The sequence below is a fragment of the Maniola hyperantus genome, chromosome 14 (genome assembly GCF_902806685.2).
Source record: "Maniola hyperantus chromosome 14, iAphHyp1.2, whole genome shotgun sequence".
In the NCBI taxonomy this organism is placed as follows: Eukaryota; Metazoa; Arthropoda; class Insecta; order Lepidoptera; family Nymphalidae; genus Maniola; species Maniola hyperantus.
The window spans coordinates 4,222,868-4,511,225 of NC_048549.1; the positions used below are offsets into that span (position 1 = coordinate 4,222,868).

The 288,358-nt window shown below is 36.5% G+C and overlaps 17 protein-coding genes across 32 annotated transcripts in view; 9 read left to right on the forward strand and 8 right to left on the reverse strand.

The window, feature by feature from the left end:
- Positions 1-210: 210 nt before the first annotated feature.
- On the forward strand, positions 211-24,926 carry LOC117988113 (protein FAM135A). 4 transcript variants are annotated; one of them, XM_034975215.2, is made up of 17 exons: positions 211-509; positions 10,315-10,532; positions 11,665-11,911; positions 13,012-13,041; positions 13,566-13,709; positions 14,021-14,192; positions 14,268-14,428; positions 14,685-14,891; positions 14,978-15,048; positions 15,200-18,147; positions 18,222-18,351; positions 18,448-18,579; positions 18,691-18,879; positions 18,984-19,149; positions 19,424-19,632; positions 20,618-20,865; positions 21,048-24,926. In XM_034975215.2, the coding sequence occupies exons 1-17, from the start codon at positions 433-435 to the stop codon at positions 21,234-21,236; spliced, it is 5,538 nt and encodes a 1,845-aa protein (XP_034831106.1). In that variant the 5' UTR covers positions 211-432; the 3' UTR covers positions 21,237-24,926. The 4 variants fall into 4 exon arrangements, with proteins under 4 accessions (XP_034831106.1, XP_034831108.1, XP_034831110.1 ...); XM_034975217.2 differs by having other exon boundaries at positions 18,448-18,567; XM_034975219.2 differs by lacking the exon at positions 18,448-18,579.
- A 2,440-nt stretch (positions 24,927-27,366) lies between these two features.
- LOC117988124 (CYFIP-related Rac1 interactor A) lies at positions 27,367-68,379 on the forward strand. Its single transcript, XM_034975236.2, has 4 exons — positions 27,367-27,938; positions 53,908-54,039; positions 57,956-58,233; positions 63,412-68,379. The coding sequence occupies exons 1-4, from the start codon at positions 27,624-27,626 to the stop codon at positions 63,674-63,676; spliced, it is 990 nt and encodes a 329-aa protein (XP_034831127.1). The 5' UTR covers positions 27,367-27,623; the 3' UTR covers positions 63,677-68,379.
- On the reverse strand, positions 68,368-71,037 carry Cnep1r2 (CTD nuclear envelope phosphatase 1 regulatory subunit 2). Its single transcript, XM_034975249.2, has 4 exons — positions 70,737-71,037; positions 69,874-69,945; positions 69,359-69,493; positions 68,368-68,613 (listed from the first exon to the last, which is right to left on the reverse strand). The coding sequence occupies exons 1-4, from the start codon at positions 70,762-70,764 to the stop codon at positions 68,468-68,470; spliced, it is 381 nt and encodes a 126-aa protein (XP_034831140.1). The 5' UTR covers positions 70,765-71,037; the 3' UTR covers positions 68,368-68,467.
- Positions 71,038-71,897: 860 nt separating this feature from the next.
- Positions 71,898-78,959, forward strand: LOC117988129 (enoyl-CoA delta isomerase 1, mitochondrial-like). 3 transcript variants are annotated; one of them, XR_011237523.1, is made up of 6 exons: positions 71,898-72,033; positions 75,089-75,324; positions 75,666-75,812; positions 76,247-76,459; positions 77,401-78,845; positions 78,908-78,959. XR_011237523.1 is itself a non-coding variant. In XM_069502986.1 (5 exons), the coding sequence occupies exons 2-5, from the start codon at positions 75,094-75,096 to the stop codon at positions 77,656-77,658; spliced, it is 849 nt and encodes a 282-aa protein (XP_069359087.1). In that variant the 5' UTR covers positions 71,898-72,033; positions 75,089-75,093; the 3' UTR covers positions 77,659-78,959. The 3 variants fall into 3 exon arrangements, 2 of the variants coding, with proteins under 2 accessions (XP_069359087.1, XP_069359088.1); XM_069502986.1 differs by having other exon boundaries at positions 77,401-78,959; XM_069502987.1 differs by lacking the exon at positions 71,898-72,033 and adding an exon at positions 73,141-73,161 and having other exon boundaries at positions 77,401-78,959.
- Positions 78,596-90,029, reverse strand: LOC117988116 (dynein regulatory complex subunit 3-like). Of its 3 annotated transcripts, none has more exons than XM_069502928.1 (9): positions 89,905-90,029; positions 84,457-84,824; positions 83,712-83,884; positions 83,327-83,536; positions 82,827-82,967; positions 82,336-82,537; positions 81,578-81,763; positions 80,923-81,062; positions 78,596-80,260 (listed from the first exon to the last, which is right to left on the reverse strand). In XM_069502928.1, exons 2-9 carry the CDS (start codon positions 84,712-84,714, stop codon positions 80,116-80,118), a joined length of 1,455 nt encoding a protein of 484 aa, XP_069359029.1. In that variant the 5' UTR covers positions 84,715-84,824; positions 89,905-90,029; the 3' UTR covers positions 78,596-80,115. The 3 variants fall into 3 exon arrangements, with proteins under 3 accessions (XP_069359029.1, XP_034831115.1, XP_034831114.1); XM_034975224.2 differs by lacking the exon at positions 89,905-90,029 and adding an exon at positions 87,621-88,263 and having other exon boundaries at positions 83,339-83,536; XM_034975223.2 differs by lacking the exon at positions 89,905-90,029 and adding an exon at positions 87,621-88,263.
- Positions 88,193-107,700, forward strand: LOC117988121 (TOM1-like protein 2). Of its 2 annotated transcripts, XM_034975230.2 has the most exons (13): positions 88,193-88,348; positions 88,615-88,862; positions 91,683-91,790; positions 93,367-93,462; positions 93,987-94,088; positions 94,615-94,761; positions 95,233-95,384; positions 96,452-96,525; positions 96,886-96,951; positions 98,077-98,179; positions 98,993-99,083; positions 100,017-100,076; positions 101,168-107,700. In XM_034975230.2, exons 1-13 carry the CDS (start codon positions 88,294-88,296, stop codon positions 101,351-101,353), a joined length of 1,488 nt encoding a protein of 495 aa, XP_034831121.1. In that variant the 5' UTR covers positions 88,193-88,293; the 3' UTR covers positions 101,354-107,700. The 2 variants fall into 2 exon arrangements, with proteins under 2 accessions (XP_034831121.1, XP_069359044.1); XM_069502943.1 differs by lacking the exon at positions 100,017-100,076.
- Positions 107,701-108,301: 601 nt separating this feature from the next.
- Positions 108,302-124,103, reverse strand: Pdi (protein disulfide isomerase). The gene is made up of 10 exons (XM_069502942.1): positions 123,814-124,103; positions 123,469-123,666; positions 122,310-122,581; positions 119,800-119,967; positions 116,488-116,597; positions 115,618-115,738; positions 113,708-113,874; positions 112,009-112,174; positions 110,564-110,653; positions 108,302-110,075 (listed from the first exon to the last, which is right to left on the reverse strand). Exons 1-10 carry the CDS (start codon positions 123,959-123,961, stop codon positions 110,028-110,030), a joined length of 1,488 nt encoding a protein of 495 aa, XP_069359043.1. The 5' UTR covers positions 123,962-124,103; the 3' UTR covers positions 108,302-110,027.
- Positions 124,104-124,329: 226 nt separating this feature from the next.
- LOC117988128 (methyltransferase-like protein 22) lies at positions 124,330-130,284 on the forward strand. Of its 3 annotated transcripts, XM_069502993.1 has the most exons (7): positions 124,330-124,345; positions 124,656-124,801; positions 125,485-125,563; positions 126,175-126,285; positions 127,209-127,400; positions 127,766-127,933; positions 129,960-130,284. In XM_069502993.1, the coding sequence occupies exons 3-7, from the start codon at positions 125,485-125,487 to the stop codon at positions 130,247-130,249; spliced, it is 840 nt and encodes a 279-aa protein (XP_069359094.1). In that variant the 5' UTR covers positions 124,330-124,345; positions 124,656-124,801; the 3' UTR covers positions 130,250-130,284. The 3 variants fall into 3 exon arrangements, with proteins under 3 accessions (XP_069359094.1, XP_069359093.1, XP_034831132.1); XM_069502992.1 differs by lacking the exon at positions 124,330-124,345 and having other exon boundaries at positions 124,397-124,801; XM_034975241.2 differs by lacking the exons at positions 124,330-124,345; positions 124,656-124,801 and adding an exon at positions 125,387-125,406.
- An 841-nt stretch (positions 130,285-131,125) lies between these two features.
- Positions 131,126-135,748, reverse strand: LOC117988123 (uncharacterized). The gene is made up of 5 exons (XM_034975235.2): positions 135,611-135,748; positions 134,070-134,111; positions 132,809-133,266; positions 132,233-132,401; positions 131,126-131,609 (listed from the first exon to the last, which is right to left on the reverse strand). Exons 1-5 carry the CDS (start codon positions 135,690-135,692, stop codon positions 131,371-131,373), a joined length of 990 nt encoding a protein of 329 aa, XP_034831126.1. The 5' UTR covers positions 135,693-135,748; the 3' UTR covers positions 131,126-131,370.
- A 1,180-nt stretch (positions 135,749-136,928) lies between these two features.
- Su(z)12 (Polycomb protein Su(z)12) lies at positions 136,929-148,119 on the reverse strand. The gene is made up of 9 exons (XM_034975222.2): positions 147,948-148,119; positions 147,814-147,860; positions 147,440-147,733; positions 146,495-146,702; positions 145,396-145,631; positions 144,839-145,049; positions 143,706-143,911; positions 142,925-143,199; positions 136,929-142,208 (listed from the first exon to the last, which is right to left on the reverse strand). The coding sequence occupies exons 1-9, from the start codon at positions 148,045-148,047 to the stop codon at positions 141,515-141,517; spliced, it is 2,271 nt and encodes a 756-aa protein (XP_034831113.1). The 5' UTR covers positions 148,048-148,119; the 3' UTR covers positions 136,929-141,514.
- Positions 148,120-156,095: 7,976 nt separating this feature from the next.
- LOC117988125 (uncharacterized) lies at positions 156,096-159,133 on the forward strand. 2 transcript variants are annotated; one of them, XM_034975238.2, is made up of 5 exons: positions 156,096-156,607; positions 156,933-157,180; positions 157,482-157,614; positions 158,260-158,389; positions 158,833-159,133. In XM_034975238.2, exons 1-5 carry the CDS (start codon positions 156,401-156,403, stop codon positions 158,916-158,918), a joined length of 804 nt encoding a protein of 267 aa, XP_034831129.1. In that variant the 5' UTR covers positions 156,096-156,400; the 3' UTR covers positions 158,919-159,133. The 2 variants fall into 2 exon arrangements, with proteins under 2 accessions (XP_034831129.1, XP_034831128.1); XM_034975237.2 differs by having other exon boundaries at positions 156,220-156,763.
- Positions 159,124-170,119, reverse strand: LOC117988127 (ubiquitin domain-containing protein UBFD1-like). The gene is made up of 6 exons (XM_034975239.2): positions 169,960-170,119; positions 169,405-169,844; positions 169,136-169,261; positions 161,497-161,638; positions 160,820-160,866; positions 159,124-160,016 (listed from the first exon to the last, which is right to left on the reverse strand). The coding sequence occupies exons 1-6, from the start codon at positions 169,970-169,972 to the stop codon at positions 159,906-159,908; spliced, it is 879 nt and encodes a 292-aa protein (XP_034831130.1). The 5' UTR covers positions 169,973-170,119; the 3' UTR covers positions 159,124-159,905.
- Positions 170,120-170,680: 561 nt separating this feature from the next.
- LOC117988114 (uncharacterized) lies at positions 170,681-178,444 on the forward strand. The gene is made up of 11 exons (XM_034975221.2): positions 170,681-171,787; positions 172,077-172,228; positions 173,163-173,344; positions 173,831-174,091; positions 174,677-174,870; positions 175,169-175,275; positions 175,421-175,546; positions 175,928-176,065; positions 176,781-176,890; positions 177,122-177,578; positions 178,293-178,444. The coding sequence occupies exons 1-11, from the start codon at positions 170,725-170,727 to the stop codon at positions 178,398-178,400; spliced, it is 2,898 nt and encodes a 965-aa protein (XP_034831112.1). The 5' UTR covers positions 170,681-170,724; the 3' UTR covers positions 178,401-178,444.
- A 1,988-nt stretch (positions 178,445-180,432) lies between these two features.
- On the reverse strand, positions 180,433-275,374 carry nuf (rab11 family-interacting protein nuf). 5 transcript variants are annotated; one of them, XM_069502940.1, is made up of 14 exons: positions 275,109-275,374; positions 245,358-245,398; positions 231,018-231,115; positions 230,073-230,194; positions 229,273-229,356; positions 228,089-228,133; positions 214,209-214,247; positions 213,751-213,868; positions 185,408-185,542; positions 185,048-185,200; positions 184,032-184,314; positions 183,042-183,187; positions 181,812-181,856; positions 180,433-181,110 (listed from the first exon to the last, which is right to left on the reverse strand). In XM_069502940.1, the coding sequence occupies exons 3-14, from the start codon at positions 231,090-231,092 to the stop codon at positions 180,973-180,975; spliced, it is 1,383 nt and encodes a 460-aa protein (XP_069359041.1). In that variant the 5' UTR covers positions 231,093-231,115; positions 245,358-245,398; positions 275,109-275,374; the 3' UTR covers positions 180,433-180,972. The 5 variants fall into 5 exon arrangements, with proteins under 5 accessions (XP_069359041.1, XP_069359042.1, XP_034831116.1 ...); XM_069502941.1 differs by lacking the exon at positions 245,358-245,398; XM_034975225.2 differs by lacking the exons at positions 245,358-245,398; positions 275,109-275,374 and adding an exon at positions 233,728-233,889.
- On the reverse strand, positions 234,024-237,622 carry LOC138403230 (transcription factor Adf-1-like). The gene is made up of 2 exons (XM_069502997.1): positions 237,270-237,622; positions 234,024-235,303 (listed from the first exon to the last, which is right to left on the reverse strand). Exons 1-2 carry the CDS (start codon positions 237,409-237,411, stop codon positions 234,732-234,734), a joined length of 714 nt encoding a protein of 237 aa, XP_069359098.1. The 5' UTR covers positions 237,412-237,622; the 3' UTR covers positions 234,024-234,731.
- Positions 275,375-278,577: 3,203 nt separating the features above from the next.
- On the forward strand, positions 278,578-284,530 carry LOC117988131 (mpv17-like protein). The gene is given in 9 exon segments (XM_034975250.2): positions 278,578-279,216; positions 280,076-280,165; positions 280,290-280,342; positions 282,460-282,545; positions 283,359-283,440; positions 283,442-283,472; positions 284,263-284,325; positions 284,328-284,372; positions 284,375-284,530. Coding segments are annotated over 8 exon segments (570 nt in total). The 5' UTR covers positions 278,578-279,216; positions 280,076-280,086; the 3' UTR covers positions 284,506-284,530.
- A 1,901-nt stretch (positions 284,531-286,431) lies between these two features.
- Positions 286,432-288,358, forward strand: part of LOC117988206 (uncharacterized) — a 5,062-nt gene continuing 3,135 nt past the window's right edge. The window contains exons 1-3 of the mRNA XM_069502925.1: positions 286,432-286,719; positions 286,881-287,864; positions 287,995-288,177. Of these exons, the coding sequence (XP_069359026.1) occupies positions 286,525-286,719; positions 286,881-287,864; positions 287,995-288,177 (1,362 nt within the window). The 5' untranslated portion in view covers positions 286,432-286,524. The remainder of the gene's footprint in view (positions 286,720-286,880; positions 287,865-287,994; positions 288,178-288,358) is intronic.

Here is a 288,358-nt window from a genome sequence, read left to right on the forward strand (position 1 = left end):
TGAGGGGCGGTCGTATGGGAGGCCTACTTATGGCATTTTCGAGTGCGGATTATCGTTTATTGCGAGCGCACCTGTCTAGTTAGACAGGCGGGCACTACTGCAGGCGGCGGGACAGCTCGCCGCGGAGAGACGCGCGACGGCGCGACCGAGGCGCATGCGCTCTGGGCGCCACCAAAAAATGAATTCACGTTTCCCGCACTGTGGGTCGCACGCTCGCCGCAGCTGCCGTATTTCCTGGGCGATATTCAGACCGCGCCCGGGCCGCGAGTGTTTGCGGGGTGTGGTCTCGTGTGGAGTGCTCGGAGGCCGATGCGGTGAGGGGTGATGGGCGCCGCGAGGCCCGCGGGGCTCCGGCCGGTGCGTCGGTCGGGCTGCTAGCGGCCGCGGCATGGCGCGCCGCGCCGCCCGCGCCCGCGCCTCCACTCTCGAACCATGAGCGACCTGCAGGCCACCTTCGAGTTCTCCGTGGAACTCTACAAGTTCTACAATGTCGATCTCTTTCAGAGAGGGTAAGCAGCTGATAACATTTTGAGACCATAAACAGCTGTTACTGAACTCTACCTATCATTAGGTGTAACTACCTAATTAAAATAAACTCGTTTTATATCGACGATAAGAACTGATAACATTCTCTAAATATTAGAAACACGATGTTTCAGCTAGGGCTATTTTTAGACCCGTATAGGTATGTTAGACGCCGCTTCGCTAAATAATAATTTTTAGCTAGGTAGTCGTGGGCACAGGTAGTTCCAAGTAAGACTAATTAATTGATTAATCAATTGAATTAACTCTACACAACTTGTTTTCCTAACAGAAACGTCAATACTTACCTTTTTTTTGCGCATGAATGTTATTTTTTTGGAATTTGGAAAGATCCTTTCATAAGGTTTTAACCATAGGGGTGCAACTCTAGAACATTAAAAAATCGCAAATTGAAAATCGCTTGTGGTGCCATCTAAGCGCGAGCACGGCTAAACAAATAGAGAACAGTTTACAAAAGACGTCAATAGATGGCGGGCACATTGGTGTAATTTTAATGACATTAATAAATTATAACCAAGTTTTCATATTTTCGTGTGCTGTAGTAAATATTTATATTTCTGTTAAATTTATCTGACCCTGCTTTAATAACAGGACTCTGTAGTCTGTATTTCCTTTCACCACCTCGATAACTATATTCTAAGGATTGATTTAGTGACTCGATTCATGCCTGAACGATTGACCACGGCTACGGATTACGGACTTGTTTTTGCTTTGTGAAATGATTTTTCTGTGAATATATTTGTGCAGAAAAATGCCACGGAGATCTCGATGTGTGTCTGGATGTGACTAATTCGGTAAGTATAAAATCAGCTTACTCGTAATCTAACTCAAAATTACTTCAATGAGTCAAACTCTATTCACCATTAAGGCACCATTAGCACATTAGGTATTTTATCATGATACTAGGTATATAGTTCCTGCGATTTCGTCCGCTCGAAAAAACGATTTTAGAAATCCCGTGAGAAGTCCAATTTTCCGGGATAAATGTGGCCTACAAGTTACAACCGTCTGATGCAAGCTATCTCTGTACCAAACAGATGATGACCACCACTTTGTCTACGTGGATTTAGGGTTTTTGGGAATCCCATGGGAACTGTTTGAGTTTTCCGTGACAAAAGAAGCCTATGTCCTTACCTGGATGCAAGTTATCTCTGTACTAACTTTCATCATAAACGGTTACACATAAAATTTACTGTAAAAAGCTAGCATACAGACAGGTTGACACACTTTTGCATTTATCATATTGCTATGGATTATTAACTACTAATTCTGTAATTTTTTTGTTTTGTAATTAAGTGTACTTACAACATTTGTTTTGAACTTTATTGACTAAGTTATTTTTATATTATAGGTATCAGCTATCAACTAATTAAGTACAATAAGTAAGTATAGACTAATGCATATTTTATGTTATTACTTTTTCAGATGTTTGCATGGCTTTCCAAAACCTGGCTACTCCTCTCTTTGAAACCATTTAAACAATGAAAAGAGATAGTAGGACAACATTTAGAAAGCAAGACTGATAATTGAAATAATATATAGTTACGAATTATCAAATTTGCAATCACCAGTTTGAAGATCGTTGAAATACACCAGTTGTGGTAGTAATATGAAAGTTATGAAAAGTAAATAACCAAAAATTTCGGATTTGAGCGTTACCTATTTCACAATCTCGTGGGTCTTGAATTTGGGTATGTATTTTATGTACCTAGTTACGAATTTATGAAAATAAAATATTTTACAAAACCTTAAAACCTTTTTATTTCTATAATGTTTTATAATTTAGTATCTTAAAGAGTCAGTCTTCTAATATATATTTTTAAACATGTTTTAAACAAACGTTAAAGGAATTATTGATGTTTTTTTAAAACATGTTCAAAAATATAAAATATTCTAGTAAAGTACATTTAAATAGCATTTAAATTTTCGCGCTCTCGCACGCCTAGCGCGCTTTTAGTGCCCTCTAGATGTGAGCACACGCGTAACTTTGAAAAAGAAATCTAGAGTCGCACATCTATCTCTAGTATATAGTAGATAATCTATGGTTTTAACTATCGTTAAAAGATTTTTTTGTTTTTTTTAAGAATGTGCTTCCTTTCTTTAATTATTCACAACTCCAGAGTAGATAATAATTAATATATGACTTCAAATAACAATCAATAAATAACTTAAGATTAACAATAACTAGTGACTGAAACGTAGCAGCTACGTACTATTACCGTTTTTATATTAATTTTATAACAGAACTCAGTAAAGTAAACATGTACCTTTCTACCTAGAGATAAAACATCTACGAGATTATTATATGAATTCCATAGCAGCAGAATCAAAATGCCCTACTTATGTTTAAGCAGAAGGAAAATTAAGTAGTAAAATAATATACCGAGGTAGGTACTTACCTTATGTCCTAGCTAGACGAAAGTAAATGGTATTTTATATACGATTCGGTCGATGACGGATAATCCGTGGTAACCTCGTTAGATGTTACATAATAAAGCAACTAGAATAGGAACATTAAATCAACTAAGTACCATAAAGTGCAATGCACTGGCAAAGTTTCATGATATATATACTTATAGCGACCTACAGATTTCCATCTTTCTTTTACTGGACCAGGTAAATATTGGGATTACTCTGATTTAAACCAGAGGAGGGTTTTTCGAAGGATTTACACTTGAGATTTATTGGCATCGGTATCTTGCTAGTGAAAATTTCTTGAACCTTGGGAATAAAAATAATTGTAATAATCCAGCAACGCCAAGCATTTCGCAATTGTTGATCCTCAAGCGTAGGAAACGGTTCATGGCACTCATTGATTTGTCTAATGATAGTACTAGAACTATCTCATTATCATCATTGTCACCTTGTGGATGACCACTCTTGGATATAATAGACCTTCCCTAATGACCGGTACCCGATTCTCAGCCTTCGTCATCCAGCCACTTCCTACCACCCTATTTATATCGTCGGTCCATCATGCTAGAGGGCGTCACACATCTATGCTTACTTGTAAACAGTCTCCACTCTACAACTTTTCAGCTCCAACGACCATCGCCCCTGCGACAGGTATGGCCTGTCCACTGCCACTTCAGCATGCATGGTTTGGCTATGTCAGTTACTTTGATTCTTCTGTGGATCTCCTCTTTTAGGAACTAATGCCTCAGGGAAACTCCTAACATAACCCTTACCATAGCTCGCAGACTTACTGTATCTGTGGGTGAAGCTTGATGATTTCAGATGAACGCCACGCGGAGGGTAGGAAGGATAAACTGGTTAAAGACTTTCATCTTCGGACATATAATAACTAAATCTCTGCTTACTAAATAATGGTCCTCTACTCTACGTCTTGACAAGCGAGTTTTGCTCTATCTAGGCTACAGTTTTGAAAAGACTTAAGCCGATATCTGGGCGATATTTAGGGCATAAGATAAAGCAGCCGGTGGCTTAAGAAATCCGGTTATATGTCTCCTTATCTTCCTACTTGATGACGCTCGCGACTCCCATCTGCGTGGATTCAGGATTTTTGTACCTAAGTGCCGTGGGAACACTTCAATTATCTGGAATATAAAGTAGCATATATCACTCTCCTGGTCTTTAACTATAGTCATGCAAAAATATCACGTCGATACGTTGCTTCATTATAGCGTGATTGAAGGACAAACCAACAAACACACTTTCACATTTATAATAGGTAGTGCGAAAACAACAAACCAAGCTTGTCCATGTACTCGGCAACCTCTTTGACGCCTTTGCTATTCGTACTCTACCGAAAAAAAAAACGAAACGTTGGTATAGGTACCTACTTGTATAATTTTTTATCAAAATTAAAGACTGTTGAAGAGTTTGTAAGAGCTTATGGGGGTAAGTATTTTCTTCTTGCAATTCACAATAGAAAGAGTCCAGGGTAAAATTGTTTGTATTGAAAGTACTTAATATTATATTGTGTAGTATACCATACCGAAAACACAAAAATTGGATAACATCCATGATTTGAGTAGATTTGCCTGCGTTATACATAATTCATGACGGCGGCGGATGGGGTGATACTAGTTGACAAGCTCTGAGGGCACTAATTTATTATGCCATGAGGATAAAAAGTGCAGGATAAAAAAATACTATACAGTTTTAGTACTTATTTATAGCCTCGACAAGGAGGCTGACAGAAGAATTAAGCTTGGCTGGGCAAAATCAATTCCACCCTCACTACCTGGGTTTCTGGAGCACTTCGACCACCCGTTGTGCCAGATCCTTTTTTCCACGCACATGCAAACTGTGGAATCAACTCCCTTCGGCGGTGTTCCCTTTAGATTACAACATGGAGTTATTCAAGGGGCGGACCAACAAATTCCTAAAGGCCGGCCACGCATCGGCGGTTCCTCTGGTGCTGCAAATGTTCATGGGCGACGGTAATCACTTAACATCAGGTGACCCACCTGCTCGTTTGCTCGCTATCTCTATTAAAATTTAAAAAAAACACTGATAGTTGTTCTCGTCCGCAAGTCAAAAGTCGCTTAGCACGCTATGCTGAGTATCTCTCATGGATAAAACAAAACGAGGTGTAGAAAAGCAAAAGTAATCGCCATAACTCAGAAGAAGTAGCAGTGAACAGGTCTGCCGCAAAGCTGACGGCCGATAGGGTAGACGGAGACCATGTAAGCGCAGTGTAGGACGACCTCCAGTCCACCGGAGCAACGACCTGCAGTAAAGCCAGTAGGTGCCGGAGAACGGGAGGACGATACAGGCGAAAGAGCCGAAAAAGCCTATGTCCAGCAGTTGACGCATGCAAGTTGCTGGATTGGATATATGTACTAGCTTATTCCCGCAATTTTGTCCGCGTGGTTTAGACAAATTTCAACCCCCTATAGTATATTTACCCCCTTTAGTGGTTGAATTTTCTAAAATCTTTTCTTAGCGGATATCTACGTCATAACAGCTATCTGTATCTAGTAGTTTAAGCTGTGCGTTGATAAATCAGTCAGTCAGTCAGTCACCTTTTCCTTTTATATAGACATAGATTAACTTTAAAGAGAGTTAATCTAGAAATATTTAGATACCTGAAAAAGTGTTGACGAATCTCTGAACCAATAAATCCAAAGTGGATTTAACCTCCACAGCGTATAAATAACTTAAAATAAAAGTAATTTGAAGACTTTAACTTGCCTCACTTTTTCATCGATCATAATTATTTATTCTAACTAAAAAACTAATAATACAGTAGGTATCGGTAGATTACATGACACAGTATTACTTAATTAACCTCTGAATGCAAACAGTTTTAGCTCTGTTATTTGTTACAGGATGCAATCAAAATTGCTACTCGGTAAAATAGGGCTGCCTGGCTACATCATTGTAGATATGAAGGGATTAATTTTCCTGCCTAGATTCTAGAAACAAGTTTATCTCTATTCTCGATTTTTGTGCTTCTTATTATTCTTTTTAACCAACTTCAAAAAAGGAAGAGATTCTCAATTCGATTTTATTTCCGATACGACATCGAGTAAAACCTAGAATAAGGGGGATTCCAACATCAATGGAGTAAAAACTAAATGATTAGTGAAGGTGTGTGTGTAGACATAATACACTAAGGTGTATGTATAGGTACCAGACTAGCACATACATATTACCATTTTCCCCATTTTCATTTACGGAAGAAATGAGGGATAAAACCTGTCAGCCATTAACGAATCAACGAAACCAAAGAAAGAACTAATTCTCTACTCCGTTTGAGCAGTTCTACAAAGCTAAGCTGATTTGCTTAGCGCAATCTATTTTCCGTTACCCAAAGGAGTAAAGTCTTTATGCCAGTTAAGTCAATTGAGTCATAATCTCATTTAATTGCTCCGCTGCAAACATTGCGGATGCCGGATTTAATTATTTCTCATTTCCTTCTTTACGTGTGACCTTACATTTTGTAGAAGCCTCAGGCAGTTCATCTATTAGGTGACACCACACAATATAATATGACACACAAAATTGTTTTTCAGCGTCGCGTCCAATCGTCGAATACATAGGCTAGCGTTAACTAGGTACAGTTTTTTGCGTCTTGGACTCTTATAGCGGTCCGTTTTATTTGTAACTTTAAAACCATCACAATACACAAAGTGGGTTTTAGTGATATTATAAATAATATATTGTGTTGTCTGTCAGCTAGCTTTTGACGGCCCATCCGTTTAACCGGTTTTAAAGAAATTTGGTGCAGGGATAGTTTGTATCCCAGGGACGCTACTTTTGTCCCGGGAAATCAAAGAGTTCTTACAAGATTTTCAAAAACTTAAACCCACCTGGAGAAGTCGCGGGCATCTCAATTCACAGAGGAACGTATGGCCTAGTTATGACAATGCATATCAGTCGATTGCGTTTTGCGATTATTAAGCAATATTGATACGACTTTGGAGGTCCAAATTTGGCCTTTTCGTTTCCTCTGTGTCTTGGAGAGCTTCGGTTATTATCACTAACATCTGATAACAACTCCTATACCGGTAGAGCCTCAATAGCTCAACCGGTATAGGAGTGGACTGAAAACCGAAAGGTCGATGGTTCAAACCCCGCCCGTTGCACTATTGTCGTACCTACTCCTAGCACAAGCCTGACGCTTAATTGGAGAGGAAAGGGGAATATTAGTCATTTAACATGGCTAATATTCTTTTTTAAAAAAAAAAAATAAAAAAAAACTGTACAATCTAAGAATCGAAATCTCGTTCTCTTAGTGAGTTGTATGCGGAAGGATCTGGGAACCCACCGCATTATTATACCAAGAGAACTCCTGGCGTTATGCGATTAAAAGAAAGGAGACATGACCATCAGCAATGAGGATTTACGACTGTAAAGAAAGAAACCACGCGGATAAAGTCGCGAGCATCATCTAGCATATAAAATAAAATGAATAACAACTAAAACTAACTTCCGCTCGATAGCCCTATAAAGCTACATTTCATAAAGCGCAATCTATTCCCCGTTTCCGGGCCCCCGCTACGGTCAAAGTGAGTCACCATCAATGGGAACATTTTGCTAATAGCCCCTGCAAACTGTGCGGAAACACCCTGCTCCACCTCGCCAGATTGGCTAATTAGTGAAATTACGTCATTCAATTTGCCTTTGTCCTGGTGTGTGATAATTTGTAATGGTGTTTTCGGCATTCAAAGGGGTAGTCAACCTTATTTAAACATCTATATTATTATATCTACCTGTATAAAAGGGGAAACTGACCTATAAATTTACCTACACTGTACACAGCTCAAAGCACTGGACCTACAAACTTCAGTTTGTACGTTGTTCTTTTTGAACCCCCTAAACCTACACGAATCTACGCGCGGGAAAAGCTAGTGTATTATAAAATATAGAGGAACAAACTTTAGATGCTAAGGACTTCATTCAGATAATAAAAGTTTCCGTTTATAAACATTCCTCTTTCTTTTCCTACAAACTAAACACGAAAATAGGTAGGTAATCACGTAAGTGGCGGTAAGTGGCCACGATAATACTAATATAATAATATTATAGGTACAAAATATTATGTAAGTCTACCAGAGTCTGAAATATCTAGGTTGGACATGAGTAATGACGTCATGTCAGTTGGAAATGAGATTGAAGTCCACCCACATAATATCCAGATATTGGATAATAAAAACTGAAATTGAATGTAACATCAGTTTCTGGGAATATGAATTCCTACTACTTAAATCATCTTTTGAACTGAAAAACGTGACAAAAACTATATTATTAAAATTGCGCGTGACCCAGTTGGCGTGTTGCATATTATTCCTATCATATTAAAATATTCAGTTGAATTTCAAGAAATAAATTAACTAGGAATATGGCACACGCGCCAATTTTTCAGTCCACACCTGCTGATTCAATGCGAATGTACGCACATTCCCGACACTGAATCGTGTTTAGTACGCGACAGGTCGAGATGACAATCGGGGAGCGTCCACTCGCCTCTTACCCCGATACCCATCTCAACCTGTCACGAACTTATACATACTTAGTAATAAACGATAAAATAACCTTAAAATATATCTAAGAACCTGATGAGATGATACCTTTGTAGACACTGCAGTGGCGTGCAGGTCATAAAGGCGTAAAAAGCACTGTTTGCTGCTAGTATAAATAGCTCAATTATAGTCCGTACAAAATGAGTTCTTCAAGTATTTCATTCAACGAGTACTTTCGACAGGACAGTTGACACATATATCTACACATATACTTATTCTGTGCACGCCACGCCAGGCAGGCAGGCAGCCACTGGTAGGCAGTAGGTATTGCTTGCACTATGAAGTTTTGCTTTGCAGCAAGAGTCGGAACTTGGAGTAATACCAGATAAAGTTTTATCTTTATGTTATAGTTATCTACTTACAGCAGTATTTGCTAACAATCGTCTGACTCCTATTCACAACAGTAAACTATTTATATCTAACGAAATGTCATCGATCTGTCTATAGTATGTAACGTGTCCCGGAAGTCATTTACCTACGATTGTATCGCTGCCAAAATTGTCTCGTACCATTCATAGTTTATTAACGTATGTGGGCTATTTACTTCCTTGTTGTTATGTCCATTATTTTATTCGATAAAGAAAGTTTTCGAGATGGTCTTATTAGTACTTCAGGGACCAACTACTCCCTATAACCTGATGCTGCAAGAGTAACCCATCTAATCTGTGGGGGCTAAGAAAATTTCGAGTGTGATTAATTCACATGGGAATACAATGTTTAGCTAGCTTACAGTAATTTCAGCAACGCAGCGATAGATATTAGATATCAATTATTTAATATGAAGGGTTTATGTACCTATAAAGAAGCGTTCTACGTTCCCCAATTTGGAATGGACGAGGATGGGAACATTGTTGAAACCGGTCCCTTATTTATTAACATGGGTTATACGATGTTTACATAAACAGGAACACAATTTATCAAGAAGGGTCAAAACGCACGTAAACTATACTTAGTAAATTGTACAGTATCTATCACGGATTCTACGTTTGCTACGAATTGTGTTCGTGTTTTTGTGGTTTCTTTTTTGTGGAATTGCCTTGAGACACGCAAAATGAGTGAACGTTTACTTTAGGTGCGCATATTATTGAGAGCTTCTTTTGCTTTAGATTACTGCGTGCAGCGAGTAACCATGTTTGGTACCTACTGAGTTACACTTAGTAGCTATATTTTTTATGCAACATAATCAGCTTGTAATTTAATATAACCTGAGCGCTACTGCAAATAAATCCTCTCTCTAGATTTAGGAAATCGTAAAAACCCGCTATCGTCATTTTGGCCTACCCTGTCTATAGTGGTGACTTTCGAAGTCACGTAAGTCGACTTGTCGTCGTCAAATTGTCTCGCGCGAATTCATAAGTGCGTTGGATAAATACTGGGTGCCAATACCTACTTCGCGTCTACAAGCATAGCGCGAATTTAAAATATGCGCGTAAACGTTTGTCGTAGGCGCCAGACTCTCGACTAGCGCATGGCTCTCGCGAGTCGAGATACTAGAGATTCCTTGGTTGCGTCCAGCGCACGAACCTCAAATGTGCACGTGAGCGAGTGCACATATTAAATATATCAATGTCCCCAAAGATTCGCGCGTTGCACACTGTACGCTCCTTGACACAACATACACGAAATGATTCGCGGCGAATTTGCCCCTTTTGACCAAGTCTACATATTTCACTTCAAAACAGTTTATACATAGTTAGGTACATAGTAGACCTACTATGTAGGTACATCGACAAACTGTTTTGAAGTACCTGTAATGAATTAATTTTGTTTTTCGCAGACTTTACCAAGTGCGCGTGGGTTTGCGCGTGTCACCCAAGGTGCCGGTTCACATCGAGGCGACGGTGTCAAGCGGTAATGGCGCCGCGCGAACGGGCAGGCCTGCTGCTAACGCCTCCCTCATGGGGGGCATCGCTGCTTCTAGAGCCTTCCAAATTATGTACAGGAACGAGGAGGTCACGTTGCGTGACATAGTGCATTTTAGAGCCCATTTGCTAGGTAAGAAAATATTTAATCTGGCTTGACCGTGACCTTGTTCTGTGTGTATGAAGTTCAATACCTAATGAAGCCAATAATATGGGAATTATGCGATGTTAAGTAAATATCGCAATATTGTATACACGTATACAATATCAGTGCAGTGTCATAATGATAATAATTATAAATCAGCAAATTGGTACGTGTCATTAAAAATTAATTGAATAATAAGTTTTGGGTTAGTGATTATATTTTAATGATGGTTATTGATTCGAATGCATTGAAATGGACATATGTACAAGTAGCTAGTAGTACAACTAACTTCTGAACTAACTCAATTTTTTTCTCTTCAATTTGACATCCCACTCGATACGGAAGCAAAACAAATTCAGAAATCCCCCAGTTTTTTGGATGTACCTACTAACAACATGTGCCATATTGATTTTGTTCATATAAAATGTATCCATGTCAGCAGGACCATAATAATAACGAATCGAATGACACCTCATTCATCAAAATCGGCACAGTAGTTTAGGCGCTACGGTGGTACATATATAAATACAAACATACACACTTACATAGATAAACATAGACTACTACCCTTCCTTTTGGCTTTGGCGCAGTCTGGTAAAAACAACAGTCTATTATCTCAACTCATTTACACGCTTGTGGCTTAAGGCTCTAATGACTACCATTAGAAAAACGAGTTAGTGGCTCGGAAGCATTTTCCGAAATGAAAGATAAACCAGGACGACTTACAGCGACGTTGGATGTTTGCCAAGTTAGTGACCTAATAGCTGAAACGGCCTAATTTCTAAGCACAAAGAGATCCTTGCCATCTAGGTATTTCTTTATGTGACTTATTCGCAAACTTACAATTCCCATTTTACCCAATCGATGATTTGCACCGATAGCGGTTAAATTGTATAAATATAATGTGAATACGTAGTTAGCAAAGCAAAATAAGAAGAAGATGAAGATGAATACGTAGTTAATAGTTATTTAAATGAAGAATGTTTTTTTAATTTACTTAGGTCAATAATGCTATCGATAATACGCATGACAGTTCCAATTATTGAACTTCAACTATGTTTAACATCCCCCTCCCACACTTAAGCTGCGGGAAGTCAACATCTTCTTTCATTTTTTCCAGTTGATAGCCGTAACCTTAAGGATTCCTTAGAGAGAGCAGAATGGAGCCTCGCCATTGAACTATGGTGCAGTGAGGGGGCTCAATCGAGCACTCTCACGCCCGTCTCCTGTCGCGTGCTAAAACTGCACTTTCAGCCGGCGCAAGGACTCCACTACCACCTACCAGTGCTGTTCGACTACTTCCATCTATCCGCTGTCTCCGTTACCATCCACGCCAGCTTAGTAGCTTTGCACCAGCCTTATATCAAGTAAGTTACATCAGATTTTTTCATAAATAACTAATGTGGTAACAGGTAATTAATGTGTGTCAGATTAATGTTAATTGTGTGTGTTACGATTTTTGTAGAGTTCCGTGCCCAAAGGGTGCCAACGAGACCCTATTACTGAGCATCAGCAGTCCGTCCATCTGTCGGTCTATCAGCGGGCTGTATCTTATGAACCGTAATAGGTAGAAACATGAAATTTTCTCAAAAACAAAAAATAAAATTTTTAAATTGGCTGCCATACAAATTAAAATAACATAAAAAGTACAGTGTCATGTTTTGTACAATGGTGCGGGACCCTTTGTGTGCGAGTCCGACTCGCACTTGACCGGTTTTTAATTTTAAATACTTCCTACTCAGCTCACTGTATCTTTCAACTTTAGCGTCTATCAATTATATTTTTACGTATTATTCGTTCATAAATCTCACCTAAAGCCTAAGAAACGATTGGAGAATTCAGCTTATTAATTTATCATCTAGATTTCAGTTGAGTAGGTACTTCTCAGAGGAAACTTTCCTTTTATTGCATTGTAATCACTTCCGAATTCTAAATGGAGTAGGTACGTATGGTTCTAGTCTAGTATAACTGGAATTGTAATTAATATTTCAAATGAAACTGGAACTGTAGTTTACAGAATGTATAGCAGTTTGGTTGTGACATCGTAATATCTGGAAACTAGAAATGTTGCAGTATCATATTATTATTATTATTACGGTCATTTATTCAATCGGATTTTGTTCCTGCTAAAATATGTGAGACCCTCCCGCTTTGAGTAAAATATATACTTACCTGGAACACCACAGGTAAAGAGCCCTCTCATTATTATTCAGTGTAGGTATGTTAATACATAGGTTAGGTATATCGCAATTACAAAGCGTGTCGATTGCAAGCAAAGCCTGAACTTACATAATAGCTTCTCATTCATTGTCGACGAGTTTCACATTGCAACGAAGTACAATGCAAAGTGGATTCTACTACAATAACTTCCCGCCTTGAAGTATTCTTTTGACACATATTTCTGTAAGGTTTGACGTACACCATTCTCAGATAAAACGAAATTGTTTTGTTACATGTCTTTATTCAGGAAGAGCATTATGCATTACGTACAAAGCTGGTAAGTACTTAGTGTCCTGAAAATAGAATAGAAGCTCGAATTCGATCCCAGATATACGACACTCAAATTCACTTTTTAAAGTTTAATCCCTTCTTTTTAATAAGCAGACAAATTATAGTTTCTACTTTTTATTAGCAAGTTCGAATAATAAATTAGTATTTAAATTTTATATTTCAAGTTTCAACCATCATCAGATTTTCTATAGCCGTTCTTTTAGCTGAGTACCTACTTCAAGAACTCATACAATTTTCTTGATATTTTAAATTATTTCTTTAGAGCATCTCATTAGTTTTCTTAGACATTTGCTCATCACATAATAAGCTCCATTTTACGGGATGTGGAATGTTTTATATTTATTATAGCTCTTTTAATTATTATAAATACTTAGTTTAAAATTGATAGTACCATTTTTCTCGTTGCAAATGTTAATATAGTTCCAAAAGACTGTTGCAGAGGAAGTCCGAAAATTTTGCAAACAACACAGCCTGTTATAATATGAGAACAAACTATTGTTTCACTTGCAGCACACCCCGCTCTAGTAAACAGTGGGGCAAATTGATGAAAAGTGCGGGGTCAAACTTTAACGCTTCAGGAAGCTTAGAGAACATTCTGTTCGGGTCGGCTGGAAAGTGTGCCGGCGGGAATTCGAGCAAAATCGCGCATGCCAGGTATTATTCTATTTATATTAATGTACGCAGTTCAATCGGGAGTTCTTCTTTAGTAAAATGTGAAATGAGGTTTGTAAATAGACACTTGGAGTTTTTATTCAACACGTCTTGTGAACTCACTTTGTTTAGTTCAAGATAAAAAAAAGTTAAAGATGCTTTCGGAATATTGTTTGGGTCAAGTGGAATAAATGTAAACAGTTAGTCGGGAAAAAATATTAAATTAAATGTTAAAAATAGGTTTTCGAAAGAAAATTCGTAAGCATATCCCCCAAATACCATAAATACCCCAAATAACATAAATCGTGTTACAGGCAAGTGCATGCTGAGGTTTGCGGTATTCTTCTCGGGTCACTGGAAGGCTTGCAAAATGCGTTGACAATATGTGGCTCTACAGGAGTGTTATTAACACCAGAAGAATCTACATCCAACTCCATCGTCGGCGAGGTTGCGCAACGGATAAAGGACTTGAGTGATATCGGCAAGGTAAACATTTCAAATTATCTAAAACCTCACGTTAAAATAACACGAGTACAATTAGATAAATTTAATTTTTTATAGAAATCTGAAGCGGGCGAAGAAGAAGAATGGGCAATGGGAGCAGCGCACGATATTGCAAGGCTATGTGCGGAGGTAACGCTGAGGTGGCGTGCCTTTCTACACCACACCTCAGACCGACCGCACGTACATCATGCGCTAGCAGCACGACATCATGCTTTACGGTATTAAATCCTTTTTACTATACTCATAAAAACTATATGATAATAAAGGCGAGATAAAAATTAGGTAGTTGAGCAAGTATCTAGATCGTAGAAAAGATATGTACTTAGATCCATTTTTTGCATGAAAGAATAGCTAGTAATAGAAAGAGAAGTGATTCAGCCCTCTGAACTTTGATGTCTGTTCTCAAAGCACTTTCTGTACCTACGACAATAATAGCGATAGAAATTGAATGATTTTTTCTCTCCTATGTTTCAGAGTAAAGCGTTTTTCGGAATGCTTCTTCGTGCTTGATAATCCTCGGCACTCGCTCGCGGGTTGCTATGATAGCAACTACCAATCATATCAAAGCGTAGGCGAGGCCGTCCGACGGTCGCGCTACCTAGCGCTTTTACCGCCTCTTCCTGTACATTGCATCGCACTTGACGGCGACCCCCATATCATGCCTATCATATTTGAAGACAGGTACGATATTACCTTTTTCGTATGCCCTTTTTTCTGGTTATAATAATATAATTACTTCAATAGTGTCTTCATTAATTTATTACTAGGTATCAAGACACGGCTGAGTTTGCAAGGAGGCGATCGTTTTTAAATTCCAACGCAAATAAGTCTGGAAGTGGTAAGTATTGCTTTAAAATTAGAGTAAACTTTTAATTGCTATCACGGATACATTTTAAAGTAATTTTTGAAATAACATAAAATTTTTGTTTCTCGATATTTCAGATGCACACAATTTTCAGTATAAAAATAACACAAAATATTTATTTCAGATCCGTTCCTATGTTCGGAACCTGTTAGGGAAGACTGTGCATGTAGTGTAAGTTCAATTATGGATTCAAGAAGACCATCTTCCGAAGCATCTAGGGTAACTCTGTCATTGCCTAAAACTACGATGGACGTCTTTGAACCAGAATACGGTGCCATCAAACCTAGCACAAGCGTAGTACAAGCGACGTTAACACTAGCGCCGCAGAAATCTTCTAGAGGGTCGCCAAAACGAACACTAGTAAAACAAAACGTTGTGGAAATGAGTAAACCCCATAATAAGCAATTAGAATTAACAGGGAGAAATAGATATATTGTACAAAATAACCAAATAAGCGAAATTCAACTACCACCAAACAACGTCTTTTCCTCGTGTCCCATACAACAAGGGCAACAAATGTCTCGATATTCGGCTTCAACTCTTTTGGACATCAATGCTACAAAAAGCAATGTTAACGTTTCACGCATAGGAAAAGATAAATCCGATCCCAACGAGGTTTTTAACCAAAAACATGAAATCATAAGTGGAGTTAGTACCCTACCTGCTCGACATAGCAAATCTTTAGATCAATTACGAGTGTCACAAATGACGCCACTTAATGTACAGACATTATCAAAAAATGTTAAAAATAGTTCTAATACTTCTGTTAATTATCAAAAGTCTTACGTGCCACCACAGCAAATGAAACCCACGACACTACCAAGAAGCGTCACAACAACAGCTTATCCCACTAATACGACAACACGTTGTGAATCTAAAGGCGACGATTACAGAAGAAACATTAGTGAGTTTAGAGAAAAATATAAAAATCCCGGCAATTCAAACATTCAGAATGTTCATGGAATGAACAATGAAGTGTTTCATAATGTAGGTTATAAGTATGATGGTACAATTAAAGGTAACGCTAACCAAATTTATGGTTACACTTTCGGTAATCAGGGTAATATACCAGTGAATAATGTTATTCGTAATCCGTTAGAATTCCAAAGAGGCTATAGTGTAAATTTACCCCGTCCTATGTTGCCTCCTCGAAATTCTTATCCACCGGTTAGTGGAAAAACTCAAGTGACTGATCAAAGCAACTTAGTTTCTAATAAACACGTTCATAGATCCAACTCAACACATATATTTCAACAGAGTATTGGAAATCAGCAAATTGATATTGAAGCTGCACGCAATCAATTGAGGCACGAATTAAATTATTATCTCCAAAAAGGAGATTGGAGCTATGATTTTAATACAGGTAGCTTGATTCAGAACTACCAAAAGAAATCCAGTAAAAGTAGTGATGATAGTGGTTTTGTAATGACTTTAGATAGAAGCAGTGATGGGACGTCTAAATCAACTTACTCAAAAACACCCCCATCTACTCCACATTCTACAATACCTTCAATAAGACATAAGAAAAGTAGATCTAAAGACTCTAAATTGAATGCAAGTGCAAAAGAAAATATGAAAATGAATTCTAGTCGGGATTCTCTAAGCAGTCATCATTCTATTAAATCTAGAGATAGCAAATCTGACCGACAAACACCGAAATCTGATCGTAGTACTCCGAAATCTGATAGAGGCACTCCTAAATCAGGTAAAGCGACACCAAAATCTGGAGGCATTACTCCAAGATCAGGCTTAGCTACTCCGAAATCCGGAAGGGCTACTCCTAAATCTGGTGGGACAACGCCTAAAAGTGGAAGATCTAGTGGTAAGCCAGAAAGGCGATCTAAGCACAAACCTTCAGAAAAAATGACTCAACTTATGTCAGAAGCTGCATCATCTTCTAGTGATGAAAGTATACCTTTCGAACTTAGAAGATTAGAGGCATCATCAAGTGTCCCATATAGTCTTGACCATGGATCTGAATTGAGACATTGTAGAAGTGCTGCTTCAATAATTGAAGAACCTAATTTAAATAATACATTTGGTTCGGAATCTTTACCAAATTTAGCTCCACCTCCAGCTTTTGAATCACCACCATTAGACATAGATGATAAAGACTTCAAAATTTTACCACCCGAAAATTTCTCAAGTAAAGATGACAGACGTAGCAAAAGTTCAACTTCAAGCTTAAGTGAACAAAGTGGATGGGTTTCAAGTGGTCGCAGCTCAGGACCATCATCACCTGATAATGGGAGTTGCCAATTAAACCAAGACTTTCTTATCGCCAGTGGCACCAGTTCTACTAAAATTACAAACAAGAAAATTGAAGATAATATTGATAAACGAAAAAAAGATGGTGAAAAAATAAGTGAGTTTAAAAGAACTGTTCTCAATGGTGAACAACTTCGAGAACGTCTACTTAAATTAGCGGTCAAAGCTACTCAAAGTAGTTCAACTGAAAAAATTGAATGCTGTGATAAAGAAGTTTGTGAAGAATGTACAATATGTAGTGACTCTATTTGCACTGACAGTCAATGCGAATATAATAAAATGATGCATACAAACGGAATTGATACAGGTTGTAATTCTGATACATGTACAGCTAGTTGTTTTCAACAGTATTCTGAACCAAATATTAGTAAGGTGAATCAAAGACACAATTCATTCAGTGCTGTTCAAGGTAAAACCTATAGTTCTATAAACAAAAGTTCCAATGAAGCAACAGTTAAAAAATCACAAACAGTCAGTGACAACTTACACCCGTATATAAGAAAAGAAATACCGCCTAAAGCACAGCCGGATTCTGGAAAATCTAATACAATAATTAAAACAAAGCTGAAAGACCGAATAGAATATACGGAAAAATTAATAGCTGCAGAAATACGAAGTCTTTCAGTAGATCGCTCGTGTAAAAGTCATAAAATCCCAGCTGGACCGGTTGCAGCTATTCAAAAATACCAGGGTAAAGCAAAATCCGAAGTAGACTTGAGCCATTATGGTGGGGATAATGATTATGAACATTTACCACCACCTCAACAATTCAGAGATGCACCACCACCTCCTGATGAGTTTAAGGTAAGTTACGGCTACAAAATTCAGAAATACGTATTCTTATAAAAATAAATAATGAACTTAAAAAATCTCCTTAGGATCCACCGTCCAAATCTCCAATGGTAAGTCGGAGTAGCAGTAAATCGTCAACACCATCAAAAACTCCTCGTAAAGCAACACAACCTACAACGTTACAGCTGGATAACCCACTGTATCATGTTTGCGAAGGTAATCCTAATTTAATAACTTATATTTAATTTTTTTTAATAACTCATGCTTTTGCTTAAAAAACTAACTAACACTTGGCAATTGGTCTTCAACCAGGAATTTTAGAGAGACGAAAACTAAGACCTCATCAATCTATGAATAATGCTGCCACAACCTCAGCTAGCACGCTTAATAAAAGCCAGAGCACGGGAGAGTTGGCGAGCAGAAGTGAAAATGGTAATAATAAAAGTAGGTTGTTAGTCTACTTTTTCCTAGCATGTACCCATTTCGCTTGTTTATTCAAATAATAACTTACTTAATAATCAAAATTATAACCAATATAATCGTTGTGTATTTTAGAACAACGACAAAGTAATCTCATCAGTATATTTGGGTTAGCTGAATCGGAAAGGCTGTTCGTGAAATGTAGAGAAGAATTCAGGCAAAGCGTAAAATATCCAGGAGCAATATACTCAGACTTTCCTCCAGTGGAAAACTCCTTACCATATTTCCATATTAGTGATGAATACAGAATGTTTAACCCAGAAGGTAAACCGTAACGTATTTCTATATTAGTGATTAATACTAATACAGAAAGAGATAGAGTAACTTAACAAAAATTTACATTTTTAAATTGAGTTATTATGTTTTAGGTCTTCATCTCATAATATGCGTCCATGGTTTAGATGGAAATGCGGCAGACCTGCGCTTAGTCAAAACATATTTAGAACTAGGCTTGCCTGGAGCTCGATTAGATTTCCTTATGTCTGAAAGGAATCAAGGCGATACATTCTCCGCTTTCGACACAATGACTGATAGGTAAAGTATGATACAGTACCTGGCAGGAAATATTGTACATCGACTTTTAGAAAGAGATAGCGGCTTGATAGAGCGAGTTGTCTCTGTAGTTGAGACCGACAAAACGTCACATAGGGATAGCGCTCTACGAAGCCAATATCTCTTTCTATAGGTCGTTGTATATTTGCTGTCGGGTACTGTAAATCCTAATGTTGAACCATAAATCGACCGTAATCACATAATATTTTAAACTTACGTAAACATATTTACGATTGCTAAAATTTTATATTTCTAGATTGATTCAAGAAATTGTGACGCACATACAAAATTCAAGCGAGCCAGCAAGAATTAGTTTTGTAGGACATTCTTTGGGTACTATCATTATAAGGTCAGCACTGGCAAGACCACAAATGAAACCATTTCTGGGGAAACTACATACATTCCTGTCGTTGAGTGGACCACATTTAGGAACGCTGTATAATTCAAGTGGTCTTGTTAATGCAGGTTAGTTCAATTAATTCTTCTAAATCTTGGTCTTGATTCAAGAAATTACCCCTAAACTTAATCGAAATTACTAGGCCAGTAAATAGAGCATTTAACCTCGCACTAAATTTCCGATCCAATTTTAATTTTTTTTAGGTTAAGGGTCACTTACTGACCATAAAATCACAAAATGCTGACAGATCCAGGTGGAGCTTCGATCGCAATCTTGAGGGAAAGTTTTTGGCTGATATCTCGGAAACTATCCGCTTTATGGCAAACATTATGTAGACCATTATTGTAGAAAATAAAATTTCGCATCTTTTGTTTTCTGTAATTTTTTTTGTAAAACTTACCGTTTACGATTTATGGCCGATTGAATAAACCAGTTTTGCTATTACGGCCGATAACTTTTAAAATATTGGAAAAACCGGTTCCTTCAATCGGCCATAAATCGTAAACGGTAAGTTTTACAAAAAAGTTTACAGGAAACAAAAGATGCGAATTTTATTCTCTATAATAATGGTTTACATAATTTTTGCCCTAAAGTGGATAGTTTCGAGATATCGGCCAAAAACTTTCCTTCAAGATTGCGATCGAAGCTATACCTGGATCTGTCAGCATTTTGTGATTTGATGGTCAGTAAGTGACCCTTAACCTAAAACTAAAATAAAATTGGATCGGAAATTTAGTGCGAGGTTGACCAAAAAAATGGCTTTTTTTACTGGACTATCCATACTAATATTATAAATGCAAAAGTGTGTCTGTCTGTCTGTCTGCTAGCTTTTCATGGCGCAACCGTTCAACCGATTTAGATGAAATTTGGTACAGAGTTAGCTTATATCCCGGGGAAGGACATAAGCTACTTTTTATCCCGGAAAATTGAAGAGTTCCCACGGGATTTCAAAAACCTAAATCCACGCGGACGAAGTCGCGGGCATCATCTAGTACTAAATATTCGCACAACGCATTCATAGTGTGTTTTTCCTGACAACATTAATTTTTTTAGGAATGTGGTTTATGCAAAAATGGAAAAAATCTGGCTCTCTATTACAACTGTCTCTTCGTGATACACCTGATCCAAGACAGTCCTTCCTCTACTGTCTCAGTGAACGGAGTCAATTGCACCAGTTCAAACATATCCTGCTATGTGGTTCTGGACAAGATAGATACGTGCCGTTGCATTCTGCGAGGTTGGAGCTTTGCAAAGCTGCTGCTAAAGACGCATCCTTATTAGGACAAGCCTACCGGGAAATGGTATTTAATCCAGTTTCCTATTTAAATAAATTTTAATTTTAAGAAATGCCTATGAAATCGAGGCGTTTTATGAATTTGAAACAATCGTCACACCACTGCTCCTTCTCAAAACAAATTATATATCTCATCTAAATAGTTTTTCGCTGAAAGGGCTATCGTGTTTAATATAAATATTTTACCAGGTACACAATATGGTATCGCCGTTAGCCGCGCGCGCCTCATCGGTGTCGGTTGTGCGATATGATGTCCAGCATGCACTTCCGCACACAGCCAGCGCACTAGTCGGAAGGGCGGCGCACATTGCAGCGCTAGACTCTGATCTCTTCATTGAAAAGTTCCTCCTTGTCTCTGCTCTCAAATACTTCCGATGAACATCCGTTTCACCTAGTTAGTCTTTTCTTTGGGGGTTAATTTTTTTGTTGATACGCCTCGTAGTAAGACATGGTTCACAAGGAGTTAACGATATATCACTTATTAAAAGCAATGATAATGTCATTCAATCCTGCTTTTTGTCTAAACTCTATCTACCATGTCTTGTACCACACCGAGGATGTATCGCAAGAAAATATATTATTTATTCGTTGAAATAAATAAAAAAGTAATGTATGTGATCCTTGACTCGAATGCGTCTTTATTGTAACTTTCGTTGTACTAAGTTATTATATTACACACGCTTTTATTTTTAGCTAAATTATACCATCCTTAATGCACGGTTAATAATTTAATGTTCAAACACTCTTTCAGATCACAACTATTATATAATACCTACAATTTTATCAACGATCTTCACAGTAAAATAATTATCATGCACATTAAAGATCTAATTACTAATATTTTAAGAATTTGTCATCTCTAAATCAAAATGATCTCTTTAATTTAAATGCTTGTATGAATAACTTTATTGGAAAAGGAGTGTGATAAAATTTCCGCGCTGTTGCAGCGACTTATAGACTATTCTGATAAAATTCTTGAATGTTTAATTATTTAAATAGGTTAAGGCGGATCTTTACACCAAATAATTAAGACTTTCGAAATTAGCAAGTGTAGATAAACTTAGATGTTATTTGTATTAGGAATTTATATTGTTGTGTATGAATTGAATCACATTAAGTGTTTTGTGTACTTCTGAATTGCTAAGCCTGGGGGTTTTGAATTCATTTGCTACCTCGTTTTCGTGCTTTTAAGTACCTAACTATTTTGTATTCAATGTTTTTTTACAAGTACAAAACGTTGTCGCGCAAGTTTTACTGTATTTTCAGTCCACAAAACTGATTAAAATATAATTAATCGCACTAATATAATTAGTGTGATTCGACACGAAGAGAATCATTTTTACCTAAGTATTTTTTTCTACATAATACATTAGGCATGAAATAGGAGTTAAAAGCAAAATCTGCAGCAGCCTAATACCCTTCCCTATTAAAATTTCTTTAGAAAAGAGCTCTAATTAGACTATTATAGAATGCATAACTCGGCATTTGATCCGGGAAAATGAAACGTGGATTAAGTTTTACACATATTATTAAGGTAACAATTTTTCGGCTCATCCACGTTGATACCTATATTTTTCGTAATTTACAACTAACAAATTAAGATTTTTATTCAGTCTTTTTTTGTAGCCAACTGCCTACTTAACTATTCATACATTTTGATGTTCATTTCCTATATATCGCAGGCAAATAGCAGAATTTCGCCAACGGCATTTTGCAAAATATGTTCCCTAAATTGCATACATCGAAGGCAATACCAGCAATACTGTCGATATCAGCGTGATTTAGTCAACAATTTGCCAACAGCAATCTTTGAAAAATTGCATATTAAGCCCAGAACGAACTCTGGTCACTCTGACTCCCAGCAGTCTTATCTATCCTAATTCTTAACTTTTCTTAGCCCCTAAAGCCAGAAGTGAATTTTCTGGCGTAGCCCATTTGAAAAACATATGTAGCCGGTTACTAAGTAATTATAAGCCCCGGATAAATTTTCTGTTCTAGTAACCAGTTACGAAAAGACGAAATAATAATCTTATTTTAAGCTAATTACGAAAAAGAGCTGCCAACGTGGATGAAAGGTAATTTTTTGGGATATTTTACGCACTTTTTATAGGTTGGTTTTCTTAGTTATTAAGCTATTTGAATTTGACACTTTAATAATTAAGTGGACGAATCAGACAAGGCCTTATTACAATATAAGGACAGGCCTTAGCCTTAAAAGAAAAATAAGTATAAAATGTAAAGTAACGAATGTTAGACTGATCTTTAAAAATATACGGTATTGATAAGTTTGATAGTTTATTCTTTATTTGTTCGTAGACAACAATGATTTGATAACTGGTGTATATCTTGCTCTGTCCACGTTTTCTCTATTTATTAATATTGTAGGTAACGTTTTATACAGGGCTTAGAAAATCTAATCTTGGTTTTAACTTAAAGGATCGGTACGATAACAACATGTTCAAAACTAAGCATGTCTGTTTGTATATTTATAAATAACAAGTTACATATTATATACAACTAGCTGATGCCCGTGACTTCGTCCCCGTGGAATTAGGATTTTTGAAAATCCCGTGAGAACTCTTTGATTTTCCGGAATAAAAAGTAGCCTATGCCACTCTCCAGGTCTTTATCTATACCCATGCAAAAAATTTTCTTTTTCTTCAATCCATTGCACGGTTGCGACGTGATTGAAGGACAAACCAACAAACAAACACACTTTCGCATTAACAATTAAGGGTACTGATGTGTGAATAGGTTTTGTCATTATTGAATACTGTACCTACTCTGTTTGTTATATAAAGTGATCATTGAACACCATAACGTAATTATTTTCTTAATGTTGAATGCAGTGTCGGATTAAGAAACCATTGTTTAGTCTCAGAGCTACTAACTATCGATCATTGTGCACCTGCTTATTTAGAACTTTATAATATTATGCTGTACCTACCTAATTTATAATTATTATATGTGCTAGCTGACTGTCAGTATATCTATAAATTTATCAGTAATCTGTCGATTAGGATTGATTCGAAAGGATTATTGCTGATTTATAAAAAACTATATTAATAATACATACATTAGAGACTTCGATTCATTTTTAGGGTTCCGTACCTCAAAAGGAAAAAGGAATTTTCATAGGGTCACTTTGTTGTCTGTCTGTCTGTCCGTTGCTCTACTTCCCGTTCCCGTACTACCCGTTGACCAAAAATCATGAAATTTGACAGGTAGGTAGGTCTTATAGCACAAGTAAAGGAAAAAATCCGAAAACTGTGAATTTATGGTTACCTACATCAAGCATAAATCTATATTTATTATTTCACATTTTTCAATTTGCAAACTTTTTGAAATAAGGGGGAAACGGTATTTTTTGACGTCTCGAGTTTGATTTTTCATAGTTAGCCACAAAATAAGCTTAAAAATAAATAAAAATCTATTTCAGAATGTGCAACTGAAGCCTTTACATGTGGTTATGGGTTGAGTATCACTTGATCTAATGACCCCCCGCAAATTTAAAACCATTCTTTTCAAATCAATAGAATTAGTAATTACTGAAATAAGCAGGTGTGACAAACTGATTAAATGTAATAAAAGCCAGGTAGACTTTTTAGTTAAGAGTCGGTGGCGTCAGTAAAGGGCTCTTAAAGCATCAAGCAAACATTCTAAGCGGTTGAAATGCTTGACCCGCGCTACTCGGTGCTCGGGTACATGTGCGAGCTAGTGTCACTACGCTCAAATGACGTTCCCTACATTTAATCCGCCTCTCTATCGCGGCGTCGTTGACGATGACTCGAAAGTCACCTTTAATTCTAATCCGGTTCTGGTTGAATGAGTTGTTGTTGTACAAAACAAATAGTACCTAACGATATATTAATATAATATGATAGAGTAATACCTCAATATTGCTCATAAGCAAGCTTAATAAAATGAAATACTTTAATCTAGTAGATGTATCAGAATGAAAATGGATTTTGTAAATACTAAAATTTATTTGTAAAATACAACCGTATGTTAAATGGCAATGTGTCGATGTTATACACCTATGATAAAATAAATAAATAAATGCCTAAAAACTGTCGACTATTTTTTAGGGCCACATAGTTGTTTCTACAATATTATTGTAGAATGCATATCATTGGATATTGTATCATATTACTTATTGCATGAATTTTCTTTACAACTACACAAGAGTATAAAATATATACTGAGTCAGTATTTGGTAACCTGTTTATCAATTCTTGAGTAAATTGATGCAATGTATCTAAAACCAGCGACCTGCCCCTGCTTTGCACGGGTAGCTTATTACAATTTTCTTAAGGATCTTTAATTTTGTTTGAATTAATTAAGCCTATGTCACTCAGGGATAATGTAGCTTTCTACTAGTGAAAGAGTTCAAATCGGTTCAGTATCTAGTTCCAGAGATTATCCCCAACAAACAAACTTACAAACTTTACCTCTTTATGATATAAGTATAGAATACCTTGCTGATGCCTGGCATGATTTACAATGTTACTTGTGTGTCATCTATTAGTGCTATGTCAGAAACCTTCCCTCCCACAAGTCTCAACAACAACTGTGCAAAGTTTCAACTCAATTGGATGAATGATGCTAATGTTTATACTAACTATACCTCTGTACCAGATACTGGCGTCAAGATCAGTTCAGTAGTTGAACCACGAAAAGATAACAGACAAACACATACTTTTAAGTTTTATAATATACTTACCCAATTATAACGTTAGCCTGGATAGTATAGGTAAGTTTAATTTTATTATAAAGAGCGATAACGACGGTCGGCTCAATAAAAATAAATTAGCCTTCCATCGGTCGATCGGCTAGTTTATTATAAGTAGGTAAGTAATAAGTAATTACATACGTACCTAATTCATCTAGCCAAAATCTATTCATAATGCGGCACAATATTGACTGTGTGGCAAGGAATATCCTACCTGTGCCGTGCCGCTGTGCCGTGTAAGTATACTGAACATTCCACATCCACAATATAGGGAAATCCTTCCACGGTTATTAAACCAAGATTTAGGAGGTAGGTAGGTACTATTTTAATCTTGGGTCTCGCAACTAAAATCGTAGGCGCACATATAAATTGGTAGGTAGGTAATTGATAATATGTCACTTACTCCGTAAACACCTAAGTCCATTTGAGTTTAGTTTTTAACTTTAACTTTACAATTTGTTTGTCTTATGTAATATTATTATGATCATTATCACAACCGATGGCATCCAGACCTCCTGGCACTCCTTGACTGTTGACATAGGTCTTTACCGTTGTAGGGAATTAGGGATTACCACTTACGATCAACACAAAACAATAAAGAGCTCCCTTTCATGTGTTGTAATTTCAAAATAAAGTATTTCATTTTTATAAAAATGTAATATGAATTCTGAAACTACTCCGATACTGACAATACTGGTCTGTGCTGACAAAAACTAAGCAAAATGCAAACAAACTGAAATCCGCGCCAAAGGAGAGACCACAGACAAACTACCAAAACCAATGCACTGCAATGCAAAAAACTTGGTTTAACATTGGGGCCGATTCTCTTGTACACAATCTCTAAACTAAACTAAATACACATGTCTAAATCTAGTGCTATCTTTTTCCGCAAACAACATTATGAAAGGGATAGCAATAGATTTAAACGTGCCATTTTAGTTCAGAGATTGTGTACAACGGAATGAGCCACATTGGCCAAATAACGTCAGTTTTACCAACATAAAAGTGAAATGCCCGTGGTAATGCCGGCTCCACCATCAATGTCGGTCCAACCCTCGTCCAACCGCTCATCCAACTTTAACCTTCCACTTGTAAAGAGCTAGTGCGTATAGATCGACAGAAAAGAGTAGAAAATAAATTAGTGCGCCACTTTCGTACTCGTGGTAGCACTATGTACTGGAACCAAAACAATATTGATATTTGATATTTTTTAAATTAATAAAAATACTGGAGAAGTCTATAACGTAATAATAGTAAAATTGTATTTGTGATATACCTCGTGTAAACTATCAAACTGCTTCAAATTTCATAATATTATAAAACTTTTACACTGACATGCGCTAGTAAATTGCATGAATATTGCAATAATTTACAAGGTAATCTAAAGGACCTACTACGGACTACCTCCGGATAATGGTAATAATTGTCGTGTTATTCAACGTTACGTCGTGCTATCGCTATCTCATACGCGGTTACACAGTACCTACGTACATCTATCTATTATTCTATCTACTGCTATCTACGGGTATACCTACGCGTTTGACGTTTGACAAGTCTCCTTATTCTTAGTCTGAGGTCTCGGCCAAAAATACCGACCACAGACCGACACCGATCGGAGAACAGGCGAGCGCGAGAATGAGACGGCGAGAACCTCCGAACTCCTCACACTCACGCTCATAGATTATCTACTATATATCACGCTTCTCGGGTGTTCTCGGCGTGAGTTTGTAGGGGCTATAACTATAAGCCTATATAGTGTTCTGTGATCATTTCTCATTTTTCAGTCGGTGGGGCAAATCAGTTTAAGGTGATTGTGCGTTAAAATAATTTAATTTAACTGAAAACACTAACATTTAAAGACATGAGATAAACTGTGAATGTGAAAAATAACTCATTAAGCAATATTATCACAAAAAATTATACATAGTAATACACAAATAGATATATTCGGGCAATGCAGTCGCTGCTATCCAGGAGGTATTTTGATTTATAATAAATTTAAAAGTGAGATTTACTGATTTGAATCATTGGAAATGGGGAAGTTGTTGAGTCTTTTGGCTAGAGACGATTCAAACTGTTGTTCGTCGCCGCGTTACGATATATTTTTGGATTTCGAGAACGCCGCGCCTACGGATACGGAGCGCGATGTTTACGACGAGGTGCAACGAGTGCTGTTGGATTCTGATAAGATATTGGAGGAAATTCAGTGTTATAAGGGCGCGGGGAAGGAGATAAGGGAAGCTATAGCCGACCCGTCGACGATAACACAGGAGAGGGCCTGGCGAGCTGTGAAACCGTTGGTGGACAAGTTGCTTAGATTCTACAACCATTCATTGGAACTTCAGCGGGTGAGTTTGAATATTTTTGTACCACCTGATGCTTTAGATTTCGTCGGCGTGGATTTAAGTTTTAAAAATCCCATCTGATTTCTGATTTTCTGGGCTAAAAGTGTCTGTCTCCAGGATAAAATTTCATCTTGCCCTTCGTCAGGATCGGTTTAACGGTTGAGCCGTGAAAAAGCATCTAAACCTCCCTTAACATAATTAAGTACATAATATTATACATATATATAGACATATGTCTATATATTTGACTATAACCCATGCAGGGTTTGATTTATTTAGAATCCTGCACTCTTTGATTTTTTTGAATAAAAATTAGGTCCATCTAAGGCTTGTTCTCTGTACTTACCAAATTTCGTCAAAATCGCTTTAATGAATAAACTTTTAAAAAGTAACAAACAGCTTTACATTTTGCGTTTATAATATAGTTTTATAATTGTAAAAGTGGACCTATTTAAATTGTGTAAAAAATTTAATAGTAAACCTTTTATTTATTTGATGCATAGCATATTTATAACATGTATTTTAAATGTGATATTGTTATGATAAGGATGTTTATCAGTGGTGATTAATAAAGTCACAAGTGAAAATAACACTCTTCAGAGATAGGCTGTTATCACATTCAAATGTACCAACTTCCTAACACATTGATAATTGTCGCTAAGATTTAAGATCCCTCATCATTGTGCCCCTTCTTCGAAATCAAGTTTGGTGATCATCATCCAAAAAGCTTCTCTATCATAATTTTGGATAACTAAGCCTTGTCCACACTCCACACCCTTATATTGTTCAACCATTTGCATCTTTGACGACCTGGAGCCCTTTTGCCTTCAATTCTTTCTTCCAACATTAATCTTGGGAATGACAATTGGGTTCCTCTCTGTAAATGTTCAAAGAAAGTGAGCTTCCTTCGTATACTCGTAGACATGAGTTATCTTGAGCATTTTCCTGTAGATCCACATTTCGAAAGCTTGCAGGTGGTTATTTGCTTCCTTTTTGAGAACCCAAGTTTCACAACCATAATATTTTTTTTCTCTCTCTTCTATCTGCGATCAGTCCCTGGACTATAAACAGATAGGAGGTTCATAAATGTTCACAGTTTAGGCTTTGCACATCCAGTGATGTGACATCCCTTCAAGATGAAGTACAGTGGACCCTCGGTAATCCGGCCTCTGTCTAATACGGAACCCCCTGTAATCCAACATGACAATCTTCGCTAATGCATGATTGAACAAGTTATAACTTGTACCTACGCACCACCACTATTGTACTCGACGCGTAGGGTATTGTTTTAATTCTGATTGCTTAGTTTGAATGATAGCAGTGCGGTCTAGTGTGTGTTCATTGTTTACTGTTTATCATAAAACACTGATAAATAAAGAAAAATGTGATATTTTAGACCACCTAAATCGTAATTTGTCGGATTACAAGGCACTCTTTTGTACAAAATTCTGGACTATAGGGGGTCTTAGGCAGTACTCTATAATCCGACAAATTCGATAGTCCGACACAGCCCTGCAAAATGTTTGTCGGATTACGGGGGGTCCACTGTATAATTATTATAATATATTATGCTGGCCAAACTTGTCCTCTTAAGGTGGAACGTGCTGTCACTGGCTACTAGAAGTTGAACTGCTAGGCTGTTTTTATGAAGCTCAAGTCTCTGTTTGTAGCCCTCATGTGACCTGTCTTCCAAAGAGGAATTATTTCCTCCTTTACCACAGCGTGTTGGTGTATATTTTACAAACTAATAGTATATTTAACAAAATATATTTGTTAGTCATTTTTGTAAATAAATTAAAAGTTAGTGTTAGTCTTTGATGGATCCCATGATCCGGGTGAAAGCCTTTTCCATTTCTTTCCACTTGAGTCTTGATACCACCGTTTCTTGGGCCTGCCCACTTTCCGCTTTCCAAGGTCCAGTCCATTTTGTCACTGTTTCTGTCCACCTCCCATCTCTGCACCTGGTGTCCAGCCGCCTTACGTGAGTAAAACTTACAAGTGTATCTGCGGCCTAACACCGAGCATTACTGTGCTCTATATTGTTCTTCAAGCATGCAAGTATATATGTGATATATGGATCCGACCTAAGTCACGCGAAGTTTATAAAAATCGTAATAATGAAACGAATACGATCGCCATCTTCTGTACCGTAGCGACTAACGGCCGCAATGCAGATACAATGGGACTTGTTAGTGTTAACTAACATTTCCCCTTCACGATTTAAAAATACAAAAGATTTTTATTTCGAGTACAGAATTGCTCTTTTGCATCGAGATAGGTAAGCTTACTTTTAGTTTATAGTTCATACCTATTTCGTACCTAGTGAATATTACATCGTTGCTTATGAATATGCATGTACCTGCATTATGTATTTTGGGACGATGATAATAAGGTCATATGGAATTCAGACAACCGGCCAAGTAAGACCCGCGCACCGAGCGTTCCGTACTACAGTCGTATTTTTTCGACATTTCGTACGATAAGTCAAAAACTTTTTAGCATGAAAATCTCATTTACAATGTACAGGTTAATCCAATTCATATGATGCCCCACTCGATATACCTACTAGTTTAGTTTTAGTTTTACTTTGAAAGTTGAAAATAGGTACCTACTAATTATTTCTTCATGAACACATTTTAATTTTTTTTCCGTGGTGTAACCACAAATGCACGGTTTTCGGATTTATCTTACGTGTGCTATAACACCTACCTACCTGCCAAATTTCATGATTCTAGGTCAACGTTAAGTACCCTCTAGTTTTCTTGACAAACAGACAGACAACGAAGTGATGCTATAAGAAAAAGATTTATTCTAAAAATACTCTACTAATTTAGAGACAACGAGTGATATTGCAGTTATTGCACGTATATGTAGGTCTGAATAATCATATCAACCCGTGTTTGGCTGCCCGACAATCATTCAATCAGGCATGTTAAACTAAACACACGAGTAGAAGCCGCATGAGAATTTAAAATAACTTCCCGACATATCCTTTGGGAGCATTAAAATTTATAGCGCTAACGTAACTATTTTGCATTTGAATTCTTTAAAAGGAAGAATGCTCTTGCTATTGGATTTTTGATTTGAACCATTGCAGTGCTTCGTCGTAATCATAGACCGACTCATCGTTTCAAAAACCGCCACATGTCCTACCTAAAGCAAGCAATACTGAAAATTGAAATGTCTCTGAGCGTCCCAAAGGCTTAAAACGCTGACTGATTTTCCGTAATAGGTAATATTATGTTGTCCATAATAGACCAACTCAATTATTTCATAGGTAGGTAAGCCGCGGCCTAGTCTAAAGCCCGTAACACTGAAAACTGAAATGTCTAAAGTTGCCTGAGCGTCACAAAAAGTCAAACGCTGTCTAATTTAATAACTATTTTATCCATACTACAAAAATACAAAAAAATAGTCCTTTGAGACGCTCTAAGTACTATCTATCTGCAGATCACAATAAAGAAAGGTTTTCTAAATATATATGTTTAAAAGGAAAAACTGACTGACTGATCTATCAACGTAAAGCTCAATCTACTAGACGGACCGGACTGAAATATGACATGCAGATAGCTATTATGGACTGGACAGCCGCTAAGGAAAGATTTTTTTTTAAAACTCAACCCCTAATGGGGTAAAATGTGAGTTTCAAATTTATGTAATGCACGCAGACGAAGTCACGAGCATAAGGTAGTTATAATAGTATAAAGGAATCGCACCCGCGAAAGCATTTTATACAGAAATATGGAGCTGGGCATAACAATAACATTTTCTTTGAAGCGTTCTAAATTATTGCTAAGCCTTTTAAGTAGGTAAGATAACGTGGTTTTATTATAAGTAAACGACAACACTGTACACACTTTTTATCTTAGAAATTCCCTTGAAAATATGCAATCTCGCGATAAGAGATTCTTATACGATCATAACAATAAAACTAAAAGTTAATATTTTAGAAATTGTGGTGATTATAGTCATTATATCCAAACTAGCTTATGCTCGCGACTTCGTCCGCGTGGACTTCACAAATTTCGAGCCCCTATTTCACCCCCTTAGGGGTTGAATTTTCAAAAATCCTTTCTTAGCGGATGCCTACGTCACAATAGCTATCTACATGCCAAATTTCAGCCCGATCCGTCCAGTAGTTTGAGCTGTGCGTTGATAGATCAGTCAGTCAGTCAGTCACCTTTTCCTTTTATATATATAGATGTAGGTAGTTAACTACCTTGACATAGGCTTGACTTAGATTTAGGATTAGACAACGGGTGTATATGGCCGAAATCTGGTGATCCGCGTGGTACCGAGTGAAGCTGCGCGGCCTGGTACGCTATGAGTTATTGTGATGAGAAGAGAGCAAAGAGAAAAGTGGAAAAAGAGGAAAAGAATCTCTTTTCTCTTTTTTTTTAGGAGAACTATAGGCTCAGCACGACCTAATACAATGCACTTCAGTGCTAACCAGCTAGGTGATTCGCTAACTCAGTGTCTAACACTAAATGATAGCCACCGAGATTGGTTGGTTGTACATTGCTGCTTCACTGGGTGATATTTAAAAAAAAAATCGTAGAAAACCTTCAACGGATTAAAAAATGAGCACGGTGTCTAAGTTAGCGAATCACGAAGACACGAGCTTGCGTGCTAAACACGCTGGCGAGCAAGCAGAAATCCATATGTTTTTTTTCCTCCCCCAAAAAAAAAGGGAATAAGTAGGTAGGTACCTGTAAGTAAAATTCTGTCTTGTGTTTCACAAGATCATTATTTCTTTAAATGACTATAAAGTTTACATAGTTTATACTACAAGTTACACTATTGTTGATTTGTCTATAGCTACCGCTACAGAAAACACTACATATAACATGACTGTGTCAACTTAATTATAATGTGTGTTAACTTAATTTTCCTTATAAAGGCTTATATAGACGCGGCGATTATCGTTTTCCATTATTTATCTCAGCCGTGACTAAGTCTGGCGGAATTCTTGCATCGCATGTATAAGAAAATGTCTGTAAATAATAAACATTAACAAATATGTTTGACCGATCACTAAATAACACTACTTAACTTAGTTTGATTATGCCGGTATAGGTATTAGAGCAATAAATCGAACTCGTGCAATTTGCAAATTTGCAATGTGCAAATTTGCTTTTCACAGCTCAACAGTTTACCTGATTTTGATGAAATTTGGTACAGAGTTACCTAGCTTACATCCCGGGGAAGGACATAAGCTTTTTATTCCGGAAAATTAAAGACAGAACACATATTTTGTACTTTACGTTCACGACACAAAGCTTCTGCATGATTCTGTTCTGAGTGTGTATACTTAAGTAAATTAGATATAATATAATATACCTATCTACCCTCGCTATTAAAATTAACATAATATTTCTAAATTATACGCATTAGTTATACATTAATTGTCATATTTTTATGTTTGATATAATCAACAATCATAAACATAAATTAATATGGAATAGCTTGCAGCACCAGCTTCGGACAGAATTATAAATTAAAATTGGTAGGCCAACAAGCTGGTAAGTAGAAATAAGGATGTGGTTAAACTCTGTTCCAAAGTTTTCCATCTCTATTAAACTCGCATGATAGAAAGAGAGGTATGAAGTTGCTTAGTCAGATAGTCAATTTCCGAGTGTATCAGTTAATAACAATGGTTTGCGTGTGCATTCAATAGAGCCTTATTAAGAGTTGCGTCGATCGAGCCACGTGCAATTTCCAAAGTTTATGATACAGAGTTTGCTATTCTTGTCTATGGTAAGGTTACATTTAAATAGGGAACGTTTTATCGTTACTCATAGACTCGTATGGTCTCGTCGTAAAATATGGCTACATTCTTAAATAATTGTAGCTTCTCTTTGAGAGACAAGAATATAAAGAAGTTCTCCAGTTATATTCTCGTTGCCGTAATGCTTTTAAGATTGTTTGGTATTGTTCGCTACAGGTTGAGATGGCAATCGGGGTATGAGGCGGGAGACGCGGCGCACACCTGCACGTCATCCGCGCAGGGTTGGCGCGGGGGCTGTTGGGCTGTGCGGTGCGTCCCCACCCCAATAGACATCTCCACCTGTCGCATAGTATAGATATTATTAGGTACCTATTTATACTTGCCTTTGTGGTGAAGTAGACAGGTGAGTCAAACTAGTTAATTGGTACGACAGCTGATCTCGTACTATTTATATATGACAAGACAAGCAGGTGCATTTAAAAGATATGTGCACCTTGAAACTACTTTGACCACAACTCTCCAAGTTGGAATTTTTTGTTGGACCCTTAGCGTTTCGTAAAATCTTAAACTTGAGAAGTTTTTAAAGAAATAGAAAGATTTTTATTCAAATATACAACACTTGAATCGTCACTGAATCTAGCACTGGTTCGGAAAGCCCTTTCTACCAAGAAGAACCAGCAAGGAATTCGGCAGTTCCTATTTTCAAATGTTCAATTTACAATATGATGCCATGTATAAGAAAAAAATAAAAATATAAAATTGTATTATGGCTGAAGTACCAAAGCAGTGGATGGGCACCTACGAGTAGTTCGAAGAACAGAATATATAGATGTTGGGATCCTGCACAAAAACAACTGGCACAAGAGAGAGAGAGAGAGAGAGATATCTGAGGACTCAACTTGCCAGATTTATGACCAGTAGGTCCATTTCGTAAAACCTGCATCAATAATTATTACAATCTCCATTGTTGTGATTGGCTGAATTTGTGCGACTCTTGTTGCAACAATGCATTGTAGCCAATAGTGAGCGAGCGTCAACCAATCAGAGGTGATTGCGATCGTGACACTGTAGCTGTCATCCTACCGCAATCGAGCAGCAGCAGTCTATCAGTTGAAACAACTATCATTATTTGGCCTATTTTTTGTAACTTGAGATCTTTAAATGGTAAGGATATTTTGTCATATCCCTCTCTTCTCGAGACTTAATAACTTTACTTTACCTGCGTCCTTGTGAATTCAATGTTTTTTTTAAGGCAATTGCATTCGCTAATGACAGTTGCCGTTTCACCTTGAAACTAGCAATTTTTGTTTTGGCGTTTGGTTTTGGCGCAATTTATTGACATTTGATCAGCTGATACTAATTACTAACACGCACTTTTAGTACTTTAACGTACTAGGGTAAAGGGACTCCAGTAAATGAACGAATACGAAACCTCGAAAAAATCGGTGTACATACATTTAAAAAAACGGGCCGAATTGAGAACCATCTCCTTTTTGGAAGTTGGTTACTAAATGCGAAAGTGTATCTGTCTGTCTGCTAAGGCTAATTTTTAACCCGTAAAATTAGAGAGTTCCCACGGGATTTTCAAAAAGCCTAAATCCACGCCCACGAAATCGCGGGCATCATTTAGTATTTTTTTATTATTTTGTGTATCTATATTATAGTCATAAATTATTTAATAATCAAAAAGAGCAAAAATAATGCGCGGTATTAATTATTGTTATACTTATATTTTTTTATTTAACAGGAAAACTTACAGCTAATTGGAAAAGTAAATTGATAAGAACAGAAGAAAATTGAAGCTGATGACAAGTTTCACAAATAGAATTTATATAAGACTAGCTTATGCTCGCGACTACGTCCGCGTAGACTACATAAATTTCAAACACCTATTTCACCCCCTTAGGAGTTGAATTTTCAAAAAATCCTTTCTTAGCGGATGCCTACGTCGTAGATAGATAGAAATACTTTATTGCACACAAAAAATATTACATAACATGACAAAGAAACTAAAACGAAAAAAGATTGTATGCAAAGGCGGCCTTATTGCTCACAGCAATCTACCAGGCAACCTTTGGTGAAAGGAGAAACTAGGTGTGTTGGATAGTAGTCGTAATAGCTATCAGCATGCCAAATTTCAGCCCGATCCGTCCATTAGTTTGAGCTGTGCATTGATAGATCAGTCAGTCAGTCAGTCAGTCAGTCACGTTTTCCTTCTATATTAAAGATCAAAAAACAAAAAAAAACTCGACTGAGGGAGAGAGAGAATAGAGGCAAAAGTAGTAAATGTTTGTCGTATACCGTCAATTGTAACACCTACAGTTGACGATTGATTTTTAAAAACCTAATTCTACGCGGACGAAGTCGCACGATTTTATTCCGAACGTAGAGGGCTGGCAAAACACCCGACATTTCTTGTCGGCGCCAACACAAAATCGGTTTTAGTCAAGCGTACATCATATAAAATGTTCTGCCACTGGAACATTCGATTAAAATCCGGGCCCGACAACCGACAAGTGGGAACCGACTCTTACGGAAATAATCGACTGTGATAGACAAACAGACGGAAGGACGGAGCAAATCGAACCATAAGGGTTCCATTTTTAGGGTTCCGTAGCCAAATGGCAAAAAACGGAACCCTTATAGATTCGTCATGTCTGTCTGTCTATCCGTCCGTATGTCACAGCCACTTTTTACGAAACTATAGGAGCTATACTGTCGAAACTTGGTAAGTAGACGTATGCTGTGAACCGCACTAAGATTTTCACACAAAAATAGAAAAAAACAGTAAATTTTGGGGGTTCCCCATGCTTAGAACTGAAACTGAATAATTTTTTTTCATCAAACCCATACGTGTGGGTTATCTATGGATAGGTCTTTAAAAATGAAATTGAAGTTTCTAATATAATTTTTTTCCAAACTGAATAGTTTGCGTGACACTTCCAAAGTGGTAAAATGTGTGTGTGTGTGTGTGTCCCCCTGTTACTTCTAAAATACTAGAATGATGAAACAAAAAAAAAATATGATGATATTACCATGAAAGTTTGCTTTCACCGAAAATTGGTTTGAACGAGATCTAGTAAGTAGTTTTTGATTTATCGTGCAAAATGTCGATAAAATACGATTGAAGTACGGAACCCTTAGTGCGCGAGTCTGATTCGCACTTGGCTGGTTTTTACGATTATGGTACGGAAACCCTTAAAAACTCTTATTCATAAAAATTTGTATCAGCTGGTTTAATTCCTGGTAGTTTTTATTTATGGTAAAAACCTGTGATTTGTTCATTCACTTGAGTCTTTTACCCTAGAACCTGATTAAACCGACCGCCCCATATCGAAACCCAGTAAATGACATTTTTTGAAAAATCGTTATCTTATGTCATAATTTTTACTTCAATAGTATTTCCCATTATTGTAAGGAAAACAGCATTAAAATCTATACTTCCACATCCATATCTATACTCCATACCTACTTAATATTATAAATGCGAAAGTGTGTCTGTCTGTCCGTCCGTCGGTCTGTCTGTCTGTCCGTCCGTCGGTCTGTCTGTCTGTCTGCTAGCCTTTCAAGGCCCATCCGTTCAACCAATTTTGACGAAATTTGGTACAGCGATAGCTTGCATCCCGGGGAAGGACATAGGCTACTTTTTATTTCGGAAAATCAAAGAGTTCCCACAGGATTTTAAAAACCTAAATCCACGCAGACGAAGTCGCGGGCATCCTCTGGTTTTCCATATAACAGAAATTTTGATACCTCTAAAGTCTAAACCTACAGTACGCGACAGGTTGAAAATATGGTAATCGGGGAGGGAACGCCTCGTATACCCGCACAGCTCCTGCGCTAACCAGGTGCAGTCGTGCGCCTTATGACGTGCGGGTGTACGGCGCGTCCCCTTGCCATATCCCGATTACCCTCTCAACCTGTCGCAGGCTATATATAGTAAGTGCACCTTATACAATGAGAAAACCAATTCAAAGCCTAGTAAGTCGCTGTGACCATTTTAAAAACATAACCCATGATCTAAAATCCAAATCAAAACAGTAAAGACGTTTAATAATGCATTAAAAGTAAGAATAGGAAAGGCAATAAGCTCTATAGTACGCGAGATGAATGATGAGAAAATGACAGATGGAAATCGGGGTATAAGGCCCGCACACCCGCACAGCCCCCACGCTAACCCGGTGCGTGATAGCGCGGGTGACGTCCCCACCCCGATTGCCCTCTCGACCTGTCACGTACTAAAGGTACATGTTAAATGTTTGCAAGGAAAATACTTTGCATACAATAATGTTTTTTCTGCATTATTTAACAAAGTCTAACTACTAGAAAATCTACTGAAAATACTTAGTCTTAAAATAAAATAAATTAAATTATCTCCCTGCGATCTCGTCTGATGTCGTTTACAGGGTTTGGATTTTAGGCAGCCGAAATGTCACTGTTGACGCTATCAGAAGACCTAAAGCTTACGCTAGAACACAGAACTGTCATAATTCGTGTTCACTTAACCTAACGTCTCTCAGAGGGCTGAGAGGCAATAATTTTTTTTTTCTTATAATCCATACTAATAGTATAAATGCGAAAGTGTGTCTGTCTGTCTGTCTGCTAGCTTTTCACGGCCCAACAGTTTAACCGATTTTGATGAAATTTAGTACAGAGTCAGCTTATATCCCAGAGAAGGCTACTTAGGCTACTTTTTATCTCGCAAGAGTTCCCAGGGGATTTTAAAAAACCCAAATCCACGCGGACGAAGTCGCGGGCATCATCTAGTTTTAAATATCAATTTAATTTGAAATAGCCTTAATAATTATTATTAAGGCTTCAAGTTAACAGGTTATGCCAGATGCTTTCAAATATTTTTTTTCAAAATTGAAGAAGAAGAAGAAAGGCATAATCATCATCATCATCATCATCATCATCAACCGACAGACGTCCACTGTTGGACATAGGTCTCTAATAAGGTCTTCCTCATGGCACAGTCTTTCACCGCCTGAATCGAGCGGCTCCCTGTGACTCGTTTGATTCGTCTGTCCACCTAGAGGGGGTCTTCTAACGCTGCGCTTTCAGGTGCGAGGTCGCCATTCCAGTACCTTGGGAATTGGGATCGTATTTTGTAAATATATATTGGCTTTTCGAATTACGAGCGCTCATTGCCACTTGAAATGAAATAAAATTAAATGAAATGAAATTCAAATATGGATCTGACACATAGGTATAATACTTACTTAGAAAATATTACTGTCTGTCAACATAATCTATGACAACCTCACAACTAGTACGTAATACTACGATAATTTTAAAATAAATTTGAGTAGTGAGCAGGCTTCATTTTGAGATAAATAAATCCCTATTTTATTATTCAACCATTACCAGTACATATAAACACAACTTTCATTCAAAAATAATAAGTTTATAGCGTAATTTTACGAAGAAATGGATGCGCACAGCTCCGCCCGCCATGAAAGCTAAAAGGCTACTGACAGGATTTAGCGCCTGCAAGAAAATGAATAATTTCCGTTCGTTTTAGATTATTTAAGAAATGAAATACATTTAGTTTAAAACCAATAATTTAAAATGATAAGATAACCTAAACATATTGTTTTGTGATGGTTTGAATTTAACACGTTTAGCCGTTAAAGAAAAAAACAACAAAACAAGTAGATCATAGCAATGTTTTCAACATCAATTCTTCAAAAAACGGGATAATTTGAACAAATGTGATATAGGTCATTATGATCTTCACAAATTGAAGTTTTTTATTACATGTATTTAATAGCTATTAATGCTTTAGGAAAGAAAATCTTTTTCTTCAAATTTACAGCATTTTCGCGATTTGACACTTCCTTTCCCCTTAATAATCTCGTATACCTAAATATCTATTAAATGCAGCGTTTATAAATAACCACAAAACAAATAGTTTCGAACTTAGGTTTAAATTGTCGGCCAGTTGATACGATGCACTAACCACTAGCCACCTAACCGCAATGTATGAAATCATAACAATGGCGTATCAAGTTCAAACCTGGTTCTATTCATATTATGAAATGCGATGCTTCGAGTTGCAATGCAACCTAAAAGATATTACGCGTTTTCTCAAAACTGAATTAAGGTCGTCGGTTTCGTATCTTTTTATTCTCTTTTGTTATTGCGAAAAGTGATATGAGTCTTTTTTATTGGTGACAGGTTTGCGGTTTACTATGATCTCATTAGATCTGATGGTGGTATGATACAATTTGCAATGCATTGTTAGGGTTCCGCAACTCAAAAAGAAAAACGGAACCCTTACAGGATCACTTTGTTGTCCGACTGTCTGACAGTCTGTCGGTCTGTCAAGAAACCTACAGACCTAGAATCATGAAATTTGGCAGGTAGGTAGGTCTTATAGCAGACATAAGGGGAAAATTTTGAAAACCATAAAAATATAATTAATTGTGCGGACAATAACTCTGTATCTGTTAACCAAGTCGTTTTTTCAAGAACTTAGTTCAACAAACAGTAGTCAAAACACTACTTGCAAAAACGTTGTAGGTATAAAATGTTTTGCATTAAGAAAAACTTGTTAGAATTCACGCAGTACATTTTCGTGACTTGAAAACTATTACTCGAGCAAGTAATTGTTGAAAACCTGTTTCAACTCCAACATGTTTAATTGACACTCTGAAAAATTCTTACATTTTAATACTTAGAGAAAATTATGTGGAATTTTCTCCGGTTAAAGGGATACCTCACGGACTTATAAAATGTATTTTAAAATACTTAGTCGTTTAAGTTTTGGACAACTTCTGATAGTCAAAAGCTAATAAAATTTCCTGGCAATTTTTCAAAAACCAAAGTGTAAACTTATTTTTAAAGTGTGTACGTTCAGGAATCGGCTAATGGCTTTCCTTTGCAAAACTATGCTCAATATGAACGATGAGAACGCTAAGTTTTAAGAAAAGAGAATTCAATAGCTATTGATTGATACAAGGATCATTGCACGTCATACTTGGTAATACACTGCTTCCAAAAAATATTGTAACACCACTTCACGTGTATTTTTTGGAATAAAGAATTATGAATTATAAGGAAACAACATTTACAGCTACATATTCTACGTACCTAATGTATTAGTTATAAGCTATAACAAAAGTACCTGGTTATATTTGCTTCCACATTTGATAAAAAGCATTTGATAGCAAAAACATAACACGAGTAATTTTTCATGATCGTGATGTGGAACCAGATTAATGGTGCATGAGGAACGTTGCACTTGCAGAATTATTCTCCGAGAATTACATCCACAATGCAAAATTGAATTATAAACTATTTAAGAACTAATATTGTATCACAATAATTTAATTGGTATGATAAATAATTAATATATCACAATTCACAACATTCCTCCGCCCAAGAAATCCTGATTTTTTGTAATTGCAGACAATTTTGATCCATCTAGTTGGTCTTATGTAAGTTGCCGAGTTACATCTAGGGATGGCTTACGAGATAACGAGAGACTTGCGATACCTGTTGGCCCGTATTTTAATAATATAAGACATGTAAGCCTATTGAGTGGTCTGAAACTAAAATTCCCTGAGGTAATCACCTGAGATTGATAAGGTTTCGACGCTTAGTTATATATAGGTGAAATGTGCACTTTTAAAGCAATAAACTAAATACTTTTAACTTTAACTTTTCTGAAGAAACACAATCGGAATACTCTTGGAAGGTTAAGGAACCATTGTGAAGTAAAGGCCTGCACTGATTCGTACTACAGCGCGTTTCCGCGTGACGACTGACGAGTATGTAAGATGTAGTAGCACATATACCTACATACACAATACTTATGCCCGACCGAAATCAGCGCCTCAATTCAGGCTTATCATCAAGCACCTGTTTTTCTACAGCGTCACAAGTTACGACTTACGAGCCATAGTTTTCTTTTATTCTTTCTTTTTCTTTATTCTTCGTTTATATATAATTCTAGTTTCTTTGATATAATAAGCGCATAATTTCATTTTGTTACCATCTCCTAGCTAAATTACTCCTCAAATCAGACTTGCAACTAGACGACAACTGGTGTTAATTTAATAAACGATTGTAATACAGATAGTTCGAGAGCCGGCCGCCTTAAAGGCCATTTGTTACATAAATTGCCGTCCTACTTTATAGGTTACGAAATATATTGCACTAGTGCATTAGACATTTAGGCCTTTCGGATACGAAATGCCTTAGTTGCAATTTATTGGACATCGAATGTATTTGATGTTCAACGATGTTTGTAATACACACGTGCATACTGAATCACTACTACTCGTACATCGCTGGCGAGTTCTGACCTACTAATGACTAATTAAATAGAAACAGAAAGTTTTTTTTTAAATCTTTTATTTTTAGATCGTCATTTGAATCAACCACTGCATTCGGAATGCCATTCCTACCGAGAAGAACCAGCAAGAAACTCGGCGGTTGCTCTTTTCAAAGATTTGATTTACTTACTTAATATTACTGGCGTGAGCTGCCAGTCAAATCCACGCTCTTTTGTAATGGACTCTTTATATACAAAATGCAATTTAGTGAAATAAACATTGTAGGGAATATAACTATTTCCTCTTTCCCTGGCGTAGACGCCAGTTTTTATACTTTCGCGTTTTTATACGATTTTTTTGTAATACTTAACTAATAAAAATAGTCAATTAATATCTATCTATAGAGAATGGGGAGTAATAAATTCATTTTTTTAAACATCAGCTCCTAGTCTATGTAGTGCTATCTACTCAATTATGAGTGCGAATCGTAATGCTTTTTATAGCACAGTTAATTTATACTTTACGCGTGTTTATTTTACCGTAAGCCAGTTGAGCATAATTGATACCGTTCATTACACATATCGAATGTTTATAATGCATTTTATGATTGTTATTTACATGAAATTATTTAAGTACTAGTTTACATAATTAAATTAAAACCGGCCAAGTGCATTTTTTTGACATTTTGCACGATAAATCAAAAACGACTGTGCATAAAAATAAATAAAAATCTGTTTTTTAGAATATACAGGTAAAGAAAGCCCTTTCATACCCCACTTGGTATAGTAAGCTTACTTCGAAAGTCGAAAATACTAATTATTTGTTCATCACCAGATATTTTTTTTGTGATGTGTGTTTTTTGAGATTAAAGATGGATGGATGAATGGATGGATGGAAGAGGATCAGGTGGCACAGCCCCAAAAAAGATTCCAGCTCAGCATAAAGCTCTATATCTGGTATTCAAGACCATACAACGCTGTTTTCCATCTGGGGACCTGTTCCTGTCATTATGTCATGCGGTACACTGAGCATTGAGCAACTGTCTGGACTACTAAACCAATAGCCTTTACCGTGGTCAGATTATAAATATTGACCTTAGGGATAGTCGTCGCTATAATACCTCATTTAATATTAACCCCAGAGGGTCTGCGTAAGGGTTTAAAATAACTTCAATGTCCCCAACAAATCAATAGTTCTATGCCCGTAAACAATGGAGAACACCGGTGTGCTAAGATAATACATTAAAATATGTCTAACTAGCTGATGCTCGCGACTTCGTCCGCCTGGATTTAGGTTTTTCAAAATCCCGTGGAAACTGATCTTCCGGGATAAAAAGTAGTCTTAGTCCGTCTCCAGGAAGCATAATATATCTCTACCATGGACTTTCCTAATATGGAAGTGGAACTATGACTTCTTATCGAACAATTCAAGATATTTTACAAATTGCAGACATCAGACAAGGCATGGGTTTATATCTTTTAGTCCTTGCTTGAACAACGAGACAAAAATCCGTTGTGTATATAAATCAAAGAATTTTCTGTATGCCTGGAAAATATTGTTTTGCACTTTGCAGCGCTAAATTGAATACCTTCGATCACTTCTATTCTTTCTTAAGTGTTGTTTTACAATAAACGCGTTTTCATTCGTTTATTTCAAGTCAGTTAAACTAGAAATACCATAATAACATTAACACAGTTTATTCTTCTGGAAGACCATCGTTTTCATGCGTTCTTTTTTATGTCGTACAACTTTGTTTGGGTAAAACATCCTTTCTTAGTAAGAGTCTAGTCTACGTTATAGAAAACCTACATTGCTAAATCTCAAGTTTCTAGATCCACCACGATATTAGCATTACGTTGATATATCAGTCAGTTTAAGCCTAGTGGCTAATTCCCTTGTACACAATCTCTAAACTAAACTAAAATGGCACGTCTAAATCTATTGCTATCCTTTTCATAATGTTGCTTGCGGAAAAGGATAGCACTAGATTTTGACCGGTTAATTTAGTTAAGAGATTGTGTACAAGAGAATCTGCCTCAATTTTTATATTAAAGTATGTTTAGCTATTAAAATCTGTTTCCAAATACATATCTATACATTTGTCCTCACTCTAACTCCTACTGTTAAACAACTTATCCCTAATTTAATTTCGACGGACACGTGCACGCTTCGCCTTGTATCGTTTACGGAATATTGCGTCATCTGCAACGTACGAGTACCTATCCCACATTATCCTGTAGGGCTATGTTTGTTCGTAATTATTCCCAGATAGTGTTAGGAGAGTTCACTGTTTTTAAAACGTGTCATGTCTTTAGTCCGCGACAGGTCGAGATGGCGATCGCGGAGGGAACGCCCCGCATACTCGAACAGCCCCCGCGCTGACTCGATGCGGGCAAGGCGGGTGACGTGCGGGTGTGCGCCGTGTTCTACGGCGGCCTCGTACCCCGATTGCCATCTCGACTTGTCGCGTACTATAGTTGAAATCATGATCGTGGGTATCGAATTTATTAGCTTAACTATGCTCGAGATTCATATGTGTGTGTGTGTTTCCTACCAATTACAACCCGGGTATCTTTAAAACAAGAGTGAATAGGTATCTTCTAGGTAAACGCGTCCCATCTTAGGCCACATCATCACTTCCCATCAGGTGTGATTGTGGTCAAGCGTATACCTATAATGAATAAAAAAAATAAAAAAATGATTTATTTAGATGAAATTACTATGAAATATTTCAGAACCGTTGCTACTCGGGAATGAACGTTAATAAGGTAAGTTTCTATAAGTTTAATAGAAGCTGTAGCGCAGATATGAACATCGCCTTCACCAAATTTACAATAACATCATCACCATCCATCGAATTCATCATTTCTCTTAATTAATCCAAAGATCCTTGTGTATCCCTTCTAATAAGGTTTGATAAACAGAACACTTATCTTTACGAAGTCAAAAGATTTATTAAGTACCTATATAAAAGATCTTTTGAAAGCAGTTAGTCCTCAAAGTAAGATTACTGTCTAACTTCAATATTACAGTAACGCTTTTTTATAGATAGTTATTTGTGGCAGTGGGAAGAGGATTGAGGACGAGCACAAAAGACTTAGAAGGGTCAGCGTGTATTTATTTACGCTGCCCTTTGCATTGAATAGCTTCCAAGTTCCACAGCGTTTGTGAAAAAAATCGCTGTAAATCCCATGGAGAGGGGGGAAAAGAAAGAACATATGAAAAACATAAGTAAACCCCTGTAGAGTTCTTACTCTTCAATGTGAGGTACTTATACATAATTTTGATCCCCAATCGCGGATTAAATCGAGAGAAAAAGGTGTCACCAAGTGTCCATATGTCGAAATATTACCGTTTACCAATTTGCAGGCCCTAATGCCATCGGGATGTTCGAAATGTCCATGAGTCACCGCAAACTTGTCTGATTCACCACATTTTATATTAAGCGTACAATCGCCGGGTCGCAGAAATTATTGTATGAATAAATAATACCGCTTAAGGTATGATTTACGCTAGACCGTGCCAGGCCCGAGCCGTGTCGCGTCCGAGGCACCGGGTGGGAATTTGTATGAGGTCACATCAGACCGTGCCTTTCGACTAAGAACCCTAAATTTTCACATACTGATAAGAGCCTTATCAATGGCCTATTATTTACTACAGTGTAATACAAAGAGCTCATCGTATCATACTATGAAATATATAAAGGTAACCCTAAAGGGCAAATTTTAATTAAAAGAATTAATAAAAGAACGAACTAATTAAAAACAATGACGTCTTTGTAACTCATCCCCACTACTTCGTAGCGGAGACGCGTAGCATAAATACCTACGCTGGAACAACGCCCAAACAATCCACCCCCGGCCGAAACGGACTAACCAATAGTCCAACAAATTCATCGTAACCATAACATCATCCTAAGCCGTGGTCGGAGCCTCACAAGAGGCGCCCTTAGGAAGACGTTGCCCCCCGACCTCTCAAATTATTTCTTCGAGCCCTAGGGCTCGCCCCCAGCCAGAGCTTCGTGTTCGCCACCCCTCCCGGTGACGCTGTAGCGGCCAATAAGGCATACGCAGCATAGTCAATCCGAAACAACAAAAGGCCAAACAATCAGTTCATATCTTTCACCTAAGTTCTCTCGTTTTAAGTCTAGTATCTATTGTAATTAGCTACCTATTGTTTCTAGAATCTAGTACTAGAAATAATAAAGCTTTTCTTAAGTAATAAACTCTTTAAAAAACCCTTCACAAACTCCGTACGCATAACATGCCGTGTCCAAATTATCCGAGCCTCGTCGGTGTTACGTTTCTTCATATAAAATTGCAATCCGTGAATCGCCCGCGCGTCGGACGTGGCACGGCTCGGGCCCGGCACGGTCTAGCATAAATCATCCCTAATTCAGGTGTTTGAGACAATGACGTCCATATGATGCAGTCAATAAGGCGCTGCTTTAGCTTACCATTTCTAAAATTGCCACGCTTTCATTTTCAATCATAACAAGGGAAAAGGCAGTAAAATAAAGTAATTCTCCTTTCGAAAATATTTTTCCTGCCACTCATCTCGGTTTCTTTTGAATTTTCCTAACCTGCCTAAAAAATTAAAGCTAAGTTCTCCAAGGTCTCTACAAAAAATGTTGATAGTTTTTTTGTTGACGCTGTCGCAAGGCCGAACTCTTACAAAAACTTTCCACTATTATTGTTGATAGCATTATTCGCAAAGCAAAAATCTGATAGTCTCTATTGAATTTTCAAAAATCAAAAAGATTTTCTTTCCCATAATATCCGTTGAACCTGGCTAGCGTAGTTGGAAGATTCCTTTGTTTCTACCCGCTGGTTTTATAATGAGTACGTCGTCCGCCGGCGGGCGATAAAGCCGTTTTAATTAAGACCTAATCGTAATCCTAGTAATGGAGATGTACAGGTTCTGACTTAAGAAAAATGTACCTTATTACCTTTATAACTTTTTCTTGTAAATTTCTGCTTCTACAATTTTTAATGAAAATAAGTGAGTATGGTGCGGTTGTATTCAACGTTCTCCGATTTATCTTGCTATTTTTTGCAACACTAGCTTATGCTCGCGTATTCGTCCGCGTGGACTACACAAAATTCAAACCCCATTTTCACCCCCTTAGGGGTTGAATTTTCAAAAATCCTTTCTTAGCGGATGCCTACATCATAATAGCTAACTGCATGCCAAATTTGAGCCTGAACCGTCCAGTAGTTTGAGCTGTGCGTTGATAGATCAGTCAGTCAGTCAGCCACCTTTTCCTTTTATTTTATTTAGATGAGTTCATAGATATTCTTTCAATAATTCGCCCAGAAGCCTTTCTGGGCGAGCCAGCAGCAAATTATTCACGCCATATACTGATGTTCTGTAATGACTTTTTTCTTCTTTCTTTCTTTTTGTATGAATGTTCTTTTGAACTTTTTCTGTTGTTTTCAGTTGTGTTGAACCACCAATATAGTCTTAGCACATCCAACGTGACACAATAACTCGACTCAACTAACCTGAAATAGATAATTTTTGATCAGTGATGTTGATTTCTGTTTCTAAGATTGAATAGATCTTGAATGTACAGAATTTCCTAGTTCCTACTATTGTACCAACTCTATTTACATACTCTCAATAAAACATTCTTCTGTAGAAAGGTCAAAGAACTTCATGCAATACGATAAAAATGCATATACCTAGATTAAACTACATTGCAACAGCAATCTGTGTCAGGATACGGAAGGGGAATAATAGGAATAATTGCTTGTCCGTGCTCGGTGCAGTTGCAGCGATTGCGAGCTTACGACTGCATAATCGACTAAACAACCGTCACTTCCTCTGCTAGTTGTACTTAATATTGTGCCTATTCAGTTATCGTTATTATTTCCTTTAATCAATGTGGATTCAGATCGATGAAATTAATATGTAGTATTGAATTGATAATATTATGGAAGCCATCTTTTAGAGTTCCGTACTGTCTGTCTGTCTGGCAAGAAACCTGCAGGGTACTTCCTGGTACTTCCCGTTCATCTAGAATCATGAAATTTGGCAGGTAGGTAGGTCTTATCGCACATGTTAAGGAAAAAATTCTGCAACTGCACCGCGGTATTCTAGTAACACTACTACCAATTTCAAAATTTTATTAAGACGTTATACCTACTAATTTGTGGCCAACTAATTTGAACTTTTGAATCTCGTTAGATATTCCGTCATAATATAAACTCGTCACTTTTTAAAGCATCGATTTATATTCGATTTTTGTCTGAAATATCCCTTCTGTAGGTACCAATTAGATACTAGTTAATTGGCTCAATGCTTTAAAGCTTAAACCATGATATTTAATTTTATGTATTTATTCAGAAGTTGCAAAAAGTATAAGTAACCAGCAAAATTAAACATCAATAATAAATCTTATACTATCTCAATTAAAAACGATTCATCGCTAACAAACGAAATTTTAAATGGCTCCAACTTCGCTTTCAGATTAATTTAAAAACATGACCCAGTAAATGCATTCTGCTGACGCGTTTTTGGCATGGGACCAAGACAAATCTTTGAGTGTTTGAAGTTAAACCTACTTCAGTTCCGCAGTCGACATCCGGTTCTAGTTCTATTTTGTACCTGCAGTTTGATTTCAGCGATGGACTATTTTTTTTATCTATAAACAAACTTCAAAGACGAAATTGCAGGCGTCAACAAGCTCCGACTGTAAACAAACATCAATTCTTCCTTGATTATTTAAATTTTATCAAATGTTTATAGTTAGTCTGTTAACTTACTTCATGCAATGTACATTTACAACTTTGAGCTTACTAATATTCAATTCTTATTTCTTCTTCTTCTCAATCGTTCATTAGTTAGCAGGGTAGTCGTGGCTATGAATTATCTTTCACTGCAGCTCGTTCGATCTCTCTCTGGCGACTTTTGTTGGTGGTATTATGTGCATACCACAGACCACCACCTATAGACGCCTAAAAGTCGGCCCACGCCCGTTCGGTACCCTCATTCTGCATATTGTCTTGATTACGTAACTTTTGAGTCACCAATCACAACAAAGCATTCTCCCCTGTCCCCCGCCAACATTTCACGATTTTGTTTTCATACAAAACGTTAATGCGTACTCTTGAGGTTGTATTCTCTGTGTTGCACACACAGAAACAGGCGTGTATTCTATTCATTAAATTAATGTCTCACCCTTAACGTATGGTAGTACAGTGGAAGATGTGTCTGAATATTTTATAATCTGGCTCACTATAGTATCGCAACGCTGCAGTGCCTATGACTGACTCATGTTTTGTTTTTTGAAGACTTTCAAAGACATTTTCTTTCGGTGCAATCAATTTCGTGTCGGGTGCCTGTCAATATTTTGACTTTACACTTTACTAACCCAGTGTTAGCAACTTAACCCTCCCACATAGTTGGGTTAAATATTTATAAAATTAACTCGAGGTTTACTTGATGGTGCAAGAATTTTTTTTATTTAACCCTGTGTTAGCAGTTAACTCCGAGTTAATTAAGTTAACAGAGGAACACGCAAGTGGGCCTTAGTTGTTTGTAACATTATTAAGATTGTAGTTCCGCAGTAAACATGCGGTAGCTCTGTTTGTATGAGTCAATTGTTTACTTCGACAACTCTAAAGTTAAACTCTATTTTCAAACATTTTGGCTTCAACGGGTATCTACTGTCCCTTCTGGTATGTTCTGTTCCTTTTTAGCATTGTTGAAAAGAAAAGGATGCATATACCTACTCTAAATTTAGTTTAGAGAAAGACAACGGAATCGGTGCCCTATCAACCTACTCTTTCAATGTGACCGCCATGTAATAACACGAAATAACTCTTTTTAATTTTAAAAAAAAATTAAAGAGTTATTTCTTGTACGGAAACCTTCCTGTGCGAATCCGGCTCGCACTTGAGCGATTTTTTTCTTTTCAAAATCTAAAAGATTTTCTCCGTTAATGAACTCTGATTCTTATATATATTTCAAAGTCCTTGGAGATAGAGGGATTTTCAATTGATATTAAAATGAGAGGTCCTTTCCAATAATTGAAAACACTAATAAATTCAATATCTGTCTGAAGCATAAAATCCAATTGAAATCTTATTTCGTAAACAATATTATTTCCTTTCAGGGTTCCGTACCTCAAAATGAAAAACGGAAGCCTCATAGCATTACTTTGTTGTCTGTCAAGAAACCTACAGGGTACTTCCCGTTGACCTAGAATCATGAAATTTGGCAGGTAGGTTAGTTCTTGTAGCACACGTAAGGGGGAAAATCCAAAAACCGTGAATTTGTGGTTACATCATTAAAAAAAATTAAAATGTGTTCATGAACAAATAATTAGTATTTTCAACTTTCAAAGTAAGATTATACCAAGTGGGGTATCATATTATGAAAGGGCTATACTTGTACATTCTAAAAGGGATTTTTATTTATTTTTATGCATTATAGTTTTTGATTTGTTGTGCAAAAAGGCGAAAAAATACGACTAGTACGGAACCTTCGGTGCGCGAGTCTGACTCGCACTTGGCCGGTTGGTTTTTTTCTAATATAATACAATAATTTTATCCGTTTACAAAATATACTCATTTTCTTTCGAAATATTTCCGAACTTAAGCTAATTCGAGGAGTTGGTTGTTATTATTGTGAAACTTTATAAAACCTTGGGACTCGCTGAATGATTTATCTTCAACATAAAACAGACATTCAGACGCTGATATTTTAATAAACTGAAGTGTAAAACCAGATAACACTTTGAAGATCGTAAACATCCAGTCATCAAATTTTAAAGAGTATTGATTGGCAATATACACTACCTAAACTCAACCAACCAGTACTCAATGTACACTTGAGCATAACGCACACCGGCAGCGTCTGCGGGGTTATTCATTCACTCAGTGAATGATAGCCACCGAGCTCATTTGACATTAATGGCTTCTGCCTTCTACACAGCTGCTTCATTGAGTGAATTAAAATAATTTTTCGTGGAAAACATGCAATGGACTAAAAATAAATAAAGAGCACGGTGTCTATTATTCAGTTTAGACAGCGAATCAGCGGGCAGGCGCGGTGTCGTTTCTTATTGAGTTGTTAACTCAAGCTAAACTTTATTTATTTTGGCATAAGGGCGGCAGCGCACGGCAAGATGCACGGCTCGCGTCCGTGTTTAGCATACCAATTTCAAAGGTATGTCAAAGAACATAATATTATTAAAATTACTCCTCTCTACTCTCTCCATCTGTTTGCAGTGACCCTTACTTGCCAACGTAATACGTACCGACGTTTCCACCATCATGCTTTACATTATGTATGAAAAGCGTCGTTTCAAAAATTGCTTTTTACTTGCTGATGATGTATTTCTGTTACCTACTCTTTCATTCATGCTTTTATTTATCGGTCTTGTTATTTACTAACTTTTTTTAACAGACTCAGAAATTCTAAAACAAAATTGCAAAAAATAAAATAAAAACCGACTTCAATAACCACAAACACTAAAAATTCAAAAGAATTTACTACTTACTACTGAATATATTCTGTACATACAAGAGTTAATGGATGTAGTTCTACAATAATATTTTTTTGGAGCCCGTGCCAATTAGCGAATTAGCTGCGCGAATCGTCTCTTCATATTGTTTTGTGACTTCCTTACCTATGTTTTTTGAACAATAAACAGAGAAAGCTAAGCTGATTCATAGCTCCATGATTTTACAAGTAACTTAACTATTATCCTACTTAACAAAAATATTAAACTTTATCCATCAGAGTAACCAGGTGCAGTTTTCCAACGTTTTAATGGCCTCATAATTTTCTCGTCCATAATCCGATAAGACAAAAAGCTGTGATAGCCTAGTCGGTAAGACGTCCGCCTTCTGATCGGAGGTCGGGGGTTCGATCCCGGGCACGCACCTCTAACTTTTCGGAGCTATGTGCGTTTTTAATAATTAAGCTGAAGGAAAACATAGTGAGGAAACCTGCATGCCTGAGAGTTCTCCATAATGTTCTCAAAGATGTGTGAAGTCTACCAATCCGCACATGGCCAGCGTGGTAGACTATGGCCAAAATCCTTCCCACTATGCGAGGAGACCCGTGCTCTGTAGTGAGCCGGTGATGGGTTGATCATGATGAATCCGATAAAAAAGACAAACTACTTTTGACACGCTTTACTTTGAGAACATCTTAGTATTTGTTCATACAAGTAGGTTCTTACAACTTCCGCTCACGTTCATTCAACCGGCGCCAAATTACTGAACTGCACGTCATGTCACAGTCCACGTAGCTCGTTGCAACAGTGGGTACCTATGTGCTAAGAGCCTGTAGGAAATTCTAGAAGGTGTTTGATAGTAGAAATATAAGTATTTATTATATGGTATATGTTTAAAAATTCCGCGTGCACGGATTTTTACGGGATAAAAAGTAGCATATGTGTTAATCCAAAGTATAATCTATCTCCATTCCAAATTTCGGTCCAGTAGTTTTTGCGTCAAAGAGTAACAAAATATATGATATACACAAACTTTCTTGATAATTTAAATATCATCTTTCCAAGACATGAAACAGGTGTTCCGAAGATTTAATTTGTATAAAAAAACCTGTCTGTCATTTTTCCAAAAACAACTCTAAACACGCTTGCTACTTCTCGTCTAGTGCTAGGCCCCGGAAAAGACTTGTTTTTGAATGTTTATTGTAAAAATATCAAAATTTTCTATGGGCTCTCGGTCCATGTACCTCACGAACGAACAATGTGCCATTTAGCCAACCCGTCTCAAATATGAATTTACTCCCACTGAAACAACGCAATGAAGTAGGTCGAGACTGGACGGGCCTAGTCAAGAGCTAGTCACTGCTAAGCACGGATTAAAATTTAAGCCCATATTACGATTGTATAATATACGCATTTCTACCATTCAACGTTGTAAAGTAGGAACTTAAAGAGGCTCTTAACGAAAAGACAGATTACGTGAAGAGTTTAATGATGTTCTTGGGAGAATGGAAATGATGTAAAGCACTTGTAAATATATAATTAAGTTGGTGTCATATAAGAATATTCGGTTTTTTAGCAAATTCATAGACAGTTGCAAACAAGAAATCTGTTGAATAGATACTCGTACTTGAATGTTTCAAATTTCCACTTTCAATTAGCAAAGTAATTACTACCTACTTACTCGTAAATATAGATAGAACTGTTAGTAATTTAAAATGCCGGGAACGTTCTAATAATTATTATTGATTTAATCGAGCTTATGCTAATTAAATTGAATCCCCTTGCATTCAAGAAACTAATCAGGATTAACCCAAACTCTTACATCCTAGCACGTAAAATAACGTCTGATTATTATTACATTGAAATCATCGAAATTGTTGTTGACTGAAAAATAGTAGATAGGTACTTACTCTTGCTGAAATTGTTGAAATTGAGCCAATAGCACAAAAGTTTCTGCCTATCGAAAATATTTTTTTATTATTTTTTATTAAGATACAAGTTAGCCCTTGGCTGCAATCTCACCTGATGGTAAGTGACGATGCAGTTTATCATTGTTATGTCATTATAGAGCACAAAATCGATTACAATTTTTAAAATTCCCATGGGAACTCTTTGTTTCCTAGGATAAAAATATCGTTTGTCATTCTCCAGCTAGAATTTTAAGCTTACGGGCCAGTTGAAATGGGTTGAAAAATTTGCAGCAATGAAATAACAAACAAACAGGAAAAGTTTAGCGCTAAGGCGCCATCTCCACGGACGAGAGAATCGCGGCGATAGTCTCGCCGTGTGACAAAATTCGATACAAATTCTATGGGCTAATCTCCACAGGGCGATACTATCGCGACTATAGTTTGTATCGAAATGTCACACGACGAGACTATCGTCGCGATTCTCTTCTATGTGGAGATGGCTCCTTAGGCTGTTAAAACACTAAATCTAAGTAGATATTAATTGTCGACAATGAAGTCTAACAAGTGGTTTCTTTTATTCCAGGTAGTACCGCGTCTCTTAGGATCACTTGTTGGAGGATCGATGAGCCCCACACAGCATCTGGAGCAACAGCAGGCGTTAGTGAAACAGTTCGCCGAAATATTGGAGTTCGTGTTAAAGTTCGATGAGCACAAAGTAAGTACCAACTTTTCTTTCTTTATGAGTACACCCAAATCTATAGCACGCGACAGGTTGAGATCGCAATCGGAGAGGGAACGCCCCGCACACCCTCACAGCCCCGCGCTAACCCGGTGCAGGCGAGCGCGGGTGACGTGCGGGTGTGTGGGGCGTCGGGCCTCATACCCCGATTGCCATCTCGACATGTCGCAGACTATACAATACATCTTTCTAACATCCCTACTTACTTAAAAATAAAGCTTCTGTTTTTCGTGCAATTATGCTATACTATACTAAATCTTAAAGGAAAAACTGACTGACATATCAGTACAGAACTCGATCGAGAAATTTGACATTCTTTGTGAAGATTTTGTTTGTAACGTAATCTCCCACAGCCCTTTAAAATGGAAGTATATTAAGCTAGTTAATAATATTCGATTCATTTCTTCACGAACATGCAATAGATTTTCTTTCATTTCAAAAAGAAATGGTAGAACAAATTGTAGCCAGAATTAAATTCTGTCTAACAGTTACTTGGAAATCGGAATTGCAATGTAATTGGAAATTGGAACTAAGCTATTGACCTGAAATCTGAATAGTCTAGTTCTGTTCTCAAGTTAGAACTGAAGAGTCCGTTGACACAAGCATTATGAACGCTGAGATCTGAAAGGTCAATTAGTTTTCAGTTTTGCTATGTTCGTTCCAGACAAAATTTAGCCTTTGCTACGTATTCGTTCGCTCTTATGTTTTTAAAAATACCGTAATTTACTGTTAAATCCATCTTTTGTTTTTCGAGATAAGCGACATAATCTGAAAATAAAGATTTAAAAAAAAAGTTCTTGTGCAAGATGGGATCTATCTCTATGCCAGTCAAGCTTTCAGGGGTTGAGCCTTGAAAAGCTAACAGAACGTCAGATTAGATAACTTATTTCTATTAATAGGGAAGCCTTCTTATCGACATTTCAAAGTTCATGCAAGCAAATTCTAATGAGTAGACGCTACATTGGATACCTACTGCCTACCTACTCATGACATTGTTTGCATCGTCGAGCATACATCTGTGTGGGCACCCAATTTACATTTCCTAACCTTTATTTATTGATACTCAAGCTATTTCTTTACGTATTTTAATGAACAATAGCACATAAAATGTAATCTATCGCAGGTTCAGATCTTTCTTGACCTTAGCGGTGACCGCTCCCTGTCTATCCAATTTCAAAGTAGTTTATTGCAATGATAACGGCCGTGATATACGATCTTCCACACGCATAACTCAATTACTTATATAGGTTTGCTGTCTTGCCCTGACTTTGCATTTCTTCTTCTTTAGGATTTTCTTGCATCGTTGAAAATAGGCCTCCTTGTATGCGCGACCCTTCTCTCGGTCTGCATTTGCACTTCTTTTTTATTAGCCGTGATTTTCTACGATAATTGAAAATAGGCCTTCTCGTATGCACGATACTCCTAGCTCTCTCGGCCTGGCTTTGCACTTCATCTTCTAGTTACTAGACCTTGTTTTTCTTCCATCGTTGAAAACCTAGACCTCCTCGTGTACCGCTGCTCCTTATGGTGTTGACTGTTGTGTCAGTCTCACCCAAGTCTGCCTCACAATCTTGATGATATCGAAGGACAGCGGGATAGTTGTCTAATTTTGGGGATGATTTATGCCAGCACGTGGCGAACGCTTGCCATAGAAGCAACAGGTAAATTGGTCATCTTTAGCCCTACAATATATGCTTTGCATGGGTGCTCTTAAATATTAAGAAATACTTAAAAGAAACATTCTCCAAGAGACACTATGATTACTTTATTTACAGTAGGAAAAAGTACCTTCAACCTGGGTGATTTATCGGTGCATTTGGTGGTACGAAGAGAGGCGTGACGGCGAGTACCTACCTATCCGCCCGTCTGTTCCGTTCCGCCGCAAAAAGCCAGTCTTGCTTAGACACTTCAGTCAATGAGAAATAGCAAACAATATCAAATCGGTGCATTCAACAGAGCATCATCAAATCAAGCAGCTATTATGTAAACAAAGCTTCGACTATCAAGTCCCTTTGCTGGAATTGAATAAGTGATCGTGATTTAAACCAGTGAGAGCCCTTTTGACCCCAACCTTGCAGTGTCGTTGGCACCAATCAATTAAGCACTGCTTGTTTATTTAAAGAGAAAACTTTTTTTTAATATTGTCAATTGTAAAAAAAGGTCTGTAAAATCACTATGAAGAAAATTAATAATTTAAACAAATTATTTAAAAGTAGCCATAGGAGTTTCTAGTACCTACCTACTCATGGTCCTAGCAGAGTTTTACGATATCGATATACCTACTGTTGTCCTAGAACGCATTCTGTCTACTGTCTAGTGATATTACAACTACCAATTACAAGCATAATCAATACTTATAATAAATAATAACTAAAGGATTCCCGTGACTTCGGCCGCGTAAATTTATGTTTTTAAAAAATCGTGTGAGAACTCTTTGATTTTCCGGGATAAAAAGTTATGTCAATTTCCAGGTTGCAAGCTAGCTCCGAATAATAATAAAAAATAACTACATCATAATCCATACTAATATTATAAATGCGAAAGTGTGTCTGTCTGTCTGTCTGCTAGCTTTTCACGGCCCAACCGTTCAACCGCTTTTGATGGAATGGTACAGGGGTAGCTTATATCCAAGGGAAGGACATAGGCTACTTTTTATCCCGGAAAATAAAGAGTTCCCACAATAGGGATTAAAAGAACATACGCGCGGACGAAGTCGCGGGCATCATTTAGTTTCATATAAATCGCTTAAATGGAATCCCGTGGGAACTCTTTGATTTTTCGAGATAAAAAGTAGCCTATGTCTTTCCCCGGGATGTAAGCTAACTTTGCACCAAATTTCATCAAAATCGGTTAAATTGTTGGGCCGTGATAAGCTAGCAGACAGACAAACAGACACACTTTCGCGTTTATAATATTAGTATGGAAGTATGGATGGTACACGTAAAATGCGATATTATACACAGGCTAACAACCGAATGCAATACATCGATTAGGTTCTCCGTCAATCAATTTATTGTGTAGGCCTGTACAGTAATTAAGTACAATCATTAGTCAGCGGCAAGCCTGCTGAGGTAGCAAATTGTGGACAATTTGTACGATGTAAAAAGCTACTCGTCCGACCTCGGCCCACAAACTTGTGACTCATGGTACTTCTCAGTTTGTTTATTTACATTAAATCAAGACGTAATCATAAGTTACTTTGCTTAGGTTAGGTAGTCTTACCTAACCGAACGGAAAATAGATGATTTCTTATCTACCTATTTAAAATTGTATCATATTATTATACTTAGTAATAAGACTAATGCTAAGTTGATTCATAGCTCCATTATATTATCTAGGTACGGTTGATTATAGGTATCTACTTATTTGATAACATACTTGATACATTTGTCTTAGTTTTGTTTATCTTTTGAGTTAATTTATCATATGTTTATATTATGGCTTCTTGCGTGCACAATCCTAAAATCATAAACCCCAAGTCAGGTTATAAAAATAGTTGTAGGTACCTAATCTATTTTAAGATGGCCACTAATTCTGTTTAATTTAAATGACGAAAGTCATGACACTGTATTATGCATCTTCAAGAATATGAATCATGAAAAAATATGTCTTAGAATTAGAGCCAACGCCCCACATTCTAAGAAATCTTTTTCAATATGCACCTGGGGCAACAATGGTCTCGGCTCAATAGCACTCAATACTAAAGTCTGCGAGAAAATAAAGCTTTTTTATTTTCCAAAGAGGCAATTTCAAACGTAGAAAACTTGCTGGACCTTTTAAGCCTCCCGTGAGCGCGCCACTAGATACACACGGTCTTCTGCCTTCCTCATACATCCGCTTCCCGCCACCTCATTCAGATCCTCAGTACAACATTGGTAATTTCTTTTTTCAGATGAAAACGCCAGCAATCCAAAACGATTTCAGCTACTACAGAAGAATCGTGTCCCGCGGTGGTCTCATCAATGCAGAACTTCCTCCAGGCGAAGAACCTCACATAGGAGCAGAATACGCTAACAGAATGTCGCTTTTCTACGCCCAAGCGACGCCAATGCTCAAAGTACTGTCTGAGGCAACCAGCCAGTTTGTAAACGATAACCAGCAAGACTTGGAGAACACGACGGAGACGCTCAGCACGATGGCCAAAGTGTGTTTGAGGATGTTAGAAAATCCGTAAGTACCTAATTTGTTTTGTTACCCGATATGTGGCGCAGTGGTAAGCGCTGTGGTCTTATTAGTGGGAGGTCCCGGGTTCGATTCCTGGCAGGGATTTGCAAAACTTTATAATTTCTAAATTTCTGGTCCGGTCTGGCGGGAGTATTCGGCCGTGGTTAGTTACCACCCTACCGGCAAAGCCGTGCCGCAAAGCGATTAAGCGTTCCGGTACGATGCCGTGTAGAAACCAAAGGGGCATGGGTTTAATAAAAATTGCCATATACCCCTTCCACCTTAGCCCGCTTCCATCTTAGACTGCATCGTCACTTACCACCAGGTGAGATTGCAGTCAAGGCCTAACTTGCATCTGAATTAAAAAAATGTTGCAATTTTTTTGTTAAGGGCTATATTTTCTAAATAATAAATGTTCCTAAACATGAATTCTAAGATGTCTAGTACTGTGTGGCTAAGATAAACATGAGCAGTCAGTTCCAGAACTATTATCAGCTAGAATTAGAAAAAAACTTCGAAATAAAATTTTCTACACAATTGTCGAAGTAAGTAATACCATTATAATCAGCTTACCAATTTATCTGGTACCAATTTAGCTACGCTGCTTCGTTAACTTCGCAAATTAAAAAAAATGTTGGTAACATCACGAAGTTATGAATGTAGTATAGCTGCTGTCTAGGTCGTCCTATTCGCATTTGGGAGGAGCTATATACAGTTTCTTACGAATGAAAATTGCCATCAATTAATTCATTTAAGTGCACATGTAGTAATGCACACTGGACATCCATCGTTATTGCGACAAGGGCGAATTTATTGTATTACCAGATATTGCTAGGATCGTGTGTCGACGCATGACACTGATAGGTAGGTACGCCTCCAAACAAGCTCTGATGAAATAATGATAAATCAAATGTCACTCACATCGCACTGCGTATCTCCCCTTTCGATTTACGATTATTTCCTTCCGCATTACCATACTATCTGTTTCACAGACTGAGACTACTAGACACTATTTTTTTTTTTGTAAACTAGTAGGGATAACATAGGGGTGGGTTAAATGGGGGTTTGAAATTTATGTATTCCACGCGGATGAAATCGCGAGCATTAAGCTAGTTGGATATAATATTAGATGCTCAAAAAGATAGCAAAGTAGGTACCTACCTAGTATTAATTATAAGATTATTACTTATTACACTTATTGCTTTTCAAACAAGTGTAAGTACTTACGTAGGTACATTATACTTCAGTATATACTTATATCATAGGTACCTACTACCTATCATATCAATGATTTCTTTATCACAGGTATGTAAACACTTTTTTTGATAATAATCAGTATCGTTTGTTTCATTGGCTCTTCACGTTTGGCCGGAAATCTGGCAATTCGATATAATTCCGTTAATCATTGAAGTAATACAATTTCAGTCTTATAATAATTATTATAACATAAGGTGCAAACTAATCAAATCTGTACACTCTAAAGTATGTATACTCTCGAGTCTCGAGTATCCGATGACATATAAGTTAGGAGTAATTCACTGGTCATACTCTGACGTAAGACCTCTGCCTGTGTCGGCATCCTTATCAAACTATTTCGGTTGATATGGTCTGCCACATGCGATACTCGTGCAATACACGCACATACGAGTATGAACCTTAAAATTATACAAATATAGATTTTTATTGCTTGCATATGTTTGTATGTTATGTCTTTCGCTTCAGTCACGATAGCCCAATATATCGACAGAGCCATTGAAAGTGACAATAGGTCCGTGTGCCTTGAATGATAAAAAACATATTGTCGGGATTGTAATAGTCAATTGATGACACACAGTTTGCATTTTAATATGGAATATCCTTTTATCTATTAACAGGAGAGACCATAAAAATACCTACCCACCTACAAAAAACATTGCAACATGTACCTAAATCGACACCTATTCATTCGATTTCAATCAAGAAATGACCGAAGGTTCGGTTTCGGCCAATAATTGGCCGAACCTTCGGCCCCGCCGAAACTAGGTGTTCGTGATTTGTCGCGCATCATTCGTCTATTGCTGGGCCTCATTAATTGCCCGTATGTTTATATTTCGAATATTAGGTACTTAGCGGGCCTTTGTTTATGTGACCCGCGAGTTGCCATGGCTGGAGATTGTTTATGTTAAATGTAATGAGATCTCGAACACACTTCACAGTACGGAGCTTTTATTATTTTCCTTGGTGACTGTTTGATAAGTTTTGTTTATGCTAATTTTGTATTATGACAATATTATAACTTGGGGCCGGAGATGTTTAAACCGGTAACGGGCACTGGGCAGACTTTTGTTAACACTCAACGCAATCACATGTGTACAGTTGTAAAACTTACCGTTTACGATTTAATGAACCGGTTTTTATTGATTAATTTGATATTTTAAAAGTTATCAAGAGACAAACAGAGTTATCAACAAAGAGTTGCGGACGAAAGGTGGTCACATACAGTCACAAACTGGTACCCACGAGACTCAAAACGTAGAAGAGGCCGACCTTTCAAAAGATGGAGTGACGACATAGTCAGAGCGGCAGGAAAAACATGGTCGAGAGTAGCTAAAGATAGAAAGAAGTGGCTTCTAATGGAGGAGGCTTTTACCGCCCTAGGCGGTCCTTACAATGAAACCCATTATACTAACATAGTTATTTAAGAATAAGAAACATAGTTTACTAACCTACTAATAATTCTTTTATTTTTATTTTTTGTTAATTATGCACTGTATTAGTAATAAGGAAAATATTGTAAGGAGAAAATAAAGCTATTTTTATTTTATTTTATTATTAAGTGACCCTTAACGTAAAAATAAAATTAAATTAAATCGGAAATTTAGTGCGAGGTTGACAAAAAAAAAGGCTTTATTTACTGGCCTAATTTATCTGACCTATTACTGGGTTTATCATTTAAGATGCTATAAAAGTTTCGGTTTCGGTTTCGGCCGAAACTGGGACCATGACCGAAGATTTGGTTTCGGCTGAAAATCCGGTTTCGGTCGGAGTTCGGCCACTAGTTTTAGTTCCCGGATAACGAAAGTAATTTCTCGTCTCGTCTCGTCTCTCACACTCTCTCTCTCGTCTAAAGTAAAGCCTTAAAACAACCACATTTGGGTCCACTTATTTTCAAAAAGGGCGATAATACCTACCCTGCTGAAGAATTATAGAGCTATCTCGCTGGTGAGCCATGTCTATAAGTTGTTTTCGAGAGTCATTACGAAATCCGGTCCGGTAGTTTGATCTGTGCGTTGATATATATTAGTCAGTCAGTCAGTCACTTTTTCCTTTCCTTTTATATAATACTAGCTTATGCTCGCGACTTCGTCCGCGTGGACTACACAAAATTCAAACCCCTATTTTACCCCCTTAGGGGTGGAATTATCAAAAATCCTTTCTTAGCGGATGCCTACATCATAAAAGCTATCTGCATGCCAAATTTCAGGCCGATCCGTCCAGTAGTTTGAGTTGTGCGTTGATAGATCAGTCAGTCAGTCAGTCACCTTTTCCTTTTATATATTTAGATTTAGATTTAATAATATGATCATTGGTGGCATAATATGTACAAATATGGTATAATATCATTGATTTCTAAAATTGTTCCACTGAAACTATTGTTGGATTGTTGTTCAGTTAATTTTCCTGTTTCTGCCACTAGTAGGTAGTCATTGAATACTGATATAAGTAAATATTTGCAAGAATTTGGAGTATTCAATAAGCTACTGTTTAGCACGCACAACAGACGTAAACGTTTAAGTGCGGAAACCAGCCCAGAGCGAAGAAGAAGCTACTGTTTATTGGATAAAACCTTCACGCGGACTGTATTCAAGAAAGTAAACAAATTCGACGTTGTTAAAACCTGTAACGATTTGTTTTTCTAAGCTACGGAATAGTCGGTACGTGAGGCTGTTATTTATCTTGTTTATATTCAACTAGATGATTCCCGCGACTTCGCGTGGATTTAGGTTTTTTTAAAATACCGTGGGAACTCTTTAATTTTCCGGGATAAAAAGTAACCTGTGTCCTTCCCTGTAATGTAAGCTAACTCTGTACCTTTCATCAAAATCGGTTAAACTGCTGGGCCGTGAAAAGCTAGCAGACAGACAGACACACTTTCGCATTTATAATATTAGTATGGATTACATGGAAACAAGCAACTATGTAGTACCTACTGTGTTTATTTGTTTAGGATAGGTACAGCTCATTTGTGTTACATATCTACATAGTTTTATTAATAACAATAACATGGGAATAGACATCTGTGGATCTTATTATATATTTATTTAGGCCAGTTGGTCGCTATATGTAGGTCGGTTTGTATTAAGGCCACAGGAAGCGTGGTTATTGTAACGGTAAACACAACTTCTAATCGTTTTGCATTTATCTATTGCGATCTACATCTTATAAAAGAATGTGATCTCTCAACGCACAGCTCAAACTATTGGACGGATCGGGCTGAAATTTGGCATGCAGATAGCTATTATGATGTAGGCATCCGCTAAGAAAGGATTTTTAAAAATACAATCCCTACGTGAGTGAAATAGGGGTTTGAAATTTGTGTAGTCCACGCGGACGAAATCGCGAGCATAGGCTAGTCTTCTATAAAGGCGGAGTTTACTGCGTTTACTAGTTGTAATAAGCCCCTGTATTATTATTATACGATTATTATACTTTATGAAATACTAGCTGATGCCCGCGACTTCGTCCGTGTGGAATTGGGTTTTTAAAAATCCCTCTCTTTGATTTTCCGGGATAAAAAGTAGCCTATGTCCTTTCCCGGGATGTAAGCTACCTTTGTACCAAATTTCGTCAAAATCGGTTGAACGGTTGAGCCGTGAAAAGGTAGCAGACAGACACACTTTCGCATTTATAATATTAGTATGGATAATGTCATGAAGAATCGATCGATCTGTCGATTGTGAAAAAGCTGCAGAAATGATCAATCTTTGCTAAAATCTCAATCATCATAATTGGCTAATGGTATTCTTGCTGCAACAATGCATTTCAGCCAATAGTGAGAGAGCGTCGGTTGTGACTGCTACCCGCATCGCAATTATTGACTGTATGAGCTATGCAAAATACTCAGGATATTTCAGAGTTTATCTAATTTTAATCTTTCATTTGGAAGCCGACAACTTGTCTAACGTTAAAAATTTCTCCTTTCAGAAAACTGGTCGCCCAATTTAGCCGGGAGGAGACATCGCTTTTGGTCCTTCGAGTCATGGTAGGTCTTATCATTTTGTACGACTGGGTGCATCCTTCTGGAGCCTTTTGCCGTTCTTCCTCCGTAGACGTCAAAGGCTGTGTGAAGTTCCTTCAGCAACAACCTCCACCTAAAGCGGAGCCTCTATTAAACGCTCTTAGATACACAACAAAACATTTAAACAGTCAGTCGACACCGAAGAATATAAGGGCGCTGTTGGCTGCGTGAGGCCACCACTCCAGCCTTGCATGTTGCTGTGGGGAATGATGTGACAATAATTTCGTGGGGATTTCTCGTTGGCATTTATTTTGCACTTTCTAACCGTGTATCTGTTTTTGTTGGAGCGTGATCTTGAAAGGTAAAGGTCGATCGATAGTCAATACCCGTTCTGCGAAGCGTTATGTGGAGTAATAAAGTGGTGATAATTTGATTGTAACATCCTTTTCCCGATGTTACCTATGGAAAAGGATAGTGTTACTTAAAGACGTTACATTTTTCTACTCAACCTTAATACTTCGCAAAATGTGTATCTGCTTTAAGATTGGTTATGAGTTATGACGAAGGCAGGGCGACATACATATTTACATCTGAGAAACATGATAGCTCAGTTTACATTTTTTTATATTTGGGATCAAGCTGCAACAAAAAGGAGTTATTTTAGGTAAGTATAAATAGTAGATAGATAATATGAAATGTTGAGTTAATATTATAATTTAATTAATGTGAGTCTATATAGGTAACTATGTAAGTAATTTTCTTTTCTTTTTAAACAGATTTCTTTAAAAAAAATTAAAAAAACTATTTAAACATCTAAGTGATCTTTTTTGTTATCTATCGCAGTTAATTTGGATGAATAATTAATATACGATATGATATGTATATCACATGTTAAAAAATGCTCTATAAACCATTTTGTTAAAACACCTATAGTACGCGACAGGTCGAGATGGCAATCGCGGTAGGAACGTCTCGCACAAACCCCAGGCGAACGCGGGTGACCGGGGCGTCCCCTCGCCTCATACCCAGATTGCCATCTCGACCTGTCGCGTACTATAGGTATAATATTATTTTATAAAAATTTAAGGCCCAAAATATATCAGACAAATATATGTTGTGTAAATAGATTACCTCAAAATGATGCGTGATTACAAGTTTCCAGCAATTTTTTATAATATAAATAAATATTATTACTATGTATGTCAATAATAATCCTTTGTAATTGTGAAGAGCAGAGATTAGTTTTTTATTACACAAGTTTGGTTTCTCCTCTTCCACTCGAGTAATATCTTTATTGGAGTAATTCTTAACCGATGGATGGATGGAACCGTGGATACGTCCACTGCTGGACATAAGTTTCGTGTAGGGACTTCCACACGACACGCTCTTGCACCGCCTATGCGGTTTGGAGTATAATCTACGGTAGTTGATGATTTGTGGTTATAATATCATTTAGCAATATTCATATACACAACATTCGTATATAAATGCAGTCTTAGTATGTATATTCATTGAAACCGATCAATAATATATATGATGTTAAAATAAACTCTACCAAATGAAACCAAAAAATATTATCAGAGGCTATTCCTAAAAATTCAAAAATATGTGAACTGAAGAAAACAAGTATTATTTTGTTTTTTTATTTAATGTTGCATTTCACATTAACAAAGGCTTTAAACTAAAAGGTGATACAGTAATATGTCTATTATGTTCGTGGTGAAATAGCTCTATTAAATTTTTTTTTTTTACCTAGATGAATGCTTGAAAAGCGATGTTCTGCGAATTTATTTTTGAGAAATCTTTCCCTTACCCCACACGTGTGCAAGGTGTATGTAGATATATGTAGATGTGTATGTTTGTCGGTAACTAACCCCCGAATACAGAAACCCTTAAAGTTTAAGCGCACCTTAAATAATTGAAGATTTTTTTGTCTAAACAGAAAAGTTTGCAGAAAAGTCAAAATCCGTTAATATTTAAGGTGTGCTTAAATTGTAAAAAGCTCTTTAGTGTTCGGGTATAACAGAATTTATTCAAAGTCACTTTGTAAGTTAATATTAGTTTTTAAAATAGTAAGAAGATAATTATTATAATATCGATTAAGAAAGTATTACCTAAATAATATTTAGTAATGAAAAACGGAACTGCCTTGATATTTTAAATAGTATCGATAGTAAATTGTGAAATATAAAATTTTAGGTCATTTATATTGAATACAAATTTTAAGGTAATATTACAAAGGATTCAACTAATACCAGAGTTCAGACGGTTTCCGCGTGTTTATTTCTTATATATTAGGTATGTTCATAATTTTATATAAGTCTTAAGACATCACAAATCAGATCCCGATTATTACAAAAATTATATTTCATTAGTTCTCTAATTCATGTGATTTAAAAATTTACCATAGCGAGACTGGACCCTAAGAATTGGTACCATTTTTTTATACCTAGATAAACAGTTAGATTAGCAATATTTAAGGCGCAAAATAAATAAAACTACTTATATTATTATTATTATTATATTATACGAACATGACAAAATGCCCGCTGAAATTTATTAGAAAATACTTAACAAAGTTTTATATATCCCTTAATGAAAAAGTAATCGATTAAACTTTTAAAAATACTTATAATACAAAATATTACGATGTAATTTACTTAAATTTTTCCAAGCAAAGAGCTGAAAGAACTGTTTAACAAAAAAATCCGTTTGAAATATGGATGGTCAGGTACGTGGAAGCAGGGCTTTACCAAATTTTTTATTTTTTTCTTTTCTTCTTTTTATAACTATCACAGTTGCTTTAAGAAATTTGAGCATGTATTTTCTCAGGATTCGAGTTACTTGATAATGCCTTTATGAATGTTAAGTGATAAATTATGCATGTACCACTGCCTTGATGTTATAACTATCAAAGTTATTTTAAAATGGAACTTTTATACATATAATCTTTGATTAATTATTATTATTAATTGGCGTAACATAATTATGTAGTAAATAAGCATATACGGTTTACATTTTTAAAAACTAGTTTACAAATAAAACTTAAATAATTATGTAGATAAATAATTTTTAAAATGTGTTAGAAAAAATTTAATAGCTGCTGTACGCTCAAAAATTCTAGTGTCACTTTGATTTTGAAAATATTTTTGTGTTAAATATAACTGTATTGATGTTTAACTAGCCTAAGTCTTCCACGCTAATGTGTGTATTGTATTGCACAAAACCTACTAAATAATATAATAAGTAAATGCCCCATATGATATACATGCATTATTACTTAAAACGCTAATATGGATCTAGTGAAGATATATATATATATAGAAAACATATATGGACTTATTCTCGTCTTTTGACGCCTATACATTCAAATGACACTAAAATTGTAGTGAAATAAAAAAAAAAGTTGTGTGTATCAGAAAATATAGGTATACAAATAATATGTAAACTTTTTATACTTATTTTACAATTTTTAAAGAAGACACTCGTTCAAATTTTTATCAGTTACTAGAAAAATATTTATTAGTTGATTCAAATTTCCCTAAGTATATAATTAAACTTAGGACAACTGTTAAGTAGATGTATCAAGTATTAAAAAACTATGTATGATGGCACAATATTGTTGTTTATATCAATATGTAGTTATATTGATTACTGTTGATGTATTCATAAAATGTTAAATTAGAATTTGATCATTTGCATTTTTGAGGAATTGAAAGAAAAACACGTTCTTATAACGAGCACTGCCTGAATAATTTTTTTTTACGTAAAAATTAATATTATGATAAATTTTTGGAAGTGATTTGAAAGGAAAATCAAAACAATGCAATATGCTAAAATATAAATAAAAACTCAGGCAAAACTTCCAGGTGGTAAATATTTGTAATTTTTACAAAATTTAACTAAATAGGTGGCTTCAATTTCCTATTTATTTACAAATCGTGCTTTTGTAACTCTTTACAAACTCACTCCGAGTTTGAATACCTACAGAAAAAATGTATAAGAAAAAGCAATATATTTATGTATCTACACCTAAATTTTAATACCTAATATGGGGGTATTAGGTATTTATACGCATGAATGTTTCGGGAATGTTGAAATTGTTAATAATGTGAGAATTATACATAAAAGCTAGCTGTCCACTTGACAGTTTAATTAAACACAAAATTTGTTGTTGCTGCTCTAAAATTAAAACATACAGTACTTTGTGCACACAATTTTTTTAACTTGCATGAAATAAAAATCTAGTTTTGGCTGTAAAGCCTCATTGCTAAAAAACTCTTCTCTCATGAAGTCATGAAATACTTTTTGAACATTTCTTTCTAAAAATAGTCAGTACATCGATTTTTAAACTTTAAAATTATCCAGAAAATCCTTTTCTTTGCCAAGTGGACAACTAGGTAATAACTACTTAGTATAAAATTGGATATAGTTATGCAAAAAGAAATCCAATACAAATATGGGATTTATATCTCCAAATGAATTATTGTATCAAAATAATTCCAAATATTTTTATTGGACTGGTGGGGAGTTTGCATAATCACATCCATTTATTGAAAATGCTGAAACTATAAATACTACTTATCTACTTATTAATAATTTAATTTGTTATAGTTACTACAATTAACTATAATTGAATTACTTTTGAACTATTGTGATCTGTTAAAAATTAAATTCCTTTATTGAAAATAAATACATACTATATATTATTACTTAGCAAAATATATTATACTAGGAATGTAATGCATATTGTAGTCTTACTGTTGTACTTTATTATGGAATGGTTTACTTTAAACTTTTGTCAAGTCAATTGAGTTTATAACTAACTTGTTTCAAATGTATAAAATTAAGACCTATTTTCTTAATTTTCATTTATTTATTATGTAATAAAACACACCAAAGTTATAAATAATAAACAAATAGTCTCTCTATAATTAGTTTTATTTTTTTAATATCTTAACAAAATTAAAACAATATTTTACTTAAATAATAGATATATACAGAGAAAATGGCTAGCTACTCTTAAGTGTTTGCCGGACGGGGCTTCAAAATAAGCTTCCCAGTTTCATCACAAGACATATTGAAATCATTAAGGACTGACCGAGTGCGGGCTGTTATAATACTTGGTGCAATCACTTTTCTATGTACTCCCATCATGAACAATAATACTGGAACAAAATGCAAAGTTGTCTCATCTAAATATATAAAAGGAAAAGGTGACTGACTGACTGATCTATCAATGCACAGCTCAAACTACTGGACGGATCGGGTTGAAATTTGGCACGCAGATAGCTATTCTGACGTAGGCATCTGCTAAGGATTTTTAAAAATTCAACCCCTAATGGGGTGAAAAAGAGATTTGAGATTTGTGTAGTCCACGAAAACAAAGTCGCGAGCATAAGCTAGTTTATAATAAAGTAGCTTATATCTAGCAAGCATTGCAATGGTTTTTGTATGCCATCTGTTGTTAATGGTCTAAGTTAAAAAAAATTACAAAACTTTGTACAAAGTTTCATATTTTGCTCTTGTGGCATGTTTAAAGGACAAACCAATTAACTAACAAACAAACACACTAGAGCATTTATAATTTGGCTAGTGATTAAGAGTACAATACCATTGTAAACATCATTTGTAATATTCTGGCCAATTTTAAAAAAAATCTTTACATCTATTTACTCGCGCGGATTCAGGTTTTTATCCAGTGGGAATTCTTTGATTTTCCAGGATAAAAAGTAGCCTATGTCACTCTCCAGGTTGGAAACCTTACTCATGCAAAAAATCACCTCCACCCATTGCTCCGTTTGCGACGTGATTGAAGGACAAACCAAAAAACAAACACACTTTCGCATTTATAATAGGGGTAGTGATTGCTCCTATAATAAAAAGTTTGGTTACTTATTTGGGCATAATTACCTAAAAATGTAGAAGTGAAAGCAAAGAAGGGATGGTTCCACAGTGACTGTGTGAGTGAGACCACAGGGGTGAGCGGGTCAGTGAGCCAGTGCCATGCTGCTATGGCCGTGCAGACAGACACCACTGCCAGGAGAACTGGAGAAGAAATAAGACATTCATAAAGCAGTAGTCCTACTGATAATGTCTCAAAAAAATTACTATTTATATAATTTACAGCACATAATTTAGCTACTAGTCAAAAAACTCTTAATTGGTTATAATACAATGAGGGGAACTACTCATTTATTTTATTCTGCTTTCAAATTGAAGCATGACTGATATATTATGTATAGTCTGCGACAGGTTGAGATGGCAATCAAGATAATATGAGGCAGGGGATTCCCACCCATACCAGGTTCGCACAGCCACCCGCACCAGGTTAGCACGGGGGCTATGCCTGTGCGAAGAATTGTCATCTCAACCTGTTGTATACTATATATGTCAAAGTAAATTAAATTCGTTTTATAGTTCCTTACTTCTCCATCTCATAGTAGCGGGCTGAAGACATGCTATAACTTCAGTCAATCGCCTTTCGAAAGCCTTTAAGTCTGTAAGAACAGCTTAGCATTAGAAATTAGAACTACACATTTTAGAAGATACTTACAAATTTAAATCAAAACATATTTTAGCCCTTCATGATTATTCACTCAGTCGTTCAAGTTCAAACACCATGTAAGTAATTTTTTGGTGGTTTTATCATTTTGATGTAGAATGTAGAGAAGCATCATTTTGACCACTCGGAAACAAGAAAAAGGCAAATAGAAACTCCTAAAGGAATGAAAAGTAACAGCATGGCGTCCATCAAACAATCCATACCTTTGGAAACAGTAAGTTTTTTGGCTCTCCTGTAAAGTGGTTAGTTTCCTCTTACATGGTGTTAGAATGTAAGCCATGACTTGGTAGTAAGTGACTAAGGCAACACAGTCTAAAATGGAAGCAGGATATCCTGGAATGGGCATGTCAGTTTTTTAAACAGTCCATCGGTTTCGAAAAAGCGTCTTAGCATAGCTTGAAAGCTAAGCAGATAGGGTGCTCACTAGCCACCAGACCTGAGCTGAACCAAACTTTGTTTCTGTTTGGTGCTACGCCAAGGCTCGATCGAGTAATAATCTGTTAAGTAGGGGCAGATACCATATCTTTTTTTGACTAAAAAACTAGGCATGCACTTGACTGAATCACCAAATACTTATTAGCTGAAGATGCATCCTAAATCTAGACTCGGTAGTAAAATGATTGGCGCAAATATGAATACGATGAATAACTAGCACTTAAATAAAATATCTGAAAACCGCTAAAACAATTTAACCGTGCGTATGAAATATTTACTTTTGTCACTTACCATCACAGGCTGTCTGTTCTAAAGACATTTTATGATATATGTATTTTAGATGCTTTTAGTATTAGTCTATTACATATTTTAGTAACGCTAGAATAACTTTTACTTCCTTACAAGCAGTTAAGGTACTTTAAACTACCTGGGTCCTAGGTATAATGAATTATTGTTAAAATATAATGTTTTTCAACAAACCGCAAAAGCCAAATTCTTAAACTTGTATATTATAATACTCTTTGTTCTTATCTTGAATAGGATTAATAGGAATCTTCATAATTCACTTCACATCACACATGACTGATGACACTTGGACCCAAAGAGCACCGACCAGGCCAAAGAGTATTATAATATACGGGAACTTGACTTGACATGTAGGTTTTTTTTTTTAGAATTTAATATTTTATTATCAATGGTTAACAAATAAACTATTAATAAACTTAAATCTAAAAAAAAAACAACATTAAATTAAAACTAAAATAAATTAAATTAAATCTAAAACCTCGTCGAGACCACCGCAGCGAGGCATTGTACCCAAGATCCTGGCAGCATTACCCCTTTGGATGGCCAAACTAATTCTTTGACCAAGGTAGCTGCCAGCTCTCGGGTCCCCGGTTGACTCGATAACTCTTTTCGCAATTTCTTCAAAAAGAGCTCGAGCCCCCGGGCCCCACGGCCCCAAGGTCTCCACACCAAAAGGCACGAATACGAAGCTCCCATCGAGGTTTTCATATTTGCGCCTCGGCGCTGATGGCCGCTGCACCCGCCATAGAGGAGGTCGCCTGAATGTGGGATGCAGCTAAAGTGTCTACACAAGTTGCATCCCACAGGTAGGTTGTAGCCTGTAGGTATTTGTATAAGAATAAGATTTGTATCAATGACCTAGGAATTGATTTGTATAGTGATTAGTGGACGCGTGTGACAGACAGCAAATGTCAAAATGACAGTGCAAGCATCTTTACTCTATGATCCACACCACAGAGTACCTACTTTGTGAATATCACACACAGACCACAATAATTTTTTTTAATTTTTTTTACGGCCCTGGATAACAGTCCTTTAAGGCCTAGACCACTATATACATAGATTATCTACTATACTATATACTAGTCCAGAGACACAGACCAAAAGATCCACATATTAGCACAGAATAGGTACCATTAATTATTATTAGCGCCGGCAGTTCCAATTTTGAAGTTTGGTCAAAGTCCAGGTTCAGAGTTCGTATAATTTATTTATTTTTACAAAAAATAGAAGTTCCAAGTGAAGTATATCGTATTGAATTATTTGAATATTTCAGTAAAAGGTGAGTTATGCTATTAATATTTACCTCTCGTTAGAGAGTACGTAGTATATTCTTTGATAGTAACTTAGTAAGTCACTTTAACTTTCACCTTGTCTTTAGTCAGAACACATAGCGTTCTTATTAAGTATAAAATAACTCAATTTTGGCAATGGATAAATTGAAACAAAATTTTATAGTAGCCGCATATGAGCCGCATTGACTTATGAGTAGCCGTCAGAAAATATTGTAATTTGTACATCAACCTTTAGAAAGAGATAGCGTAAAGTAGAGCGTTGTCCCTGTCGTTGAGACTGTAGGTATGATTTACAGATACAACGTTCTACAAAGCAGAAATCTCATTCTAAAGTCGATTGTAGAATATTTCTTGCACTACTGTAATAAACTTGCTTTTAAAAATTTTAAATCCATAACTAGCTAATAATATTATAAATGAGAAAGTGTCAGCTAGATTTTAACGGCCCATCAGCTGGTAACCGATTTTGATAAAATTTGGTAGGGAAAAAGCTTTCATCCTAGAGATAACATAGATTACATTTTATCCTGGAAAATCAAAGAGTTCCCACAGGATTCTTAACTTCCTAAATCCACGCTCATCATTTTCGGCTCCTTTTTTCATGTATGGGAAGAACCCCATGAAAAATAATTTTATTGAATATCTAATTCAATGTTGTTTTGGGTTCAATGTTCTACACCAAATACCAAAATTTCAGGTTTGTAACTCATTTCGTCTATGAGCTAGATAGATAGATAGATAGAAAACTTTATTGCACACAAAACATCAAATAATCTGCGGACAGACAGACAGCAACTGCTATTTTATGAACTGTACCTACTTAAACAGATTTAAGTTGGCTGCTATTTATTGGTGTGATAAATAAAATTATAATTAATTAAAAAATCAGTCAAGTGCAAGTTAGACTCGCACAGGTAGGGTTCCGTACCATGGTAGATGCATGGCAATTTCGAAATTTTTTGTGTTTGTTGTTATAGCTGTAATAGAAATACATAATTTGTAAAAATTTCAGGTCTCTACCTATTATGTTTCATGAGCTACAGCCCGCCGACAGACAGACAGCGGAATCTTAGTAATATGATCTTGTTGGCACCCATCCTTGAACCTCAAAAAAAGTAATGAATGTATCAAACAAATAAAATAGTAGTTTGAGTAATCTAACTACCCTCAAAATGTAGTTCATTCAACTCTATAAGTTCAACCTTTGTAGTTTGTAATTATGATGTACCTACATAATATCTTCTATTGGTGTTTGGTATAAAAACTAATCAAAAACAATAAAAACGAAATAGGATCTTGATTTTTTCAGACATTTTAGCGAAGCTATCTAATATCTATGCACATTTTGTTATTATGTGAGCATGCAAGGAGATAAAAAATTGACTTCATTTCAAGCCTTATCTTGTATCTCCATGTAGATATTTAGCATGAATTTAAATTTTCCATTGTATTGTAATTATTTCATTTTCATTCAACATTTTTACATTTATTATTTGACTAGGAGATGCCCGCGACTTCGTCCGCGTGGATTTAGGTTTTTTAGGGTTCCGTACCTCAAAAGGAAAAAGGAACCCTTATAGGATCACTTGGTTGTCTGTCTGTCTGTCTGTCTATCTGTCTGTCTGTCTGGCTGTCAAGAAACCTACAGGGTACTTCCCGTTGACCTAGAATCATGAAATTTGGCAGGTAGGTAGATCTTATAGCTGACATTTGGGGAAAAATCTGAAAACCGTGAATTTAGGGTTAGATTACACAAAAAAATTAAATTGTGGTCATGAACTAATAATTAGTATTTTCAACTTTCGAAGTGAGTGACCTATATCAAGTGGGGTATCATATGAAAGGTCTTCACATGCACATTCTAAAACAGATTTTTATTTATTTTTATGCATCATAGTTTTTGAATTATCGTGCAAAATGTCGAAAAAATACGACTGTAGTACGGAACCCTCATTGCGCGAGACTGACTCGCACTTCGCCGGTTTTTAAAAATCCCGTGGGAACTCTTTAATTGTCCGGTATATAAAGTAGCCTACGTCCTTCTCCGGGATGTAAGCTAACTCTGTTCCAGATTTCTTCAAAATCGGTTAAACTCTTGGGCTGCGAAAAGCTAGCAGACAGACAGACTTTCGCATTCATAATATTAGTATGGATAAGCTTAATAATAAAAAATAGTAGGTAAGTAAACAATAATGTTATTTGTTGAAGAATCATAATTACATCTACAAAAAGACTGAAACCTGTTTTATAATCTCTACTTAACCTTTTTTGACCAACAAGCTTTTTGTATAGATATGATTACGAATTACGATTGAAACACATTTGCTACACGCGATTACTACGCGATGCAAAGTGACGACACTACACAATACCTATAGTACACGATAGGTCGAGATGGCAATCGAGGCGGGAACGCTCCGTACACCCGCACGAATTTGAAAAAATCGAAGCGCAGCGGGGCAGAGTGGAACTGAGCTGAGCTGAGCAGACTATAGAGGTGCATTGAGCCGTGTTCCGATAAATCAAATCTGTCTAGCACCGCACACCGCCGCACCATCCCGTTACCCCCCCGCTTCATGTCCTCCGCTCGGCACCACATCAGCCTGCTCGACTCCGTTCTGTCCAGCTACTGTTCATCCGCTCCACTCCACTTACACAGTTTCCACTGTTACGGAGATTTTGAGCACTGTGTGTAGCCAATTCTTGTTCCACTCCGCCCAGCTCCGCGTCAATCGAAACGCACCCTCAAGGTTTTCGTTGTGAGCCATATAAACGCACCCTTACATTTTTATGGATTGGTCACGCCACTGACAAACCACGATAACAGTGCGTCCACTTCTATGCAATACACTAACACTATAACACTTCTATACAATTGTGCAAGAGAGAGCGCTCTATGTTACCTTGACTCCCTGAACAAGGTATGACACGCGGCGCGTGGCGTTGCGAATGTGTTTCCATTACGTACTGCATGTGGATACGTTCCATATTATAAATATCTACTTTATATAAATAGTGATAACTCATGCATATTCGTTTTAGATAAAATGTTCCTTTTGCGGCGAACAGTCGGTCATGGAAGACAGTTGGCTCCGACCGTGAGAGCCATGTCAAGTAAAGGTCCCTTAGTAGACTTGACGGTGGATAACGACGGGGTAGCGATCATGACGTTGCAGAGACCTCCAGTCAACAGCCTAAACCTCGAACTGTTGAAGGAGATCAGCAGTTCCCTTGACGAAGTCGCCAAGAATAAGAGTAAAGGGATGATATTAACTTCGGTAAGTACCTACCTATTTATAAGTATAAAAGCCAGTCGAGTTAACTTCTCTCTATTAACTCATCTTGACGGTGAAGGAGTTCAAAGCGAGATCTTTGCACTCTTTAATGTCAATCTATGAAAGAGACAAATATTCGCCACTTCTGTATAAAAAGTGTTTAAGTTTGAAAATAATTTATTGGGCGTTTTTGTAAAACATGGTAGTAAGAATTAAAGGTTTTCTTTTTACTGGCAGTTCTATGTATATTTGAATATGATTTCTACTCTACAGAAGCCAATTTAAATAGAAAAAAAAAGTAGAACAATGATACAGAATTTCCAAAATTTGCTGTTCTATTTCAGTCCTCACCAACAGTATTTTCAGCTGGTCTAGATATAATGGAAATGTACAAGCCTGATATGAAGAGAGCGGAAGAATTCTGGACTACACTACAGGATGTATGGTTTAAATTGTTCGGATCCAACTTCGCCACCGCTGCTGCTATAAACGTGAGTAGTAGGTACCCACATTCCTTTCTGACTGACTTCAATAAAATTAATACAAAATTTTGAAAAATCCTTTAGTAGAGTTCGGAAGATTGAGAGTTGAGACTAGTATATTCGATAATCATTAAAATAAACTACTAGGCAATAATGCCTATGTCACTCTCAAGGTCTTTAACTAGATCCATCATAGATCCATGCAAAAAATGACGTCGATCCGTTGCTTTGTCGTAGCGTCATTGAAGAACTAACCAACAGACAAACACACTTTTGCGTTTATTATAATATGGATATCTAGTAATTACATTTCAATTACAACAACACAGGAAAATAAAAAAATGCAAGTTATAATAAGTTAAATGGAGTGGAGAGTCCGCACGACCGGCTGAAGTCCCAGCATCGCGATTTTTTTTTTTTAATTTTTCATATTTTCATTTTAGGGTCATGCACCAGCCGGTGGTTGTCTCTTATCAATGTCATGCGAGTACCGCGCTATGGTGGGGGGAAAATTCACCATCGGACTCAACGAGACAGCCCTGGGAATAGTTGCGCCCAAGTGGTTCATGGACACTATGTGCCAAACTATATCCGTTCGGGAGGCTGAGTATGCGCTAACCACGGCGCGAATGTTTACAGTAGACGAAGCGTTAAAGGTTTGTATATTTTGAATTCTTCTAGTGTAACTGTGGAGTTGACTAGAAAGTAGTAAATGGCATGGCAATGAGGAAGTTTCAGAGCGAACGCTCCATAAAATTTTCATAGATGGCGCTCTGTACTGCACCCACTAAAAACGAAAAATAATACCTATATCTATATGATTTAGCCAGAATGTCAGCATTTTCGTTGCCAACTATTCCAGCATGCTCTGGTAGTTGGTACCTAGCGTAGAACCACCCGGTATTGGGCCAGGGTGTCTCTGCAGTTTTCAACCGGTCTTGAGTTAACAACCTCAGCGGACAGAGCTGAAAGAGCTGCCTGGCTGTCCGTATGTCTTATTGACGTTGTTGTTGTGCAGGATGTTTTACGTACAAAATATTATAACGTATACCTTCGCTCGGAAATTATTTTTCGTTTTTAGTGGGTGCAGTAAACAGCGCCATCTATGAAAATTTATGGAACGTTCGCCCTGAAACTTGCTCATTCCGTGCTATGTCGGGTAAATTCAACATCGGGCTCAACGAGACAGCCCTGGGAATAGTTGCGCCCAGTTGGTTCATGGACACTATGTGCCAAACTATATCCGTTCGGGAGGCTGAGTATGCGCTAACCACGGCGCGAATGTTTACAGTGGACGAAGCGTTAAAGTTTAGTTTAGTTTGAAGTTTCCTAGTCTTACTGTAAAGTTTACTAAACAGTGGTAAATGTAATGCCACTTCCGTGCTATGGGGGTATATTCAACATTCTTATGAACGAGACAGTGTTTCACCAGCATATAGATCGATAAATCACCCACTGCGCAGGTTCAAGGTCGGACTTTAATACTAAAGAATGCTGCGCAAGAGTCCATTTTTAGGTTTAATTTGTAGTTTGGTATATAATAAAATGATGGTTGTGGAACGATAGTAATTACTAATTAATAGAAATAATCTTACAGGTTGGGCTTATCGACGAGATCGCCAGCGACAAATCAGACGCGATCAACAAATGTAAAGGTTTTTTGAAGAAATTCGATAGAATCCCACCCTTGGCCCGTTCTCTCACCAAGCAGAAAATAAGAGACGCGCCCATCAAAAACTTACAAAAAAACAGACAAGCAGACGTCCAAGAGTTCCTAGGATTCCTCAAAAATCCTAAAGTACAGCAAAGTCTTGAAATGTACATACAGGCTCTAAAACAGAAGGCAGCCAAATGAATTAGATATACAGGGTAATAGTTAAATAAAAGTTCTTATAGTAATCGTTTGACCCAAAAATATTGTAAATACCAATAAGCGTAAATAAAATATAAAAAAGCTATATTTTACGCCAGAGCAATATATGTAGTACAACATTGAGACATGCTAGAGAAAATGTAGCAAGAACGGTCGGAAGGCTGCCACACCAAGTTTCTGCTTAATTCTACAGCTCGAGTCTGGGTGGCAAATAGACTGCCGATTGGCGTAAAACAGCCTCAACAATTTTTTTACAATCTGTCTTAATTTGTATCATCTAAATATAATAAAAGCGAAATACCACTCACTCACTGACTAATCACGAAATCCCAGGAACTATAAAGCCTACAAACCGCAAATGGAATTTGGAAGGTAGGTTCCTTCTAGGACGTAGGTGTCAGGCCCCCCCCCCCCCCTCCCCCCTAAGGGAATCGATATTTAGGTTATTAGGTTTAAATAATAAAAAGCTGTATAAGTCTTTTTGGGAAATAATTTGTATATCATTGCTAAGGATATGTCAGGTCAGGATCAACGTTGAATACAATAAGCCGTGGCCCGTGAGTTTGTGCACGTTTTGATGTAACACATTGTGAAAAAAATACCATATGGTACATAATATTTTGGGTTTAGACTTTAGTGATGAATATGATAAGGTAATATAAAACTTGTACCTAATTTGTAAATAATGAAATAGGTAAAAAATTTATTATTTATGCGCTTTTTGTTACGTGAAAACTAAGATTGTATACAAAGCTACAAGGCACAAAAGCTATAAACTTGTAAATAAAAAACCTGTGTAACTGATGATGATTATAATCATTATGTAGATGACCAACCATAAAAAAATTATCAAACTAAATTTCATAACGTTTTCCATTCAATTATTGTTATGTATAGTCAATGTTATGACTGATGTTTTATATTTATTAGGTCTATCAGGTCGTTATGAGGCGATCACAGAGACGATAATCTAGCAATTTATTATGATTTACCTACACCGTTCATAGAGAAAAACTTATTAATATTTTTGTATTGTACTATAAAATTAGTGAAATATTATATTATTAGATAGTATAGGTACAATAATCAGGTAATAAAAAATCCTAAAGTTGGGTAAATAATGAGGTAAATAGCAGAAAAAACTGTCCGCGATTTAACTTAATAAGTAAGTACTATATTTTACAGATAAGAAAAATGTTCAAAAACTGTTTTATATTTAATAAGTATATAGGTACATTATTATGATGAAGACATGAATATATTAATATATTTTTTAAAGATAAGTTTATTTTATTCGTCACTTTATTCCTTGTCTCTAAGGTAGTAAAAAAGATTTTTAACACGAGGCGTATAACGAAGTTACAAAAACGGACCTCAACCTGGCTTCTATATATAACATAAATAAATAAATTATATAAATACATGTAACATAAATATAACATACTATGCGTTTAAATAAAAAGTGACTCTTGTTACAACGTGATAAAATACAAAATATAATTCAGCTCACATAGCAGTAGCAGCCAGAACTGTGGTTAAAAATTTAAGAACCATCTGTTTTTATCGCGTAAACTCTTTATCTCATTAAGAGAACTGTGCTACTATTGTCGAAGGTTGCGCCGCGCCGCCATATACCTAGGTATAATTTTATTCCGGCCAGGTTTTATTATCAGTTCAACTAACTTGAAACGCTGTAAACATAGGTATCTAATGATTAATGATTCTTTGAACCCCTCATAATAAACTCGCTAAAAAATCTGGCATGTGTTCTAGCGTAACGTGATTATGTTTTTAATCATTTAATCTCTCATTGTGAAGCGGATGACCCAGCCAATTTAATTATAGGTAATATATATACATTCATGATACGAGTACATAAATCTATGTTCTACTATATCTAATCTAAAATCTAATATATATATATAATGCAAAAGAAAAAACGGACAGACTTATCTATCAACGCACAGCTCAAACTTCAGGACGGTTCGGGCTGAAATTTGGCATGCAGATAGATAGCTATTATGAAGTAGGCATCCGCTGTGAAACGATTTTTAAAAATTCAACCCTTAAGGGTGTGAAATAGGGGTTTCAAATTTGTGTAGTCCACGCGGACGAAGTCGCGAGCATAAGCTAGTTAAGTTACATATAAATGTATATGCATTTAAATAAAAAGTGACTCTTGTTACAACGTAATATAATTCAGTTCACACAGCAGCAGCAGCCAGCACTGTGCTCTAAAATTTAAAAAACATTTGTTTTTATCGCGCAAACTTATACCTCATAACTCTCTTTCTTATAACAGTTAACGAGTGCCGTCGTTCGGTAATATTATTTCTTGGGTCCGAGTGAGTCTTCCTAATGCTAATACCGTCACGCTTCACTGCCCGGTCCCGGATGTCTGTCCGACATTAAAAATGAAGGTAGGTACAAATAGGTGTTTTAGAAGTCGTCGCCTAACAGTGCTGCGGTTTCAGGGTCCACGGTCTCAGTCATACTCATCTGCATATCAGCCCACTCCTCTCTCTGGTTGTCAATGAAGTAGTATATTTCTAGGATCCTGTCTCTGTTACGTTTTATTTCGTTGCTGAAAACAAAAAAAACAAGAGTTTAATTGAAAATATATTTTATTAAACTTGCATATACTTACTTACCTATTTTGCAATTGCCAAACATAATAATCTACATGAAAAACGCAATGTAAATGATTTTTTTGCCGGAACGGGCTGTCTGCGAATTGTCCACAATATAAAGCATGCAAATCGATTTTCGAAACTGCCGCCATTTATGACAATTGGTCATTGACCTTAATAAATTACGCCTGATTGGAAAATGAAAATAATTCTAACGGCAGACTAGGTACCTACCTACTGAATACAGTGTGACAAGGCTCTCTTGCAAGGGGGCGCTGTTGGAGAACAATGGCTTAGAAATAGAATATTCAAACAAGATCAAAGGGGACACTTGACGGCAACGTTAGTTCCGATTTTCGCCACGCGCCACGATAGCCTTGTCGCACTGTACATGTATTGTATAACATCGTAAAGACCATGGTTAACGAGCAGAGACGAGTACTAAACAGGGACTGTGTTTTTTGTACAGACATAGTATGAAAACAATCGATGTACATTATTATGTTGTGCCGACCCCACGTAGCGTGGAATAAGGTAAGGACGAAGAAGAAGAGTATGAAAACAATTTAAACTAGTCCAAATATTCACATAAAATATTAAACTGTTCAAAACTTACTCATTAGCGCCTTGAACGAGTTCGTCTCGCCAGTTGTTAGCGCGGGTCATGAGCAAATCTTCGCGCGCGTCAATGAACCTCATGTGGTTGTCCGACGATTGCGCCACTAGATTCATCATTAGATCTCTGTCCATCATCACCTGAGAAATAAATATAAGACTGAACAAAGAGTATGCACAGCACGCGGCAGAAAATAATGTACATTTAGAATGACATTTCGGCTTTGTAGAGCGTTGTCTCTGTCACTGTCGTTTGTCGTGTCGGTCTCAATGACAGAGACAATTGCTCTACAAAACAGCTATCTCTTTCGATCGATGTACATTATTTTCTGCCGCATACTGTAATCACTACGTCTATGGATAAGAACAAAAAATAAAAATACGAAATGTGCGTAATATCTATCTGCACTAAAATTTTATAGAGGTTAAGTTTGGATGTAATCCCCGGAAATAATAATACGATTCTGAAAATGAACACCAATAGATAGTTAGTAGCTACATTGTCAACGAGTGCTATAGGATATAAAATATTATGAGGTAGAAGTTGCGGGAAAAAGCTAATAATCGATATAAAAGCCCGACCAGAAAAATAAAAAATGTTATTGTTCTGGGCGCTTATGAAGGCTATAGAATGCAAATATGTAACTATAAACTACCTCAAATAGTTCAGGCGGTGCGTCTCCCAGCATAACCTTATTGCCGAGTAATTTCGATAGAGCTTCGAACTGCCGCATGGACCACATCCCTTCATGCTCGCGCCACGCTCCAAACGCGTTGCGAGAAACTTCCAACAGTTTTGTAATCATCTCTGTCATGTTCACTGCGAATTGCACTCTTGACTCCTAGACCATTGAAAACAATGTTTCTGAAGTGAAATTTCTTAAATGATCTTCTCTATCTTCCTTTGCGTCGTTTGTTTGATTTGATAGGATGGAGACCTTACAAAAAGTGAAATACATATCGTTGGGTTGGCTGGGCAGCGCTTATTTTTGCTCATTTGAGTGAGCGAGGCAGAATAAAAAATGTTACATAGAAAGCGTAAGAAGCTATGCTTCTGTCGAGTGTCCTACGTAACCTTACTTCCCATTGTCAGTCGTTCATCGTTATATTATCTTCAGTCTATTTTATCGACTGCTATATTGTCTTTTCTTTAGATTTGTTTATTATCTCGTTTTCTACTGCTATAACGCTCTTTTACTGTCCTATTTTTATGTAGGTAGCTAATTTCATCTGTCGTCTTGTAGTCTGTCTTTGTATCTATTCTTATCTGAGTCACAGATGCTGTATCGCTAAAATTAAAGTTTCCTATCCTTCCGTCATGCCATGCAGATCTCCCGCTACGTACCTACCTAGTTAATAAATGATCTCTAAAGAAAATAATGATACATAATAATATATGATTATTAAATCAAACCTCGCATTGCTCGTACAACGTCATCTCAATGCTCATAAGCTTCTTCCACAAGTCGAAGATTACATCATTGAATAGTTCCCCCGTATCTATTATATTAGGTTCCAGCTGCTCGATAGTTGCTTGCTTCTTTGTGAATTTCGATATAATCTCGTTCATTTGGCCGATCAAAGGTTTCTTCTTCTCTTCGAATTCTTCTACAATTCTGTAAAAAGATAATATGCAGAAAAAAGTTAATGCTCCTTTGTTTATGAAAGACCTCTTTTATGGGTATAAGACATAACTATATGAAGATTAAATATTGGGCCACTGTTACGCGTAATTTAGATTACAAGAGTTGTTGATACCTAACTATGTTTAACTCAAATATTTTTTCAATACCTAATAAAAGTTGTAATCCTGAAATACCGTCATTGTATTTCATAAAATTAATTTAATTTACTTGTGAGTTAATTTCCGAGTAATTTATGTTTAAAATTTTAAATGTAACATACGCTTTGCTTTTCGCAACACTCTCGTCCAAAGCATTATCAACAAGGTCCTTATATAGTCTTATTTCATTTTGTCTCTCGTTATATGCATGTTGTGCGAACTCCACCAACCCAGCCATTGTTTCTACATATTGTTCCTTATATCTGGAAATATTTTAAAAGATTTTATTTGTTTCCAATTTTAGATAAATGTCTCTCAAAGTAAGTAACTTTAAAGTTTTAACCAGTAAGTATACAGATTTTATATTCGACACTCTCCCTAACTTAGTTCTGATTTGTAAAGCACAGTTCACATCTCTCTGCCACAATTCAGGTTAGTTCACTTCCATCTTAGACTACATCGTCACTTACCACCAGGTGAGATTGCAGTCAAGGGCTAACTTGTATCTGAATACAAAAAAAAATTCAGATTAAATAACAAAGGTGCAAAATGAGGATTTCGAACGATTTTTTTCTATGACTGTATCCCTAATAATATAATAAATAAAATTTAATTTAAGTACTGTTCGTAAAACCCAAGCAGTTCGCCACCAACTTTAAGCAGCAGCGATCCATCTGGATCTTTCTCGAACATCGATTCCAGCAATTCTGGCCCACTCAAATATTCAACGAAAGACAGAGCGTAGAACTTCACTTTGGCTTCATACTCCTCTCTCGCTACTCTTTCCTTTTCAGATTTCTCATCTGCCTCATCCAACTTACGAAGAATACCTCTAAAAGGACAAACAAAATGAATTAAGTAAGTAGATGCTTCAGAGTTCAGATACGTATGTCTTACAGATGTATCGCTTTTGTTTTTGCTATGTATAAATTTTCAAGACTTGATAATCTTCCGACACACAATTGTCTGAAAATTACGTCAGTTTCATTTTACAAATCCGGCATTACCGGAATACTGCTCTGCCATTCTCTCGGTCCTCTTCTGTAACAAGTTTATAATCCAAATATGTGACTCTGGTGAGCGCCGACTGCAGGAACTGATAAGTCATAGGATCATCACAACATGGATTCCCTTTGAAGCTCACTGAGCGCAGTTTACGAAATCGTCTTAAGTAGGACATCTAAAAAATAATTATAGTGCCAAGTAAAACAACGAAATCGTTGCAGTTTTTGAAAGGAAGTTACTGTGGATTAATTATATGGAGTGAAAGTACTAGCGAGGATAACTATGAAATATAATATGACATCTTTGTGAGCCTGGCATTGTCCAACACATACCTACAAATTTATAGTATGGACGACCATCGACCACCAAAAAAGTGCCGTTACAGCCTGATGGGTGGAGATGTATCGGTAAACTAAAACTGTGCTGGATCAATGAAATTGACCGAGATTCAAAATTCATTGAATCGCACACTCCAGTTAGAGAATCTACTTATCTCTATCCTGAGAATAATTTCAGGATACAGATAAGTAGATGAAGAAATCGACTGGCCTGGGCCCACAAAGATCTGCAACCCCGATGATGACAGTGCCTAGTAAAATAAAAAATAAGGCAGATATGTATAAATGCAGCCAATGGTGTGTAAGTTCGCAAGAATATCTAAAACTAATCGTTTGCAAGAACAACTGCTTGTCAAAAAATATCAGTGGTAATAATTTATTTAAACAATAAAGTACACATAGGTATTACCTCCTTAAAATCTTCAATCAAATTATCCCCAATACTAAAAACCAAAAGATTTTCAAGAGTGTCCATATTCTCAAGTTTTTTTATCTTGTTATGGAAAAGCGTCAGAACTTCTAGATTGACAAGTTCATCTAAATTTTCAATTTTTTCGATTTTATTAAACGATAGATCCAATTCATTGAGACCGGTCAGTTGGTCTAAATTTTCAATTTTCTCTATTAAATTGTGCGCTAAAGTTAACTTTCTTAAGGATTTTAGCATCCAAAGGTGATCGATTCGCAATATGTTTTGAAATTCTAAACGGACTATAGGTGCCTCCTCCAAATGAACGCCTTCCTCTGCGAATAGTCTTCCTGCTTCTTCCGTTGGTCCTAAAAAATATTATTTCTATATAGATGAGTTATCACTGATGCAGTCTTAAAATGTGAATGGGATAATCTTTAACAAACACCTGTCTTTCTATCGCGTAATCTCTTATATCCTTCTCTCTCTCTCTCGGTTGAAGGTGATCGACGGGACACATGACGCTGGTAGGTACTAGTTATATACCTCAGAATACATAATTGCCCTAAACTAGCGGCACGCTATGATGGCCGGTTTGACGTTTGTCCGCTCATGAAGTTCCGTATTAATTGATAACGACTTTGAAGGAAATAATTGTATTACTTTATTGACGATAGTGATGTGCAGAGATTCATAAATTTTATCGAATGTAGTTTTAGGTTTAGGACTCAAAATTTATTTATTAAATTGATTTCTTAAATGTATACAAGTGTAGAAAAATCAGTTTGCACCATTTAAGGGGTGAATGTACTTGTGAATATGAACAATTTTCACTATGTGGACAAACCTCTGAAATCGCAAAAAAATATCAATAAATTTTTAAAAATGGAATCTAATACGATCGTCACATAGGATCGCTGGCTAGCACAACTACTACCTCCGGCAAACTCGCGTCAATGCTCAATGCAAAACAAAGCAGTTTCGAATTGACGTTGCTTCGAAAAGTATAAACTGTCAGTGCAATGCGATTGTGATATAGTTTTGACCTGGCTTTGGATTTCAAATATTGATACTGCATTACTGTTGACCCTTGCTCGTTAATTTGGACTCTGTTCAAGCCCTTTGTTGTGGATTTCGTCGATATGACCGAACGTACGCAGAGAACTGTTCTAAATAGTCAGACACGTGAGTTCCTAATACGCCTTCGTAACTATTTCGATCGTGAAGCTCAAAATGGAGGGCCAATTTTACCTATAACGTCAGTGGTTGAACGCGTAGCTGATGCGCTTAATATTGGACAACGAACTGTTAGACGGATAACTAAAAAAAATATGGCGAGACTGGCACAGAAGAAAATAAACTTCACACACCAAAAAAGAGAAAACGAGCAAAACCAGTCGTAGGCATCGATAGCTTTGATGCCGATGCTATCCGAAGACATGTTTACGGCTACTATTTACAGAAGGAGTATCCAACAAGAAAAAAGTTGGTGCATTCACTGAAGGAAGCTGGATTATTCTTCGGTGGGGAAAGTTCTTTAACGAAGATTTTGAAGACCATTGGATTTCGATACAAAAAATGTAACAAACGCAAAATATTGATGGAAAGATTTGATATAGCGATGGCAAGGTATACTTTTTTACGGCAAGTGAAAGAAATCAAAAATTGGCAAAATGTTGTGTTCTTGGATGAAACATGGCTTAATGCTAACCATACTGTAGGCCGTTCTTGGAACGATGACACAGCAGCATCTACTTCCAAAGTTCCTGTAGGAAAAGGATCGCGACTTATAATTTGTCACGCCGGAACCATCAACGGGTTTGTCGAAGGTTCTCTCATGGCTTTTGCGTCAAAAACCACTGGAGACTATCATGAAGACATGAATGGAGAAAAGTTTACTGAATGGTTTACCTCAATGTTGTGTAGCCTCCCTGAACCATCTATTATAATTATGGACAACGCCCCATACCACTCGATGCAAATTGACAAGCCACCTGCCCAATCCCAAAAGAAAGCTGATATCGTCGCATGGCTTCGTAAAAATGGCGTAGATGCAAACATGAATATGTTAAAAGCGGAATTAGTACGTCTTTTAAAAGAAAACAAACCAACCAAGATCCGATACGTCATTGACGAAATAGCATTAGAACATGGGCACAGAGTTATACGGTTACCGCCTTACCATTGTGAGTATAATGCGATTGAGTTGGTGTGGGCTCAAATTAAGGGATATGCTGCAAGACACAATACAGAACCCCCATTTACCACAAAAAAAATGCTAAAATTATTAGAAGAAGCTTGTGAACATGTGACTAAAGGAGACTGGGAAAAGGTTGTGAATAGAACTGTTAAATTAATAAGGGAAGATTATGAAAGAGATGTGAAAATAGATAATATTATAGAAAACGAACATATAATTATTAATGTATGTGATGATAGCAGTGACGACAGTGAAAATAGTAGTATGGACGAATCTGATTAATTATGGCCTTTTGTGGCACCTTTTTCGGTATCTTTTGTATTCATATGTTTCTTGTGTGCATATAAAGTATGTATATTCATTTTCGTTCAAATATTCAGTTCGTTCAAATAAATTAAATAAACATATACATTTTTGTTTTATTAAACCTATTTAATCAGGTACAAAAACAAAACTTAATTGTTTTTTGTTCGAGAATAAATTGACATTCCACATCACTATTGTAATGTGTCAAACCGGCCATCATAGCGTGCCGCTAGTGTAGTGTAGGTCTATTCAAAGTTGCATAAATCGGTCAAAATTGTATGGAGATGCCATTTCCAGGATTCCCGAAGGGTGGCAACGGGACCCTATTAATAAGCCTCCGCTGCTCTGTCCGTCCGTCTGTCTGTCAGCGGGCTGGATCTCGTGAACCGTAATAAGTAATAGGTGGAGTTGATATATTCACAGAAATGTGTATTTCTATTACCTACCACAACGCTATAACAACAAACAATTTTTTTTAAGTCGCCATAAAAAGTGTTATTTTTTGTAACTACTATTGTACGGATACGGTACGGTGCGTGCGGTGCGATGCGGTACATCACGGTGCGGTACGTTGCGTTGGACTGCAGTGCCCCCCCCCCCCCTCATACCCATGTCACGTGCTATACATAGACTTATTAGTGCTAAAATGTTTCTTTACCATACTCCAATATACATCGGGTAAGCATTTCATTGTCAATAACGCCTGGTTCGATAGCCGGATGGATTATTAGGCTATTTAAAGGTTTATTTTCAGTCATTTTGTTATTAGGTAATTCAAGTTATTTTTATGGACATTTTTATGAAATTCATGGCCGTTTTTGCTTGACAGCAACAGTTGCCATGGGAGACATAATTACAGTTCGACAAGGCTATTTTGGCGCGTGCCGAAAATCGGAACTAACGTTGCCGTCAAGTGTCCCCTTTGTTCTTGTTTGAATATTTTTAAATTCTAAGCTTTTGTTCCCCAACAGTGCGCCCCTTTCAATGTCATTTAAGTGCCAAGAGAGCCTTGTCGCCCTGTAAAAACCTTTCACCTCCTTCGTTTCACCCTGTTTCACCCTTGGATGTATCTCTTTGGCAGCTTAGATGTTTGATAATGACATAAGGCTCAAGAAGGCTAGAACCCAGAGCCGTAAAACCAGTTTAAAAAAAATTATAATGACAATTATTGTTGACATCAATTTTGGATTATTTTTTGACAATGACAATTGACAGTTGAAGTCTGACTGACATGATTAATGTTTTTTACTGTGGTTGTACTCGGGTGACAAGTGAAATCGGTGAAATTATCTAAGGAAATTATTTATTTATAATAGGATTACATTACAAAAATGTCGTTTTTCGGAGTAGGGAATCCATTTGCTACTCCGGTTGGTCAGAAAATAGGTAATTACATCCTTAACTAACCCTGGCAACGTAATGTATATCAAGTGTTTTTCCCGTGACCCAAAGTTGCCTTTCGTTTTGTTGCGCACTAAACAATTTCTCTTTGTCTTCAAGGAACAGTTCGTTTGTTATTCCACAGTTAATAATATTATCGTACTGAGTATAGTTTTCATCGAGTGAGATACAGTTTTAATTGGTGTTAACAAGGATGACCCTTGGTATGTATTTGTACCTACTGTGTACGTAAAAATCGTAAAATTTTCCAGAACAAGCTACAGATGGATCGCTGCCTTCGGAAAATTGGGCTCTTAACATGGAAATATGTGATATTATTAATAGTAGCACCGACGGGCCGAAGGACGCTGTGAAGGCTATTAGAAAAAGGTTGACACAGAGTGCAGGCAAAAACTACACTGTAGTTATGTATACACTGACTGTCCTTGAAACCTGCGTCAAAAACTGCGGAAAGAGTTTTCATGTTCTAGTCTGCAGCAAGGAGTTCATTTCTGAATTGGTGAGTCATATATTTCAGTTTTTTAGCAGTACAATATTATTATAAAACAAAGTCCTTTTACTTCCAAAAATATAACTTAATTTAAAAAATACAACCTAAAATCTGTTGATACTTGGTATATTATCAGTGCAGAGCAGGGGCGGGTCTCTAGTTAATGATAATGAAAATGCTTGACTGATTATGTATTTTTTATCTTCAAATTGATTCACTTCAGTGGCTTCTTTATTTGATTAAATATTACCTTGATGATTGTCAAGACTTGTAGGTGCCTAAACATTGTAAATGTAAGGCTTGATAAACCTTGGATTAACTTAGCAATGATACCTCCTTTTGGGTCTCGCAATGGTGTAATAGGTCTTCTCAAGTTAGTTGTATTTTATGGGACACTAAATGATGCCTGCAAATACATCAACATGGATTTAGCTTTTTAAAAACTCTGTAGAAACTCTTTCACTCTTAATTAAAACTGAGATTAAAAGTAGCTTATGTCCATCTCTAGAATGCAAGCTATCTCTGTACCTTTCGTCAGATTCGGTCAAGCAGATGCGCCGTAAAATGAGGCCGACATTTTTATTTATATGATTTACACAAATAATACATATTCCTTAGGAAGGATTAGTATTGATAATCATTATAGTGTCTAACATACTTATATATCAGTGGTAATAATAATGAGTTCTATGGTGATTTACTTATTTCCACTGTCTTCCAATTTCACTATGGATCAAACTAATTGACTTAAAAAATTCAAATGAGACTACATGGCATACCTCCTGCTTATATATGTATAAAACATTTTTATATCAAATAACTATATACTTAACAAGTTTAATTTTGTATATTTTCTAATAAATGATTATATCAACCCACTATTTACATTATAGGTTGTTAAACCACAAAATAAAGAAAATCATTGATGATTAATCATGATTCAATTTCTAAATAGTTTGTATAATTACTTTGAATAGAAATTATATATAATTTTTCATTCAGAAACAATTTGGCATAAGAAAATTATAATCATATCAAATTTTATTCTCACCTCTGGACCTTAGGTTGATAACATTTTAGATGTTATTTTTATAAATTGAGTTATTGATTACTATCTCAGCTGTGCTGTTATTATATCCATTATCTATGCATAGCTTGTAACTGACTATGATCTCACCTGCCACTAGGTATAATGAAACTAATTAACTAGTATGGGTAGGATTTGTACTTGCATCTCTGGAAATTGCATCCTTAGTGCCTTGACTGATGACCCATACCATTCATACAACATTCACTTACCTTACTTTAATGAAAAAAAATTTATATATAATTTTTCCCATCTAAGCTACTTATTTTTGCTTTCAAAACATACTACCTTGTTTATACTGCACATACCTCTTGATCTTAATTAATATAACTAATAAATGCCATTCTATATTAAGTAATTATTATTAGATCTAACTAATCACAGCACAACAAAGTTTATTAGAAATAAATGATTTGATTTGCTGTATTCCATGACTTTAGTATGGAATTTCTTATTTTTGCTGCAGTAAAAAGTATGTTTTATACACTTCAAAAATAAATTCTTACTCAAAGTCCCCTTTCATTGAAATTGGTTTAGTAGTTTAACCCTGGCCATACACAATCAAGTTTACCGTCAAGTTTCAAGTTTGAAGCAACAACTTGATGGTGTACACCTATCAGTTAAAATTGATCATGTAGTGCCATAATGCCATAACAGATAGAAGGTGACAAACAGTTTCCTACTGGTCACCTTGGAAACAATTGTATATTCAACATAACAAGTTTGTATACTTTATAGATATGTTTATTGTCATATTAGCATATACCTATGATAAACAACAGATTTTATTAGACCACTTCTTTACATCATTTACATATGCAAATATTATTTAGTACATACAAATAGGTAAACATTTCTTAATATTGGAAAGGATTATTAATTCATACAACTATTAAGTTGTTAAATAAATTATCTATATCGTTTTTATGGATAGGTATTATTTAAAAAGCATGATTATAATAGAAATTAAGTAAGTATGTTCTTTATCATTAATAATGTTTTTGATTTAACTCATGTCTATCTTGATCTTTTTACTCTCTTCTTTAGAAACCTAAAGCGTTTGTTTTACACTAATATTGTAAGTTTTTAAACAATATTTCATTTATTTATTCCTAGCTGATGCAAGCGAATTCTTTCATTTGCATTTTATTAGCTGTAGTATGTGATAAGAAGTGCTTTTCACCATCCATTCCCACCCTTGCACAGCTACTGTTACCAAACTCTTTAATTATCAAGGCAGACCAAGGGCTATCTAGTATCTACCACCATAACCATGATTGGGGTGGAGGTGGATAGTTATAAAGAACAATGGGAGATGCCAAAAAAACTAAAACTTCTTAAACTACTAATATTTATTCAAAAATTAAACTATAATTACAATAATTTTGGGTGTCTAAAGCTATGCGACGTAACGGTAACGGTAAGTTGGGAAAAGATGTTGCAATTATTGATTCCGCTACTTGTCAACAGGTTGTATTGTTAGGTCAGCATTTCACTAGGAGCTATGTGCTATAATTTAGCTGACCCTAGACTTTTACTATTTACTTTTATTGGTATATTGATATGCTATGGTTTATGGTTATGGAACTTTTTCCTTCTAAATGTGTCGCTCGCTCCAGGATGGTACAACTGTCATAATATGTCAAGCATAAACCTGGCGTTGAACTGATTCATATTACTCCAGCATCTGAAGCTTGCCCTTTTGACGTTTTGGAATACATTTCAATTTTGATTTATTTCAGGTAAAACTTATTGGCCCCAAAAATGATCCACCGACAGTGGTCCAAGAGAAGGTACTTAGTCTCATCCAATGCTGGGCTGACGCCTTCCAAAGCCAGCCAGAATTACAAGTAAGTCAGCCACATATAGGTCAAACAACATTGTGAAATGCTATTCACGTAAATTAGGCAGCAAAAGCCAATACCCATGCATCTGTTAGAATAAGTTGCTATTTATGTAAAATTTTTAGTTCTAATAAACAATTTATTTTACTAGCTCTGATGATTTCATCCATGTGGATTTTGGTTTTTAAACATCCTGTGTAAAAAGTAGCCTATGTTACTCTCAGTGGCGTGCACAGGGTTTGAAGCCAGGGTAGGCATTAGTTAGGTAGGAAGTTAGGAACCTGTTTACCTGGCAGGTCATAATGAAAAATATGCATTGAGCTTATAACTGGGGTAAGCAGTGCATTTATGCCTCTATGACCTGCACGCTACTGGTTACTCTCCATCCTTTCAACTATCTCTATGCCAAAAATCAAGTCGATTGGTTGCTAGGGCGTGAAAAAAGGACAATCAAACAAACAAACACACTTTCGCATTTATATATCAGTATAGATCAGCCTGACATATTTTCTGAGACATGTTCAAGTTTAAAATAGCGCCATGTAGCATTTCTGATTTCGATGAAATTTAGGACAAAGTTCGCTTGCATCCTGGAGATGGATGAAAAATTGAAAAGTTTTCACAGGATTTGTAAAAACTATGTTGACCAAATCGCGGGCATCATCTAGCTATCAGAATTTTCTTATTTTAAACTAAAGAACTACAGAAATGCCTTATCTAAAACTGAAACTATTGCAAACAAATAAAATGTTTACCTATTTATCTACAATACAATCTTATGAAATGTTGGAGGCAATAAAATAATGGTGCCTTTGTAATCTATTGTTCTATGTAACACTTGACAAAACAATTTTTGCGCTTTGAAGTAGGTACAATGCAATCACTATCATATTATATCACTACCCACTTATAAATATTCGATCGTGTGTTTGTTTGTTTGATTTTTGCATGGGTATGGTTAAAGACCTGGAGAGTGGAGGTTACTTTTTATCCCGGAAAATCAAGGAGTTCCCACGGGATTTTTAGAAACCTAAATCCACGCGGATAAAGTCGCGGGCATCAGCTAGTATTACATAAATGAATGAAAATGAATTTACATCAGACAATTGATTTTATTTTAAAGATGAATCACTAATAAGTAATTATTGTGAATAATTGGTACATAAGTAACAATCTGTTATATGATTATTAGTATGTATATTTAACTGATTATTATTATAAAAAAATCGCTTAATCGTTATAGGAAGTATAAAAAATTATCTATAAGAGTAGACGATTTTTATCGTTTTTCTATCCATAATCAACATTTTTTAAATGTTATTCATTTTGTTAATTCACTTATTTAAATATCCTACCAATAAATGCGAAAATGTGTTTGTTTGCCTTTCAATAATGCTGATTTTTTGTTACATTTTACTTAAATTTTTATGATTATTAAGAAAAATGGAAACTTCTCCAAATTCATGAACAATTTCGGCACGGCTGAAGTTTCGGCCAAAACCAGAACTGTAGTCGAAGCTAGATTTTTTGGCCGAAACTGGCTTGCATCTTCATGGTCGGTCATTAGTTGCATTGTTTGCAGGGTGTCGGTCAAGTGTACACCGAGCTGCGAACTAAGGGTGTCGAGTTTCCGATGACAGATCTTGATGCTATGGCACCTATTTTTACACCGCAGCGGGTAAGATTTTTTTTAAAATTATACTTTACTAAAGCAATTTTTTGCAAATTTTATCCACGTTATCGACCTCGCGTACTAATCTCTATATTTAAAAATGAATCGCTGAAGGTGTTGCTGATCGCAAATCTCGAAGACAGCTGAACCGATTTCGCTAATTCTTTTTTATAATATTCCTTGAAGTACGGTGATCTTAAGGAGAGAATTTTAAAAAAAAAATCCTGATAAAGAATCGACTGTTAGGCGGTACGAAGTTCGGTGGGGCAGCTAATATTGTATAAATACATAAAAGATCTTTTTCCACGCACAAGGTAATTATAGACAACTGCCCAAAGACACGACCAAGACAAGACTAAGCCAAGACAACACAAAGACTAGCCAAAAACATGACAAAGCGAAAACAAAGACAAGGCAAATAATAAATAAGGATTTGCCATTACTCGCCTTCGGCTCGGGTAGATAAACGTCTCGCATAAAATGGCATGATTTATGTCCTTGTATTTATTATTTTTGTGTATTGTTCACAGAGTGTGCCTGATGGGGGAGATGCAGTAGTGGGTTCTCCGCAGCGCGCCGCCGTCCCGCAGACGTCGCCGAGCCGACCCACACAGGAACAAATTACTGGAGCGGTAAGTTATGGACTAAGAGCCCGAGGGGGCCACGACCTTAGTTATTTTATAATGGCTGAAAGTTTCTCTGCGCATTACCTCCAACACAGGGAGGAACGATCTGCGACTATGAAGTTTGAATCTTGCATCAAAGTATAAAGTCCAATTTTTTTGTATTTTCTTCGGACTGCATGACGGAACGGAATGGAATGCATGACGTGATTTCTAATAGTATTAATTAGAAAACACGTCATGCATTGCCAAACACTGAGGCTGAGATCTATATAGAGCGCACTTTGACTTAAGATTGAGTTAAAACGAGACAGATTTATGTGAGACATATAGCTCTGTCTCGTTTTAACTCTGTCTTAAGTCTGAGTGCGATCTTTAGATCTCACACTAGTATCGTGTCAACTTGTTGGGTAACTTTGACTTTGCTCAGGCTTAAGACACTTAAAACGAGACAACTGAAACTTAAGTCTGAGTGAAGACGAAGTACGCTCGATAGATCTAAGCCTTAGTCTCCATATTTCGTGTTTACGCACAGGTGACCCTGTCTGACAGTCAGACCAGCAAGCTCCGCGCAGACCTGTCGGTGGTGGAAGGCAACATGTCCGTGATGAACGACATGCTCAACGAGCTCACAGCACAACCCTACACGCAGCATCACGACACTGACATTGAACTGCTTAACGTGAGTATACTAACAACCTAAATGATACCAAATTGCAGTGCATCTTTACCTCTTTTTTGCTTCTTGTCATTTCTGCAAGAAATCTTGCCAGTGGACACTTGGCCTTAGCTTAGGTCCTTTAGTTGGGCTCGTTCTGGGAATAAACGGATTCTATTACATTTTGAGATTCAGCAAAGCGTAAGAAATGAGATTGTCTAACTGGATCGTCCAATTCATCATGGCGGCTACAGCTTTGTGCGTTCCGAATATTTGTAGAACAGATTAAAAAAGAGAAATCTTTAAAATGAATTATAAAATTTTATAAACTGAAATTAACATTTTTCGATAGCTTATTGCCTAACACTTTCTTGTTTATTGTACATTTTTAGATTTTTTCTCGTTTGGTGCGAAATACCCTATTTGCAAGAATCTATACGTTGATAGTCTATTTAACATGAAAAGTCGATTGGACCTCTTATGTTTCGATGATAGGAGCTAGCAGACACACTGAAAGCCATGCAGAGTCGCGTGGCGGAGCTAGCGGCGCGGCTGGCGGGGGAGTCCCCCCTCACTGCCGATCTGCTGCTCATCAACGATCGCCTGCACAATCTGCTGTTGCGTCATTCGCGCTTCCTCAACAACAGGTGAGCATAGTCTGTTCGCTTAGAAACCGTCGCGCTGCTGTCATCGCAAACTCAAAGATCGCTGCGTGCAACGTACACGCGCAGTCTGTAACTACTACGGTGAAAGGTTAAGTGAATATTTGGTACCTAAAATTTACAACGGCATAGAGTGGTTAAGGGAAGAGAATAAGGTCAGTGAGGGGGTGCTTAAGAAAAAGTTAAAGGAACACTTCCTTAGGGACCCCCTTACTGTTTAATTTATTATCATTATTTGTTTTTTATTTTAGTTTATTTTGTTTGTTACCTCAGATTGAGGATTGATCTCTAAAGCGTTCAATTCGCTGCAGCGATCAACCCTTAATCTGAGTATAAGTTTATAAGTTAGAATATAAGTTTACATACATAAGTACAATTTAATACGTAGATTATAGTTATTTTTAAGGAGCGCCAGCTCGCCAACAAACTGGCTCACCAGTTTGGCGAGAAAATAATAATGTAAATATTTGGTGTACCTACGATTGTAATAAATAAATAAATAAAAAAAGGAGAATTCGGCATCTACCTACCTACCTACTCATATTTTTCATTTAAATTCTCTGTTTTTTTTTAAAGAATATTTAACCACGTTAGTCATGACTACTATTACTGCCCCCTCCATTTTACACCTGTGTGTGGGAAGGTGTAACTTAATAATAATTTTAAGTCAACAGATAAAGACATCCTTCCATTTTAGAATAGTTTCATCATGATCAACCCATCACCGGCTCACTACAGAGGGCGGGTCTCCTCTCAGAGTGAGAAGGGTTTTGGCCATAGTCTACCACGCTGGCCATGTGCGGATTGGTAGACTTCACACACCTTTGAGAACATTATGGAGAACTCTCAGGCATGCAGGTTTCCTCACGATGTTTTCCTTCACCGTTAAAGCAAGTGATATTTAATTAATTAAAACGCACATAATTCCGAAAAGTTAAAGGTGCGTGCCCGGGATCGAACCCCCGACCTTCGATTAGAAGGCGGATGTCCTAACCACTAGGCTATCACTGCTTATTTAGAATAGTTTAGTTATTTGATATTTTGTACTTCAGAATAGCCGCAACCGGTGGAGCGACCCCGTCTGCCATCTTGGGAGCCGCAATGGGCGTGCCCGGCACTACTTCACGTAAGTTTTAAATATAATAAAAATATATTAAGTTTCGATTAATAGTTTATCAAAGTATGCCCTTAGGGTTCCGTACCCGAAGGGTTGCCACCCTCTAACTAACGGGACTCTATTACTAAGCCTCCGCTGTCCGTCCGTCTTTCTGTCAGTATACTGTATCTCTGTGCTGTGGGTACCATTATAGGTAGACAGTTTAAATTTACACAGAATGTGTATTTCTATTGCCGCTATAACAAGAAATAATAAAGAAACCAAAATGGCTGCCTTGAAAATTAAAAAAAAATTATATAAGTGTTATTTCTTTTGAAATGGTACGGAAAAGCGTTCCTCGATTCTGACTCGATTTTTTTTTTGTTTTAGCAAAGAAGACCGACGACGACGCTCTCATTGATCTAAGTGATGATGTACCTGATGTTGCCAAGCTGTGTAAGTTAAACTTTCTTAAAATATCAATGAGTCATCAGTACCCTTATTATAAATGCAAAAGTGTGTTTGTTTGTTGGTTTATCTGTTTATTGGTTTGCCCTTCAATCACGTGATTTTTTGCATGGGTATAATCAAAGACCTGGAGAGTGACATAGGCTACTTTTATCCCGTGAAATCAAAGAGTTCCCACGGGATATTTACAGCGGGTATCAGCTAGTGAATGCGTAAGATGGGGTTCAGGCATCGAATACAGAAACTAGAAAAGAAAATTTTTGATCTCCGTTTCTTAAGTTTGCGATTTTTATTATCAAAATTGTCCATCTGCTAATGCTCCTACAATGAAGGCAGATCTAACACACCTCATTTATTAAATAAAATCAGTCGAATTCGTTTAGGCCACAGTCTGCCTTGTTTTGGTGGCTAGCGTCCGCTATATTGTTTTTTTTGTAACGAATGAAATCATAATGCAAGCGCTACACGCTTGTGGCAAACAACAAACAGCAAGCATCGGTAAACACCACAGATGACTTGTCTGCCAATCGGAACAGTCCAAAGTGTGGTCAAGCATACGCAAACACGCTTGCCAGTGCTTGTTGTTTGTTTACCACAACAGTGGAGTGTGCTCAGGAACTTTTCGATCTTGTCCCCCCTTCACCATTTTACCACCGAACCGCAAGACGTCGGGCGAGTTTCCATCCATAAGGATTTATGTCGTCGACATTCCATCTACACGCACGAAACGTTCTGCGTCATCATTCCTCATACGTATGGCTAAGGTTTGGAATACTCTTCCGCGATATGTGTTTCCTGCCAATTACAACCCGGGTATCTTTAAAACAAGAGTGAATAGGCATCTTCTAGATAAACGCATCCCATCTTAGGCCACACCATCACTTCTCATCAGGTGTGATTGTGGTGAAGCGTATACCTATAATGAATATAAAAAAAAAGCGTGGGACGCGTCCATGAGGGTTACATGTTTAACACTTAAAAAAAGAGGTTCTCAAACTATTTATTCGATGTTTGGATTTCAGTTTGCTCTTTAAAGTTTAACCATAGATTTAGGTGTTTTTGGTGTAGTTTTATTGGAAGGTATATCCAAATTAATATAAATTATGATTTCAGCCGTGAAAGACGAACAGGCGGACAAATCCCCGAGCGGCTCGAAGGATGAGTTCGATATGTTCGCGCAGTCGCGCAACGTTTCCTACGAGACTACTAAAACGGGGTAAGATTTGACGGCACTGTTCCACTAAGGCGCTATCTGCACGGACGAAAGAATCGCAACGAGTCCGTCCTACTATCGTCGGATAATCTCCACGGTACAACGATAACTCCATCAGCGTGTTGTCGCGACCGAAACGCCACGAGACCGCAACAGATGGTCAAGTGACGTGACCGCAACGCATCGTTGGGCCTCTGAACTGGGCGTAACGTGGCGCTACCGCCACGAGACTCGACGGTATCGTTGCGAGGCTCAATGGTATCGCCGCGATAGTATCGCCCTGTGGAGATTGATCGTAAGTGTTGTATCTAATTTGGTAGCACGGCGAGACTATCACCGCGATACTCTCACCCGTGGAGATGGCGCCTCACTTGGCAGTAGCATGACAAGCATGTAAAACGGTACTGTTATCGTTAAACTTTGAACGTTAATAAAAGCAAGCAAGGTTCGATCCTGGACATACACCTTTAACTTTTCAAAGTTATATATTAGGTTTTACATTAATAATTAAACATCACTTGCTTTTATGGTAAAGGAAAACGTCGTGAGCAAACCTGCATACCTGAGAGTTCTCCGTAATATGTTCAAATGTGTGCAAAGTCTGTCAATTCGGACTTGGCCAGCATGGTTGACTATGGCCTAATCCATTTCCATTCTGAGAGCAGACTGATTACTCGGCAGGCGATGAGCGGTTATAAATGCTCACACTGTCACAGTGAAGTGCGTCCTTTTCACTTGCACACAATTGTACAAGGAAGAACGCTCTATATTAGCTCGTCTGCGTGAGCAAACTATAATGTGGTTTTGTTGCGACAGAGGCAGCAGTTATGCAGACAACGCGGAGGAGCAGCCCATCTCGGGACTGGCGGCCGCCGCCAGCATGCGCGCCACGCAAGCCACGCCTCTAGTGAGTATTGACACTGAAAAACACTAGCTAGATCGGTACCTCTCTCGTGCGTTGTCTCTCTCTCTCTCTCTGTTTCTCTCCCTCTCCCTCTCTCTCTCTGTTTCTTTCCCTCTCTATTTCCCCTCTCTTTCTATCTCTCTCGCGGGCACGTTTTCTATCTAAACCAGGTTAGGTGGTTTGCTGCAAGTGGGTCTAAATCTTAGTTTAAAATTATTGCAGGTAGTCGAAAAATAACCCTTTATAAATTACTGTGTATGTAAAGAAGAGACTGACTGACTGACGTCTTCAATGAACATCTCAAACCACTGTGTCTAGAAACTTGATTTGAAGTTCCATCTATAATGTCCCCCACTAAAAATATTTTTTGAGCTTGAATAAGAAGAGTTGAAAAACCAAAGCGATAGCTTTATAGCGCAAATGAAATAAGTACCAAATAAAATCTAGATCTAGAAAATAAAATCAGATCTAGAAAGAAGACTAATTTTATTTGTAACTTGGTGATGCCCGCGACTTCGTACGCGTGGATGTAGGTTTTTAAAAATCCCGTGGGAACTCTTTCATTTTCCGGGATAAAAAGTATAGATAAAAACTTTCCAGGTCTTAAAGTATACCCATGCAAAAAATCACGTCGATCCGTTGCGACGTGATTGAAATACAAACCAACAAACAAACACACTTTCACATTTATAATAGGGGTAGTGATTTTATCAGTGTTAACGTACGTTTTGGGAAGCTTCTAAATAATTTTAAATAAAAATTTTAAAAGATCTAATTATATATTTTAAAAAAACTATGTATATTTTATACTTCATACGAAATAGTTTTAAATAATTTATTATACATTGTTTTGTTTTGCTTTTATATTTTCGTTTCCTTTGTGTTTATTTATAATTTTTACCTAATTGTATTTATTTATTTGATGTTTGTCGACAGCCAACAGGCATGGATCAGAGAGAGTTCGATGAGATATCAGCTTGGTTAGAGCAGGAAAAGGTGATATTTATTGTTTATTTGGTTTTCCTATGGCCTCCGCACACTGGAGGGCGGGACGGCAGAGGATTTGAAATCTATCAATTGAATTTTATATTTATCCAATCGAAATAAGGAATGTATTTTAAAGCTCGGCGCTGCAGAGAAAACTCGCTGCGATGCCCCGAGCATTGAAATATAAATCTTCTTTCTATTGTGTAAATATTAAATTCAATTGATAAATTTAAAAATCCTCTGCCGTCCCGTCCTCCAGTGTGCGCAAGCCACTACTTACTAACTTTCATTTAATTGGATTTCATTTATTCGCACTGAGCACTTTTTAATTTAATTTTATTTATTAACTTATATTAATATAAAAACTTCACTTATTTATTAATTATTGTATGTATAATATTCTGTACATATTTCTTAGCAATATAAACTCATCGCGTGCTATTATATCACAAATAAATACGCTTAAAAGAAAAATACTGCTTTTTGCACTATCAAATATACATTTAATTTCAGTCCATCCCTTACTTTCCACGTTGATATGATAAAGATTTTTTATTTCTGTCAAAAATAGTCAATGACTTAATGTCACATAAACTTGTAAGGAAAACGTGAGATGCAGATTAATTTTAAACGACTTAGAAATGCACTTAACTAAATTTGCTTTCGATTTGATTGACTTTTATCTAGTTATTGTAAAAAAAATAAACTAATCGAAACTGGCATAGTTAAAAGTAGTGTCATCTTTTTGACGGAGACCTCAAGAAAAAGTCATCTCCGGTCAATGAACGAGCATAGAAAAATAACAACAAAATCTCTACAGATACCGCACGACTTTTCAATTCGATCTTAACTCTGTGACTGTCACTTTGAGTCTGCCAAGTACCAACCAATTATGAGCCCGTTGCGGTTTAAGCTAATTTGTATAATAGACGTGAGTTTGTGGCCTCTATTTTCGTATGACAATAAAATCGTTAGTAACGTGGTTTCTATGCTTTGTCGTTCCCTGACTCCCGTACACATAGAAACATATAACTTGGTTAGTTTGGGGTTTGTGTACAACAAAATACTGTATTCTTTAAAAACAATGGTTTTCTTTACAGCAAGCCGCGTCAGAAGCCAATGGCGCTCAAGAGAGCGTGACAAGCAGCGACTTTGACAAGTTCTTAGCGGAACGCGCCGCTGCAGCCGAAAACTTACCCAACGCCAATGAGAACAGAGCTCAGAACAGCTCGACGCCGCGGCATCGACAGATCAAGAAGGATGAAGACACTATGTTCGCGCTCTGATGTGCTTCGCTTCGGGCGAGTGTGTAAGCGTTTGACGATTTCGTTGCTATGCGAAAGTAAAAAAAAATGCAGTGGAAATATCTTGAACGCATTAACCACGGGACACGTTACCTACTCGACTCTGTATCAATATTATGATGTACAGCCATCATTTCTTCATCTATATCATCACTACTAACTACTTCCCCAAATAAAACCCAACCTATTGTAATTTTTTGGGCACAAGTTAATCAGAAGTATGCCATAACCACGAAGAATCAGGTCATGATAAACGAGGTGTACATGAAGGCGGACTTTCAGGTTCAAAAGCTCAGCAAGATGAGCGAGGCCGAGTAACGCAACCGGGACCTGAAGTGCCAAGTAATGTAAATGAGGATTTACACGAGAGCCAAATGATCAGAATGTAAAGGTCATAGCTCATTAGAGACACCCGGCATCCAACCTGCACCGCCTCGCCTCGTGCAGTTAGTATTCTTTATATTGACTTTTGAACATATACGCAACTCCGTAGCGCTCGCAAATTACCCACGCGCTGATTGCGAGTCTGCTTGCGTGGACAGCTTATTGCCAACGCACGGGTCCCGGGGTGGACCGTGCGCTGCCCGCGAGTGATTTACGCTAGGGATATGTGACCTACCAATCACTGACAGACTAATCGAAAAGTTATGAACCACGCGATGTCCACTCCTTGACCATGCGAAGTTCACTCGTTGACCACGCGATGTTCACTCGTTGACCACACGAATTTCACTGGTGACAACGCAGCGTCCACCCGTGGACCACTTGTCGACAATGAACGCGGAACGACGAGGCGGGGCTGGTCGGGTTCCGGGTGGCTCTAATGCGCTATGACCTTACAGCGAAAATCAAAAGCCCGCGGAAGCCGTACTGCGTGAGATGTGTGACTTGCGGAGTCATACAGATGAATTGCAGAGGAAATACGACGGCATAAACAAACTTTACTACTTTATAATATTAGTGTAGATATAACCAAAGATTTGGTTCACTGTACCGGGCCGGGTAAAAAGAAATTCACTCTCCTCATACTCCATAAAGGTTGATCAACTGATATTTCATACATTTGTTTCTGGCAAAACATGTTCAGTGGTTTATTCGTTCAAAGGAAATATTATACGTATATAACCGATAGTTGCTTGTAATGCCTAAAATTCTCATTTTTTAAATTCACAATAAACTAAATAATATAATTGTTATTAGTTACGAAATATTGTATAATTTATAACCATGCGTTGTAATAATGTAATTTAGGTACTTATTATTTTTCAATAGTTTGTTGACTTGCTAGTATTTTTTTGGTAACCTTAAAACTAAATTACTGTTCCAATAGTAGGTAATTTGCAACTAAACAAATACAAAAAAAATATGCCGATAATTTCAAATGTTAGGACTTTTTTAACAATTGTCATAAAATGTTATAAAAAATATTCAAAGAGCGAATGATCCCTATTATGAATTAATTCAATAGAATTGAAATCGTCAGACGGCGTTAGCTATAGTTTACGATATACGTATTTTATATTTATTATGCTATTTTTCGCATCGAATTATGTAATTTGTATTGGAATATCCACACAAAATTTCAACTATACTAAGTTACGTTCTTCAGTAATCATTGACGTTTGCGTAAAATATTTGGAGTCATGCCAAAATATTTCATAGTCAAATATTTGCGCTTAAAAATCACAGCAGTCCTATAAAATTATATGACTTAAAATCATACTGTCTTTCTTCCGGAAGGAATATTATGAAAAGAATGACATTAATTTTATTCATAAGTATATTAGTTTTCTTGATAATAATGGTTTAGGTACTTTGTTTGGCATACGTCTTGCCTTCTATCGACCGAAGTTAATAAATTCTATCTATCTGTAATCTGTCTATAAGTCACTTATGGCCGAAATTAATGATAATCAATCTTAAACTGCAATCTATCGATTGGTTATTACCAACGTTGTTATTTGTCAAAAATTGTATGGTCTTTTTTGACAATTAACAATGTCGGATAGATTACGGATAGTTTGATTAATACTATTAATTTTGACCGTTAGCAACAGTGTTATTTGTCAAAAAATGTATGGTCTCTCTTGAAAAGGGTTGGAAAAAACTTATTTTTTTAATAAAAACATTTTTGTTTAAAACTTTAATTTAAAACATGCTTGTTTAAAATATTGCCAACCTTGCTCTTTACAAATAACAACGTTGCTGAGTAACTTATAGACAGATTACGGAAAGATTGATTATTAATATTAATTTCGGCCGTAAAGTAGCTTTATTTATCCATACTGTGCTTATTACAATTATGTGATTTCCAGCTGAACTGTAAGTTTAGTTTAAGTTTTGTGTGCAATAAAATATGGCTCCATAAAAAATAGCACGTCTTACCATGCCGACCAGTGCCTGGCTTTCCCATTAAAAATATTTTATGCTGATTCAAAACAAAATAAAACACCCAGATTTTTTTTTAATCTAAATATATTATACAGAACTAGGTATTAAACAAGAGACAAAACGGGTATGAAAACTTAATCGATATACTGGTCCGTGAATATGTAATATTATGTGTTCGTTTTATTTTAAAACGTTATACATATTAAGATAAACATGCCCATAAAAAATTAAATTTTCGGTGCTGTTTAAAACACCCGGCTGTGGCTCAGGTTTAAAACTTGGACAACAACTTTAATTTTCTAGTTTCCGCACTTGCAACATAATTTAAAAATTTACATTCTATTAAGGACTGTACCGTACAAAACTGAAACTGTACCTAATTACGCGTATGACTATGTACAAGATTATAATTTGAATCAGCTTAAAATATTTCGTTGCATTTTGATTATTATTATAGTCAGTCGCGATCAGTGGTGTTTATTTTGACAAAAACGCTTACTATTTGTACTCGATCGCGGTAGAATGACAGCTACAATGTCACGATCGCAATCACCTATGATTGGCTGATACTCGCTTGCTATTGGCTAAATGCTTTGTTACAACAAGAATAGCATAAATTCAGCTAAACATAACAATTGCGATTGTAACAATGATTGATGTAGCTATAATAATATTATCGTAAGGAATATTTCATTTCATTAATATGTATGTATTAATATAAAAGATACGCTTAGATGATCACTGGAGCATTTAAAAAAAAACCTTTTTTATGTAACAAAGGAGTATTTGGTTAGATCCTGTCTGGCAACAACATTACTATCAATATAAGGTTGCAATTTACTAAATAAACACTATATCAACATGATTAGAGATTCACAAAAATATACAATGTAATAAGTATTGATATCTATAGAGTTAAATATCTAAATAAATGTATCTATTTTCGATATATCGACTGAAATATGTGTGTTAGTTTCTAAATATGATATCTCATAATTTAAAAACAAATGTAACACCCCAAAAACAAATAAAGTCACAATCTTTTAAAAAGATTAACAAGTCGATATTTTATTTACATGCACTAGATTCTGCTATTGCGTGCGCCTTGTAGAGTGGGTGTAACAATTTTTTTTCATTCATATAGAAAAGTTTTATCGTAGGTACTTACAAAAGTATTAAGTAATACCTACACCTATCTACCATTTTGACTATACTGTGAGATTTATATAATATAACCATAATATTATTTGTATTAATAACATGACGAATTTAAGTAATTGTTTCAATACTACTGCATCAAAGAAAATGTCAAATACTCCATTGTAAATAAAAATTGCATTGATAAAGTATTCTATAAATATTCTATAAAGATACTATGTGATAAATATATATTATCATATATTATATATATGAGTTTTAGGTATCATATTACCTAGTATGGTATTATTTTGCTGCAATCAGCAATTATTATTGTGTAATATTTTATATTTTTATATGTGAAGCTTGTTTTACACTACTGGATATAAATTATATTATAATCCGTACCAATTTATACTCTAAAAATTGGTACGAATGTTGGGAACGCTAATATTGACCGGATTATAATATAAATTATTTATATGACGTAGCTTGAAATAAGCTTCACACAGCAATTTTAACAGTATGATACAATATAACCTAACTAAATAACTTACTATTGTAAAGTTAATACAGATAGGATACTCGGAGTATCTGATTTTGAATTAAATTTGTACCAGATTGCCGATATTTAATATTTAGGAGTGTAAAAATATTTTATGCAGAATTTGAATCAGTATAACTTTTAACTTATATTCACTCGGCTTTTAGACTAGTGTGTGTCGACATATATAAATCAACCATGTCCCGCCTTGTAGTTATTATGCCTAATCCTACATCTTATCACAGACAAAAGGAAAAGGTAGACGGAGACCTAGCGAATACGTATTCAAAAAAAAGAAGTCAATAATAATAATTGTATTGATGTCATCAAATAGCGTTGCACCCCACAAATGTTATTTGCTGAAATAAGATTGACGTGTTAAACTTTATATTTAGCAAATAGTGCGAAGATTTGTGCTGTTATCTGTCTATCTTTTTTGTTTAGTTTGTGCGCCATATAATATCCCACATGTAGCAGAATAACCAATTTGTCCGTGTTACCTTAATGTTAACTTACATTAATTGTACCAAAGTATCCATTACACTCTACTTATGTATATCTTATTTCGCTCAATTCTTTTTATGTAAGGATATTCGCACATACCTAATATACTTTTATCGGAATCAATTAGGTACTTTATTTATCAAAGACTAAACAGTAACCACGGGCGCTTTAATAAATTCTTTGAAAATAAAGTTTGACGCTGTAACTTTTTAACATATTTTATCATTCTTTTTATTAATTAGTAAATAATTTTATATATTTATAAGCCCATGATGTAAGTACAGTAAATATGTTTATTGTACTAGCTCATGCTCGCGACATCGTCCGCGTGGACTACACAAATTTCAAAGTCCTGTATTACCCCTTTAGGGATTGAATTTTTAAAAAATCCTTTCTTAGCAGATATCTACGTCATATTAGCTTTCTGCATGCCAAATTTCAGCCCGATCCGTCCAGTAGTTTGAGCTGTGCGTTGATAGATCAGTCAGTCAGGCAGCTTTTCTTTTATATATATGGTTTTATGTGGTTAATAATTTCTATAATTTTGTGAATCTGTCATGTCATGATTTTTAGAATAATTAGGGACCATTCGTTTCCGATAATAAATGATAAGATACGATAAAAGTAATATTATATGTGCCTAATGGAGATTGATTTATTACCGGTCATTAGAATTTTTAATAATTTGTACTATTAGATGCAATTGACAAGTTTTATTTTGCGTATGTTTTGTAAAAATAGAAGAGTTGAGGTTGGCTGTATTCAATGTTTGATACCGTTGATATATAACTGTTGTAAAATAAATTGAGCCATGACAAAAGGCAAGCATTATATGGTTGGCATGCCAAACCTCAAGAGCATAGTACACCTTGGCCCAATGCATTCGGCGAATGTAACTTGCAGGGCCACATGGCGTACATATTCCGCGTGTGGCTGCACTGGCCAGTTGCCTATATACAAACATCAAAGAATCTTGGCGCAATTGACAAGCAGCTACATTTGCCAAACGCATTGGCCGATAGTGATCTAGAGTTGACAATCGCAAAGCTCATGTCTCGACGTTTGTAATTGTAATAAAATAATTTCATTAAAACCAAAAATCGATTTCAATTTAAGTTTAATCATAATAATCACTGAAGGGATCATAAAAATCAGTGAAGTAGGTACCTAGTTTTTAAGAAAAAAAAACAGTGTAAACTTCCGTTTTATGATGTCGGTTAACGGCCGAAATTAATAAACCTATCTGTAATCCGTCGATAAATTGTTACTTAGCAACGTTGTTATTTGTCAAAAATTGCATGGTCTTACTTGACATTAACAAGGTCGCTAACGGTCGTATTAATGAATCTATCTGTAATCCGTCGATCAGTTACTTAGCAACATTACCGATTTGTCAAAAAATACCATACAACTTATGACAAATAACAGCGTTGCTAAGTAACTTTTCAACAGATTAGAGATAGGATTGATTAATTACAATTAACAATAATTAATAATAATTATTGTTAATTCCGGCCGTAAAACTCCTCATAATATTCTCTCGAGTTTTATAATTCTTACTCTTTTGCTTCATAAATTTGTTTTGTTATAATTTGATTGTTGAATTGAACCATTCCACTTGTCTCAAGTATTTCGGTGTTTATAATTAATATGTGATAATTTAAAATGGAACAAGCTTAATGTTAATAATTTAAAAGAGTTATTTTATGTTTAATCGTTGTATTTTTAAGATAATAAATTAAATATCTTGGAATCCCATTTTTATTTGCACTACCTAGTACCTATACCTACTTATGATACGATACCTTTTGCTTGCACTTCATCCGCATATAGATTTACACATTTTTATTAACTCTCTTATCCGTTCGGTATAAATATTGCAATCTATTTAGACTATAGTTGGGCCATTATGGACATAGGAACGGGGTCATTAATCATTTTTTCTCCCACTTACTTGCTCTTGCTCGGAACTGTCAATTGACTACCTACTTTACTGAAGAAAGGATTTCACTACAGAGGACTGATACCGGGTCTTTACTGGCTGCACGCGAGCACATTCCAAGAAGACTAAGGAAATTGCGGGACAGTTTCATACTGATGACGAGGTTATAATATGGTGTACCTAGACTTAAAATAAATTAGGTTTTTTAGGTACACAATTTTATTAATATTCTGACTTAGAATACTTCAATATGTTACTTTCTTGTCAATTTGTTCGAAACAGTTTTTCGAATAGCCAGAGATTTGAAATTATAATTTTAAATATAATATATTTAATTTTATCTTACAGAATACGTATTCCGTATATATATCATATAAAATGATGCTTGTTTTAGGTAGGTGTAGTAAAAATCTTTATTATCTTTATATAAGTATTTATTTATTATTTATCAATTTCTGTATCCACAACAGATACACAAATGTGGATTTGGCAAATACTATATTCATAAGAATATTTACAAGTTGTTATGTAGGTAGTAGAAAATTACAGAATTATCAAACATTTTTAGGCATTAAGAAAATACTAAGATTCAAATTTCATAAGCACCTTTCACACATTTTCAATATTTAACAGAAAAAAAGATTAAATCGTAAAAAAATATACATTAATAAAATTTGTATAATTTCACCTTAAAAATATTTTTTTTTGTGATGAAAAATTACATAATATTACGGTATAATATTTAACAAAAAATATTAAAAAAATATTTTAAATCATTCTTCCTTGCTAGCGCAAACTAAACTTGTTCGATTGTAACTCAAAATTCATAACTCATAGGAATGTCACAAAAGCTATTATGGTACAGAAATTATAAATACACATAAACATTGTACATAAGCTAGTTATGCTGCTGTTATTTTATTATATATACTAAATAAATTATGCTTTCTTAATAATAAATTAAGGATTGAATTATTTATATACGGAATTAGAAAAGGGACAATACATAATGACAGAGTATCCCATAAGAATATCATTGTATATTAATGAGATACAGAAATCTTTTGACGTTAGCAGGCAACTTTTTTTTTGTAAATAAAAATGCATTGTCCAATGACTATTGTTATACAATCTTATACTTAGGTGATAATGCAGTTTAGGATAGATTCGACTTCATTTGAAAGATGTAGTGATATGGCAGTTAAAGGTGCCAACTAGCGCCAAACTTCCGTCATTCAAATTATAATATTTCTCGTAAAAAAATTAGAACTAATTACTACTTCTTTTCATTAATTAAAAGTTTTAACATCATAACGAATACAAAATCCGAATACAACCTCAACACAGTAAGTATATAAAAAATTATATAATAAAATTATTATTAACAGTAGATCGAACGAAATGCACTGGATTTATATTATAATGGCTACCACACACCAGAAAATATAAGAAAAATATTTAAATTTAATTTACTGTGAGATGTTATGGCCCTCCCACATAGTTGCAAAATTCCGATCAACAAAGTCTGTTCTCGTTCTTACTTATAAATTCTAGCAGTCAATATTTCAATAACTTTAGTATGAATAGATGATTTATACACTTTTTGAGTTAGTATATTAAAAAAATCATCATGATCCATTTAACGAAGGAAAAAATAGATGGTGGGTGGAGCAATATACTCTACCACATGCGTCTAGATTAAATCCATATATATCACTGATTCGTCCAATCACGGCAGGCGCCAATGTAGCATGACATGTATGGACCAGTCAGTTACGATTTACACGAATTTATAATTATAATTTTGGTTGAAATTACGTAATTAACATAGAAGCGCGTTGTCTGTTTCATCATTCGCTGGATCCATTTCATCTTTTTTTAGATTTCCATGGATCCTTATTCTATTAACACTAATGACTACATACAAGTGTCAAGTTAAAGATCAAAATATATCAGTGTTTTCTATAACCAGCGACAATACACCCTGTAGACAATATTTTTGTCGATATAGGAATTTAGCGTCTGCAAGGGAGGGGGTAACAAGTTCAGTGTGTACTATGAGACGATAGGCGCGTGTGGAGACACACTTAACAGTAATTAATTCTACACAGACTACGCTATGGAAGTGTGAGGGGCGCTTATAACTCGTCCCGAGGCGCCGCGTCGTCGTCCTCTTCGTCTTCGGTCTGAAATAGAAAAGCGTGTTAAATTTTTTGGTTCTCTCATAATTCCTGAACTTCTCAGTTGAAATGAGGTGTCGTTGGCTTCGCATTAACGTTCCACGGGTTAAGGGATGATTTATGCTCACAGATCGGACAATGTATGAGGTCACTTCAGACCGTGCCATGCCCGAGTCTTCCTAGCCTCGTCCGTGTTAAGGCTCGAGCCCGGCACGGTCTGGCATAATCATCATGACAAACCATAATGACTAATATGTACCATGAATATAGAATGTAGTACAAAATTACTGGTCATGAACAAAAATTCATCGCTCAAGTGGCCACGTTTGCACACATTTATACACATCGCCTTACATGTGAAAGAAGTCTTCATTGACGGACTATACCCTATACGCGGAAATTTAGTCGGTCTCAAAGGTCTCTTACTAAAGGTCGATGTACAATATTTCCTGCCAGCTACTGTAATAGTGTTGGGTAGGAGGTGCTGTACTTACCACCGTGGGGATGGGCTCGGCGCCTTCTCCGTCGGTCTCGACGAACTTCGTGAGGCCGGCCAGCGTCCGCTCGCCGTTGTATTCACGGACCTGACCACAAAGTACAATAATTAGAGTCATCATCTCAACACATCGCCGGCCCACTACTGAACTAGAGTGAGGGAACTCTCGGTTTGATCCTGAACCGACGATATGTCAAAATGGCTATGGTGACGTGAAAAAATAAAAATAGGGCTACCTGCGTCAAATGTACTAACATTTGACGCCTGCCAGTGACGTCAAAGCCTCTCCAAATCTCCTAAATCTCCTCCTCTCTAAACCACTATGCTATCACCGCTTAAATACCTACATTACCATCTTAACATTTTACTTGGATAGGTATGAAACATCAACTACCGATTTAAATCAAATCAATAATGTTATCAATAACTGGTTAGTGTTACCAATCTGTAACAAATGAATTTACTCCGTGAAGATAAGGCCATTTTATTTAGAAATAATTACTGTTCACCGAAGCTACGAAACGTATTACTTTAATGGCATTTTTATCGCTTATATTTGCATAACATCTATAATAATTATTATGTTAATGAAATATGTAATTAAGTAAACGTGATAGTGCGGTTACGATTACCGTTAAACTGCCAACGACAACAGTAGATTATACAACATGGGGCCTGGGGGTAATGCAATATCTTACGTTAGGGGCGTCGGGATGAATCCCAAGCGTAACGAGGAACGTCAGAGTAACTCCCGAGCGTAGCGAGGGTGTTTTTTTTTAAAAATAGATATAGCGAGCAAACGAGCCCATGAACGTTTGTAGCACCAGAGGAAATGCCGATGCGTTGCCGGCCTTTTAGGAATTTGTTGGTCCGCCCCTTGAACAACCCAATGTTTGTAATCTAGTAGGAACACCGTTTCATCTAGAATCCTGAGTGAAGTGCGGGGTTTTGGGGCGCCCAAGACGAAGACAACCCCAGAATTACCCCCGTGTTCAATTTTCTATTTTTCACACCTCACGAGACAGTAAGATCAAAATCTTCGTATCTTAAATAGGTTACCTACCCATCTGTCTTTAGAAGTTTCTGGGAGAAAATAGTTTATTACACTTTGAGCTTTCCGGAGTTAAAATACAGCTGCCACCACCAACTTTCTAATTCTTGGCTAGTACTGACAATTTCTAAACAGACAAAGACCTATTCTTTATAATCGAATCCAGGACCTCATCATTTGCAGTCGAATGGGCGTGACGTGAAATCAGCTGATCGATTCCGGAAAACCTGCATCAATCATTGCTACAGTCTCAATTGCTGTGATTGGCCAAATTAATAGTACTTTTGCTTCAATACTTAGCGAGACTGTCGGCCCATCAGAGGTGATTGCGATCGTCAAACTGTAGTTGTCATTTTACTGTAATCGTCCACCAGTTGTTAGCAGTGACTCACCTGGTTGTCCTTGGTGTAGAGCTTGATGGTGGGGAAGGAGGTGACCTTGGTGTGCTCCAGCTCGTTGGCCGTGGCATCGATCTTGGCGATCACCACGTCCTCATCCTTCTCGAAGTGTTCTCCAAGCTTGTCGTAGATGGGCACAAGTTGTTTGCAGTGTCCGCACCTGTTGAACGTGGGTAGGTTAGAATAAGAATAAAACATAGCGAAAATATTTTAATCAGATAAAGTTGTTTTTTAATTCAGATACAAGTTAACCCTTGACTGCAATCTCACCTGGTAGTAGGTGAAGATGCAGTCAAATATGGAAGCGGGCTAACCTGGAAGTGGTTTGGCAGGTTTTAATAAACCCATGCCCCTTTGGTTTCTACTCGGCATCGTATCGGAACGCTAAATCGCTTGGCGGCGCAGCTTTGCCAGTAGGGTGCTAACTAGCCACGGCTGAAGCCTCCCACCAGGCCCGGGCCTCACCCGGGTAAGGAGGCTATGCCTCGAGGCCCGTACCCCCACTTGGCCTTCGGCCAACCGGAGAAGACCCTGTCGTCGTCCCACCAGACCAGACCAGAAATTTAGAAATTATGAAATTCCAAATCCCTGCCAGGCATCGAAGTCGGGACCTCCCACTAATAAGACCACAGCGCTTACCACTGCGCCAGGGAGGTCAAGTTAGAGTTTAGAGTTCCATACCCGAAGGATGCCAACGGGATTCTATTACTAAGCCTCCGTGACTAATCGTGAACCCGCTCCCCCCACTCCAGGCTGCTACTGAGAATTTCACCTAATGATACGCAGTCGAATAACCTGACTACAAGACCAATGAGGCAGTCAAAACGTAAAATTATACACTTGACCTTAGAGCAGACAGGACTGCGATATATACACAGTTGTATTTGTTGTTGTTGTATTTGTCCAAGTGCGTTGTGAAACAAATTCGTTACAACGTATTCGATGGCCCGTAACTGACGTCACGAAATTGCGCGATGGCATGAAAACTCAATTTATGTTAAATACACAATCTCATTATACATGGGACGCTGAGTAAATTTTCTTGTTGCCACTTGGCAATTGGCACCCTGGGACGCTGACATAATATAATGCCATTGTACAGTATGGCATGTTGTGCCGACCCCACGTAGCGTGGGATAAGGTGAGGAAGAAGAAGAGTCCAGTACAGGGCAGAAAGTAATGTACATCGGCCTTTAGAATGACATTTCGACTTTGTAGAGCGTTGTCACTCATACCTATATGACGTTTCGTCGGTCTCAACGACAGAGACAGGGCTCTACTAATCTGCTATCTCCTTCTAAAGGTGTACGATGTAAACCAAACCTTAGCCATGCATATGAGGAATGATGACGCAAAACGTTTCGTGCGTGTAGATGGAATGTCGACGACATAAGGATGGAAACTCGCCCGACGTCTTGCGGTTCGGTGGTCAAATGGTAAGGGGGGACAAGATCTAAAGGTTCCTAAGCACACTCTCCAAAATACATCCTATAATCCTCCGAAATATATCCTATATATTCGTAGGATCTCTAATTTTTCTGAAAATAAAATAGCCTGTCACTCAGGAGTAATGTAGCTTTCTACTGGTGAAACAATTTTCAAAATCGGTCCAGTAGTTCTAGAATTTACTTCCTACAAAAAAACTTAGAAACTTTACCTCTTTATAATATTAGTTTAGACAACATAGACTCACCAAGGAGCATAGAACTCGACGAGGACCTTCTTACTGCTGTCGAACACGACGTCATCGAAGTTGGAGGCAACAAGCACTTTGACGGGTTTGGCCGACCAGTCTTCTGGCAAGTCTTCACTTAGCAGGTGTTGTTTCAGCGTGCCCGCGAAGAACGATTGAACGAATTCCTGAAAACAAATGCTTAGGTTAGGTACCGTTGCTCCTAAAACCGTATCCCACTATCAATATGTTATATAGTATCGCGATTCTGATAAAGTGACTGTTATCAGAATGGTTGGTGATAGCTGGGAATTCGGAATATTAATCTAAGGGTAAACCATACTTTTGACATGACAGTTGCCACATATAGCAAGTATGGCGAGTCCTTTCTCAACATTTATACACTATAGCTACATAATTTACCTTTTGTATTTGTATCATCATCGTCATGATCAACCCATCGCCGGCTCACTACAGAATACGCGTTTCCTCTTAGAGAGAAGGGGTTTGGCTATAGTCTACCATGCTGGCCATGTGCGGATTGGTGGACTTGACACACCTTTGAGAACATTATGGAGAACTCTTAGGCATGCAGGTTTTCTCACGATGCTTTCCTTTACCGTTAAAGCCAGTGATATTTAATTACTTAAAACTCACATAACTCCGAAAAGTCAGAGGTGCGTGCCCGGGATCGAACCCCGACCTCCGATTAGAAGGCGGACGTCCTAACAGGACAGGAAAGGAACAGATTTTTATTAATTAAACGATTAAAACACCATAGTGCTACCGAAGTACAGTACCCGGCAGGAAATATTGCACATCGAACTTTAGAAAGAGATAACGGCTTCATAGAGCGCAGTCTCTGTCGTTGAGACAAACACAACGTCACATAAGTATGAGTGACAAAGACGAAGCCGAAATCAATTGTGCAATCTTTCCTGGCGGGTGCTGTACAGTGTACAAGCACGATTATGATCGCTTATTTCCGCGCGAAGCATAACATCCACTTAACGCCCGATGCGTGGCTAAAATCCGTGCAAATGTGATAAATCATACGTCACTACCAATTTGCGAGCTCCATTGCATTTGCTTTGAAAATACGGAATTAGTGCCACTTTTAATCTCAATATATAAAAGGAAAAGGTGACTGACTGACTTACTGACTGATCTATCAACGCACAGCTCAAACTACAAACGGCTCAAGCAACAAACGGAACGGGCTGAAATTGGGCATGCAGATAGCTATTATGACATAGGCATCCGCTAAGAAAGGATTTTAGAAAATTTAACCCCTAAGGGGGTGAAATAGGGGTTTGAAACTCATGTAGTCCACGCGGACGAAGTCGCGAGGACAAGCTAGTATAGCATAATTTGATAGTCGTGATAGCCTAGTTGTTAAGACGTCCGCCTTCTGAATAGAAGGGCAGGTCGGGTTCGATTCCAGCCATGCACCTGCAACCTTTCGGAGTTATGTGCGTTTAAAGCAATTAAATATCACCTTGTTTTAACGGTAACGGAAAACATGAAGAAACCTCCATGCCTGAGAGTTTCACATAATATAATGTTCTCAAAGGTGTGTAAAGTCTGCCAAACGCACTTGGCCAGCGCGGTTAACTATGGCCGAACCTAAAAGGGGACCCGTGCTCAGTAGTGAGTCGACGATGGGTTAATAGTTTGATAATACAATGGTGAAAATTCAGATGTATACAAATCTCTAGCGAAATATCATCACTTTTAAAACTTATGAATTAAACGCGCTGCGAAGTTGCAGACCTTCCCGTCCCGCGACAAAATGCTCAGCTCCCGCTCCCCACTGTATCTCGCTGATATCTATTTAATACTAATGCGACACTACTCGCCACTGCTTCAGAGCGATCTAAAAGTTTGGCGTTACACAAACGTGTATATTGATAAGCTATGCAACGGCTTACCTCCACGACGTTGGCGCTGAGCTCGTTGGTGGCGGGCTTGTACTTGGCCATGTCTTGCTCCAGCGCGATGAGGCGGGCGGACGGCACTTCATCCTTCTTCATGCCGAAGAACTCCAGGATTCTGGTGAAAGACAGTTAGTTTTTTATCTAAATATATAAAAGGAACAAATAGGACTGTCTATCAACACACAGCTCAAACTACTGGACAGATCGGGCTGAAATTTGGCATGCAGATAACTATTACAATGTAGACATCCGCTAAGAAAGAATTTTGCAAATTCAATCTCCAAGGGAGTAAAATAGGGGTTCAAAATTTGTGTAGTCCACGCGGACGAAGTCGCGGGCATAATCTAGTCTAAATATATAAAAGGAAGGAATAGGACTAATCTATCAACACACAGCTCAAACTACTGGACAGATCGGGCTGTTTGGCTTGCAGATAACTATTACGACGTAGACATCCGCTAAGAAGGAATTTTTAAAAATTCCTAAGAGGTAAAATAGGGGTTTGAAATTTGTGTAGTCCACGCGGATGAAGTCGCGGGCATAAGATAGTATTTTATAAAAGATAAATTGAGTAAGGACAAAGGAGTTACACAGAGACATACTATAGGTAATAATCTATTGTCATATGTGGTTCACATATGTTTGTAAAACACCTCAATGGGCAGCTGAAAAATCTGTTACCAATTTTCAACAGAATGACAACATACAATCAAATCCACCTAATAAAGACCTTTTAAAAGGGAAGGTGAAATTGGGTCAAACATTTTCTTATTTCAAACAACACCTCCGTTAGAAAGGCGAAAAAACGTCGCAAAGAGAGCCTATGTCTCTCAAAACTAATGAACAGCTTTAAAAAAGTAATACCTCTGGTGATCGTCTTCGTCGGTGTCGATGGCTACGGACATGATCTTGTCGCGGTAGGTCTTGGCCACGGGCTTCAGCTCGTCCAAGTACTTTTCAAAGTCGCCATTTTTCTAGCAGGAAAGAAAAAACATGTCATTAATACATCAGTATACAATAAGATAAAGCTCAAAAACTAAAACCTGACGAGGTTTTAGTTTTGAATCGTATAGCTATAAGATTTACCAAATTTCATTATTCTAGGTCAACAGGAAGTACCCTCTAGGTTTCTCGACAGACACGACAAGCAGACAGACAACAAAGTGATTCTATAAGGGTTCCTTTTTCTTTTGAGGTATTATTGAGAATCGCCTAGGGAAATCTAGACGTGCCGGTGTTTCAGTTTAATCATTATTAGACTTCTATTACGTCAACTAAACCGCGCAGCGTAGGTCAATGAACTTTGAACGGTTGATTACCCTTTATCTATATGGAAGCGACATTGTTCATGATAGGAATACAATCGGTAATTTTATATTAGCTAAAACTTGATATTGCACATAAAACTGCCACCTACTTTATATCAGAGCTAAAAACGATAATCCAAAAGCGAAAGTGCGTTTGTTTGTCCTTCAATCACGCCGCAAAGGAGCAAGGGATCGACGTGATTATTTTACATGAATATAGTTAAATACCTGGTGAGTGACACAGGCTACTTTTTATCCTGGGAAATCTTTCCCCACTGGATTTTTAAAAATCATGATCCACGCGCGCGGGCAATATCTAATTAATAACACCACCGATAGTTTAGTATAAAAGTTTTATTTATCGTGCAAAATGATAAAAAAATACGACTGAGTACGGGACCCTGAGTGCGCTAGTCTGACTCGCACTTGGCCGGTTTTTTTTGTAAAGGTATCTCGATACAATACTTAGTCGCGCGTAACTGTAAAAAACTTAACCTAGAATCGAAAGCTCGCTTAACTGTGCCGATGTTGTATGAATAGGTCTGAGATCAGACACTTGATATGGAGATGTGAGATTATACTTTCACGTGTCAGTATTGTATGCTTATACAACGTAATTCTAGTAGGTACGTAACTAGAGTAACGGTGTTTCCATCATTTTACATCCATACTAATATTATAAATGTGAAAGTGCGAAAATCAAAGCGTTCCCACGGGATATTTACAATACATAAATTCACATCGAGGAACTCGCGGGCATCCTATATTTGATACAAAGTGAGCTTGCACCCCAGATATATAAACTAAGTTTTATCCTGGAAAATCAAGGAGTTCCCACAAGATTTAAAAAAATCTAAATTCACGCGGACGAAGTCGCGGGCATCAAATAATTTTGAAATAAATCAAGGAATTAATTTATGGAGTAAAATCAAATCTCAATTTCGAATTTTGTGGATTCGAAAGTTTTTTAGAAAATACGTCCATTTGCAAGTTCTAATTATACTTAATATGTATCTGTCAGTTTGTTGCCGCTTTTAAGATACGCTTACACGGGCAATTGAGTAAATTATATAAAACGTCACGATTACATGAAGCAACTTGCAGCAATACCCAGTAATACTTAAAATTTTCAGCAATATTATGAAAAATATAATTGTTCCAGATTACTCCACTTATTACTCCAGATTGATCCACACGTAAATTGCCAGGAATTGCGGAGTTTCAATTGCCCGTGTAAGCGTACCTTTAGAAATTATAACCGAAAATGCTTTTTACTTAGCGTCAAGGTTATTTCTGACGAGTAAATAGTCGTGAGTCGCGACTGAGTATGGGTATAAAAGTGCCGTTATACATATTATTATTTATTCGTCGCATACCTACTTCGATGTCTCACATAACTAGTTACTGGGCCACACACAGGCACATGCCACATCATTATTTTAAAGGTTTCTTTAGTTTTAACTAGATAATGCTTGCGACTTTGGCCGCGTGGATTTAGATTTTTTAAATCTCTCAGGATCTTTTATTTTGCCAGAATAAAAAATATTCTATACTAGATGATGCTCTGGACTTCGTCCGCATGGATTTAGGTTTTTAAATCCAGTGGGAACTCTATAATTTTCCGGAATAAAAAGTAGGTTGCCCTTCCCCGGGATGCAAGCTATCTCTGTACCAAATTTCATCAAAATCAGTTGAACGGTTGGGCCCTGAAAAACTAGCAGTCAGTCAGACAGACATACACTAAGAAACACTTTCGCATTTATAATATTAATAGTATGGATGTTCAGGTCTTAACTAATCTTTCTGTCTGTGCGCGTGTCACAGGTCTCTAGCTCGTAAACGAAATGAATTACAAACATGAAATTTTGGTATTCAGTGACCCGAAACCAAATATTCAATTAAATACTTTTTCAGGGGGGCTCCCATACATGAAAAAGGAGCCTGAATTTTTTTAACTACATTTAAAAAGGTTTTGTGATGAACACTTAAATAATTTTTGTTTTTGTAACATCTTCACGGTTTACCCAGATTCGCAATAAAGAAATTTGTATTTGTATAATTGTTTAATGCATTAAAAAACTTGTTTTTTTTTTAATAGCTCGTCTTCAATTTGACTGTAACTAAATAAATAATCAATTTGAGGTGACATTATGGTCAAACGTAAACCTAGAAATACCTATTTAATTATAGTTAATTTAATAAAATTAGTAAAAAACTTGTTTGTAACTTGTTCTTGTCACGCCGATTTTGATAATAATCAAAGTGCACATTAATAAATCATTAAATGATAGATCTTTGATAGCGATATTTTGGCTTATATATTGGACATATTGAAAATAAAATTTAGTCTTGTAGAAAGACAAACTACTCAACTAGTAAGTAACATGTGTAAATATTACATTTATATTGTATCAATAATGTGATACATATATTTTACTCATAAAAGAAAATATTTTTTTAACAAATTGATTTATATAAGATCTTAATTAAAACAAAAATTACTAGATTTATTTTTGCATTTTGAATAACCATTGTGGCTCATTCTTTTGTACACAATCTCATGACATGTCTTAAATAATATATTGTCTGAAGGATCAGCCGGGCTGTCCAGCGCGGAAATGCAGCCAGTATCCTTGGAAACATTTCAAGCGAGGCACAATTTCACATTTATACCGTGATTATATAAGGCTAGCTTTAAGTTGTATTGTAAAATATTCAATTTAAAAAAAAATACTGCATAACAAACAAGAGGGATGTGTCCAAAATTATGCAATTGCTACATGATACTACATATTATTATCTGTGATGACACGATTCAACTTAGGCGACTCGTACAATATCTTACTACTATCTATATTAATTAGCTCACCTTGGACAGGAAGAGAAGCAGGTGGTATTTGATCTGTCCTCCGAAGATCTTGGAAGCAGTCTCATGGGAGAATTCCACAATGGTGGGCATGCTTTGGACAAACACCCAGGTCTTCAATAGGTCCTCGTTGAATTCTGCGCCTTCGTACTTGACTCGTGGGTCCTCAAACTGTGTACAAGAATATTATAATTAATAATCATTAATAATGTTATATAATATAGTATGTCTTGACTCCCCTCACTCCACTTTCCTCACTCCAATAGTGACTTTGCCAACTAATCAAATCGGGCACTTTTTATCAAACTTAAAACTAAGAGATTTGCATTTTACGTATTTTTGAAGATCATCTATTTAATGATCAATAAGATATTAATTTACTTTTTGACATAGGAAACATTCTTATGTCATCCATGCTGCACTGTTTCTGTATGAGAATAGTACTACAAAAGAAGTAGTCCAATCTGAAGTTGCAACTCCATTCAACGTCATAGACTAAGTATTAAATACACAAGCCCAGCTGAGATTTGTCTTTATACAATCTGTAGTCCGTGGGTGAATAGGCGTGGGCCTACTTTTATGCTTTTTGTATATTAATAGATAAACTAGGACCCCCCCCCCCCCCCCCCCCCCCCGTTTCAAATAATAATAAACAACTATACACAACTATACAAATTAAAGAAATGAGTTTTATCTTTAATGTAATTAATTCAACCCAATATTTATACCTTAATAACAAAGAAAAGGATGTTGAAAATAAGGAGTGCACAGAAATATTCGATTTACAATATTTTATATGTATTACAAATATATTAATAAATACAACAATTTTAATTTAACAATTTATATGCATAGGGTGCTTGCCTAGGCTCGATTGCGGTAGAATGATAGCTACTATGTCACGATCGCAATTACCTCTGATTGTTGAAGCTCGCTCACTATTGACTACAATGTATTGTTGCAACAAGAATACTATAAATTTAGCCAATCACAACAATTGCGATTTAATTAATGATAGCTATGTGATAGCCCAATATTATTTTATGAGCTCTCACTTAGAGAGACAGGTATATAACATAAGACTATTTTACCCACACCGAACTGTCCATACTTTATACAAGCACCCATAGACAACAGTTTAGTTGTAATGCAAAACATATTCATCATATAAATTAAAACATAAAAACTGCAACATGAAAAAACCATTGTGTGACACGGATGACCTGATAAGAAACAGATTTGGATGTCTTATCATTCCAATGAACGAAATTATTACTTTTTGACGTGTACATTAAGAAAACACAATTATTTTCTTTTTTAATTGAAATTAAATGATGATGATTCGCATCATCATCACACGTGGAAAGCAGAAACACATTTTTGACATCTAACTTGACAGATATTCACACTACCAAGTTTGACTTCAAAAGATGTGATAAACTTGGAAGTGGATATCTTCTTCTTCTATAATATAAAAATGAATCAATAAATGTGTTGCTTATCGCAAATCTCGAGAACCGCTGACCCGATTTCGCTAATTCTTTTTTTATAATATTATTTAAAACAATAACCTACACAATATTTGCTAAAAGTCCTCGGACTGATCACAAATAACAAAATTGAAAAAAAAAAACTTGAAGTACGAGGATGGTTCTTACGGAGAGAAAAATTTAAAAAATTTGAATCGACTTTTAGGCTGAACGAAGTTCGCCAGGGCAGCTAGTAGTAAATAAGAAAAGTGTAGTTTCAGTATTTTAAAAGATAGAATTATAGATTCTGTCAGATGATTTTGATTATCATAAAGATTGTGTTACTATTAAAATAATCTTATAATATTTTATTATACATTTTATTTTATTATCTGAAAATCGTAATTTAATTACCATACATACTTAGAGGATTAAAAAGTTACTTACAGCCCATACTAAATGACTCCTCACACGCCGTTTTAACTATGGGTCAATTGTCATGTCAAAAGTATGGTTCGGTTCACCTTTAAAATAAGGACTGAAATCATAATTTTGACATGCAATTTATTTCAAAAAGTTACAATGTTGTGTGAGGAGATAAATTTTACTCGTTATAATTGTGATTTCTTTGTGTTATGGCTATAATTATAATTTTACATGTTTAACAAGTTGTATAAGGATACAACCTATGAAAATAACCTGATTTTTTAATCTAAAATTACTTAATATGATCCATCATCAATGATTTTGTTCATAATTTGCTTATAAATATGTACCCAGTAAATTTTTCTAATGCATTGATAAGAACACAGTATGAGGGTCTCCCCATTTCTATTTACACAGATTTTAACTACTTGATTAGGATTTTTAAAAACCTAAACCCACACTGTCAAAATCATGCACATAATCTAGTGGGCTATATGTGAGTAGTGTAATGCTTAAACCTATTCCTTACAGAAACCCCCTTTTGAATAGATTTAAATCAGCTCCCTAAATATTATAATAATTATAATGCCACCCTGGTTCCCGATAATTGTTACTTACGTTCTTGAAGAGCACAACATCATCAGGCTGGGCCTCCAACTCTTCAATGACTTTCGCATCAGTGACAATGGCAAAGACTTGGTCATCTACCAGGCTGGCTGTGTTAAGGAAGGCCAGAGCCTTTTCTGAGCCTTGGTCGGGGAAGAAACCAAATACAATGACAGGATTGGCTGCGATCAGTTCCTTGGCTTGCTCTACTGAGGCAACTTCAAGTGCTGGTGGGCCAGTCTTCTTCTTCAGCCATGCGACAATGTCATCAGCTTGACGACCACCTGTTTGAAGAAATTTAGTCATTTAAGTAAATTGTAACTTAAATTGTAAATTGTTAAAATATACATTCGAGGTCTCATTCGATTTTTGTTTTTCTCGATTGTAAATTTGACATTTTTGACTCTAATAATTTTTTATATTTATAAATCGATTGTAATACCAAGACAAAATCATTCAGCTTTGGGGAAACAACCATTAAAATTTCAGCGGGTATAAAAGGAAAAGGTGATCTATCAACGCACACCTGAAACTACTCAACTTGGGCTTAAATTTGACATGCAGATAGGTATTATGATGTAGGCATCTGCAAAGGGATTTTTGAAAATTCAACACCCAAGGGAGTACAATAGGGGGTTGAAATTTATGTAGTCCATGCCGACGAAGTCGCAAGCATAAGCTAGTTACTTTATAAATGTGAGTGTGCCATTTTAGCTTTGCCTATTCATAGCCCATCTTTTTAACCAATTTTGATGAAATTTAGTGCAATCACTGAGATGAACATAGTTTAAACCCATACTATAATTGGTTGAATTGCAGTGTGAGTTATACTCAAACCAATCAAAATCATGTCCACAAAATTGTATGTTTAAAATTATGATTCCATAATGTTCACGCTATTTTTAAGGTAATTATAATTAATAAAGCATTAAAGCTGAGAACATGTTTAACAACATACATTTTCTATGACCATGCGATTAAAAATAATTATGACTAATTGGAAAAGTGATTTCATTATCACTTGAACTTCACCTAGATATACAAAATTATATAAAATGCTTTCATTTGCATTTTTATGACATGTGGTTGGTTCAATTAGGTATGGAATTATTACATGAATTTAAAATTAGAAATTTAAAGATTAATGTATTAATTTATATAAATAACTTACCGGAATAGTCAACAGTGCTTCCTTTCTTGAAGAAAATGAGAGTAGGGTAACCCTTGACTTTGTAGGACTCGGCAAGGTCTTGCTCTTGCGTGGCGTCAACCTTAGCCAGCTTGATGGGAGATTCTTCCGCCAACAGTTTCGTGGCAGCTTTGGCATACTCCGGCGCGAGGGATTTGCAGTGGCCGCACCATGGTGCATCTGTGACGTAGACATATTATTCACAACGTTATAATCGCAATGCCGCCCGGCACATCACATTGTTGAAAAAACCAACAATTATTAAACTTTAAACCATGTCATAGATAAGATATCGTCTAATATTATAAAAGTAGGCTAGATACTCACAGAATTCAACTAGAACGTAGTCGTTTGAAGAAATAACATCGTCGAAATTGGGTTTGCTAAGTACGAGTACATTATCTTCGGTGGGAATTTCGTCTCCGAGCGTGGCACCCAGAAGGGCTATCGCTACTGTTAACAACAAAGCACGCATCTTCAATTTCCGATGGTCCTATTACAACTAGTAACTTTTTACGGAAGACAAATTTCTTCAAAATGCCGAAATTGCCACTTCATTCACACTTGCACAGTCTCACTTGACGTGGCAGCGTCGATCGTGTGTTTGGCGGTGATTGGTCAGATTGTTTTTTTTTAATTACTGTGACATGCATTGTTTATGGTTACGACTTAAGGTAGGAACACACGGATATCCGCACTTTCCGCAGAATTCTGTGAGAAAAACCGTTCCGCATGATTTTCGCGCAGTGCGTGATCTGATTAGTCTTACTCTTTTGTAAAAAAAATATGAAATAGTTGTTGTTTTAACTCACGTTTATAAAATATTGAAACAAATCGCATTTTATAATTCTTTGAATAGGTATTCACACTTTGTATGTAATATATTATTATAACGACGTCAAAGTTCAAAATCTTGTAACGAAATAGATGCGAAATAGTAACATAATAATTCTTCTTCTTATTATTTTGCTTTATGGCTTTCAGTAGTGCCTATTATTTTCAATTGAAAATATCCTTGACATGATCCATGTCCAAAGAATTTCTAAGTACTACTTCGCCTGTCGCCAATGTCTTGTCACATGATTGTCAATAAATAAATAAATAAATAAATTTTGCTTTGTATTTTTGTAAATAAAATAAAACTAATTAGTTTTACTGTATTAAATAAGAAGGCAGACAACTACAAATTTGGATGAATAAAAGTTTTGTTGACAATTTCTAAAAAATATATTGATCGAGGTTCCAAGATAATGAAAGAAAATGAATCATTTACTCCTGTTTACAAAAGGCAATGAATAGTTTTAAATTCAATTAGGTAAGTGGTAACTGATTCCTATTATCTATAGTTTTTATGTTAAACTAGATGATGCCTGCGACTTCGTCTGCGTGGATTTAGGAGTTTCCCGTGGGAATTCTTTAATTTTCCGGGATAAAAATTAGACTGCCCTTCTCCGGGATGTAACCTGAGTCGGTACTAAATTTCATCAAAATCGGTTGAACTGTTGGGACTTGGGCCGTGATAAGCTAGCAGACAGACAGACACACACTTTCGCAGTTATAATATTAGTGTGGATTTTAGGGACAGACTACAGAGTACAGGTATAACTTATATTGGTACAAAAACTACTCCAAGGACTATCGTATTATAGAACCTATCATAAATTATTATCAAATATTAATAGGTAGGTACATAATAAATTAATACATCAATAATTAATAACAGTATCACAAGAATCGGTGAATCTCAGTAGCGACCTTCACACTGTAGACCAAAGAATTTATTTTAGAATTTTATAATTTGGATGCTCTCCAATTTTTAACATAACACTTTCCAAGTTCAGTTCTGTTCTATTCTTCATACTGTATACTATAAAATTGAAATATTATTAGATTTTGAGGTTAATTTTTCGTATTTCTAATGTAATAAAATATTTTAGTTATTTCTCTTTGAGATTTTTGTAAAAAATAAGTTAATTCTATGTTATGGTGTTTCTTCAGATGCCAGAATATACTGTCACATCAGAAATATATGGGGAATATGATTATAGTACTGGCAGGAAGGCCAGCAAAGATGGGAGTAAGTACACACAAAATGATTCTTACTTTAGAAATTATTCTGTACCAAGAAAATATAGAATATAATAACTTTATTGCAAGAGAAAAGAAAAATAGTACCTATTATGAAGCTAAAATGTGAAAAAAAGGAAAAACACAGGTCAAGTGTGTGCCAGAAAGATAAGGTCTATTTTTTCTGAGTTTCTGAGCTATAAAAACGTTGGCGGTCAGGTTGTTATTTCTTAAACAATAGTTTTTTCTCAAAAACTACTTAAGTGATCTCATAATGATTTTTAAATAAGTATCTGTTTAACAAATTTTCACTTGAGGAGATATATCAAAAACTTTTTCATGTCAATGATTTTAAAATACCTAATTAACACATAATAACTTAAGGGGGTAATCAAGTTAATACTTAATTTGAACTTTAAAGCTTGTTTAGTTTGTTTTTGAAATGACTATACCACAGAGACAGATTGACTGGAAGAAACTATAGGTAAGGTAAAAGAAATTAAGTAGATTATACATACTAGTGATCCTTAGTCTTAAGTAGTAAGTACCTACATTATCATATTGTTTGGTCACAAATCTGGAATGTTTTGCTTGAATTGATTTCAAAATTGTCAATTTCAGATGTGATATCAGAGTTTCCATTTTTATTACCAAAAGGTAAAAATAAAGCTCAATTTGATGAAGACAATGATCTGGATGTAGAGAGGCCACAGAAAGAAGTTATAAAAATAGGTATGAATTACAAATAATATTAAAAAAAAGATAATTGTTGCTAATTCTAAAATCCGTTGCTCCGTTGCGATGTGATTAAAGGGCAAGCCAACAAACAAACATACTTTTGCATTCATAATAATATGAGTAGTGATTTCCGCAACAATATATTATTTCAGCCAATAGTGTTGTTCAATCAAGGTGATTGCGATTGGTCACACTGTAGCTATCCATTCTATGGCAGTAGGCTCCCAGATCCATGTTAAAATATTATAACAATTAAGTCGATCTTTCTATTAAAATTATTCCATGGTACTGATTCTGATGGCAGCTTAATTTTAGAGTACCTATTCATATACTTCCTATTGCCTACCTACATACATTTATAATTTTAATAATTGCGTTTTTACCTACTAAATATAAGTTTTAAAATATCGTACATTTGGTTCAATGTTGTTAGTTTATAAGTATTGTTATTTAGCTTTTAATAAGATATGTGTGACGTGTAGATACCTAATGTTAACGGCTTCGGTATACGGAAAAACTCAAGCTTCGAGTTTATGATTATACCTGAATTTGTGTAACCTGTAAATATTTTTTCTTAAATAAATATATTTTTATTATTATTATTATTATTATTATTATTATATCTTTTTCTTACCAATATAATAAGAAAAAGACAAAAATAATTTAAAACTATCAAACATAGTGACTTTAGGTGCCAGTATTGAGCGTAGTGTTTAATTTTGTAGAGTAACACTAAAACTTAGTTGAAGACTAAGTTTCTTCTGTCATTCTTAGTATTCATTTTTCAGCCTTTTTAGCTACATTAAAAGCAAAAGATACAGATACCCATCAGTATTATGCCATTGTGTTACTTAAATAAAATTTACCGCTATAAAGTCACAATCAAGTTAGTAAGTCATTAAAAAAAATATTTTCAGAACACAGTTCAAAAACTAACATTTCGTTAGTTGGCTTGCAAGTATGGAGAGGGGCCTTACTATTAGGAGATCTGTTGATACACCTGGGACAGACTGGTACCTTGAATGGAAAGACTATACTGGAACTGGGCGCGGGCACTGGGTTGACCAGTTTTGTAGCTGCTATGTACGCTAAGAAAGTCATTTGTACAGGTAATACTGTACATATTATACTTTTTCATCATTTTACTCATGTATTACCCAATCGAAATTTCAAACCTCCATATAGGTCATATAGAAAGCTATAAGCCTACCTCATGTAAATTGTAAATGTGATGAAATAAAAGTTATAAAACTATAAATTCCACACTAACAAATCCAAGTTAAAATAAATTTGTTTTGTGACTGACATACATAAAACTTTTCATATTCTTTTAAAATTAATATTTGGAATTTTTTACCTTGAGAAACTTATACAACCATTTTTATAATAAATTAAAATTAAAGTAACTTATATTCAATTTTTTCTAACAAGATTACATACTTAATGTTGTTTTTATATGATTATATTTTTACAGATATAGATTTAGGTGGTATATTGGAACTAATAAAATTAAACGCGAAATATAACTCGAAACTGATAAAGTCGCAACTCAAAGTTATGCCCCTTGACTTTACTAACACTGAATGGAGCCCAACTTTGTTGAATGAAATAAAACGGTCTGATATTATTATAGCTGCAGATGGTAAGGGTTTTAATGTTTACTCCATTGGAAGTATTTTGATGTAAAAGTATCCGCCCACTGAATAGGTCCGTACCGTAAACCCGTACCAGTTTGCAGATTGTTATATTATTATTTTTGGTTATAGATCTTTTTAAAATGCGTATCGCGGGCTTCAAACCATTTATAACAACATTTATAACATTTATACAAAACATAAAGGATGTATTAAACAAAAATATGCATTGTTGCTTTTCATGCTATTCAATTCCAGTATTAGCAAAAGACAGCCTCTAAGTTTATCATAATAGGTAAACCACTTTTTAATAAAATAATGAAATAGTTACTATGTTTTTGTATCTGCCGAAAAGATGGTAGGTACGACGGAACGGCTTGAAGCCCACGATATAAGTTGGTGGCAGTAATTTTAGCAGTTTATGCGTTTATTTAACTATGCCGATATATTGTCGTTTAAGGTCTTAGGTCTAGCACCATGTCAAAATTCAACTTTACAGTAGAGCGCAATGACTTGGTTTCCAGAAGTTTGGGTTGTTTGATGGATAACGTGCACTTACTTTTTATGCTGTTAAGAGTTTCTATTGGACGTTTTCTTGTTTTTGACTAGCTGAAACGAATCTCGGTTTTTCTAGCGAATGGCTTCGAAATGTTAAAAACGCCAAAAAATTACTTATGTGGTGAGAACTTAAACAACGATATTTTGTTATAGTACATTTTTTAAATGGCTAGTAAATTTGGAAGTGGTATGTTATGAGTGACTATGGTACGGTCCTAGGTAGTGGGTTGAGACCTTTAACGGTAAAACTCTCTGTGTTAGAAAATGGCTGAAACTTCGTCGAGGACCGAAGCCCAGAATCACGAGTCGTTGGATTCACAGATATTGTAAGACAGATATCATGTGGTCGTCTTTTGTTTTTGCTGAATTATGTCCTTAATTCCTGAGTAATAGCTATTAACAGCGAATAATAAAACATAGTAGATGCGTTTCTAACAATTGTCATTCGGACCTTGTTACGTGACAAGTCAGTTTTAAGTAATGTAAAGTTCAGACTTTAAAGTTGAATACCTGTCTGTGTGGATAAGATCCTTTTCGCGTATTTTGAAAATAGAGTGTGTTAAATACGTAACTACGGTTCGTCCTGTGTGTCATGCGACACTGGCCACTACCGTGATTAACCGACCCAATGTGACAATTACGGAGGAGAACTGAATACTCGTGCGGTAGAGTAATGTATGTACTAAGTAGTATAATATCAAACCGCACAGTGCACACCATGGTAGAGTTACCGTCACGCCATCGCATCGTAAGGAATGCTTCTATGTTTTATCATTCGCTGGCTAATTATTGTAAATGGCTCGCTCTGCTAACAACTTTCTGAGGTTTTATACCTACCTGATTTTATTTTACCCTAAAATTAGCAAGTTTTTGAAGTCTGCTATAATTTGACTAACCAAAAAATAACTTTTGAGTTAAAAAGGTATGTATATTTAAAATAAGTTTTCTAAATATACCTAATCGAAAGTTAGTTGCGTATGGTGCTTAATAAATCATTGAATAAATAATTTAATTACTTAAACGCCCTATAATACAAAGAGGGTAACAATAAATTACATAGCTATGAAATAAAAGTAAGGAATGTCACAACCTTGAATGGGAAGCTGGAAGAAATCTCTGTTTAGAGATAAGCATTTCCAATGTAACTTAATTTATTATTACTTTGTAACTACAATTTTGGTACATGAAAAATAAAAATAAATAAATAAATAACAAATCAGGATGAACTTCTGTTTTTTAAGCAAAACTTCTGTAAGCGCAACTTGAAAGTAAACTAGAGCTTTTCTCAAAAGGTTTTCTTTTAAGAAAATCAAATTTAATTGTTGTATTTTCAAAAATCCTTTCTATAGCATGCCAAATTTTAGCGCGATCCGTCCAGTACTTTGAGCTGTGCGTTGATAGATCAGTCAGTCAGTCAGCTTGTCCTTTCATACAAATAGATATGGGTAGTGAAATTGTAATTATTAAAATTTTCAGTAATATACGACGATGACGTAACCGCAGCGTTCATATCAACTATACAAAAGATCCTCAACTCCAACTCACCGAAAACTATCTACATAGTCTTGGAAAAGAGGTACGTGTTCACGATAGAGCATTTGGACTCGGTGGCACCTTGCTATGAAACATTCCTTACTTTGCTGGATAAAGTCAAGACCCATTCCAACTGGATCGTAGAACAAATGCCTACAGACTTCCCTAAATACTTTACTTATGATCGAGTCAAAGATTTAGTATTGTGGAAAATATCGTCAAAGGAAAGTTGATAGACAATGTTACTGTTGTTGAGTTTGAAATAATGTTGTATAATGTTTTTTACTAAAACATTATATATTTTAGTACATTTTGTAGTTTTATTTTATAGATCTTCTGTTGGGTTTTGATGACGACTGACAAAGACTTGCTTTCAAAAACACTACTTTATAGCTTACAACCTGGACGGACACTACATACTTCGGTTCACACCGCGAGCTACCGACTAACCTAACGAGCTAAGCTAACGAAATATCCGACGATTCCAGCGAAGCTACTCGTTCACCTCGTTGGCGCGCCCGCGCTTCGCTAGCTTAGCTCGACCGCCCGCCCGCCCGCTAGCTGGCGGTGTGGCCTGGGCTTAAACTTGCACAGCAACTGCGCGCAAATGACAATGGACAGATAGAACGCCCTCTCGCTCTCGTAGTTTGTATAGTTTCCTTCGTTCGCTTCGCCCACCCGCCTAGCCCGCCCGCCCGCTAGCTGGCGGTGTGGCCTGCGCTTAACTTTTCAACTCAAGGATTAAGCGATTTGATCCATATTCATTTCATTTTGTCGATTTTGCTATAAAAAAGTTGCCAGAAATAAAACAAAAAATGGTTAAGTCAGAGATATTTTATTTCGGTTTATGTATGTACCGTTGTAAATTTTTTGTCTGATCTTGTTCCATCTCAATAAATAATCGTAAACATACAAAAAGACGCAACATACGTAAAATTTCAACATACAAAAAAAGCATAAATATAAATTAACAATATTTTCAAATAACTTAGCAATGCCATACCACAGTCAGGAGTGAACTAGAGTGAGGGAACTCTCGGTTTGATCCTGAATCGACGATATGTCAAATATCGTTATGGTGATGTGAAATCATAGAAAAAAAAGGGCTACAGTAGGGCTACATGCCTCAAATGTATAGTACGCGACAGGTCGAGATGGCAATCGGGGTGCGGACGCCCCGCACACGCGCACAGTCCCCGCGCTAACCCGGTGCGGGATAGCGCTTCATACCCCGATCGCCATCTCGACCTGTCGCGTACCTTTATGAATCTTGCATGTCTTATCTCCGTGAAAACGTATCCCATTTTATATTGATTTTTTATTGGTATGTGATCAGCATAATCTAGACTTAAAATTACTTTTCGGTTGGCCAAAGTTCATTGTATTTGGTTAAAAAAGTTTTCCTTAGCTCCGAATTCCTCGCCTGCTGGTCTTTCTCCTTGCTTAGGGTTTCGATGCTTTGTCCCACGCAGAGATCTCCCGTAAAGTGGATGATTAACACTTGCGAGTTGAATGAGACGTTCTTGTCCAGGTTTGGTTTTGCGTAATTTGGTCCAAAATCCATTGCGTAGGGTGGTAAGGACGTTAAGTCTTCTGCAAAAAGAAAACATACATATTAAAGGTCGATTTACATCTACCGGCAAGTGGCTGACAGACACTCAGAGACACAACATCAGACAAATCAGAAAGCGCATGAGAGTAGGTACATTGAGTTTAGCGAAATACTGCGCACGCCAGAACTCCTTAGTTGGAGAGCACCCTTGTTATAAGTCCCTCAAATTGCTATTGCACTGGAACCATGTCTCATTAACCTCGAAATGACGTCATTTGACGTATATTTAAGTAAAAATATACCATCAGCTCGAAACTTCAGTCTGTGCTGACATCACTAAAATGGCGGCCAAGCGAATTAGCAATTTGCGGGACTTAATACGATGTAATTTTTAAAGTAGTTATATGACAGAATACCTAGGTACGTACTAATAGTTACTTTCAGACTACCTACTTATATTTTATTTTAAAATATTTCGGTCCTTCCAGTCTAATAAAATATAGCGCCTCTCTTATCTCCCTCGCTCTCCCATAAGAAATAAGTCGTCGAAGGGTACGCTGCATTCCTAATTTCCTAGGTATGATTCTGGAGTCATATGACAGAGTCAGACCAACTACCCGCAAAAATAGACGTAAAACGTATCTAGGATATTATTTATTTTCACCTGTATTAAAATCCTCAGTGTCGTGGGCGGAAGAATCTCCCGTGCATTCAGGCCCGCAGCCGCCATCCTTCAGTATACCCCGCATTGTCGTCAGTTTGCTGATCACCTTCTCACTGCTTTTACTCTGATCGTTCTTGTGCCTGTCAATATTGCGGAGGAATTTTTTCATCTGAAAATTGTAAGAAATCTTTCAATGCAAAAAAAAATGAGTAGGTATGGTTTAATGGAAGTGTGGTACTCTTGTGGTACTAATTAATACGACAGCGCATATCATTCGATTGCGCTGGTTAAACAATTTTGACAAAAGTCGGTAACTGAATGGGTGACCGACTTGGGAAGTTCGAATTTGGCATTACTGATAGATAGATTGCTTCGGAGAGAGCACGCTGAGTTGTTGGTCTCGTTGATATCATAAATGTACGAGTCAAAGTTATTCGTGTCGTGTGTGGAAGGATTGGGGAATCTACCGCGTTATTATACCAAGAAAATACCACATTATGTGATTAATGTAAAGGAGTAGCGATCCTTAGCAATGATGAATACGACCCAGATAGTAGTAAAAGCCTGAGCACCAACCGTTTTCGTCATTTTCTTGGGTGGATCTAGATAAGACTTTTTCGGTTCCCCAGGGTTACTACCTACTACGCACATCGTGTTTTTTGGTAAATCAAAATCGGAGTGTTGAGCTTGAGCTTCCATACTGTCTTTTTGCCTTCCGGGTGTAGTTGAAGACTTGCTGCTTGTTGGTACATAAATAGACTTCGGGGGTTCTGGCTCTTTGTGACCTCTTTTAGAATGCCTCTTCCTCCGTACAGGAGATTCATCGTCATTGGAAAGACTTTCTTCTGATGTTGAGGGGAATACCTCGTTGAGGCTTAAGACTTCTACGTTACATTCCTCAAGGTCTGCAGGAGTATCTATGTCTGTCACTTGGCAGAGGTGGTCGGTTGAGTGTATGCTGATGAATGATTTCTGGCCGACGCACAGGCTTGATGCTTCCTCGCCCGACCCGGATGATTTCTTCGACAGTGTTACTGTAAACAAATGTTGTAAATCCAGGCAATCAAAGGTTTTCAACCTCACAAGTTTTAAATCGATTGAAAGTGAAATTACTTAATGAATCTTTTATTTAAGTAACTCATAAAATCTCTGTGGGGTAAATATTAGGTAGGTATCTATAGTTCGCGACATGTCGAGATCTTAATCGGGGTATGAGACACAGGGACGGCGTACACCCCCACGTCACCCACGCTATGAGCTATCCCGCACCGGGTTAACGCAGGGACTGTGCGGTTGTGCGGGGCGACCCCATCCCGATTGCCATCTCGACCTGTCGCGTACTATACCTACCTGTTCAAGGGAGTGTGTTGAATATAGTTTAAAATTCAGCTAAAGGGGGTACCTCGGCAACCTGGGGGTAAAAATAATAGAATTTTAATCTAAACTTAAACTAGATATCGAAATGTTTGCTCTACCCTCAGAGACAGAATGCAAGGAAGTTCAATAAATATTATGAGGTAATAAGGTGTGGTAAACAGAGCCAAAATTTCGGTGGTTGGATCATGGATAGGTAGAGACTAAAGCTAAGACTAGAGGCTAAGACGCCGAGCGGCTTGGAACAAGGAGCTGCAAAACGAGCGATAGAAGCAGATGGAGGAATCTTTTGAAGTAGGTAAGTCTGGTCCTCAAAGGGCTAAGTGCTTAATGATATAATACATGGCTGATGGCCACACATATTTATAGCCATAATGTGGACAGGTGTGCCTAAAACATGCAGCAGGACAAACTATAAGAGGTATAAGTTTATATCTATAAATAATTTGAACCATTTACTTACCAGCATAAGTGCAGCTCTCGGTCCTGTTGCAATTTATCGCACCTACAAAATAAAACAATAGAAGTAGGTACCCATATAATGCGTGTAATATGAGACCTATACTCCCTGCCCTCTGTTCTATATTATTACACCTCCATGCGCGTATATTATACAGCGAGCAACGAATTTTGTACCGTGTTCAGTACATTTGTGTATTTTTTACGCACTGTACAGAGACTAGTTAATAGGCTACTTGACTCATATCTAATTTCGTCCAATAAATGATTATTTATTATAGTATTTTGCTTAAGACAACGAAATATATCAATAACAATTTTTAAAAACGCAGGATGGATATATAAAACCAATTTAAAAAAATACAGTTTTTATTTTTATTTGAAACGCAGAAAACGCTGTCAGCCATGATGTGACGTCATTAAATATGTAAACAACGAAATGTCATCCATATGTCACGCGGGGACTAACGTATTATCCATATATATAAAATTTAAAGTCCTGACTAACTTATATATCAACGCACAGCCTAAACATCTAAACAGCTGGTCCTAGATACATGAAATTTGTGTGTGTGTTCTTTGTAGGTAAAGAGAAGGTATCCACTAGGAAAGGATTTTTTGAAATTCCACCCCTGAGTGGGTTAAATGGGGGTTTGAAATTTATGAAGTCCACGCGGGCGAAGTCACGAGCATAAGCTAGTTTTTATATATTTCTAAAAACTCATAGTAAACGTAAAAAAATATCGTTTTCTCTTTATAAATTGAATAAGTTATTAAGTAAGACTTACAACAAACTGATCTTTGCAAAAATAAATTTGGGTTGAAGTCTTTGTCATATAGGATCCCTTTAAGCAAGTCTTCGCGTGTTACGTATATTTATTTCACTGGGCACTCTCAATCCACAACTTTCCTGTGGTCTTTATCGATGCGTTTTTTACATTCTCGGATGATACAATAACGATAATTACTATATTTTTCATGTAAACTAGTATAGAAGTCATGTTTATTAAACTTTGGGAGGTTATGCTGTTGTTTACAAATGCATGACGTCAGAGCACAGATAATCTATGGGCCAAACATGGCCGACAGTGTTTTCACCTGTCTAAGAAAAAAATATTTTTAAATTAAAGTTTTACGGTTTTTAGGGCGCAAAAAAATATAGTGTTAATTTTTTTGATCTAATAGGACAAATATTAACCATTTAAGACCAACTTAAAAAAAGTGTCAACTAGCCTATTGCAGAAACTATGGTAACAGAAGGACCACTGCAACGGACGATACTATGCGTACTCGCACAAAGACGCTTCGTAGGTACCTAGCTACGTAACGACGTATCGTACCCCCGACCTCTCGAATAGGGGCGGATGGCGGATGCCACTAGGCAATCACAAGCTATACTCCAAGGTCGTCAATTACTCCAAGATTATTGATGTTTGTATGACAACCCCAAGTGGACAAGCCAGCCAGCGTTGGTCCTTCGCCGAGCAAATTGGGCTTAGTGTGTAAGTGCCCCATTACCCACATCGTAGGTGTAAATAAATGTACCTTTGTCCACATTTGCATCACTTGTGTATACGTCCAATGTACTTTTATCGGCTAATTTGTAAGCATTCTTCGAATGTGACATATTTAAACGATAAATTTCAGTTTGTTAGCATATTGTCAAATGGCTTTCCATTTTTCTTTTTTCTATGACCATGACCATTCTAATTTTAATAATTTTGACAATTTAGTTTGAACTTTTTCGTACCTACCTATAAGTGCGCGACAGGTCAAGATGGCAATCGGGGATGAAGCGGGAAGACGCCTCGAACACCCGTACGTCACCCGCGCTCGCCCACACCGGGTTAGCACGGGGGGATGTGCGGGTGTGCGGGGCGTCCCCACCCCGATTGCCATCTCGACCTATCGCGTAGGTATAGCTTGGTAAACTTTGTAGTTCGATCAACAAGACTTGACCGTTGGGTTATCTTAAATAACGCAATTTACAAAATACATATATCGAATATTAATGACCCATACTTTTACTTGTATTTAAAAATATTAGTCAAAATAAGTCGCCATACTAGAGAATTTCTTTTATGAGTTCTATTACACTTCACTTATTTTGTGCATGACCATCGATATAAATGACAAGATATGGTCAAGCGAATAAAATTTTTCACGGTTTTGGAACCAAATAACCACCTCTTAGATACTAATGAACGACCTGTTTGGAATCCAGAGGTCACTGAGGTTGCATTGGTGCTAAAGCACCACTGAATCGGTGCCATTTTGTTTATTCAATAGCCCTGTCCATACGAAGTAATATATAAGTCAATGTGCATTACATTTTATTTTATTCTTTTTATCCTATTATAAATACTATTACTACTTTACTACTACTACTACTTTTTATCCTAAACTAACTTATGCCCGTGAGTTCGTCCGCACTACACTTCAAACTCCTATTTTACCACCTTAGGGGTTGAATTTTCAAAAATCCTTTTTTAGCAGATGTCTACATCATAATAGCTATGTGCATACCAAATTGCAGCCGAATCGGTCCAGTAGTTTGAGCTGTGCGTTGATTTATCAGTCAGTCAGCTTTTCCTTTTATATACATACTAGCAGATGCCCGCGACTTCGTCTGCGTGAAATTAGGATTTTTAAAAATCCCATGGGAGCTCTTTGATTTTCCGGGATAGAATGTATGTCACTCTCCAGGTCTTTATCTATACCCATGCAAAAAATCACGTCAATCCACTGCACCGTTGCGACGTGATTGAAGGACAAACCAATAAACCAACAAACAAACACACTTTCGCATTCATAATAAGGATACTGATTTAGATTGGATGACGATTTAATAAAAACATGCGAATACTGAAAATAATAATTATATTCATTTCATAAGTACAAAATAATTACTGAACATTACTGAAACATTGGAAAAAAAACAAAATATTCAATTACTCATTGCAATTCGAAAATAATATAAGTTATTAACATAAACACACAACTAATACCTATTAATTAATAATTATTATTATAAAAAGAGACTTTCTATTTCACAATCACAATTATTCATATAAACCGCGTATATAGAAAAAACTTGGATAAGGCAATACAAACATTAGTCTTTGTATTTTGTAAATTTTATCCGAATAGTTAGTTCATTGAATTCGGTATTTTTAACAACGCTACACTCTAGCCATGTTTGTATACATTTAAGGGTGTAGCGAATAGAGGCCACGAGTGGAGAGGAGGGACATGTGGCGACAGCGAATATCGCTTGTTAAGCTAGCCACTGACGATACGTCTGTTTGAAATGCTTCCAAATGGACGTACTCCAGATTAAAGGCACATTGACTATACTTCCATTTGGACGTACGCTCCGTCACTTCGAACTTCGTCTGTCTGTCTGCTAGCTTTTCACTTTTCAATTCGTTTGGAAATCCAAATCTGGACGACGTCCATTCAATTGGAATACGTTTTTCACATTCACGAAACGATTTTGGAAGACGTCCACTCCATTTGGATTGATGGACGTATCGTCAGTGGGCACTCTTAAACAACGCAACCTACAGGCCTTTTCACAATATTGTGTATTTGCTACAACCCTTAACAATTTTAGAATTTTTGTTTTTGCTAACATTAGAGCTAACCAAATTATTAACATAAGAGCATTTTATTCTAGCCTTCTGAGTTGTACTCAAAACGATTGTACAAGATTATTGCCACTATGGTATTTACGTTTTGTTCTAAATAATGAGAGCCCTATTCCTATAAATTGTAGTCTTTAATTCAGTCAATTGATGGATTAAAATACCTTAATTACACTATTGTAAGTCTGAATGAATTTTTATTGACATTAATACCAAAAACACTGATATTAAACTAATAAAATATGGTTAAGCTCTGTAAGTGAAAATTGCAAGACTGATTTTATAGAAATTGTCAACTCTGAATTTTTTTACCGTCCGCTTGATCTTGATTTTATTCTAAAATAGGAAAGCTCTTGAAAAATATTAATATTTTTTTACTAACGCAGTAAAACTAAATTTTTACATATTTGGCAATTTCTATAAAAGATAAAAATCAGACATTTAAGACATAAAATGGAACGCAACTTACAAGAAAAGAGATCTAAGATCAGCAAATCAAATAGTACGTAATAATTTAAACAAACTTAACTATTACATCCATTTAATGGACACTCGTATGCCTATTTCATATGAGGACAGTAATAGGTATGATAGTCAAAATATGAGTCATTTGAATGATTACAAATTTTCATCAAATTCATAGGCTGACATTGTGGCTAATTCCGTTGTACACAATCTCTAAACTAAACTAAAATGACACGTGCTATCCCTTTCATAATGTTGCTTGCGGAAAAGGATAACACTAGATTTAGACCCGTTAATTTAGTTTAGCTTAGAGATTGTGTACAAGAGAATCAGCCCCAATGTGGCTAATTCCATTGTACACAATCTCTAAACTAAACTAAAATGGCACGTCTAAATCTATTGCTATCCCTTTCATAATGTTGCTTGCGGAAAAGGATGGCACTAAATTTAGACCTGTTAATTTAGTTTAGTTTAGAGATTGTGTACAAGAGAATCGGCCCCACTAACTTATACATGGATTTTGTTAGGCCAATCGTAATTTAGTAGAAAAAAAATATTAATTCAAATAAACTTCGACAATAATTTAACACTAGATTTCCGATCCGGTTCAAGTTTAACAGTTACGTAACTTTAACCTGCTGTCATGCAACTGGATTTTAGTTAAATAATTTGACCGTATCAGGCAAACAAAATGGTGTATAACGCGTAAAATTTAACTCCTCACGCGCCATTTTAACTTTGTGTGTCAAATTTCATGTCAAAAGTACGATTTTAGTCCTTGTTTTAAAGGTACCGTACTTTTGTCATGACAATTGACCCATAGTTAAAATGGCGCGTGAGGAGTCATTTTGTACGGTCTATAGATATCTTAGACATTATGACAGTATTGTTTTATCCTACAAATAGCCCCACATAAAACAGACATAGCGTAAAACTTATAATTACTGGGCAGTATTATAATTTTATCTAATCACATGACAATTTTAATTTAAACCTAAAATACGCATTTTTTTAAATCAACTAGATGTTTGGAACGTTACCGATTGTAACCAGAACGCTAGCAAAAAACTTGGCGTTATTGTTATACTACCTAAACACAATCCAATACCAATAACCATTTGCCTAATTTTGTAGTTTAGTGATTTAGTATTTTTCAAACCTGCAATGTATAGCGTGCAAAAACCAGATCAATGCCCCACCTACGACGCGGCATTGACTTTGAGTGGCCTACTTACGTAACGTTCGTTGACATCTATTGTCAAGATGTTTTATTTGCAATATATCGTGAATTTTACAAACTACCTATAGGATTGGCGGTGTTCCCACTAGATTATAACATGGGGTTATTCAAGGGGCGGACCAACAAATTCCTAAAAGGCCGGCAACGCATCGGCGGCTCCTCTGGTGCTGCAAATGTTCATGGGCGGCGGTAATCACTTAACATCAGGTGACCCGCCTGCTCGCTTGCTCGCTATATCTATTAAAAAAAAAAAAAAAAAAAAGGATTTTTCAAAATAAATTTCGCGTTTTTTTTGTGGTATCATATCAGTAATCATCTGTACTATCGCCTGTCTTCATTTTTGCCAGCGTTCTGGTTACACTCTGTATAGTTAGATATATGGGAATATTAGGTAAGCTCAAGCCATATTATATATAAATCGTACTTTGACTTAGAGTAACGACAGATTTATGTGAGACACAACTCAAGTCTTGTTTTAACTTTAACTAAAGTCTGAGCAAAGTCAAACTACGCTCTATAAATATCAGCTTTAAAGTATAAATAACTAACACCATTTATGCGACTTCGATCTAACCCTTGAACTGTGCCCGCTTCCCTCAACCGAATTTAAACTACGGTGACCAACTACTCAAGAGATATTACAGTGCAAGTGTATGCACAAACAGTTGCACCCTCTATTTCCTTACTCAAATTGTCCAATAGGACGTCAACCTGACACGACTGGACAGAGATCAGGTGCATGTACGTGCTCTCCGAGGCACGGGGTTTACATCGCCAACTTCACAACTCGGTGTTGCTACTGAAAATTTCCAGATAAAAAAACCCAAATAACTTTAACCCGGGATTCGAAACCGTGACCTCATAATAAGCAAGCCACTACACTAACGAGGCAGTTTCTTGAAATAATAATGAACCAATGATTTCCGAGCGAATGGCGCATCTCACCCTTGGTAATTTTAACGCTTCGCATCGCTTCGACGCGCCAATATACCTTGAGCTTTATTCCTCATCGACCTTAACACATTCCATCTAGACTACACCACTAGGTACTAACAAGTTAAAAAAAACTGAAAATGAATGTACAGACATGACCGTTTCATTTTATTTTATCTATTCTAATAGATAAAATAAAATGAAACTATTCTAATAGATAAAATAAAATGAAACGGTCATATACAGACGCAATATTGCGTCTGTATACAACTAGATGAACCGACAGACTATCTCAGTCTGACATAACGAGTTGCCTGAACAGGCGACACTCGAAGCCTCAAGTTCGAGTTAAACTGATCGTACACGACCGAAAACAAAGCATTTTTTAGTATTGACGATATTGCCAATGACGTCATCAGTACCCCTAGTATTTTTATTTTTACTAGAAAATGCACGCTTAACCCGCGTGGATTAAAGTTATTAATAATCCTGTGGGAACTCTTTGATTTTTCGGGATCCAAAAAAGCCTATGTCCTTCCCCAGCATGCAAGCTATCTCTGTACCAAATTTCGTCAAATTTAGTTGAACGGATGAGCCGTGAAAAGCTAGCAGACAGACACACTTTTGCATTTATAATATTAGTATGGATTCCGATACAAGTTAGCCCCACCACAAATCTACTTTGTGAAATATATCGGCAGTATAATGCGTTCAAAATAAGAAGAAGAAAGTCAATAACCTCTATTCGTCAACTGTTACTAGAAAATTACGGTTTGGTTTTTGCATTTAAATTAACTTTTTTAAGTCTTCAAGTCAAACTACAAAATCTGTTGAAAATATTATAATAATTATTATTGAAAATAGATTTCTAACTAAGAAGTCAGTCATATCATGTGGCGGAAAGTCATTCCTTGTCTTAGTTTGAACGTATTATACCGCAAACACGATTCCAAATCAAGATATCTTTCAAAACTAATGAAAACCATAAAGTTTTCGAGACGTGAAAACTTTTACTAGAGGTTGGTATACCAGTAATGACGTCAATAGCACGAATTTAGTCAGTACATTCGTAGTTTCACTCGCGTTTTCAGTACTGAAAAATGTATTGCACTCTGATATGCAATCCATAGGAGACCAGTCCAAAAACTAAATACTGATTAAACGCTATACAGAGCTTTTCCTTTCCGATATAGAAGACCGCTTCCTACTCTGTATACTCCCTGAGGACATTTTCCTTTTATTCTCCCCGATTGGTCCGGGACTGGCCGATTTGAAATTAGAACTAGTGCTCCCCATCCTATTGGCGTTTTGGAGATTTGAAGTTTTTCTTCTGACAGACGGTGACGCTTCTACGTTGTTCAACTTCGCTGTAGCCGTCACAGGCTTCTGTTCTATAATAACCGGTTGCTGATACTTCCCGACCGCAATCCAATGCTCTCTCTGAGCTTTTAAGGAGTCCCTCATCTTTTCTTTGGATTCAGCACTATCCGCTAACATTTGATTGAGCATTTGCACAGTTTGATATAAAGCTACCGGGCTTAACAGCCCGAAATCGTGTAAAGAACACATGTGGAGAGTAAAGTTTCTATACAAATTCTTTTCTAATAACTCCTTCCCCTTCATTTGCAGGAACATTTGACAGGCTAGAGGGATTTGACAGTCGCCGACATAGTTGTACTTCATGACGTGTAAATTCCACATTTTCATAAGCTCCTTCTCTCCCTCATTGACGTCTGTGAACTCGTCAATCATCATCATGGTTTTCTGTTGCAACCACAGCGGGTCGGTTTCGCTTTCGGAATCGATGTCTAATTCGTTAGGGTAAACTGGTAGGCAGGATATTGTGTGGTGGTAGAGTCTGTAAAGAATTGTTCTATTGAAGAAAAATGTAAAAGTTTCCCTACTTTGCTGTTCAGCTAATCTATAAATATATAAAAGGAAAAGGTGACTGACTGACTGATCTATCAACGCACAGCTCTAACTACTTGACGGATCGATATAATGACGTAGGCATCCGCTAAGAAAGGATTTGTGAAAATTCAATCACTAAGGGGGTGAAATAGGGGTTTAAAATTTGTGTAGTCCACGCGGACGAAGTCGCGAGCATAAGCTAGTTTACCTTTAAATACAATACTGCTTCGCCTTACATTTAACTTGAGTTAATATATAACATACTGTTTAAAAGTTATTTTAGGCATAGTAAAGGCTTACCCTTTCAAACTACTTGAAAAAAACCTGTGAACTTAATGCCTCGAGCAGATTAAAGGCCCAAACGCACGCACGATGCGGCAGGCGCCTTGCTCCATATAAACTATAGTACGCGACAGGTCGAAATGGCAATCGGAGTATGAGGCGGGGGGACGCCCCGCACACCTTCACGTCTCTCTTGACCTGTCACGTACTATATATTTGTCGCACCGCGTCGCTCAAGTACGCTTTGCTCCATACAAACTCATATGAACTATATTTAACGTGCAGCGTCGCGTCGCGCAAGCGTAAGTGCGTATGGACCATAATTTGTGAATGAGACCTTTCTAGCGTGTCCTGCGCAGAACAAAACTTGAATATTCTTACCTATTATGTCCAGTAAGATAAGGCCTCTGTGCATCCACAATATCACTATCATCTAGCTCCAGAAACTCTGCCAAACTGTGTCTCTGGGGCCTCCTTCTTATCCGAGGCCTCCAAACCAGCAGGTGTGTGAGCGAGGCCCTCCGTGTAGGCCCCGCCCGAGGCCCCGCGGCGCTGCTCCGGCCCTGTGCCGCAATGAGGTCGTGGGGGGACCCAGTGTATGAGCCGTCATATAGCTCGTTTATTGACACGTCGATACGGGCGCCTCCTGGGATCGGCTGTGAGTTTACAGAAATGAGCTATTTGGAACAATGGTATGTTTATAAAATACTAGATAATGCTTTATTCCGCGTGGATTTAAGTTTTTGAAATATCCTGTGGGAACTCTTTTGTGTTTCTGGGATTAAAAGTAGGCAATGCGAGATCCTGGGATGCAAGCTACCCCTGTACTAAAAATACTCCCGTGGGAACTCTTTGATTATCCGGGATGTCCATTCTTGGGATGCAAGCTTTTACTGTATCAAATTTTGTCGAAAACGGTTAAACGGATGGGCCGCGAAAAACTACCAGACAGACATACTTTCGCATTTATAATATTAGAATAGATCATGCACATGGCTCTCAAGGCTCTCTTGGCACTTGAATGACATTGACAGGGGGGCGCTTTTGGAGAACAAAGGCTTAGAATATTCAAACAAGAACAAAGGGGACACTTTACGCCAACGTTAGTTTCGATTTTCGCCACTCGCCAAGATAGTCTTGTCGGTATATAAAAATAACTCACGAAATATGTAAAGTTGAATCTGGAATGGCACAGCTTCAAATGTTTGAGGAGAGAGTAGAGAGTGCCGCAGTCCAGAGAGCACCACGGACAATGTAGATCGTCGCAGGCTTCCGTCTGTTGTCTAGAGTTGTTGTTGTATAGGAACTGGTATATAATCTGTTGCCGTTTCGACTCGCCGCCGTTTGGTTCCGCTTTTAGTTTTTCATCTATACAAAAATGGACATATTTGGATGGACATATGGAGTTTTCAAGAACTAATGAGTAGTGATTGGAATTTAAAAGAAAAGATTACGAGAATCTAGTCACTTTTAGATAATCCTCTAAAGTCTAGGTTCTAATTCGGTGGAATTCTGACGTTGTTTTTTTATACATCAGGCAAGTTATTTGTACGAAAAACGAGGTGACCACCACCTGAAGTTCGATTTTACACAAATTACCTAAAATCCCTATCAATATTCAAATCATCCCAACCTATTTGCCTTATGCAGTTAGAGAAAATTCGCAAAGCAAAGCACAATTCAATACTTGATACAAATAATTAGGTTTAAAACATCGATGTAAAACAAATCATTAAAAACTCAAGATAGGCGAAACTTATAATTTGTATTTTAAAAAGTAATGACAAATTCGTACACATGTGTGTGTGTGCACACATACGCGTAGCGGCACAGCCTTAATAGATACTGGGGCCGATTCTCTTGTACGCAATCTCTAAACTAAACTAAATTAACAGGACAAAATCTAGTGCTATCCTTTTCCGCAAACAACATTATGAAAGGGATAGCAATAGATTTAGACGTGTCATTTTAGTTTAGTTTAGAGATTGTGTACAACGGAATTAGCCACATTTAAAAAAAAAAAGAATAAGTAGTCATGTTAAATGACTAATATTCCCTTTACCTCTCCAACTAAGCGTCAAGCTTGTGCTAGGAGTAGGTACGACAATAGTGCAACGGGTGGGGTTTGAACCGTCGCGTTCGGTTTTCAGTCCACTCCTTTACCGGTTGAGCTATTGAGGCTCAACATTGGCGCGATGTTTACGCACCTTTGAATAAAACGACACCTACAAGCATGCTTCAGAGCATCCAGTCTGTTATCAGACCCTTGGGGTTTAAAAAAAACTTAAGACTCACTTTTACTATCACTAGTCGAAACTTTCTGTGTGGAAAGCCTGTCTTTGGCAGAATTAGTGTCCTTCTTGACTCCATTGCTCTCTCCTTGCTGGTACAGCTTTGGTCTGTTCACTAAACCATTAGTGGGCTCCTGACTCCAGCTTAGTTTCAGTTTCAATAGCGGTCTCACTTTGAATATGTTGAATGGATTTGTCTCTGATGTGTCATTTTCCTGGAAAAAAAACGGGCAAGTACGACTCAGGCTCGCGCACCGAGGGTCCCGTACTACAGTCGTATTTTTTCGACATTTTGCACGATAAATCAAAAACTATGCATAAAAATAAATAAAATTCTGTTTTAGAATGTACAGGTAAAGCCTTTTCATATGATACCCCACTTAGCATAGTTATCTTACTTTGAAAATTGAAAAAACTAATTGTTTGTTCATGAACACATATTGATTTTTTTGTGATGTAACCACAAATTCACGGTTTTCGGATTTATTCCTTTACTTGTGGTACCCACCTATCAAATTTAAGTATTACATACTAGTTTTAGATTATTAAAAAATCACTTACATTAGGTATAGTTTCCCACTGAGCCATCAGAGCTTTATGCGGAGACCGCGCTATAGTGGCGCTGCGACCCCCAGGCGTGACGTCATGTAATACTAGATCATATTCCCCATTGGTGAGAAGGCATCGGTTGTGTTTGTCATAGACAATCAACTCGCTACCGTAGAGCTTGCTCCAGTTGGTATCTGTGGTTGGTGCGTTTAAGTCTGTTGATGATTTGAGACGTTTTGATAGAGGTTCTGGAAGAAAGAGGATTTTTTATTATTTTGATCTTGATTTATTTGTACTATTATAAAATGCCTAGTGTATTTATGTAATTAGACTAATTACCAATTAGTTATATTGTGATTCAAAATTCAAATTATTTATTCAGAATGGGTAAAATTTTATGGTTATGCTTACCGATGGTCAAAATTGTTAATTTGTAAGATGAAACTTAAAGCTAGCCTTATCTAATTACTATATAAATCATGACCGCGTGGAATGGTGCCAAGAATACTGGCTGCATTTCCGCGCTGGACAGCCAGGCTGATCCGCTGCTGATTTGTAAGATGATATATTGGTGATAATTAATTACATACTTCAAACTAAAGTTATGAGCTAATTAGTATATAATGCTTCATATATAATTAGTATATAATCTCTTATGTATTTATGTAATTACTAATTTGTTATATTGTAATTAGGTTTAAATCACAAGATGACATGTAGGATTTGATATTAGAATGTAAGATGAGCTAAAGGAGTTTTAAATCATAATCAAATGTTCTTGCCATCATTAAATTAAATTAAATTATCATCTTATGTAATAAATCTACCTCTACCTGCAGAGATTACCTCTGCAGGTAGAGGTAGATTTTATTTATTACTATAGGAAGCTAGTGATAGTAAAACTTAAATTAACATGTAGGACTTGACTTTAGGGCTGAATGTGTCACTAGAGTGGATACAATCATAACAAAGAATTTTTTATTTTTTTTAATAGATATAGCGAGCAAACGAGCAGGCGGGTCACCTGATGTTAAGTGATTACCGCCGCCCATGAACATTTGCAGCACCAGAGGAGCCGCCGATGCGTTGCCAGCCTTTTAGGAATTCTTACCATCACTATCACCATTTGTGATCTCTGAAGAGGTAGATCCGTTAGAGCTGCAGGAGACCTTAGTGACGGTAACTCTTAACATTAACATGTAGGACTTGACATTAGGGCCATGAGATGGGCTAAATGTGTCACTAGAGATGCTGACTGCTGAAGCCATGGCTGGAGGCTCAGAGGTTGATGGGTTGAGAGGTACAGAACAACTGCCCACCTAAAATTATAATAAAAATGAGTTTGTGTTGATTTTAATGGCTAACTAACTTACGCTCGTGACTTCGTCTGCGTGGACAACACAAATTTCAAACCCCTATTTCACCCCCTTAGGGGTTGAATTTTCAAGAATCCTTTATTAGCAGATGGCTATGTCATAATAGCTATCTGCATGCCAAATTTCAGCTCAATCCGTCCAGTAGTTTGAGCTGTGCATTGATAGATCAGTCAGTCAGTAAGTCATTCAGTCAGTCAGTCATCTTTTCCTTTTATATATTTAGATTGGCGACATTTGCTGAAAAATGTTCCAACCCACAATCAAGTTTAAATTGAGATACCTATTATGAACTGATAACAGCTGGATAGTTACGGTAATCATAGTAGGCACTAATGAGTCATCCTAGAGCCAAGTATGCCTTTGTATCATGTGGAGTCATTGGTTTCCCCCCAGCTATGCTGCACTTTTGTTTGATAGTTTATCACAAACATTTTTATTTAGACACTAACTTTTTAAATGATTTTAGAGGGCCTTAAAATATTTGACAACTACATTGTGATGATCACTATCACTCCTGATTGGCTTACACAAGTTAAAATACAGTTGCAGTATGAATACTTCACATCACAAAATGATAATCACAACTGTTTGCAATGATGAGAAGGGATCCAATCATGCAAATTGTATTAGAATAACAGTATTGGTCTATGCAAAATTTGATTGTAACTATAAAGACTTACCGATACTTCAACAATCGCTGATGAACTTTCCTTCCTTTTTTTGTGACAAATCTTCAATAAAAGAGTTTCAACTTTAACCTGAAAGTCTCTGGAGCATGGGTCTTCTAAGCTTTTGTCATAAAATCCAAGGAATGTTAAAGTCATATAACCACCTAAGCTATTAGGCTGTAGTTCTGTGCTCTTCTTCAAAGTTATCTTCTCCAACAAGGAGTCTACTTTGAAACCGACGCGACTTTTGTTGCTCCTGGACATTCTCCGCTTCATATAGGACAACGTCCTGTTGAGGAATATTGGCTGCAAACATAAAACACCCCTCTCTAACACTTGTCAAACTAAAGAACCAAATACAAACTATCTAACCACAAAGTACGAACCGACAGCATATTTCGCGTCCGCAAGAATCTGTATATCTGTGTTGGTTCTGAAATAAGAAACAGTTTCGAATAATATCGTGTGCAATAATTCACAAAGAGAACGCTACTTGTGTACCGTTCAAATCGTGACTTACTTTCGAAGGCTTGTAGGAATAACTCATGGTCAGCCTGTAAGTGATCGATTTTAGAGTTTTTGTTTGTTTCACTATCTTTTTCACGCTTCTTTGGGGGCATTTTAGGGTTCACCTAGCCAATTTTAAGACCGAAACCGCCAAGTTCATCAGTTCGTTGACATGACAGCGTCAGGTCAAGCCATAGATTCTAGACTAGCTGCTTTGTTCTTTTCAATTGTTAAAGTTCAGAAATTTAAATACAGTATAAAAGACAGACATTGAAAAATCTAACATTGCGAACTAAAACATTAGTTTTGCATAATATTATTAAGGACAAAATAATGATTCTTATCTAATCATGCATAATTTTTTAGTTTTAAACTAAAGTTATAAAGGCATATAACGCGTAAAATTTAACTCCTCATGCGCCATTTTAACTTTTTGATAAAATAAAACTATAAAAATCGTGCCCGCGTTGGATGGTACCAATAATACTGGGTGCATTTCCGCTGACACTGCCGGCAGCACTTTTTGTGTCAAATTTCATATCAAAGTACGATTTTAGTCCTTATTTTAAACGTGAAATGGTGAATTCACTCTGAGGGTGAAGGAGTGAAACGAACTTTTGACATGACAGGTAACCCATAGAGCTAAAATGGCGCGTGAGGAGTCATTTTGTACTCGTACGTACGGCTGCGTGAATGACAGCTACTTACAGTGTGCTTATAGTCACAGACCAATAACTTATAGGATACAGACCGCTAACTCCATAGACGATGTTTGTTTCAGTAGTAAGGGGAAGTGGGAGGCAAGGAATTTATATAACAAATTGTCATTGTAGTAGTGATTGTCTGTCTCACATTTTATTGGTTTTTACTATGAGAATCCACAGGACCATCTCTTTCTAACTTTATATAATATATAGCAATTATATGCCCGGATTGTCGTAAATTAGGGATGGCGTGACAGCAGGAAAACCGTAACTTTTTAGTGATGTCCTTTTTACAGATTTTAACGGTTTTGCTATTAATTACCGATTTTCAGTATTTATCGGTAATCCTACTAATAATTATTTAGGAATTTAGTTTTTCAAAAGAAAAATCAAACAAATTTATCAAAAATATATAAAAACTTTATTTAGAATAAATAATAAGCGACTCTACCACCGGTTCAGAAAGCAGATTCTATTGAGAAGAGCCGGCAAGAAACTCAATAGTTGCTCTTTTTTTTGTAGTGTATTACATTATTTTAAGACTTGTATTCTATTTTAATTCTAAAGATTTTAGGTCTAAAATAGTTTTGTACCAGCTAAACAATGATGGGTTTGGATAGATATAACGCATGCTGTAGGTGCATATTTAAGTCAGCAGAAAGTGTATTGACATTATATAAGTCTTATGCAGGGTGCACATTTAATTAATTAATTATCTTTGCCATATTTAGTTGATACAAAATACATAAAATGATTTATTCGATCAATAGAAATGTCATCCTAAAAATAAGTGCAACCTCATAGTGCAACCCGCGCAACCGCCTCAACCCCTTGCACAGCTTAATCAATCTTATTATTTTTAGGTCAAAAAGGTTTTAAGGATCGTTACATTACATGAGTGTGAAAATCATACATTTGAAAACCACGCGTGTTACTTGCAACTCCGCACCACTAAAACTGTGGTTGCACCATCAAGCATATTTTTAGGATGATTGTAATTTTTTCATCCCAAAAACTCGAATTTTTAAATTATAATGATAAAGATTTATACAATACAAAATCACTGCAATAGCCAGAGCTTCAATGAGGATATCAGCTGTGTTTTAAAATATTTACGAAATTAGATGATTATGCTTCTATTATAAAATAAGAACAAAAAGTTTTTTTCCAAAAAACATATTAACTTAGAAAACTAATAAGTTTTGAAGTAGGTATTCAAAATATTACTTTAGAATTATAAGTGATTGCACAGGCGGATTGCGAGTTTTATATATATACTAGGTATTTAACATTTTACTTATGTGGTTAAGAATTTAGAAGCGCTCAATGAGGCTATAATTTAAAATATTATACTAGATAGATACATTATGAACCTGTCAGTATGCTGTATAACATATTATATTGGAGTGCAATCATCATCACATCAAAAGAAAAGTCTCGATTTACTGACTGACTCATCAACACCCAGCCCAAACACTTGGACCTAAAAAGTTGAAATTTTTGAAGCGAAATGCAATTTTCTAAATTACCACGGGATAGAGAATAAAGAGAAATAGAATTCCACCTGAGTGAAGCCATGGCGTGTCAGTTAGTCTGCGAACGGAAATGGCAAAATGATACGACTTTAATGTTGTTCAAGAGAGATAAAATAATAAAGTTAATCTTAATATATAAAAGGAAAAGGTGACTGACTGACTGACTGACTGATCTATCAACGCACAGCTCATACTACTTGACCGATCGGGCTGAAATTTTGCATGCAGATAGCTATTATGACGTAGGCATCCGCTAAGGATTTTTAAAAATTCAACCCCTAAGGGGGTAAAATAGGGGTTTGAAATTCGTGTAGTCCACGCGTACGAAGTCGCGAGCATATGCTAGTGAACATTAAAACATCAATTCAAACTTTTAACAGTGGCTTAAAACCTTAATTACTTTTGCGACGTACAGTTCTATAGCTTGCGCCTTTAGTAACTTTTGTCGCAATCAAATTTTCCATTTCCTTTCCCTTTTTTCTCGAATCAACATTATGTATTCTTCTATTGAAGTTAATACACCATTGTCTAACTTGCATTCTTATTACGAACAACCAAAAAGCTTTTAAAAAATCTGATTTATGCTCAACACAATCAAACCAAGATGTATTAATTTGTTCGAATTTGTTAATTAAATCTGAATATATGTAAACCTTACATATGTCTGGCAAAATTTTTTCAATGATAGATATACAATCCCATACCAGGGACAACAATTGATTGGATGGGTAGTACAATTTTTTGTTACTTGAATCAAATTCTTTCATTTCAATTAAAGTATGAAATGATTTAATTTCGTTAGACAATAGTGTATTTCGGCAATTTGGGCATTGCTCACAATTTAACTTTGGAAATAAATACCGACAAACTGCGCCGGCAATATAAGACAAAGCATTCGTTTGAAAAACGTTTTCAGGTGGAACACATTCTTCAATAAAATTTACGTTATGAATATCAGAACTGTAATCAACAAATCGTGTATCAAGTTTTGGTCTACTTACCAAATTACTTAGAGTACCGAGCATTTTATCACTATCGGCGGCGCAATTCGCATACAGAGATTTCCCGGTTGTAATGTTATTGATCAACAATGTTTTGAACAATGAAACAAAATTATGACAGTCCGGGTGTGTGCTAGAACCACCCTGACCTCTAATCTGAGAAAAGAAATTTTCCAGGGGATCCTGGTTTAAACGCGTCAGACTCAAAAATTTAACGCCTGAGATTAATCTAAGATCTGACCAAAGATGTTTTATAGTTTTAATGTCGTGTATAAAATTTCTTAAACACAATGGCTTACTTTCTCTTGAATCTGACGCATCGAATTTCATTGATTCTAGTTTCTTCACTGCTTCATTCCAAAAATCAAGATGAGTTGAATTTATAGATAAAGAATTACATAGGTCAGTACTGGAATAGCCGGAGGAGTTCAGGCTGCTGAATAAATTATGAATCAATAAAAGGATCTCAGCAGTGAAAAGTCCATTATCAATGTTTACAGATGGAGGACAATAACCATGTTCCAGTTGTAGTTGACGATAAGTGTTCATCTGTATTCTTAAGCTGTGGGCCACATCTCTGCTGAAGACTTGCGCAGCAAGTTTCACCTGTAATGCATAGTTATTTTTTATTAGATATGTTAATAAACTAAATTTGATAATGCTATTTAGATTTAAAGTAAACATTGTGGCTAATTCCGTTGTACACAAACTCTAAGCTAAACTAAAATGGTACGTCTAAATTAGAGGTGTCAAAAAATAATGTACCTAATAAATTTATTAAATATATAAATGTATTCAAGATATTCGTTTTTAGATTAAAACAAAATTGAATACAATATATAATAAGTAGTGAAAATTTGAGAAAATGCTTCCTAAAAAATAACTCAGACGTTCGATCTTTGATACGCCGCGCGCGGCGCGACCGAGCGACGATATTAGAATAAAATATATTAGGTAGGTACAGCTGAATACAAATATCGTCGCGATTCGACGGTGAATAATTATTACATCGAATTTTCGTATTGGCCTGTTACATGTTGACTGTGATGATACGAGTATGCGGCTAGTATTTTTATTATTTTGTTTGTTTCGTAATAAATTTTGAATGCAGTTTTATTTATTTGTGAACTTGAGTGTCGATAAATATTTAATGCGAATAATTGTAATATAGATTAGGCAAAATAATGTAGATTAGGTACATTTTTGTGTTGTGATAGATTTGAGTCGCGCGTTAATAATACCTATTATAGTAGATTTGTTCTTTTTGGAAATACTTGCGTCATTTTATAAATCGTATGAGAAAATGTTTTTCAAAGTGTAGGTATTATCATACATTTAAGTAATATAGGTAATAGGTTACGTACGTGAAGTGGTATTGTTCTTTTTAGAAATCATCATCATCATTTTATAATTCGTATGATAATAAATATGTAGAAATGTATGATAATAAATATAGTAGTTACCTACTAAAAAGATTTTTTTATAGGTAACTAGGTAAACTTACCTACCTATTGTATTGTAGGTATCTACTTGACATTGCTTTATCGTTCTACTTGTTTTTATTTTTACATACATAGGTAAGTACTAGGTACTGTATTCCGCGACAGGTTGAGATGGCAATCGGGGTATGAGGCGGGGGTGACACCCCGCACACCCGCACGTCACCTTCGCTCGCCCGCACTGGGTTAGCACAGGGGCCGTGCGGGTGTGCGGGGCATTCCCTCCCCGATTGCCATTTCGACCTGTCGCGAAGGTATGGATTGGGTACCTATTAAGAGTAAAATTTAAAATTTAAATCAATCGAGTTAAATACAAGCTATACCCTAGTTCTCGACCTTATTGACGGTTATGAGAAAGTTGTTTTTTGTCATATTCTTGTTCAGTAGGTATCATTCATAGATTGTTAAAATGTTGTTCCCTATGTCAATAAGGTCGGAAATCGATTGCACCCATTTTTCTGCTTGCGCCTCACGGTTCAAGCAATTTTTTTTTTTGTAACAAAATAATGTAACGTTAATAATTATTAAATATTTGTCTGTAACACGTGATAATATTGTGATACACACATGAACCTGTATTTGACACCTCTAGTCTAAATCTATTGCTATCCCTTTCATAATGTTGCTTGCGGAAAAGGAAAGCACTAGATTTAGACCAGTTAATTTAGTTTAGTTTAGAGATTGTGTACTAGAGAATCGGCCCCATTGGGCTTAAAATATAATTAAAGAATTTAAATGAGTGGGTTGGAAATTCATAAGGATTCAAATTTTTGTTTAAAAAATTATCTTCTATGCTCATAACTATACTATCCTCAACCTAATTATCCTAATCCTAATAATATTATAAATGTGAAAGTGTGGATGTTTGGATGTTTGTTACTCAATCACGCAAAAACAGCTGAACGGCTTTGGATGAAATTTGGAATGGAGATAGATTATACCCTGGATTAACACATAGGCTGCTTTTTATCCCGGAAAATCAAAGAGTTCCCGCGGGATTTTGAAAAATGTAAATCCACGCGGACGAAGTCGCGGGCATCACCTAGTATGCTCATAATTATCTTCGACACTATTGGGCGCCGACCCTGGTTATTGGTACTTCTTGTTTTCATGGTGTCTATGTGATCATGTGATGAGACTTTTGTAAGCTGAAACTTAAAATGGACCAACAACAGGGTCTACAACCCATAGTTTCGGAGATAGTGCTTTCAAAAACGTGATCACATAGACACCACGAAAACAAGAAGTTTTAGTACCAACAACTAAGGTCTGCGCACCGTAGTTTTATTGGATTTTTCCATGGCAAGGACATTATCACAAAGCTATTGTTACAAAGCAAAAGTTACTTGCCTTCATCTTGTCATATGAATTTGGTTTCACATGTTTGTCTGTTAATTTGGTAGACCACCCAACACCTGCCACACCATCAACAGCAAACAGCTTCTCAATGTAGTCCCACTGAGCACGCTGACTCCCGATGAGCAAGTCCTTCTTCTGAAAATTATTGCGGAAACATTTGAGTAAATGTGGGACATCATATATATGATATATTTTGTTTCCTTCGATGACATAATGTATTACATTACACCCATCGTTGCCACTTCGAAGTAAATCTTCGCGTGCATCAGCTATTAATGAGTTTATCGCAGCAACATTGGCAGAGCCTTGATCTGATACTGTTGATCTCAAAACAAATCCTGTCTTTAATATTTCCTTAGTTAGTTCTTTAATAATGTTTTTTAGAAAGAAGGTTTTAATTCCATCTCGTACAAAATAAAATGCTATAGGTAGCTTCCAAGGTAAAAATATGCCCCCTAACATAAACACTAAAACTTTGTCAGCAACATTGTTAGTGCGTTCACCACCTCCTAGATCTTCAAATCCTTCAATAACACCGGTACCACTTCAGAATGCATGGACTCATGAGGAGCAGGACTCAGTGGTTGTGAGTAATGAGTAATAGAAGTTGTTGGCTCTAAAATAGACTGCTGAATTAAATCTGGTGACTTCTGTTTGTCAGGAATCGGGATATTTGGCAAGGGGTTTACTAAATCAATAGGACTTAAAATAACAGAAGCTTGCTCATTCTTACTTTGGTTGTCTGATTGTGAAGTCGATGGGATATCGACTATGTTAACATCGAAGGGTTTACCACGCTGTAAAGGGGATATCTCTAGAAATTTGTCAATTTTAAAATGTACTGGTTTAGTACCTTTTAGGGTTTTTAGTTTAGTTTTAGGGTTTTTAGAAGACTGTGTAATATGCAAATTCAGCGTGGGAATTGAATCTTTTGTCAATCTATTATTTACGATATACCGAGGTAAGAAATGGGATTCGCAAATCCTGACATTTTCTAATTGCCTAAGGGAGTACTTACGCAAATATGGACAGTTAAACAACCATGCCTTCCATCTAGTTGTGTCGGTAAAAGGTACGGCGTGTAAATGTAAGGTGCTTTTACACTTAGGTACACTACACTGCCTCATATCGGATAAAAAGGATACTAGGTAGGTATTTAGAAACACTAACAATTATTACTAAGCCTAAATTAGGTAGGCAAGTTTAAAGAGCACATCCACTATATCTCTAAATTAAAACAATCCCTTAAAAAACTGAAAATAGAAATATAAAACGAATATCCTGTTATAACTGCAGCACACTTCCAGGTTTAAACCACAAGGTTTACAACTCTCGCAATAGGAGAAAAATTAAGTTTTTTAGGTTAGGTTATAAAATCTCTCAAAACCGACATCACGTTTTTATTTTGAAATTCTATGTAATGAAAGCCGATTGGAGCTAATCACCGACCAATAATATTCGAGCAATCTTGAGAGAGTGTGCTGTATGTACATGTGCCTTTAATACTGTGTGAGTGGAGCGAGATAGTCCTGTGGATTTCGAAAGAGGAATAGAAAGTGCGAAAGAAATGGACTGATGCATCTTTTATGGCCCTCAGTTGACAGGGCCTGGACTTATAGTACACTTAACAGATTGGTTAACGTTCGCACTTCGCTCACTATTGGCTACAATCAAAGAATTTGGATTGCAACAAGAATCGCACAAATTCAGCCAATCAATAGAATAGAATAGAATAGAATTTATAATAGGATAGATTAGAATAGAATAATGTTTATTCGAGGTTTATAGGTGGTACATGGTGTAGGCAATATCGTCCTGTACAGCAGTGCAACACCTCGAACAGGTAGGCCACTCAGCTTTGTGTTGAGACGTCGGGCCCCTCAGACACAAACCTCTATAGCAAACATCTGAGGTAGGTACCAGACGCCCCAACGCTGATTTTCAGTGACCGCCTTTTATACCTACTACCCAAACGTCAGTGGCATAGAATATGTAAAGTTGGCGAGTAAATGGATAAATGAAATGAAATAAAGTGTTTAAAAATCAGAACATTTGAGATTGTAATAATGATTGATGCAGGGTTTTATAGACAATCGCCCTACGATGTCATTTTACTAAAAAAAAATTAAAAAAAACATCTTTGACAATGACATTGGCAAATAGAATTTGAATTTGACATTTTTTTGTCTATCACTTTATTTCTGGTCGGTGTCTATCACCATTCTATCACTTTTCTACGTAGTAGTACTTCAGTGATGATCACGTCTGTCTTTTGCTTGCATATAAATTCAAAACCTAAATAAATCTTGTATTAATTAATTTTACAATATTTGCATAAGATTCTTACACAAAATTGAATAATGATACAATGCACGAGCTCGTCAAAGAAAAAATTATACGAAGAAAGTTAAAATTGATTCAAAAAATTGCACTCGAAAAAGGGATTGACGAAGTTTTAATTAAAGAGTTTAATTATATTTGTTCAATTGGAGATACTAAAGAAACACATTTTTATGCGGGTTTTAAAAGGAAAATAATAATATCAGTGGGAGTAGCACTAATATCAGTGTTGTTAGTAAGTTTGGGAGTGGATTATTTATTAAGTGCAAGGTGTCTGTTACCTATTAATCACTTGGTGTGGGAAGCGACGCGTCCTCTCGCAGATTGTAGCTATTGTGCGAATGTTACGAAACCGATTATATTGCAGAACGTTACCCGCCAAAGTTTTCGGGTATGAAAGTTTTTAGATCATTCTTATAGTCTGTACTTTTCATAATTTTATCAATGTTTTTTTCAAAGTCGATTATAACAACCATTTTAATTTTACTTACGAAAGGTTCAAGAATTGTTCAGCAATTTATAGGAATATAGGATAGCGATTATAATCTATACTTTTTCAGAGATATGCCTACTCATCAAAACCTATCATAGTTAAAGATGCCATAAGCCATTGGAGAGCTATCAAAGAATTTAATTTTCATATGTTCAAAAAGTTGTATGAAAAAACTGCAGGCAGCTATGAGAGTCTTGAAGAAGGGTGCCAGTTTTTAAACTTTAAAACTGATCTTTTTACACTGAAGGAAGTGTTTGAAATGCCAGCTGCTAGGGTTCGGAATGAGCCTGGCCAAGACCCTTGGTATGTGGGCTGGTAAGTACTTACTTCATTTAATGCTACAAGCTGCTTTTCTCCATTTTTGTCCTTTACTTCCTTGCACATCAATTTTCCTATTTCTGGATATTTCTATATTCATTTATGGTTGGTAAAATAATTTATTATTTTCCTAAAAATCCTTACCCTGCTACTATAGAACATCTTGGTGCTTCAAATGATCGAATGATTCAAGTGGTTATATTATTTTGTCCCAAGTATTTTAAGGCGAATTCTGAGTTCTTTTTTCTTAATTAAATAATGCAAGATTAAAAATGCTCTTATAAATCTTGTTTTGCAGGGGTAATTGTCATCCAGATATTTTAGCGAAGATCAGAAAATATTATACAGTACCAGAGTTTCTCCCAGAGGATGCGGAATTCCCGGCAACTGAAAATCTATTCTTTGGATATGAAATGGGTGCTGTTATGCATGTAAATGATTTTTCATCTTTAATATTCATTAAATCTTTTTACCTACTTGAAAATAAAATACATTTTTAGATTTTATTCTGGTTAGACATACCATTAAACACCGACTTAAAATACAATCTGACTGCAATTAGAATTAATGCTATTTGATTCAGACTTACCATTTAACCCTGATTAGAACTGCCATCTGATACCTTGATTAGAATTGCTATTTGACCTAAGATTTGTAAAAGAAAAATCTTTTTATTCCTATTTTGCCTTTTAGGGTTTCTTATCAGTGGAGTAAGCAACTGAATTGGGGATTGGCAATTCCAAATGGAATTTTTCTATTCATGTAGATACTATCTAGAATACAGGCAAAAATATCATATCATAGTCTACCACGCTGGCCATCTGCAGATTGGTAGACTTCACATACCTTTGATAACATTATGGAGAACTCTCAGGCATGCAGGTTTTCTCACGATGTTTTCCTTCACCATTAAAGCAAGTGATATTTAATTATTTAAAAACGCACATAACTCCGAAAAGTTAGAGGTGCGTGCCCGGGATCGAACTCCCGACCACCGATTGGAAGGCGGACGTCCTAACCACTAGGCTACCACAGCTAAATACTTTTAAAATATTATGTACTTATTTAATTTCCAGTTGGACTATATCCCAAGACTGATGTGGCAAGGTCAGGTTAAAGGCAATAAGACTTGGTCTGTAGTACCAGTACCAGAATGTGAACATGTTTGCCATGAATTCCAATATTATGTGGAGCCAGGAGATGTGGGTATGTGAATAATCTTGTAAACTAACATTCATAATTTTGTTCTTAGTAACTAGATACAGCTAAAGTATCACTATAGACTCACCAGACCAGAAGACCAATCTGAAAATGCTTTCTGACCCTGATTAGAATTACCATTTATGATTTAATAGAACTGCTATATTATGACCCAGATTTAAATAGTCATAATATTATTAAGAACTTAATAAGAATTGCTACTTTCATACTTACGTTTTTTTATAAGGATAGATTCGGACTCGCACTGAATCAAATCAAAATTCTAAAATTTTACATAGGCTTGTCCTTTATCTTCACAATAAAGCGAAAAAAAAACGCGCTAAGGCAAACAAATTTTAGGCTTTGATTTGATTTGTTGCTAATGTGAATAGGATTTTGCATTATATATTATTATGTTCCAGGACTTATTATTTCTAATTTTGTTCCAGTACTCTTAGACACAAGACTCTGGTATCATTCTACAAGTATACCAAAAGGACAATTTTCTTTAACAGTGCAGTCTGAATATGGATGATGTTTGACTCCCAGTTTGATATACAAATCAGTATTATTTACACATATCGAATGCCAAAAATATTTTAACTTTATGACTATTTTAAGGTGCCATTTTATTCTAGTGTGACTATTTATGTTTAGTTTTAAGTATACTCTTTATTTATATCAACATATTTATTCGAGTGAATTTTGTAATTTTTTTATGAGTGAAATAAAACAAACACTAATTTAAAATGTTTTATATCTAATTCTATGATCAAATTCTCATGAAGGATTCGTAGGAATATAACAAACGAAAATATATAATTTTTATAATGGTAAAATAGTGAAAACTACAGATATTTTTGTTGTTGCAATATTCCGGCCAATCCTTCAGTGTAAGTGAATTTTATAAAGTTCAAATAGAGATCAGGTTTTGAAACACAGGACAATAAGCTCATGAATTGTGAATGTGCAGTACTGTGGTACCGTGACTTCAATAATAGCAATATATTACAGCTCAAAACCCCAAAGGCATAAAATGCAATTTTACAATAGCAAATAAAAATTCTCGCAAATGACCAGATATAGATACCAAATTTATTTTATCAATGGACAATTTTTAATTGACACAGCATAATGATATCACAAAATAAATAGTACCAACAATGGCTCGGTACAGTAATTTAAAATTCTCAACAAATACACAATTATAAAACTGTATTAAAAAATTAAGAAAATTCAGGGTTTGATTATTAGTATTACTTATTTTTTATCAAAACGTTATTAATTTTGAAAGTATTCTGTATAAGAGACACGGAGCCCTAGCACCAATTGTATTGTGGTTTATCAATACAGTAAAATTGTATAAGTCAACTGTTAATATGTACTTCTAAATATAAAACATGAAATATACATACATACATGTGCTAGGGCATAACACTGACATTTATAATTTATATATATTGCAACTACCCAAGTAGCTCACAGACGTTAGATACAGTAGACCGTTTTGACATTATTGTTATTAGAAGAATTGCCACACACCCAGTACCGCGTCTTTTATGGCTTCAATATACTGTGCTGGTACCCAGTACACCCAATACCTCGATGCTTCTGTAGGTCCAAGTTGCAGTCCCTGAAAAGAGATCTATGTGAAAATACTTTAAATATCAACAATTTCTTACATCGTAAGCTCAGAATAAATACCTGTAGAAGTAGCCCTATTGTGACTCTTACTGTTAGAGCAAGATAGCTAAATACATTTAAGCTTTATTTTTTTCCTTATCAAGAGCCACTTTTTTGTTTGTCAAGATGTATTTTGTAGTGAGATTTTAACAAACACGATGTGAAGTGACGTTAAGTTGACTCAAGTATTTTAAAGAAATAATTGATTTGTTTTGTTGTTTTTTGTTTTTGAAGTCATTGTGTAATGGTGGGTTGCAGTATACTAGGCTAAAATAGCTGAAGCGAACATAAGATAGAAGGAATAACATTTCACAAGTACCTCAGCTTGAGGGAGAGGGACTGAGGGGGCCATGCTAGTTGCATATGTGTAGGTATATATGACGTATAATATTGGGTTACAAGGTTAACACTGGGTTACTCAATTGAGTAACCTAGTATTAACCTAACCCTCTAGTAACTCAATGTTAAGGGGCTTAGGTAGGTAAGGTATTACAGAACATACATAAAAAGTTGGCCTTTTGAGGTAACATCTGTCTTATAAGTCTCGCAAATTGCTAATGCGCGTGGTCGCCACGTCTTTAGTGACGTCAGCACTAGACTGAAGTTTCGAGCTGATGGTATATTTTTATGTCAGCTAACGTCAAAATGACGTCATTTCGATGTTAATGAGACATGGTTCCAGCGCAATAGCAATTTGCGGGACTTATACAAAATAGAATGAGACTAAAAATAATGCCTACATTTTGCACTTACCATAATATGATATTCCTCATGGTCTTTAATTGGTTCTGATGTGATACCTGCAAGAAGTATTATAATTTGATTAAAATAATCGTAAAATAAGAACTATAATATCTATATCTAGCCGTTGATTTAAATAAGAATGTCTTGGATATGTATGTTATTATAACAAAACAAAATGTGATCATAACAGGTAGGTACTATATTTGCATCAAAATGCCATTTTATGTGGTTTTTGATAACAAGGGAAAGTATTCACTTGTAATACAAAATATTGTGTCAGTGCTTTGTTAAAAATTAGACCTTATGTTTGAATCAGCTTTATAGATTACTTCGGACCCACCCCGGCTTTGCATGGGTAGCTTATTATTACTTACTATTTTCATAGGGATCTCTAATTAAAAATTTAAATTAGTGAAAGATATTTCAAAATCGGTTTATTAGTTCCAGAGATTACCCCCTACAAACAAACTTACAAACTTTGCCTCTTTATAATATTAGTGTAGACTAGCTTTTGCTCACAACTCCGTCCATGGTACATGTTATGTATTTATAGCCTATGTTAATTCTGGATACAGCATACTATGATGAAAGAATTATTAAAATTGGTTCAGTAGTTGAGTTTATTGAATGCAACGAAACAAATCTTTCCTTTTATAATATTAGCTATACTAAGAAGGAATATTTACTTTTGATAGAAGTCATGGCAAGTTTTTCAGTGCGTTCTTTGGTTCCGAGCCACAGCTGGTCCTGTTCAGGCTTGAATGTGAGCCTCACCTTTCCTCCGTGTTTATTTAACATCCCACTTAATGGCACAGGGGGTAAAGGTTCCTGTAAATATATCAATTTTTACTTTCTCTTATAATATATTACTAGATTATTTCGTCCACATGGGCTACAAAATTTTCAAATCTCTATTTTACCCCTTAGGGGTTGGATTTTTAAAAATCCTTTATTAGTGGATGTCTATATTCTTAGGTCACGCCACCTCTCTTAATGAGCTTAGCTATAAAAGCTGAGCGCGCGCGAGCACTGGGCTCATTTCGCTACTGATTTTTGTGCTGTATTCATCGTGGTCTGGTTTGAATTATGTTTTTCTTTATTACTGACTTTTACTTTTTGTGTCTTTCGTGTTAAATTTTGTTCCAATCATTAAAAGTTTGATAATTGTAAAAGTATTTGGTTTTGTGTTAATAAATTGTGTTTTTTTTAATTGAATTTTACTTCTGTACCTAAATTCAGAAGTGGGATTCCTATTCAATAGCCCACTATAGTTAAAATCTAGTCACTGACAATCAGTTTGCTTAAATTGGAACAAAATTCTAACCTTTAAATTTTTGTTGTTGTTCTTGTACGATGTCGGATCGCGGGTATCGTAACCGCGATCGTAGCCGTGATGTGCCGTGATCAACATCGAAGTTCTCGAAGCAGACCACGTGGATGTGAAACAGCAGGGCCTAGATGTAGGTCGCGAGATCACGCACTTAGTCGTGTTTTTATCCAAACGTTGCACTCAATAATGAATCAATACTCCGCGATCGAGAAAAACGTGTCGAGACTTGTCGAAAATAGTTTAACCTCGGTAGTAACTAAACGCGAGTGTAATATTAATCGTCTCGGTAACACTGTGACCGTTCAAACAGAATGCAACACTCCCGTTTCTGCACCTTGTTCCGAACAAGATGAAGTCACTGCAATTAAATCTTTAAAATCAAGTACCTAAACCTTTGGCTTTATGGCTAAGCACGTATTGGCCACGCGAACGTATCTAGTTCAAGTGTGTTTATCCAAATTGAATTTTTGTCTAAAAGTTTTCACGTCTACCCTACGTGTTTTTGTGAATTAATAATGCCGTCGTCTAAATCTACTAATCGATTTAAGTATAAAAGTAATTCACGTAAATTGAATAATGAACAAAGGCGTGCTAGTCGGTGTCGTACAATTAGTGGAACGTAGATGTCTTTATTTTTGGTCTCGATTTTTAATGATGTTGATGCATGATGTAAAAAAAGTTGATCATGTTCGTAACCTCAACCGATGGCATAGCCGTGTGGTAGTTTCGTAAAGTGGAACTTGTACAAAGGTTTTTGTTATGATCAGTCTTAGATCAATTTTAAAACGGAATTTATTCCGCTGTGTCCACGAGAGGTCGATATTGAGAACATTTATGTCGGTCCATTAGTCACTTCATGAAGTATCTCACCAAAGATACCCGCAATTTAAATTTGCAGTTTAAGACTAGAAAGCGTAGTCTTAAACTGCGAAAGTCTAAAGTTTTAGTCTAGTACTTTCCAATCACGCTGTTTTCTGAGTGAAAATTAGGATCACAGAGTGTACCTACTGTACGAAAACTTAAAACTTATCGAAAACCAAAAACATCGGTTTTGATGCAGTTTGTTCTTTTTGTAAAAAGAGTAACCGTAATGTAGGTAGATGAGTTTTTGCTAAACAATTATTTTTGCCACGAGATAACAAATTGAGTTTCCACAAGATTAGAAATCAGTCTTCATGTGGTGTTAGATCGTTGTATGAATAGGTGGATCTGTCGTAATAAGGACTGTACTAAACCAACTGGGAAATACTTATATTCGAACACGATTCGAACATAGTCGAACATAGTCGAACATAGTGCTCACATTTATCTTTCTTTTCTCGAATGTTCCGACGCAATGCTGCACGCTTGGCTGCGGGCTTTGGAATTCTGCATGAGAGCGAGGCTGGCTATGCTCTGGCCTGACGCTGCGCTGGCGTTGCTGCGCCGTGCCGCGCCGCCGCCGCGCCTTTCTGCGCTCTGCACGAGCGTGACGCTGCGCTGGCGTTGCTGCGCCGTGCCGCGCCGCTGCCGTGCCTTTCTGCGCTCTGCACGAGCGTGACGCTGCGCTGGCGTTGCTGCGCCGTGCCGCGCCGCCGCCGCGCCTTTCTGCGCTCTGCACGAGCGTGACTGTGCGCTGGCGTTGCTGCGCCATGCCGCGCCGCTGCCATGCCTTCCTGCGCTCTGCACGAGCGTGACGCTGCGCTGGCGTTGCTGCGCCGTGCCGCGCCGCTGCCATGCCTTTCTGCGCTCTGCACGAGCGTGACGATGCGCTGGCGTTGCTGCGCCGTGCCGCGCCGCTGCCATGCCTTCCTGCGCTCTGCACGAGCGTGACGCTGCGCTGGCGTTGCTGCGCCGTGCCGCGCCGCTGCCATGCCTTTCTGCGCTCTGCACGAGCGTGACGGTGCGCTGGCGTTGCTGCGCCGTGCCGCTCCGCTGCCATGCCTTTCTGCGCTCTGCACGAGCGTGACGGTGCGCTGGCGTTGCTGCGCCATGCCGCGCCGCTGCCATGCCTTCCTGCGCTCTGCACGAGCGTGACGCTGCGCTGGCGTTGCTGCGCCGCTGCCGCGCCTTTCTGCGCCGTGCCGCGCCGCTGCCGCGCCTTTCTGCGCTCTTGGCGAGCCAGACGGCGCGCTGGTGGTACTGCGCTGCGTGCGCCGCTGCGGGCTATGGTGCCTCTCGCGAGCATGGGGCTCACTGGTGTCGCGGCACCAAACCGCGCATGCTGCTCCAAGCTTCGGCGCCCTTCGCAAACGTTGCAGCTCACTGGTATTGTGGCACGATGCCATGCGCATCGTGGGGCAACACAAGCGCTGCCAAGCCCTTGTACGAGCTGATTGGTGAGAATGTTCTTTTTTTAAAGTTAGTGTCCATGATTTCGATATGCACGTGTTGTATTAAAGCACGTGACCTACGCATACCGTCTTGGACTTGAAGGTGTTTCGTATGACATGCTAGCCAGCGACGCACTGTAGTGTGTTCGTAAATAATGTAACGTGGGTAGATTCAACTCTTTTAGAAAATCTGATAATTCCCGTTACCGATTGTTTCCGAGTTTACCATTTTTATGAGATTCATTTGTTAGGGTCAGGCGAGGCCGAGTCTTTAGGACAAGGCCATAACGTAGGTAAAAGTCCTTACCCCTTGAGTACATTAAACAAATCTGGCAATCTAAGATCTAGCTGGGTACTTTCGGCGCTACGTTGAGGAGTATGCTATTCAGACAGCCTGCCTTGCACGTTTGACGAAAAAAAGAGGTTCCTTTTCATTGAGGCCCTGAACATGAAAAGATACGTCAGAACATCACTGAGCGACTCACCACTGAGTCTAAGGTAGCAATCTTTGCTGATTTACCCAGGGTGCAGTGAGTAGGTAGTACTCCTACGTGCTGGAAGCGACTTCCGCCACCATTTGGTTTGTCTTCAGTGTAAGGGTGTGACCAACTACAACGCTTTCACAGCCACCGAGCGCTGCTGCTGCCGCTGCTGCGCGTTACCCGTAAGTGGATTTATTTCCATGACTTCATCTTCGCCTTTGAGTACTAAAAGCGCACGATGATGTGTTGTGGCGACTATCTTAGCTGCAACCCTTTAAGTCAACGGCATCACCAAGCCGAGCAACTGGGTTTAGATGGTGCAGGTCGCAGATCAAGACACGCTCGTCGAGTATCTGTAAGTGGGACAGCTAGACTCTCATCGGTATGTGTACTAAAGTGTTACGCTCTATTACCGCTACTCACCAGTAGGAGCGGAAGCGTGGTTTTCGTGATACCGTCTTAGTCTGCTGCAAGTCTTCGTCGAAAAGACTCTGGACCTGACCCTGAAGTACTTCTGGTTTCTTGGGCTACGTGAGTTCGTAGTCAAGCGTGTGGTTTACTGCCTGGTTTGTATATCAAACAAGCAGGTCTCCAGAGTTCCTCACCAGCACACAATGTGGTTGCTGAAACTGTACGGCTTGATCGAGTGGCATGGCGTGAAATGTGACGCTCCAGGGCAAGTAAGCTGCTGAGGTGAAATCAGTCCCGGCAGGATGCCTATGCTAACCAGAATCGTCGTCCACCTCGCGTGTTGAAGGCTGGAGGCATGGTGTTGGTGATCAAGTATTCCCAGTCAACGGGGAAGTTTGACTCTGGCATGTGAGGTCCATGCAAGGTCCTGAATCGGCCGCTACGAGCTGGAGCTGCTGAGTGGGTCGTATGGCAAGACCGCTCAGGTGGCGGCGGAGGGCATGGTGCCCTGGCAAGGAGTGGTGCCCGGATGCGTGTGGTGCCTTCTTCGAATGTAAGTTCAGCTTGTTGACTACTTTGTGGTGGTGAAGATGAAAGTCGTGATTTTGTTAATCATAGCCCCAAAACTCTCACCCTCCTTACTAAAAGGCCTTGCTTGCTCCCTTACGTACTTATCTACTGACGGACTGATCCACGACATCTATTTTTGTGCTATGACTAAACAAATCACGGTAATGCTTTACTCCTCAAGGGAAGTTCAACGATGGCTGGTTGAGATGCACTTTCATAGACTGTTGCCCGAGCCCGGTGGTCTGATGATGGTCATCTCAAGTTCCTGCTCCATAGACCGTTGCCCGAGTCTGGTGGTCTGAGACCGTTGCCCGAGTCTGGTGGTCTGATGAAGGTCATCTCAAGTTCCTGCTCCATAGACCGTTGCCCGAGTCTGACGGTCTGAGACCGTTCCCCGAGTCTGGCGGTCTGAAGATGACGAGAAGAAGCGCGCGCTAGGTTTGAGACGTCTCATAGGTTGTTAGGTGTCACCTCCTCTGGGTGATAGGGACACCCCATAAAACTAAATGATTTATCTACATGTCTAGCTAATACTAAGTCGCATTTCGAATTGCTTACCCATTGTGTTACCATTTATAGCTATGGAGTTGTGCTATATCGAAGCTAATTTCAGGTGATGACTATGAAGTAGTTGGCCCAGGTGCTGGTCCCCCTTCCGCACCTGAGTCTGCCCCGGCACCTTACGCGGTAGAGGCAGAGGCATCGCTCCATTCGGCGAGCTCCTCACCGGTCTCCCCTCGCGCACCGCACGCCGACAGCGTTGCGGCACCAGCTGCAAGTCTCCGCAGAGAAGATCTCACGACCTTTTCTGGCTATTTTGGCGGGCGAGGACGCCGCATAGTCAGGAGAGGCCGTCTTAGGTCACGCCACCTCTCTTAATGAGCTTAGCTATAAAAGCTGAGCGCGCGCGAGCACTGGGCTCATTTCGCTACTGATTTTTGTGCTGTATTCATCGTGGTCTGGTTTGAATTATGTTTTTCTTTATTACTGACTTTTACTTTTTGTGTCTTTCGTGTTAAATTTTGTTCCAATCATTAAAAGTTTGATAATTGTAAAAGTATTTGGTTTTGTGTTAATAAATTGTGTTTTTTTTAATTGAATTTTACTTCTGTACCTAAATATATAATAATAGCTATCAGCATGCCAAATTTCAGCCTGATCCATCCAGTAGTCTGAGCTGTGCGTTGATAGATCAGTCAGTCACCTTTTCCTTTTACATATTTAGATATAGATAACCTTAAAGACACCATAGCTAAATCAAAGGATACTTTAACAAAATCATATCTGGAATCGTTGACAGCAACAAGTGCTACTAATTACTCCCTTTATCGTGCTTGCAAAAACCTAAATCAGCCTGCAGACCCTAAGCCACCACTCAGATTGGAGGGCAACATATGGGCTAGAAGTCAGCAACAGAAAGCTGATGCCTTTGGAAACCACCTGGCCCAAATATTCACGCCAAATGAAACTGATCCTGACACTGATGAAACAGAAATAGAAGACGTCCTCGGTCAGCCTTTTCAATTGGATATGCCCATTACGCCAACAAACCCAAGTGAGGTTATCAACCTAATAAAACGTATGGATAGCAAGAAAGCGCCTGGCTTTGATCTAATTGATAAAAAAGTCCTATCAGAATTACCCAAAAAAGGTATTGTGTTCCTCACCATTTTGTTTAATGGCATCATTCGTGTTGGCTACTTCCCAGCACTATGGAAGGTCTCACAAATTATAATGATAGCAAAGCCTGGTAAACCTGTCCATGAAGTAACCTCATACAGGCCAATCAGTTTACTACCTGTGACATCAAAAATTTGTGAAAAAGTTGTGTTGCAGAGACTTATGAAGGAACTCTGCTCAAGATGTATCATTCCAGACCATCAATTTGGCTTCCGGCAGCATCATGGAACTGTCGAACAGGTACACAGGGTATGCAGAACAATTAGAGATGCACTTGAACATAAAGAATACTGCTCTTCTGCATTCCTTGACGTGCAGCAAGCATTTGATAAAGTGTGGCATACAGGACTATTGTTCAAAATTAAATCGCTACTACCTCATACATTCTTCGGATTATTGAAATCTTACCTGACTGATAGGATATTTCAAGTCAAGGAAGCCGAATACACCTCTTCGTTTCACCCAATTACAGCTGGTGTGCCACAGGGCTCAGTGCTAGGTCCTGTACTTTACACCATCTATACGAGTGACCTACCTCGAATTGACGATGTTACTGTGGCTACATTCGCAGATGATACCGCTGTACTTGCTCGCAGTGAAAATCCTGACGAAGCTTCGGCTATTCTACAACGTGGTCTAAACGAGATTGACAAATGGCTGTCGAAATGGAGAATAAAAGCTAGCGGTACAAAGTCAGTCCATATAACATTTACTCTTCGTCGAGGAAACTGTCCTCCAGTCTCACTGCGGAACAATCAGCTTCCGCAATGTGACAGTGTTAGATACTTGGGCATGCACCTAGACAGAAGGCTCACCTGGAAAAAACATGTTCAAGCCAAGAGGGATGAGATCTATCACCGATATAGAGGACTGTACTGGATGCTCTCAAGGAACTCCAGGCTTTCCCTAGACAACAAGCTCCTGATATACAAGACAATAATAAAGCCGATATGGTCATACGGCATTGAGCTCTGGGGATCAGCATGTGACTCCAATATTCAAATTGTACAAAGAGCTCAAAATTACATTTTGAAACAACTATCCAACGCGCCATGGTTCTTGCAGATATCGGAACTCCATGAGCACTTAAATATCAACACAGTAAAGGAAGAGATTAGAAGCTATAGTTGCAACTACAAAACAAGACTTACTAACCATCCAAATCGTCTGGCAGTGCAGTTGACAATGCCGCAGGCGATTCGTCGACTAAAGAGAAAGCATATACTGGATAATTAGCTGAGACCCATGGAGTTTTCCCGCTGGGGAAGTTGTCTCCAATCACGCCAACCAGTCCTCCAACCAATCTGCTCATAGTCCATCGACTGATCGCATGATAAGGCACAACAACAAAAAAAAAAAAAAAAAAAAAGATATAGATAACAATACTAAATGATTCCCACAACTTTCTAGGTGGTGATTTATGTATTTTATATCACAATTCAGATTCATTCTCTTGTGAAGCCTTTACATGTTGGACCTGACACTTCACAAGCTTGAAGTCCAGACGTTGGTATACGAGTACAAAAAGATTAAAACATACCTTAACTCCTTTTATTCCAGGCATGACATCTGGGGGAATGCCCTTGTCTAAGACTTTCCTGTGAATCTTTTGCATGCATAGAGGTTCCTTGCTTGACTGACTACTATTTTTTTCTTCTAGTATTTCCTAAACAAAAAGAAAAATCTAAGTAGAATTTCTAGCAACCCTGTTTAATTGGAAGTTCTACATTATAAATGGGTAGACAAAATAAGAAAATTATTGAATTCAAAATTATATTACACTAAAAGTGATATACAATAATGGCATACCTTTGGTGCACTTTTCACAGCCAAAATATCATCCATTTTAGATCCAACTAGCATAACTTTTCCACCCTTAACTACTCCAGAGTTCCTCAACGTGACATTATCCTTTGCCATTCCTTTGATTATTAGTTTCTGGGCGGACTGTGGGACGCCGCATATTCTCTCTAAATGAGCTTTAAGTTCTAACACTGTTGCATCATATGCAAATGTGATGTCGTGTTTATTTTTGTTAAAGACTACAGTAAATTCGACTTGTTCCGGAATCTCGCATAGTTCCGAGTCCTCCGTCGGTTCCGAAGCACACGAAGCATTCTCTGTGGGAGCTTCGATATGTGATTTTCCATTATCAACACGAGGTTTGGTTTCTATATCGGGCTTAGAGCTGCCGTTCGCTACTAAAGAGTTTGGGTCTTGATTTTCAGCCGTGTCTCCCTTTTCAGAGGCTAAAAAACAAAGCGTGAGTTAGCAAAATTCTAGAACAAAAGGTTCCTCCAGGCCGAAATCAAATTGTCAAAAACAATTCCAACAATCATGCAGATAACCTGTATTAAACTTTACCAATATAATCCATGTTCGGGTGTTAATGGTAAATTTGAATTTGTCTACTAAACTGAAAATCAGTACTTTTGCAGCAATTGTTTTGAAAAAATAATTAAAAATACAGCCGACTGGCTGACGTAAAGCAACAAATTTTTATTTTTCATATCCGTAGTCTGTGTCATAAATGTCTGTACTCTATGCGCTAAGCTGTGTTCAGAAAAGAGGAGTCTTTTGTCATTTTATCTGTTACATGCAAAAATTACAAAATGTACACAACACAAAATATAAATTATTAAAATAGTACATTGTATATACAAACAAACAACTATTATTTTTCTAGAAATCGTTATATTTCCTAATAATTAGAATTTAAAATGTCTTCATCAAAGAAATATTAGGTTCAAAATTATATTTTGAATGTTTAACCCAGGTATTTATTCTGAGGTTTAACCATAGACAACCTTTGTAAGTCATGCACCATAGATTATCTACTATATACTATGCACTTTTCCTAGCTGTTCCGTGGTTTAAATACTCTAGATTGTAAATAGTAGATAATCTATGATTCTAAGGTTCCGTTGCTATGGCGCCAAAATTTCAAACAACGCCGCCCACACAATTACTGTCTTAAAGGTCGTAAAAATCTTGTAAAAAAAAATCAAAAACTATAATGAAAACTATTGTACACCGGTCGTTATTGAAAATGACCAACAAATAAGATAAGTTTAACTTTATGACATTAATATCGAGTTGAGGATGTTTCGGTGGATACAATAAACAACAATGAATTTCAATATTGAAGATCCTTTAGCAGGTATTTTAAGTGATGGTAGTGACGATAGTTTCTTTGACGATGATATACTAGGAAAGAAAAAGCCACCAAAGAAAAAAGAAACACCTACAGCGGAGAGAAGAAACGCTTTATTCGATATAGGTGAGCCAGTAACACAAACTAAAAACACTAAAGCTGAAGATAAAGATTTGTTTGGAGATGAGAGCTTGAAACGAGATTCGTCATACAATGAAGTTAAAAGTGCTCAAAAAGCATCTCCAACACATTTTAAACGTACAACATCTAAAGATTCAATCAAAATTAATCAAACTGAAGTAAAAACTAAACTACTGAATGAAAAAATTGAAGTAGCAAAATCTCCAGCTAAATCCAAACCTAGCACGAATATTGATAAGTTAAGTATTCTAGACGATCCAAAGAAAGATCCAATGAAACCTCTAGAAAGGGGTAAAAGTTCGCAATCTTTATTAGATGTCATTTTGGGAGGTCCATCATTAAAATCAGGTGCATCAACTCAATCTACAAAACCCGCGCCGGCTGCAAAAAAACAGGATTTCAATTTAGACTCTATTCTAGGAAACACAGAACCTAAAACTGCCTCTAGTCAAATTGAATCACAAAAACCTGTTAAAATTGAGCCCCCAAAAGATATTAAACCTAAAAAAGGTAAGTCCAGCGATGATTGGCTAGGAATTTTTCAAGAAAAAGACGAAGTTATAGAAGAGGATGATACCGATGACGTACCAGCGTGGTTAGGAGGCGGTGATAAAAAGAAAAAGTCTGTTAACGAACCAAGTGGGAAAACTAAGCCAACTAAACAATTACATCTTGAAGAAAAACTTAAGGTTGAAGTTGAAACAAATAAAACTACTGTTGATTCTAATGTAGATAAGGTTATGAACGCTGATTTTACTCCAAATGTCCCAAACCTGGATATAAATCAGGAAGATTTAACAATGGAAGGAGCGTCTCTTTATTTACAACAACAAGAATCTCAGCTGATGATTGCTCTGCAGTTGAAAGCGCAAGATGAAAAGTTAGCTTCAATGCAGGGTAAGTTTTAATAAAAATTGAAAACAACAGATTTACGCAATTACCGGCCCACTACTGAGCATGGGCCTCCTCTCAGAGTGAGATGGGTTTAGGATATAGTCTGCCACGCAGACCCAATGTGGATTGGCAGAATTCATATACATTTGAGAACACGAATGCAGATTTCCTAACGACGTTTTCCTTCAGCAGAACTTACATCACTAAAAATATGCTGATACCCGCTTACATATGAAAAGTTAAACTGGTTTAGTTAATTTTTTTACTTTATTTTTACCTTACTTCAAATTAGTGCGACAGAAAGAAAGTCAGAGAGTACAACGTGAAGCAGCGTTAGCGCAACACGAACAGATCGACGCGATGCTTCGACGACAAGCCGAGCACAGGCAGCAGATGCAGAATATCATTGCTGCACATCAGGAGCGAATCACACAAAGGATAAAAGTAAGAAATCCAATCCTACAGCCTCTACTATATGCGTCTACTACTTACTGGACATAGGTCTTTTCAAGAGTACGCCATCAAACACAGTCCTCCACCTTTTTCATCCACTTGCTTGCCACCACCTTTTATCATCCTATACTGTGCGCTGCGCTTACCGGCACGCGGTTTCCACTCATACCACGTCTGCCACATCGATCGTTGGTTCTGTGGCATATATTATGACCTCCCACTGCCAGTTCAGCGTGCTAATTATTCTTTGAGCGATGTCCGAAACAAAACAATTCTTAGAATAAGTAACAAAAGTTTCTTCTAAGAATTTTCTCGTTCTAGATTTTTTCTGAGAGAGATATCCAATATAGCTCGCTCCATAGCTATCTCACTGAACGATTCTAAATTTGTAGACGATGCCGATTGTCAGGAAAAAGTAAGAAGAACCTTATTAAATTTCTAAAGCATCATTATCGTACTTAGTAGTAGAACGTCTATTTGACAAAGAACTTTCCCAAAAAGTTTTGACAAATACCCAGCTAATTCTTGCAACCCTTTTTAATAGCGCAGAACCGTCATGCTTTCGCAGAATTTTTGGTCTCAATAGCATAGACACATATTCTAGAACAAATTAATCCTAATATCGTGACTGGGGCAGATGTGTTCTGGAGAGGAGACCGCGTATCCGCAAGCGCAATGTGGGACGACCTCCGATCCGCTGGACTGACGACCTTAAGAAAGTCGCGGAAAGTGGGTGGATGAGGAAGGAAGGATCGTGTGTGGTGGCGCGCTCTTGGGAAGGCCTATATTCAGCAGTGGACGCAAACAGCCTGATTGATAGATTGAGGAAAGAAGGACAAGGACGGGGGAAATTATACAGTAAAACTGTAGAATACTGAGTTACATAAATCATCAGACTATAAACATTTCTTCTTCTACAAAACAGGCTTTACTTGGCGATGTCAATACTGAACATGACAAAGAATTTGGAATTGCAAATGAATATGAAACTACGGACAGTCGCAAAGAGAGTCCATACGCAAAGGAAAGGAAGCAATTGCTACAACTCGTACAGTCTCTGCAAGAAAACCATGACAAAGAAGTTGATTTAATGGAAACTTCTTATAGGTAGGATAGTAAGATTTTCATCTTCATCTAAATATATAAAAGGATTGACTGACTGACTGATCTATCAACGCACAGCTCAAACTACTGGACGGATCGGGCTGAAATTTGGCGTGCAAGCTATTTTGTAGTGCCTGTTTTACGTAGGCATCCGCTAAGAAGGGGTGAAATAGGGGTTTGTAATTTGTGTAGTCCACGCGGACGAAGTCGTGAGCATAAGCTAGTTAGGTATAAGTTCCAGACTAGATTAAGTCATTTATTGTTTCCGTTACTCGTTCGGAGCTATAGGTACTTTAAAAAAATACTTATGTACAAAATGTGAGCGGTCGTTCTTATTATATACTTAGTTGTTGTATTGTAAAGTACCCTTTAAGTGGCATGTTATACAGAAAAATACAGTATTATTCATTTAATAAGCGCATTGTGAACTTGCTCTTGGTGTACTTACCTTAATTTAAAAAAAAAATTAAAAAAAAATTACTTTAACAGACGACAGCTAGCATTCTTAGAGGTTTCTTTTACTCAAACAGAAGAAAGAATGAGAGAGGAGAGCGAAAAGCTCGTAAAGTTCTACGCGGAGAAAATAGGCTGGCTCGACGAACACCACCAGTTGTATAAGAGGATGTATGAAGATAATTTAAGCTCTCTGACAGAAAGACATAGAAATGAACATGATATGCTAAGACATCAACATTTGGAGAATATTAAAGTTTTGCAAGAGCATCATGCGGCTTTGATGGAGAATATCAAGTAAGAAATTGAATGATTCCTGTAATGTAGTACCTAGCATAATTTGATATCATAGTAGGTATTGTATGCGACAGGTCGAGATGGCAATCCGGGTATAAAGCGGGGGGGGGGGGCAAACGAAGACTGACACTGTGGACCACGTGTTGGCATAAATCATCCCTAATAATGTATTATTGTATAAGGCGCTATACACCACAGAATATATCACGATGAAATACATCGAGCCCTCCAAACCCACACGTCAACCGCACTATCGCCTTGTAGGTAGGAAAAGAATTCCAAGGCTCATCAAAATGTTATCATCATCATGATCAACCCATCGCCGCGCCGGCTAACTACTGAGGACGGGTGTCCTCAATAGGGATAGTCGAAAACGTAACATAGTCGTAGTCGAAAACGACACATAGACCATGAGTGACAGAGACAACGGCCTACAAAACCGAAATCTCATTTTAAGGGTTGATGTACAATATTTTGTGCCGGCTACTGTAAATACTTGTAAAATGACTGAAAACATGTAATTTCAGCCAATTTAATTTGTGTCCTTATTTTATAAATTCAGTTTAAACGTGAACATACTTTTAGAAATGCAGTAAAACAGGAGCAAGTACTCATAAAAGATTCCGCTAGTTTCTCGTCGGATCTTCAGGAATTGTTGTCGAGCGTAAAAACGGGTAACGAACAATGTGGTCAGTTATACGAAAAAGTCGAATCACTTTCAAAAAATACTCACAGGGATTCAGAGAGAAGTTTGCAGATACGAGAAACTCAAATAACTGGTAAGAAAGTACATATAAATGTAAATATATAAAAGGGAAGGGAGGCTGACTGACCGACTGACTAAATGATCTAACAATGTATAGCTCAAACTACTGGACGGATCGGGCTGAAATGTGGCATGCAGATAGCTATAATGACGTAGGCATCCGCTAAGAAAGGATTTTTGAACATTCAACCCCCTAAGGGGGTGAAATTGGTGTAGTCCACGTGGGCGAAGTTGCGACCATAAGCTAGTCTAAAATATAATAATCTCAATTTTACTAAGTTATTTACCTTAGGTTTTTATTGCTATTTCAGATATGATAGAACAACTGAGAAAGGAAAGAGAGAATTTTGAAAAAGAGAAATCAGAAAGCAAAAGTATGGTTAACATGTTGGAAGCTCGACTCAAACAAATGACTACGGTATGTTTTACTTATTATCGTCATTTAAAATTAGTGAGATTTTCGTAGCAATACAGAATTACTATTAAAATTTTTTTTGAGGTTTTTTGGTCCTTTGAACCGGATTTAACCTTTATTTTTAAACGATTTATATGAACCTTTACAGATGATTGAAGAAGAATCTGCATTGTTAAGGCAAAAAAAAATGGAGTTTGAGTTTGAAAAAGCGACGTTTAGCAAACAGACGGAATTTGCAAAAAATGTGTTGAAGAAACAAGATGAAGAAATCAAGGTAAATTTGCCTTAGGTTATTTTGCCTTTAATAAAAAACTTTATTTTTATTATAAAGCACGTGTATTAATAGAAAATACTAGATTTTACCACTTTGTATAAACACATGTGGTAGATGCAAATACTTGAAAAAATAAAAATATTTTTATTTTATTTTATTTATTTTATGTATATATATATATGTATGTAATTATGTGTTTAAGGACGCAGCAGTTCATATAAAAATAATTATTTTTAGTAAAAGACAATGAGTGATAAATAGCTATCATATTCATTACCATGACAATTCAGTTTTTATACTTCGACAATGAAACCAATAATGAACCGCTGAATAACTCCCTAAAAATCGCAAATAGATTATTTTACAAAATAATATTTTCAGATGTTAAAAGAAGATATACAAAAAGAATACCAAGATAAAGTCACGAAGATAGATGAGGAAAGGGCTAAGGCTTTGAAGGACAGCGCTTTAGTTGCTAAGGAGAAAGCTTCTATACAGAGCCTGAAGTTGGAACTTGAGGTAGGTTTTTTTAAAATTTATAGACTAGCGCTTGACTGCAATCAGACCGCAAGTGATGATGCAGCCAAAGATGAGCGCGCTTGCCTAGAAGATGACTATGTAGATACCTATTAGTATGTAAAGTTTTAGTTATATCTAGGTGGTTTATTGCTAGTTTACATACCTGCGGATCCTGGATTCGTACCTCAGATCAGACCTAAAATGGTATAAAGGTTTTCTTTCAAGAAACTCTTTAATTTATGCTTCAATAGATAGATGGTTTGGAGATAAGATGTTCTTGGAGGACCTCCGAATCTCGGAGAGCATGAAAAATTGTCATAGGACTATGAGAGTGATGGAATAGACAGCGCATTTGGTTTTGCGCACATATTTTGTTGGTATTTCCCTTTTGAGACTGGCCGCTGTGGCCGAAGTTCTTTCATTTCAACCCATCGCCGGTCCACAGCTGAGTACGGGTCTCCTCTCAGAATGAAAAGGGTTTAAATAGGTTATTTATAGGGTTCGCCTAATGCAGATTGGCAGACTTCACATACATTATACCTTTGAGAACATTATGGAGAACTCTCAAGCATGTATGTTCACGATATTTCCCTTCGGCGTTAAAGAAACTGGTATACTTACATATTTTTCAAATTTCGGTCAGGGGAACATTTTATTATTTAAACTTCATACAATTTTGATATAGTTCCCTCAATTCTTAATGTTAATATGATAGAAAACGAAGGCAGAATTACAAGCGCAGTTGGAAGAGCTGACAGAAGAAAGGACGAAGATAAACGCCGAGAAACAAGAGTTGCATTTGGAGGAACAGAGGGTTATGTCCAAGTAAGTGCCATATAATCAGGCCATCAGATATTATGTAGCTAAGTATCAGACAGGTTAAGTATAACAAAAATCGGTCAATTGCGATACCTATTTATATAGGGTATATTTGCCTGGTGTGATCGCAGTCCAATTTTCCCAGCATTATGCTGTTATATCATGATAAGAGCATATCTCAATACCAGCTATCGGTGAAGTCCTGTCAGAACTAAAGTAGGTACTATATTTTTTTAGAAGCAGAGACCTAGACCTACTAGCAAGAACAGCAATGGAGAAGCAGTCCCAAGCAGACAAGAAATATTCCGAAGCTGAATTCCTCCAAAGAAAATACGAAGACAGGATACGAAGAGTCCAGGAGCATGTCGTCTCGCTTAATGCGAGAGAAAAACAAATTGCTAAGGAAAAAGTGGCTTTATCCAGGGAGAGATTGAGTTTACACAACGAAAGGAAAGAGATAGACAATCGTCAGCAGTGTTCTTTATGTAGGAGTTCACAATATAATACGGAATATGCTTATATGCCATACAATGCGCCTGTTCCGAGGGTATATGGTGATTTGTCAAGGGAATATGGGAATTTAAGCGCTCCTGCCAATGTTGTAGAGGCGGAAATGGCTCAACTGATGGGGAGGGTTGGTCACGAAGTTAATATGGATGGGATTGATGGAGATCAAGAACCGGGACCATTAAAGGTAAACTATAGATGCAAGATAGGCTTGCGGTTGACGACAATCAGCGGAGTGATTCGCTAACTCAGCGTTAAACACTGAATAATAGCCCCCGCGCTCATTTATCGGTAGCACATTGGTCGGTTCTACATTGCTGCTTCACTGAGTGATATTAAAATAGTTTTCGTAGAAAACCTTCAATGGATTAAAAATAAAATTCAAATGAACTTGGTGGCTATTATTCAGGGGCCCAACTGAAAGTACCTAAACGTGAGCTAGGTTGGAGCGCGCTTGCCTAGAAGATGCATATTCATTCTTGTCTTGAAAGTACTCAAATTGTAGGTGGTATCCATGTGATAAGTTCCAACTAGAAATTGTTAAGGCAGACTTTCGAGTTGAGCGTGTCGGAAGTCGCGGCGTAACTGACCTCATAGTCGCTCCACTCGAAAGCTCAGTTCATGACAGAGGGACCACAATTTCTACCAAAACGTCAAGGTTTCGACGTCACTGGCGGGTGTCAAATGTTAGTAGATTTTATGACGTAGTTAGCCCTAAGGTATTTTTCAATGAATTCACGTCACCATAGCCTAATGTTTGACACATCGTCGATTCAAGATCAAACCGAGAGTTCCTTCACTCTAGTTTACTCTATCTTTATAAATATTGTGAATGGGCCAAGTAATTTTAAGTGACCTATCAAAAGCTTAAATATAATTGACTTCTTTCTACTTCTTTCAGGATTACATGGATCCAAAGTTAATGATGTTGCGCTTAGATGTTCAACAAGTAATAAGTCATTTAGACCAAACTAAGAAAGACGAAATAAGAAATGACCATCAGGAATGACAGTTTGTCATTGCTTAACACTGATTAAACTATGGGGATGTATCGGGGGCACGTACTATAGGTACGAATCGATGAGAAGGGCTTAGTCCACCACGCCTGGTCAAATACGAAATGGCAGACGTGCGGTGGGCTAATTAGTACCTAATTATATGTTTGTAACGCCAAATGTGTTCGTTATTATAATGATAAAAATAAAATAAAAGACTGAAAATATATTAGAATTGTTTCATTTAATTTACTTCGACGATTATAACATTTTTATTATTACGTATCTTTTGTATAATATTAACCGTGTTATCAAAATGTACACAAATGCTTAACTACAGGAAATCCTTATTAATATTTCAATGTAAAAATAGTAACTATACATATTTTATTTTAACTATATTTTAAGGTGCTAAGGTACGTTACTAAACATTAATTTAGAAATACATACGCTTAATGGCTTTATAATAAAATTCATAAATTAAAATTATCTTGATTAACTATTATTATTATTATTATACTTACATATTTTTTATCTACGGTTCGGAGCATCGGCTTCCTTACACCGATTTTACACTATCTACATCCAGTCTTAAAGTAAAAAAAATATATGGACGGCCTGGCCCTGTGTATGTCTAAAACTACCCCCCAGATCTAAAAACCTACAATATGGTTTATAAATTGTTTAATATCAACTGGACTACAAAATTAATCTTTAAATCAAGGAACGACATTTCTTTTACACTTTGTAAGAACTATACATAATTTACATTTTACTTATTATGTATAAATATAGATATATATTTATATATATTATACCTATATGTATATTTATGTTCAAAACCGTTTCTATTTTCGGTAAGCAATTGTCATAATATAATAGTTACACTCTTTATATAGTATAATCAATTTCGTTAACTATATACGCGTAGGCGAATTTTTCAATAATATTGTACAGTATCTTTTTATCTGTGAACTGAAAGACGTCGTTAGAGTCGTTAAGTGATACCATCAATCGTTAAGTGGAGTAGGAAATTCCTAGAAACAAAGTGTTCTCAAACTGATATATTATAAAACACACAACACTAAACGTTCAAATATACGCATCATAATTTAATGTAAAAGATATAATGAACTTTCCAATATTTCATAGCGATTTTTATATATTTAACAGCAAGCTTGCAACACATAAAAATAATTCAAACTCCAATTCTTACTTTTTATTATTTTCAATAATGTTTTAGGTACCCTCATTTAAATTCCTAATAAATAAATACATTATATACACCTTGTATTATTAACGAAATTGATTTAAATAATACAATAATATAAATTGAGAGAGTTCCTTTATAAGTACCTAATACGACATACTGCATAGGTAGGTACATTAAATAAAACATTATTAACGTAAGTTATACTATCTATTTATATCAATGACATCAGTATAATTTTCCAATAATTTTTTAATAAATTTTAATATAAGTATTAAGTTTCCAATAAGTAGTAATTTTTCTGCAGTTTTTCTGCTTATAGCTTATGTTAAGTTTTCATTTTTTTCTAATTACACATTCATTTGACTGTGTAATAATAATAAATTTTAAATTACTTAATATAAATATGAAATGAACTTGGAAATATCAAAACTTATGACAATATATAATTATATTTTTATTTTTACTAATTTTATCACAGTGTTAATATCCGATTTGAAATAAAAAATATACCAAAATAATTTTTATAGTTACCTACTTTAATGGAATATTTAATATTTTAAAATATTTTAATTCGTTATTATTATGAAATAGTCATTAGGTACTCCTTAGTATAATGACGTAATAACGAGTAGGTACAAATTAATTTCAATACAAACTCAAACATTGAAATCTAACCGTGAATTTGCACCTGGCATCAGGCAGGTCATCGTATGTGACGAAAACGAATCTCAATTCTCATAATTTGTTTTGTTCAAGACGTTCGCACTGCAGAAAATCGGGTAAATTATTTTTATATTTTTTTAGGAAAGGCTACGAAATGTCAAACAAGTTCCTCTTCAGTAAACTATATTAGATTATTCAACAAAATATATAGCTCTCAAACACAGTTCGACACATTAACAGAAAACAGAGTTGTCAACACATTTTTATGTAGATAAATGTTTCATCAGTGCAAACTCACGATTAAGTAGGCAGTCGAAAAAAGTAGGTAGGATCCAAATTCCAAACCTAATGGCGCGGGTGGTTGAGAAGTTAGTCACAAAATCGTGCAAGTGATGCAAGTCGTATCGCAATGCCATATTTTTGAGTCACTAAATATATATAATATATATTAATTATATTTCCGTCACTGTATTTATTCTCAACCGCCAAAAAGAACACCATAGGTAAAAATATTGTATTATATTTATTTGCACTAAGTTGGTTATGGAAATATAATATTATGTTATATTTTGGAAATTTTATTTTCTATATTTCCCCCTTATGAACCCTAATTTAGAATTTAACAACTTTTTTTCCATAGAATTTCAATTTAAGATAACACTAGCGTATTGATTTTAGATAACAATTGCTCTATCACTTTTGAATAGGTGTTATGACTTCAAGTTAGTTTTCTGATGTTTTACTTCAAGCAATTGCGGGTAGTTCTCGACGATCGCCAACAGAATGCCATCTATGTAGTCGCGAAGTTGAACATTTACGTCTTGCTGTTCCTTAAGAGCTTTTTGTAACTGCAAAGAAAATATAGCAATTATTTGTTTATTTTTATTCAAATAAGAGGGGTATAGCGTAACGTGCTTGAGAAATGTGTTGTGGGTGATAGGGTCATGCTCAGGTTCAAATAAAATGAAAGTCATAAAGTGAAAAAGGTACAAAAGTATTATTGATATAATGAATAACCACTAGGTGTTTAGGTATATATACGTAGGTACACGAAATATAGTTTTTTTTTGTTTCGTCATAAATCACAAACAGGACTGTCTGAAGCGCATTAGTTCGAGAGTTACCTCGTACAGTAGGCGGCAAGAAATATTGAATATCGACCTTTAGAATGAGATTTTGGGTTTATAGAGCGAGCGTTGTCTCTATCATTCGGTCGTTTTGTCGGTCTCAAAGACAGAGACAACGCTCTACGAAACCGCTATCTCTTTCTAAAGGTCGATGTACAATATTTCTTGCTGGCTACTGTATGTTAGAAATGACTTGGCTCGTAAGGCTAGTACATAATTCCATTCGCTTGGTGGTGACATATCCATGGAAATACCCACTTTTGTTAAAGAATTTTAGCCGAAGTGATGCAGCCCAGGCATATGAGTTTATTGAGGAAACGTCTATTATATACATATTCAACACCTAGTAATAATGAATTTAAAAAAAACATGCAGTTAGGCAAGGTACAGGACATGCACACACATTAGTGTAAACGGCGTACCTTTTCCAACTCTATGCTGTGATCTGTGTGTGTGCTACCATCGAGCTGCAAAAACGCATACATATAAATGTTGGAGCATCGCAAATCAAACAATCACGCAGCCTGCGGGACTATTCTGTAACCTGTTGTGACATGTGGCGACAGTCGCGCAACTGTTGCGACCTGTCATAAAAATACACGCTTTGATAACTGGCACCCGCTGGCCAATCATACGGCCGGGTGCATATTGGTTACAATTGCCTGAAAGTTCAGCCTCTAATAGCTATAGCGTCTAAAGAAGAAGCTCAAGCAAAATACGGCAACAATAAAATCCTTAATTGCTCTTGATCCTTACGACCTTAGCCCCGCGAGTTTTTCAATGTAAACCAAATCTCCCAAAAAATCAACTGCTTAGCTGCTTTCAAAGAAGCGATCGCTAAGGCAATTGTAGACAATGGATATGCAGCGAATCTCGATAAAGTTTGCGATGGAGATTAAAAGTCGCAAAGAGAGTCGCGCGATAGTCGCTTAATGTCAAAGAAGTTATGGAATATACTTCGATAGATAAAATCCATTTTCGGTAAGCGTTGTTGGTTAGAGTGAGCAAATCGAATTTTATGGATCCATGAGCTTTGCAGCCATGCAAATATTTGTCAAGCAGTCTTTCTTTTTCCCTTCACTACGCGTAGGTAGTATGGAAAATGGTTTTTATATAATATGCCCTTAAAAGCAAAGCAAAGTTAAATTTACTTCTTCAATTTAAGTATCGTTTATTAATATAATTAATTAATTAATTGTAACATAACAAAGCAGTTTAAAAATAAATTTAAGATCAAAGATAATAAAACCAAAAAAATGTTGAATTAATCGATATTGATCGATGAGATAAGTAAAGCTTTCATGAAATGAAATGATAAAGACAATTTGATGAAGTTAATGATAAATGATAATAATAATCTAGGTATAGGTAGGTAAGTAGGAGGTAGGTAGGTACAATTATTATTTTGAAAATTAACTTTAGATTAATTGTCATCCAAAATGTATCTGATTCATCAATTTCATCCTAAATGAAATGTTAACGAAGAAACAAAATGTCATCTTGATTGGTTGTAAAGACATGAATCTCTTTCTATTTACCTACCTACCCCACATAAGTACATAAATATCTTTAAAAATACTAAGTGATTATCAACTATTACTTTTAACACCTAAGCATTAAAGTTATAGTTTAAAATGGCGTAAAATATTTACCTCGTGGTCGCTCATCTGGGAGAGTTCGTGCGCAAGGGAGTTAGTGGCAACGAGTGGTCCGCTTACTCCGTCAAGCAAGCTGCGTCCTTCTTCTACACCGCGGGTTAAGATTTGCGCTTGGAGTTCCTCTTGCGCCTCCGATAGAGCTGGAATACCAAACAGTTTTCTTTTATTGGATATAATTAATACTCAGTAGTGTATCAAGTGATCTACACTATTTATTCGTTTGCGCAGAAAAGCGCAACCTAAAGGGCCCCATATACGGTAAGATTGATCTTTACGATCCGTCGTTTCAGACCAATCGAAACGACGAATCGATAGAGTATGTCAGGATGGATAGTGATTTACTTAATCGAAGACGATATCGGAAATCGCAACAAAAATCCATGCAATCATGAATATCGTAACGATGAATCGACAGTGTAGGACTCTTTGCGATCAACAATTCGATCTTTGTCATGGGAATACTGATTTCGTTTTAATAGCCATTTCTTAACCCACACTTTTCTAGGGTTTCTTCTTTCATCTGTGTCAACTCAAAGTTACCGCCTCATAAGTAAGAAAAAGAAATTCATTTTCTATTATATAGGGCACATATTGAATTATTTGAGCGCGTCTTTATCGTTCCGTTTCGAACAAGTAAATGATCAATCGAACGGAACGGTCGTTGTTTATAAACGAAACGACCAATCGTTTCGTGTGTAAACGGCATTTTCGAAGCGATGGATCGTCACGATTTACCGTATATGGGGCTCAACGCCGATTAAAACCAAATGTACACCAATCAAATACAGACCTTACTGTTTGACGTTAAGATTTTAGATAAGATTTCATGGCGCACAGGCAACAACCAATAGCGGACGGACTCGCGCTATGATTGGCTGAAATATTTTCGCGCCATTCAAAAATAAGGTTTCAAGTTATTTTTTCAAAGTTCAAGTTACACAGTGACAAGTTGCATTTCTATCTCGACTACAGTTAGGTTCTTACATTTGTTCTGCGTACGAAGCAACGTCAGTTCTTGTCTTAGTTCGTCGAGGCGCGGATCGGGCGGCGGGGGCGGCGCAGCCCTCAGCGTTCGCAGCTCAACTTGCGCAGCGGCGAGTTGCGCTCGGACGGTCTCGGCCGCTTCCCGCTCGCGTCGCTCCGCATCCCGCGCTGCGCTGAGCTGCGCTGCGAGCTCTCCCGCGGCTTCCTGCGCTTCGCGGGCGCTGCGCGTGCTGATGTCGGCGTTTGCGCGTAACGTTTCTGCTACACCTCGTAGCCGACCAACCTGCCCAACAACAGAAATCGAAGATTAGGCTAAGAGATAGAAATTTGACAAATAGGGCTGTCTTTACACTGAGTAGCTAGCATGATCGCTATAAGTTTCACTTATGAAGTTACCCAGAAAAGTAGCTACCTATACTAACCAGTATTTTCTGAATTAAACATAACATAACTATTAAACATAACATAACATTCTGAATTAAAAGTGGTGTTCGGTCATGCATTTAAGTATTTACCACCACATGACTACTGTACCTACACCATAAACGTATTTTTACTACGTCAGGGCGTTTCATTCGTATTCGATTCGTAGTAGTTTTATACGCATCCGTCAAAATACAGATACGGTAAGGGCAGCCAGGTGCGCGTCTCGGTCTATCTAAGATGAACGAGCTTAGGATCTCTTGTTTAAGGTGGGATGCCTCTGACTCGGCAGCGGCCAGTCGGTCGGTAAGGCCAGCCAGTTGCGCGTCTCGGTCTATCTAAGACTAGCTTATGCTCGCGACTTCGTCCACGTGGACTACACAAATTTGAAACCCCTATTTCACCCAGAGGTGAATTTTCAAAAATCCTTTCTTAGCGGATGCCTACATCATAATAGCTATCTGCATGCCAAATTTCAGCCTGATCCGTCCAGTAGTATGAGCTGTGCGTTGGTAGATCAGTCAATCATTCAGTTCAGTCAGTCAGTCAGTCAGTCACCTTTTCCTTTTATATATTTAGATGAAAGAGCTTACCTCTTGTTTAAGGTGGGATGCCTCTGACTCGGCAGCGGCCAGTCGGTCGGTAAGGGCAGCCAGTTGCGCGTCTCGGTCGCGTTCGACGCGCGCGATCGCCTCCCGGCATCGCTTTTGTTCTTCCGCTATGCGCTCCTCGCATCTGCTCTCGATCTGAGATGAACGACATCATTATAAATTATAATAGTTATGTTAGTAATACACAATCACATTCTGTGAAAATTTCAACTCTCTATATTACGGTTCACGAGATACAGCCCGCTTACAGACCGACGGACGGACGAACAGCGGAGGCCTAGTAATAGGATCCCGTTGGCAGCCTTCGGATACGGAGTCCTAAATAGTTAGGTAGGTACTCACCTCTCTAATTTGTTCGTCGAGCATGTGCACGCGCGCTTGCAACACCGCGTTGTCCGATTTGGCGCGGGCGTACCTCTCGTCGGCGGTGCTCTGGGTGTCCGCCAGTGACGTCACCTGCTGCTGTAGCAGCTGGACCTGGGGACAAGAAGAAGATGCATATAAATGTATTATCTATAATAAAGTTCTTTATTTTTAAATTTCCAAAATGACTGAAAGAATTTCACAGTTATATCTATTTGGTACATAATTAGAAGATTAGATAGGTATACGTTAAACGATTATTTATTATCCAAAAAATAAAATAAAAACTACGTAGATAATTTGAATAAGAAATCTTGAGATCGTTTTAATCTAGATACTTATAATAATTACATAATAATTAGCAACTTTCACGTATCAATGGCAACATGCGAAAGGTCTGGGATAGAAAAACGTTGACGCTACTTCGAGTAAATCTTCGTCCAACTCCAAAAGTTTTGGAAACGCTTCTGGAAGAAAAATCAGAAGGAATGAAAAATGAATTGATGATGCTGATGCTGAATGTGTATGTGTATTTCATTGATTGGATGGCTATTTCCTGACGTTCCGTCTGATATTAATTTTCCAAAAGCGTTTCCTTTCAAAAGAAAACCTTTTCTTTCCCCGATTTCGGTAGGTAGTTAATTTCCCAGTTTTCCGATTTGGTGAATAACCAATTGGTAAAGGAAAAGTTGGAAGAAACAACCAAAAGAAAATTTCTATCACTGTACAGTCATTTGTACACTGAACTAGCTTAATTTCAAACCCCTATTTTACCCCCTTAGGTTGTATTTTTAAAAATCCTTTCTTAACGGATGTCTACGTCATTAATAGCTATCTGCATGCGAAATTTTAGCCCGATCCGACCAGTAGTTTGAGCTGTGCTTTGATAGATCAGTCATTCAGTCTGCCGTTCAGCTTTTTTTTATATAGGTAGATAATTTAATGATGATGTTCATGAATGTGTCTAATTGCTTACCAAAACTGATTATCAGCTACGAACAAAGTTGCTTAACCAACACGATCTAATACATAAACATAATAATATACAAGGCCACAACGCCACCTACTCTCTACGAAGGTATTCAGCTTACTATACTGCCATACATATTACATACCCACAGACATAGTCGGTGAATACATTATTGAATTAGAATTACGCGTACATTGGTCATGAGTCACGACCATAGGGGTGCAACTCTAGAACATTAAAAAATCGCAAATTGAAAATCGCTTGTGGTGCCATCTAAGCGCGAGCACGGCTAAACAAATAGAGAACAGTTTACAAAAGACGTCAATAGATGGCGGGCACATTGGTGTAATTTTAATGACATTAATAAATTATAACCTAGTTTTCATGTGCTGTAGTAAATATTTATATTTCTGTTAAATTTATCTGACCCTGCTTTAATAACAGGACTCTGTAGTCTGTATTTCCTTTCACCACCTCGATAACTATATTCTAAGGATTGATTTAGTGACTCGATTCATGCCTGAACGATTGACCACGGCTACGGATTACGGACTTGTTTTTGCTTTGTGAAATGATTTTTCTGTGAATATATTTGTGCAGAAAAATGCCACGGAGATCTCGATGTGTGTCTGGATGTGACTAATTCGGTAAGTATAAAATCAGCTTACTCGTAATCTAACTCAAAATTACTTCAATGAGTCAAACTCTATGCACCATTAAGGCACCATTAGCACATTAGGTATTTTATCATGATACTAGGTATATAGTTCCTGCGATTTCGTCCGCTCGAAAAAACTATTTTAGAAATCCCGTGAGAAGTCCAATTTTCCGGGATAAATGTGGCCTACAAGTTACAACCGTCTGATGCAAGCTATCTCTGTACCAAACAGATGATGACCACCACTTTGTCTACGTGGATTTAGGGTTTTTGGGAATCCCATGGGAACTGTTTGAGTTTTCCGTGACAAAAGAAGCCTATGTCCTTACCTGGATGCAAGTTATCTCTGTACTAACTTTCATCATAAACGGTTACACAAATTTACTGTAAAAAGCTAGCATACAGACAGGTTGACACACTTTTGCATTTATCATATTGCTATGGATTATTAACTACTAATTCTGTAAATTTTTTGTTTTGTAATTAAGTGTACTTACAACATTTGTTTTGAACTTTATTGACTAACTTATTTTTATATTATAGGTATCAGCTATCAACTAATTAAGTACAATAAGTAAGTATAGACTAATGCATATTTTATGTTATTACTTTTTCAGATGTTTGCATGGCTTTCCAAAACCTGGCTACTCCTCTCTTTGAAACCATTTAAACAATGAAAAGAGATAGTAGGACAACATTTAGAAAGCAAGACTGATAATGAAATAATATATAGTTACGAATTATCAAATTTGCAATCACCAGTTTGAAGATCGTTGAAATACACCAGTTGTGGTAGTAATATGAAAGTTGTGAAAAGTAAATAACCAAAAATTTTGGATTTGAGCGTTACCTATTTCACAATCTCGTGGGTCTTGAATTTGGGTATGTATTTTATGTACCTAGTTACGAATTTATGAAAATAAAATATTTTACAAAACCTTAAAACCTTTTTATTTCTATAGTGTTTTATAATTTAGTATCTTAAAGAGTCAGTCTTGTAATATATATTTTTAAACATGTTTTAAACAAACGTTAATGGAATTATTGATGTTTTTTTAAAACATGTTCAAAAATATAAAATATTCTAGTAAAGTACATTTAAATAGCATTTAAATTTTCGCGCTCTCGCACGCCTAGTGCGCTTTTAGTGCCCTCTAGATGTGAGCACACGCGTAACTTTGAAAAAGAAATCTAGAGTCGCACATCTATCTCTAGTATATAGTAGATAATCTATGGTCACGACTAACGCAATTGTCACGTCAAAGGAGCTCAGTGACAAACAGGAAGGGAGTCGTTTGGAAGTTTAGATGAGTGCAATGAATGTTATGATTGAATAACATGGGTGTTTGAGAGACGGGTACATAACTACAAAAGTCCACAGTGATCTACTGTCTAATCTGAATCTGAATAAAACTAGGTAGGTACATATCTACTGATGTAGAAATTGTAGAATTATCGTTTAATATCGATGATCTACGATCATTATCTAAATATATGAAAGGAAAAGGTGACTGATCTATCAACGCACAGCTCAGACTACTGGACGGATCGGGTTGAAACTATGCAGATAGTTATTATGACGTAGACATCCGCTATGGCAGGATTTTTGGGAATTCAACTTCTAAGGGTGTAAAATAGGGATTAGAAATTAGTGTAGTCCACGCCGACGAAGTTGCGGGCATAAGCTAGTTTTTAACGAAAGACGATAAAGGAGCAAAAGCAATTCATCACACAATATTTGTAATGCACGAGGCAATGGTGTTTGTACGAATTGATGGTCATTGATGCAGAATCAAAAACAAAATGTCTTACGAACTAGCACTTGGAAACAATAGATCATCTAAATATTGTTAAAAGGGCTTCTAATTTAAAAATACTACATAACGTTTCATGAAGTAAAAAATAAACAATCTCTAAACTAAACGAAATTAACGGGTCTAGTGCTATGCTTTTCAGCAAGCAACATTATGAAAGGGATAGCAATAGATTTAGACGTGTCATTTTAGTTTACTTTAAAGTTTGTGTACAACGGTATTAGCCACATTTGTTAAACTAAGTTGCAGTTTAATACAAAACTGGAATAAAAAAACTGCGGATTTCGTTAAGCGCCAGCAACTGTGAAAAGAATCAAAATTGATCGTATGCCAAAACGTGATTCACATCTGATTATAACTTTACCAGCAGCTACTTCAGATTGGGGCTCGCAATATCTTATTCTCTTTGATAAACTCGACCAAAAGAAGATACCTATATTGAGCAAATTGTATCGCATGTTCAAAACAAAGGGTGCTAAAATTAAAGCCTGTAAGACTCATTTGCGAAGAATTTTCTGAGAAAACGATCGTTTGGAGAATCAAAATTATCAAGATTAATTATGTCGATTTTAAGCAAAGATGCTACGCTTAATCAATACATTTACTAAGTAGGTAATACAATTTTATGTTTATGATTTTAAGCTTATTTCGTGGTTTAACGACATATTTTAATGTAGATAACGGGTACATACCACGATTAATTTGGCGTTTTTTATTTGTCGATATTTTATGTTAGATCGATATTTCGTAACCATGGAACTAGCATCTTTTTATTATTTTGACAATGTTAAATACCTATTAGGTACAATTTTAGGAGCCTTATATCGAAATCGATGGCTGTGAAAGTAACTTTTAAAAACATACTATACCTAAAATGGACAATTATGTTGATAAAGCGAGTCGACATGAGATCAAATTCAGTATCGACTTTCACGTACTAGCATGCGTTAAACTAGTAGGTAGGTAATTTGTTGCAATAGTCATAATAAAAATAATATATAATATGTATTAGAAATCACAGTTTAAATTGTTCTAGATAATTTCATATCAACAACTCATCATGAACTCATGACCTTAAAATCTGTTGAGGATTCAAAAAATTACGTTGATCCGTTGCTCCTCCGTTGTTGTGATGTAATTGAAGTACAAACCTACAAACCAATAATTACAAGCAAACACACTTTCGCATTTAAAATACGGCCAGTGATAATACCTACTTTGTTACAGGTTATAAGAATAAATACAGTGATTAGCCGGCAATTGATTTTTATATTTGGAAATTCGAGATCAGGTAACTATAACTGGTTAATAGGTAAATTATTATGAAAATAAGCTGTATGTGCCAATTAATTTAACTAGAATAATGTAATGAGTAGAGTTCCGTGTAATTATGTATGTGTCTCGATACTGGATAATCACTGAACCGATCTTACAAAATATATATTCTTTAAAAATAAAATAAAAAAAAAACTACACAGTCGTGTATACTGTGTACTTCATTGTTTATCTGCAATTCAATTTTCAATGTTGTTGACGGAATCATCGCTTCGTGATTTAATTACTGATTTGAATTATTGCTTTTTATTGATAAGTATCAAGTTTGTAGAACGGTTCCATGTTTTGTAAATCGGTCATCCATTATCACTGTGTTGTGGAAGGGTTCTTTAGCGGAAGACTGTAGGTCTTCCAAAACTATAAAACTGCTGAATATAATATATGTCATATTATATTCAGCAGTTCTATAGTTTTGCCATTCACAATATTCAATTCATTTATCTCCTTTTGTTGAGAAGTTTTTTTTTTAAATCTTAAACCCCTAATTCTAATAATAATAATAATCTATTCGATCTTGATCGTTCTGAATTCAGCGCTATTTTTTTGTCAATACAAAACTGACGCGTGATTTTGTTCCGGTTAGGAAGAACTAAATTAAAAGAACAACGATATTTGCATAACATTTTGATGGAGCAATTTTATAAACTAACCATACGAGAAATTCGTTACCTTCAAGAGCGTGACCAACAGATTGATTGTTTTTAGTATTGGTTGATTGAATAAGAAACAATAAATTGATTGTTCTTGATGCTTTGATCGGTTGAATAACTAACAGCACGTGCGGTTTATAGTATCATTAGTATCTAAGTATAGATTTCGTTGATAGTAAATCCGGTCTCTACGTAGTAAGACGATATAGAATAGAAACCTGTCAAGCATAGGTATCGTAAACAGTGCAGCCACTGACCCGGTGTCTTTTTTGTTTCGAAATATTTATTTCTCTCAAAGCTGCTCAACTTCATAATGTCATTGTAAGGGAATATTAATTAATTACGAGACTAACAGAGTCAGTGTTTCTAGGCCAGGCTTTATGATGTTATAGATAGAGAAGACCCATACGGAAATTCATAGGTGTGCTTCAAGTTCAATATGCATTAAATTGTCATACTTTAATATTTATTTTGAGCTATGGTATCGTCCAGATAATTTTCATATTTAAATAGAAGAGATATTACGATCGTTAGCGATTTATGAAAGAGGTGAAAGTGAAATTGATTTTAAAATAATGTTATGCGATTTATAGCTACTCGTAAGGCGACATCTATTGAATAATATTATGCCATAAAGTTTAATAATATTTAATGTGTTCGCGATTTTTTTAAATGAAAGTAAGACGTACTTTCGAGTTACGTGTGATGTAATGATTAATGAATAACGAGTAAATGTAGCTATTGGTTAGTTAACTGCTGAATTTTGAGTACAGTAACAACACGTTTTAAATCTTAATAATGACAATTTCTTCTATACACACAGTTTAATTCCTTCTTATGCTTGCCTCTTCTCAAATCTCAATAGAAGCCATAAGTATAATTTGTTTTCCAAACCGATCTTTTGAGTCTTGACATATCATTAGAATAGTCATAAGTTGGTCTACATGAAATAAACAATTTTGATTATTTTAACAGATTTCACTCTATTCGTCTCCTAATGTGATCTTCTACATTTGAAATTTGAATTATATATCGCTGTTCATTTGTCCAACTTTCGTTCTTTTATGTTTCTACTTCTACATTTCACAACACATTGAAGTCGGTATTATTGTAGTTAATGTTTATAAAATCTCTATTTTACTAAATCCTTTTTTAACGTAGGTATTCACATGAAATTGAATAAATAAATCATTCATTCAGTCATTCAACAAGCCCACAACTTATTGTAGCATATTGTTACTGTCACAGACGTAGCATAAGATACACTAGTTGTACTGTATGAAATATTATACATTTTGATTTAGTAATACCTAAGGTGTTACTTATAAGACCATTTTTTTGGTAAAACATTAAAACAAACTACAGCTGATTATAAAGTAGGTATTCAGAGAAAAAAAACATAAGGAATAACCTTGTTATTTAGATATGTGAATTGTAAACTAACAATTATCGCATTAATGAGTGAATGAGATCATTCTCCACAAATATGCTCGTCGGTAAGTAATTTATGATGAAGCAAACAACGAAAACTACGGATATGTTGATTACATGAATGTACTTTGAATATTCGTCTCTTTATACCTATTTGTGTTCAGTGGATTACAAATATGAGAGTCCTTTAACACTTTAACTTATTTGTTTGTGTATTTTAAAATTAAATCTACCATTTATTAGGTAAGTCTTAAATTGCACTGAGATTGGTTTGTCCAAGAATAGTTTCAGTTCATATAAGAAACAATAAAATCTTTTGAATTCTATTCTTTATACGGTTGACTAAGAAAGTTTATTAGATAAAAATATCAGCTACATCCAACAACTTATCAACAACTCAGCAAAATAATTGAGTTAACAATATTTAATTGTCGAAGGACAGTCACTAGAACTACTTTATTATTTAACCTATCATACCTACTCAATTTTACAATATTTATAATAATAATATAACAAATTAGTTTAAAACAAATATTCAGCGATATTGACTCAAGCAGAATATAATATCTAAAATGAAAAGCTTTACATAGAGAATGAGTTAAAATTGCGATTGTTATCGACAAGGCAAATGCAAGAGGCGCTTTAGCTGAATAGCCGCTCGTGACTTCCCAGAGCAGGCGCATTTTCCAACAACTTGTCTTGCAACTTTCCACTATTTGTTCGCAGCTTTATGTATGAATATTTACACATTGATAAAACACGGACTGTAGTAACCACTGTAGGCTTTAAAAAGAAAGAGCTAGAATATTGGCGGTAAACAGACATTAGTATTTGTAAAAGACACGATCGATGCGGGAATTGTTTAAAACCTTTCTCTGATGATGAAAATAGAATGTGTTACTCAGTTTTAATATTCCTCATCGTAGACAAAGTATGTAATGTACTTGTGATTTATGTAAATTGGTCATCGCAATAGTTGTCACCTGTTGATTTTGTTGTACCTAGCCTCGGTTATATCTACTGTTTTAAGCGAAAATGGTGACAGAATAAGACGGTAAGTACGGATTGCGATTGCACATACCATTAAAGATATGGATATTTTTGATATTTAATAGGTAAATAATGGTAAGTAAGGATTTCGGTTGCAGATTTCATATGTAAGTCCTAAAGGTAATGACTGATATCTGTGGTATTTTAATGCTTTATTCTGATACTAATGATAATCATGGATTTGATGTTACCGTTCTTGCAATTCACGAAGGCGAGTGGCTCATGCTAGTGTTTAAGTCGTATCGGTATAAGTAACGTACACTGAATGTCTGCGTTTGCGAGAGCTTGCTCACGACTGATTGGTCCGACATGCACGCACACTTACGCAATGAAAAATGACGACCTCCCTGGCGCAGTGGTGAGCGCTGTGGTCTTAATAGTGGGAGGTCCCGGGTTCGATTCCTGGCAGGGGTTTGGAATTTTATAATTTCTAAATTTTTGGTCTGGTCTGGTGGGAGGCTTCGGCCGTGGCTAGTTACCACCCTACCGGCAAAGCCGTGCCGCCAAGCGATTTAGCGTTCCGGTACGATGCCGTGTAAAAACCAAAGGGGTATGGGTTTAATAAAAACTGCCATACCCCTTCCAGTCTAAGATGATAGCGGGCTAACCGCTATCATCTTAGACTGCATCATCACTTACCACCAGGTGAGATTGCAGTCAAGGGCTAACTTGTATCTGAATAAAAAAAAATAAAAAAAAATGCCCGTGTATCCGACGTAACCACAAGAAAAGTGCACTCGCCTTCGTAAATTGCAAGAACTGTAGCTATACTCCTTCGGCTTAAAATTATACTTCTTCATCCATATTCAGTTCTGTTTCGCTCATTTCATTTCACTGCATTGGACAGTACGCGTAGGCCGTTCTACGCGTCTTTTGATGGATATTTATTACTTATCGTAGAGACTTGAGTTCAATTGCTGCAGCAAGTGAATGTTTCGAGTCATGTAATGAAAAAGAAAGTAATCCGACATGAATGCTTAATGAATTACAATTTCTTGGAGTTTGATCTGGTTCTTTGAAGGACTTAATAAGTGATTGTACGAGTAACTGTACCATATTGGGTTTCGGGTTCAAATCAAGTTACATAGCAAAATTTAACTAGATTTTATGAGAGTATCAGTTACAATTGACATGTTATTACAAGTAAACAGGTTTTCTGTGTCCTTGTTTTCTGGATTTTAAGCCATTTGATATCAAAGCCTTTTCAAGTTTTAATGAATAAATAACCGATCGAATAGTTCAATAACAATTTTACATTAAAATCATGATTTCAGGATCACGTTTTAACTACGTAAATTTTCTTTACCACAATAATGAACATTATTTTTGACTAATTGATGTTTATTTTCATCTGTTGTATTTTAATTATGTTACGAGCTTGCATTAGCATAAGAAGCAGCAAACAAGTATCTGTCTATATCTAATCCCGTAATTGCATCATGTATTCCAATTTCTTGCCAAAAATCTTTACTTGTGACCCTAGTAATTGTAACATCTGTAATCGTAATTAGTGCTTTGAGGTACTTAAGTACATTTACTTCATTAACGTTTGCTATTGAATCGCTACAGACACTTTAGTTAGAGTATATTTTATCCTTAATTTAATAATCAAGTCACATTTACATTTGACCTAGCAACCGAAGTAAATCGGACGCAACGACCTGAGCGTGGACGAATCGATATATGCATTCAATACTATGTTAACGGTCGGCTGGTGTCGGTCGGGGACCGCTTTCCGACTCGAATTACTACGTGAAGTTATTATTATTATCAGTCACTGTTTTATTCACATCAATTGAGGCTTTTTAGATAAAAAGTGCTCGTTTTATGAACAAGACTGAACTTAGTAAAAAAGCAGATTCTAGTTACATGCTGGCACACTAAGACGGAGGAAAAGAGACTAAAATACACTAATCTAAACACCTTACAGCGATCACGCACTCATCCGATCCGAATCCGTGAAAATACGGATATAAAAAATATCTACGACATGTCATAAGCTGCCATACAAAACAAAAAGGAACATATTTTCACGGACTCGGATCGGATGAGTGCGTAACCGCTGTAAGATGAGTGATTTATTAAATTGGAATTGAATTGATAACTCTACATAGGCGAGTTTAATCTGAATTTCCAAAAACAAATTCTATAGAATAGGTAGAGCATGTCAGAGCTAAAGTATTACTTACACTGATAAGCTGTTACGACAAGCAAGCAAAACCCTTAAAATTGGGTCATAAAAAGAAATGACTCTCTGTATCTATGGAAAATTAATGAAAGATCCAAATATTTTTGCAGATGATGCAAATTACTTAAGTACTCGTAGCAACAGCGTCCTACCCATCTGCCCATTATACGGTAGAGTAATTGGCTGTTCACATTGTGTAATGGTAGAAAGAGCAAAGTATAATGGGATAAGAATACGAACACATAAACATGTTGTGATGGATGACGCGGGCAAAGACCCAGTAATCATCTCTGACGCTAATGATCTAAATAATTCAGATTGCAGTAAATTAAACACGACATTTGTTACTTGTGTAATAATAAGATTTTACAAAGCGATGATGATTTTATCTCAGTATTGCTTCATTTCTTAAAATTACACTCTTTCTAGCGAAACACGATGAAATTTTCGGTGTTGAAGTACATTAACTACTTATTTAAAAAGTTAACTAATGTCCTACTGAACTTCATTCATTCTTTATTACAGGATTTGGGAATTCATAATGAACTATTATGTAGTTAAATGAGATATTAGTGAGTTCATCAATTTATTTTGGACCTGTGTAGGAAAATTGTATTATTAGGAAAGGCTTCCTGAAAAATTAAAACTGCTCTAGATAAAAAAAATTGTACGTAGTAGATAAAGTATATTTTAGTATCTAGGTTTTTTGATAAGTATCATATATTTGAGATGACAATGGTTTAACTGTTTATGATGATATTATATCTCCGATCAAGTTTTATTATCTTATCGTTACTAAACATAATAAATAAGGATAATCTAAAGTGAGTTCACATCGAAATTGTTACTAATTCTGTTGTATTTTGCGTTTATGTACAACTTTACAGTACAAAAGAAACGGAGTTCACAGAATTGATCTGGAATTCATAAAAGTTGGTCAAATAAGCAAATTACTTCAATAGATTTATAATTTGTCTAAATAAATAAAAGGAAAAGGTGACTGACTGTCTATCAGCGTACAGCTCAAACTACTGGGCGGATCGGGCTGAGGCATGCAGATAGCTAATTATCACCTAGGCATCCGCTAAGAAAGGATTTTTGAAAACTCAACCTCTAAGGGGGTGAATTAATAGGGGTTTGAAATTTGTGTAGTCCAGGCGGACGAAGTCGCATAAGTTAGTCTTAATAATGTTTCAACCATGTAATAATAATGTATTTTTATGGTTATAAAACAGACTGATTGATATTGAACTAATAAGATTACAGAAACGACAGTTATTCGGATTACATAATTGGAGAAAATCAATAATTATAATTTCAACGCCAGTAGCTTAGACATACGCAAATGATCAGAGGTATATTATATTATGAATAGCTAATTTTGATTGGCGTTGCACAACCTATTTAAAATTTCTCGCAAATTCTCTAAACATGCAATAAGTAATTGATTTTTTATGCGTTATTTTGTTTTCATTATATTATCACCAGATATTTAATTTTTGACTTTTCTTACCTATAAAATTAGTAACAACTCGTAGATAAATGGTAAAGCATAACTTTGTCAGACCTGGCGAATCAACATTTGTAACTATTTCTGAATGAAATCAGAAGATAGTAAAATTCTGCAATCAAATTATTTTAACACGTTCATGGTTTCTTTTGTCATTTCAAATGTAGAATTTCTATTTTTTAGGAGTATTTATAGGTCCATTATGCAATAACCATTAATTTATAATCATGGTTTATAATACGTTTGTCAAATTGTTATTTTTATCTGCTCTGGAATTTGTAACGAGCAACATCGTAGTTCAAATTGTTTTTACTCGTTTGCCTTGTAAAAAAGAAAAATACAAGGAACTTTAATAATTACAATGTTGCATTACTGTATTTCCTGTTTAAATACAAAACTATTTATGAGTTACATTATAGCTCCGTTGCTAATAAGATACTTCCTAACTTTATATTAGTTTGATATAGATAAATTAAAAAAAAAAATTGATAGACAAAGAAAAGATGGTATAGGAAACAGATTAACTTGATAGTATGATGCACGCTAACATAGTTTGTTGAGATAGATGTAGGTATACATTTTAAGGTTGTAGCTACAGTTGACCCTGGCATACTTACTGGCACTGATATACGTCAGTTGTTATTTACATTGACCCATATTAATAGTATAGGGGGTGATATAGTCTGATCGCGTAGCGTAAGTATGAGATACCTAAAAGAACGAAAGAAGATAAACTGATTCGTGTTCTAAATGTGGTGATGCAGATTATGATTAAAGTAGGATCTGGGTTAGGGTAATAAGTAGACCCTAAACAAGCACATAATGTAAGAAGAAAAAAGATTATTAATTCTAGTGTGATGATAATAATTTTCATTCTACACAAAATAGAAAAGAATTGGTTTGGGTTTGGTAATTACCTCAATTTAGTGTAGTGTAAAAATAAGAATCATTTTAAGGGCGTTGTTGTTTATTTAATAATTCACAATATCCGTAATAGATTTGTTCAAGGAAATTAAGCCTTAATTTGATAGATCATAAAAATTATCGAACATTATCTTAAGGATATTAAAGAGAGAAATCACTCCTATATTTACGAGAGATTAAGTTCGTTCTTTAATAATAATTAGGAAGGTATATATGTTTTTGAAAAAGCCTAGAAACGCGGTGATAAACCTGTTCTGTAATTGACTGACTGCTTGGTGTACGAAAATGCAGAACCCCTGTTTGCACTTTGCACTATGTACCTACTTCTATTACTATCTTACAAAATGTAAAACATCTACTTACTAAAAAAATATTTAGGTAGATATTTAGATTCGTTCTGATAATAGTTTGATCAGATTACTAGACTTATTTTCATATTTTTTACTGCCCACTTTAAGAATCTCTTATGGGAAAAGTTTGTGAAGCTCTAAATGAATAGGTCTTATGAATGTTCAGTTGATACGTATCCTATATTCACCCGGGATTTAAAATCCATGTATTTAGCCTAGAAGTAAAATGTGAAGATAGAACTATAAAAAATGTCTAATATGGAAATGGTTTCATAAAGAGCCAAAAATTTAATCAAGATAAAGGACTTCAACGATCTCTATAAGCCAAAATAAAAATAACAACTGTCGGCCAAAAACGATCATAAAGAGACCAACTTGGATCAATTTCAAGTACCTAATTTGTTACTATTGTTTATACAACAAAAATGTTATCTTTAAATTATTATCCATGTGAAATAGATAGCGCCAGATAAAAAACGATAATCAGAACATGTTTAATTAGTAATTCGCAAAGCTTTCTATTATCTCATATTATATGTAATAGGTACGTAACGGACTGACAGGTTGTCTTGTCAATAGATCGTTATGCAAAGTGAAACATTATAGACATTTCCTTTTTACGACCAATTGTTTTACTTGACGAGTAGTTTGTCGCGATTTGTGAGGCTGTGAGAAAATCACGTGAGTCTAATTATACGTGTAATCGAATCATTTAATTAAAGAACGAAAGTGTTACTGACTGTAGAATAATAAATAATTTATACGTAATATAAGGAAAGCAATAGAAGATTCAACATAATTAAAACATGTTTAGAATTTTAGTTGTTTGTTTACACAATAATATTAGCAAATAATTTTCATCAGAATTGCAAGTTAGTAAAGAGTCTTGGAGATGAATTAATGAGGCAGTGATGTGATTTAAACAATGATGAAATTACTATAACCACAAAACATAAAAAAACCTTTGTTATTATGGAAAAGTATTACGGGTTTGACTGATAAAAGATAGTCACATAAAAATCCCATACATCTGTTAGTACCCGGTAATCGTATTGGTTGCCTAAATACATGCGATAATAAAGATATCTATGATAACAGCTGATAATGAAAGTGATTCTGAGGCTTTCTGATGCATAAATATAACTCAAATAATATATTATATTTTTGAAACCATTAAGAGCATATCGTAGAAAATTCTGGCTATATTGAACTGTAGTTTAATGATTTAATGTAGGAATTTTCAAGATATTTACAAGTATATAAATGCATGTATGGTTAAAGCAAATAGCATTGTAAATGGTAATTCGTTTCTTACAAACTTCGACATCGCGTGTAATGGTTCTGCGGAATCGTAAATGCGTCAAAACTTTTCACGTGATTTTCCGTCTTTTATTATAGAGAGAGAGTCAGCGCGTGCCAGACCTTCGTTATTTTATAAAAGCTGAAAGTTTCTCTGCGTATTGTCCCCAACACTGGGACGAACATTTGTTTGGATCATGGTGGCATTGGGAGATAACAGGTAATAAATGTGTAAAAAATCTCAAGTCCAAGTATAAAGTCTAATTTTTGAAAATTTTCTTCGGAATAGTACCTATTAGAAATCACGTCATGCATTGTCAGACACTTGGTGTCGTGGCAACCCCCTACCAGAGACACTTAAACTTTTAAACTTTAAGGGTTTGTAAGGGGGCAGGGGGTTGCCACTTTCAACAACTTCTGAAACTTTCGGCTTTTATAAAATAACGAAGGTCTGCCACGCGCTGGCTTTTAGTCCATTACGACGGTTACGTAATAAATTACTTTGATGGAATCGTAAATTTGCCTTTATCTATGGTGGAGTATAGATTGCGTGACACAAGTAGCGACTAGCGACGCGATGGTACGGACAGGTTGAGGATCGGAGACGTCGCGCTCCAATCGCCCGAAAAAATACTTTTGATTTCGATAGAGTTTGTTTGACAGTTAAGTACAATCCCAGTTAAGTACCCATAGATTTTGCAAGACCTAAAGGTAAGGCAAAAAAGCTTTGGATGGAATGCGTTGAAGAAATGGAAAATGGTTATACTAGAGATGACATGCAGGAGAATAATCGCGATGGATCAAAGAAAACTGTGGAAGAGGCCAGGACCAAAAGGTTATGTGCTGCAAGATTATGATAACTATTACCTATAGATTTATTGAAACTTTTAATGTTATAAGAACTCTTGAAGTAATGTGACACATTGGTATATATGGGTTATTGAATTCTATGACTCAAACAAGGACAAATCTGGACAAATATTTATCGTTGTATTTCAGGAACGTCATCATGACGACAATAATGAAAATCAATCAAAGTATTGCTATAATTGGAGCCGTGAACAATTTTGCAACTCACTTGATCAGACAAATTGTCACACCATTGATGAGCGGCTGTTTTCTTCCCACCATTCACACCATTTGTCAAATGTGGCATTAAAGGACCACCTGTAAACAAATCCTCAGTAACACTATTGTCAGATGTAATCCGCACTCTCACAGGCGGATCCTGAGGACCTACGAAGTCAAACTGTCCATCCCACATATCGTATTCTAGCTCCAAACTATCTTCAACTTCAATCGATTCACCCATGGTGCCGCCAGAGCGGTTGAAGAATCCAGACTTGAACATTTAGAAATCTGTGATAGGTCCATTAAATTACGTTTTCTTTGGATTTATTCATATATTACACAAAACACATTAGAGCCCTAATCAACATCTAATTTGACTTACAAAACGGATTAGATTAGTAGAAGATAAGTCTTTGAATGGCACATTGAATTATACAAAACTCGTTGAAACTTGTTACACGGCACTGTGAATTTAATTGGTCTAATTGACCACTTTGTCTTACATTTGTATAATCTCACACTTGTTGTCACATAGCGTAAAACACTGCACAGCTTTCTCACGAGTTCGATTATGTGTAAATTAAACTTGCCAATTAATTGTCGTCGTACAAGAGTATCAAAATATCCGGCAAAAACAGACATTCACGGAGTCGATTCAAAACGTTTAACGGTTGCCCTAACATCGTTTGTGTAGCACTACCCGTCGCGTTTACTGGATCGGGTGTTTATACTCCATTAAATGATAGTAACTGAGCTTTATTTTGGATGTTTGTTTAAGGAAGAAACTTTGGAAATAAACGTGTACGTTTCGTTGAGTCAGAGTCACGCTCGGCACTGAGCGGCTGACGGCCGGCTCGCCCCACCCATCGGCACGGCGTGATTATCAGCCTGCCAACGCCGCACAGCCGCACAAATAAACTTTATTCGCTCCCTAGTCCCTGCACATATGCACGATCGTCTGATGGATAGTTCCAAGGCAATAACCCCTATGCGTTTGCTCCCCCAGTCTGGTTGCATCTCGTAATTTTATGGGCGAGGGGCCACCATGATTGCTCGGTCATTCAGAGAGCCGACTCTATTTAAATACGAGCGTAGATATTTCCCAGGAGATAATACAAACACTCAGTGACGGTGCTATACTCTAACCAAAGTTTCAACAACGTAACGAAAGCCATTTTGAAAAATTCTACCAAATTAATGATCCATTACCCAAGAGCAACAAAAAATCCCAGTCCAACATTTTGAATCGAAAATTATTGTAAGCTAATAAAACAAGACGGAAGCATAAGAAAGTGGAAAAGCATAACATAATGAATAAGTAATAACTGATTAATATTGGAAATAAGCAAATGGTTAATTGAGATAAGACGATAAAAAATGTTTAATCCAAGATCGAAATTGAAACCTTTGTCAGTGAGAGCGTGTAAAATGGGAGGCTGAATTGAATGCCAACAATATTGCGGACTTATTTTGCGGATAAGTAACATTGTTGGATAAGAGGTAATCAAATCAGAGGTAATTATAAATTAAATAGTTACGTTGCATTACATAACTTGTATGACACGAAATGTTATGAGAGATACCTAAAGTTTGGTTTTTTTTCAGTTTTTTAAAATTAAATAACAAGCAAGTACCTGCCTATGAACATTTGCAAAGATAATTTCGGAGATTGCTTATCTGGATAACCCTATAACTGTTATAATTTTGAGGAAACAAAGAGCTGATTTCAGATTTGAAGTCGGATACAGATTACAGAGACGTCTTTTGTAAACAACGGATTCATTACCGTTTTTTGTTTTAACAAACAAAGATGATGGAATCCATATTGCATCCGTGAATACATCATTTGATTCACCTTATCTTCTTCAATGGATACTTGAGGAGGCACGAAAATAGACGCTACTTCGTCTTTCTTGATGGGATCTAAATGTCCGTATTATGCGTTTCTTATCATGTTTCGTCCTTAAGTGCCCTGTATTTTAATTTAACTACCTCTAATCTCTACAAACGAATACACATCCTGACTAAATGATTGACAGATTTATTAACAGCGGGCTAACACTGCTGATGTCGTATATACGTGATTGGGTAATGTTACAGTGACTCATTATTTTCTTTAATACATGGGTGGTCTGAGATAGTAATATCATGTGCTGTATGTAGAATGTAATCAGTACTCGATATCAGTTAGGTCAACTAAGCCACTCAGTAAAATGGACGATTCTCTTAACATTAAGTTTGAGAGCAAGCTATTCAGATTGCTAAAGATAACAACGAATAAGACCACAGGTAGGTACCACACGTCATTCTTAGATGGAAAGACTCATTCTCAGCTGGAAAGATACATTCTTAGATGAAAAAGAAAAACTTAATCAAACAATGCGTAGTGACGGATAAGTCCACCAAAAAAAATATACCTATTTTCATAGCTTAGCACGTTAATGCTGTGCTGGAAAACTTTCAATAAACTTAATTTCAACAGTTAAAAATAAAATAGACATGGTACGTAACACGTAAACAAATGAGCGAGAAGGTGTAGATTGTATCAATGACTCGAAAAAGTACCAGTATACACAAATTACACAAATTTACAGAACAATGCACTATTATAAAGAACTTTTTGTTAAAGTCTGATTATAAGTCGTCAGTTATGTCAGGTTGCAAACAATAGAGTGTTTAATTCTCTCCAAATGGGATTTGGAATATTCGCGCATTTAATTAAATGTACATTGACTGTAGAGTTAAAATACTTCTAAAGCCGTAAAATTATTACAATTCCCTCGTTTAGAAACAGTAGTTAGTAAGTAGCAATAAAATACACAGCAACACAAGCCAATAAAATAGGTATAACTTCTACAATGTATTAAGTACTTTGTAGTGTAGGCTTGGTGTGTCTCCAACCGTAAGCCCGGTGTAACACCAGCTTGCGCCAAAACTGCTAACGTTGCACGTTACATTGTATTAATGCATTCTCGATTATTACACGCTTTACGCTCAACATGATCAGACGTTTTATTTCTATCATCATCACCAACACCAATCACCACAACTTGTACTGAAACGAATCGCTGGTAGTACAAGTTACCTACTAAATTTGTTGATAGGGTCGGTAGGTGAGTAGGAAATAACAGCAAGCATCGACAAAACATGTTAACAGAATTTACAGATATGCAACTATTTAAAAAGCTTCGTGATTCCTGAATTTAGTCCCTCGTTTGGAAACGGTAATTAGGAAGTAGTAAATTACACAGCAGTACTAGAGCCAATAAATAACTTCTACACGACAGACAATGTATACCTACTTGTGCTGAATGAATCGCTTGGTAGTATACGTTACAGGATTTGTCGATAAAGTCGGTAGATGAGTAGGAAGTACAACAAGTAGATCGACAAAAAATGCTGCCAAAGCTTACAGATATGCACCAATTTAAAAACTTCCTGATTCAACAAGCATTAGAAAAATCGATTGATCGCTAGGCTACTACAGGACGACAGTAGATGTAGCATATTCAACAACCCATTGCTAATCCAAGATTATGATTGGACATGCGATATTCATCATGAACTCGGCTTTCCCCCTTACTCATCAATTCTAGGATTAGCGAAATGATGAAGCTCTATCTCTATCGTTTGACTAGGGTTGGAATAGGTAATAAACACAATTTTCATTGTATTTACTTTTTTATCGTTTTTGAGGATCGTAGCTGGGATTTCGAAACGATATTGTTCTTACGATATTTCTTCACTTTCCTTTGTTAGAGTTAGAACCCGCATGAATAGCATATTATGTAGATATAGGTAGCTCCCTTATTGGTCGGCCCATCGTCTTGGGAAACATCCGCGGGTTCCTCCGCTCTTGCCAGTAACTATGAATCTTTACGTATTTCTATGCATAATAAGTGTTAGAGCAAGATATACCTAAAATTTTCCAGTTCTGTCTATTACATGCTAGAAGGTTCATAATTTTTTGTGCGGCTGAGTGCCTAGGTATGCATGTAACAATGACTAGAATGTAGTTATTATCATAGTAACAAAAACGATCACTTCATTGGGATTGAGTACCTACTTCGACACAAGTGTTATTAATAATAATTCTTATGCCTATAAATTGAGACTGAAAGAAAACAAGTTATTTAAAGGAGTCAATGGAGGTCGTATTCATCATATCAGTTTTATTTACATGATGATAGTTACGTAATATGTTTGAACTTTAAAATACCTATTGCAATGGTACCTTCTTATTTAACGTTTTAACCGACTTCTTTTCTATGTTTGAACCGTTTAAACGATGCAATGGTAATATTATGTCTACTTTATACAATTTAAGGTGGGTAAGGGTATGTTAAGTGTGTTTGATTTGGCTCTCACATCACATCGCATGTAAATTCTAACTATTCTTTATTCAAGAATGGCCTCTACAAAGTATTATGATTCATCTTGGTAATCTGTTAGTAAGGTTGATAAATAATGAATTAAGTAATGACTACCACCGCACCGGTTCTCTAGAGTTAGACGTGCATTTTGGCTTGTTTCAACAACTGGATATTTTACCTGGTGGCTCCTGTGTGACCTTTGTGGCATATGACTTCCTTCACGATATTGCGCCATTTCTCTCTGTTGGAGGCTGCACGGACGGACTTGTTAACTGCTTTTTTTTATTTATTCATTATAGATAAACGCTTGACCACAATCACACCTGATGGAAAGTGATGATGTGGCCTAAGATGGGACGAGTTTACCTAGAAGATGCCTAGAAGATGCCTATTCTTCTTATCTTCTCTTATCTGCGGGGTGATTCGCTAACTCAGTGTCTAACAGTAAATGATAACCACCGAGGTCATTTGACATTGGTTGGTTCTATACATTGCTGCTTCATTGAGTAATACTAAAATATTTTTTCGTTCGTTTAGAAGACCTGCAATGGATTAAAAATAAATGTCAATGCTATCATTCAGTGTTAGAGATTGAGTTAGCAAATCAGTAGGCTGGTCAGAACAACATCTCGGGCTACGTTCATAGGGTCTCTTACCTCCGATCTTGCCAGTGACTATTAGTTTCTCGACGCTAAACGAATACGAGATAGCATTTCCCATGCTTATTTAGAGTTCTGAGGTGACCTATATTCAAGTACTTAATATAATTGTGGTTTGTGACATCTCACGCCACGTTGGTCTCAATTAGCAGCTAATTATACAATTAGTACAAAACCCCAGATCTAGCACAATCCACCAGAACATGTCAGTCTAAAATTGATCAATTGTTAACGACTCTAACCTAGTTAGGCTACCGTTGCTTCTTGTGGAGACTATTTTGATTTTTTGGTCAGGTTTTGAGGATGTTTTTAAATGACGCTTGCCTGGTATTTTGGTTGGTTTCCTCACAATGTTTTCCCTTACCGTTTTAAAGCAAGTGATATTTAATTACTTCGCACATAACTTCGAAAAGTTAGAGGTGCTTGTTGATATTGCATAATGCCATTTTGTTTTCGTAAAAGACGTTAAGAAGAATTTAGTGCTTTGATTATGTAGTTTGGCTTTTACCTTTTGAGTTAAGCGATATTAAATATCAATTCAATAATAAAATACTATTATACTACATTAATATTACACAACGGAATGCATTAGAATTTGGAAAGTTACATAGGTGATTGGCTGATTGGCTCGTGCGGACAATTTTAAAATAAAATAAACCTAGCAGAAATAATGATGAAAAAATATTAGACAGTTATCGACTTTTCCGCATTTTAAAATTTCTAGTTTTTCTTTCCAAAGAATACTTACCTATTATTCTATTGATCACGTTTTTTTTCGTTAACATTTTTTTTTCATGAAACGATTATTTCACAAAACACACAAATAATCTTACGGTTGTGATAAGCTTCATCAACGCGTTGATGCGTTCCGACGTAATTGGTTACAAAGTTTTAACAAAATAGAACGCATCTGCAAACAATACCACGAAGTTCGCACGAGTTTCTTCACTCTCCGTTTCACAGTTTCTTATTGATATTGCCAGTTGGCTTATGTTAGATAACTACCTACCTAGATATCTACTATATACCCAGCCTACACTTGCGGGGCTTAGATTAACTTTAAAAGCGCTTACCTACTTAGATCGTTAATGCAAGAATGCGCTTAATGTGATCACTTAATAGGTTTAGTATTTTAAATGCGAATACTTATCTATCAATAATTTAATTTTTATAAATCCGGAGAAATCAAAATCCTTGAGAAATCCGCTTACCTAAGTCAAATCTAAAATCAGGCCTTTTAAATATATTTTTCAACAGGTAAAAGCCAGTTTGTAGTTAAAAAGTAGCAAAAATGAAGAAGTGAAAAGTACATGGATCCACCTGTTAAATTAAAGAAAAAAATTCGCACTCAGTTCGCTTGCGTTTTTCGTCCATGGTTTAATTTATATTATTGTCTGCTCGTTTTCGAATCTAGTAAAGATTATTTTTACAAAGCCTATTCAAGTTGTTGCCCTGAGCCTCTTTAACTTAAAACTGGGATCTGCTGATGTTAATGTATTATAAACAAAACTTAGCCTATGCTTAAAAGAGATTCTGCTACATTTTTTAATTATTTCAGTGTAAAATTACTTGAGTTAAAGGTAGAGTTGTTCCGTATTTAAATTCAAAATATAAGAAGTTTTCGTGCGCAGATTTTTATACCAAAAATCTTAAATAATGCATATTATTCATATTTAAGAAACAAAGAGGCAAGCTTCTTACGATGTAAACAACTTTAGAAGACTTCAAAATTCAAAGGGCCACTAGAGAAACCTTTCGAGTTTCCCTTACAGCGCAACTCGAGGGTTCAGCGAGCAGGCTAGCTTTTAAAAGGTTTGTTTGCAAAAATTGCGAAGAAATTCCTTTATGCCGCACCTACTTAAGTTGGTATTTACCTATATGAATTCTCCCGCATCCCCTCAACGGTTTTGTTTCACTATACTACTGGTTACTACTACTACTACTGGTAAAGTTTCTCTGCGTATTGTCCCCAAAACTGAGGAACGTTTGTTTGGATGTTTCTTTGGATCATGGTGGCTTTGGGAGATAACAGGTAGGTAATAAAGGTGTAAAAAATCTTACACCAAAGTATAAAGTCTATTTTTTTATATTTTCTTCGGATGCGTATTAGAAATAATGTCTTGGATTGCCAGACATCACACAAAATAGGCGCAAGACGTTGCATGTGGAAGTCCATGCAAGAAACCTATGTCCAGCCGTGGACATCTATCGGTTGGCAATGATAATGATGATCACCCGCACTTCTACTTACAACATCGCCAAGTCTAGACATACAGTCACCATTGAAATCAACATATAAATCGCGAGTATGTCGGTAGGTAGTAAACAATAGAGCAAGTAGGTACCTAATGTACTATGTGCTTGTGGGTGTCGTCGTGGGATAACTGTGTCAAGGATGTGTATAGTAATATCAAAATATGGTCATAGCCGAAAACGGAATACTTATCTATCAATGTTATTTCATTACAAATTACAACTAGCTTAGCTTATTCCCGCGACTTCGCCCGCGTGGTGGACTACACAAACTTCAAACCCCTGAGATTGAATTTTCAAAAATGCCTTCTTAGCGGATGTCTACGTTATACTAGCTATCTGCTTGCCAAATTTCAGCCCGATCCGTCCAGTAGTTTGAGCTGTGATTTGATAGATCCAGTCAGCCACCTTTTCCTTTTTTATATATAGACTAGCTTATCCCCGCGACTTCGTCCGCGTGGACTCCACAAATTTCAAATCAGAGGCGGTAAGTTGATATTATGTCCGTCAGTCAATTTCTCATTTTAAATAAAGATATATATAAACATACCAGAAGTGAAATTAAATTTTAATCATTTTAACGCGCAGAGGCTTATCGAGAGTTTAACCTTTTAAAATAACCTAACTGCAATATTAGGGTATAATAATTGCTAATGCAACCAGTCAATCAAAATGGCGACGTAAACACAAAAAGCATTTAATAGCTGCAGAGTCGCGATCAGAACGAGAATAGGTTAAAAATCACCAACCACCCGCATTTATACAATCGACTCAAGATGGCTTCCCCGCAACAGATCACGTGACTTCCGTTTCAAAAGGCGGCAACTACAAGTGCAACAACAGATTTAAGTAGCTATCTATTAATCGAGCAACAAGAATGCAAGGAGAAATTAGATCTTATCAATAACTCACGATCAAAGAGTATAGGTAGGTAACGCCTCGCTGTTTTGCATCCACCGCCATTACATTATCCTTAGAGGAAGTATTGCATAAAATCTTTGAATACAACGCAGCCAACCTTAATGACAAATTAATTCAAGCGCACACTACGCTATTTGTTCTAATGCATTATTTATGTACGTGCCTATCTAGGTAATGTTGCGTGCAGTTTCTCCCAGGGCCTATTGTCCGTTGCATTATGAGCTAGTCGCCAACTTAAATCGTGCAAGTTCTAGGCTTTATTCCAACGGAATAAACACTAGCCACTCAAACAAATAGGTGCATAAATAAAGTTGTCGCAGCGCAGTCTGAAGGAGTCGCCCACGTAGTCAAAATGACCCTTTGCGTTTATACTCGTACATTTCGAAGAAATGCTGCACTGATTTGAATGTTACATTCCCGTAACGAAATGGAAAGCGAAATTGGATTGGTATTTACTTATGCCAATTAAATTTTATAACCGATCTTTCTATTGAAACCAAAAGCTTTCTATTGAAACGAATAATATTTCCAAAGCGGGGTTCAATCTTCGAATTTTTTTGTGACGTGTTTGTTTTTATAAGAAATTTTTTTGACGGTTTTCGGATTTTTAGGGTTCCGTACCTCAAAAGGAAAGAAGGAACCCTTATAGGAAGGATCACTTCGTTGTCTGTCTGTCGTGTCTGTCAAGAAACCTATAAGTTACTTCCCGTTGACCTAGAATCATGAAATTTGGCAGGTACCTAAATAGGTCCTATAGCACTCGTAAGGGGAAAAATCCGAAAACTGTGAATTAGGGGTTACATCACCAAAAAATATATTAAAATGTGTTCATGAACAAATATATTATATCAAGTGTGATATCATATGAAAGGGCTTTGCCTGTAGTACATTCTAAAAAAGATTTTTATTAATTTTTTTGCATAATAGTTTTTGATTTATCGTGCAAAATGTCGAAAAAAGACTGTAGGTAAGTGTAGTCCATAATACAGTCGTATTTTTTCGACATTTTCGACCCTCAGTGCGCGAGTCTGACTCGCACTTGGCCGGTTTTATTTAAAAAAAAAAACGACCGGTAGTCTAGACTCTAGACAGACACGACAGACATACAACGAGTTGATCCTATAGGGATTAATTTTTTCTGAGCCCAAAATCCTCCTGAGCCAGCCAGCGAAGTAGTTGTAAGGCTGGAGGCTTCAAAACATAAACAAATAGCTACAAGTAGATCCCCATTTATTAAGTAATCCTGCCCACGCGCACTCGACCAATAAATCATACATTGTGATTGTTATTCCACATATCAATCGTTTATCATATGGGCCGCACGCATCTGACCGGAAGACGCACAGGCACCGTTTCCGTCCGCCATTGCTGCTGTCGTACGAACTATCTAATGAACTGGCACGATCTATTGTTTAAAACCTTTCCTTGATATTCATATTGGGGTCATTGAACAGAACTGAACGCACATGAAAACTGTGGAACCGCCAGCCATCTCGCTTCGGCGGAGTTCCCACTAGATTTCAATGTGGTTATTCACGGGACGGATCAAGAACTTCCCGAAAAGCCGGCAAGCATTGGCGGTTCCTCTGGTGCTGCAAATGGTTATATAGGTGGCGATAATCAGCTGTTTACATCATGTGACACGCCTGCCCGTTTTATGTATACACTAGCAGATGCCCGTGACTGCGTCCGCGTGGAATTAGGTTTTTATAAATACCATGTGAAATCTTTGATTTTAAGGGATAAAAAGTGACCTATGTCACTAGCCAGATACTATACCCATGCCAAAAATCATATCGATCCGTTGCTCCGTTGCAACGTGATTGACGGACAAACCAACAAACCAATAAACCAACACACTTTCGCAATAATAATATGGGCAGTGAAATATAAATTTATAAAGAATTGTTGAATTTATATAATTATATAGAAAAAATAATTTAACCTAGGATCCCTTTATCTACCTACTTACCCGGTTGTGGCTTCATTAGATTTGTTAAGCTGAAAATTTTATGCCTGCCTCCTGCCTGGCCATATTGTATGTACCTACCTACTCCATCTATGGATACCTCGGTGACAAAGAATTTTAATTGTGTCCCCCTAATTTATAACAAAGGATCGGTATAATATAGCTTTTGACCTGGTTCTGTTCTTTTGTAGGTTTCCTAGAATGCAAGTAGGCCGTACACCTTCCTGATGCCTCCTGCCGATTTATTTGACGGTATTTTCTTTGTAAACTTCGTCATTCGCGAAATACTTAGGTATTTTAAGAGTTGGCTGGATTCCAATGTGACCTTGAATCGAATTACAAATTCGAGCCGATGCGCTGTGATGTTTGAATATTATTTTTAAATCGTTTGTTTTTGTAACTAGGCGCCTATACTTATATTAATCAATTTTATGTTAGACTAGCTTATTCCTGCGACTTCGTCCGCGTGGACTACACAACTTTCAAACCACTATTTCACTTCCTTAGGGGTTGAATTTTCAAAAATCCTTTCTTAGCGGATGCTACGTCATAATAGCTGCATGTCAAACAGCCCGAACCGTCCAGAAAATTGAGCTGTGCGTTGATAGATCAGTCAGTTAGCTTTTCCATTATATGTATAGAATAAGGATATCATGAAATCCCAGAAGAATGCGAATACCTGAATTGACTACCCCATTTCATAAAATAAATCTAGTGATTAACAAAATACTACATTTAGGTACACACATTTAACAAGATTAGAATCGAAATCTAATCATCCCAACTCCACCAAGCAGTCTTGTCTATCTTACCCCAAGAGAGTAAAGCGCTAAGCCAGAAGCTTGCGAATGAGGTCCTGACTCTTGAATGAAGCGCGCCTACGAGGCCGATTGGAGTGAAGAAGGGGAGACTGAACGAAGGGACGACGAAGCCAGTCTCCTGGCCCATAGTCAGTCAGTGCGATCCCTTATGCTGCTCAGTATATTTTGTCATATCACTATGAGTGATATGACTAGATTTGTTTGGCGAAATGAAGTAATCAATTGGAGTGTTGACCATCTTCCGGCATTTCGTGATACCTCTAGGAAAAATCACGAAATCAGTATTTTATAGTACGCGACAGGTTGAGATGGCAATCGGAGTGGGGACGCCCCGCACACCCGCACAGCGCCCGCGCTAACCCGGTGCGGGAAAGCGCGGGTGACGTGCAGGTGTGCAGTGCGTCCCTCCGCCTTATACCCCAATTGCCACGCGTACTATACTTAGCTTGCACCCTAGAGACGGAGTTAGGGTGTTATTCACGTGTACCGGCACAATCAAGAGTTCCCACGGGATTTATAAAAACCAAATTCATAGTCCGAACCAAAGGCGTAGGCATTAAGTAAGTAGTTCGTGCTAATAAATTAATCGGGAGACGGACGGGTCTGACGTTTTCTGTTACGTCTGTTTTTCGGTGGATGGAATGAATCCGTTGGCTTAGTCATGAAGATGACTCCGTCGAGGCGTTCGGTGGAATGACCGAATTGCTCTATTTTCGTTCTGAGTAAACGTTCCCTAGAATTACGTTTCGAATAATCCGGCTTCCGTTATCCCCGATATTGGTACCTTCAAAAGAATAGTGATTATAGTCTGCGACATGGCGAGATGGCAATCGGGGAGGGAACGCACCGCACAGCCCCTGCGCTAACCCGGTGCGGACGAGCGCGTCCATATGGACTAAGAGCCAGCGCGTGCCAGACCTTCGCTATTTTACAAAAGCTGAAAGTTTATCTGCGTCCCCAACACAGGGAGGAACGCTCAGTGACTATGAAGTTTGGATCATGGTGGCTTTGGGAAATAACAGGTAGGTAATAAAGGTTCATATCTAGTAACTGATCCTTCCTCCCTGTATTGGGTACTACACGCTGACAAACTTTCAGCTTTTAATAATTTAACGAACGTCTGGCACGCGCTGCGCTGGCTGGCTCTGTAATAGGTAGGGACAAAATTGTTCATATTAGCTCATGTGATACAATGTCACAGCCTAAGGGTGAAATCTATAAAGCGCACTCTGACTTTGCTTAGACTTAAGACAGAGTTAAAACGAGACAGATGTATATCTCTCACATAAATCTGTCTCGTTTTAACTCAATCTTAAGTCTGAGCTGAGCAGAGTCAAAGTGCGCTCTATAGATCTCAGCCTAAGACAGTTAGGCTTACAGCTAAATACCTTCAAGTAAAATTCACATTCGCCACAGGTAGGTATGACCTCGTATAAAACATCACCGATATCAACGGAAGGAAGTTGACATAACTCCACTTTTATCACTAAACAATGACTTACCAATGACACATGATAACTACTAACTACTGAACCGGTTTTCCGAGACAGTGAGGCAATTTTCGTGGAAACCTGTTTATAATCGCGAATGTTGTACATGTTTAGTTCTATTTAATAGCAGGTTTTGATGTAGATTGCGGGTAGGTATAACTTATAAGCACATAAGGTACCTAGTCAGAAATGAGGAGATCCGTAGGAGAACTAGAGTAACCGACATAGCTCAACGAGTTGCGAAGCTGAAGTGCCAATGGGCAGGACAGGTGCTGGAATGGCGACCTCGCAACAGAAGGCGCAGCGTTGGAGGACCAAACCCCCCAAAAGTTGGCCACACTTACACTGAATAGATTCTAGTTTTAGTAACTCAAGTGACAAGTCTATGCGACACGATCGTGTGTGCACTATTATGCGCCATTCGCCACTTTTCTATGAACCGTGGCTTATACCTGGGATGGCATGCTCTTGGAAATATTGAGAAAAACAAGTAACTAGCTAAGAATAGTCTGAAATCGATTAGTCAGACGATCTAATGCACGATAGTTCAACATGGCTAAAGCCACAAATATAGTAAAGGGCTTACCTTATAATTGAGGCCTTGTACGTCCTCCTCGAGTGACACATCGGAGTACATATCGTCAGCTGGCTCCCCGCCCGACCCGCACCCGGACGAGTTGAAGGACGACGACCGGTACAATTGGCTAAAACAATAATAATGCACTCCATTACCTAGGCAGAGCGAAGAGTCGTCAGGACACCTCAGGACAGGAATTTGAATTAAACGTTTTAATTAAATTGATACTAGTAACGACATCTACCGAACGCGTGAGTAAACTTTAACGCCATCTATATTCAATTCATGATAATGGTGGAACAATCTCGCACGAAGTAGTTTACGCGTTCAGCGATAGATGGCGCTGGTATTCACTACAATACACAGCTACAATACAAAATATAAGAGAACCCAAATTTTTTTTGGTATTTCATTATAAGTAACATTTTTTACACTAATTAGTTAAATAAATAATTGAGAATGTTTACCTAGCTAAGACATTGGAGCCGATTTGTCGCTTCCCCGAGCTGAAACAATAAAGATGTTTATTAGAAATTAGTTTGTATGTCACCTATGATTATTTTGTAGAGGTTTTCTGAAAGTCTGCAATAGTTATGTGGCACAGAACATAATATATTTATAGGCACAGATGATAATTTATTATTAACGCTTTTTTACACTTTTCTGATATAATATTACGTGCCTACCTCCAACGTATAAACTTCTTTTTTACTTAATAATATATTTAATACAGTCAACCTAATTTATTAGATTGCTGAGTTGTTTGATTAACTGATTTTGGATTGAATCTGCTGATATGAGCAGGGGTGACATTGTCACTGCCTTAAGACTTCGTGCTGGACACCTCCCGTTGAACACTTTTGTTTATCTAATGAAAAAGATACCTAGCTCGAATTGCTCGGAATGTGGAGTGAGAGAAGATATAAATCACATATTTTTGGAATGTATCCGCAATGAAGTCGAAAGGCTCAATTTTTTTTAAATGTTTAATTTAGAAATTATGAATGTTGGCGTTTGTTATAGCATTCTGGCCTCTCCATTATCGAGAGAGGCCAGAATTTTCCTTATGTGTGCTATAAGACCTACCTACCTACCTGCTGAATTTCATGATTCTAGGTCAACGGGAAGTACCTACCCTATAGATTTCTTGACAGACACGACAGACAACGAAGTGATCGTATAAGGGTTCCTTTTTTTCCTTTTGAGGTGCGGAACCCTAAAAGAAATTATGCAACTATATGTAGACTAACTGACCAAAGTGTCGATTTTGCGTAGGCTGTGGCCTGTGGCAGTGTGCCCAAAAGGAGACCAACTGAACTCTTGCAGTTTGCAACAGAATATTAGGTAAACTTTATGAATATCAAGGCTGTTTAAATCACTTAAATGGTAGGTATAGCAATCAATTCTCCTTTCATTAATTTCAGGTAAGTATTACGTTAGATTTGCTTTAAATGTAGAAGAATGAATGATTTTTGTTTGTTATTTAAAAAAATAATTTAAAACCACTTGTTTGGAATGCACCTAGTCCTACGGGCTACGGCGGTGAGCCCCTTCGACGTTTCTCGCGTAACTTATCTATCTCCTTATGAAAGAGATAGATAAGAGATTTATAAGTTAAGAGTTACAGAAGTAAGAGTTACAGAAGTAGAAGTAGGTACAGAGTAAGAGTGATAGATAGAGAGGCCGCAGCGCTGTGCAAACTAAATTGCGCTTTATTGCGTCGTTACAAGAGTCGTTATTTATTTAAACGTATCCAGAGTGATCCTTCTGTACCTCGGTGTACTACAAAATATTTTTGTGATATATTTCTTTAGTTTACTTAAAAGGTAAACAAATAGCTTCTCGCATATATGCGTAAGAAGCGCACTATGCGCGGCCTATACCTACCACCTTGTTACCGCGATTTGAGTATGAACTCTAGAAGGTCCAAAGCGCCGTGCAAATCGCGTCCCTTACGCGTTTCTAAAAAAAAAAAAGCGTATCGCGGTGCATCGCTTTGTTACAAGCTTACGACACTTCATGCACTGCGTATCGCCATACCATGACGATTTCACCACCATTGTAAACCACTGGCATTTAATGCACTCACAATGACGCTACTCCACAATTAAATCAGAGGGGTAATTACGTAATGCACTCGCAATCAGCGTACTTAACTGATTTTGATAGTTGATTTCAACTGTCTAAATATCTTACTGTAATCATTTGTAATGTTGTTCGCACATTCCAGACTGTAAACGCCGCACGCGCACTCTAGAGGTAAGTAGGGATATCTACTCATCTAAATATGTAAAAGGAAAAGGTGATTGACTGACTGACTGACTGATCTATCAAGACGACGCACAGCTCAAACGTAGGTACTGGACGGATCAGGTTGAAATTCGGCATGCAGATAGCTATTATGACGTAGGCGTCCGCTAAAAAAGGTTGTTTCAAAATTCAACCCCTAAGGGGGTAAAATAGCGGTTTGAAATTTGTGTAGTCCACGCTGACGAATTTGCGTGCATAAGCTTGTGTGATATAAGGCTGCGACAGACAGACGGACGGACCGACAAGTGCAATTTTACTCAAGTAGACTCGGAGACCTCGCTTCGCTCGGTCAATAAGCAAATCACACAAACCCGTAAGCGACGTGATTTACCCAGTGATTTAGATTTTCTGGAGTTAGCGTTTACACTCATATCATGATTTCAATGCTGATTCGCGGAAACAAGGTTGTATGGAGCGCGTATATTGCGTCTCTTATGCATATTGTATGCCCTTTTATAAAACGTATAAAAAATTACAAGGTTAAAGTAGTTTTAAGGAAAATTTTTGTTTTTGCTTATGAGTAACATTACCTATGTATTTTTGGTTTTGCTATAAACATAATACCTACCAACTATAAGTATATAAATCTTGAAGCATTTTTAGGGTTCCGTACCTCAAAAGGAAAAACGGAACCCTTATAGGATCACTTTGTTGTCTGTCTGTCAGGAAACCTACAGGGTACTTCCCGTTGACCTAGAATCATGAAATTCGGCAGGTAGGTTGGTCTTATAGCTGGCTTTAGGGGAAAAATCTGAAAACCATGAATTTGTGGTCACATCACACAAAAAAATTAAATTGTGGTAATAAACTAATAATTAGTATTTTCAATTTACGAAGTAAGATAACTATATCAAATGGGGTATCATATGTAAGGGCTTCACTTGAACATTCAAAAACAGATTTTTATTTATTTTTAGGTATAATAGTTTTTGATTTATCATGCAAAATGTCGATAAAATACGATTGTAATACGGAACCCTGAGTGCGCGAGTCTGACTCGCACTTGGCCGGTTTTTTCTTTTAGGTTTTGGTTTGGGGCTGCATATATTGTTATACTTTAATGATCGTAATTTATATACCTGCCTAGTTGTATATGTCGAGGCTGTAAAAACAATTAATTGTCAGTGGAATTTCGTCCAATTTCGCGGATTTCCTTTTGTTATTATTATGTACGAAAAAATGTAGCTACACGAACAACATAAAATGCTCGTCATGTGATGTAAGCGTGTTACGTAGATATTTGTATTGTTTGATATAATTTGACCAGCTGCAGCAGCTCTGGTGTTAACATCCGCGAAATAAGTTACTGTCACAAGAAAGATAGCAATCAATATCAATATCAATTAGAGCCTCAATAGCTCAACCGGTAAAGGCGAGTGGACTGAAAACCGAAAGGTCGACGGTTCAAACCCCGCCCGTTGCACTATTGTCGTACCTACTCCTAGCACAAGCCAGACGCTTAGTTGGAGAGGAAAGGGGAATATTAGTCATTTCACATGGCTAATATTTAAAAAAAAAAATTAGCAGTTTTCTAAAAAATGCTTACAGAGCTTGCAACTTTGTACTGTACAGTCATCTGTCATGTACCTATCCTGTGTAATTTTCTTGTGTGACTATGGATACCTATGCGATTCATCATCATCATGATCAACCCATCACCGGCTCACTACAGAGCGCGGGTCTCCTCTCAGAGTGAGAAGGGTTTTGGCCATAGAGGTTTTGACCACGCTGGCCATGTGCGGATTGGTAGACTTCACACACCTTTGAGAACATTATGGAGAACTCTCAGGCATGCTGGTTTCCTCACGATGTATTCCTTCACCGTTAAAGCAAGTGATATTTAATTAATTAAAACGCACATAATTCCGAAAAGTTAGAGGTGCGTGCCCGGGATCGGACCCCCGACCTTCGATTAGAAGGCGGACGTCCTAACCACTAGGCTATCACTGCTTACCTCCTACGCGATTACATCCCCAAAAACTTATATGATTTAAGTATTTTTAATTTTATTCAGAAGCAAAAAAATACTTCGTTAAATTGGCACCTGTAGGTACCTATAATTATGTATTTGTGGGTACTCGTAAGTAGGTACGTACGGGTTTATATAATAATGTTTTGCTATATTTTGTCAACCGAAAATTTTGCATTTAGTTACCTACTTACAATAGTTTAATATCACTTCGTTATCGTCATCATCGTTAACCTATTGCCGGCTCACTACTGAGCACGGATCTTTTCGCAGAATGAGAAGGGTTTGGCCATAGTCCGCCACGCTGGCTAAGTGCGGATTGGCAGACTTCACCCACCTTTGAGAATATTATAGAGAACTCTCAAGGTGAGATCTATAGAGCCAACTCTGATTTTGCTTAGATTTGACTTAAGACAGAGTTAAAACGAGACAGAGCTATAATATCTCTCACATAAATCTGTCTCGTTTTAACTCAAACTTAAGTCTCAGCAAAGTCAAAGTGCGCTCTATAGATTTCAGCCTCAGGCATGCCAGCTTTCCTCTCGATGTTTAAAAAGTATAGTATCACTTAATCAACGCTAATTAACAGTTAAAAGAAAAGACTACATTATTTTAAATGCGTGCACAAAAACCGTTCATCAAATACTTTTCCAACGTTTTTGATGCACTCACAGTTACCTAATTTCTCTTTCAGTTGTTAATTACTTTGTGACGGTTGGAAGCAGATAAACGGATCATGAAGATAGATAAAAACTTTGTTGCGGAGTTGTATAGAAAAACCACAAAAAGCGTGAAAAGACGGGATTACCCAATAAATAATGACGTTAATGCAGACCTTCATTTGATTGAATTTATTGGTTCCATTTCGGGTGCTGAATCAATCTGACATCCTTTATCTACTGCAAAAATACTTTTTGAGTTGGCGCCAAAAAACACAGCAATTAAAAAAATAATGCTACGTAGTGATTTTAAGCTTATTTCGTGGTTTAACGACATATTTTAATGTATAAAACTGGTACATACGACGATTAATTTTTGTTTTTATTTGTCGATATTTCAACCCAATTGCACGGGTCAACGGTGCAAAATTAATCGTGGTATGTACCCGTTTTATACATTAAAAAATGCTACGTAGGACTAAACTAACAACTAACTAAAACCCTTCGTCTTTCATAGTATTATTTTTTAGATACATTTGTTATTGAAAATTCTCACGTTTTTTGTCGATAACTAAGAAAACATTTTTTGCAGTTAACGGATTTTTAATTCAATGAAGTGAGTCATGCTCATGTACCTACCATAATTATACATCTAAATGATTTAATTCGTCTTCCATAGCTGATTTTGGTATGAAAGCGACATCATTTATCGTCTTTTCACCACAATTTGAACCATCTAATTGCACCCCTAAGCAACCGGTAACAAATTCGCGGTTTTCGGACGTTTCCTTTACTTGTGCTATAAGACATTGCTATACTTGCCCAATGCCCATGATTCCAGATCAATGGGAATGCCCTATACGTTTTGATATTCTTGACGGGTCTTGATAGACACATCAGACAGACACATACGCAAGGAAGTGATCCTATTAGAGTTTCTTTTTTAGGGTTCTGTACCTCAAAAGGAAAAACGGAATAGGATCACTTAGTTGTCTGTCTGTCTGTCTGTCTGTCTGTCTGTCTGTCTGTCCGTCTGTCTGTCAAGAAACCTGCAGGGTACTTCCCGTTGACCTAGAATGATGAAATTTGGCAGGTAGGTAGATCTTATAGCTGACATTTGGGGAAAAATCTGAAAACCGTGAATTTAGGGTTAGATCACACAAAAAAAAATTAAATTGTGGTCATATACTAATACTTAGTATTTTCAACTTTCGAAGTGAGTGACTATATCAAGTGGGGTATCATATGAAAGGTCTTCACCTGTACATTCTAAAACAGATTTTTATTTATTTTTATGTATCATAGTTTTTGAATTATCGTGCAAAATGTCGAAAAAATACGACTGTAGTACGGAACCCTCATTGCGCGAGCCTGACTCTCACTTGGCCGGTTTTTCCATTAAAGGTACAGAACCCTTACAACTTTCCTTTTTGGAAGTGGGTTAAAAACAATAGTTACTAACTATAAAAAGAATAGGTACTTAGGCATTAGGTATTATAAATTATAATAAAACATAAATAAAAGAGTTTATTATTAATATTTATATGAATAAATAAATAAATTATTGTTGTGCATTTGTTTCCTTTATAATATTTTATTATCAAAATCTACCGGTTAATGACCGTGACTAACGTGCTATAATTTTAAAATAGGTAATTGTTAGTAACTATTTTTCGTAAATGTACTTTAAATATCGAGGTCCAATAAAATGGCATTGTAGTTAAGGAGAATGAATATTAAGCAATGTTAACCCAAATTTTTTAGACAGCATTTACTTGGGTAGGTAGATACTCACAGTGTTGTGCAAAATCTAATGTTGCTTTTAATAATAATTCCTTAATCTCTATAAATGTGTTGCTGATCGCAAATCTCGAGAACAGCTGAACCGATTCCGGTAATTCTTTTTTTATAATATTCCTTGAAGTACCTACGAGGATGGTTCTTACGGAGAGAAATTTTTAAAAAAATTTGAATCGACTGTTCGGCGGTACGAAGTTCGCCAGGGCAGCTAGTTTATGATAATTATTTATATCTAATAAATCAGTATATTACCCTTATTATAAATGCGAAAGTGTGTTTGTTTGTTGGTTTGTCCTTCAATCACGTCGCAACGGTGCAACGGATTGACGTGATTTTTTGCATGGGTATAGATAAAGACCTGGAGAGTGACATAGGCTACTTTTATCCCAGAAAATCAAAGAGTTCCCACGGGATTTAAAAAAATCTAATTTCACGCGGACGAAGTCACGGGCATCAGCTAGTAATTGAGTATATAAATCTGTCAAAAATGCATGTTTTTTATTAACAGTTTTGGACGACTGAATAAGCGATTCCATTACCATCGCGTGTTAGACAATATCATTGCTCATCCGCACCATAGTTCGAACTTCGAACAATGGAATGTACACTATAAAACACCCATGCGTACCACATTGTTGCCTTGTTCTCAACGATGAACAGCTATCTGCCTTTGCCTGACAATTACGTGCTATAAAAAGTAACAAAGACCGAGTCGATTAAAAAATAATTAGATTTAAGACATGCACGAGTAGGTAGGTATATACGCTTCTTAGATATATTACTAACATTGATTCTGGTATTTTACCCGTGTTATACGCGTAGAAATATACTTATTATATAAAAGCTGCCCCGGCGAACTTAGTACCGCCTAACAGTCGATTCAATATTTTTAAAATTTTCTCTCCGTAAGAACCATCCTCGTAGGTACTTCAAGGAATATTATAAAAAAAGAATTAGCGAAATCGGTTCATGCTGTCCTCGAGATTTGCGATCAGCAACACATTTATTCAACATGAATCAGGGGTTGAATTTTCAAAAATCCTTTCTTAGCGGATTCCTACGTCATAATAGCTATTTGCATGCAAATTTTAGCCTGATCCGTCCAGTAGTTTGAGCTGTACGTTGATAGATTTTCCTTTTATATTATATTTAGATTGTTTGAAATTGAAAAGTATTTACTTAATTAAAATTAATTTCTTTTAATTAGTTTAGCGGTAAAGAGATTCAATTAGAGATTAAAAATTTAATTAAGTAGATATAGACAGGTAGGTACTCAGTACCGTTAATTAGTAATTACTTATGTTATGTACCTAAAGTTTTGTGAAGTGATTGTACGATAAAATTTAAATATGAATAGATTTACGTAAATTTATTTTCATTTTCTAATGTTTAATTAGAGCGTGAAAAATGAGGTCATTCAGAATTTGAGTTAAACAATTTAAAATTTTTGGGTTACTCATTTTCAAAACTTTTGAGTAAGAAATAATACATTAACATCTAAATGTTAAAATATTTTAATCAATGCAGTATTAATTAATATACGTTTATAGTCTAAATTTTTAATTATATCAACATAAAATAATAATTTGTTATGCACAGAACTAAATTAATAAAAAAAAAATCTAATCTAGCCAGGTTGGTAATAAAATTTCTAACCTGTAGGGCCGCTTTCTGTAATGCATGTGGATATTCTTCCGCTCCAGCTTTACAAATAAAATGTCCACTGATTATATAGGAGGTATTTGTAATCCGGTTTCAGTCGCGTGGAATGGACGCGACACTCTTTTGTCTACATCACTAATCGTATTCTCCGTACACGTGCTAAGCCGATTATAATTTCACAGCACTACTTAAAAAAGCCAAAAAAAAAGTAGATATTCGGAATCCGAATTTTAAATTCGCTTCTGCGTGCAGGTAAGTATAGAAAGAGCGCGCGGCCGCGATGGACTGACGCATTAACAAGCACAATGGTGGACAGTGGATCGCAGGCTACATCGCAAGGCCTGAATAAAGGTGATCGTTGATTAGAGCCCCAGCGCACGCAAACACATTTTTCAGCTCTGAAAATGCAGTTGACAACAGCTGCAAGAGTCGACAGCATGGCACTGTCAGAAATGTGGCCGCTGCCGAATTAGCTGATGGAGCAAAGGTGTTATAGTAGCCAGCAAGAAATATTGTATATCGAATCTTTTAATGAGATTTTGGCTTTGAAGAGCGTTGTCTCTGCCACTCATACCTATGTGACGTTTTGTCGTTCTCAACGACAGAGACAACGCTCTACGAAACTGCTATCTCTTTCTAAAGGTCGATGTACAATATTTTCTGCTGCGTACTGTAAGTATATTCGTGAGTTTCAAATTTTCTGTATTATTACATCCACAGGTTGGGATTTGTGACATCAAAATACATGTAACATTAATCTTATTTTCATTTCAGCGCTAATGAGTGACGGCTAGCGCGGCGGGTTTTGCGGTTCACATCTAATGCACGATCAGTTTTATTCACAATAGTGGACGGCGAAACACAGCCCGTTATTAAATTACTAAGCAGTCCGCAGCAACGAAGTCGGACGTAGGCTGCTCATATTATTGTATCACAATCAACATACAACATACCCATGAAGGGAAAAGAGTTGCGGATTATAATATTACTTATAAGAAAAATATTACAGTGGCTCTCAAAGTGTTGGTCACGACCCCCTGAGGGGTGATTTAGCTAAACAATATTTCTAATGAGCTTTAATGTATTTCATTGATATATAAAATTGATACATATATTTTATTAGCTGAACTATTTATTAAAACAAAATAAAATAAACATATTTTTTATTCAATTAAACTATTACAAGTACTTTTGAATTGTAAAATGCATCTACCACTGGTTCGGAATGCCTTTCCTACCGAGAAGGACTAGCAAGAATTGTACTAAATGTTAGTTATACTATTCATTATTAAGAATATATGTAGTGGAATATTTGTACTGGAAAAAACGCAAAAACCTTAATTTCATGTGTAACTACGAAGTTAATTATATGTTAATATTGGATGTAGATACTAATGCCTATAATGGGATCAGTATAAAATAATACAGCTAAATTGACTTAGCAAAAATACGGCTTAACTTAAAACCTAATTAGGTAAATCGTTAAATATGTTCACGTGCATATTATTACATCACGTGTCTTTTATCATAAGTAGTTATTATTATTGACTATTGTTCACAGTTTTGGGATTTTTATAATCGTCTTTTTGTTGAGAGCCCGTTTTTATTTTAACTACAATTTCAACCATCAGTAAAGGAGGTCGCACATGGGCGCAAGATTTGAATTAACATAAGGTTCAAGAGCCACCATCGCCAGTGCAAGGAGCACAATATTAAATGAATTTAGCAATAAGATCCGACAGCATTGAGCGTGTCTTAAAAATAAGTGAGTGTGAGGCGTGAGCATTTCTAAGCTGATGGCTAATCTTGCTGTTCATACGGATTTTCAGTATTGATAAATGCGTCCAACTCTTACTGCCCTTGCGCGGGTATCTTATGGTATCGTCATCATCGATGTTCTAACTGATAGGATGCACTACTGGACATAGACCTCTTTCTAAGCACTTCCACATGTTGTGGTATTGCATCGCCTGTATCCTTGCTACTCGTTTGATTATGTCTGCCCATCTAGTGGAAGGCCTGCAAACGCTGAGCTTTCCAGCGTGAGATTGCCATTCCAGCATTTTGGGACCTTAACGTCTGTCGGTTCATCAAACTATGAGCCTCGTCTATCACCACTGCAGCTAACTATGTATATCAGTTACTCTGGTTCTTATAAGGATATCTGAATTTCTGATTTGATCACCAAGAGAAACTCTGAGTATGATGTAGTGGTATACAAACACCCTAAATGAGTTTTTAGTTTTGATGTATTCAATACTTATACTGTTATTAATTTATTATTCAATACTTTTTATTAAAGTAATTTTTTGGAAAGCATGTCATCATGTAACTAGGCAAGCATGGAAGTGTATCGGGTTGGAACATTGTTATACTTTCTTAATGTAGTTATAGTTACGCCTGTTAGCTTCAGTGCATTATCAACAACAAAATAAATAATTAGAAGAGGCTTTAAATTTAATTTAACGCGAGCCTAATGCTTTTTAAATAAGATAGATTGAGTATTGAGTAGTAGAATTATTATTTTATTTAATCATATTAATTCTATGGTTTAGTTTAAAGGAACTAAACAATATATAAAGGTTAAGCAATCTGAAATTGCAGCGGGTAGATTCACAGAACCCATCTCTGCTGGAGCATACTTTTTTGGAGTGGAGACCGTGTGTGTATATTGGTGCGCCCTTGGAAAGGTCCAAACAGTGGACGCAAAATATATAATATTGTTGAAAAGATGATGATTGATGGGATGAGGACTTTATACCTCTCTTTTATATTTCAATATCTAGATATAGTTTACTGCTAACAATAAGTATAGAAATAGAAACCGGAGAAAACATTTTACGAGAATATTAGAAAGACACATTTTACACCAATATCGATACTTTCTGTGTAACTTCTAGTCATTATCATATATTATGTTGTCTTGCAAACGCGGACACCAGTTAAGACGGACATTAGTTATAAAGTTGTAAGTTAAATTGTGTGAATGAGAACAGGAAACAGTAACCTTCTGTGATAACCGTCAACACGCTTTCAAAATCTGTAGTAAATATCACCTAAAATATTTTAATATTTTATGAAGCTCCAGCAATGTTTAAATTAGGTTTATAGATTGTTATTTAACTGATCCGGACCAGTATGGGGAACTTTTAACTAAAAGAGTTAAGTAATTTAAATCCCATCTGGCATAAGTTAGATTAATATTGTTGGATTTTGAAGGGATAAATAAAAGTCATATTGTAGAGATTATTTTGCCTAGTCAAAGTCAAAGTCAAAGTCAAATGATTTTTATAATATCTGTACTCACAACATCTTGCTAGTGAAATCTAGGTGGATTTTCACCTAACCTACAAGAGGCCCAAAAGAAAATGGGGTTCATTGATACTAACTGGCATTAATTTATAAATAGTATCAATGAATTCCGTTATCTTAATATTAATTTGATATGCCAACCATACCAACTCGCATGTTGCGTTAATTTACGAAATAGTTCATTCGACAGGACGGTAGGTAATTGCTGTTTAAAAAAGAAGTTTAGTGGTATTTCGGGTCGGACAAAATTGCGATGTTTAGCCTCTCTGTAACCACAATTACTGGGTATGTGATGCAACATTAACATTATTTCGATTGTTAGAACGTAGATTGTCGCGTGTTGGGCAAACGTTGTACACTATAAAGGACGGCGCAATTTGTAAGACTAGACCCATTGCCTAATTGTCCGTTTTTTGGAATATGTATAGCTTTTATATTTGTAGGCTTGTAGCTATATAATAGTTCCTAGTTTGCTATGTAACGAAAGGTATCAAGTATTTATAGATTCTAAAAATATATAGAAGTTATAATATGTATATGAAAGAATGTATCATTCGTCCGTAGCAGTATTTTCAAGATTAGTTGTTTTAAGTAGTTTTTGAACTTTATCTTGTTTATTATAATTAAATAATAAGTACATTATTTGTTTTTTGAGCTAATTACCTGTTGAGGTTAACTAAAATTAGTCGAACGTTACGGAGCGTCGCCGTGAAACAATAGACTAGCAAAAAGTTCATCTATTTACGGATGCAACAAAGATAGGCCGTACAAGAAGTCGAGTATAAAATTTGTTTAACTCGTTTTTAACCTGTTTAGATGGAGGTTTGAAATAAGTGGTCCCTCATGAGGTATTTCGAAAAATAGATATGTAAGATATGTACATGTGTGTATGTATGTTTTTATTAATTTCTTTCTTTTCTACATAGTATAAAACAAAGTCGCTTCCCGCCGACTGTATGTACCCACTATTAGATCTTTTAAACTACGCAACAGATTTTAATACGGTTTTCATCAAAAGATAGAGTGATTCAAGAGAATGGTATATATTATGTTTTTTTTTTTTAATTTTTTTTATTCAGATACAAGTTAGCCCTTGACTGCAATCTCACCTGGTGGTAAGTGATGATGCAGTCTAAGATGATAGCGGGCTAATCTGGAAGGGGTATGGCAGTTTTTATTAAACGCATACCCCTTTGGTTTCTACACGGCATCGTACCGGAACGCTAAACCGCTTGGCGGCACGGCTTTGCCGGTAGGGTGGTAACTAGTCACGGCCGAAGCCTCCCACCAGACCAGACCAGAAATTTAGAAATTATAAAATTCCAAACCCCTGCCAGGAATCGAACCCGGGACCTCCCACTATTAAAACCACAGCGCTCACCACTGCGCCAGGGAGGTTGTCAATATATAGTTTAATGTTATTTTGTATTTGTTGAAATATAACTATGCGAAGTCAGGGCAGATCGCTAGTACTTTATAATATGTATTTATTGTGATAAAGCTTAAATAAAAACAGTAGTTTTATCAGATTTAATTATTTATTGTATAATGTTTTTCATATAAGTACCTACAAATATTATTATTTAATAGTTATACAAGGTTTAAAGCTGCCGTGCCGTAGAATGACTCATTGATACTGTCGGAATAACTAGTGATCATGGAATCGTGATTCAATGGCCTACTGCCTACACAATTTAAAGGTCACAGTTTATATTTTGTTCACTTTAAGTTTGGCTGTTTCGTGGACCAAAGAAGGAAAAATGCGACCCACGCAAAATATGACGTGAAATATTATATGCACGTTTAATATACCTAATAGTATTTATTATAATTCGTAAATTAGCGTAGATTCGTAGATATAAATACACAATATAAATACAAATATAATACACAAAATTTTAATTTTGTTTGAACATCGTAAGTCAATTGGTATTTTTTAGATCTTAAGAAACTATCATATAATTTCTAGGGGCCCGGGTGAATGGATAAAAGTTTGAGAACAGGTGACATTTATTAGGTGACGTTTTCTCACTAAATTAGTATAACATGTAACATAACATATAATACCTTTATAATAATAAATCACTAGGATCATTATTGTCAATAATGCAATCTGTTTGTGTTATATGGGTAACTACAATACATTGTATTCCAAGGCTCATTATAATGCAGATATTATTTGCTGAATTTATTTATACGTTACATGAAAAAGTGTTAAATATCGAGGCACGATTTTTGTTTATGTATACTACATAAATAAAAATCGCGCCTCATATCTTTATATTATTAATTATTTAATGCTGAACGCACATTACGGACAAGTCACTCGTGTTGCAAGAGCAATACTGTTCAGTAATAAAAATGTGAGAATGTTTATAGTACGAGTTGGAAGAATGCGGGCTAGCTTGTAACATTATCCGCATTTCTTATGCAACTCGTGCTACTGACGTTCTTCACATTTTCAGATTGGCACGTACGGTTTTTGCGGCGCATCTATAATATGCGATCATCATTATAAACATTGTTAAGAAGCCATATTTGTTTTGGACGTCTGAATTTTGAAATCTGTCAAAATAATTAAAAGCATTAGAACATAAAACAGAAAGTGCATGCAAAAAAAAGAAAAAATGCTTACTGTCGCATAGAGCCCCATCGCCGATGCGGCAGATTCTCTTGATGGCTATGAAAAAAAAAAAACAAAATGTGATAAGCTACAAAAAGTGCAAATAAATAAAACTATACGTATATAATGTAGCGAACCCAAAAAATATAGATTTTTGAAAGAATTTTTAATTATTAATTGTTTAGCACAAATAGCCTCTATAATTTTAACTAAAGTTTCATGAATTAAACTTTTTCATCCCACGAATTACTCGTATTTACTAGCAAAACATAAAGAAACCTGGTAACTAAACCAACAAAAATAAAAATATAAGGTTAGACCAGGGACAAATCTAGCAGTGTTCGCGACGATCGCCAAAGCTACGTAGACAAGGCGCCTAAAAAAATTAATACGTGTAACCTTTACGCGCTGTTAAAGCCTGTAAGGTACTACGAACTAACTATTCATTATTCTGTAGTATAACTAAACACGCTTGAGATTTCTTTAGAAAATGAGTCGACAAAAGGTTTTTATCAAAATCATATAGTCAAGTACAAAATAAAGTTATTATCGCACTAACTACTTAGTATTTTAAAACATCTTGATACGAGATGGTGACTTGATGAAACAAGTGTTCTGTTCGGCGGCTATTCTTTAAACGAATGCAAGCAATGCGAACTTTGGGTACCTACTTCCTGATAATATGGTGTGTTATCTATGCCTACTTCCTTCGAAAAACTCTAAAGTCAACTCTAAAAAGTTTTACTTCAATTTCGTGTAAGTTCACGAAATTACGCTAGGTTTGTCCCTAGCCTTTTGCATGCCTATAGTAACTGGTTCATTATTGATCCAACCGCCTTGATGAAAACCGGTTCATTTGCCACGGATACACTTTGGTCTACTACAAAGTAAATAAAATAAATAATGTACATCATCATGATCAACCCATCGCCGGCTCACTACAGAGCTCTGGTCTCCTCTCAGCGTGAGAAGGGGTTTGGCCATAGTTTACCACGCTGGGCATGTACGGATTGGTAGACTTCACACACCTTTGAGAACATTAATAATGTACCTTTTTTAAAAATCTTATTACTTCGTACCTACTTCAAAAATTCGATTAAGGTAGCCCCAAGAAATTATTCAGAATTTGCAATGGAAAAAATCAGAGTAGCTAGTAGGTAAGTAGGTATATCAATTTACAAAATAGTTTGACATACCTTGGTGGGGTTCGCCTGAGACTGGTTCTCGTCCATGAGTGTCTATTTAAGTGGTTTCCAGGACTTCTGGATCCGTTTTCTACCCTGTCAGCAAAAAGAAGAAACAAAAAATTTATAAATTTTATAAATATAAATATCTGACGATTGAACTCGCATTTAGTCGGAATATGCTGGACTAGTTTCAAACCCATTTGGGGTCCTTTTTTAATGGCCCTCTGTTAGCCACGAGGCGCAAAATTGACTCTCAGACATTTACGTATTCATATATTTATAATGGACTAGCTGATACCCCGCGACTTCGTACGCATGGACTTAGGTTTTTTAAAATCCCTTGGGAACTTTTTGATTTTTCGGGATAAAAAGTAGCCTAGTAGGTACTAATAAACTGGAAAATAAAAGTAAACTAAATTACGAATAAACTTTGGAAACATCTGTACTACGCTACAATATGGAATCTCCTCGCTTACAAACTAGATGGCGTTGTAAGGATTGCAAGTTAAAACTTTTTCTCCTACATTTTTTAATATCTGATACAAGTTAGCCTTAGAACTACGTTCGCACCTGTTGGTAGTTTTATTAAACCCATGTTTCATTAAACACGTTTTTGCAGGTATTACATTAGTGTTTCAAACAAATTCCTAATATCTACCACGGGATTTTCAAAACCTAAAACTCTTCGATTTTCCGAGATAAAATGCTCCGTTAGATATGATTGAAGGACAAACCAACAAACCAAACACTTTCGCATTTATAATATGGGTAGTGATGGGTAGTGATGTAAGTCACCAATAGATACTAACGTATTAGCTGCAGGCGTATCACCATCGGCTTCTCCGTAACATTCGAAGTTCTCTGCGTCGGAAATGGAGTTCCCCGGGCTGGAGTCCGCATTGGGCGTCGAAGAGCCTGCTTCTGTGCCGTTCTGAAAAATAAAATATAGCTTCTTGGTTATTCTTGTTTTAGTACAGTTCTTGCAATTTACGAAGGCTAGTGAACTTTACTTGTGGTAACGTCGCGTCGTTTACAAGGTCATTGCGTAAGTGTGCGTGCATGTCGGACCAATCAGTCGCGAGCAAGCGCTGTCAAACGCACACTCAATCTTAAGTCTGAGCAAAGTCTAAGTGCACTCTATAGATCTCAGCCTTAGTGTACCTTACGTATACCGATACGACTTAAACACAAGTATGATTCAGTGGCCTTCGTGAAATGCAAGAACTATACCCAGATAAGCGATGATAGCCTAGTGATTAACACGTCGGCCTCCTGTCCATGCGGTCGGAGGTTAGATTCCGGGCACGCACCTCTAACTTTTCAGGGAACGCAGCGGAGATCAATCCTTAATCTAAGATCACTTGCTTTAACAGTGAAGAAAATAAAATATCGTGAGGAAACCTGCATGCTTGAGAGTTCTCCATAATGTTCTCAAAGGTGTGTGAAGTCTACCAATCCGCACATGGCCAGCGTGGTAGACTATGGCCAAAACCCTTCTCACTCTAAGAGGAGACCCGTGCTCTGTAATGAGCCGGCGATGGGTTGATCATGATGATGAAGATTCAATATTGTTACAATATTGTATTGTACCCAATACCACTAGATAGAAGTAAGTAACTTTTATATCGTCGTCAACAAATAAACGTCCACGGCTGGACATAGGTCGGGGATTAGAAGGCGGACGTCCTAACCACTAGGCTACCAGTTAGCAGAGCTTATTGAATACACAATACTGAATAGGTGATTCAAATTACCTGTAATTTCCTGGGCAAATTTCCGGGCGAGGAGCGCGGCGATTTGTTTCTCTGGAACACGCTGGGAGCCATCATGACCTCCTCAGGCACCTTCAACTCTGGAAACAACCACAAATCACACTTTAATAACTTAATTCGCAGAGTTGGTTTCGGCACAAGATGGAAGAGTATAGAAATTCCTACAAGAAGTCTATGTCCTGCAGTAGACGTTCATCGGTTAAGACGACGACGACAATGATTAAATCCCAATTTTAGGGTTCAGTCCCGAAAGGGTGCCAACGGGACCCTATTACTAAAAAAAACCGGCCAAGTGCGAGTCAGGCTCAGGCAGGTTGTATTTTTTCGACATTTTGCACGATAATTCAAAAACTATGATACATAAAAATAATAAAAATCTGTTTTAGAATGTACAGGTAAAGACCTTTAATATGATACCCCACTTGATATAGTTATCTTACTTTGAAAATTGAAAATCCTAATTATTATATAGTTCATGACCACAATTTAATTTTTTTTGTGTGATGTAACCACAAATTCACGGTTTTCAGATTTTTCCCCGAATGTCTGCTATAAGACCTACCTACATGACAAATTTCATGATTCTAGGTCAACCGGAAGTACCCTGTAGGTTTCGTGACAGACCGACAGACAGACAGACAACAAAGTGATCCTATAAGGGTTCCATTTTTCCACGAATCCTTTTTTAGCTGATGTCTACGTCATAACAGCTATCCGCATGCCAAACATTGCCAAATTTTAGCCTGATACGTCCAGTATGTTAAGCTGTGCGTTGATAGATCAGTCAATCAGTCAGTCATAGTCATATACCTAATATAGATGAAAACGTCATACAAAGTGCCACCAGGCCACCAAACATAACTTGGGAAGTACCTAATTAACTTTCTGAAAGTTTTATCCTTGGAAAATATCTAACATACGACGCAGCGTGACGTTATCGCAACGTAAAAATGTTTGCTGAAAATAGGCAAGAGTTTATAGTTTATAATAACCATTGCAAAATCCGATTAGTTTTTATTGGTAGTTATGGTTAACATTTGTAAAACTTATAACATATGTACATATTAACATTTGCAATAGTTTTGCATCCGGCTTTACGTATTATACTATGACAAATCCATGTCACCCAATAATGTGAAAGTTATTTTATAGGTGGTTTTTAGACAACACAAAAAGTCAAAAATATACCCGAGTACGGAACCCTCGGTGCGCGAGTCTGACTCGCGTTTGGCAGTTTTTAAGTTACGGAATGCCTGAGCTTGGTGTACCAACTTAATCCGCCAATTCATTACGCAAAATTCACACATAATGGTCTTTTTTTTTCGTTGTACCTATACACACACTTCTTAAGTCTTAACTAAATAGACAAGTAAAATTCAACACTATTCAATTTTCTGTTTAATTTTCGTTGCGGAAACGACGATCCTAAGTAATGAGTCTGTTCCGCACGGAAACTGACTAGTTTTAAATCTATGGCAACTATTATATTTATAAGACATTCCGGAATTCTACTGAAGAGAGCACACGTATTTTTTCGCTTTATATTTTGAAATTCACGGAAATATGCCAATTTGCCAACCCATCGTTGAAATTCACGGTCGCTAATCCCTTGGCCATCAATGATTATAAATTACCAAAATCTAATGAAAATTGTTAAGTTTACTTTTTAATCAAATCGCAAATATTTAATCGTAAAGTAGAATTATTTAAAGAATTTCACCAACACGATTCTCCATAATGCAATCAAAGAATGGGTTTCGAGAACAATATAGAGCACGCAACTTGCAGGTATTCGGTATCAGATGGCCGATAAGGTAAAGATATTAATTTTTATCGTGTTCATTAACGTGATATCGCTAGTTTATCATCTTAATTTTTTAGTATCAACACGACGGTAAAAAGGGCAAAAATTCTAATGAAACATTTTTTTTTTTTTTTTTTTTTTTTTTAATTATAGATGCTTGATATGCTTACAACTAGTGCCAAAGCGCATTACAAAACATTATATACATTTTTTATAAAACTTTTGGTGTTTGGTGTATATATACTTACTATAGGTTTGAATCTTCGCAATAACACTTGCTAGCAAACTCATCTCAATTTGTGTTTAAATGCATTTATATTTATATGGCATGACGGATTTAGTTTTGACACAGGTAAAAGATTTGTATGTGGAAAAGTAGATACACATAAATATTTTGAAAGAAATTAAGTATGTAGGTATTAAAACAAGTTGCCTATAGTAATTAAGTTTTCAATAGTCCTTAGATAACATTATGGAGAACTCTCAGGTAAGTATTCAGGTTTTCTCACGATGTTTTCCTTTATCGTTAAAGAAAGTGATTTAATTGCTTAAAAGTAAAACCCACATACCTACAAAAAGTTACAAATGGGTGCTTGGGATCAAACTCCGGATCCCCCGAATAGCAGACTAGTCTTTTACTACTAGGCTATTGTCGTTATAGTAGGTACAGTACGCGGCCGAAAGTAATGTACATCGACCTTTAGGAGGAGATAGCAGATTTGTAGAGCATTGTCTCAGTCGTTGAGTTCGACAAAACGTCATATAGGTATGAGTGACAGAGACAACGCTTTACAAAGCCGAAATGTCATTCTAAAGGCCGATATACAGTACTTTCACAGTAGCAGCAGCAAACAAAACGCCATGCCAGAAGTAAAACTAAGAGCCTACCATTAAGTACTTGGTTGAGCAGACGGCAGCAGTAGACGAACAGTCGCGCCAGAAGCAAGAGTCCTCGCCACCAGGCCTCTAACAACCGCACTACATCAAGTGCATCAGTTTTCAGCACTATCACTATCTCCGACACAGTAGTCGACATTGGTGCGATTATTATACATTATTATAGATCACATTTTTTATTGCATGGGATTATTATTTTTGTCATTCTAAGATGTCGGTTATAAAACGAATTATTTAGCACTAGCAATACTCGAAAGACCTATATCCATCCGAAGACATCCATTGGTTTATCACGTATTACGATATCATCCTTCAGTAGATTTTAGATATTTTTATGTTTACTACCTATGTATATACCTAATGAAAGGTATGATGGCTTTATAATTAAAATTGTTTAGTGCTTTTGTTCCTTCACAGCTTTAGATCTAAGTCTCTTAAATATTTAGATGGTGGTTGGTGGTTGATGGTTTGATAGATCTGTTGCTACTTACGCCTGTACCTCTTTCACGAAATAAATATACCTACTAAGTGAAATCGTTACATGTAGCAGAACTTCACAAAAACATAATATTATGTATCTATTTATTATGTGATATATATATCAACGTACAAAAAAATATTTGAAAATCGGTTCAGAAATCTCGGAGCAATCGGTGTACACACATAGAAAGAAAAGAGCACCGAATTGAGAAGCTACTCCTTTTTGGAAGAAGAAGAAATAAAGATTATGAATTTGAATTAAGTATTTATTTAAAAATACATAGGTATATAATACAACAATAATATCTTCATTAAGTAAAATCCTTTGACGTTTATTATTGACGGAATTGAGTAAAATGCCCAGAATTTATGTTGTTTTTTTCAGTTACTACTTACCTATCTTATTATTTACATTTTTGTAGTCGTCACAATCCATATGATGCAAAAAAGAATTATCACTATAGCTGTTTGAAAGAATGTTATATTTTGCAGCATCATTGATCGTAATCGTCACGTTACTGATCATAGAGTGATTTTCGAGCCATCGAGTAACTTCCTGAAGCTGTCGAGTAACTTTCAGGATTTGCTGCAGTATCTTGAAGATCACTGAGTTCAGCCTCCATTAAAACCTTTGCGATGTCAAATTTAACAGACACTTGTTTTCTTGTAGAAAGCTTTTTGAATGTATCAGCGTATCCTAAAAATAATAAGTCTACACCATCACATTTCACTTCTACTTTATCTTCACGGGTCCGGGATCTTCTCCTATTATGCAGATATTGGACCATTGGATATATTTCTTGCGCATTTTGTGTTTCTTCTACAGCAGAAAATTCAATTTCTTGCTTAACTTCCCTGCTTTGTCCAGATGTAGAACTAGTATCATGTTCTACATATTTTGCAGATGAGAGTTCTGTACTGATTTGTGTATCGTTCGGCGAAAATGACGGGTCCATAAAATTCATGTGATCTGCCCAGGCCCAGTTAGATAGCTTTTTGGCAGCTTGGCTACTAGTGATTTGTCTAGATTGTTTATATTTATTGTACGTGTCTTTCAGATTCTTCCATTTTGATTTCAAAATTTTAACTGAAATAATATAATGATTTGTTAAAAATAATATTTTATTAGTATCTCTCAAAATAAAGTAGGCATGCAAGATAAAGCGCCGAGAATTTATAATTGAAACCGGTAAGTTAATTATAATATATTTAGGTAGGTATATTAATAAAAAATAACGTTTATAAATTACAATTTAAAGTGGTTTTGGAGTAAAAATATTACATTGAAGACGATTTAGGTGCTTTCCTAGCCCAGAATAGACTTAGGATTTCGATTGATAGCATGGTACATATTTTATAGCAAAATTTGACGTTAGAGATTATGTTCAATACATTGCTGAGGGTCCTGACCCCTTTAATGGTAGAAGATTTGCGATAATAATGCGATGAGTCCCAGATTCGACGCAATGATAGATATTTTGACTTTACGGTTATTAGGTCATGATAAGAATCGAAGAAACGAAAAGACCAAATTGAAATAAATAGGTACCGTAAAACTACACAAGTATGGTCCTGATTTGCCAATTTTTAAATTTGTTCTTTTTCCACTAGAGAATGGATTAACATATTTAATACCTATTGATGTTTTTAGATAAAGTAGAACATAGTAAGTTAACACCCCAAGTCAAACTATGTTACGTGTGTTATTTCAAGTATTAAAAAAAAAATTAAATTTGGACCATTGTTGTATGGCATGTTGCCAACTATGGTTCAAATTATAAATCATACTCGGGACGCATATTGTGACACATCAGACTATAATTGGATGGTTTGTTTGAATGCCTGAAGTTTAGTTTTTAAGAAAAACACAAAATAATGGGATCAAATCAGGTTTTATTGATTAAATTACATGTTACAATAGAATATTTTGTGAAAAATCTTTTAATCTCAAATCAAATGTTTTAAAATTACTTATCAAATGTTATATACACAGGAACATATTTGCCCAGGTTTTGCCAGGTAAGTTATTTTTGAATTGGTCTATTTTGCGACCATTTTTATCAAGGTACCTACATTTTCACAATGCATCTCAGATCGAACATCGTATTCGTTAAACTGTGGTAATAGGGAAGCCAAAGTTACACATTTCTATTGCATGCTGGATAAAACTGGCTGGCTGCTGGCTTCTGAAAACACACATTGAAGACCTGGCGGCTGCCTAACTTTGTTACCCCGATACGCTTTTAATTTCAAAATTATCGAGCTTCTCGGAATTTTATATTTTTCACCAGCTTGACGCTGGGTCAGCACTTTGTTGCTTATATATCAATCAAACAAAGTTCCATTTGGCGATCATTGTAGTACCTACTTATATGCACGCCCTCCAACTTTCCTTCTCATAAACTTGTCTCGTGACATCATTTCTGGAATAAAACATGTTGGTTTTTAATTATGGTCCAAAAAAACGTTAGGACCAAAGTTGAAACCTAAGTACCAAATTATTTAAAAAATCTTTAAAAAAAATTAATAGGTGCAATTACAGAGAAAACTATATGTCAAATACATGTTAGCAACATTACCTTTCTTATGAATTCAACTCCGTGTCTTTTTCCTCACTTTAGCCAGTGTTTACGAATAAAAGTTTGCAGAGTACTTACACGTCTTAGAAACAGGTTTCTCTCGCAGTAGGACGAATAAATTAAATTCACAACGCCATCTCACCAAAAAGCACAAAACTAGTAGACTTATAGGTTAAATCAAGTAAAAACTACGAAGCAATGTACTAGATGTCACTACAAGTCAAAAACAATTCGATTTTGTTTAAAGAGGTAGCAGGACTATAGTTGTGGCCCTGGACTATGGTTGTGTAGTTTTACGGTACTCAAAGTAAGTCACCCATCCAATTACAGACCATGGTAAACAATGCTTAAGAGTCGTTTTGATTCACGCTGCCACAGTTAGTCCGTCCGCGTTCCTCTAATATTCTTGTCTATAATATCAGCTAGGTACCTACTTAATTATATTAAGTACTTTAAAATTAATATGTTACGTACCTTCTACATTCAATTCCCGTTGAATCTCCCGCCACGCTTGTATTTTTTTTGTGTTATTTTTGTAGTCCGGATGACTTATTAAATAAAGAATAGGTCTATCTCTGACCTCTTGAATTAGTTTCTCAGTAAAATTAACATCCATAACGAATTATTATTATTTTCACTACCAAACTGAATGCCACAGAATACAGGTCGCATGCGAAACAGTCGCGAAACATTCACAAAATGGCGGACAAAACGCGGCGAAGCAAAGTAACGGGCCGGTCGTCGGGACTCGGGCCCCATCGCTCGAAATCGCGTGGGAAAGAAATGGTCATATAGTAAACTTCTGTGTTAGAACAGGCAGTTTCGCTTCTCTATCGCTTGTCATACAACGGAAGAGTACGGACAAACTTTAGCGAAACTTTAGCGAATTCGAAGCAGAGGAATGACCGCTTGAGTTAATAACCCTTATTACTGTCCTGAGTCTGAGTCCCTGAGTCCTGTGGTTATAGCCATAGAGTAGGATGTTAAAGGCGCAGGCTTTCTTATATTTTGATGCAAGTGATTAATTAATTCCGCTTGCAATAGGGTACATCAGCTAAATCTTTAAATCTAAATGTATAAAAGGAAAAGTTGACTGACTGGCTGACAGATCTATTAACGCACAGCTCAAACTACTAGACGGATTGGGTTAGGCATGCAGATAACTATTGTAACGTAGACATCCGCTAAGAAAATATTTTTTAAAATTCAATCCCTAAGGGGGTAAAGTAGGGGTTTGAAATTTGTGTAGTCCACGCGGTCGAAGTCGCGAGCATAAGCTAGTGCAATATTATACGTAAGTATTGTAAACAGATTTTAAAGGAAAACAGTTTAACAAGGTACCTAATCATAAAAATCTAAAGATTTTAATATCAACTTCAATGCAACCTATCTGATTTAGGTAGATACCTACCTATTTATTACCTATATTGCACAACCTTATGTGTATGTGTAACTGTTAGTTAAATTTTATCAGTGTTTCCTTTACTGGGAATGTATCTGAGATTCTGATAAGAAATAGTGTTATCAGGTTTCACTTTGAAATGGCACGACTGTGCAAATCTAAACGAAACTTGGTTTGCCCTACATTTGCTACAAAACCAGTTTTATTCCTACTAGGTAAGTACCTACTAGAGAGAGAGCCAGCGCGTGCCAGACCTTCGTTATTTTATAAAAGCTGAAAGTTTGAAAAAGGTTTGGTTTGGGGTAAAGGGCACGAAATTTGTGTACCTACGCCAGGCGGACGAAATTGCGGGTATATTATGCTAGTAAATCTTTATATATAAAATTCAAAGACCTGACTGACTGACTTATAATTATATCAACGCACAGCCTAAAACTGGTCCTAGAGACATGAAAATTTGAAAAATGTGTTCTTTGTAAAGCGTCGGTATCCAGTAAGAAAGCGTTTTTTGAAATTTCACCCCTAAGTGGGTTAAATAGGGGATGGAAGTTTGTATGAATGTGCCTCATTTTTAAAGTTACATCGATGAAAATTGGTATTTAAGCTTTCGGTTAAAAATAAAAAATACGTCGTACCTATTTCACGATTTTTGAAAATTCTACTACCAAGCGGCTTTAAATTATAGGGTATGAAAGTTTGTACGAAAGTCCGTCATTTTATAAGTTATTTGCATGAAAATTGGTATTTGTTGGGCTTTCGGTCACAAATGAAGAAATACGTGTTTCAGGATTTTTGGAAATTCAACCCCCACCTCGATTTTCTAAATTCCACCCGAGCGAAGCCGGGGCGGTCAGCTAGTAATGATCATAATTAGCTCTGCGGGACTAGAATTGTATTTTACAATGGTACCTATCTGCGAAAAAGACTGGCAGATATTTGGATCCTCTCAATTGCTTTGAGATTTGTGTGCAACAACTCTGTTTTCACACATCGTATGCTGGGCTTCACGCTCTCTGAACAGGAATCTTAAGAAATATCTCGTTGCACAGCAGCCGCTCTACTTTGCTCGATTGACTTGAATACAACTATTTCTTTGATTGATACGTACATGATTACTTTGATATACAGCTATGTGTATCAGCAAGTTACCGTTAATTTGTCATCGCATATACCTTTGATCATTTATTTGACACTGAAAACATACTTGGAATTTTATATAAGTATACCTGCTTTTGCATGTGACTTCATCCGACGACCTTTTTGACGACCTCCCTGGCGCAGTGGTAAGCGCTGTGGTCTCATCTTTATGTGCTAGTTACCACCCTACCGGCAAAGCCGTGCCGCCAAGCGATTTAGCGTTCCGGTACGATGCCGTGTAGAAACCAAAGGGGTATGGGTTTAATAAAAACTGCCATACCCCTTCCAGGTTAGCCCGCTATCATCTTAGACTGCATCATCACTTACCACCAGGTGAGATTGCAGTCAAGGGCTAACTTGTATCTGAACAAAAAAAAAAAAGTCCAAGGTGCATTATATAGGTATGTATTTTACGACTTATACACATTGATTTATTAAATCAATGCTTATACATCTGGATAAAGTAGCTTTCTGATGGTGAAATATTTATTATAAATCGGTTCAGTAGGTTTAAAGTTAGTTAACGATCCTTTTCACTCTTAGGTAGGTATAAATATTTTTTATCACAGCCGAGTGAAACCTACGCGCTGCGCACTGCAGATATTAACAGCATTTCGAAACAAGTACATACCTACCTATAGCATGTTCTGTTTTTAATTAGAGACGTGAAAACTTAATACTTCCCCGCGAACGCGACCGGTTTGCGAAAACGTCCTGTTACAAATACCGACATACCTAATACTTATTACTAAATAAGCTGTGAGCCTAGTGTTTAGGATGTCCGCCTTCTAATTGGAGGTCGGGGGTTCGATCCCGGGCATGCACCTCTAACATTCGACGTTATGTGCGTTTTAATTAATGAAATTAATTAAAACGCACATAAATAATTAATTTATAAATTAATAAATAATTAATTTACGAGACATTTCACCGCGATTAATAGCCTCAACTGGTGACAGAAGGGCTGGCTCATTTTTTGCGCAGCGGATCAGCCTGGCTGTCCAGCGCGGAAATGCAGCCAGTATTCTTGGCACCATTCCACGCGGTCATGATTTATATAGTAATTAGATAAGGCTAGCTTTAACTTTTATTGTAGTAAAAAAAAAAAAAAAAAAAAGTAAATAACTCATGAGAAATACAATTACGCCACGAAAAATTAATGAAATTTAATATCACTTGATTTAACGGTGAAGGAAAAAATGATCTCGAAGGTGTGTGAAGTCTACCAATCCGCACATGGCCAGCGTGGTAGACTATGGCCAAAACCCTTTTCTCTTTGAAAATGTTGGATAATGATATGGAAGCTATGTGTAACAAGTCTGAAATTTTCAGAAACAGAAACAAGTTTCAGATGGGTGTGCGATAGGTCGCATACTAATCTGAAACTTACTGAATTTCAGACTTGTTACACTTTAGAACTGAGGTATGGATTTGGTCAAAATATTTTCCTAATGAGTGAGTTACAGTGCAAAAGATGTCAGTACCATTCGCAACGGATATCAAGTATAACTTGACTCATGCACATTTGGTTCCACTCGAGAAATGGTAAAACGTCCTTGAGGAGGCGACATTCCTGAGCGACATAAGTTCCACCGGCTCACATCTGCATTCCAGTGTAACTAGGTAGGTAGGTATATTTTGCTAACTTTCTTTCCGTCAAGCGTAACGACGATATTATAACATTATACCAGCTAACTTTGACGACCTCCCTGGTGCAGTGGTAAGCGCTGTGGTCTTATTAGTGGGAGGTCTCGGGTTCAATTCCCGGCAGGGGTTTGGAATTTAATAATTTCTAAGTTTCTGGTTTGGACTGGTGAGTGGTGGGAGGCTTCGGCCGTGGTTAGTTACCACCTTACCGACAAAGCCGTACCGCCAAGCGATTTAGCGTTCCGTTACGATGCCGTGTAGAAACGTAAAGGAAAACTGTCATCATCATGATCATTACAGGTGAAATTGCAGACAAGGGCTAACTTGTATCTGAATTCTGAATTATAATAAAGAAACCTAGATAGAAGCATAGCTATTTAATATTTTTTCTACCTATTAAAATGGTAATAGTTTGTCAATGGTCTGTAGGTACATTTGTTTGTAGACACGTATCTACAAAACTCGAGATCGTTCAAAAACACATCGATTAAAACTAACACGTTTGTATAAACATAACATAATAGACTAAGCACTGCTTTTTGATGAAAATTGGTCTACTTGACCACTAACATACTTAACTAGGAACGCGAAAGTCAGTGTTAATTTTACACATGTAAAGCCGAGGGCAAAATGCTGATATATATCTGTTATATTTAGATTTACCTAATGATTTAATTGGTTACATAGGTTGCATTACCTATCTATGCTGAAGCTTAAAATAATATAATCACTTTTCATTTAATTTGTGTTCATGAGACAGTTTTCGAAGATTGATAGATAGAGTTTAATATTTTTATGGTTCTTATTTTTATGGTAGGTATGTCTCCAGGCTATTAATTTAGCATTGTGAATATGTTTTATTAAATTGAAAACTACTTTATTTCCACTTTTCACTTTCCTTTACATTTCTGAAGTGTTGTGTTTAAAACTGTCGTCAAACTTTTTCATATCACTATCACAGTTTCGTTACATAAATGTATACATTATACATGTTATATTACAATCGTGAATATTTTAGTTAATTTTTTTTATATATTTTAGATACGTAAGTATAAAAGTTTATTTATATGGTAATATATTTATTTTTATATATATGTTAATTATTATTAGATACATTATTTTTATGATCGCGGTCGGCGCGGCGGCGCGTCAGTTACGCTGCGCCGGCGTCGACTACCTACTGCGCAGACTCGTATTTATGCAATCTCCAATATTACGGTATTATATCGATAAATGCACATAAAAACGATTGTTAGTGTTAGACCGATTACAAAAACTCCGTAACAGACGGACGTAGGAAAAAGTTAAATATAGTGAAGTTGAAGTGAAGTGAGTTTAGGTTGATGTATTGTTAACTATTTAGTATTTATCAATTATTGTATACTAGATGATGCCCGCGACTTCATCCGCGTGGATTTAGGTTTTTAATAATCCCGTGGGAACCCTTTGAAAAAAGTAGCCTATGTCCTTCCCCGGGATGCAAGCTATCTCTGTACCAAAGTTCATTAAAATCAGTTGAACGGATGGGCCGTGAAAAGCTAGCAGTCAGACAGACAGACAGACACACTTTCGCATTTATAATATTAGTATGGAGTATGGATTAATTAAATCGTATGACGCGGATGATCATTTTCTTGTTTGGAGCAAAACGTGATTTTTAGGGTTCCGTACCTCAAAAGGAAAAACGGAACCCTTATAAGATTGTCTGTCTGTAAAAATATAAATTGTGGTCATGAACTAATAATTATTATTTTCAATTTTCGAAGTAAGATAACTATATCGTATAAAAATACGACTTTAGAAAAACACAATAGAAAATAACCCTGCAATTTTATATGGCATTGTACCTATTCCGTAAAAAATGCATGTCTAAAAATATATCCGCACCTACTTAATATTATAAATGCGAAAGTGTGTCTGTCTGTCTGCTAGCTTTTCACAGCCCAACCGTTCAACCGATTTTGATGAAATTTGGTAAAGAGTTAGCTTATATCCCGGGGAAAGCCATAGGCTTTTTATCCCGGAAAATTGAAAAGTTCCCAAGTCGCGGGCATCATCTAGTATTTTATAGATGGTCATATTTATCTTATCAAACTATGCAGGCAAGGCTTCCAACAAAATTAATGTTTGTTTTTCCGTTTGGTTGGTACGCTGCGCCGGTCGCCGGTGCGCGGGCGCAGGTTTTTGCAACACCACATTGCAACCTCCAATGCCATTTGAGAAATGAAATTATACCAAATAGACCGAGAACACGTTCACTTATTTGAACTATCGACATTGAGTGTTTTTATTTTTAACTAGCTGCCCCGGCGAACTTCGTACCTACCGCCTAAAGTAACAGTCGATTATTTTTCAGGATGTTTTTTAAATTTTTCTCTCCGTAAGAACCATCCCCGTACTTCAAGGAATATTATGAAAAAAGAATTAGCGAAATTGGTTTAGCGGTTTTCGAGATTTGCGATCAGCAACACATTCAGTGATTCATTTTTATATATAGAAAAAAGAAAAGAAAAGAAGATAGACTAAACAGCTTTCGCTGAAGCGTCTATATCAGAAGTGCTTCGAGTTTTCCAAATGTTTGTCTAATCTATTCTTGAACTGGTTTACAGAACTTGACATAACCACATCCTTGGGCAATTTATTCCATTTGTGAACAACTTTGTTGGTCAGAAAGTGTTTTAATGAATTTGACGATGGCAATTGATTGTTTGATTCGGAAAATTTGGTAAAAGAATACAAATTATTATAATATCTCAACGAAATATGTACGTACTCGCGGTATTCAGTCAAGTATATCACCATCATCATCATCAACCGATAGACGTCCACTGCTGGACATAGTTCTCTTGTAGGGACTTCCACATGCCACGGTCTTGCGCCGTCTGAATCCAGCGGCTCCCTGCGACTCGTCTGATGTCGTCCGTCCACCTATTGAGGGGTCTTCCAACACTGCGTCTTCCGGTGCGAGGTCGCCATTCCAGCACCTTGGGACCCCAACGTCTATCGGTTTTACGAACTATGTGCCCTGCCCATTGCCACTTCAGCTTCGCAACCCATCAAGTAGGTATAGTACCCGTTAAGTAAGTCAAGTATAATATATAGGGACGTATTATACCAATATCCATACTTAATATTATAAATGCGAAAGTGTGTCTTTCTGTCTGTCTGTCTATCTGTCTGCTAGTCTTTCACGACCCATCCGTTAACAAATTTTGACGAAATTTGGTACAGGATATAGCTTGCATCCCGGGTAAGGACATAGGCTACTTTTTATCCCGGAAAATCAAAAAACTTCCCACGGGATTCTTAAAAACCTAAATCCACGCGGACGCAGTCGCGGGCATCATCTATGTAGTTTTATAGAAAAAACTATATATAGTATATACATACAGAAAAACTTATCACAAAAAAATTTATATTTACAAAAAATATACGCCGTCCAAATGGTCATTTATGGGCATTGTGCCCAAAACACTGGCGCTATTACCTCGCTGAACGGCAAGGCTCAACCGTTGAGCGAAATAAGCACCAGCTCTTGGGTCACCAGACGCGTGGATCAGCTTTTGGGACACGAGGTTTATAAAAGCTTTCGTGTCCGATGATGATGATGTTTTATAGTATAGTTTTGCAAAAAATAAGACTATCGACATGTTGATCATAAACGTAGGTATTTTGAGCAATAACAAAGCCTGCAAAGTTAAAAAGCATGAAGCGATTCAAGTGAAATGATGTGATTAGTACCTAAAGCAGTTACTAGACAGTAGGTACTGCACTAGGTACAAAGGAACAATAAAAGAGTTTGGTGCGATCGATTGCGGGTGCTGCGGGTGCCATCGACCTCGGGTTGCGCAATCTGCAACAATTCGCAGATGCTTATTCGGCAATTCTTTGTATTGTAGAACAGTAGCCTCATTTGGAGTGTTACTTTTTGGAGCTTCTGATTTGTCGACTAATCGACGATACAGATCGATATTTAAATGACAAGATATGGTCAAGCGCCACCTCTGAGGTACTAGTCACCGACCCGTTCGAAATCCAGACGTCACTGAGGTTGCATTGGTGCTAATAAAGCACTACTGAGTCGGTGCCATTTTGTTTGTTCAATAGCCCTGTCCATATGAAGTAATATATAAGTCAATGACGATACATAACATGTTAAACAACAATCAAGGTCTCAAAACAAGTTTCAAAGATATTTTTTGTGTTTTAGGGCTTCCGTGATACAGATTAGGTATACGTTTTAACACGTTTTTATTAACACGCTAGGCGGTCAGTTTCTGTCTGATTTTTAAAAAATATTCGGCCATTACCGAAAATATACGAGTGTTAGCTTAAGCTTATAAAAGTTAAAAGTTTTTTATTAGGTAGGTACTTACTTTGATTGTCACCTCCAAAAGCAAATTTATCCAGGCGCTATCTGTAAAGAAAGAAATAGACCATTAATGTATGTTTAATGTAGGTATGTTTAGAGACCTACTGTAGAAAGTACCTTTAGAAGGAGATAGCTGATTTGTAGAGCACTGTCTCTGTCGTTGAGACCGGCAAAAATATGAGAGACAGGGACAGCGCTCTACAAAGCCGAAATGTCATTCTAAAGGTCGATGTACTTTCGGGCGCGTACTGTAGTAGCACTTGCTTTCCTAATGTTATAAATATTAAGAAGTAAGTAGGTATGTATTTCATTTCCGAAGTCCATAATTTCAACCATGACATTCATTAGGATAATAGAGTTCAAGAGTAAATTAAACTGAGTTTTTAACACGTTTTAACTCGCTTTCTTGTCGGCCTGTTTGTCTGTCTGGAACAAATCTTGTAATCGATTTTAAACTAACTTCCCGATGAGCATAGGTTGGGAATGGATGACAATGCAACACTACTTAACTTGCTTTCTTGTCTGTCTGTTTGTCAGTTTTTGTGTCAGTTAGTTTATCGAAAAAAAGTTTGCAGTAGATTTTAAGCTCACTTCCCGTTGAGCTAGAGCCTTGGACATTAACATGGAATAAGAAATCGCATAGATTATGAAGTTAAAAGGCATCACATAGATTTCACTGCTATCAGATTTAGTATCAACGTTAGTCACGATTGAAGTTCTAAGATCGATTGTGCGATTAGAACTCGTGCATAAAGGTTTGCTTTTTCGCACATCTCTGAGTCACGACTGAATAATGTGAGAGGTACCTGGAGCCCCGAGTTCAATCAGGGAATTTTAATGCTTGTGAAAGTAGGAAAAAATCAGTCAAGTATGAGTCGGACTCGCAGGGGAAGAGTTCCGTACCACCGTACAAGAAATAACTTTTAAATTTTTATGATTTCTTGTTATAGCGGCAATAATAGGAATATGTAGGTACTTACATATTCTGTGAAAATTTCAACCTAGGTACCTATTACCACGGTAATGTTATCTATAACATTACCGTGCTATTACGGCTCACGAGATAAGTACGGTCCTCTGACAGACAGACGGACGGACAGCGAAGATTCGGGATCTTCTAATCGCGGTGAAATGTCTTGTAAAATTTTTTTAGCACTAAGACTCCATGGCCCCAGGGTGTCCGCGGCAAACGAAACAAAAATGTAACTCTCGATAAGAGAGGCATACCTACTTGCGCCGCTTGCCGTTTTCAGCTGTTTCTGCTGCGGCTCCCGGTCTTGATGCTGTCTCCCTGATAATATGACATTTTATGATATTTTATTCTCTATTTGCCGCATAAATTTTTGATTTGCCGTTATGTTTCCTAAGGCAATTGTCAGGTAAAACTAGGAACACTCAGGAAAATATTTGTAACTTTTATTTTTTTATTTTGTGATTTGCGATCAGTCCGAGGACTTTTAGCAAATTAGGTGTAGGATATTGTTTTGTAGCGGCTGCTCCTCTTTAGGAGCTAGCACTCAACTCTTTATTGCCTATGAAGAAGCGAGGTCGAGAATATATTTTCTCTTTAGGCGTCTCGGGTAGTCCTCAATTAAGAGCCTGGTGGCTAGTGGATTCGGATGCATCAGAAGCCGTTCTTTTAAGCGTTTCGCTAGCCCCCGAACTTCCTCCTTTATTGATATTACGTTCAGGTTCTGATGGAGTTCTTCATTTGTGATAAACCACGGCGTGTTAAAATATGCGTAACTTAAATGCAATTCGCAACGTTATATTTTATACCGTTGCAATCGAAGATTACGTACTACATAATGTCTAATATGATTCCACATGTAATGCGAATCTAATCCAATTCGATATACTTAACCTAATCGAGTAGGTAATCAATATGATGTCGAGTATATTTAAAATTCAGCCCGCACGATTATTACGTGACTAATTTCGATATTTATTCAATAATTTATTCATGTACATTTTTATTCACAGGAAATCCTTTGACGGTCTATTGTTGATACTGTAGGTATGGAAAATTTTGAAGAAGCCACCATCGCATATATTATCTAACTATTTAATGGTATATATATTACGATCAACGCTATATAAGAGAAAAGAAGAGAAACTTTTTGATTAAGTAGGTAGGTACATACCTATTCGAATAGGTACATTTTTCCAAAGCGCTTATATAATACCTAATAGACAGAACGTATCGTAATTAACTCTATCACAAATCAATTATTTCTAATGGATAATGTATTTGCTAATTTACTTGTTAAGGACTGTGATAATACCCAATGATTCTAGCTGATAACGTCAATTTTCTGCGACCTAATTGTCTGGGGGAAAAAATATTAGAATAGTACAGTTATTTTTATGTGCTTTCTTCAAAAATAGTACATAAGTTTTGTTAGTATCCACTAAGAACAAAATTCAAACAAAACAACCGATCAGTCTCGGGCCTTTCCAAAAATCACTTAGGTAACAAGGATTAAACCAAAAACCAGCCAAGTGCGAGTCAGACCCGCGCACTGAGGGTTCCGTACTACAATCGTGTTTTATCGACATTTTGAACGATAAATCAAAAACTATTATGCCTAAAAATAAATAAAAATCTGTTTTAAAATGTACAAGTAAATCCGTAAATCCCTTTCATATACCCAACTTGGTATAGTAATCTTACTTTGAAAGATGAAAATAGCCATATTGGTTCATGGACATATTTTTTTTTTCTTGTGATGTAAGAACAAATTCACGGTTTCAGATTTTCCCCCTCATGTCAGCTATACGACCTACCTACCAGCCAAATTTCATCATTCTAGGTCAATGGAAAGTACCCTATAGGTTTCTTGACAGACAGACAGACAACAGAGTGAATCTACAAGGGTTCCGTTTTTCCTTTTGAGGAAACCTAAAAATTCATATTGTGCGCCAGAAAGCTCTAATCTAACACCATTTGCTTATTAATCTGTATTTCCATCATTCATTAGATACTTACTCAATTAGTGAATGTTTGCTTTTAACTGTATAAACTTTCTTCTTCTTCTTATTTTGCTTTGTGGCTTCTGATTACCTTTTCAACTCTTTGATCATTTTCTATTTTAGTATACCGTAATTACAAATTAAAATTTCCAACCTCAAAGACGCTTGGAGCAAAACAAAATATTAAAGGTAACGCAAGAACTACTGAACGGAATTGGTTTTTATTCAGAAGTTTGCCAAGGATAAAAACCTATATCCACGTGGACGAAGCCGCGGGTATGATCTAGTATACTTATAACACTATGCCAAGAAAAACAGTATCGCTGTTTAATTTTTTTTTTCTAATCGTAGGCAACCCTACCTGGTTGGTGAACATTTTACGGTCCGAAGCGTAGCACTACCGAGTAGAGATCGCTCTGATTCACAACCGCACGTTTTATATCTTTTTAACTCATTAACTATTTGCACATGCAGCTGTAATACATATAGTCGTATCTGGTTAATCTATTTAAAACAAGAGTCGAGACCCCAACTCCTTACTGATTTCAGTTAGGTATTATCTTTCATCTTTCCACGTGTGACAGTTCTTCGATTCAATTCTCCAGTTCGTGTGGTTATTCAGCCTTCTGAAACCCTGCATAGGCAGTAATATTTCTTTAGTTATATCTATGATTGTATCTGTTGCATTTCATTAAGTAATTTAGATTGTAATGGGGCTGGCGTGTCTGTGTCGGACAAAAGTCCCATACAAATTAAGATGGTGATATAAACCACTTATTGATAATTAAATCATTCAATTTTTATGGCAATATTAATCTTTAATAGCAATTTTTATTTTATTAATTTTATTTATTTAGTGGTGTTATGAATGTGGATGCTTGAATTTTAGTTAGTTACTCGTTCACGCCATAATGACACATCAAAGGTGCCCAAGGCTTCGGATTAGTCCTGCTAGGTGATTCTCTAACTCAGTGTCTAACACTAAATGATAGCCACCGAGGTTGGTTAGTTCTACATTGCTGCTTCACTGGTGATATTAAAAACTATTTTTTTGGTAGAAAACCTTCAACGGATTAAAAAATAAGCTCCATGCCTATCATTCAGTGTTAAAACCTGAGTTAGCAAATCACCCTGCAGGTGTAGTCCATAAAAAATTACTCCTCACGCGCCATTTTAACGGACGGTCAGCCGTCATGTCAAAAGTACGGTTCACCTTTAAAATCAGGACTAAAATCGTACTTTTGATATGAAATTTGACACAAAAAGTTAAATTGGCGCGTGAGGAGTTAAATTTTACGCGTTATAATTTGCTGTTAAATGACTGTCATATTGTTGGGAGTTGGCAGTTGGCACATAAGTCGTAAGCCTAGATCGAGTAAACGGAACTTGGCACGACATATTTGATCTGATTCCAAGTACATACACGATTAATCATTTTTATTTAAATAGTCCACGCGGACGAAGTCGCGGGTAATTCTTGTATTTTATTTGTAGCGAAAATAGAGTCTTCTTTTCCCAGTGTTTGGGGTCCGTCCTATACATGTTATTTCATAGAATCAATAGCTATGACTGGCTTGCTAACTAGGCATATTAGTGAACAGCAGCTAGCACATTAGACTGGCGCCTTATTCAGCGTATGCAAGGACGTTTACAATACGCATTAGTCATGTTAGTGTAAGAAAAGGCGGTTACGAGGTCCCAAGTCTGTTAGGAGTGCAGCATGAGTCATTACACACTGTTATCAATTTATTTATCGATGTTTTTATTACGTACATAACTTGCATTATTTAGATCGATAAGGTATCTATTGTAAAGTAGGTTAACTTTTAAATAATAATCATTGCCTATTCGTTATCGATATCTAAATCGAAGGCAAAATCTGGTTTCCCCAAGAGGGAAGATCAGGTTTTGCTCTTGCACAGAATAGTGAAACTTTTGGTCAGTGGGATAGTTTAAACTAATTTAGATTAGATTGTCGAGGTTGTACAGTTAGGTAATTCAAGTTATTTCAGAAGACTGGTTCATGTTTGAATCGGACTGATTTTGAATTATTGTGATCTTCTTTAGTAGGTACATTATAGATTTTTTTATTGAAAATGTTACAATAAAACTTATAGCTAGCCTAATAATCTTATATCTAGACTAGCTTATGCTCGCGACATCATGCGCGTAGAGTACATAAATTTCAAACCCCTATTTCACCCCCTTAGGGGTTGAATTTTCAAAAACCCTTTCTTAGTGGATGCCTACGTCATAATAGCTATCTGCATGCCAAATTTCAGCTCGATCCATCCAGTAGTGTGAGCTGTGCTTCGATAGATCAGTCAGTCACCTTTTCCTTTTATATATTTAGATTCTAGATAACGCAATACATAAATATATGCTTTTTAATAATATTCTGATTTCGTATCCTTAACTGGGTTCTAGCAACAGATAGGATACCTAATATCTACAGGTTTTAAATGAAAACCTGTACCTTTCTAAGTCGACTCTCTACTTTGTTCTACTATCAAATTACGCAAAGTTTGTATACTCTTGTTGTATAATTTAGTAGATGTATCCATCCCATAACCATAACCCAATAACCGTAACCCGTAACCCATCGCCGGCTCACTACAGAGCACGGGTCGCCTCTCAGAGTGAGATGGCCATAGTCTACCACGTAGCCCATGTGCGGATTGGTAGACTTCACAGATCTTTGAGAACATCATGTCTTACTCTCAGGCATGCAGGTTTCCTCACGATGTTTTCATTCGCCGTTAAAGCAAGTGATATTTAATTAATTAAAACGCACATAACTGCGAAAAGTTAGAGGTGCGTGCCCGGGATCGAACCCCCGACCTCTGATTAGAAGGCAAACGTCCTAACCACTAGGCTATCACAGCTTGTAGATGTATAACTTTAGTTAAATCCATATCAACCATCCTTTGAAGTCAAGCTAGGATTTAGGTTTGAAATAATGCATATTCTACGAAATGATCTATTCTTAGCTGTACCCGTAGTAGGTACAAGATTTTACATCTCACCAAACCAAACCAAATTCGAGAGTCGAAATACTTCCGCGTTACAGTAAACTGGATCTTAAATGCCTTGTTTTAAAGCTCAAGTTTGTCTACACTTCTACAGCCAGCGCTCCAAGCGGAAACATTGCGAAATTAAAATCAGTGGCACTGAATATTTGACTTCAATTCAAGGCTGTTTAGGTCCATTTTACGGTAACGCGGAAGTATTTCGACTCTTGAATTTGGTTTGGTTTGGTGAGACGTAAAATCTTGTACTACGGGTACTGACTGACACTTCAATATAATATAGGTAGGTAAGTATAATATTAATATGTCTTACTCTATATTGGTATAATATCTATTTCGCATTAATTCCAACTTGGGAAGGAATAAAGCTGATGCCTGATGTAAATCTTAAGGGATCGGATGACCACAGATTATAATTATCTGGATCAGGCATTGCGTATTATGATACTATTGACGTCAGCCCAGCTCAGCGCTGGACTTCCACCGCTGGGCTCTTGTGGGTGATTTGACAAATTAAAATTAATTTATCAAATCACGTCATATAGCGCTGTAATTTTAATTTTAAGGGTTCCGTACCTCAAAAGGAAAAACGGAACCCTTATAGGATCACTTTGTTGTCTGTCTGTCTGTCTGTCTGTCTGTCTGTCTGTCAAGAAACCTACAGGGTACTTCCCGTTGACCTAGAATCATGAAATTTGGCAAGTAGGTAGATCTTATAGCTGACATTTGGGGAAAAATCTGAAAACCGTGATCTTAGGGTTAGATCACACAAAAAAAGTTAAATTGTGGTCATGAACTAATAATTAGTATTTTCAACTTTCGAAGCGAGTGACTATATCAAGTGGGGTATCATATGAAAGGTCTTCACCTGTACATTCTAAAACAGATTTTTATTAATTTTTATGCATCGTTTTTGAATTATCGTGCAAAATGTCGAAAAAATACGACTGTAGTACGGAACCCTCATTGCGCGAGGCTGACTCGCACTTGGCCGGTTTTTTTTGTGTGATGTAACCACAAATTCACGGTTTTCGGATTTATTCATTTACTTGTGCTATAAGACCTACCTATCTAACAAATTTCATGATTTTAGGTCAACGGGAATCACCCTATAGGACAGACACGACGGATAGATAGACAGACAGACCACAAAGTGATCCTACGGGTTCCTTTTTCCTTTTGTGGTACAGAATAACAGAACCCTAATAAAAGTCCATCCAGTATAAGGGTTTCTGTGAAAGCAGCTGGCGTCATTCCAAAAGCTCCAGTCGTATTTCACTCAAAGCGAAATAGTCTTGCAGATATAAAGTGTACTATAATGTTTGCTATAATTGGCTTGCGTCGTCTTACCGTCTCGTCTGCCGATCGGCTCGACTAAAACCAATTACATAGTAGGTACAAGAACATCACATGGATATAATTGCGCGACAGTCGGGGTGTGTGGGATGTCCCCACCCCGGTCCCCGATTGCCATTTCGACCTGTCGCGTACTATACCTACTTGTGATGCTTTGTAATGCGATAGAATCACGTTTTTAGGCCTATGTTTTAGGGCTCTCGTAAGGAAATCTACGGTACAAAATAAATCCTAAAACTAGTTGTATCGATGGTTTAGTTCACAATTGCATTAAGGAGTAATTTCAAAAACCTTTCTTAGCGGATGAAAATGAAAATCTTTTTTTATTCGTATAAACTTTTACAAGTGCTTACGAATAGTCGGATGCATCTACCACTGGTTCGGAATGCCTTTCCTGCCGAGAAGAACCAGCAAGAAACTCGGCGGTTGCTCTTTTCAAATATTTGATATAGGTACAAAATTATGCCATGTATAAAATAGTATTTGCAGTCTTGTGCGTTGCTGGAACGAGCTGCAGGTCAAATCCACGCTCTTTTATCATTTAGATAATCTTCAATTGTGTAATATGCTTTTTTTAGGAGCATATTTTTAATAGATTTTTTAAACTTGTGCAAAGGTAAGTCCAAAATAGTTTGCGGGATTTTATTATAAAAGGTAATACCAATACCCACAAATGACTTTTGGACTTTCCTGAGGCGGAAGGCAGGAGCTGCAAGTTTGTCTCTGTTTCTAGTTAGCCTATTGTGTAGATCACCAATTTTCTTGTAACTAAGAATATTGCCCTACATCATAAACTATCTGCATCTCAAACAGTCTGTCCAGTAGTTTGCTGTGCGTTTATAGATCAGTCAGTCAGTCAGTCAGATAATTAGCTTGTGTCGTCATACCGTCTGCCGATGGGCTCAACTAAAACCAATTATGTAGATTTGTTCAGTAACACATATATTGTAATGCGATAGAAATCACGTTTGTAGTTATAGGTATTTGTGACGTCAAACTAGCTTTCATATGTATTGGTCAAGATGTCACCACAGTTCACGATAGTTAGGGAACTTCTTAGTTCTAATCTAGGTCAACTCACCAACAAAAATCAAGGTGACTGACTGATCTACCAAACGCACGGCTCAAACTACTGGACGGATCGGGCTGAAATTTGGCATGCAGACAGCAGATAGCTATTATGACGTAGGCGTCCGCTAAGAAAGGATTTTTGAAAATTCAACACCTAAGGGGGTGAAATAGGGGTTTGAAATTTGTGTAGTCTACGCCGACTTCGAGCATAAGCTAGTACGACACTAAAACCATTTACAACTAAGTGTTGCAATGGTTTTAAAACAGTAGGATGTGCTATATACCAAGCCACGGAACGACTGACTCACTTTACATAACGCAATATGTAAATACACATTCACGGCAAATGCCCACCGCTACATTGTTATTTGTACCGGTATTAAACTTTTTTTTGTTTGTTTTGCATACTTATTCGGAATGTGTGGCATTGAATTTCTCATTTCATAAATATGATTTGTAATCGTTTTTAGGGTTCCGTACTTCAAAAGAAAAAAAGGAACCCTTATAGGATCACTTCGTTGTCTGTATGTCAGTCTGTCTGTCAGTGTGTTTGTCGTGTCTGTCAAGAAACCCATAGGGTTACACGATAAAAGTAATGGTAAAGCAGCCAACTCTCAAAATAAAACTTTCAAATATAATGACATACAGTACTTAATTATGTTACACGTATGATTATTTTTATTAGTATCAGATTCTATAGTATTACTCATAGATGTAGGAAGAGGTAGTTCTATGGTATTACTAGTTAACTCTGGTATTACTAGTTCACTCTGGTATTACTTTCTAGGTAAAAATACGACTTCTGTTATTGATTCTGATTTCTGAGTCAAGATTTGTATAGCTCTATTAGGTCATGTACTAGATAAGGTCATTAAGGCCGTCGAACTGTTCGATCGATCGCTTGATACATAAGGCTGGAGAACATACAACGCGCAACGCAAAGGTACCTATCCAATGCAGCTTTTAGAAGTTCTTTTTTTAACTTTTGTGTAAAGAGCTGAGTCACTAGGGTGACTATGTGGCTCTCGTAGAGCATTCTACAGTACAAAGTCAAACAGATAGGTAGCTCATCTCTACGACTTATGTTACTAAAAATAACAAATAAACCCCCAAACCAAATAAACTAACGTCGTTCCCACTCGGGCCCTATTGTTGTACTGGCAAAGCCTTTCATGCGATTCTAGGTCATAAGATAGGTGATATAAATTTACTATGACATGACGTGACAGCCCGCTATTAGCTCGTAAACGAAAGGTCATTTTGCATTTTTTATATAGAGTTATAACTGGGGGTAGATCTATACCTAAGTTATTAATTTTGTTTTGTATTTAAAACCGTGGGCTTGAACCATTAATAAATTATTGTAAGGAGTCAGGACCTATATACATCCTACTCTATGGTCAGAACCCAGTGTAGCCCTTTTTCACATAAGCACAATTGGGTATTTGAGTAGGTACATCAAAAATAAATTATTACTCAGTGATTATTAAATAGAGGGTCTTCCACAATACGTAAAATCCACGTCCTTTGTTGGTTTTAAGTGTAATAACCATTTTAAATTATCGATTAAAATAAAAAAAGCACGTCAATTGATTGTGACGTCACACACCAGTATTTCATAGAATCACGCATACTAAACGCGCGTTTTGACGTTTGATAAAAAGTTACTGATTTGACTAGTTGTTAAATACCGTATTAATTGGACATACTAGGTAGTAGGTACGCAAAAGAAAAAAGAACCGAGCTAGAGGTCTTGGGAAATCTTAAAAAGGTAAGTTTATAAACGATTTTTCGTAGTTGTTTCCTTCTTGACATCGGTCGTGGTCGTCACTTGAGTGTTGTGGCACGCTTGACTATACATCTTATAGTATGTTTCCACTCTTCCCTGACAGCTGCATTCCTCGTTACGCTCATGAAAAGGAACATCCACCGCAGCCCTCACTTGATCTGTTCATCTTTAGGGCAATCTGTTATCTGCCACGCGGTCTTGTGTCCTCTATACTCTAGTCGTTCAATCAAAACATCATCACGTCTTGATATGTGACCAAAGAAAATGAGAATGCGAACCTGTATCTCATTTAAAATCATCTATTTTTATTGTTAAATATTCGAAAAATGTCGCAAATCACATGACCATTGACCATTGAATGAAGTAATTTGGCACGAACCACTGTTCAGTGACGTCAACCCACGTCGATCTCACCTATACAGACCAATAGCGAAGATCAAGGTCCTAGTGACATTGTCTGAACTAGGGATGTTACGAAGCTGAAGGCGATTTATTTTTCGGACTGAGTACAGTAATCTATTGGATTCCACAATGACGATCTAGTCTTACAAGACCAAAATTATACAAATAAATTATCGCGTGAGTGAATCGAACGATCTCGGTAACTCCACGGTACCAAGTAAAGAGTAAACGAATGGAATCGATAGGTTATTGTAAACAATAGGTACCAGAGAGTTGTTATTGTCAGTAGAGTTCTATTAGAGTAAGTCTGTACCTGATATCAATTTAGAAAGCCGAAAGAATTTATATATGCCGAACACCTAAAAGTTTAATTTAGGTAACTAAGCATAATTAATTTATACTTAGTTAGGTAGGTACCTAAAAATAATTTTGAGTATCGGAGCTGGGAATTTTCATACAGTTTACTTGTTTTTTAAGATTTTTAACTTTTTTGTCAAGATTTTAAGATTTTAGCATTTATTTGCTGTTTTTCCTCGATTTCTAAGTAGGTACTTAGTTAAGTATATTAAATGTGAAATTAAAGTATTGCCAACATAGGTATACGTCGGTAAACAAAACTGTATAATAATAAGTATGTGATAAGTATGTACTATCTATACAAACGTAATAGCAAACAATTTACACTTGGAACTTCCAAGTTGGAAGTGCTAAATTGTACAGCCTTTTGCGTCAAGGCTTTCTTGATATTTATTAAGATATTATGATACTTTAAACCTTAAAATATATTAGTATAGGATTATGACAATGTTGTCAGTATACAATTTTATGAATACCTACCTAATAAGATTTCACTGACTTGTAATAATTATGTTCAAGGCCTAGTGCGACAATTTAATTAGGAACCCGCGAGAAAAATAACAACACTTCTATGTTGAAGTGCCGTGACAATGTTATTCAAAGTGTGATAATAAGGCTAGGGACATATTATAGCAAAAATGCAGAAGCGGCGCGAGGCCTACAGCTGATAATCTACACACACACCTACCTACTGATAAATCTACGCTGTGGCGATACGCAACCGGTTTGGGGGCGTCACTGACGCGTCAGTGTCATGAACTCATGAAGCTGTAAATTCTCTCACAAGACCAAGGCATATGATGTTTGAATGCTAGAGATAGTAAATGATTTTGTATTATTTTTCCATCATGTTGAATTTATAATAGGCTAGTAACTTAAGGGATGATTTATGCTACACCGTGCTAGACCCGAGCCGTGCCGCATCCGAGGCACCAGATTGGGAATTTGTATGAGGTCACATTAGACCGTGCCGTGTCTGGGTCATCTGAGCCTCGTCCGTGTTACGTTTCTTCATACAAAAGCGCAATCCGTGGATCGTCTGCGCGTCGGTGTGCCTCGGACGTGGATCGGCTCGGGTCCGGCACAGTCTAGCATAAATCATCCCTAATTAGTGTAAGTCATAAAACATTCAGCTCACCTCGCTCCGAGACTTAAAAGAACAAAAGAGGCTCAGGAAAGATAAAAATATTTGCACTAGACTTAGCAATTTGCTTTGCTAGATTATTGTTTTGTATAAATATTGTAACTGTGTCCATACGAAATAAACACGTATAAGTATGGACGTAATGATCACAATAGCGTGCATACCTGTGCGATGTAAATAAAATTAATAAACCACTAATAAACAGGTTTGGTTGTGACTTGTGACGCAAATCCTGTGTGTGTAACATATTTTGTGATTTTTATACGTCTCGTGTTGACTGCGCAATTTTGTTCAGTTGTGAAGAATTTTAATTGGTTATTAATATTAACATAACAATAATAAGGCACAAATTCAAAGTCGCTCAGCGAGCTATGGAGAGGGCTATGTTAGGACTTAGGAGTTTCCCTGAGGTATAAGATCCGAATCGGGAATAGCAGGGCTGCCGGGAACTGGGGGCCTTTGTCTGTTGGCGCTGTTCATCAGAAGTAGTGCCCATACTGACCACGCTGGGCAGGCGGGTTGGTCAGCGCAGGGCTGTAGGCTATTTCGCACCAGTGACGCTGCCGCTGGACCGATGACCTGAAGAAGGTGGTGGGGAGCGGTTGGATGAGGAAGGCGGAGGATCGTGTTTGGTGGCGCGCTCTTGGAAAGGCCTATGTCCAGCAGTGGACGCAAACAGGCTGATGGATGGATGGATGGATAAGATCCGAAATGAGGAGATCCACAGGAGAACTAAAGTCACTGACATAGCCCAAACTATTAGCAAGCTGAAGTGGCAGTGTGCAGGTCATGCCTGTCGTAGAGGCGATGGCCATTGGAGCCGTGCAGTCCTTGAGTGGAGACCGCTTTTAAGCAAGCGTAGTGTGGACGCCCTCCAGCACGATGGACCGACGATATAAAGAGGCTGGCGGGAAGTGGCTGGATTAGGAAGGCTGAGGACCGGGTGTGGTGGCGCTCTTTAGGGAAGGCCTATGTCCAACAGTGGATGTCCACAGGCTGATGATGATCATGAATAATAAGGTACATAAATAACCTCAATAAATATTTGACGCCTGAGCTTTTTGTGCGTATACCTTATTACCTAAGAATAAAGACTGTTCGCGTGCAGTTCAGTACAGTTCTAGTAGGGTACACAAGGTGAATTCATCATCATCATCATCATCATCAAGATCAACCCATCGCCGGCTCACTACAGAGCACGGGTCTCCTCTCACAGTGAGAAGCGTTTGACCATAGTCTACCATGCTGGCCATGTGCGGATTGGTAGACTTCACAGTTCACACACCTTTGAGAACATTATGGAGAACTCTCAGGCATGCAGGTTTCCTCACGATGTTTTCCTTCACCGTTAAAGCCAGTGATATTTAATAATTCCGAAAAGTTAAAGGTGTGTCCCCGACCTCCGATGAGAAGGCGGATGTCCTAACTACTAGGCTATCAACATTTTCGTGTCACCTTAATTAACGAAACATGTAAACGATGAATTAGATATCATAATAATTAACCTTCATTAAAGTTAAGAACTTGATAGTAAGTAATTTACAATGCATTGAGACTTCAAGGATATCCTTTGCAGACTGGTTTTTTGAATATCGAACGAAAACTTGAACACTGAGTTCCTGGTTTTGCCATAAAAGATACGCCATAAGGTCTCCAATGTGCCGTTACCTAATTGTTCAAATAATATATTTTTTCAAAGTTTCAAGGTACTAGAATGACAATTTCGAATCGTAAAACGCAGCGTGGAGGGAAAATCTCGAGCGAATGGCCTGGGGTCTGCTGGACACAACCTCACAAGACTGTATTCTGTTCGTCCATTTTCTAAAAAGCTAAACTACAAAAAGTAGTGAGTTATCGCCAAATAACAAGAATTTAGAAAAACTAATGTTTCTAAAAAATGCTACTACTAAACTAAAAACTTATTAAAAACGTTGGTCCTACGTCGCATTATTTTTTGGAAACATCCGTATTTGCTCAGGTTTTTTGGCGATGACTCATAATAAACTACTTTTTGCAGTTAGTCGATATTTAAAAAGGACGGTCATTTAGAAATCCTTGCCTTTGATCTGTGTCCAGCAGTGGACATCTATTGTTAGACACGAACGGACTTCGGGAATAAATACACCACCTATAACCGACAAAACAAAGGGTAGATACTAGATAAGTCCGTAAATAGCATAACACTTATAGTAGTTCATCACGCAGCAGTTTTCGGCACCATTAGTGAGTGACAAGTGAGTAATTTGGACTGAAATAGCCGCATGTGTGATACACGGTCACTACTAGGTACCTTCGCCCTATTTGTAAGAGATCAAGAAAGTTTAACTAACAAGGAATCTATTTACGGCTAATGATTGTGGAAATAGAATAAGGGAGTCATTATCACCAAGCTGAAAAGGCTATTAAGGTAGGTACCTAAGTATTAATAAATTTTCTTTTGAAATTAAAAATCTCAAGCGACAAAATATATTATGTTGTTTATATTTTAGCTTGTCGAGCAAATCTCCCGGATTTGATTTAGTAGGTACTTAGGTAATAGATGATGTCAGCAACTTCGTCTGCGTGGATTTAGGTCTTTAAAAATCCCGTGGGAACTCTTTGATTTTCCGGGATAAAAGTAGTCAATGTCCTTCTCCAGGGGATGCAACTATCTCTTATACCTTTCGTTAAAATCAGTTGAGCGGATGAGATACACTTTGCATTTATAATATTAGTATGGAAGTATGGATTTATTTTTGGTTTGATTGCGAAATTATTTCATAATACCAAATTATTACCCACTAGCTGACGCCCGCGACTTCGTCCGCGTGTATTTAGGCTTTTTACAATCTCGTGGGAACTCTTTGGTTTTTCGGGATAAAAAGCAGCATATGTCACTCTCCAGGTCTTTGACTATACCCATGCAAAAAATCAGGTCCATCCGTTGCGACGTGATTGAAGGACAAATCAACAAACCAATAACCAACAAACCAACAAACAAACACACTTTCCCATTTATAATAAGGGTACTGATGATGCAGTATAAGATGAAACACAATCTGGAAGCCTATACGTCTACATATACCGACTGTCTGGTAGAGGTATGGGAATGTATGCTGGTACTGGTAGAGCTAATACAAATTATCATTAAATACATTAGTGTCATCCACAACTTACAAAGATCCGTTTTATGGATGGCTGGGCCTTTTATGATCCTACTCAATGTAGTTTATGGACAAATCACAAAATGTATTGAGTAAGGATGTGGACAATTTAATAGAAAAACGTGTGTAGATTATGAAATATATCAGTTGGTTTTGCCTATTGTACATGGATCAATATACTTAATTACTTACGTCATCTCATCCAAATCCTTTCAATAAAAAAAAACATCGTTAGTTTACCGGTTAATCTAGATAAATTGCTAGGTATAATTCTAGAATTTCTAGATATTATTGTGACTGCGTGGGAAATTAGACGTAAAAGCATTTCAACACTGCGCTAACAATTAACAAAACACTGCATTTCATTCATATACTTTCCGAGAGATAGTTGAGAAATCCAGGAAAAATGAGTTTATGGTGGTACGTTACGTTACATATACCCTCATAACTTTCTTTAATTAGGTACTAGACTAGAAAAAGTTAAATATGCATATGGAAGGAAAAAACCGGCTAAGTGCGAGTCAGGCTCGCGCATTATACAGTTGTTTTTTTCGACATTTTGTACGATAAATCAAAAACTATTGTGTATAAAAAATAAAATATAAAAATCTGTTTTAGAATGTACAGGTATTGCCTTTCATATGATACCCCATTTGGTATAGTTATCTTACTTTGAAAATTGAAAAATCTAATTATTTGTTTATGAACACATTTTTTTATATAACCACAAATTCACGGTTTTTGGATTTATTCCTTTACTTGTGCTATACGACCTACCTACTTACCAAATTTCATGATTATAGGTCAACGGGAAGTACCCTATAGGTTTTCTTGACAGACAGACAGACAACAAAGTGATCCTATAAGGATTCTGTTTTTCCTCTTGAGGTACGAAACCCTAAACAAGAGGAGAGGAAGAGCAAAGAAAAGGTAGATGGATTGCGTGAAAGAGGATATGCTTGAGGTGGGTGGGTGGATACTGGATAATGCGTTGACGGAAGAAGAAGAAATGTTGCACCGACCCCACGTAGTGTGGGATGTCAGCAGTCAGTATGTAACTATAGATAGAGCCTTACTAGATAAGACTGTAGAGGTTGTCTGCTTATTTTTAAAAGGCAATGCTTAGAGTCTGGAACATACTACACAATCGAATGAGTATGTTTGCTTTCGGATAGCGCAACAATACGCGCATCTGAGCACACTTCATTGTTCGCAGGTGCTGATTGGCCTCCGTCACGATAAACTATTATTTAACCTGCTTTATTTGCTAAACACGAAGAACCCATGTAACTATATTGTGTACATATTTCTGCAACGAATAAAATTTTGTCGTTATGACTCTTAATATTTTTTACTTGACTACGGCAAATGGTTCAACAAATCCAACTTAGATCACCAGTGCTTATAGGTACCTATTTTATAATCGATTGACTACGAATTCTGTTACATTTCTTGTCTTCTTATTTAGTTAAGTACGTAGAGGTATCTCATCTAGTCTATTTATACGAGTACATACATAGCTTATTTTTATATTCATTCATTTCGTATCTTCCTATCTTTATCATGCAGTTACCGATCATATTAAGTAAATTTTATTGCTTTATAATATTATGTTTAGGTACACATAATCGATGTTATAAATTCGCCACATTGTTTACAATTTATCAACAGTGAGAAAATATAAATGGCACAGATTTCCAATTCGATTTCCAGCGATTGCTCGAGTTGCGCAAATCGTTTGCAACGAGTAACTATTAAAGTTGTGGTCACACAAGACGCGTGACTCTTACTTAAAATGTTGTAACACAAGGAAACTAATTCATACAGTGAAAGCGTAGGATCCTCGCATAGCACATCGCACTTTGCATCTTTTTAACCGACTTCAAAAAAAGGAGGAGGTTCTCAATTCGTCGGAATCTTTTTTTTTAATTTTTTTTTAATTTTTTATTTTTTATGTATGTTCCCCGATTACTCAAAAACGCCTGGACCGATTTTGAAAATTCTTTTTTTGTTTGAAAGGGTATACTTCAAAGTTAGTCCCATTTCAATTTGGTGAAGATATGATGAACATCTTCGAAGATAGATACTGGAACTCCTCAACGGATAAGAGTAAATTGCTCGCGATCAGTGTAATAGCTTAGTAAACAGTAGATTTTTAACCAGTCATAGCATAATTCCATGGGGCCACTAAAATTGTGAAATAATTTTTTTACAAAAAAAATAAAAACCGACTTCGTTACATAACACTAAAAATTGAAAAATAATTTAATTTATTACCGAATATATTATGTATACAAGAGTTAATATAGTTCCATAATAATATTTTTTGGGGTCGGTGCCAATGAGGTGCCATTGTGGAGACCCATAAAAATATGAAGTCTAGACGATTCGCGCAGCTAAAGCTAATTGGCACCGGCACCAAAAAGTATTATTATGGAACTATTATAACTCTTGTACCTATACATAATATATTCGGTAACAAATTAATTATTTTCAATTTTTAGTGTTTATGTAACGAAGTCGGTTTTTATTGTTTTTTGTAAAAAAATTTAAAACACTACGGGTAGAGTTGGCGTCACGAAAAAAGTGCTCAGTGAACCTGCGTGGTGGGTGGGTGATTTATTAATCTAGAGTGCGTAGTATGAAAGAACAGCTAATTCGTATGTCTTGCCTCCAAGGTCATCTAAAGCTCTTTTTGGATGAGTGAAAGCTCAGGTCTCATAGGTCACTTGGGTTGAATTGCATTGTCCGTCGGGCCGTCTCACTTCTCAGGTGCGTCGCGTCCATCTGTCAGAGGCCTCATACTTCTGAACATTAACATTATGTTCATTGCACATAATTATTCTAGAATAATTTGCAATTCAATGGCCCTAAGCCGAGGCAACTATAGAACTAGTCAAGTATTAAATATAAATATAAACACTTTTAAATGCACGGTTGCAAGAGAAAGTTCGCCTTTTTTCCTGCATTTTTTTTCGTCAGTGATACACGGTTCTACTTAATACCAATAATAATTCATCTCTATACCGTTTCTAACGGTTGAAGGCAATCAGGGCACCGGGATATCTATTATCTACTCATGTGATCGAGATACAGTGCATTTATAGTTCTTTAGGAGTTATAGACTGCCATGATGCCGTCCCGCGTTGTGTTGACCAGGTCATAAAAAAAATCAGCGTGACCGTAATCGACGTTAACTGTAACACGCCGACTACTCATTTATAACGGTTTAACTGGGTCTAACTGCTAATACACAATACTGCACTAATGAGCCATAATGGCTTAAAAGTGTGCACGTAACTGAAGTCTCCACGATCTAGTTTTATCGATTGATATTTTGTGCTTTATTCTTTTTGTTTCCGTTGTTTTGATAGAAGTTTGTCATTTAAACTACTTAAATACTGTGAAATTGGTTAATAATTTTAGACATATTAGCTAGGTAGGTATATTAAAATTAAAATTATCTCACTAATATGTTTGTTAATTGGTGAAATCCAATACTGAATGCCAGATACGTGCAACGCCCCCACAATGCCAGAACCATGCATCATGCATTGACGCATTGTGGTAAATAAAAATAATACTTAGAGCTAGCGCGCACAATATGGTGCGGTGAGTTTGCGTGTGCGTTTAAAATCCGTAAATTTGAATTTAATCTATCAAAATCCGCTGTCCGAGTCAGGCTCGCGCACAGGTTCCGTACTACAGTCGTATTTTTTTCGACATTTTGCACGATAACTCAAAACTATGATGCATGAAAATAAATAAAAATCTGTTTTAGAATGCACAGGTAAAGCCCTTACAGATGATACCCACTTGTTATAGAGTTCTTACGTCTTTGCACAATTGAAAATACTAATTATTAGTTCATGACCAGAATTCAATTTTTGTGTGTGATGTAACCCTAAATTCACAGTTTTCAGATTTTTCCCCTAATGACTGCTATAAGATCTACCTACCTGCCAAATTTTATGATTCTAAGTCACGCGAAGTACCCTGTAGGTTTCTTGATAGACAGACAGACAGACAAACAAAGTGATTCTATAAGGGTTCCGTTTTTCCTTTTGAGGGTACGGAACCCTAAAAAACAACAAGTAGGCAAGGTATAAAAACACTAGATATAATAGGCTAATTACCTAGATCATACAATTTGTTTGCCGCCAGTGACGAGGTCTATATGATGGGTCTAGGGCGTGGTATAAACGCACAACACTACCTAGACACTACGTGTCGCTGAAGGTGCATTGTCACGCAGATTAGTCACTTGCAACCAGCTTGCAACATAGAAATCCGTCTTAACTGAACAATGGCGACGTAGACGTAGACTCTAGATTTGTAGAAAATATATCGAGTTATATTAAAGTGGTTTGATAGATCCAGCCGCGAAAATTCAAATTTTAGTATGTTTTTCGGCTATATAGTAGACTAATCTACATCGAAGGCTTATGGGTAAGAGGTTTTGCAGGCATAACCCTTATGCATCTATAGTTTTTCCATAAAAAACTGGTCCAAAATTACTCATTTACTCTATAATTTGTGCAAATCTGGGAAAATTCAGAAAATTATCTTTCAGGAACAAATAGGACGATGCATCTATCGACCTTCATCAAAATTGGCATGTGAAAAGCTACAGGCAGTCACACTTTTGTATTTTAATAGAGGATTAAACGTGCTCTAAGCTCCACAAGGTCTATAGGTAACTAGGTCACAGGTGCCTCAAAAAATAAAACAAAATTCCCACCCCCATGTAAATTCTGTAGTTCCAAACCTAACAGTTTGAGCTGTGTTGTTGATATGTAAGTTCTACAGTAGGTACTTATACTACGTTCCTTAAATTTCTATTCGTGAATATTAATAGATGTTAAGCATAAAATTCTAAGAACCAATCGCTCAATGGCCTCAGCACGTAATCGTGATTCGTGAAGCCATTACTTCTTGGATATCCCATGTTTAATGCATAGTATCGCGGTGGTATCGCAGTAGGTACTAAAACATTTTTACTTATCTAACCTAACCAGTAACTATAAATCTAATTTCTTCAGGTACAGGTACGCAGGGTTACGAATCAGCAAGCACGTATTACCTGAAAGGTAGGTACTTCCTACTTGACTTAACAATCACCTGGAATAAGTCATCAATGACCAAGTGCCGTTTTTAATGCCTGTGTCTTATGCCTAATGCCTATTTAAGTGTCCTGGGTAGGAAAAGCTATAGCTTAGTAAGCTCGTAAATTATTACAATTGATGTACATAATATACATATTTTTCGCACAATGGCATTCTCATAGTTAGTGACGTAAAACGCCAAGGCTTACAATGGCTCATGTGAAATCAATGGGAAGGCAGCTTTCTGTTATCACAATGTAGGTAGGTACGATCACGTCGCACATAGAGTACAATACCTTTCATTTAATAAACTTACTTAAATATCTTTAACATACCTAGTGTTTAATGTAGTAGCGACCATAGTTTCTTGTACTGCAGCCTCTAAGGGATGATTTATGCTAGACCGTGCCGGGCCCGAGCCGTGCCGCGTCCGAGGCACTAGATTGGGTATAATTGTATTAAGGTCACATCAGACCGTACCGTGTCCGACTCATCCGAGCCTCGTCCGTGTAACGTTTCTTCATACAAATTACACTTTCACATTTATAATAATATTATGGCTAGCGATCATACTCAGTGGTAGCGGATAAAACCTCGTCGGCTTTTCACGTACAAATCTTTACAATAGGGAAATCAAGTTACGTAAAATAATGATGTTTATGATCTCTATCGGCTCTGTGCATACGTAACTCTCGTTATGACTAGTTTAGAAAATCACCTTTGTTTTACTGATAGGTAGACACCGCTCGACTCTTTAAATATGTACAGCCATTAGATGATGTTACATCATCTTAATTATTATAGTAGTAAGGCAAAGTCATACCGGCAAGTGATATAGCGGTCCGGTACGATGCCCTGAAGAAACCAAAGGGGTATGGGTTTAATAAAAACTGCCATACCCGTTCCAGCTTAGTTAGCCCGCAACCATCTTAGATTGCATAATCACTTACCACCAGGTGAGGTTGCAGTCAAGGGCTAACCTAACTTGTATCTAAATAAAAAAGTAAGAAATGTTAGGGTGCATCTAGCAGATTACACCGATCATTGTCACGATCGAAAGAACGGAGAACGAAGAGAATCGCTGGGAGTGGAAATGAATAGAGTATGGTATGGACTATATTATGACTAAAACGAGCGGAGCATCCAAACTTAAAACGGTTTTGCTTGGTTGATAGGTGATCATGAATTATAAAAAAGCTGGTGTGGAGTGTGGACCTACCCTTATGTACAGATTATATTATGTAAAACATATGTAGCAATCATAAGAGCGATTCGTTTTATCTTAATGGTAGGTAAAGGTTTTTTGTATTGTTATTAATTAGGTTAAAGCGAATTTATGCTAATTTTGCGAATCTAATTACTAATTTGCATCAAATTAATTAATTAGTGTATTACACACGAGATAATTACTTACCTATAAACGGGACGTACCCTATAGGTTTTCTTGACATTCACGACAGATGGACAGACAACGAAGTGATCCTATAATAAGGGTTCCTTTCTCCTTTTGAGGTACGGGACACCCTAAAAATACAATATTTTGGAAATAAACCAATGTTTTAAGAAGTAGCCGATGCCAGTCTCCGGGATACAAGCTAATCGTTGTGAAAAACAGACAGACAGACAGACAGACGGACGGATGGACGGATGGATGGGCAGACAGATAGAGAGACACACTTTCGCATTTATATAAGTAGCCAGTAGGTACTGGTGGATTTATGTTATTAAAACTAGATGATGGCAGCGACTTCGTCCGCGTGGATTTAGGTTTTTAAAATCCCGTGGGAACTCTTTGATTTTCCGGATAAAAAGTAGCCTATGTCTCTCTCCAGGTCTTTGACTATACCCATGCAAAAAATCACGTCAATCCGTTGCTCCGTTTTGCGACGTGATTGAAGGACAAACCAATAACTAACTAACTAACCAACAACACAAACATGGGTAGTTATTACCAACATGTGAAACCACATTACAATATAATAGTGATAAAGAAATGATATCATTGATACAAAATTATGTTGATATGAAATGTATATCAAGTAGCGATTATGTAGCAATAGTGATAAGATTCGAATTTTTATTTAATTTTAATTTTTGTGCATTTTTACAAAATTTTGAAAAATGATAGCACTCGTCATACATGCATTATCTAATCATAGACGGCATATAAAACTGCAAAGAATACTTAAGTATAATATAAACCTATATTTCATCATCATCCTCATCACGAGAGAGATAGTAATTAAATATATTACTTGTATTTACCTATATCATTTCATTTGCATCAATAACTTTTAATGTATGAATATCTTTTTTACAAAATACAATTTTATGGATATTTGTTGATCTGGGGAGAGCGAGATGTAAAAATTGTGTCGGTGAATTAAAAAAATATGATTAAGTTATGTACTATGCGTCTAGAATATTGGGTCTAGTAAAATAACTGGCTACTTGATTGCTTGTAAAACAGTAATTGTACTTACAAATAGTTTATACATCTCTATAATTGGTACAGAGATAGCTTGCATCCCGGGAAATGACATACCTAGGATACATTTGGTCCCGAAAACTCAAAAAGTTCCACTAAAAATGTACACTAAACGTGTACGTTTGCTCGCGTTTGCTCGCGACTGATTGGTCCGACGTGCACGCACACTTACGCAATGCCCATGTAAACGACGTAACTACAAGTAAAGTTCACTCGCCTTCGTGAATTGCAAGAACTGTAGTAGGTCATCATCATGATCAACCCATCACCGGCTCACTACAGAGCACAGGTCTCAGAGCACAGGTTCTCTCAGAGTGAGAAGGGTTTTGGCCATAGTCTACCACGCTGGCCAAGTGCGGATTGGCAGACTTCACACCTTTGAGAACATTATGGAGAACTCTCAGGCATGCAGTTTTCCTTCACCGTTAAAGCAAGTGATATTTTAATTACTTAAAAACGCACATAACTCCGAAAAGTTAGAGGTGAGTGCCCGGGATCGAACCTCCGACCTCCGATTGGAAGGCGGACGTCCTAACCACTAGGCTATCACAGCTAGCTGTAGTAGGTACACGGTCATAATAAATTGGTCAAAGAAAATAGTTTAGTTAGTATACCAACCTATTGACCATGGCACTCGCACCTAGAGAAGTGTTCAGGATAGCGTGTCACCATCCTGTTTGGTACACTGGAATGCTTGAGAAGGTTTTTGTGCGGCTTGCCTCGCCGTGGAAGTGAGGGTCATCCTAACCTTTCCCTTGGGAGTCGGGCGATTCGTTCATGTCGTTGTTGTTGCGTGAGAAATTATGCGAATCTTGTAAACTACGACAATGATAGGTTTGATAATGTAGTAACTACTCATTTTATAACTTAAATAGCTACCTTTAGTGTGCTATCGTCGAGGGAGTCAGTTTGGTTTGTTAAAATACTAGATGATGCCAGCGACGTCGTCCGCGTCGATTTCGGTTTTTCAAAATCCCGGTGGGAACTCTTTGATTTTCCGTGATAAAAGTAGCCTATTTAAATGTAGATAACGGGTATATACCACGACTAATTTAACCTACGCGGTTATTTTAAATCCTGAAAACATTACCTACACTCCTTTTTTGGGCAGTTTGTGTGACAAGACGTAGAATGTACCTTTCTAAACTTAATTTATGTTCAGTTATCTTTTCAATTTACACTATAATTGCGTTAAAAGGTGAAGGGAAATCGACGTGAACAGGAAGTGCGTCGTACTAATCCAATTGTTCTGGTCAAGTTGTAAAGGTTCTCTCCCAATAACTAGGTGACTATAGAGTATAGATAGACTATAAGTATAGATAGATATACTATAGATACCTTGTCGACCATAATTCAAAAAACATGTTGCAGTTTTCCAACCGGATACGTATTCGGTATTCCTCCTAGACTGAAAGTGTAGAGTCAGTAGCTACGTACCTTTTTTAGGGGTTCGGTACCTCAAAAGAAAAACGAACCCTTATAGGATCACTTGTTGGCTGTCTGTCTGTCGGTCTGTCCAAAAAAACCTACATGTACTTCCCGTTGACCTAGAATCATGAATTTGGTAGATATGTATGTAGGTCTTGGTTAGGTAGGTTCTTGTAGCAGACATTCGGGGAAAAATCTGAAAACCGTGAGATTTGTGGTTAGCTCACACAAAAAAAAATTAAATTGTGGTCATGAACTAATAATTAGTATTTTCAATTTTCGAAGTAAGATAACTATATCAAGTGGGGTATCATGTGAAAGTGTGAAAGGTCTTCATCTGTGCATTCTAAAACAGTTTTTTTTTTTTTATACATCATAGTTTTTGAATTATCGTGCAATATGTAAATAAAATACGACTGTAGTACGGAACACTCGTTGCGCGAGCCTGACTCGCACTCCCGTTTTCCATTTGAGTTACGGCACCCTAAAAATTGTTAATTGATCGCACCAGCCATGCCTCCCGAATTGAGTTAGTGTTTAGTAGGTACTCCGTGTTTATAAAAGGTACCTACAGCAAGTTACGTGACTTTGACATACTTAGCCTAGATTTTAGGGTTAGCCTCGATATTTAATATTTATTAAACAGTTTGTTACTAAGTTATGTTAAAATTATTTAAAAGAGCAGGTGCGACTTGATGGAAATTATAAAAAAAACTAAAACATTGTCTAAACAGACAAACTTTACCAGTTTTTCGCACTTCACATTTTCACTCTTCATATTCAGAAGAAACAAAACCAACTTGTATACCACAAAAACATACGTTTAGGAAAAAATTATCTAGCTATGAAGTTTACCTACAAAAATATAATAGTATCCTCAATTTTTTTGAATATACTGAGACCCTAGGGTACAGTAATAACCGTCGATCTTTATAATACGTAATAACACCAAAGCATATTACCACCTATTAAATAAAATACATACCTAATAGGTGTACCTTGGGCAGTATAGGCCAATGAATAAAGTAAGTATCATTATTAGGTACTAATCTGATGTAGATGTAGAGTTTTGGTTGTTGGGTTCGAATCGGTGTGGTCCTCCTCGTCACAGCCACAGAGAGCGGAAGAAGGTTTCCATCAACCACATTACAGCAAAAAGATAGGTCGCAGCAGCAATGCCGATTCTGTTCATAATCTGTTTAGACGGCATCCAGACAACTGTACGAGGCAGGTGCAAACTATTCATTTTGCTGTAGGATCGGGATGTGGTGGGTGTGGTGGATAGGTTCAAAATTTTCTGCATTCCTCTCTCGATATTATTTCATACCTAACACGCTTGTTATAAGTCAAATGCCATACGATTACTTAGATAAATAAATCGTGAATTATACAAAAATTGCATGCCCTAATTTCAGCTTAAAATACAGATTTTATTTCAATTATTTGTCCCCGCAAAAATAGGTTTATGGAATTTCGCGTGGGCGACCGCGAGCTCGCGATGTTTATAAACCTAGGTTACGCATTGTAAACACGCGGCCAATTGAGATCTTCATGTTTATCAACAACTATTCAATTGAATCGTGGTTAATGAATGGATTTCAGATTGTTTGGATAAAAAACGACGGGGTATAAAGAACAAGGCAGACAGAATGGCCCGTAGAATAGCTCTCTTGAATTTGGAAACCTCAGCACAGCTCTCAAGTACCTAGGTATAAAAGTCACATGTACGAGGAATCCAGTGGTAGAAATGTGCAAACCAGGACAGCATCGTACGACATCCAAAGTTAATGATAATCACGATAATCCAAAGTAAACGTTGTGAGTGTATTTTGCCGGACAGCTCGTGAAGTTCAAGCGAAAAGAACAAGAAAGAGGGTAGATCGGTACTACCCATGACAGCTCGCTCGAACTTCACCAATCGCAGCACTGCAGTCCCGTCGTGACTACGACTCATGTGACTGACGGGTCAAAATAATCGGGAGTTAAAAAATCGCCTAATTAATCATTTTTTAAAGAATTATTACAACAAAAATATGTTTGCCAAGTATAAAATCACAAAAAAAAAAAAAAATATCAGGTAAGTAGGTATGTGCCCGTTTTGTACAAAACAATTTTTGAACTTTGACCTTGAATATCTTTTTTTACAAATGTCGGATCGATGGGGACTTTTCACATTTCATTTATTGAATGCTAGCTGTCGTAACTAAAGAGAGCCATAACAAAAATTATTTGAATGAAGAAAATGTACAATAAGAAAAACCACATCAGAATCATGAATAAGTATCCGTTATGTAATAATTATACACCGAGACCTTTTGTTCTGTAGCCGACTGCAGTTGTGCTGTATCGCATACCAGTGTGACATCACGACGCATTTCGAAAGCGTGACTCACAGTCCCACGGTCACACTTTACCACTTTACCTTTAGTTTATTGAATGCTGTAAACAGACTTGTGACGTCATATTTTCAAATTATTGTAGGCAGGCTTCATTGTCAACGCATTTTGTTAAATTAAGAGCTAAATGATGCCGGCAAGAAAAGATCATGATCACCCATCGCCGCTCACTACAGAGCACGGGTCTCCTCTCAGAATGAGACTGGGTTTGGCCATAGTCTACCACGCTGGCCAAGTGCCGATTGGCAGACTTTACAACACCTTTATGAAGAACCTCTCAGGTGTGCAGTTTCCTCACGATGTTTTCCCTTCACCGTTAAAGCAGATACTTATTTAATTACTTAAAACGCACACGAAAAGTTAGAAGTACGTGCCCGGGGATCGAACCCGCGACCCTCCTAATAGGAGGACAGACGTTTTAACCACTACACTATCCACAGTTTCCCACTAAGATTTCAGTCCTTATTTTAAAGGTGAACCGTACTTTTGACATGACAGTTGACCCATAGAGTTTGGCGAGTGAAATTGTTTTTCACGGACATACTGTCTTTGAAGGTCTGCGGGATGCGGTAGCGACCCTTCGATATCGTTACGGTGGGCAGGTAAACGGCAAAACAAACGATAACGCGAACCTCTATGCACTTGACAGCACACCTGTTAGCATCGGTTATGTACCCGTTCCATTCTTGGCCAACCTGTTCAAATTTTGCTGATAGTAAAAAAACTGCTGTTTTAATCATTGTTAATTAAGGTCTTCAAACTTATTTGTGGCGATTTTATAAATACTAAGCTGTCCTAGCGTCGCTTCAAAGTTTCAGTAACTTAGGTTTGCTTAGGTATACAACAATCTACTTAGCCAAATTGAAACTGTATTTTTGAGGTCGTAGGTGCGTGATGGTAACGACCCTTCTATATCCGTTACGTGCAGGCAGTACGGCAAACAACAATAACGCGACCCTCTATGCACGTGACAGCACACCTGTTAGCATCGTTACTATTGTACCCGTTCTATCCTTGCTGAACTTTTCAACTTATTGGTGATAGATAAAAAACTACGCTTTTATACTATTTTGAGTCTTCAACTTGGATTAAGCTGTCCCGCGTGGTCCTCTGCTCTAGCTGTTCTAATTAACGTGTTTTTACGTAAGTTAGTCGTCTACGCTATGAACACTAATCCGAGTTGCGAAGGACCAAAGTAACCTGTCTTCGTGCGTTGGATATTGTGGACGCATCCGGCGTTACCCGCGGGGAACTGTTTTATGATATTTAATTTTCCTATTTCTACGTCGTATTTACCACGCGAACATATCTATTTATTAGATATACATAGGTATATAGAGCACACCTACCTGTTAATAGATATTCGTAGCTATCCTAAAAACTAAATTCCACGTTTTACGTAAATAGCTTATGCTCGCGACTTCATCCGCGTGGACTACACAAATTTCAAACCCCTATTTCACACCCCTAAAGGGGTTGAATTTCAAAAAAATCCTTTTTAAGCGGATGCCTACGTCATACCTAATAGCTATCTGTATTCTGCATGCCAAATTTCAGCAAAATCCGTCCAGTAGTTTGAGCTAGCTGTGCGGTTGATAGATCAGTCAGTCAGTCAGCCACCTTTTCCTTTATATAATATTTAGGAGATTGTACAAATAGGTTAGACAGGTAGGTAGTATTTTGTGTTTTTTATTTTATTTTATTTAGTAGATACCTACATATATACCTACATATACTTAAGTAGGTAATTAAAATTGCGGGAAGGTCTGGTAAAAAAACGCCTCGAAGAAAGAAGTAAGTAACCTACGGCCTACCTAACAAATTCTTAGTTAAGTTATAAAAAGTTACATCTACGACTGATCCTTGTATAACCGAACTAGATACCTAGGTAGTATAGGAATTTAAGCGATTCGAATGCTGATATAAATAGGAAATGTATTTGTCACATTAATTCAACTTTCACGAATGTTACGCGACCGATGTCAATGGAATTTAAAACATAAACATCTGCGGTGCAGCTCGCAAAAGAGCTATGTTCACACGCGCCAACGCCATTAAATTTTCCCGGGAGAATTAACTAATTGCCATAATTCATTACCTAATTAAGTAGTCCTTAGGTTGTTAAATGAATTCAAATTTTTTTATAGTTTTTTTTCTATAAAGGCAGAGTCAGTTGTCAGTATTTTCTATTTTTAAAGACTAGCTGATGCCCGCAACTTCGTAGGCGTGAATTTAGTTTTAAAAAATCCCGTGGAACTCTTTGACCTTCTGGGATAAAAAGTAGCCGAGCTCGTCCTTTAAATATACCTACCCATGCTCAAAAAAATCAAGTCCGAGCCATTGCCTTCCGTGCGACGTGATCGAAGGACAAACTACAACAAACCAATAAACCAACAAACAAACACACTTTCTCATTTAGGTATAAGATGGGTACTGCGTTCTATAGCCTTAGTGTATAATTATTATTTTTTTAGTTTAAAATAAAAAAAAACTCTATTTTAGAATGTTAGTAGGACATTCAAAAAATAGAGTTTCTTTATAAATAGAGTGTGGATTTTGTAATACAAGTAATTATAAATATGTAATTTTTTTTAAAATGCATAAAGATTAAAAGCAGATATAATATAGTAGTAGGTGTACATACAGTTTAGAGTAATAGTAAAAAAAATTATACCGTTGAATATAAGTTTGTGCAGACAGAGTAGAAAAACTCTAAATAGCTAACTCTACCAGGATATATGAATATATTAGAGTGGAAAATAAATAAGTAAATTTAGAAGGAAAAATTGTACTAGTACTTACAAACTTCACAAATACAGTGACTCTACATACATAGATACATAAGTATTACAAACCTACACACTTAATATTGATATTATCAGTCGTACTATAAATAATAGAATTTAATTAACAAGCATTTAACATTGTTTAAGTATGAAAAAAAAAAGTAAACAAAAAAAAGGATTTTTACTAAGTATCACATTAGAGTCCAAAAAAAATAAATTATTGACCTGTATAATACGATAAATAGAGACATAATAGAGACTTTATAGAGTAAAAAATTTGAAACATACCTTGGCCACTATTGCCATCCAACGTATAAGACAGAAAGCCGTAAAGCCTCCAACCAAGGACCGACACAGGTTTTCACTATTTCAAAACACACTAACACAGATGGTCACACTTATAACGAAACCACGTACTTATCACTGATTTATAATAAATGTTATTGTTTTCGGGCTTTGAATTAAATAATGTACACAAACAGGTTTTTTAGTTATTTAAATAATACACACGAATAAACACCTATTTGACACGCTGGTTGCGCGTTGACTGAATGTGGTGATAGAGAGAGATAGAGCGATGGCGTTGGAAAGAGATACGTATGACGTGGGAGGGAGGACGACCACTAAGCTTCAAGAACGCACACTGTTTGTCTTTTCCATAACTTGGTCAAGGTGAATGCGTCTGTTTAGATGCAGAAATAGCAACAAATTTAGTAGAAATAGCAAGTATGGCGACGATAGTATGTCAGTTATCAAACGATTAGCCGTTGACAAGCCAAACGTTGGTTGACTGCGATGATTGATAACAGTTGGGTATAAGCCAAATATTTATAACGCAATTAGCCATATTAAGATAGCTATAGTTATTGAACATTGTCTAATGCAAATAGGTTGATTTGTAAGTGAAGTTAATGAGTGTTTTGGAATGTGCTTGTAACAAGAATACTTACCGCATAAAGATTTTTGTACTACTTACGGCAGGTTTTTGTACTACTGTTTTATGAGTTTTTATGATAATGAAACAATATTATGACACATAACATTATCATCATAGCATATACAAAATACAGTAGGCAATTAGGCGCGTTATGGATAGGTGTACTATTCTGTTATCTGCAATTTTCTATTTAATTGACTGAGTGAAGCAGGTCTCTGAGTCTACTTGAGTTAAGTTGCACACGTCCCTCTGTCCATCTGTCAGAGCTTTATAACTGTCTGAATTCTGAACGTACGTATGTATACTTCTGACGTACATCAAATTTAAACATAATATGTAAATTGATGGCCTTCCAGCGGAATATGCATAAAAAATATAAAAAAGCTTTATTTCAAGGGATTCCATATGAAATGGGGTGCTTTAAAGTGGAGATTGAATTCGACGCTATATGTCAAAAATGGCTACATATTAGAAACTTAAACTTTTGTATATCCTGTACTTGACCAACAATACTAAAATTAGATAACTAAATATTATAAAGAAACAAAATTATTTATTTTTATTGGGCATCAGCATTTTGACATAACTTCACAATAATGTTGATAGAAGGCGCCTTTATGAGAGAATAGATTATGGGGTACCGCAAGGTCAGGGCGAACCACTATATTTAAGATTCTGATTTTGTGAAGAAGACATAAGTACAGCCATCAAGAAGCAGTTGTTGTCATACACGAGTGGATGATAGAGCGATAGTGACGTGAATAATATAGCAATCTGCGTAATAGTATAACTGAATACAAGGAAACAGTACAACTTCTCTGTTTTTAAAATAGAGTCTCCGTATTAAAATAAAATATATTTGTTTTACAGTCGTATTTCAAAGAGGTTTCGTAATGTAAGCAGCAAATCATTTTTGTCCACAAAATCGCACGTACGCACACTGCGCATAGCCGTACCATCCTGTTACCTGGCACGGAGCGATCACGGGCGCCCTCCTCCCCGCAAGATATTTAAAATTTAAACTTTACGATCCATAATGTAAAATAACTTTATGGATAGATTACTATGCATTTCTCGTTAATTTTTTATTAAGAATTTTACAGTAGACACAAGTATTTTTAAGTATGGAAATATTAGCTACACTAACACTATAATATGACGTGATGAGTTGATGTTGATCAGAGTTTAGAGAATTCGGTGTTAATGCGCAACAGGTGCTATTTTAAGTGACTATTCACTCTTAGGATTTAGATTTAAGGCATAGAGTTAGATAAATGAGAACTTATTTCTAACTCATGAATTACTATTTTTTTTTTGCAATTTTAATTGCAAAACTTTTGTTTTATCAAAAAACGCAGCTTATATTGCAAATGTTGTTTAAATTGTTTTCTATTTTCAAATTGTGTTGTAACTTTGTTGGTCAACCTTAATATTGTAAGACACAGGCAGCTGTAACAATTGCTTATTTTTAAATTAAATGCTTGGATCTCTTTGTTTTTCTTGTACAAATAGAGAGAAAATGTACCAACCTAGTGTTATTTCAGACAATGTATGTTTTCTAGCTCATACGTTTAGTACTATTATATATTCTGTGCTCATACTAACGGTACTTACTGCTTGTCGTGCACGATGCAAGATGCATTATCCTACCTTAACTAGGTAGGTAATTTGTGCCTTCTCTTTGCCTCTGTGCCTTATGTTTATTGTATAGCTTTATCGTATGTAACCTAAAGTGGAATATTATCCACTACAAGGAATATTTATCAAATAATTTCATCTCTGATAACTCAAAAGCACTTATGACTCTACGTACCTATTTAGTAGTTACATACAAATATTTACTTACCTAATTAATTAAAATTTGGAGGCTTACTTATGTCTGACTTATTTATTTAGGAGTAACGCAATTATAAATGTAGGTAGGTAGGATCAATGTGTCACTTGACTTCCTATAAGTATTGTTATTATAGAGGATAAATATTCCTTCCTATATTATAAATATTAGGTTTTAGAGCGAAAACAGTATAAAAATAAAGACTTACAATAATCATCCAATAATTTTTATGTTACTAAAAATAAACGGTTAAGTAAGTAATTTCTTTGGCAATAAATGTAAAACTTTATAGAGTAAAAATAATATAGAGTTTTTATGAAATGTTCTCTAAAATTATAATAGTTTTCGTAAGCATTTTTGATAATGTCAATGTCAATAATATAACATCCAAGAACGTAAGAAGAACTTTCGCTATTGCATATTTACGAGGCGATTGACGGCTCTAGAGTTTTTTCGGTTTCAGCACACTATTTTATCGAAATCAGTACCCTTATTATAAATGCGAAAGTGTGTTTGTTTGTTGGTTTATTGGTTTGTTGGTTTTTATCAAATCAAAATAGGTACAATTCAAAAAAACACCGAAAAAAACCACAGAGATTTGTCCCTCAGTGCCTAGCTGCAACGATTAGGTATTAACTAATTAGTTACCTACTTAAAGAAATAATCCAGTTGTGAGAAAACATAGTTAAGTATTGCTACAGACTACAGTATAGAACGTAGGTATAGGTTGGTTTGTCCTTCAATCACGTCGCAACGGAGCGACGAATTCAAAAACTATTTTTTTGGGGTTGCCGCTTTTTAAAAAATGAACCGAAAGACCTATAAAACTTGAACATTCATTTTCAAAAATCCATTCCGTAAGTACACGGATAAGTCCCACTTGATACTCCCACTAATAAGCCACACAGTGCACAGTGCTTCCCCCCCGGTGACGCTGTAGCGGCCAATAGGGCCTACGCAGCATAGTCAATCCGAAACAACAAAAAGTGCTTACCACTGCGCCAGGGAGGTCGACAAAACATAATAAAATTGAGTCCAAAGTTCGTGATTTCGGTCATAACAGTACAATTCCAATAGTTTTCATTTAGTTTTTGCTCATCCTGTAAAAATTATTTCGTGCAATTACACCGTTTGTTTGCCAGCTCCTCTTTATATAGGTACCTAGTAAATCGTGACTACGTAGATATTAAATTATTCCATTGAAGTCAATTGTGTCGCCTATGAGTGTGATGGAGGGTCGCTCAGTGTAGATAGCGTAACGTTACCGGAATGTTATATCATACAATATAATAATAATATAAGTGAAATTAATATAAAATCAAAATAAATACCAATAATACTAAAATAGGCGCCAAATCACAGTGTCATACGTAATTCGTGTTTCAAATATAGAGTGTGTAAATTATAAGAGAATAATAAGTAATTCTTATAAAATGTGTACCTATTTTATTTTTTATTAAAGGTGGTATACTGTTATAATCAAGTTAAATAAATTGATGATAGTGGGGTTTGTAAAACATAATAAGACGTAAGGTTTAAACTGAAAAATTGTGAAATTCAAAAATTCCCTGTAATTATAATTGGCGCACATATTGTTAACTATATTTTAGGTTCAGAACGTGTCGGTAAGTTACAAGAGTCTTATTCTTTTTTTGAATTTTATAAAAAAAACTTGTTTGCCATAAGATTCTTTAGGTTTTCGAGGCCATGATATATTTAAATTAGTTTACGTATGTATTCAGTCATTGCCTACTCAGTAATCTAATGGTAGAGTAGGAATTTCTTTGTTGACAACATCTTCCGCTAGTATGATAAGTGATAACGTCTGAAAAGGCCGCACGTAACAAGATATACCGTACTTATACATAGCAGTGCAGTTATACAGTCATGTTAGTTTTCTTACGATATTTGTGTAGGTTTTTTGTATTAATAAGGGGTACCTACACTAAACTTAAAAAACCGGTCAAGTGCGAGTCAGACTCGTGAACCGAGGGCTCCGTACCTACTCGAGTATTTTTTTCGACGTTTTGCACGATAAATCAAAAACTATTATGCATTTAAAAAATCTGTTTTAATAAGAGAAGAAGATAATATACAGGTAAATCCCTTTCATATGATACCCCATTTGGTATAGTTATCTTACTTTGAAAGGTGAAAATACTAATTATTTGTTAGAACACCAACACTGTGGTGTACGCTAATAGTATATACTATGTCTGCGTTAATGTTGTCAGGTGTTTGTAGCAATGGCATCCAAATTAGCTAACTTGTGGCGTCACTCCCTGAAGAGGAGACCGGTCATCACCAACACTGTGTGTACAGTACGCTACGTTCTGTAAGTCTGTGTTAATGTTGCCAGGTGTAGAAGCAATGGCGTCGAAATTAGCTAACTTGTGGCGTCACTCCCTGAAGAGGAGACCGGTCATAACCAACACTGTGGTGTACAGTACGCTACGTTTTATAAGTCTGTGTTAATGTTGCCAGGTGTAGAAGCAATGGCGTCGAAATTAGCTAACTTGTGGCGTCACTCCCTGAAGAGGAGGCCGGTTATCACCAACACTGTGGTGTACGCTAATAGTATGTTCTATGTCTGCGTTAATGTTGTCAGGTGTTGTATCAATGGCATCCAAATTAGCTAACTTGTGGCGTCACTCCCTGAAGAGGAGGCCGTCATCACCAACACTGTGGTGTACGCAACGTTCTAACACTGCAGCAGAGCTGTCCCAGCAGGCCTTTAATAAGTTTTATTCGGTAAGTTCTCTACGTGATCAAAGAGAGTCCCGTCCCACCTATTTTTGTTGTACCTATCTACCTATTCTTAGGTTTAAAGAAAATAATATTATCTTTGAAGGTTCTTCTTTCTTTTTTACTTCTCCCACTACCAAGGGTCACTGGCAAAGATCTCTTGTAGAGATATAAATGCTTCATTGTCCACTTTTACCTTTTTCTTTTTTAAGTATTATAATTTTTGGTACAAATAAAAAAATACAATATATTTATTCGTAAAAGACCAGTGTAACCGATTTAGCAAAAATGTTGCAAAGCTAGCGGCTTAAACGATGGGGTCCCAACTTCCAAGGTGCTTGAATGGCGACCCTCGCACCGGCTGTTTAGCTACTCTTTTTTTTAATTCAATTTTTCAGGGTTCTTACCCGAAGGGTTAACGCTGTCCAGTCCGTCCGTCCGTCTGCCTGTCAGCGCAGCCTGTATCTCCTGAATCGCAATATAGGATTACTTCGTTGTCTGTCTGTCTGTCCGGCTGTCGTATCTGTGCAGAAAACTTATTGAGGTACTACTTCCCGCCGCTTTTCGGAGTTATGTGCGTTTTTGAAGTAATTAAAATATCACTTGCTTTAAACGGTGAAGGAAAACATCGTGAGGAAACCTGCTGCCTGAGAGTTCTCCATAATGTTCTCAAAGGGTGTGTGAAGTCTGCCAATCCGCCACTTGGCCAGCGTGGTGGACTATGGCCAAAACCCTTCTCACTCTGATAGGAGACCCCGTGCTCTGTTAGTGAGCCGGCGATGGGTTGATTCATGATGAATGATTGATGACTTCCGCTGACCTAGATTAATCATGCAGGTAGTCGACGGTTCATGAGATACAGGCTGGTGAGAGACGACGGATAACCGAGTCTTAGTAATAGGGTCCCGTTTTCCCTTTGGGTGCGGAACCCTAAAAATGATAGTAAAATGGAAAATGGGATTTGGTACATTGCCTAAAGCTGTAAATAAGTTATCTCTCTCACACTATGTAGAGGTAGCTATAAAATTGATTTTAAATATAGTAACAAAAATATATTGGCAGCGGTGGGATTCGAACACACGCCTCCGGAAGAGACTGGTGCCTTAAACCAGCGCCTTAGACCGCTCGGCACGCTACCGGTGACGATTGTGCCTGAATTTCAGCACATACCCAAGCTAGAGACTAGACTCTAGAGTGATGCCATGTGTTTATTTTTATCTCTAAAGACACACAAGCATTTGTTCAAACATTGGTGACGAGTCCCCACTTCCTGGTGATTATAATATTGTGTATAGAGTCTGCGTTTCACCCGGCACCCATTCAACATTCAACAATGCCATATACATTGACTGTACGTACGTATGTTATAGCAATAAGCATTTAAAAATATATTGCACTTTGAAAACCGCATTGTTTGCTAAGAAATGTGGTGTTATCCCAGTAGCTAAGACGTCCGCCTTCTATTTGGGAGGTTGGAGGTGCGATCCCCGGGAATGCACCCCAAACTTTTCAGAGCTATGTTAGCAATTAAATATCACTTGCTTCAACGGTGATGGATAACATCGTGAGGAAACCTGCATGCCTGAGAGTTCAGAGTTCTCCAATTCTCCATAATGTTCTCAAATATGTGTGAAGTCTGCCGATCCGTGACGTATCAATATTGCTATTACCTAATTAGTCCACTAATGATCCACCTCGTTAAACTTATTTTCTGCTACGCCATTGTCACACTTACAACAAAATACCTATGGGTAATTTATTTTGTACAATTTGCATAGGTAATATTATAAATAAATAAAAATATTTTTTACAATTAAACTTTTATAAGTATTTTTGAATCGTCAGCTGCATCTACCACTCACACACACTCGTTGAAGACCAAATGCCTAGTACCATTTATATTATGGTAAAATCTGCGTTTTGCAGTACCAACCAAAGTCAGACATTTGCATTCTAATTTATTTTGATTTGATTTAATTTGAATTTAGAAACAGAGCTAGGTAAGTAATTATTATTATTTTAAATTGATTTTAAAGATTCTATAAAATAATACTTACATCTCTCCCTAGTTTACTTATTGTAAAAGAAAATATTTTACTTGACGATTCCTTACACATTTTCAGCCGGAAAAGCCTGAGTTCGATTTTGCATCAGCTGGTCGCATCGTTGCAGTCGGCAGTTGCTTGTATGCACCTACACTATATTACTGGTGAGTTAAATTCATGTAGGATGGATTATAATATTATATTGTACTACTTAGGCTACCCGCCCCGGCTTCGCTCGGTGGGGAAATTTAGAAAATTGAGGTGGGGTTGAACTTATCCAAAAATCCTGGAAACCACATATTTCATCATTTGTGACCGAAAACCCAAACGCTAATTTTCATGCAAATAACTTGAAAAATGACAGACTTTCATACAAATTTTCATCCCCTATTTAACCCACTTAGGGGTGGTATTTCGAAAAATCCTTTCTTAGTGGATACTACTCTTTACAAAGAACACAACCTCAAAATTTCATGTCTCTAGGACAAGCGGTTTAGGCTGTAGCTGATATTACGCAGATTCAGTCAGTCACCTTTCCTTTTATATATTTACTATAACCTATGTCCTTCAATTTTTGTGAAGTCATGTAAGGCAACTAAACGCATTAGGAGAAAACGTTCAGGTTTGTAAAGATTAACCGCAGTATGGAAAGAAAACTTTGAAACACTTTTTCCATATTTTATACAAAGAGAGAGAACTCGTTTACCTACCTATGTAAATGTATGCTTCCGTTTGAAATTTGAATAGTACCTACCTACATATTCGTACCTAAACATTAGAAACACAAGTGGTTTATAATTTACACAATGTATGAGAAAGTCATTGATTCTACACTAAGTAGAGACGCTTCTACACAAGAAGAAACCCATCTCATATTGAGAGGAGACACGTTCTCAAGCAGTAGCCCGACGATGGGTGAGATGAGAGAGGGTAGGTACTCAAAAATTACCCCAAAAATTTTATTTTTACTTATCAAGGGTACAAATTACCTGGATAGAAGTTTGTTGGAACAGCTGTGAAGCTGTAGCAGCTAAAGTGGGGTCAGATCAACTCATCATGTTCTCCAACGTTGCTAGCAGCCTTCTATACGTGTGAGTCTGTCATTATTATATGTTTAGTACTAGCTTATGCTCCGCGACTTCAGTCCGCGGTGACTACACAAATGTCAAACCCCTGTTTCAGCCCCTAGCGGGTTCCTAATCCTTTCTTAGCGGATGACGTAGGCATACGCTAAGAAAGGATGACGTAGGCATCCCTGCATATTTGCATCTGCATGAAAATTTGGGCATACCTGCATGCCAAATTTCAGTCCAATCCATCCAGTAGTTTGAGCTGTGCGTTGATAGATCAGTAAGTCAACCTTTGCCTTTTATATATTTAGATTGTATTGGGTTTTTCAAACTTTTAAATAAAGGATTATTATATTATAATTATATCGTATAGGAGCCCCCCTGAAATAAAGCTTCTTATATTTTTCATTTATGCATATTCGGCTGAAGGCCATCAGTTTACATAATATTTATTATGTCGAAACTAGCTGCCCCGGCGAACTTCGTACCGCTTAGTCGATTAAATTTTTTTTAAATTTTTCTTCCCGTAAGAACCTTCCTCGTACTTCAAGGAATATTATAAAAAAAGAATAAGCGAAATCGGTTTCAGCTGTCCTCGAGATTTGCGATGAGCAATTTTAGCGATTCATTTTTATATGTAGAGATTTGAAGTAATTACGTTCAGCAATTCAGATGTCACAGCGACAAACGGACAAGTGCAATTTAGTCAAGTAGAAATTAGGTTACAAATACCCAAAAGATTGAGAAAAATGTGAGAAACCATTTCAATTTTCAAATCAAACAATATAATTATCTTTGTACTTCCTTTCAGTGCTGGGAGTTCTAGAGCGCAAAGAAGACGTTTTCGAAGAGCTAAAGGACAAGTACTGGAAGACGTCGTCGCTAACCCAGCCTTCTGGATTCCGGGCCAACCCATCAACTTCTTTTTGTTCCCGGCCACCTACGAGTTGTTTACGTGGCATCGGTTTCGTTTGTATGGATCAATGTTCTCTGCTTTATAAAACGACAGAAAGTTGTTAAAGTGGATGAAAATCAAGAAAAGTTACGTAACTGAGGAAATTATCTTAGACAATATAAGTTCATTCGATTCGTTTTTGAGGATGAAAAGTAGCGTATGTCCATCGCCGGAAAATAAGTTTTCTCAGTAGATAGTACTAATCACAGATAATAGATCTGTTATCTATGGTAAAGTAAGTAAAGTAATCGAAAAGTAATCAACTTACACCAATAGTGGTGTAAGTTGATTACTTTTCGTTAATTTTACAAAACATACCTTTAGGGCCTCCAACTAAGATATAAAATCTTTCTCACCTACTTATTGAAATAATAGCTTACACCCGCGACTTCGACCGCGTGCACTACACAAATTTCAACCCTATTTTACCCCCTTAGGGATTTATTTCAATACCCTTTCTTAGCGGATGTCTACGTCGCGTCATAAAAGCTATCTGCATTCCAAATTTCAGCTCGATCCGTCCAGTAGTTTGAGCTGTGCGTTGATAGATTAGTCAGTCCAGTCAGTTTTTTCCTTTTATATATTCAGACCTTTGGCGTAATCTGGGATTAATGAGGATTTGTCCATAGTTTGAAGCTTCCTCCGCCCCACTTTATACTTTTGGCATTGCTCAGTACCACATTTCGTTAAAATCGCAGGCATCAAAAGACTGTGTTCAAAATCACCATATAATATAAAGTCGGCTTAGTGCGAGTCTGCTTCGCACATCATGGGCTCCGTACCATCGCACTAGAAATAACAATTTTTACTTTTAAAATTTTCAATTTTATTATTTGTTGTTATAGCGGCAATAGAGATACACTTTCTGTAAAAATTTCAACTCTTCATCTATAAAGGTTCACGAGATGCGGCCCGCTGCCAGACGGACGGATGGACGGACAGCGAAGGCTTAGCATAGGGTCCCGAGGTACGGAACCCTGAAAACCAAAGGTTCCAATGAGTAGGTATTTAACTATGGACTTATTTATTGCGTCATAGATAAGTCAGATGTTTATCAGTGGTGACTTGGCGAGGAAGGCATTTGTAAGGCTTGACGGTTAGGGACACACAATATCATCTACCTTAGCCTTAAGAACAGATTAGCCGTGAATGTAAACTATTCCATTTGTTATATTTTATACATAATTCCAAAGTTACCTAGCATTTAAATCATGTTGATTTGTAATAATTTTTTATTATTGTTTATTGAATATTTGATAGGTATTTATATTTTGTAATGATAATATTATGAATAAATACAATTTTATTCATGTTTCAATGTTTTCCCTTTATTCTGAATTATGTACGGATTGTGATTAATCCTTAGAAACCACTAGGTAAACCTAGTTACTTCTCGTGCTATGCACGGCGTACTTATACCTATAGTTACTGTTAACTTTTAGCACTAGGAAACGCTTCGTTTTGGCGTTTTACCGAGGAGCTTTCTGTGATTTCTTTAATTTTAAAGTTAGCTAAAGAAAAACAGATTGCCGTGATTAATTCATCCAAGATTGCTATCTCATTCGGACGTTTTTTTTATAAATTCATTATAGGCCACAATCACACTTGATGGAAAACTGTGATGATGTGGCCTAAATGGAACGCGTTTACCTAAAATATGCCTATTCACTCTTCTTTTAAAGATACCCGAATCTAACCATAATCTAAGGTCTTGCGGTTCGGTGGACGATAGATAGAAGACGTTTACGGCTTACGCAGCAATAAGCTTGGTAATGGAACCTTATCTAATAGGCTACTAACTATTTTTGTTTTACATAATCATCATTAGTTCAACGGTCCGAAGACAAAAATGTCTTCCTTATTTCTACAGATATAAGCTTATCTACGGAACATTTGAAGTACCGAATTTTGAATTTAACGCTGTATGATGCAATACGTTATATAAACATAAATTAGGGCTAATTAGATCATGCACAATGTCTTGGACCTTTCTAAGGTTTCTTTACTTGTTTCTAATGCACGTATTTGCCTATTAAAAACAACTCAGTCTTCAGTTTGAGGCGAAGAGTCTTGCATATACAGGAGACCCCATGGTGGTTGTATAAATCATCTGTTACAATGGAGGATTTAAGTCTAATAGTCAATTGTTCTGTGCCATATAAAGAAGAGTTTTCTGAAGATACAGATTTGGTCCATTCGTCTCATAATATGACGTCCCCGATAGAAAGTGCTTTTATATCAAAAGCAGCTGGATTAGGTACTGTCAGTGGTATATTAATTGCATTTCTCATTAACTTTGTATTGAGTTTCGAAGTGAGTATATTTTTATTATTTGCCGTAGAATTTAACTCTACTAGTATTTATTCAATTATGATCCAGATTTTAGATGTAAAGCATCAATTTGTGAGAGAATTTAACTGGATCTTAATTTAGTCAATTTTATGGAGAAACTGATAATAACTTTTTTGTTACAGTATGAAACTCTCAAAAGGAAAGCTAAAATCAAAATTGAAAGTGAAATTTGGTTACAAAAATCGTTGATTTTATTAATTTTAACGTTAAGTTTACCGTTAGTTTTAGCATTTCTTATCGGAGCATCTTTGTATAAACTAGTATGTTCTATAACTATTAAGAGAAGGGATAAACACTTCGCAGGATTCCTCGATAGTTTCGATGTTTTTTGGAGTCTGGAAGATGATGCGACTAAAAGTGTTATTAATGTATTGGGAATCATAGAATCTGAATCATCCCAAGAATTAATTGACCAAATAAAGGAAAAGTTACAAAATATCGTTCAAAACAATGACACCGAAAAGCTGTTTTATAGAAGAAGTGAAGAGTATGGATTTTATTATTGGAGAAAATGTTGCTATGTTGATACTAGTCAGTATGTTCGTGTCGTTGATGTTTCAAATGTTGACAGCCTTAGCGTATCAGATTTAGAAGAGATTATGTCTGAAGTGTCTTATCAACCACTACCCTTTAACGATGAAGGACTGTTTCAGATATTAGTAACAAACCAAAGGTTAAAAAATAATAAGCGAAACAGTGAATACGGTATAATATTTAGAATACATCACGCTGTAGGTGATGGAGTAGCTTTAATAGAGTTTTTATGTCAAGCGTTAGCAGATGGAAAAGATGACGAACTTATAACTTTCTGTATGCCAGAAACTTATAAAGTTAGTAGTAAAAAGTCTTCAGCAGATTTGTTAAAAATGTTAACAAAACTTTTTAAAATACCTGGATGTTTAATAGATGGAATATTAAGAGAACCTGATCGAAGTACTTTACATGGTCCTCCTTTAAATGGGAAAAAGTTTTATAAATGGATTCAGCCAGATGACAATTTATTTCAAATGGTAAAAAACATAAAAGAAAGTATAGAAGAAGCGAACTTTTCAGATATTTTAGCGACTGCTTTGTCTTTTGGCTTTCAAGACTATTTTGGAAGGAAGGTAAAATTACTTTTATATAACGTGGTTTTTGTTATTGATAGGTATCTAAAGATTTTTTAAAGAACATTAAATGAATTATTTATTTTGAATAGTGAAAGTACAAAAAGTTTGATTTTTATATTTTGAATAGCAAATAGATCCAGCTCCCAACAACATAGCCGTGATATTGCCAATAAGATTTCCAGCATTAAAAAACAAACAAGTAAAATTAGAGAATAATTTTACCGTCAGTATACTAGACTTGCCAGTAGGAGGAGATCTCAAGGAGATAAGAAGGAGATTTAATGGACTACGGAATAGTGCTGACCCTCTGGTAAGAAAAATCTGAAGACTTACAATTAAGATATCTATTCTTCAGCAGATATTTGATATTTCTTAAGTTTTCCTACTTTTTCTAAATCCAAACCGACTATCAAAATCATTCAAATGATTGTAGTATCTATTATAGGTAGTATAATATATTTAAATCATTCAAATTATTGTATTATCCTACA

Excerpts from the sequence above, each read along its gene's own strand:
- LOC117988113 (XM_034975215.2), top strand. The coding sequence starts at position 433 with ATGAGCGACCTGCAGGCCACCTTCGAGTTCTCCGTGGAACTCTACAAG. Across the intron at positions 510-10,314 it reads GTCGATCTCTTTCAGAGAGG|ACTTTACCAAGTGCGCGTGG; the intron begins GTAAGCAGCTGA and ends TGTTTTTCGCAG. Across the intron at positions 15,049-15,199 it reads CGCAAATAAGTCTGGAAGTG|ATCCGTTCCTATGTTCGGAA; the intron begins GTAAGTATTGCT and ends TATTTATTTCAG.
- LOC117988124 (XM_034975236.2), top strand. The coding sequence starts at position 27,624 with ATGGGGAAGTTGTTGAGTCTTTTGGCTAGAGACGATTCAAACTGTTGT. Across the intron at positions 27,939-53,907 it reads ATTCATTGGAACTTCAGCGG|GTAGTACCGCGTCTCTTAGG; the intron begins GTGAGTTTGAAT and ends CTTTTATTCCAG. Across the intron at positions 54,040-57,955 it reads TAAAGTTCGATGAGCACAAA|ATGAAAACGCCAGCAATCCA; the intron begins GTAAGTACCAAC and ends TTCTTTTTTCAG.
- Cnep1r2 (XM_034975249.2), bottom strand. The coding sequence starts at position 70,764 with ATGTCTTTAGAACAGACAGCCTGTGATG. Across the intron at positions 69,494-69,873 it reads CGCTACTATGAGATGGAGAA|TTCTCCTGGCAGTGGTGTCT; the intron begins GTAAGGAACTAT and ends TTTCTTCTCCAG. Across the intron at positions 68,614-69,358 it reads TTTCACTTCTACATTTTTAG|TATTATTGTTCATGATGGGA; the intron begins GTAATTATGCCC and ends ATTTTGTTCCAG.
- LOC117988129 (XM_069502986.1), top strand. The coding sequence starts at position 75,094 with ATGTTCCTTTTGCGGCGAACAGTCGGTCATGGAAGACAGTTGGCTCCG. Across the intron at positions 75,325-75,665 it reads AAGGGATGATATTAACTTCG|TCCTCACCAACAGTATTTTC; the intron begins GTAAGTACCTAC and ends GTTCTATTTCAG. Across the intron at positions 75,813-76,246 it reads CCACCGCTGCTGCTATAAAC|GGTCATGCACCAGCCGGTGG; the intron begins GTGAGTAGTAGG and ends TTTTCATTTTAG.
- LOC117988116 (XM_034975223.2), bottom strand. The coding sequence starts at position 87,720 with ATGACTGAAAATAAACCTTTAAATAGCCTAATAATCCATCCGGCTATC. Across the intron at positions 82,968-83,326 it reads CTGCTTGGGTTTTACGAACA|ATATAAGGAACAATATGTAG; the intron begins GTACTTAAATTA and ends AAATATTTCCAG. Across the intron at positions 80,261-80,922 it reads CTCGTTCAAGGCGCTAATGA|CAACGAAATAAAACGTAACA; the intron begins GTAAGTTTTGAA and ends TTTTGTTTTCAG.
- LOC117988121 (XM_034975230.2), top strand. The coding sequence starts at position 88,294 with ATGTCGTTTTTCGGAGTAGGGAATCCATTTGCTACTCCGGTTGGTCAG. Across the intron at positions 98,180-98,992 it reads TACGAGACTACTAAAACGGG|AGGCAGCAGTTATGCAGACA; the intron begins GTAAGATTTGAC and ends TTGTTGCGACAG. Across the intron at positions 100,077-101,167 it reads CTTGGTTAGAGCAGGAAAAG|CAAGCCGCGTCAGAAGCCAA; the intron begins GTGATATTTATT and ends TTTTCTTTACAG.
- Pdi (XM_069502942.1), bottom strand. The coding sequence starts at position 123,961 with ATGCGTGCTTTGTTGTTAACAGTAGCGATAGCCCTTCTGGGTGCCACG. Across the intron at positions 119,968-122,309 it reads ATGTTGTGCTCTTCAAGAAC|TTTGAGGACCCACGAGTCAA; the intron begins GTAAGTAACAAT and ends TCTTGTACACAG. Across the intron at positions 115,739-116,487 it reads GACGAAGACGATCACCAGAG|AATCCTGGAGTTCTTCGGCA; the intron begins GTATTACTTTTT and ends GTCTTTCACCAG.
- LOC117988128 (XM_069502993.1), top strand. The coding sequence starts at position 125,485 with ATGCCAGAATATACTGTCACATCAGAAATATATGGGGAATATGATTAT. Across the intron at positions 126,286-127,208 it reads GAAAGAAGTTATAAAAATAG|AACACAGTTCAAAAACTAAC; the intron begins GTATGAATTACA and ends AAATATTTTCAG. Across the intron at positions 127,401-127,765 it reads TAAGAAAGTCATTTGTACAG|ATATAGATTTAGGTGGTATA; the intron begins GTAATACTGTAC and ends ATATTTTTACAG.
- LOC117988123 (XM_034975235.2), bottom strand. The coding sequence starts at position 135,692 with ATGTCACATTCGAAGAATGCTTACAAATTAGCCGATAAAAGTACATTG. Across the intron at positions 134,112-135,610 it reads TGATGCAAATGTGGACAAAG|GTGCGATAAATTGCAACAGG; the intron begins GTACATTTATTT and ends TTTATTTTGTAG. Across the intron at positions 131,610-132,232 it reads CACTGAGGATTTTAATACAG|AAGACTTAACGTCCTTACCA; the intron begins GTGAAAATAAAT and ends TTCTTTTTGCAG.
- LOC117988125 (XM_034975237.2), top strand. The coding sequence starts at position 156,401 with ATGCACGAGCTCGTCAAAGAAAAAATTATACGAAGAAAGTTAAAATTG. Across the intron at positions 156,764-156,932 it reads TTACCCGCCAAAGTTTTCGG|AGATATGCCTACTCATCAAA; the intron begins GTATGAAAGTTT and ends ATACTTTTTCAG. Across the intron at positions 157,615-158,259 it reads AAATGGGTGCTGTTATGCAT|TTGGACTATATCCCAAGACT; the intron begins GTAAATGATTTT and ends TTTAATTTCCAG.
- LOC117988127 (XM_034975239.2), bottom strand. Across the intron at positions 169,262-169,404 it reads CTGTGAAAAGTGCACCAAAG|GAAATACTAGAAGAAAAAAA; the intron begins GTATGCCATTAT and ends CTTTTTGTTTAG. Across the intron at positions 161,639-169,135 it reads CTGGAATAAAAGGAGTTAAG|GAACCTTTACCCCCTGTGCC; the intron begins GTATGTTTTAAT and ends ATATATTTACAG.
- LOC117988114 (XM_034975221.2), top strand. The coding sequence starts at position 170,725 with ATGAATTTCAATATTGAAGATCCTTTAGCAGGTATTTTAAGTGATGGT. Across the intron at positions 175,547-175,927 it reads AACAAGATGAAGAAATCAAG|ATGTTAAAAGAAGATATACA; the intron begins GTAAATTTGCCT and ends TAATATTTTCAG. Across the intron at positions 177,579-178,292 it reads AAGAACCGGGACCATTAAAG|GATTACATGGATCCAAAGTT; the intron begins GTAAACTATAGA and ends TACTTCTTTCAG.
- nuf (XM_034975225.2), bottom strand. The coding sequence starts at position 233,875 with ATGTCGACTACTGTGTCGGAGATAGTGATAGTGCTGAAAACTGATGCA. Across the intron at positions 184,315-185,047 it reads CATCCCACCTTAAACAAGAG|GTTGGTCGGCTACGAGGTGT; the intron begins GTAAGCTCTTTC and ends GTTGTTGGGCAG. Across the intron at positions 181,857-183,041 it reads CCCAGATGAGCGACCACGAG|CTCGATGGTAGCACACACAC; the intron begins GTAAATATTTTA and ends GCGTTTTTGCAG.
- LOC138403230 (XM_069502997.1), bottom strand. The coding sequence starts at position 237,411 with ATGGATGTTAATTTTACTGAGAAACTAATTCAAGAGGTCAGAGATAGA. Across the intron at positions 235,304-237,269 it reads ACGGGAATTGAATGTAGAAG|TTAAAATTTTGAAATCAAAA; the intron begins GTACGTAACATA and ends ATATTATTTCAG.